The sequence below is a fragment of the Eutrigla gurnardus genome, assembly GCF_963514095.1.
Source record: "Eutrigla gurnardus genome assembly, chromosome: 7".
NCBI classification, from domain to species: Eukaryota; Metazoa; Chordata; class Actinopteri; order Perciformes; family Triglidae; genus Eutrigla; species Eutrigla gurnardus.
In genome coordinates, this window is record NC_139921.1 from 28,009,185 (window position 1) to 28,290,083 (window position 280,899).

At 42.4% G+C, this 280,899-nt stretch overlaps 2 protein-coding genes across 3 annotated transcripts in view; one reads left to right on the top strand and one right to left on the bottom strand.

Annotated features, from left to right (window-relative positions):
* The first annotated feature begins 118,383 nt into the window (after nt 1-118,383).
* gfra4a (GDNF family receptor alpha 4a) lies at nt 118,384-237,920 on the top strand. The gene is made up of 8 exons (XM_084012624.1): nt 118,384-119,148; nt 207,425-207,706; nt 208,698-208,778; nt 215,746-216,085; nt 219,577-219,686; nt 220,949-221,083; nt 231,262-231,431; nt 234,488-237,920. Exons 1-8 carry the CDS (start codon nt 119,091-119,093, stop codon nt 234,632-234,634), a joined length of 1,323 nt encoding a protein of 440 aa, XP_083868750.1. The 5' UTR covers nt 118,384-119,090; the 3' UTR covers nt 234,635-237,920.
* Nucleotides 237,921-256,827: 18,907 nt separating this feature from the next.
* atrn (attractin) overlaps nt 256,828-280,899 on the bottom strand; it is a 114,183-nt gene continuing 90,111 nt past the window's right edge. For both annotated transcript variants that reach the window (XM_084012567.1, XM_084012566.1), the window contains exons 27-29: nt 275,652-275,759; nt 262,342-262,456; nt 256,828-258,438 (exon numbers count right to left, since the gene is read on the bottom strand). In XM_084012567.1, the coding sequence (XP_083868693.1) occupies nt 258,314-258,438; nt 262,342-262,456; nt 275,652-275,759 (348 nt within the window). In that variant the 3' untranslated portion in view covers nt 256,828-258,313. The remainder of the gene's footprint in view (nt 258,439-262,341; nt 262,457-275,651; nt 275,760-280,899) is intronic.

A 280,899-nucleotide genomic window follows, 5' to 3' on the forward strand; every position in this document is an offset into this window, starting at 1 on the left:
AACAGCATTCCCCTTTTCCATCATTTGGGCACCGACAGCAGCTTGATTGAGTCATCTTGAGCGGAAGGAACCAGAAGCACAACACGCCTGACGTTTTGGGGAAACGACTGTACTGTGTGTAGTGCAGCAGCTATGACAACAGGTTGTCGTTCTGTTTATCTGCAGCCTGTCAGTTTATATTTCAGCAAAATGCAGGGTTACATCCCCGAAGAGGACATGAATCGGAGTCTCGCGAAAATCAGATCCCAGAGCAGCGGTGACTCAGATTGAAGGCCTGCGGAGTGAAGTCTCCGACGGAGATCAAACCTCTCCTCACGTTTCTTAATAAAAGAAAACGGCAGCTGAAGGTGGAAGACGAGGCTGTTTCCTCCTCCTCCTCCCTTCCTTTTAATTTCGGGAGGGGAGGGGTGACACCCAATGGGTGCCGTGCAAAACGGCAAGCTGTGAAGTGACAGTTTTCCTAAACCCGTTTGTCGTGTGACGGGAAGGCGGAGGATTTTCGTCGCCCCAAAACGAAAGGTGGTGATTTCTGTGCTGCTAAATCTCAGTTTGATGGAAAACCACACAGGAGAGGCTTTTTGAACACACGTGCAGTCCATTTTGGTCGTTTCCAGTCTGAATCCAGCAGGATTTCTGAAACGATGACATGTCGTACAGCATTGCATAAATATACATAATCCCCCTCTCTATCGCCATGGCTACATGTCGACCAAATGACACACCTGAGAATAATTTACAACTGTTTTGGAAACATTTGGGTTTAACTAAAAATGCTAAAATTGTGAGCCTCATAAAAACAAACATTTTTTGTCTGTGTGGAAAAAAAGAAATGGTCAATTTAAACGAATGCAATACCATCTCTTTCAGTGTTTCTGCAGCTAAAAAGGGCATCATCAACACTGTTTCAACAAAGCCCTGCCTGTTGAAGAACGGCATGCAGATGGAGAGAGTGGTGTGTTCTGCCTCTGGCATCACTCCTGTTATTACCATTTAAGAGCCCATTCAGTTGTTTTTTTTTTCCCGAATGAAAATCTGGTGTTGGTTGTGGCAATTTCCCTAAACAGGAAGTAATAAATTATCTGTTTTTGTTCTTGCCTTGGCAGGTTGGAAGCAGATAAAAGGAGTGTTGAGAACGTTTAATTTCAGAATCCATGCGTCATCCAATCAAACTATTTACAACCAATATCCACTCGATCGGTGGTGCTGATCAAAGCGCTGCAATAAACTTCAGCAAAAGCCAACAGAAAAGACATTTCCAACATCAAAACAGAAAAGCTCATTGATTCATTGGAGTAAAAGGGAAGTGACTGTATGCTACGTCTATTTTAGTTTATTTTCAAAAGCCAAATTAACCCAAACTGACTCCACGACTATAAACTATAAGCTTTTTTCTTTTGTCACACTGAGTTGCCATCTTTCTGCCTGTTAGACAAAAAAGAAGCGCAGCTTCTGTATTCATGACTGTATTGAAAATGACACAGTCTGGATTTTATAAATATCCTGCTATAATAATAATAATATTAATAATACCACCCGAGCCTATAATGAGTCAGAACAAACCGCCTACTGTGGAGAACACAGCTGGAACACAGTGGAGCATTTAGCCACCAAAGAGACGGATATTCCAAGAACAAATCAGAACTAAAAGAGGGTGAAAATGACTCCAAATGAATGCAGATTTTGTCCAAAAGTCATTGAATGCAGCGCGGCTACAGCTGTGGATGAGTTTAATTTCCTCTGGAGGAAGAAGGTTATGTTTTTCAATGTTTTTTTGTTGCTTTGTTTGTTTTCCTGCAGAACAGACGACGTACCGGCCCTTTAAGACGGAGATAATACAGACAAAGACGGCAGATCCTCCCGTTTTGAGATGCCGACGTCAGCGGTCTTTGATAAACGACTTTTAAGTGACTAATAGGTTATCAAACTTGTAGCGGTTAATTTTCTGTCCGGCAATTTATTGATAATCAATAATCCATTATATTGCAGGAGGAGAGCCCTTTTAAAGGAGTAATTCACCAAATCCCATCATGACCAAACTGTACCAGACCTTTACACACTTGACCCCTCCACACACACACACACACACACACACACACACACACACACACACACACACACACACACACACACACACACACACACACACCCTTGTCTGAAAACATGAAATATGGGCACATTGTAGTCAGTAAGGCTCTTGATCCCGATCCATCTCTTTTTTTTTTACTGTGGCTTCCAGGCAGCTGGTATTTACCGTATGTGTCGGCGTGTCTCTGGTGTATTCGGTTCCTTCTTGATTGTTCTTCTATGTTGTACAAACTGGTCCGATAAAGGAATTTATCCTCCTATATTTATGCATTTTCACTTTATAGGCGGCGTATTGATACTCGGACTAGCAGAAGCTGGATGTTTTTAACCATTTTTTAAAATCACTTTTAATTAATTCTTTTTGATTTCTCTGCTTGTGTGCAAACAAGTGTATTATATATTCTATTCTATTCTATTATCAATATATATTCTATTTTCAATTGCAGGACAGTTGAGGTGAACGGGCTCCACCACAGTCTTTCCATATTTTCTCATGATGTTTGCATATTCATTCAGTAATTTAACTATAGAAAATGTAGTAGTTCATGTGACAAATGGCTACCGGTATATATAATAGCCAGCATGTGTGAAAGATGTTTTAAAATTTTAATGGAGTTTCTACGTGAATGTTTGAACGCGTAAGTAGGAAAAATGTAAATGCTCTCAGAAACCCCGGCTGAATACATATCAACTGTTAACATTTTTTTTCTCACTAAAGGGTAAATAATTCTTCATAATTTGCCACTTAACTCAAATCAAATCTACTTCTTATGGAAAGTGACATGAAGAGCATTAATTAAGATTCTGATAACATTTGACTGTAATCTAGTAATGGGATCCCTGAACATACTGTACAATTTATGCAAATCGTCATAACCTTTAATGCACGTTTCTCTGAGCTATCAAAAGGAAGTGAAGCCGCAGGGTTTACTGGTTTTATTTTATTTCATGCTTTTCTTTTGCTTGTCCTTTGTTTCTTTACCCCGTTAGGCATTAGAGCTTACTATTTTAACTTTTTAAATAATAAAAAGTTATGTTTCTTTGTCAAAAATGAATGAAGAAGCCGTTCAGTTGAAAAGTGAATGATATGCAGACTTCATGGTTATAGCCATGTGAACGGATCGAATGTGGGAGATGTGGTAGAAATACACTCATATCCTCCATCATAAGAGATTCGTAGAGTCATATTTTAATCATACAAGGTCAGTTACCTCCTTTCTTGTCAACTACGGCTCGTTGCTAGGCGACGGGAGTGGCAAAGGTGACGTGAAAGGCTTTTGGTCCGGTCTCCGGTCTTCAAAGTAGCCATCCTCCGAAGCCGCTCTCGCCTCTGTGGTTGTTTTGCGTCTATTTTGTTATTGTTTTTGTAAATTCACCTTCAATAATTTGTGAAAATATTTTCCAAATGAGCTGCTGTAGCTCAGAGCGGGTCGTTCTTTATCCACACAGTTGGTGGCTTCCACTTTCCAAGTTGCTCTCCGGGGCAAATGTTGCCTTGGTATCAAGCAACAAAACTGTTGAATGACGTGTTTGAGGTAGTTTGCACGACCTGCTATGTGATTAGGACATCGGCAACTTGCAATGTTGATGCTGAAACTGCATATCGTGTGGCCATAATCTCCTTCTGCTCATTTACCATGTGTGTCTGTTTGTAGTCGTTTTTCTCTTTGCAGTCGTTTTTTTCTCTTTGCAGTAGTTTTATGTCTCTTTGTAGTAGTTTTGTCTCTTTGCAGTCGTTTTATGTCTCTTTGTAGTAGTTTTGTCTCTTTGCAGTCGTTTTATGTCTCTTTGTAGTCGTTTTATGTCTCTTTGTAGTCGTTTTGTCTCTTTGCAGTCGTTTTATGTCTCTTTGCAGTCGTTTTATGTCTCTTTGTAGTCGTTTTATGTCTCTTTGTAGTAGTTTTGTCTCTTTGCAGTCGTTTTATGTCTCTTTGCAGTCGTTTTATGTCTCTTTGTAGTCGTTTTATGTCTCTTTGTAGTAGTTTTGTCTCTTTGCAGTCGTTTTATGTCTCTTTGCAGTCGTTTTATGTCTCTTTGTAGTAGTTTTGTCTCTTTGCAGTCGTTTTATGTCTCTTTGCAGTCGTTTTATGTCTCTTTGTAGTAGTTTTGTCTCTTTGCAGTCGTTCTTTTCTCTTTGCAGTCGTTCTTTTCTCTTTGCAGTCGTTCTTTTCTCTTTGCAGTCGTTTTATGTCTCTTTGTAGTAGTTTTGTCTCTTTGCAGTCGTTTTTTTCTCTTTGTAGTAGTTTTGTCTCTTTGCAGTCGTTTTATGTCTCTTTGCAGTCGTTCTTTTCTCCTTGCAGTCGTTTTTGTCTCTTTGTAGCCATTCTGTATCTCTGTGTGGTTGTTTCCTGTTTCTTTGTCTTTCTGAATGTCTTGCAGGTTGTTTTTTTTTAATCTCTTTGTAGTCGTTTTATGTCTCTTTGTAGTCGTTTTGTCTCTTTGCAGTCATTTTATGTCTCTTTGCAGTCGTTCTTTTCTCTTTGCAGTCGTTTTTGTCTCTTTGTAGTAGTTTTGTCTCTTTGCAGTCGTTTTATGTCTCTTTGTAGTCGTTTTGTCTCTTTGCAGTCATTTTATGTCTCTTTGCAGTCGTTCTTTTCTCTTTGCAGTCGTTTTTGTCTCTTTGTAGCCATTCTGTATCTCTGTGTGGTTGTTTCCTGTTTCTTTGTCTTTCTGAATGTCTTGCAGGTTGTTTTTTTTTAATCTCTTTGTAGTCGTTTGTATCTCTTGGTGGTCAACAACAAGAAACGTTGTCACTTCAAACGGAGACTGTACCGCGGGGCCCTGTGATGCCTGAGGCGGGGGCCCCGTGCCAAGCGGTCCCACTCTCACTAATCCTACGATCACACGGTGAAGACATAAGCACGTCGCCGCTCGTTCTCTGTGATGTTTTGCGCGTGTCAAAATGTGTCCGTGCTGCTTCGGCCCTTTTGAGGATTCGAAGACTCCTTTCCACGTGCGTCATTTAAATGCAGCTCGGATAGTTGTGTTAACGCTTAAGCCATTTCCTCCCATCCTCCTCAATTATGCACAGTTATCATTATTAAAAGATTCTCTCTCAAACATCTTTTGTGGCTCCTTAATGGAGGAAAGTACCTCTGATGCATTGTAGCACGTCTCCCCAAAGCATCTAATTTCCTTAGATGGCCGTCTTTCTCTCGCTGGCCTTTTAATGCGAGAACATAAATACTAATTTCATTACGTTTCTTTCAACACGAGTCCAATATGGCAGACGGTGTTATGAAAGTTCTTTCAGAGTTTGTTTCAGGGCTCTCGGAGGTCTATTATACCCCGGGAACTTTTCTTTGGTGACGGCACCCTCGCCTTGACATTATGAAATCTAAAATGAACCAGAAATGAAAGTGTCATTGGGGGAACATGTCATTACAAAGACTAGAAAAGTGCAGATCTCCTCCAGGTGCATCTCCAACGACCACTTCTGTAATGTCTGATTGAATGCATACTGTTACGGCCCCCAGCCGTTACTGTTTGCCATTTGGACCTGTGAGTGTTTTGTGTGTATTGTGTGTCATCTGCTGTCTTCAGGCTGAGTGAGCGCTCCTGTGTTCTACACCATCTCTGCCTGATTGACAGGTCCCGCCTCCTGCCGCCGGCCATTGGTCCTCCGCAGCTGCAGCCGCTGAGCTTGACGAGCCGACAACGAGCAGTCCAGCTTCATATACCGGGGTTCTCCAGACAGCAAAGAGGGCTGTCACTGTGTGGTGTGACTCTCCTCCTCGCGACCCGAACTACTGTTTAGCCACCAGTGTGTGAAACTTAAAATCCACTTCTGATCGTAGCGTTGTATAGATTATCCTTGTGCTGTGCGTTGATCTCTCTCTCCCTTGGTTAACCACATTGTAAATAGCACTTTTTGTACTCAGTATTTTCCTGTTTAAGAAGCAGTAAGGGTGAACTGCCGTTTGTTTTGATTCCCCTCTTTTTCTCCTGTTTTTTCGTTAGTTTAGAGAGATAGGTTTAGTTGTTGTAATTTTGTTTCGTTCCTTTTTTCCTCCCAGGGCAAGTTAGCTGGTTGAGTTGATAGTTTCTTTTGTTTGTTATTTTGGCCTCGGCTCACCCTGAAGCAAAGCTTCATATTGTGTTGTGTGTGTTTATGTGGTCTGCATTGTACCACAATATTGATTATCCCCCACCGGGTTACAATAAATACGGTACTTGTACTTAAACGTCCCGCTCTGTCTCTGTTTGTGCTGCGCCTCTGTTCCCCTAGCCTGGGGCGTAACATAATTTGGGGGCTCGTCCGGGATGCAGGATTCCGCCTGTGTGGTGGATATTATCTGGGTATAGGCTACTTTTGTTTGGCAGTTTTTTCTATGTGTGTTGAGGCATAGGATGACGTTTGACATGGATGACTTTGCGCAGGCTCCTACTCTTGATAAATTGGATAGGTGTACTAAAGAGGATTTGTTAGTAATTGCCGCCTTCTTTGATATTGCTATTCCTATGAATGCCCTTAAGGCAGAGGTTAAAAAGGTGTTGTCAAGGGGGCTGGTAGAGAGGGGTATAGTTACCGTGAAGACGCAGTCGCAGTCAGATGGTGCTTCTGAGGGTTCAGACGGGGAGGTGGAAGCCGAGGCTGCCGCGGTCCCACGAGCCCTCAGCGGCCCGGTGGAGGAAGGGGCGGCGGCTCCTGCCACCACTCCGGGTCGGTACCTGGATCACGGTGTGGATCCCATGGCTCTGCTTCAGGCTGGGGTTGAGACGGAGGATATGAGGCTCGCCCTCCGCCTCAGAGAGGTGGAGCTCGAAACGAAAACCCGCGAGGTTGAGCTGATGCACCTCCGCATCAGGGTAATGGAGCTGGACCGCTTGTCTCCCCCAGCCGCGTCAACTCCTGTGAGTATGCGTTTCTCTACTGGTTCTCCTGGTGCTCCCCACTTTGATGTAAGCAGGCAAGTTGCATTAGTCCCATCATTTCGTGAGAGTGAAGTTGACTCTTATTTTAATGCTTTTGAACGCATAGCAGCGACCTTAAAATGGCCAAAAGATCTATGGAGTCTGCTATTGCAATGTAAGTTGGTAGGAAAGGCACAGGAGGTGTGTGCGAGTTTATCCATTGATGACAGTTTGGATTACGATATTGTGAAAGCCACAGTTTTGCGTGCGTACGAACTGGTCCCAGAGGCGTATCGCCAAAAATTCCGTACTTCTGAAAAATCTGCCAACCAAACGTATGTCGAGTTTGCAAGGGAGAAGTCTGTTCTACTTGATAAATGGTGCGCAGCTTGTAAAGTCACTAAGCTTGAACAGCTTCGAGAGCTCATTCTTTTGGAAGAATTTAAAAAGTGTCTGCCCGAAAGAATTGTGGTTTATCTGAATGAGCAGAAAGTTGAAACTTTGTCTAAAGCTGCTGTGTGTGCTGACGAGTTTGTTTTAACTCACCGTGCTGTCTTTCCCTCCGTGCGCCGTGAACACTTTCCAGTTGCCGGTGTGGGTAATAGTCATCCAAGAGTTCAGCCCAAAACTCCCCTGCGCTCCAGACAAAGTCCCTCAGATCGTGAGTGTTTTTACTGTCATGAGTCCGGGCATCTCATTGCTAATTGTCCTACACTCCGACGCAAAGATGCTCTGAACTCAAAACGACCCAAGAGTGTTGGTTTGATCCAGTCTGCTCCCCCTCCGCTGATCAATCCGCCAGAGCCTGGCGATGATGAAGTTGATGAGTGTTACAAGCCGTTCATCCACAAAGGTTCTGTCTCACTTACAGGTGAGGTTAAAGACCAGGTACCCATATTAATCCTGCGTGACACCGGAGCTACTCAGTCTCTCATGCTCCAAGGTGTTCTGCCTTTTTCCGAGCGGTCTTTTTATGGTTCTGACACACTCGTGTTGGGGGTTGACATGAGTGTTTTAAGAGCCCCACTGCACACTGTTTTCCTCCGCTCCTCCATTGTCTCTGGTCCTGTGAAAATCGGTGTCCGCGCTCGCTTGCCAGTACAGGGCGTCGCGCTCATCCTTGGTAACGATTTGGCTGGGGGGAAAGTTTTTCCGACACCTGAAGTTGTTGATAATCCTGTGTCCGATCCCAGTCCGCCTGTGTCCGCTGTGTTTCCGGCCTGTGCTGTGACCCGTGCCCAGTCACGGAAATTTGAGGAAGTGTTGAATCTGTCTGACTCTTTTTTGTGTCCTGTTGATGAGCCTGTGAAGACAGAAACGCCCACGGTTAAAAATGAGAGAATTGATAACTTGTTGCCTGCCGAGGCCGAGCTGGCCCTTGAAGTGGATCGTAGTGTGTTCATTAAAGCTCAACAAACTGACCCGTCCCTGGCTGCCTGTGTGACAGCAGCCGCCACTGACTCTGAGACTCCTGTGTACTGCGTTGTTGACGGCATTTTGATGCGTAATTGGCATCCGCCTGCTGTGGGAAATCTGGGGTGGAATTCAGTGCAGCAGGTGGTGGTTCCTCAAAGTTTCCGAGTCCAAGTTCTCAGCCTTGCTCATGATACATTTGCTGGTCATTTAGGAATTAAGAAAACTTACTATCGCATCCTACGTTATTTCTTCTGGCCAGGTTTGAAGTCCGACGTGTCCCGGTTCTGCCGCTCCTGTCATGTGTGTCAGGTTGTAGGTAAACCTAACCAAACCATTCCTCCCGCTCCGTTACAGCCCATTCCAGCTCTCGGTGAACCATTTGAGCACATCATCCTGGACTGTGTAGGCCCACTTCCTAAAACTAAGTCTGGGCATCAGTATCTGCTCACTTTGATGTGCGTCGCTACCCGGTATCCCGAGGCTTTTCCGCTGCGCACCTTAAAAGCCAAAGTCGTCGTTAAGGCACTTGTGAATTTCTTTTCCACCTTCGGTCTGCCAAAGTATGTCCAAACTGACCAAGGCACAAATTTTACGTCCAAACTGTTCGCTCAGATCCTTTCGTCCCTGTCCATCCGCCACAGAACATCCAGCGCCTATCATCCTCAATCCCAGGGCGCACTCGAGCGTTTTCATCAGACATTAAAGTCAATGATGAAGAAGTATTGTCTAGAAACTGGGAGGGATTGGGATGAGGGTCTGCCTTTTCTCCTCCTAGCTGCAAGGGAAACCGTGCAGGAGTCCACCGGTTTCAGCCCTGCAGAATTAGTGTTTGGACACACCGTGCGTGGTCCCCTTCGTCTGCTCCGTGAAAAGTTCATGTCTGACACAGCTAGCCCCAGTTCCAATGTGCTTGACTATGTGAGTCAGTTCAGGGAGAGGTTACACACGGCATGTGAAGCTGCACGCCACACTCTGGGGGTTTCTCAGGGAAAAATGAAAAGAAAGTTTGATAAGAAGTCTGTGAAGCGAGTTTTTCAGGTTGGCGACAAAGTGCTCGTTCTTCTCCCACTCTCCAGTTCTGCTTGTCAAGCAAAGTTTAGTGGCCCTTATGAGATTGAGAGACAGTTGGGTGAAACTGATTTTGTTGTCGCCACTCCTGACCGCAAGCGAAAAACTCGAGTTTGTCACGTGAATATGCTGAAGCCATATGTCACCCGCAGTGATGCCAGTAACGTACGTAGTGTAGCCACCGTCACTTCTGTCACTCCTCCCCTGTATTCGCCAGAAAGTGATGGGCTCTGTGTAAATAGCTCTCCGTGTTCAAGACTGCAAAACTCTGAAATATTAAAAAATCTCTCTGTTCATTTGCAGCATCTAGATGGTCCCGCTCAAGCTGACATTGGTAAACTGATTGACCGTCACCCCACTCTGTTTTCTGACACTCCCACCTGCACCACCGTTTTGTCTCATGATGTTGATGTCGGTCACCACATGCCAATTAAACAACATGCATACCGTGTCAATCCCACTAAGCGCTCCCTCTTTCAACAGGAGGTTGATTATTTGCTGGAGAATGGATTGGCTGTGTCCAGCTCCAGCGCATGGAGTTCCCCCTGTCTGCTCGTTCCCAAACCGGATCTGACCTCACGGTTTTGTACAGATTTTAGAAAAGTCAACAGCATCACAAAGCCCGACTCCTATCCTCTTCCCCGCATGGAAGATTGTGTTGACAGAGTCGGATCAGCTAAATTTGTCACTAAACTTGATCTCCTGAAGGGATACTGGCAAGTCCCATTAACACCACGCGCTTCTGAAATCTCCGCTTTTGTTACACCTGACAGTTTCCTACAATACACTGTCATGCCGTTTGGTCTCCGCAACGCACCTGCTACATTCCAGCGTCTGATGCATCTTGTCTTAGCCGATGTGAAAAATTGTGAAGTGTATTTGGATGATGTGGTTGCACATTCTGAGTCGTGGTCAGAACATGTTAAAACTCTCAAAGTTATTTTTGATAGGTTGAGAGACGCCAACCTTACCCTTAACTTGGCAAAATGTGAATTTGGTAAAGCCACAGTCACTTACCTTGGTAAACAGGTGGGCCAAGGCCAAGTGCGCCCTGTCCAGGCCAAAGTCCAGGCAATCCTGGATTATCCCGTCCCCAAAACCAGGCGTGAGCTCCGCCGCTTTCTGGGTATGGCGGGGTATTACCGGAGCTTCTGCCGAAACTTCGCTGATGTAGCCGCCCCTCTCACAAGTCTGACCAGTGTAAAAAAAACGTTTGTTTGGACAAAGGTTTGTGATGTCGCTTTTTGTTCTTGTAAAGCTCTCCTCTGCAGCACACCTGTCCTGGCAGCCCCAAACTTCACTCGTCCATTTAAGTTGGAGGTGGATGCCAGTGCCAGTGGGGCCGGCGCTGTGTTGCTGCAGGAGGATGGGAAAGGTATCGATCATCCCATTTGCTACTTCTCCAGAAAGTTCACAGTTCCCCAACTTAACTACAGCACCATAGAGAAGGAGGCTCTCTCCCTGCTGCTGGCGTTACAATACTTTGAGGTATATCTTGGTTCCAGTCCTTTACCTATCTCAGTGTTCACCGACCACAACCCGCTCGTTTTCCTAAACCAGATGCGGAACCAGAACCAACGTTTAATGAGGTGGTCTCTGTTGGTACAGGATTTCAACCTGGAAATCCGCCACAAGAAGGGTATCGATAATGTTATGGCCGACGCTCTTTCTCGTGTCTCCCAGTCGCCCTGAGTACATCTTTTTGGGGTAGATGTTCTCTTTAGGAAGGGGGGTGTTACGGCCCCCAGCCGTTACTGTTTGCCATTTGGACCTGTGAGTGTTTTGTGTGTATTGTGTGTCATCTGCTGTCTTCAGGCTGAGTGAGCGCTCCTGTGTTCTACACCATCTCTGCCTGATTGACAGGTCCCGCCTCCTGCCGCCGGCCATTGGTCCTCCGCAGCTGCAGCCGCTGAGCTTGACGAGCCGACAACGAGCAGTCCAGCTTCATATACCGGGGTTCTCCAGACAGCAAAGAGGGCTGTCACTGTGTGGTGTGACTCTCCTCCTCGCGACCCGAACTACTGTTTAGCCACCAGTGTGTGAAACTTAAAATCCACTTCTGATCGTAGCGTTGTATAGATTATCCTTGTGCTGTGCGTTGATCTCTCTCTCCCTTGGTTAACCACATTGTAAATAGCACTTTTTGTACTCAGTATTTTCCTGTTTAAGAAGCAGTAAGGGTGAACTGCCGTTTGTTTTGATTCCCCTCTTTTTCTCCTGTTTTTTCGTTAGTTTAGAGAGATAGGTTTAGTTGTTGTAATTTTGTTTCGTTCCTTTTTTCCTCCCAGGGCAAGTTAGCTGGTTGAGTTGATAGTTTCTTTTGTTTGTTATTTTGGCCTCGGCTCACCCTGAAGCAAAGCTTCATATTGTGTTGTGTGTGTTTATGTGGTCTGCATTGTACCACAATATTGATTATCCCCCACCGGGTTACAATAAATACGGTACTTGTACTTAAACGTCCCGCTCTGTCTCTGTTTGTGCTGCGCCTCTGTTCCCCTAGCCTGGGGCGTAACAGCATACAAACTGCCAACATTTTTTATTTTCATTTGCCATCACTGTGCATATTCGGGTCTCACAGGTGTAACCGTGATCATAAGCGTTTAACACTTCAAGTCTGGTTTTTCCCCACAATAAGCGCATAAATACGAGCTCATCCCCAATAAAAAAGACATAAATATACACTGTAACCCATAAAGCTTGAATATTTTGTTTTCAGACACAATCCTCTGTTTATTCCTATTTAAATGCTTCAGTAATCACTTTTGACCAGATGCATTGATTACAGTACGTGTCCCAATTACCCAGCTGAAATTAATTCATGCATAACATTTGTTTGTTTGGTGCTTTAAGAGACGAGAGATTTGCAAATTGTATTTATTTATTACCATCCATCATCCATCCATCCATCCATCCATCCATCATCCATCCATCCATCATCAATCCATCCATCCATCATCAATCCATCCATCCATCCATCCATCATCAATCCATCCATCCATCCATCCATCCATCATCCATCCATCCATCATCAATCCATCCATCCATCCATCCATCCATCCATCATCAATCCATCCATCCATCCATCCATCCATCCATCCCCCATTCATCCATCCATCATTCCTCCATCCATCCATCATCCATCCATCCATCCATCCATCCATCCATCCATCCATCCATCATCAATCCATCCATCCATCCATCCATCCATCATCAATCCATCCATCCATCCATCCATCCATCCATCATCAATCCATCCATCATCAATCCATCCCCCATCCATCATCAATCCATCCATCCTTCCATCATCAATCCATCCATCCATCCATCATCAATCCATCCCCCATCCATCCATCCATCCATCCATCCATCCATCCATCCATCCATCATCAATCCATCCCCCATCCATCATCAATCCATCCATCCATCCATCCATCCATCCATCCATCATCAATCCATCCATCATCAATCCATCCATCCATCCATCATCAATCCATCCATCATCAATCCATCCATCCATCCATCCATCCATCCATCCATCCATCCATCATCAATCCATCCATCCATCCATCATCAATCCATCCATCCATCCATCCATCATCAATCCATCCATCCATCCATCCATCCATCCATCCATCCATCATCAAACCATCCATCCATCCATCCATCCATCCATCCCCCATTCATCCATCCATCATTCCTCCATCCATCCATCATCAATCCATCCATCCATCCATCCATCATCCATCCATCCATCATCAATCCATCCATCCATCCATCCATCATCAAACCATCCATCCATCCATCATCAATCCATCCCCCATCCATCATCAATCCATCCATCCATCCATCCATCATCAATCCATCCCCCATCCATCATCAATCCATCCATCCATCCATCCATCATCAATCCATCCCCCATCCCCCATCCATCATCAATCCATCCATCCATCCATCCATCCATCCATCCATCCATCATCAATCCATCCCCCATCCATCCATCCATCCATCCATCCATCCATCCATCCATCATCAATCCATCCATCCATCCATCCATCCATCCATCCCCCATTCATCCATCCATCATTCCTCCATCCATCCATCATCAATCCATCCATCCATCCATCATCCATCCATCCATCATCAATCCATCCATCCATCCATCATCAAACCATCCATCCATCCATCATCAATCCATCCCCCATCCATCATCAATCCATCCATCCATCCATCATCAATCCATCCCCCATCCCCCATCCATCATCAATCCATCCATCCATCCATCCATCCATCCATCCATCCATCCATCCATCCATCATCAATCCATCCCCCATCCATCCATCCATCCATCCATCCATCCATCCATCATCAATCCATCCCCCATCCATCCATCCATCCATCCCCCATCCATCATCAATCCATCCATCCATACATCCATCCATCATCAATCCATCCATCCATCATCCATCCATCCATCCATCCATCATCAATCCATCCATCCATCCATCCATCCATCCATCCATCCATCCAGGGCGAGTGTGATTTTTTAAATCTTTTAATTACTTCAGCGAGGACTAGTTATTGCTTGAATCTTCAAAAATCTCTTTTCTCTAGTCTCCCCCCATATTTGCTGTCTTTTTCCAGCAACGGATTTTATTATATCGGAGGAGAGCAGGATGATGGATCAGGTCTATTCTCCTGAATCCCCTTTGCCCAGGGAACGGTATCATCAGTGTCAGACTTTGATAGCAACTCAAGGTGATCGGTGTCAAGGGCTAAAGCAGCGGTGGGAGACAGGAGGTGTGGGATCAGAGCAATAATGGTCTCCTCATCATGGACGAGTCTGCCTGTGGCGCGGCATGGCATCTCTCACTTCGCTGTGAACTCTATACACACTGCATAAGAGGCCCAACCTCATTGTTTTTATAACTGTAGGACACCTATGCTATGTTATTGCTTCAGAAACACCCAGTTCCAGTGTTGATTTCACGATGAATATGATGAAAAATCATCTTCTTTCCACTCCCTACAATGAAAACAGGACTAAAATTCAATATAAAGTAGCCAATAAAAACAATCAGGATATCAAAAATGTTTATCCACTTTGTTCAACTAATCAAAAGTAACCTTCTTATAGATGAGAACTCCACCTGCATGCATGAATATAACAAAGATGGCCGCAGCTGCAGCCTCAGAATGCCTGGAAGACAGAAATTAAAAATGCATGACTACAAATTCGGTAACCGAAACGTGGACGAGGAACAAAAAAATCGAACCTCTTTCTGCAAAAAACACATTCTTTAGTTGAGTCAAAGCTACGATGAGGCTTTTTCATGCAGAGTTAGTCAAATCAATCATCTTCAAGTCTTTTTTTAAACTTAATTCCCTCTTTGTGTGACCGTTGCCTCCGTACGGGCTCAGCATGAAAACGCCGTCTTCGGGGCAGAACAAAGTGTGAATTTAATACCCAAAAAACTTTGTAAGACACGCGCTCCATTTGAATGACTCACACGAACTCCAGCTTTACTTAATAATGCATTTTTATTTTAGTTTTTATTTTTTTGCACAGAGCTAGGACTGTGAATTCTGTCTCTCACATCACTTCAATTGGATTTTGTTTCAAGAAGTAATACCTCGGCGGCCGGTAAGGACAGGAATAATGATTATAGCTGCTGAAAAACCCCGTTTCAGTATTCATATAGGTGTGTGTGTGTGTGGCGGAGAGAAAAGAATCTTAATTCTGAATGGACAAACCACTTACCACTGCTGCACCCCCTTTTGAAAATTTCACTTCATCTTTTGGTATTCATTTTGTGAATTACAGCCCCAAATGTTGACCCAATTGAAAGATTTATAGCTGCCGTTCAGAGTTCATCGCTGAATAGAAATCAATCTCACAAACAAGTCAATTTAAATAAAGCAGTTTGGGTCAAAAGTTAAATTAAAATCCCACATTTGGGGTCGAGCGTTCAGGGAAAATGAACATTTACAATCCATCGTATGATGATGATCATGCTGTATGACTGAAAGCTGAAGAATGGCCTTAATATCCATATGTTCCATTTTCTCTGATACTCCTTCAACGCCGACAATTATGTAGTTATTATGAAAACGAGTGTTTATTTAAAATACCGGCTCATATCTAAACAGAGGAAGTTCAACAAATAGGTCTGTTGTCTACATGTGACATCCAGAGAATAAACTAATCAGCTCTTATTTCATTTGCAATTAACTCCTCGCTACGGGGCTTTGTTTTTTCTTCCCTGAACCAGATGTTCAGAATTCAACAACATCAGGACATGAAGGGAAAATATGGTGCTAATAACAACATGACCCATTGCCCTGCAGAGCATGCTGCACTTTGTCTTTCAGCTGGTCCCAGTAATGATCGTGCATTTGTAGAGGAATCAACTCAAAGCTGATATTGTAGGTTTTTCTCCCAGTTTGACGTCTTGGACACATTTCAGGGAGCGATAACAAGAATTATAGACTTCCACGTTTTTTTTCCAGCTGACAAAAGCAGTATTCAAATGCATTGTCTCCTACTGTGATTCGGAGAGATTTGTAAAAATCACTGTCACTTGTGATGCCGGCTTGTTTCCATCAATCTTTATCAGGCTTATAGCTCCCTATAAATACCGCTGGCCTTAAATAGCAATTTGCCAGTTTGATCAGTTAAGAGCTTTTGACAGCAGTGTCATTGAGCAACTTTTTTTTCCCGAAGATGCAGAGGGGAGGGGGGGATCACGCCGTTGCCCTCATTGATACTGTACTCTGTTGGTGGGATTAGCTCCAAATCCTCTCCCTCTTTAAAATCCTCTGTAGGGAGCTCAGCCGCTGAACCTGCTGTAACGGAGCCTTCTTCTATTTTTATTCCCCCCCTTTTTTTTGTTGCTCTTAGTCAGCCTTGGTTGCGAAAAACATCAAAGCACATTTGTAGCTCAGCAAAAGGGAAAGGGAAAAAAAAACACACCAAACCTCTCATTTCTAACTGGTTCGCAGCGGAATTAATTATTCGTTTCAGATTACCATTCACCGACGCAAACAACGGGTGGAAAGATAGGATGAGAGGCGCGCACACAAAAAACAGAGTACACAAATTCTCTCCAAGTGCTTCAGAGGAGTGAAGGGCAGATAATGAGAGCGGCTGCCATGTTTACGGTCTGCTTAAAAGCTCTCACCCTTTAAAAAAAAAAAAAAAAAACTGCCCCTGAAAGAGCACAAATGTGTAGGTTTTTTACCGTCCAACTCCAAGGTGTTTTTAAGCAGATTAGTACTTGTTTGTGAGGCAGATAAGCAGACCGATTACCAGACTTCCTCTGCAGCAGGACTAAAGAGTTCAAGCCCGTTTGTGTCTCCGATGTGTAATTGGGCTTCGTGCATAATGGCCATCGTTACAGTACGGGGATGCAAAAAGCGTTATTTAAATGAAACAATGCAAAGTGCTGCAGATGGATTAAATCAGGGGCGTTTAAACGGGATTAAAGCGCATGATGCCGATGAGTCATCCACGTCTTTCCATGAAAACAAGGAATGTTAAATATTACCTTGACTTCAGCCTGAAAAAGCAATTTAATTAGACGTTTGGCATGGATGTGTGTTTTCAAGGAGGATATTCTCAACTCTGCATAGCATGACCCACCTTTAGCACTTTGATCATAGCTCTGTTGTCCTTAAGGTATACTTGCTAATACGAGGACCGAACACTTGTTTCTGTTTTTCACTCTTACTTTATCAGCGATGATATGTTGTGGTTTCTTTCTTTTGACAAATATACTTATTCTAAGTCTCTTTGGACAAAAGCGTCTACTAAATGCCCTAAATGTAAATATTGTCGTGGCTACTGGTGATGTCACACCAGCTGTGTTTCTACGTGACAGAACCGGCCTGCAACCCTGAACTCACTAGTTCAGATGTGAATGCATTTTTTTTGCTTCGATCGTCCCCCCACTTCTCTCTGGCAACATTTAAAAGTGATGGATAGAACAGATGTACAGGAAAGGCAAACAAATTAAATGTGCATGAAATGCTTTTAGGGTGTTTATTGAAAAAGAACATTAAGCCATTAGCAGCCAATGCTTGTCCTTTTAACGCTTTAACAGATAAATATAGGGGGAAAGCAAACAGAAAAACTAAAATAAATACATATTTAATACGTGTTTCATTGGTGATGTTTCAAATCTTGCAAAGTGATTTTCTTATGCAGTACTTTTGCATACAAAGTCAAGGCAAAGACGGAAATAGTTGCAAGTTTGTGCTGGGTGAAAGATTTGCTTGATATGAAAGCCAATCAGCGTTGAGAATCTCTGGTCTCTGAATCAGAAATGGAGACCAACATATTGTAGTGGTCTGTGGTCTACCAGAGGTCTACGATAGAACTTCACCTTAGTCCAGAGACCAGACCAGACCATGTGGAGAAACCAGAGACTGTCCGGCGTCCAAACAACATATTTATGTCTCGATAATGTTACTTAAAGTGTTGATGGAGCAGCTACAGTGTTAGCATAGCCTAGCTCAACAGTGTTAGCGTAGCGTAGCCTAGCTCAGATCAGTCAGTACAGGAACCAGACAACTCTACTTGGTAATTAAGAGGCAATTAAAACAGATTTAAGATGCTTGAAGAGACCCATCGAGAACACGCCTTCCAGTTTCAGAGCAGCCATGGTCAAAAAGAATGGTTTCCCCTGAACGTCACCGTTTCTACGTGTTTCTACGTTGCTACTTGGTCAGAGCTGTTGAATAATGGAGCTGCAATGCAACGGGACCCTCGTATAGAAGAGAGAAGTGAAACTGAGGCTTAACTTAGATATTCAAGCTAATTCTGTGCCTGAGCAGTGGAAGTGTGCGGAGCCAGACGGCAGACTGGAGTGTCTGCACACCGTGATAACCGGAGATTAATCCTGTTGTGTTGCTGTACGGACGTCGGAGACGAGCAATACGGAGTGCAGCAAACTTGGAGAGTCTGCTTCCTCCAGCAGGAGTGTGGTTTGGTTGGAATAAATATTTTCTAAATGTCGTATTTAAAAAAAATGTTTATCCCCGTTTAAACACGGAGGCTTATTTAACCGTTCGCTATGAAACAAGCATAAATGCCACATTTGCATTACATTTTCAGTTTTTTAAATTCAGACACCTCGTCGCTCCTTCTTCTTCTTTAGTTATAGGTTTTTACAACCGTAGAATCGGCGCCACCTTCTGCTTATCTTGATAAAACAAACTCCAAAAATAATGGAAAACCAGTAATGGATGGAGGCGGTATTCGCTTGCATTTTCTTGAAATTTGATTTGAAATTTGATTCAGTTTCGTTTGGATTGAAACCAATTATGTGATGCAGGCTTTCCCCAAACTGTGAATACTTTCTATATGACTATTGATAGTTAAATCTGTTATGGTTTTAAATCTACTAATGCTGGTGAGGCCACAATTATACAAAGTATTTAAAGTGATACAAATTGATTCATTTGGACCACTAGGGGGCAACAGTTGTCACCTTTTATCACCAGCTGCTTTTTCTTTCTAGACATGCAGCAACCAAACAATAGAAGTTCAATATTCTGCTCCTCAGCAACAATCCAGCACATCGTTAAAATCCTGGATTCTTGATTCACCGCTGACATAAACCTCTACACCACCTACCTCGGAAAACAGCACTCAGTGTTACTCGCACAATCTGTACATTAGAAGGAAGGAGAATCTGAGTGATTATTGCTGGAACACAACCAGCGTGAGTCCTTCTTCAGGGGCAGAAGGTACTACCGTTTTTATGTAAGGCTCTCGTACCGACCAGACAAACATCTCCCGGTTATTAGCACAGACACACCCAGATGTGTGGCATCCAGAAGAAAAGGGTGAGGGAGGGGGGGAGGAGGGGGGAGGAGGGGGGAGACACACCTTCTGTTTTCCTAATATGGCGGAGCAGGTGTGTTTTCTGAGCTGCCAAAGAATGGTGTCGCTTACAAAATGCCGCAGTTTGCAGTCTTTATCGACTGTTCGCCCCTCTGATAATCCGTCCTCCCTGTCGGACAGACAGGCAGACAGACAGACAGACAGACATATAGACAGGCGTCTGAAGTGAGGGACCGGTGCTGCATCATCCATCTCCGACTCCGCTGTCTGTCCCTCTCGCTCGGTCCCGGCTTTGATCACGTCTGGCTTTGGAGTGAGTCACACATGAACACACACCTACGCATTAACCCACAGAGTGCACGTGCACACACATGCACACACATGCACACGTATGAAGCTTAGCGCATCCGACTAACGCGCATCCTAACGTGTCTTTTTTCCAGACTTGTCACCATATATATATATATAGGAGACATTGTTCTGCAGTAATTGATTTTTAGTTCAGTTTGCTCTGTGTGTGTGTGTGTGTGTGTGTGTGTGTGTGTGTGTGTGTGTGAGATACTGTCTGCTTCTTTGACATTATCACAAAAGCTCATATGAACACTGTTAGCAGGAGGAGGTCACCACCTTCATGGGAATTAAAAGTCCCCCCAAAGGCCAGATGTGTGGCTCAAAAACTTTCCAATTAAAGCTAAGAATCTCACCCAGCTTCAGCCCAGAGTCACCTTGCCCTGACATTAAATTATTATTAAGATGAAATACTTAACAAAGTCCAATGTATGCCAAGTTCATTGATTTCTCTCCTTTTTAAAAAGTCATCACGGAATCAGAAATGGAGACAAAACATATCCCAGAGCTCTAGGATAGATCCTTACATGAGTACACAGACTATCTATCTATCTATCTATCTATCTATCTATCTATCTATCTATCTATCTATCTATCTATCTATCTATCTATCTATACATCCATACATCCATACATCCATACATCCATACATAATATATTTATATACTACTACAGTTTTCAAATCATAGGAGGCACAATATTTGTTCAAGGCAAATTGTGTCAAAATAGCATTTTAAATGAAATGTTTGAGCTGCAGAGATGTCCCAACCAACATATTTGTTTGGTGCAGAAAACACACCTCCTTTTAAAAAAAAAAAAAAATTTCCACAGAAATTGGATTAATGATGAAAGTGGGCTGATTTCAATACTGTAGAATTATGTAAAAAGTGTCTCCCTATAAAGACGGGCACGTTTTCTGCAGTATCAGGCTCTTCTGTAACAAGGAGACGTCCTCCATCATGAAACCTGGCCATGCAAACCCACCGGGGAAGTTCTCCCTCCGTGCATCACTGGAGCTGGGAAAATAAAAAAGGTTTCTCGGCAGCCGGTGACGGGCTGCTGTGACGAACCGGGACTGAGAGATTGTCTCTCTCTCTCTCTCCCACTCTGAAGTGGTTCAGGCTGTCTCGCTCCTTGTATCTGAAGGGAGGCGTCCTCCATGCTAATGAGACAATGTTCAGAGTGTGACAGCTGCCTGGGAGTCCATGACTCACTTAAAAAAAAAAAAAAAAGAATTGTTGAAAACCCGCTCTTCGTGTACTACACTACAACATGATGCCTTAAGGCAAGTAAACCTCTGTAAAGGCTGCTGAGTACGTATTCTGCATATTTCTGGTGGATGAGAGACACAACTGTTGCACAAAAGTTCAATAATTCTAATTAAACAGGATGCTGAAGGTTATCGGAGTTCCCCAAACTGTGTGCACTTTTAGTCTTTAGGATTATGTTCTTAAGTAGGATTTAAAACAAACAAACTGAATAATTAAACAAATGGTTGTTTACCCTCCTGCCAAGAAACGAAGAAAAACACTGAATCCTTGTAATCATCTTGGGTGCCGGTCAATAGAAATTATTGATATTTATGTAAATTCATGGCTTTTGGTGGTGTTGGACTTCAGAAAATCATTTTTGTGGAACCCAGATTAACTCTATTTATGTTAATTTGTTTGCAGGTTTGTATCGAAAAAAGAAACAAATGTAAAACGACTCATATTAAAATCACTCCTTTGTTTATATCGTGCATCGCTTTGACTGTCATACAGAAAATGTATTGCTCTGAAAGGTTGAAACAAAAAAACAACGTCTTCCTTTAGGATCCACATGAGAGCCACGTAGCTCCGAAAATAGCGATTTGGGGAACATCATCATTTGATGAATTCACTGTTACACGACCACAGAGGCAGGAATTAACGAGCTAACGAGCTAAGCATTGTCTGGTCCCTCTGACTCACTCCCTGTCGTTAGGAGACTACTTTGCAGGAGGGCGGCTCGGCAGATGAAACCTTCAGTTAGTGTCTTTAAACTCGACTTTAGCCAGAACAAACCTGTGCAAAGGTTTTGGAAATCTTGCAAAAAAAAAACATCCTTTTTTCCACCTCCATGTTTCTGAAAGAACTCAAGATCTAGTGTCCATGGCATGTACATAACATGACCCCCTATTACATATTTAATTGTGTTCCTTATTAAACCATGGCAATAATAATTTGTATATTCCAATTCTATATTGGCATTTCTACATCACAATTCCAAAGTAACATTTATTACTTTTATAGGCGGATTTATAGTTGCTTATTATAGGTGGTATTTATGTCAATTACATATTTACATTTTTGGAAAGAAAACAATCACTTCGGGGACCCGCTGAAGTAACTCTGCGGACCCCTAGGGGGTGGCGGACCCCCTGTTGGAAGATCATCACATTTAATAGATGGTGAAATTACCAAACAGCCAGTCGGTGATGATGCAATATGATGGTTAATAATAATCCCAAAATCTGGTTTTACTGCTCACTGTTTAGTGCATATTAATAGTGAATGGCTAATCACGTTTTTGGGCCTGTTTTGTTTTTGAATATGGAAGTTTTGAGGCGGTAGCCCGACGGTGTTTATCTGCCGGCTGTCGGAGTGACAAGAACGCCGTCACAGTGTTAAGACTCCAGCTAGACGCTTCCTGCATTAAAAATGAAACGAGCCCGTGTTTGACAGAGGGAGGTCTGTGTGTGTCTATCAAAGTGTGTGTGTGTGTGTGTGTGTGTGTGTGTGTGTGTGCACACTTGAGTGTGGTAAATAAAAGGCACATCATTAGCACACCAATCACTGCAGCGTTTATCTCGGCGGCACGATTTTGTGATTTTTCTCTCCACGCTGGAAACTGTTATGAGTTCTGACAAAAATGTGGAGTTGAAAGTCAGACAGCCGGCGTGGGCGTTGGACTCTGGACGCTGAACGACTTCATCTTTCTTGAACAGGACATATAACTCTGCTTCTGGTCAGTGCACCTACTGACTTTCTTTACAAACAACATCGCTGCTGTATTTACGTCGAGATGACGTTATTTTAAGTGTTTACGGAGCAGCTGCAGTGTTAGCATAGCCTACCTTAAATCTATACGAACTCCAGAAAACAAGCATTTTAAACGTTATTTGCTCATCATCTTGCAGACGGACCCAACAAGCCACGACTTCAGACTTTTTACAAATCGTCGTCACTATGTTGTTATTTCAGCATCATTTTTATCCGTTTACTGCAATTAAATCACAACAAAATTGTTTATTTTGGCTTCACACCACTGTAGTAAACCAGCAGATGTGTATGATTGCAAATCACATTGAGTACAGCTCAGTGAAATTCACAGAGCACCTCCGGGTGATGTTATGAACTCAAGACAGGACGCCGTTTGGGACTTCCACGACATGTCCGAAGCAGTAATAGTGGTTATTTTGGGGTGTGAACGCCCCTTTAGAGTCCAGGAACCACTTCTTGTAATACGGCCAACGGTTGCTAGTGGCAACCGCAGCCGCCTCCATTCATTTCAAAGTGCATGTAATATCAGCCGCCATCCGGCTCAAAAAACACCCGTCCTCCTGCCGGACCTACAGATGAACCAGGAAACAGGTTGTAACAAGTTAAACCCTACATTAAAGCCAGCCTGCTGCCCCCCCTCCTTTTATGGATGGTCTGATCCATCCGGCGGTGCCCCCTCTATAAGTTAAGGACAGGGCCACTACAAAGAGAAGAGGGACTAATCCATAATCTCAGCTGAACTTCCTCATCTTCAGGCTGTTGGAAGCCGTGCTGCACTCACTATCAGCTACTGAACAGGGAGTTTTTTTTTTTTTTTTTTACACAAAATTGACTGAGGCAGAGTGTGTAAGTGGGAAATTGTTTGTATGAAAGTGTGTGTAGATGCACAAGTGTGTATCGGCTGCGGCGTAATGACAAAGTGTGAAATTGTGAGTGCAGCGTCGCTCGTCTGCATCACATCGTGCGTCTGTGTGATTACCTGCGTTAATCTGTAAGTTAAAAAAAAACCTTTATGGAGTCGACCACCTCTGACCCCTCCACGTGCACGCCACTGTGTTGGGCGCCGTGCACGGTTGGATTTATCCCCCCCGCGTTGATTTGTGTGATGTTTCGACCCTCTTCCGATAACAAACTGCAGCCTCTCAGCGAAGCCGAGCCTGCAGCTGCTCCGAGTCTCAGCCCTCTCCTCCATCTTCCAAACCCGCCTTCCTTCTTTTTTTTTTCGCACTCACCGGCTTTTATGGAGGCAATCAATAACCCGACGCTGTCTCCGTGTTTAACTTGGTTTTAGAGGGCCGGCGGTGAGCAAGGCATCGCGTCTGGCAACATCACACTTTACAAAAAAAAAACAAGAGGGGAGTTCATCGGAAGGTCAGCGAAGATCCGAGGGGAAAAAGGACAACTTTAACATTTTTGAGAAAATGCACTTGTTTTATAACTTTTAACCGAAGTCAGATGAGAAGATTCATCCAGATTTGATCTCAGCGACGTGTCTGTGATGTGTTTTAGCCTAGCGGAAAGGAAAGGAAATAAAAACAAAATAAATCGAGTAGTAACGGTTAGCAATAACGACTATAATTGGAGAACGTGTACCAGTCCTCTGGACCTCACTGGTCCGGTGTTGGGCTCATTGGTGATTGCCTCGTAGCTAGTTAGCTAATTAATATGGATGGAAATCAAACGATACAATATTAGAACGATATTTAAGTCATTCAATGTTTTTGCGATGCGATTTCACCTGTGATTAATTTTATTTCTTTCTATGTAAAGTGTCTGAGTACCTTTTTTGAAAGTTCTATATAAATAACATTTCTTCTTCTTCTTAATCATTTTTGCAATATGCTGAGAATTGCAATATGTTGCAATTTATTTTTTGTCAACACTTTTTTTTTATCAAAGTTTTTTACAAGTTGACTTATGAAAAAATAACGAATTTCTTAAATCTGCATAGCAGTTAAATTATCAGGCTCGTTAACTGTTGCTGGCATGATGAAAACTTGGTTAAGTTGGGTATCAACTAGCAATTATTATGAATATCTATGAATCCGTCAGTTATTTTTCTCATTAATTAGCCATTTTATTGATGAATGTAAAAGAAACATGCAGTGAAGTTTCACTTTCTGTGAGGAACTTGTAGGAACCCTCCACTGTGTACAAAGCAGCGGTGTTTCCGAGCACCAGGGTCCCTTTAGAAAACCTCTCATTTAAAACTTTCCAAGTCACGTGCGCACGCATTTACATATAATTGCATGACAGCGCCGGTCAATAACAGGGTTACTACGGAAACAATTACTACTGCAGGCGGTAATACATTTCATATAGGCCCAAAAACAACAACAACAAAGGAAGCACGTAAGAAGTTTGATAGACTAATCACAGCAAACAAGACGGATAATCACAAAGCAGAGGAACACCGGTAGCATCTCTTTGCTTCTCATTCACGCCCCTTTAAGAACAACACAAAAGCTTATTAAACTTCTGTAACTTGTTTTTAACCACGGCAAAAATAAAACGTCTGTTCCCTCTCTCTCTGTCCCGTCACTTTCCTGTTTAATTTTTGTTTGTTTGTTTTTTGTTTTTTTCGTTTCAGACCAAAACCACATTATTTTCCAGATGTAAGATTGGTAAATTAAAGTGTCCAAACCTGACAAAAAGTTCAGATCCTTCAGCATATTGGAGGGTTGCAAATGTCCCTTCGTATGTCATGAAACATTAATGAATTAATTTAAGGAACTTCCCATATGATTGTCCCTATAAACAACCTCCATAAAGGCTCCTCGAAGGCCCCTTTTAACTTGTCAGAGAGGAGATTAATCCGGGGCTAAAACAAACCAAGAGTGTTTCCTGAGAGGGACGTGTTCTTAAGGTTTAAGTGGGATTTGGCGGGATCAGAGGCGACTCCCATTAATTGTGAGCCGTGGTGTGTTTTAGCAGGGATTAACAAGGCAGATGAAGGAAGTGGCGTTTACCTGCGTTCACCACTTTTAAAGCCCTCGTGGATCTGAAAGGCAAACACGGGTTACCGGCGCTGAAGGGGCCTCGACCGGAAGGGAAGCGAGCCCATCCAATATCCTGTCTCCATTCGTTGAGGTTGGACAGCAGCCACAGGAATAAGACATTTTATTAGCAGGTAATGGATATCAAAGCCCTCATATCACCGTATTTTAAGCATAATTTGCTTTCATTGCAACAGTAATTGGAATAGCTGTGTGGATTTTTAGTCTCAGCTTGATTTACAACAACATCAGATGGAGGGTTGAATCTGCTGCTCTGCTCGTATACGAAACTACTGTAGTATTAGCATGGTGTCACTTTTATATAAATATTTATATCATGTATATAAATTCAGCCTCTGCCCTCACACAGGCTGATAATGAGCATGTATTTATTGCACTGCACTGTGAAAGCAGTAATACCACAGTGTAGGGATACTCGGCTTCAGTAAAGGTACAAAAAGTATTTGTGTATACTATATATACGTAACCCATAACTACTCATTTTGCAGAATGTCCCATTTGAGAATATTATATATTTATATTTTATGCTGTTACAACAGAAGCACAAAAAGAAGAGGACAATAAAGTACAAATAGTGACTAATAATTTCAGTTCTGTGAGGAGAGGACGTTTATATAAATTCATCACAATGAGGAAACGAGAATTGCAGAGAGAAGAGGACAGTTGACCTCCACATTTTAGAAAACATCCTCTTCAGCACCTCAAAGTTTTGTGCTGCGATCGTCTGCATGACAAGAAATCTAATAATGGGACTAAAACCCATGATAATAAACTGATAAACAACCTTGTTAACCCTCTCATTTTACTGTATTGCAAATTAATGGTATTTTTTTATACTTTATTAGCAATAAACTCATGAGTTAATCCATCCACACTCCTCTCGTTTCAGAGCAAACACTGTACCGTATTATAATGATTGATTTACTTTAATGTTGCAGATGGTGGGGCTCATTTAAATGAGTTGCATCTTAATTAATTAGCTGATTTTATGAAGTGTAGTGCAGTAGAGTAGAAGTATAGAAAAAGGAGTACTACTAAGTTACTTCCCACATCTGTATTAGTATCCAGCTTACATAATGTCCTCGAACATTATAGTGAGCTCACCTTCTCTCCTGACACAAATATGTCATGAGTTGTTTTCCCCTCATTTTCCCTTCTTTTCCTTTCATTTTGGCTTTATTTGGGGATCCAGATTTAGCTTTGATGTGAAAGAAAATGCATCTAGGTTGCCAGCAGTCAGCACAATTAGCCACGTTGGGTTGTGATCAAACCGTAGTGCAGGTGCAGACTGAACCATTTGTGTCTTAATGATGGGGGGGAGGGGGGTCTGAAACCACTCGCCCATATCAACTTTAATCAGAGGAAAGTTTTAAGGAGGAGTTTGTGGTTTCATCATAGTAACTAACAGATAATATCTGAGACATGAGGGATGATGAACGTCTGGTTTACAATCGTCTCCACGAGTCATTACGACTAATGTCTTCTGACTGGTTTTGTTTACTTTCTGCTGCTTGCACACTCAGTTACCTGTCTCACACACACACACACACACACACACACACACACACTAGGGGTGAGTATTGGCAAGAACGTCACGATACGATACGTATAACGATACTTTGGTCACGATACGATACGTATCATGATATCGCGATATTGTGATATCATGAGTCAAAACTATTTTATTAATTAATTCCCATGAAATTCACTGGAATAAATACTGAAAATAAAATGAAAAAGGATAAAATACTACATTCACAATGTGTCTAAATGTATGAATCTTTAAAGGAGTCATAACCTGGTTTTATACGTATCCAGCCCCCCTTGGATCGCTTTGGATCAATTCGTAAAACTTATTAGAAAAAAAAAAAAAAATTTTAATCAAACATTGAGCTTGTTCTGACCCTTTTTCGTACCGCGATTTTATCACGCGAGATTACGCGCGAGGTTTTGACTGGTCCGGATGTGCATTGTATAATATGTAATGAGGCGCGCGTTGATTCGCCGCAGGAAGGACAGAGCCGGGGGGGCTTGCCTGCATGCAGACTCCAAAACATAATGGCGGCGCTTCGGCGATTTCGGGTAGCGGACGGGGCGGGGTTGGGTGGTGAAAGAGGGGTGGGCTTATGCAAGTAGCCGCCACGGTGACGTCACCGAAGGCGCAGAATCAAAATCTCGTGCTTTAGGAATGCACACCCTTGTGTGCTATTCCTGTTCGGAAAAAGAGCAGAAGCGAAAAAACGGCGCCACTTTCAAACTCCAGCCTTTCAGGCAAGTTTCAACTGAGGTCAAACACAGATATGCATGTTTTAACAAGAGAAATTGCTATTTCCGGGTGATGACTCCTTTAAAAAAAAAAAGATCTTTGGAGTTGAAAAATCGATATTGTCGATATCGATATTTTTACCCACCCCTAACACACACACACACACACACACACACACACACACACACACACACATGGTCGAAGGGAAGGACGATCGCAAACCGCCTCAAAACCATAACCGAAATCCGTTTACAATCCAGCCCTCCTCCTCCTCCTCCTCCTGGTCGGTAACGTAGGCGGCTAATTATTTTCCTCCTCCTCCTCAGAACCAATAGATTTTGCGAGTTGTGAAAACGTGCCGTCATGTTGGCATCATCCTGAATGTTATTATTCCGCTCACATCGCACGGCAGACACAAGGTTGACATTTTCTAATTAAACGTTTCCTTAAGCTGTGTACGTCTCCCTGGGAAGTCTGAGGGATGCAGACGCCCTCACTGCCGAGATGAAAGAACTCATTATTTCCCCCGGCCCCACTATCGTCCTCGTGTACCCCCCCTCCCCCCGTCCCTCTTTTTTTTTTTTTTTATCCAGATAACAGAACTATTCCATTTAATCAACGCCGCCCGTTAAAAGTACGACGGCGACTGTGGTCAAGAAAAATGCACCTCAACAACTACGCATAAAATTCAATCCCCGCCCCCCAAACAAGCACACCGTGCAGCGGGGCATTCATCATTGCCGTTTCTGCTTTGACAACTCGCTCTGTTTTAGTATTACAATCATAAGCCTTGAATTGGATAAGGGCAGCAGGAGAGGTTGAAAAATGGAAACGCAATGGATTTGGCCCGCCACCAACCGGAGAGAGAAAAAATAAAAAAAAGGGTTTTCTTGTGCGGTTGGAAACAATAGCAACAGAAGTAACGAGGAGGAGTCAGAGATTATATTCTAATCCCCCAACTCACACTTTTTGTTTGAATGGAACCCACGGGCATTGTTAAATAAAAAAGCCTTAATATGGAAATGATTCAACAAGGCAAAAAAAGAGTTGCTTTTGTTAGTGTAAGGTTTGATGAGTAGAAGTCCCAAAAAAACTAAACAAAAGGGAGGATTTGGGCTATCAAATCGCTAAAAGATGAACACATCATGTGATTCATATTTCAGAAACCAACGTATCTCACAGGATTCAGCGTGAAACGCCATCAGATATCCCGCCGACACACCGTCATCAATCCAAAGCCGCCGCGCATTATTCCGCATTATCCGCCGCAAAACTGTGCAGCTTCTTTTTCTTCAAACAGGAAAAAACTTTCATTGTTTCTTGGACGTAAAAAAAAAAAGAGCTTCTCCTCATCTCCAATTTTTTTTTTTTGCAGACAGCAGCTAGCATTACGTTCCCAGATAAGTCACATTTTGAATGGAGCAGCAGGGTGTCGACGTCTGCTTTGGAAAGCGATGTTTTTGCAAACATATTGGATATCATAGTCAAATATTATCTTTAAAGAGCTGAAGAAAAGGACGCTTGGTGAGCAGATTCTTGGGGAAAACGCTTTGATGGGAACATCACTGAAGATGTGTCCAGACTCGGCCTCAGTAGACACACACACACACACACACACATAGACACAGCAGTGATAGCTTCTTAAACGGTTCATTTCAGTCCAGACATTCAGAGTTTTCAGAGTATATGAAGGAAAACAATTCAATGAAAATATTTACACAATATCTGTGGAAAAAGCCATTTTTGGTTGTGGTTGAGGACGGATTAATACTCAGTTTAAGTTGCATTCATTGATTTTTTTTTTCTTTTTGTTGGCCGTTTGGGGGAAAGAATATTGAATAAACAGCCTGAAATATTATTATTATTTTTTTTTAACACTTTTATGCATCTTGTCTCATGAAGTTTCAATCCTCCCACTCTTCTTCACCCCTTCAGATAAAATCATGCACCGACACCCTTCTCATCGTTTACATTGTTGCAAATCTGCACTATTAAAAGTTTGTGAGTTACAGGATGGAACTCTAGCAGCCCCAGGAGTTTTATTTCTGAGTGCATTTAGGGTCATTTTTTTCCGCAAAAATATCATCTTGCAGTGTGTTTTGTCTCTGTGATCAGGTTTGAGTTCTGACTCTGATGAAGGATTATGATTTTCGGTGCAAATCGCTCCAATCAGGTACTAAAGTTTTTTTTTTTAAAGTACCTTAATTGCCTCGGTGAGCAGCGGCTGCAGCTTCCAACCGCTCGCCGTGTTGATAAGTGGGTCAAATCAGCGGGCCAACCATAACAACTCAATTACAGTCGCACTTGTCCTTTTCACCTCGCAGGTTTTTGCGTCTCACATTTTGATTTTGAAGAGATTAGAAGAACATATAAGTATGATTATTTTGATTGATGTTTGACGCCATATTAGAGGGATGTTGGAGAGTTTATTTTTTATTTTAAATAAATATTACATTTATTTTTTACTTAAGTCTGTAGAGTATGATGTGTAGCCCTGGACATCTCTGGAGCACGTCAGTTATTAAATTTAACGTAATATTTTGACACACAGTGTTATGCCTCCTTTGCACAGCCCCTAGTTTGAACACAGCATGACAGCATGGTGGAATGCCATGTGTATTTTAAGAAAATAAACAAAATTGTTACACTTAATTAACATTTAAAGAGGAATTTAAAGTCATTTTTAATCAGATTATCTGATTTCCCAAAGAACAAAGGGGGTAACATATTAAATGTTGAGTCACTATTCAAACATCAACACAGTTTTAGCACTTTAGAGTGCACAAGGAACAGGAAGTGCACTTTAGCACATTTAACACCAGTTTGAAACATAAAAGAAGTTTCTTTATGCTTTCAAGTGTGTAATACGCCATCAGAAGGAGCATATTTTAACAGCTTTTAAGAGCTTAACACATTCAGTAGCTGTGTTGTTTTTTTATAAGTACGGTTCTCTTCAGGAAAACGAACGTCAGGGATTCTGCGAGCGATTCACTCGAAAGCCGCGAGGACACTTAACGACGGAATATGAAGCTCAGCAGGAATAACTTGCCAATCGCATTCAGCTTCAACACTTTGTTCATGTCGTAATGTTTCGCCTTCATGTGGATAATTTTACCTGCGGCTCAGATTTCACCCCCGCTGCTGCAAGTATAGTGCATGCAGTGTTTAAGTACCACGTTGTCGTGATTGAAGGAGCTTTTTTATACTTTCTACAACGTCAAAAGGTCACGTTCAGTGTTAGAATAAAGGTGGAAGGGAGGCGGAGTGTCTTTAGCTTCTGTGACATTGAATATTTGAGTTTTTATAAAAGCTGCAGATTGAGTGATGGATGATATGATTGGCTGGTGCTAGCCATGACATATTTGTTTTACAGGAAGAAACGATTTCATTTTAACAAAGAAGTTAATTTTGTTTGCTTTTGTATAAATTGTTAATTGTAATAGATGCCCAGGATTTTTTTTTGCCACAAGATTTTTATTGGTATTTTAACATTGTGAAAACAGTCATTGACATCCAAATAATATAAGGCACAGTATACAGTTTCTGTATTAAACTAGACATAAAAAAACAAAACAGATAACAAACAAATCTCTCTTTTTTAACATATGGTATTTAAAACCAATTATTATTTAGACATAATACACAGATTACACCATGTAGTTTTTTTTTTTAAAGTAAATACACAAAAACGTTTTACAAGCTCAGGAACAACAGTTTCCACAGAAAGGGTTCATCATCCCAGGATTTGATCCAAAGCATTACAGTATACTCCCCATTGAACGGATTGTGATTCGGTTCATATGGCTTTTTTTTTTTTTTTTTTTTTACCTTAATCTTAATCCACAACTTTATTTTTCTCATCAATCAGAATGAGATTTTAAATCGCCGATGTATTGTAAATGTACTGACAGGAAATACCTTCACGGAGGCAGGCATTTAATTGCTTGAATTAAAAGCTCAAGGCGAAGACTAAATGAAAATATCAATGAACCGTGGGCCTCCAATCAGATCCCAACCTTTTATTTGTATTTTTTTACAGGCACCATGTGGATGGTTATGCATGTTTTTGCTCTAGGGCGCGCCGACGGAGATACACTGGGAAACGAGGTTTTCACGTACATTTTAAATCTGACACTGAATCGATGGACTGCATGTTATTTAAAAGGGGAAACACTCGAGGGACCGTTCACAGCAGGTCACATCACTCAGTTGCATTTTTAAACACGTTAATGTTGAAAAATTACTACTTGGTTATGTTTAAACACCCAAACTGCTTGTTTGGGTTTAGTAAAACATCATGGATTGGCTTTAAAATAAGTATTCCATCATTTAAATTATGGACGTCAATTATAATTAATCAACGCCTCCGAGGTGAGATCCTGGGTTTATTTGACCCCACCGACCTCCTTCCTTCAATGGCCTTCCGCAGACCGAGATTAGAAATATATTTGGAAAAAACAAACTTAATCCGGGAGAGATTACATTCATGTCGAAAGGTAATTTACGATGCAGTCCGGTCCTCTGTCTTCCATTGAACCCGATCGTAAAATGTGTGACCGGCTGCTCAAACAAGCCACTTGTATACCGCCGCCCCCCCGGCAACCTAAAGACACCCAAATATTTGAATTAAAAGATAGGAGACAAAAACAGGGCTGTAAAGTACCACCGAATATCCCGGTGTTTCTTTAAAAAAGCCCCCAAATCACAAAAGGCCTTATCTATACGTTGTGATGCGAGCCGTTTGGAAGATAATTGTTCTGGAAATCACAACTTTCTTTCATGCTTATGGTATTAAAAGCCCATGCTTCTAAATTGCTTAATAAATGAGACTGAATAAATGCATAAATCAGTTAAAATATATACTTTTCGGCAGAGTTAACCAGCTCTAGTTTAATTCCTCTCATCAGTAAAACAAACAGAAGGCACGCTAACCTTTCATATTAGATTCAACGATAGAAGTTAAACTACAATTACCACAACAATAAAAACATTCAGGCTCCCTCAAGTGGTATTGCACTAGTCTACGGAAGAAAATATTGCTCTTGCATTCGACAGGTAGAAATATTTTGCTATATCTTTCCCATAATGAAAGTTGTTATAGAACGATTTAGTCGATTGCCAGAAAATTAAATATTTTAATAATCATTGTCATTAAACAAAAGTTAAACTCAGCTTCTCAACTGTTGTTGGGACTTTGAACATCCGGCCCCTTCACTGCCTGTTTATAAAACCCACCTCTTGTCTTTGGCTTTTGACACAGCTTGAGAGTTTTATAGTTTTGTTTTTGTATTGCTTTTATTGCACAGAACAAGGTTTTTTCTTTAAATCTTGTCTCTATAATTTGATGGTTTCTTATATGTTATATTACTTTTTCTGTACAGTACTTTGGTCTACTGTGTGTTGTTTTTAAAGTGCTTTATAAATAAAGCTGGAATGGATTTGAATGGAGGGTCACTGTCGGCTGTGGGGAAAATGATGGCATGTTTCACACATTTTAAGTTTTAAGAGAGAAACTACACTGAAAAAGATTTTTCCGGCTTCTCGTAGTCAAATATTACTTCATGAGTCTTTAAGTCCGTAACTGGGAAATGTAAAAGACAAGTAGTCGAGCTGCATGTGGAGTATTTGCAGTTGAGGAAGCGGTCAGAAGTGTGAAAACGTCGCCGCTTGAAGTACTTTAGCTTTACTCCGTGACGGATCCGTCCTGTGTGTGTTCATGCTTACTTACGTCCCGCTGGCTCTCCGGGTTCGTGGATACGCCGCCTCGCTGTGTGTGTCTTAGTGTGTGTTTGTGTGTGTCTTCAAAGGCACATTGGCAGAATAATGTCCTGCAGGGGCGGGCAGGTGTCACGGGGATGTGAATGAGAAGAAACTGGCCGACTGTGGTAATAAGTATCTTCCTTGTTGGAATAAAAGCTAAAAAAAAAAAAAAAAAAAAGTGTGGAATGATTCAGTTGCCAGCGTGGTCTGCTGATCTCCCACTCACCACAGCATGAAAATACAGGCTGTGTGTCTGTGTGTGTGTGTGTGTGTGTGTGTGTGTGTGTGTGTGTGTGTGTGTGTGTGTGTGTGTTTGTGGCTAGTAGAAAACCACCCCTGGAGAAATTAGCACATAATGTTCTCAAATTATAATTCATAATGTTCTTTTAAAGGCTTGTTAGCACTGTGTTTTTTTTGTTTTAGCTTCACGGAGAGTGTAGATTGGTATGAAAGAGATCACAAGCAAACAATATCCAGATAATTCACTTCCAGACATGTAGACATAAAAATAAAAGGGCATAAATAAGGTCAAGTCATGTTTGATGCATTGAAGTCATTTTTAGTGGGTTTTTCTTTTAAAAAAGACAAATGGGAATAATCACGCGCTCATCAATGAGTAATAAATGTGTTAATGGACAAAAGAAGCCCCCCGCTGCCTTTTTTGAGTCTATCTACAGTAATGCGTTTCTGGAGGACTTTCATATTTCAATTATAATATATAATGCATTTTACTTGAAAGCAGAAATCAGGCTCTGAATAATGAATGTGCGTCTGTCGATCAAAAGGAGTTGTGTTGTAGTTTTCCCATTTACCTTCTAAAACTATTTTGAACTACAAAATATATTCTGTGACCCTTGAATGGATATTCGATCTAAGGAGCCTGATTGGCAGTCGAATGTTGTGGCAGTGGTGGAAATAGTTGGCTATGAAACAAAGCATCATTTAATTTGAGTTGCATGGGGGGCTGAATGTCTTGGTTTCCCCCATAAATCATGATATGTTGCCTATTTTGATATATTTGAATAAATCACCATTCACACTAAGTTGTATTATCTTGGCGAGAGCCTCAGAAAGGCAAAAACAACAACAGAAGTCTATTGTTTTACAATCAAAGAGCACATTTATTTATCAGAATGTATCAAAGCACCAAATGTTTTTTTGGGGGGGAATTTACAAACAATTCTCTGAAATCAGCAGGGGGCGGTGCTTACAAACAGCTGTTTCTAAGCACCGTTGACTCTCCCTTCACTTATTGTTTCCCTCCTTTCTGTGGATTGCTACAATGTTGCAAGAATTGCTGGTTAAATTTAAAAATAAATCAATTCAATTAAATGTTATTTATAGTGTCATATCACAACAGAGGTTATCTCAGGACATATTGAGGAGCAAGCGTATCAAATCCTTCCTTTTATTCGGGTATTTCCTGGTCCATCACTGGCTGTCTGGCTGATATTGAGCCGTAGCCTATGTGCTAGCTTCGTCACAACAAAAGTCATTTCCCTATATCGGGACCCCAGACTAGCTAAACCTAGACTTACCTCTTAGGTTTTATGTCGTGTTTGCTATATAAATGAAAATAATCATTTTCCGAAAACCTCATTAAATGATTAAAAAAAAAAAATGTTCCTATAGATTTGTTTTTAGTTTTCAAAACAAAAGCCACGGGGTCGCTTGGCAGTTGCGAGGTCAAATCTTGGTGTTGCTATAGCAACACCCCTGGTTGTCCCTCAGACTTGCTAGATAGCTAACTTTCCAAAATCCGTCTTTGATGATTTATTCCGCCAATTCAATTTAAAAAATGTTCTGCCTCCATTGTAGCTCTGCCTCTCTGAAGTGTATAGCGCATCACTGAAACATCTGATACAATATTATCAGCCCTTAACCAGCACAGATAAGAACTAAGCTGTCAAGTAAATAAATCCTTAACCTTAACGTGGGGAACTCTCTGACGAGAGCGAGGGACAAAGGGATGTTTTTGTCTGGCTGCGTTATCTTGTTTCTGTCGGGTCGACTGTCACATTACATAGATGGATGGATAGATAAATTAATTTCTCTTCAGCACACTCCAAGTTGTTAAAGAGCAATGTCTCGTATTCTTAATACTCCTCCATGCTGCTGCAAATAGAAAAAAAAAATCACACTGAGTAATGAAATCAGTATTCAACAAACACAAATGACTCCCCAAGCAAATAATGTTGTCAGCAAATGATTTAATTAACTTCAATGACGTGCTTAACCTTCTGTGTAAGCTACAATTTCAGCATGCAACCAACAAGGTTGGGTGCCAGCAGTCGTTCACGTCATGAGGGATATTTTGAAATGAAACAAAACTGCAAAAAGTACAGAACAAAACACCCAAAATACAGTCAATATGTGTTTTTTTGTATATCTCTATCTCGGACTATCACTGTTGTACACAACCACCTAATCAGTGTTTTCCCATGCTAATGAAGCAAGTGAATAACTAACCCTCGCCAGGAGAAGGGTAAAAAATTCATGACCATCTGGCTCACAAATTTTTAATTATTTGGTGTTGCGGTCGGGGACTGAGGAATTTCGAGAGTCTCAAAGCGAGGTCCGTGGAGGTCTTTTTAGAGGGGCTCTGCCAGAATCAAATAGTTTACATAACGCCATAAATACATTTTTAGAGAATTCTTAATACTTGTAATTGCATGCTAAGCACCCTTCTGTGTCGCTGGTTCAGCACTAAGTACATGTGTATTTTTACCGAATAACGGTAAAGGCACAATAACAAAAAGAAAAGTGGAATATTGAGGCTGAAGCTCTTTTCAGTAGATCCTGTCTTGCCGTGCACCCAAATATAGTCCAGGAGGACTTAGGCTCCTCACGGAGTGTGGAAAAGGTCAAAGCATCCTGTTTTTTCATGGATTACCTTTGATATTAAATCAAAACACACAACAGAAGAATTTCGCAGCCAGCCGAGATGAGCAGGGCCGAGCCCGTCCAATCAAAACACTCGGATGAGGTCAGCAAGTCCTCAGTTCTAAAATGAAATCACCCGGCCGACTGCAGCGACTTGCTCTGGGACGTATTGAAAAGGGTCGGACACACAAACGGCGTCTTTGTCCCGTCTTTGTCTCGTCTTCGTCTTTGTCTCGTCTTCGTCTTTGCCTTGCCGTACTTTCATCTTCACTTACCCTTCGTCTTCACCTCACCTTCACCTCCCACTCCGAGTTTGCCTCGACTTCGTCTTTGTCTCGTCTTTGTCTCGACTTTGTCTCTTCTTTGTCTTTGTCTCGTCTTCGTCTTTGTCTCGTCTTCGTCTTTGCCTTGCCGTACTTTCGTCTTCACTTACCCTTCGTCTTCACCTCACCTTCACCTCCCACTCCGAGTTTGCCTCGACTTCGACTTTCTCTTCTTCGTCTTTGTCTCGTCTTCATCTTTGTCTCTTCTTCGTCTTTACCTGGCCTTACTTTGTCTTCACTTCACCTTCGACTTCACCTCACCTCCCACTCAGAGATTGCCTCACCTTAGCCTTCCCTTCACCTTACCTTCGTCCTTGCCTTGCCTTCGTCTTTGCCTTGTCTTCGCCTCGCCTAACCTTCGTCTTCGCCTCGTCTTCACTTCGCCTTCACCTCCCACTCCGAGGTTGCAAAGTGTCCCCCCTCCTTTAGTATTTAGAAGAGTCGGACACAAATGGCGTCGTCACCTCGCCTTCGCTTTGACTGGGGGTGTAGTGTCCTCCCTCCTTAGGGTAAGAGACTCGGCATAGAAGAGGTCCAGGTCCAGGCCTCTGGAAGGCTTACTTTGGCTCAGTGGTCAGACTTAAAAAAACAACAAAAAAAACACATCCTGGCTCCGAAAATGTTATTCCATCTCTCAGCTCTCTGATGTTCTTTCAATTCTGTCCCCACCGACTAGACTAATGCTCTGCTTTCACATTCAATTATGCAGCAGCCGAAAAACTGCTCAGGAGAGGAAGACGAGGAACAACATTATGTATTAGGCTCGAGGGGTGGAAGCGCGGTTATCTCCGCTGGTAATGACAACGTGAAATTCCACTGACACCATTTTTTTCCTTTCTCGCATTTATATCATCCCTTTGTGTCGCTGCTTTGGCCTGTTGAGCCACGCATTTGAATTTATTCATTAATTTCCTCTGCAAAGTGTGGATGAGATGTTTTATTCACTGTCTTGTGAAGTAGTCCTAATCCTTGAAGGCCTTGATATTCTCTCTGCACCATGTTGTATATGTGTGCTTAGAATATCACTGCAAAGAGGGAAAAGTGTTTAATATGAAATACTCGGCTAGATCTCTTATTAATGAGGGAATGATACAAAATACACAAAGCCTGCTGTCGCTGTGAGGCTGGGAATAATCAATAAGTTATAATCACTTTAGCTGACTTAAGATGGAGACCCATATTAAGGTGATTTCCTTCCTTTGTTCCTTGTCGACATCAAGGTTTTTTGTATTTTGTACAAAAAACCCCATAAAAACACATTAACGATGTGACTTAAAAGGGGAGGAAAGGTCCAAGTTGCTGCATGTCACCTAAAATCATATGGATGGAAAAAATGCTAATGGCTAAACTGTCAGATATTTTTTTATTGCTGTTACGGTGTTTCAGCGAATTTCTTAAAAAAAAAAACAAAGCCTAGAATTCATCATGTGGCTCACTGTGTAATATTTTTTCTTTTTACAGTGGCCAATGGAAAGGATTTAATGAACTTGTCACATATCTGGGTCCCTAGAGCCATAAGGCCTGTTTTTCATTTGATATATTTACATTTTTAGGATCTTGCAACCATTTTTCTTTGTTTTTTTTCTGGCCACACTGACTGAAACACTTTTTTTTTAAATCTCTGGAGTTTAACTCTTTTTATTACAGTGATTAAATAACAGATTGTTGGAAACTAGAGTTTTATTTAGTTATTCGAGTTTGAATGTGTTCAATGATCAGCAGTTAAAATGACCTGTTTTCTGAATGGAGTCTGGTGGCATCGAGGAGAACATATTAACTGTATTTATTTTGTATGTTAATAAATTACAATAATTATTTTAATACATAATCATTAGGAAAGGTGTCATAGCATCAGCTGGTGGAGAGAGGTCGCTGACTTGGCAACACTTGTTGAACTTCATGCAAATTTCTAGTGATGCATTGTGGGGATTATGATGGCCTCGGCGTCGGCTGTGTTTTTCTCCTTTTGCTCCGGGAGACTTGATAGGTGGACGGGTGAAGGGCAGAGTGAAGGTCTCCTGCTATAAAAATGACTTTAATCTGCCAAACCGTGTATGAAAAGCTGATTAATCGAGCACAACGTTCTGGTTCGTAACTTTTATATAGATTTGTGTTTTTGTGGGATGAGATCCGATCCGACGGCGGTCGGAGGAAAGACACTTTGGTTATTGGCTATTGATTTAAATGTTTTATGCCGGTGTAAAGCAGGATTGATCTCTACGTATGTTAAAAGAGGCTATCTTTACATCCGTCTCCGCTGTAAAAAATGATGTATGAGATGCACTTTACTGCTTACATGTGCTCACTTTTTCTAAAGGAAAGAGAGTAAAGTCGATGTTTACACATTTAACAAGTAGAAGAGTAAATTTAACAAGGACCTTTTTTTTTCTTTTTTTTTTTACAATCAACACTATGAAGAAAAGTTGCAAAATCACACTGAAAGTACTTGAAAAGTACTGAAAATATTCAGTGAGCATGTATTTAATGTGTTTACCTTACAGGTGCTCAAAGGGGAAAGATAATTGTCCTGCTTCAAAATAATCAAGGTCGTCTCAAATTACGAGACGGGACACATTTACTCTTTCAGTATTTTGCTAAAACAGAGAACTTTCCATAAACTAAATGAGGATCTTTGTGTTTGAGTTGAAGAGCAGTCGTGTTTCTAGTCCGTTTTAGAAGCGAGTCCCTTTAGAAAACCTCGTTTTACTGCAGCAGGTTCTGACAGCAATATGGTCTGTGCCTCCAGCAGCATGGTGGACTCAACAGTCCCAATGCCCTCTGAAGGGATGTAACTATTAATTAATGAATGATCTACATGTTATTTAACATGTTTTACTGCCTGACTTGAACATCGGACAAGTTTTTAATGAAACGGCAGAATAAACCGGTGTCCATTCCTCTGATTTCAAGTGTTTTATGTTCCATATTAAATCCTTGATATAATTTTTTTAAGAATGTAATAAACAGTGACCAGCTGGATAAAAAACGTCACATTTATCCAACATGATCGATTGTGTGAAGTTTCCTGAGGCTTCTGAGTCGACCTTGCATGGCTGTGATGACACCGACTCACCGGTCAACCCTGACGTTTTCAGGAGATCGGTGGATTTTTGTTGCCTCCCTGGACGGCATCCTCGAGGAACACCTTAAGACCTCTTCGTTTTTTTAAAGGCACGTCAACGTCAAAGCCCAGCGTCGAGCACAAGGACGACCTCTCGCATTGTTTCCGGACCATCAGAGACTCGGGGAACTTTGATCCTGCAGCTGTCAGAGAGGCTGAGGGGCTTTGTGAGGATGCTGGAAGACGAGGCTCTCTGGGGGTTTTTGCCTTGAAATTGTTCCACGAGATAATGCCACACGTTGATGCTGTTCAAGCAGGAAGAGGAACATCGACCTCGTCTTCATCAAAAGCACCGATCCAGAAGTACATAGACAGCATGCTATGGACCGGCTAAATAAAGAACTCACATGTCCTGTAATTGGAAAAAAACGATCCATGCAGAAATTCATTTTGCCTTCAAAATGTACCGAAAGAAATGAGTAGTCAAAGTCCAGATAAAAAAACAAAGATATAGAAAAAGAGAAATATAAATATATATATATATATATATATATATATATATATATATATATATATATATATATATATATATATATATATTTATATATATATTAGACAAGATTATAGACAAGGTGAGCAGAGACTTTTCATTTAAAAGTTGAGCAAAAATAAACTTTTTTAGGTGACATCCCCATATTGTGCTCCTCTTTAACAATATATGCCCCCAGAAATGATAATAAACAACAAAAATATCAATGTCTCAGTATTTTTAAGCCACAATCTAATGTTTTTTCAACAAAAAAACAACGTGCTTACATCAGCGAGTTTCAACCAATAATATCACGACATCCCTCCATCAATGACTCTGGATGGTGAGCTTAGTTAAACGTCTTTAACGTAAAAGGAGATCTTCCTCCTCCATGTAGAAGCTATCATTGCCACACACCAAGAGTCTGTTTTAACTGCCCCCTCCCCATCCTTTTATACCCACGTTGACGTCCAGGCATCCTCCTCCTCCTCCTCCTCCTCCTCCTCCTCCTCCTCGCCAGGAAGCCGATGAACCCGGCTGGAAAGGAAACAAATCACATTTTCTCTCTCTCATTAGCAGACGACTCGATTCTTCCGCCCGACTCCCCAAAACCTCCAGGAAAAATCGCCTTTGAGCTCGAAATAATTCCCCGTTTCTGATCTTCTTCTTGAAACGGTAGAATGTAATTAGTTAACACCCAGTTAAGATTGATTAACAAGTCTAAATGAAGAGACGTCGCCGGCAGATTAAAAAGAGGGGCCACGTATAATCTCGGCGAGAAAACACTTTTAATTAAGCGCACCTATAGGGAGGAGAGAGAGAGGATACCATCCGCTGAATTGGATGTGTTCAGGTGCCGGTGTAATAAACGGTTCTTTAATTTGATAGCGTTACTCTTCAGCTCCGGGGGGGGGGGGGTTCGGGGGTCCTGGTAGTCCAGTTTCTCATCGGTGTCACACACAATTCATTTCCTGCTCTTATGGAGAGGAAAAACCCCACTAACGGTTTACATTGATCATCCACAGGGGAGGCTTTTATTGCGGCGGCTAATTAAATATTTTCCGTAACATCACCTTCGCTTCCCGCAGGCCTGCCGCAGCGCCTCGCTGCAGTAGCCAATGAGAGAGGAGGGAGAGCTAGCTTAGCGGCTCCTTGTATTGGCTATCGGTGTGCTAATGCAGTACCTGCTGTTTTTGGAAACGCGTCCTGAGGGATATATATATATATACACGTTGAAACCCGGAGTCAATATTTATGAGTATTGCTGCTGTGGGCTCTTCCTCTAATGGTGTATGGCTGCCGAGGTGTCCGTGCATGAGGGGGGGCGCAGGGGGGGCGAGGGCCGGCGGCGTGGAGACGGTTAAGATGGAAAGGCAGAATTAGAGGAAGTGTGTTTGAGAGACAGAGAGAGCCTCATACAGTATATTGACCCGGTCTTTGTGATGCTGCCACCGTGACCTTGTGACCTGCAGGATTAGCGACTTGCAATCTATTTGCATACTATAATAATAATAATATACAGTATATACGTGTGTACTGAATATTTATACTGGAGGTATTCTTAAGATGCCAGAATACACTGCAAGAAAACTGGAAATATCCCACGTGTCATTTAATACACACACAAATAAATAATAAAAAATGTCATGTCACCATCATCCTGATCAAAATCATTGATTCACGATATTATCCCAATAAAACTCAGATCTACTTCTTGTTTCACAGAAAATAAGTCCTCAAATCATCTGGCGTAAGATTAAATTCATTTAGCACAAAATCATCATGATCAGAAATCATAAGTTTCCCCCAGATAAATAAATGATGAATATATTTTAAAATTCCTGTATCCTGCATTTTTTTTTTTTACTTCTTTACAATGACAGCAAGCTTTTTCAAATCACTCGTGACAATCTTTACGATAATCCCGATGAGGGAAATTCACCACGATCGCCTTATTGTGAGGGTTAATTATTGTGATCTGCGATAAAATCTTATATTCCTATATACAAGCTACACATTTAACATTTGACATAGTATTTCTGCATCTGATCCTTTAATTGAATTGAATTCAATACTTTTAAACTCTATTCCAGTGCTTGGCCTATGTGACCTCTTAGAATATTGTGTAACTCTGTAAATAAATCAGGTTTAAATGGGCAGAAATGGCCAAATATTGGTTAAATGATTTATATCAGAATGTATTAAGATGTAACAAACAGAACAGGTACAGACAGTTAATATATTAGGGTTTAAACAAGGATGTGCAACGTGGACATAGGGCAGTGTCTCAGAAATATGTTCAAGCCAAATTATACTTTATATTTAAAAGTTGTAGTTTGGTCAGGACTCACTGATTTTCTACTTTAGTGATATGAATTCTCAATTCGCTGAGTGTGCATGAAGTATAACATTTTACTCGTTGAGCTGCCGGCTAGTGAGCTAGCCAACATTAGCTTGCTCTGGGGGAGCATCAGGTTGCTACTGCCGGTACCGTCTTGTTCCAAAAATAAAGGTTTATATATAAACCTTGATATATTTTATAGGTTATATATAAGTTAGCTGATATCCTCTTGCAGTCGCACCGTCTCTTAAATAAAAAAAGCAGCTTTTAATAAAGCCTTTTGCTCCGATGGTGCTAGAAGAAGAAGCAGGTTCCCGACCCCGGAGGCTCTATTTTCTCTCACATCTCCCCGTGTGTTCTTGTCAGGAAGCTAATAACATGAAGACGGTAGGAGAGAGAGAGAGAAAGCAATCCGTGGCGAGACGGCTGTCGCACGTTCTGCTCAGAGTGATGCTCATTTATTTCTCCATCACAGCTGTTTGCCTCGTGAAAAGCCTCTAAGTAGACCTTTCCACCGATTGCCAACTCGTTTATTGACTGCTCAAGCTCCAGTTTTTTGTTGGTGCCAACACTTTTAATTGGAGGTGCATCTCGTCTTATTCCCTCGTATCGATCGCAAGCTATTTAGTGTTCGATCGCGTCCTGCGGCTCATTCTCCGAGCCGTCGGGTGAGAAAGAGCACTTTGTTGGCTTTTCTCTTTTTGTTAACCAAGTGACCTCGGGCTTCCTCGAGAACACCTCTCCTGTGGAGATTATAGAGGCGGTGGCTTCATTTCACTCCCTGTACCATCAGTCTTGACTTTATGTTTCGTTTTTTAATGCATTTTCCCAAGTTAGCTGCTGCTTGTTGTTTGTCACCTGTTTAACTCACTGCTTTAGTATTATTTTCAGGTAGTTTAATTGTGTTTTACTGGAAAAACATGATGGATCTCTGATCGATAGGGATGATATCTAGGTTGTATTCAAGTCTTGATCTACTGATAGCGATATACTGTTGCACTTTCTTCCAACAAATGTACTTATTGTAAGTCGCTTCGTAGGGGTGGGTAAAAATATCGATGCCTTTTGTCGTGGAAGGAAGATTTTAATTTGTTTTAGCGAATGTTGAAATCAGCTGTTGGATGAGTCTATTCCTTGCTAGTCCGGTGAATTACACGGCTGACAAATGAATTTCACGGCAGCATTGAGTCTCAACATCGCCCTTCAAAGGTCTATTAGAGAACACAAGCAGCAGTTTTAAAGCACCCGCAGTGTGAACGCTCTAGAAGGAGACAAAAACAAATTCATATCCCCCCCCTCATTATGGCCTGTCTGCCGGTCTCCACTGTGAAAACGTTATGTGACAGGCTGACATTATAAATGAGCTCTGCCACACTCCATCATCCTCTCTATTAAAGAGCCCTGTGATGAGCCGGCCCTGTTGGGTTTGAATCACGAAGCCACGTCCCCCCCCCCCACCACCCACCACCAGGGAGGGCACACCTTAATGCACCGCCGCTTGGCGACGAAGAAATATTGCATATTGTTTTTGTGTTTTTTTTTGCTGAGAGAGATCATTAGCAGTAATGTGCACTGGCCTGATTCTCGTCCTCGGCTTCCTTTTTAGATGTATTAATATTTGGGAGGATCACCTGGTGAAGCTGAAATCATCGCCGTGCATGTGTTGTGTACTCTGGGCCTCGTTATCGGGACGGGGGGGATTTGCACACCCGGTGTTTTAGCGTGCACGTGTTGAAAGCAAAATGGATTTTTAATGCGTTGCACTTTTGACACGAGGATTTGTGACACGCCGTTTGTCCACTCGTGCACTTCAGAGTGAGTTTGTGAAACATGTCTTTGAATCTGCAGTATAAATATATATATATATATATATATATATATATATATATATATATATATAATATATAAAACAACATCAAACCCATCTGTTAAAGTCCCAGTCGGATGAATGAATGACTTCATGCTTTATTTGGCTGCATCTTCTAATTAGTTTTGTTTAAAACAATTAGTATGTTCACACTTGTATCTAAATTATAAGGAAGTCTATTGGGAATTTGACAGGAAGGTTACAGCATCAACAAAAACAACCAGTAAGTACATACAAGTACATACATACTGTAATAATATATAACAGTATGTATAAATATGTCAAAAATACAGTAAATGCAACGTACTGCGTCATGACGTCACTCGAGGCAGTGAAGGCACCGCGGATGATTTGATGTGTAGTGATAGAGTTGGAAATGACAGGATTCAGAAATAAAATGAATACATTTTTACATGTTCTGTCACTGTTATGAATCCTACACGCTGTAAATACAGTATATAGATAATATTACATATACATAATATACATAATCATATGCATTTGCACTGAATGTCATTTATAACTTATAGAGCACTTGACTTTTAAAGAGATATTCTTATTTAATTGGTGCTTTTCATGTATATTTATATAATATTTATACATTTCTATACACCTATTCATTCACTACTTGTGTGTATGTGCAACAACCACAACAACCTCATCTATTCTTTAAGTTTAGTTTTTCCACTTTGTTGTCCAAGCTGTTATTTCTGGGAATGCACATTTAAGGGTGATGGAAAAAACAAACAAACAAAAGAAAATATATGCACACAAATACCAATAAAGGTTATTGTGATTCGCTTATGAGAAATATTGCATTCTTGTTGTTGGAGGAAATCAAATCTAAAAGCCGGATTCAACAAATAAAGAATCTCTGAAAAGGATAATAAGAACGCGACGGCTCCCTGGATTCATACGTGGCTGTTTGTAACGTTTCTTTTGTAATTATTATCAAAAAAGTGTTTTCGGAGTTCAATTCAGGATTGCGATAACGGGAGCTTCGCAGACGAACACAAAAACCACACCTGTGAACACGCCTAATCTCCAAAACTCGCCTGCTTCAAAGGGAGTCTCCACTACGGCTTTTATCTCCCTGCTTTTCGGCCTCCGTTTCCCCTCGTAGAAACCGTCTCCAAGTCAAATGTAATCTTCAAAGCCATGCAGGTCGTGTAGCCGGGATGTCCCTTTGTTCAGATCTGGATCAAGACCACATGTCACCCGCCATTCTTTTATTCTTGCCATCTTTTTCATCTTTCTCCTGCAAGATTAGCGGGAAAATAGACTCCCGTCCCCCCACCCCCACCCCCCTCTTCCACATCCACATATGGGTTTAAAACCTGACGAAATAAATCTGTCATCTGGTGCTTCCTTCATTTCTTCATTCCTTCATATAAAACACTGGTACATGTATACAATTACTGGAAATAACCCTGCATATCGCGATATGGCAATATATTGCAATACTTTGCCGCCCAATACAATATACATTTTTCAACTCCAAAGATCGATTTAAAAAAAAAAAAAAAAAGATTCATTTTAGACGCGTTGTAAATGCAGTACGTTATCCTTTTTAATTTAAATTATAAATATTTATTAGGGATGCACGATAACTTTTTTTTTAAACCGATACCGATAACCGATAACTTTCAGCTCCTAAAGGCCGATACCGATACCGATACCGATAACACACACACACACACATATATATATGATCATGACATTAATACTATGAACAAACACTTTTGACTCTTTAAATGGAGATTTATTTTTTCCAATGAAAAACTATTGGCAAGCCTCTCAAAAAGAATAAAGGCCCCTTAAACTGATGCAAATACATGCATCGGGATTACAAACTGAAAAGTGCATTCCAGAAGTTCAAAAAAAAAAATATATATAGAACATTGATGCACTGACACAAGCTAGATTCAAACTTTTCCATGTAAACACAATCTGAAAAAGTGCATTCCTCAATAACAAATAAAATGTACATAATGCACTGACACAAGTTAGACTGGTTGTCTATGTAAACAAACTGAAAAAGTGCATTCCTCAATATAACAATAAATAAAATGTTTATAATGCACTGACACAAGTTAGACTTGTCTGTGTAAACAAACTAAAAAAGTGCATTCCATAGTAACAAAAAATTCAAAAAAGATCAAAAGGTGGCACATGTTCTGACCTGATATCGCACTGTATTCTGAACATTCAACCTTTGGTTCATGTACTCGTCATCTACCCTTTTACCTCTTGATGGATCAGGGGAAGATTTTTTTTAATGAGAAGCAGCATCTCTGCCTTTTCGCATGCAAGTCTGTTTCTTTCCTCGGTCATCACGTGACCAGCAGCAGAAAACAAGCGCTCGCTGTCGACACTTGTGCAAGGCGCTGACAGATATTTCCGAGCAAGCTTGGCCATGCACTCAAAACAGGACTGGTTGCTCCTCCAGTATTCCAGTGGACAACGGCTCACGTGAAGCGTTGGCTCCGACAGATATGACTGGAGCTAAAAAAATACACAGCAGAAAAATACAATCTAATTATGATGTTGTTCTGACCATAAACGCGAGTTATGAGTTGCATCTTTAGAAAATGTTAAATAAATCTATACACTTACTTCTGCATCTACTCTGCTGTTTTCCTGGTGAATGGCAGCTTCAGTGTTTTCTTCCAGTATTGCCTCAAACATTCCCAACAATGAGTTATTCCCGTCTTCCCTGCTCCTCTTTCCTGGTGGCTCCTCTGGCTGGGCAGTGCCAGCTGTGGCACCATCATTCTCCAGCAACTTTTCCCGAAGCATACCTGTTGCTTGCCGTTTTGATGCGAGGGTGAAGTAGCGGTCCTTATATCTCAGGTCCAGTATTGTTGCCAGATAGTACAGGGGCTCTTCCTCGACGTGACCAAAACGTGATTGCACTGCTTTTAACAGGGTGTCCTTTGATGTCTTTACTCCGTGGTCTGTTGGAACAGTTTGCTTAAGCAGACGTGTCAAGGCTTGGGTGGAGGGGATAACGTCTGCAACTGTGGCTGTGGCCTTGCTGATGTTTCTGGTCAGCTGTTCACATGGATCGAGGATGGTGAGCATGTTTTCGACCAGGGTCCATTGGTGGGCGTTGAGTACTGCGGGCAAATGGTGTTCAACTGCATATGCTGCAATAGCTTGTTTCTGCGCCACTAAACTCTTAAGCATGTAAAACGTGCTGTTCCATCGCGTAGCTATGTCTTGTTGGAGTCGTGTTTGTGGCACTTGCAGCCGTTCTTGTAACTTCCTCAGGGCGGAGGACGCTACTTGAGAATGTCTAAAATGTCCAACAATCTTGCGTCCAATGGCAACACAGTCAGACACAGCTCTTTGACTTAACACAGCCTCGTTCACAGCAAGTTGTAAAGAGTGGGCCATGCAGCCCAGGCTTGCAACACCGCACTCCTTCATTGCCTTTTCCATATTACGCGCATTATCTCGTAAGACAACATGCACCATCTCCTTCTTAATATTCCACCGCTGTAGCATAGCTTCAAAAGTCTGGTGAATCATTGTACCCGTGTGTGAGCCGGGCAGCTCCTGGGACTGTAACACCGCTCTGTATAGTTGAAAGTCTGTATTTAACCACTGCGCGGTCAGACTCATCATGCTTACAGGGCTGACATCACAAGTCCATATATCCACAGTGAAGCTTATGTCTTTCACGTTGTTATCAATCAAAGTGTGAATACATTTGGCGATCGCATCATACTTAGCTGGAAGGCACACATCAGAAAAGTAGCGGCGGCTCGGCAATGTAAACCGTGGCTCCAAGTGATTAATCAAGCGAGAAAAGCCTCTGTCTTCAACGAGGGTGAAGGGCTGGTCGTCAAGTGCCATCATTTCCATGATTAGGTCCTCAATAGCCTTAGCCCGTGGGTCATTTCTGGCAAATTTCTTGGATTTTTCGAAAGCCTCGCCGATGTTTGGAAGTCCCGGTGGCTTCTTTGCGGCTGGCTTTAAGTTGCTAGCGTCTTTAGCAGCCCGGGCGTCCTCATACGCTTTAAAAACTCCGTCGAAGCGATGGCTATGTTTTAGGTGACTTATCAGGTTTGACGTATTGAAGCTCGTGCTACTTTTACCTCCTCGTGGAACTTGTTTCGAACATTTGTTACAAATAACAAGCGACTTGTTTTCTTCGGAAACTTTGAAAAAGTCCCACACTATGGACGCCATGTTGTCTGTTTTTAAACGTAAGCACGCTGTGCTGCATGCACGCTGTGCTGCATTCCAGGTGTGACGGAAAGTCCCCGTTCCCACGTTTGCTAGTCCTTCTTTCGGCCTTTTAAATTAACGTTTCTATTGTTTAAGTGTAACATGTGGAAAGATACTGTGGATATCAATGCAAATCAGCAACTACCAAAACTATGACCGAGTTAACGAGTTATTTTCGGACATGAGGGGGTATTCTTGAATTTTCCCAGAAAGGGTTTTCCTGATTATGCCAACGTCAATTGAACGCAGCATTCACTGCAGGCCATTCAGTGTCTCAGAGTGGAAGCGGGGCACTGCCGTGCTGATAAAATTATATATGTTATCGGGGCTATTCGTCATGATATCGGACTTATCGGAATGACGTAATAATTTCCTGTTATCGGCCCGATAACTATCGGCCCGATAATTATGGTGCATCCCTAATATTTATTCCAGTGAATTTCATGGGAATTAATAAAATGGAGAGGCTGTTTTTGAATGAAATAGTTTTGACTCAATTTGTCCTCTGATCAATATCATCTGATGTACATATACAGGTACTTGTGTTTTCATCATTATTTATATCGTGATATCGTGATACGTATTTTCATATGTATTGTATCGTGAGGTTCTTGCCAATACTCACCCCTATCCAGCAGGGATTTATACAAAAAAAACTATTACATAAGAGAAAACTATGTAATGGATCATTAGAGAAGTTCTTACTTCTAGCGACCTGACTGGTGGATCTGCGCCCTGATTGGTTAACGAGAAAGTCAGAAGAGCTCCGAGACTTTTGTTTTGAATTAAACTCTAAAAAAATGAGACATTTCACTTTTATTCAGACGATGGTTTCAACCCTCAGGTCTTCTTCAGGATCAAAACAATCGTTGATTTTCAGATCTTACATATTCTCACAATGAAAAGTTTATGTATTTATTATATTTACGATGATATTATCACCGCTGGTCGTCTTGCTCTCGTCTTCAATGAGCAAAAGAATCATGAAGACATCAACTGAAAGAAAAACGGGGCAAAGGAGAGCGTCAACAAAGAAGTTAAGGGAGCTATTGTTCAACCTGAACCCTTTTTTTCCTCATGCTTCTTGTGTCTAACTGACTAAAAACAACAATAATTTCTGCAATCGGCTGTCATGTATTCATATCGGGTCAAGTCGGCACCCTCATTTACATCCAAAGTGCTTGTTTTCTCTGCAACCGCAGTCTGAGGTTGTTATTCAGACATCGTGGAAAGAGTGTTGTTCTGAAAATCACGTGAGGGAGAGAGAGAGCATAGTACTACTCCTGTTTATATCGGTTATATAGCGTCTTGGTATCTAAAAGATGTTGAATATATGAGATGATGATGAGGGATCTCAGTTTGAGCCAGAGAATATGGATGAAGAGCTCCTGAGCTAGAAGAGCAGATGAGGAGCTCGGTGACTCTGAAGCACCACAGAAGAAGAACGCTGCATACAGTGGGATCTCTAGATGAAGGGTCCATTTTCCACAATGTTATCACTTACGACAATCCCGAGTCCATCAGCGGCATAAACAAGTGATTTTAGTGAACTTATCGCTACATTGACGCTGCGCAATTGCCCTTGCAGCTCGTTTCGCGGTTATCCGTCAATACCGGACCAATTTCTTGCATTATTGTCCCCCATTCGTCACTTAGATGCAAAAACGTGGTGAAATAAGGGAAATAAAAGGAGTAAGTTACCCTTAGGGGTGGTTAAATTATCGATACGGCGATATATCGCGATACTTTGCCGCCCAATCCAATAGATTTTTCAACTCTAAAGATCGATTTAAAATAAAAAGATTCATGTTTAGACGCGTTGTGAATGCAGTAGTTTATCCTTTAAAATTTTATTTTCAGTATTTATTCCAGTAAATTTCATGGGAATTAATAAAATGGAGAGGCTGTTTTTGAATGAAATAGTTTTGACTCAATTTGTCATCATCACATCATCTGATGTGTATATATACAGGTACTTGTTTCCATCTTTATTTTTATCGTGATATCGTGATACGTTTCGTGACCAAAGTATCGTAATGCGTATCGTATCGTGATATTCTTGCCAATACTCACCCCTAGTTACCCTCCAAAGTTCCTGTTGAGAATTGAAACAAATGCACAGATCTCATCACTCGATGTATATGTCACTTACATTCGTACACTCAGATTTGCTTTTTGCATTCTTGCAGAAGAAAAGTTTAAAAGTGCTCAAAGTCGACTGAAAAGCTACTAGTTGCAGCTTGTTGGTAGAAACTTTCCCTTACGGAGGCAGTACGTGGACGGAGAGTCTTCTCTTCCGGAGGAATGATGGAATGCCGAGGCATTTTGAGTGTTTTCCATTAGTCTTGAGAAATCCTCCAGAGACATAATGTACCAGCTGAACGCCTCCCCTCGGAATGTGTGAGAGACGCCGGGCGTAGTGTAAGTGTTCTGGAGAGCCGGAGGAGCGAGAGCGAGGAGGAGGAGGAGGAGAGGAAGACAAGAGGGGGGAGAGTGGTAGTAAGATCATAGGGGGGAGATAGAAATGAAGTGGGAGAGTCGGGCAGAAGTGGTGTTGAGAGAATACATCGTCGGTTCGGAGCACATCAGACTCCAGAGGTCCGGGGAGGGAGAAGTTCTAGGCTGACCGCGTCATCGGCTAAAAAATACAAAACTGCTGTTTGATTTCTGAGGGAGAGGGGGGAGGGAGAGAGAGAGAGGAGAGGAGAGGAGAGGGAGAGTGGGGGGGGATGGACAGACACTGACACGGATGGACAGACGGACAGACAGACAGACAGACAGGGACACAAACAGACGGACAGGGAGACAGACAGACAGGGACCCAGACAGACGGACAGACAGGGACACAGACAGACGGACAGACAGACAGACAGACAGACAGGGACAGACAGGGACACAGACAGACGGACAGACAGACAGACAGACAGACAGACAGACAGGGACACAGACAGACGGACAGACAGGGACACAGACAGACGGACAGACAGGGACACAGACAGATGGACAGACAGGGACACAGACAGACGGACAGACAGACAGACAGACAGACAGGGACACAGACAGACGGACAGACAGGGACACAGACAGACGGACAGACAGGGACACAGACAGACGCACAGACAGGGACACAGACAGACAGACAGGGAGACAGACAGACAGAAAGCCGCTCGATGCTTTAGTTTTCTGACGTTTGGCTCGTAAAAGTTGGACGTGAATCAGTCGCGTCTGAGCTGCAGAGATCGCCTTGGAAACGATGAAATCGTCACGGCGGTGTGTGAAGTTGAGACGGTTTCTCTTCGATAACGGCGGCTGATCAAAATAATTCCTGTGGTTTTGGTGACACGTTGTTAACCTGACACACCTGGAACGTCCTGATTCGTTCGGTCCGAACTGTACGTTCTTGCTGAGCCGTCATTGGTCAGTTAGACAGCTTATTGGTTAAAAGATGAGTTTGGATGATATCCAGGCGGTGGGCAGGATTTAGTAGCGTCTAGTTGTGTGCTTTCAGATTGTAATGGTAAAGTAAACCACGTTAACCTCCCCATTACCGTAATAACTCTGGTTTAGGAGCAACAGATATCAGAAGGAGGTGACCTTCAGGTGACATAAAGACGTGCAAGGCCACTGTTTGTTTTGTCCCTTCTGGGCTACCGTAGAAACATGGCGGAGGAACATAGTGGACTCTGTGAAGAAGACCTGCTCCCTGTGTAGATATGAAGGTCTCATTCTAATGAAAACTCAATGATTCTTAAAGGCGAGTCCACACCGGAAGAACTGCCCGACTCGCGTCGGTAAATTCGGCGTCGGCTACTTAATATGGCCGACTCGAACAACGACATGGGCGGTTCACACCTACGGAATTACAGCCGACGCCATACGTTCCGCGCTTGCGCAAGATGTAATGTCTCCAAAACAACAGGCGGCGCTAATCTGTATTGTGGGCCAAAAAACACGAAAACCGGAAGTAGCCGGTCCTCTCTAGACCATAACACAGAGCATGCTGTCCTCACCAGTCACTGTTGTCAGCAGAGTGAGGTTGTAGACTGTAGTTGTGATTACTCTCTGAACGGAAAATGTAAAATGTAAAATGTAACCCGATTCCACTGTTTATCTGGTATGTTTACCATCGTCACTTCCGGGCTTCACTGATTCGCTAGTCAAGCTGCTAGCCTCCACCAATCAGAATGGTAAAAGAATGACCGACTCGGATGGCGGATTACACATTTGAATCGGCTGAAATGAACGCTGACGTGGGCCGATTCGAGCGACCACACCAAGGAGACTCATGTCACGGACGCCGACTCTCTCAAAGACGCCGATTTTCGGTCCGGTGTGGACTCGCCTTTAGATTCAAGTGATTATACACAGATGGATATTTATATTCCATTTCTGCTAATAAATCCCCCCTAAATACACTCAGATGCCACATATTGAAAGATTTACTGGCTGATCATTCCTCCTCTCATACTGGCTGCTAAATTAAGAATGAATGTTTGTTCTGGTGCTGCTGAACTCAAAGAACAGAACCCCGACCTTTTATTCTTTATTATTTGTCCTCCAAAGACCAACAATCGTGCTTGCTTTGGACGGACTTCCTCACGTGTGAAAACACAACTAATCTAAGATGTGGAGTGTCGGCCAACCACAACAAAACATGAGCATTACACTCATTATACTCACATTATACTCACATTATACTCACGTAACACTGCAGCATCTCAGAATGATAAATGACCTATTTAGTAGATCCACCTAATCAACATGTTTCTAATTTCTTCTTTCTTTGTCTTATGAGTTGTGTGGATGTGCTGCATTCCCATGTGATCGCTGCTAAAGATACCTTTTTATTAAAACAGTGATGAAATAGATGCATGAAATAGAGACATCAGCATGTATTATTTGTGCTCCCGGTCTTCACATAATTGCTATATCGTATGGAAACATTGTGTTTAAGTTGTCTTTGCTTTGGTGATGAGATTTATTGATGATAAAGCTGTTTTTTGTTGCACTTTTTTTAGTATCAGGCAAACGGAACCTCCTACAAGAGCTCATAATACTACTAATACTACTACTAATAATAATCCATAGGACTTATAAAGTGTTTTTATTGGATACTCGGACTCTACAGTAGGTGCTGGACAAATACAAACACAGAATACGCCTGTGATCCACATGTGGGTCTACGTTGCCACATTGTAAGCGTCTCCTTGTTGCCGGTCTTGATCCTGGGGGACCCTCGGGGGGGGGGGGGGGGGGGGGCAGTTAATGGGTGTGCTGTGGAAGCGGTCCTGTACCGGGACCCCCTTCTTGCTCCCGAGCTGCTTCAGAGTCATGAAGGTCATTACGGTAATGGAAAAGGTTTGTTATGCTCCACTTGCCTTGTGTGCACTACATGACTGGTGGGTCGCCCCGGACACAACGGAGGGGGGGCAGGAAGCCGGGTTAAGACCTCACCTGCCCTCCGTCTTCATCTTCTTTTTCATGTCCCTTTTTTTCTTTTTCTATCTTCTATTTCTCTTATGTTGCCTCCTTGTGCTTTTACTCAATTCAATTCAAAAAAGTCTTTATTGGCATTACATTTGAAATGTTGGCAAAGCACAATTACACACAATGCTTTCAACTGACACAAAACAATTAAAAAAATAAGAGAAAACAGAATAATACAGATAATTAAAGAAAAATGTGCTTTGGACGAAACGTAGGTAATAATTTCCAAAAAACACATTTCGGCATAAAGCATAAAATAAGTCCCAGTGTGATTTTGGTGAGAGCTTTAAAAGAACAAAAAATCATTCTGCCTCCTTAGGTTGTACACTCCTACGCCTTACAAAGCAAAAAAAAAAAAAAAAAGTATTTAGTAGGACTTAATTTGACAGTCAGGAGTCTTCCATCTCCACACAGCTTGTTCAGGCATCTGTACTCCGCCGCTCGCTGAATCCTAATGGGAAAATCCAGCCAGTAAACGGCAGGAAAAACAATGGCCGCCTCGCCGTTCGCTAGTACCTTACAAAACGAATCCGCTTCACTTTACAGACGCATGAATATTCCTCATCGCGGATTAGTGTTTTTCTAATCAGCATCTGTTGCATCAACAATGAGCGTGTATATTCGCTGACACAACAAGAGTCGCGGTTGTTATGTTTATGTAAGCGTGGGCGCTTGGGTTTTTTTTGGGGGCGGGGCAGGGAGTTATCCTCATGAATATTTGCTGAAAAGGAATCTATAGCACAGTGATTAATAGTAAAACATTAATAAGGCAGTCACGGCGCTTAACATGATGAAAACGATGAAAGTGGAGCAGCAACACATCACACGCAGCCCGTGGTTTCCAGGACGCCATCGAAAAGATAGTGTTTCACAAAAGAAGTGCTTATTTATATCATTAAGCCACCCTTTTGAGAGTGTTCCCACATATTTAACTTTCTGGGGGACAAGATTGAAGGCGAAAAGACCCCCCCAAACGGGCAGGAAGTGCAGAGTATCCTCATAATAACCATACCTTTTGCTGTATTGGACACAATAGACCCACTCCAGACTGCAAGCGCTGGTCTTGATGGAGCTGTGTTCCCACCACAGTAACCAGAAAATGAGAAAGTGGAGGCTGGAGGAGACCACCTGCGACTCCCTGCAGTGCTTCCTTTTGCTTCTTATTCCTGGCAGTGCTGTTAGTGATGTTAGACGGAGGCCCTGACTCACCAAAATCTAATGATGTAGGCATTTCTTACAGTCCCCCTCCGTCTGCTTGTTTGTCCAGATGTAAGCTAGTTTCTAGCAACCAGGGAAAAAAATATTTGATTTACAAGGTTTTTCAGCTTGCCTTCTTTCTGCACTTGGGTCAGCTCTAAGAGCTGAATTGGATTATTAATGAGAGGTTCAAGCATCGTTTTTGTGCTTATTATTATTATTAATCTTTTCCTTCAGAAATGTTTGAATGTTCGAATACCACGCTATAATTAAAAGGTCATAACTCCGATTGACATGAAACTCAGTGAAGATATCGACTGTAATCATTCTGCAACATAATTCCACTTGACTAGATCATTTGCCACTTAGAATTTTGAATAAACACATTTCTTTCTAAACCAAATGTTCTATGGATGGATTATTGGACCAAGTTTATAAAAAAATAGTTCAAAGCTTCTTGATATCTCATTGAAACATATTGAGCGATGAAGTTTACGTCACCCAGCAAAACCAAACACCAAAATAAAACCCCTCATCACAAAATCATCACGAAACTTGCAAGATTTAATCAAACTGACCTCTAGGGGGCGCTACAAATGCAAAGTTTTGGGCGTAGCATAAAACATTATGACTTTGAATCAGAAATTATATGTCTGATCAATGAAAATCTCACAGGATATGTTTCATAACAATGCTGAACCAAACGTGTGAAAATATTACTATGAAATACTATTACTATTATAACTATGCCCACTGTACTACTGGGATCAATCAAATTGTCATAAAGCCTGTTCGATATCTTAAGTCTAATCCCATTGCAGTTTACTATGACACCTGGAATTAATGCTCATATCACTATATTTACTACAATTTCCATCTTCATACAATAAATGAAGCGCCTCCTACTGATGTCAATGTACCTTAAAGAAGAAATTTCTTTGATTTCTTCATTTCGAATCCGATGTGCTGGAATACACAGCCAAATAACAATATTATATATATGATATGTAAACAAAATATGTCTCCCCTGACTAAAACCCCACATCTCCCAATGCAAACACTAAATCTGTGCATATCAGATGCTGGGAGACCACATAAGAGAGAACGAAGAAAACAACTTTGGGGGATTTCCATGACAACGGGGGAACCAACGTTGTTATTGTATGTTTGTCTCCGTAGTCAGGCTCCAGTGACCCCCCTCGCTGGTTCACCGGCTCCTCATATCAAAATCACATTTGCATGCATGATCTGAGGAAGTCAAACAAGGGACAGACACACATATCAACCTTCAGCTTCTTTATAAACGGTATTAAAACTGCTCACGAGGTGAAATAAAAAGATATTGAGGCTCCGAATTTTCAAAAATGTTGCCCCAGATAAAGGCCTTAGTTGTTTTTAAAAAAAATATGTTTACACAGGTTTTGAATATTGATGCATTTATTCTTTTCTTATTATTCCGTTAGTCCCAATGCGTTTGATAAACTGCAGAAGCTTTTAAGGATTCAGTAAGACTAAATGCCAAGTTCTTTTTGCCAAACACAGTGCCCTGCAGAACTAATTTATTTAAATATGAAGAAAATGAGATGCAGTCTATTCATTAGTTAAATACTCTTGCTTCCCCCAAAAAGCCACACAAAACCAAATGGAATTCAGGCTACTCGTTTATGGTATTTCAAATTCAAAGATGTTTTTGAAGCTACACCGACCTATAAGACCAGAATCTATCGCTGCCCCCTCAGAAAAATGTCATCATTTGTGGAAGAAGAAGAGTCTCGAAATACACATCGGGACTCAAAAATATTTTCCCTATAATGAGTTCCCTTTCACATATGAGCCATCGCAGCAGAAGTGTCATTATTCCCCCGAACCAGGATGTTATCTCATTCTCAAGAAAAAAGTTTTATGTGCTGCCAGACGATAAAAATGAAACTGACATTAAAGCGGCATGAAGTCCCTCTGCAGACGATGAAACATGAATAAATGAAAAAAGCAATAACATATATAGTAATAAGCTGGGATCGGCTCCAGCCCCCCCGTGACCCTCAATACAGGATAAGCGGTAGAAAATGGATGGATGGATGGATATATAGTAATAATAATATTCAAAACAAGCAAACAACACCTGAAAGTGTAAAATATATCCGTGTGGGGGGAGAAAATATGCTGTAGGAGGCGATTTTCCACAGGTCACACTTGGTACAGCGCTGTGTTAATCAATATTTTGTGATTTATTTGTTGCTTGTCTAGTTGCCGTGGCGATGTCGCATAATGATCATCATGCACTTGTGGGACCATTTTTAGGCTTCTTGCTGTATAAATCGTATAAATACACAGTGATTTATGTGTCTGCTGGTTATCGGCGAAACAAAAACGAGATTATTTGTGTCAGAAATAAAAAATTGCAGAGTCAGCAAAAAAAAAAAGAAAGACACGCTGCGTTTGATATTATATGCAAATATATGCGCTGTTCATTACGCGGGCCGGTTAATGACGAGCGGCGATGCGTTAACGTCTTTCTTACTGGGTCGGCGGGGGCGACGGCAGCGCTGGAGACGGGAGGCAACGTCTCCGCGGGGAGGAAGGTGAGGGAGAAGGTTATTAGATTAGTGTGAGAGAAGTGTTTCACCAATGGACCCCGCAGGGCAAAGTGATTGAGCTCTGAAGACAGATTGTGTGCAATTACAGTCCATTTGTTCCAGGCCGGCCTGCCCTCCCGTCAGAGGGGGGCACGTAATGGAACAAGCTTTCGTCTGGCTCATCGTCTTTCACTAGCCTGATCTGTATCTCTATCACTTCCACAAGTTTGATAAATACACATAGAAATAATAATATATACACTCGTTCCTCCTTCCTCCTCCTTTCTGTCTGGCTGAGGCGATTAAATGCTTCCCATCCTCCAACTGAAGGCCTTTTTTTTGCTGTTTCGGAAGCTTGAATTCCCCTTTTCCTCCCGTTATCCCACTTGGCCTCCTACAAAGGGACCCGGTGGAGTCGGTGTCTTGCAGGATATATCGAGTGGAACTTAATTAGACGAAGCCAGTGACACCAACAAATGCAGAGGGGGCGACACAGAGCAGCATATTAATGACACAAATAACTCAACAATTCCTCGTGACCTGTCGCCGTTTCTCACGACCCTTTCCCCCGAATTCTTCATCATCTTTCTATCTGTCCGAGGCAATTATGTTTGTCTGTTCTTTCCCTTCAGACCCTATTCTCCTTTTCTTTCTGTAATGCATTTTTAATCTTGCCTTTATTTTCTTTTAATTCTTCTATTTTTTTTTCACTTTGTTGTATGATGTGAAGCACTTTGAGTCTGTCTTGTGTATGAAATGTGCTATACAAATAAAGTTGCCTTGCCTTGCCTTGCCTCCTGGTTCTCTCCGAAGGACCCCCCGAGGACTCGCTCCCACGTGTGCACCCCTTGCAGAGAGAGTCGAGTGCAATTAGATGGAGAACGGGATTGTAAACAAATGCCGCCTGACCTCCTGGTGCGGTGCAAAAAGGAGCAGTGAGCCCATTGTTCAATACCATGGCTGAGATGTCCATTCAGTTTGATTTGTATTCATGTGGCCGCCAGAAATGATCTCAGGCTCCTTTTTTATACTCCATAAATTAATATTTACCCGACAAGTCCCTCCACTTGGCGACAGCGTCAAAGGAAAAGCTCCCTTTTAACAGGCAAAAAAAAAAAGCTTGTGGGCGGCCACCTGCTTCGACCTTGTGAAAAGGCAGTCTGAATGTTGTCTTTCTATTGCAGTACCAACATTGTTACATCATTGTTTGCCTTTGCCCGACACCCACGCGCTCTTCCCACGCGCTCATCCCACGGTCTTTTTAAAAGTTACAAAATGATGTAAACCCGCAAATTCTACCGCAACCAGCCGGGCAATGCAACTGACCTGATAACATGATGCTGGTGCAGCTTTTTATGTATGGTACTGGAAAAAAACCTGCACAAATCTGAAGCCAATTTCTGGTTCTAAGGCTCAGCAAGGTTCCAACCACGTTCCCCATCCCTCCCTGGAGCGTCCTGATACCCTCCCAGGCCAGATGAAGTATGTATCTGGGTCTAACCCTGGGTCCAGTTGGATGCAGCCCAGATTTTTATTTCTGGATTCGGGAAGACCATTCATACTGTCCCAGTTCTTGATGACCGTATTGTGTCGGTCATTTCCCCGGACCACGTTAGTAATGTTAAATTGACAGAAGAAGATACATATATTCGTTTGTTTAAATGAACATTTTCTAATAAAAAACTGGTGGATGGAAACATACTTTTATCTAGAGGTATTATGTATTTTTTATTCATAATTTTTTTAATTTTGTTATTATTTTGCTATTATTTAGCTCATATTCAGATTTGGATAATGACTATTTCACACAGATATATGAGCTATGTGTAAATTAAACGTGATAATGTAAAGAAGGCAGGACAGCTTCCTCCTGTCTCTCCCTTTTTTTTTTTATCTTTTTCAAATATACTTAGACATATTTGATGTCTTGTGAATATTATACTTTGCAGTTGAGGAAAATATAGATAAAATGGAATCAAATACTTTACAAGAAGAGGAGCTCAGAGTATTTCCCCGTGCTTCCTCACTCTATTTCTTCCTGGTATAGCAGCGGTTCGTCTTCCCTCCTGCTGCGGACCTCCATCCCCGGCACCTCCCGGCCCCAGCTCCGAAGGACCCTACAGAGTCCGTGTCTCAGGTTCACGCTTGCGAGACTTAAGAGTGGAAACTAATTAGGTGAACTGAGTGACATAAATGAATGGTGCACGGTGCAGAGAGCGAGCTCAGGACCTGCCATAAGTACATCACGTCACCGTTCTGGTGCATTATGAAATAATTCACTTCTCTTATTCACAGCTTCTGTTTGATTCTCCCTTTCTCTTCCTTTTATGTTCCTGTCCGACCGCAGCACTTAGCTTCTATCGGAGATCTCAAGCTAAAACCCACATCCAGTACCTCTTGGCCCCCCTTGCCTACGATGCTTTATAGTGCGTCTCCTGGGTGTACCGCCGAGTGGTGCGCAATTACAGGAACTTTTCACAGAGGACGTGGATAACGCTGCTTTCTTCAGTTCATGGGGGGGGCTGTCACAGTGGTAATGAGCTTCAGATGTCACGTTGGTTCATTTGACGTCGTGTTGTGAACACAAAGTGCCTTGCGATCGTGTGGGTTGATAAAACAAAATGTAGAGATTTAAGAGATGAACTGTTGTGGCTAAGTGCACGCACACACACACACACACACACACACGCACACGCACACGCACACACACACACACACACACACACACACACACACACACACACACACACAAGCCTCCCAGACACTCGTATTTCCAGACATAAATTTGGGGTTTTGACAAGCTCGTCCATCACACAAGATGCAATTCTGAAGGAGTAGCCGTGTGGATTTGGTATTAAAAACATTGTAGTCATGCATAAGTCAGAGGACACACACACAGACACACACACACACACACACACACACACACACACACACACACACACGCACACACACACTGTTGTGTCAGACCTGTCGTGGTGTTGCATTAGGATTGTTGTCCAGATCTGATTTCTGATTTGTGCATCACAACTGATATGACTGCCTATGTTTCCCAGCTTGAGATCATGTTTATGTCTTAAAGATGCGTAATTCTGTATTCAGAGCACGCCTGTGATTCAGGCCTCCACATGGCTCTCTACACGGCGACGGCTGAGCAGGCGGCTAGCAGCTAACGGTGCTAACAGCAACGGTACTGACAGAGCTGGCCGTGTTTAACTAGGATGGTGGGTGTTCAGCGTTTTGTGACGATGCGGCTGGTTGCTACGGCGATACCAGTGGTAACCGTAGACTACTGTTTTCTGACTTTTTACACTAAAGGTTTGAAGGTGGGACATTTCAATTCAGAGCATTAAGACAGCAAACAACACTACAGTGATGCAATTATTGGACTCCAAGCATCACTGTATCAGTGCTTTGAATCCTAGTTTAGTGTGTTAACATGCTAACATTAGCGTATCACCTATAAACTCAAAGTGCCAATCCATCAGTTTGCATAGTCGGGAAATAGTCGGGCGACGTTATTAGAATACATCCTCTGACTTTCATAGCAATCCGTCTAACACTCAGATATTTCACGGTGCAGACCTTGTGGCTTCGCCGTCCTGTTGCTTGTTTAAAGTATTGTTTTACAACCCAGCTCATGCAGCGGACAGCCAAAGCTCAGCTGAAGTTTGCCTCACTCTCACCTCTTACTCTGACCTCCAGCACTGTCTCCTCCCAGCAGCTCATCCACAAGAGAAAGTCGTGGCCACGCTCATCAAAATCGACCCATGATTCAGTGTGTTGTTGTCCGTACATGCTGACTAGTGTTTGTACATCGCTGGAAAGAAGCTGTTGCATATGCAGTGTTTCGTCTCTGTAGGTTCCAATAATCTTCTTCATCTTCCCAGTATTTCCTCCTCATCTCGTACTGTCGGCTCATATTCTGAGTCTATTTGCTGCCCATCTCTTCCAACACACGCCAGTTTTCTCCCTAAACAACAGCTCTCTGTTTGTTTAGCAATTTCCCTATTCCTTTTTTTTTATATGCACCGTGTTATATGACGCCTTGTCCTGATCTCACTTCCATTCTCTTCTCACACCATCTCACCATGTCTGGAGTATTTAAACAGACTCTCAATTAATATGTTAAATTAATAATCCGTGACATTTTCCACACAAAATGTCCATTTTCTCATCTACGGAAACCTTTAACAGAGTACTGATTGAGTCTGTTTACCAAGTTCATCAAATGCTTTCACATTTGCATTTGTTAGCCTCGCTAGCGGCGTGGCGTCGTGTCTGTCACATTATAGGACGATCGGTTGGTCACTTTAGTCCAGACGGAAATATCTCAACAGCTATCGGATGTCGTGGTGAGTTAAAAGTACAAACATTACTGGTGCCCTGAGGAAAAAGCCCACAAACCCCCTGACTTTTTCTTCTGGTACCATCTTCCCATTTGCATTAAGTGTTAAATAGCAAGTGATGGCAATTATTCAATAACTGTTAAATAACTCCAGTCTGGGCCAAAACTGACTGACCAATAGTGCCATCCCTAGAGCCACACCGCTAGCAAAGCTAATAATGGAAAATGTGACAGAAGTTACCTTTTCAATACCTTTATTCTTTTCTTTCTGGCAAGACATCAATAAAACACAATCAGCCTTGCAAAGGTGTTTTTACAACTTAACTAAAACCATTCTGGTTTCAGGGAGAAGAAACATTGAGATCCAAACACCGGCTGTAAAAAAAAACATCCCTCACATTTCCCGCCATGTTTAACCTCGCTGCACACAAGGTAAAGCCGCAGCTGTAATAGGCTACTAACTCTCTTCATGATGATCCTGTTTGTTTACTGTAATTAAACCCACACCTCAAATGATTCTTGTAATGATTTATTGATATTAAACTGCGACCTGTGGCTTCTCCAATTATGTCTTCAATTTATTTCCCTCCTCTGCTTGTTTTCCCGACACATACATAAACGTTCGGTAACGTAAGCTCGCTGTTTTCTTATTAATCTTGATGTTCTGTCTCTTACAAATACAAACTGCCCGTCAACTCTGGATTTATCAGCCTCTCTGACACCGTCCTCCATCCTCTTCTTGAGTTCCCGGTGCATTTTGATCGGACTTTACTTTGGGAACGGAATCTCCCCCAACGCCGGTGTAATCGGTCTGGAACAGGGTCCAGATGCAGCTCGGCGGGGACCTTCCCCCTCCCCCCCGGAAGGCTGGCGATTACAGGACAATTGAAGTAAACACTAACAGCCGAGCCTCATCCTAAACACAGCCTTTTATCAGTCGGCAGCCCGCCTCTCTCCGGGCAACACATTTATCTCCATCTAGACAGACGGACGACAGCCTCCGGCTAGCGTCCCCGCAATTTAGCGTCCCGTTTAAAAGTTGTGGAAATTCTAAGCACTGCTAATCAAGGCAAGAGCATTTCCACTTGTTTCCACGGCAAGTACATTTTCCAAAGTATCTTAAGTGTGATACAGAGTCAATCTCATCTGAGCCGATTTGACTTTCATGACATTTATCCACCACGAGTGGACATTTATGCTGCATTCCAGGCATAGTCGGACATCGGAAGTTTCCATCTTCCGATCTCCAAGCGCTCCAGGTGTATACGATGCCATTTGTAAGCAAAAACCAATGGTTAAAGTTGACAAGCTTTAAATGTTTCTCTGGCAAGTTACAGTTGAACTACAGTTGTCACAAACTGAGGAATCAGCTACCTAATAACGATCAGTTTACTGGTTTTTATATTACTAGAACTCTCCTTGAAAACTTTAACAACTATTGAAAATAAACAATGTCAACATAATAGCACTCACAAGTTAGAGTGGTGGATGCGAGATTAAACAAGACCAGAATAAGTTAAGTGGAGCTGAAACAATTAGTCAATGTTCTGTCGATCGACGGAGAACTAATTGGAAACTCATTGCAAATTCTGTTTGAATTCCGTCTGAAGTTCTGGCTTCTCAAATGTGAGAAGTTTGTACTTTTCTTTACTCGGCAGTACAAACTGTTTTAGAGAGTTACACAATCCAACAGCAAATCCTACAAGTACATCCACACAAAACGGACATCACACTTTAAGCTTCATGACGACAAAAAGAGACTCTGGGAAACCGTACCATCTCTTGATAATGTCACACCGTGGAGGTTTTCATGTTGCATCACTGATTTGTTGAAGTGGAGAAGATGCCTGCTGTGAAAATCACAGGTTTCTCATACAGAACACTTTGTTGTTGTGTGGATGCCAAAAACAGCAGAAAACAGGAATTACATTTCAAGACTGAACATAGGTTTAGTAACTGCAATACGGTCGGTATTTATTACCTGTTTTGTTGCTTGTTTACCACATAATTAGTTTAAGTGTTAATGGAGCAGCTACAGTGTTAGCATAGCCTACCTCCGATCAATCCGGACTCCATTCAGAAAACAAGCATTTTAAAAGTTGTTTGCTTATCGACAGCCATGACAAAGCTTGACTTCAGACGTTTTACAAATCCTAATATAGTTATTGAGGCATGCTTTTAATCAGTTTATTGCCATTAAATCGTGGCAAAATTGTTTGTTTCGTGTTCATAGTAAACCAGCAGATGTGTGTCGCGCTATTCACAGTCAATACAGTTCAGTTCACCTCTGTAATGAACTCTGGCACGACAGCGTTCGGTTTCCCGGCGTATCTGGTAGAAAGGAGCAACAGGTGTTATTTCCCCCATGATTGATGACACATTGTTAGAGTCTACATGGAGGCAAACTCTTTTTGGAGGCCTACAAAAGAATGAACAAAAGGCTCTCCTAACGCAGCAGTTGATCCGCACACATGTTTAGCATCAGTATTAAGATTCTCAGCGGCTTGTTTCCGATGTTGACCAGCTGTGTCCTGCTGCTGGCCGACCACAAAACATTGTAATTTAGGTTAACGATGCCCGTTCACGCTCCACACTTGCGCTCGTGCACAACATTCCCGAATTTGCTTCATAGCCGTGAGGGAAGACGACCTCAAACGCAAGGACAAAGCACATCTGCTCTGGTTTTTTACTTTGGTTTTTTCCTCCTCTGCAGTCTGTCATGTCTGTCCCCTCTGCACCGCCGTCAACTCTGGGAAAACGAGTGTCTTGCAGCGGTGTGTACACCGGTCCTGTGGCAACGTCGCCTGCACACCGCTCACCGATTGTCACACTGCTGCTTTCTCACAATGTGCGGCCTTGCTCTCTTTTGTAGCCCGCCGGCTCTTTTTCATTGCAGAGAAATCAGAGCATGAAAGTATGTTATTTACTTCTGTTTTCTGAAGAACACATCCAGTATGTATTTATGCGGCTGGTGCACCTTGTTTTCTCCGTCTGTGTTTATAAAGGCATGGATCCTTGTCTCTTTTTATTTGCAGATGGAGAGCAGTGGACTGCCAAAAACTATATTTCTTGTTTTACTATCCTACTCCCTGTCATTGAAATTAAGATAGTGTATGAGCTTTGGAGCTCATTCAGACAGACAGTAGACCAGCGTTAAAAAAAACAACAACTTTCCGGGCAGTGTGAACATCTCAAACAGCTCTGGAAAACAACACAGGGTCATCTGGCAACGTGCTCCTGTCCAAACAAATATAGTTTTACAATAATACATCATAATGTAAAAATACAAGTTCTGAAATGTAGTGGAGCCGAAGAAGAGAGGAGCATGAAATGGAATATCTAGTGCCTCCACATGGCTCCCCCAATGCTGATGGCTGTGCCAGTGGCTAGCAGCTAACAGTGCTAACAGTGTTTACCTGAGGGGGAACCAGAGGGTGAGCGCTGTCTAGCCAGAGAGTGTCTAGCTCTAACTCACATGCACACAAAGAGACGCAAACTCAAGGCAACAAGGCGGAGCAAAGAGAACCTCGGAGAACAACGCACACAGAGGGAGAGTGGCTCCTGCTCAGGTAGATGATACTCTTCACATAGCTAATAGTGCTATGTGAATGTCACATAGAGAACCCTTTAAGTACAGTAGTTGAGTAAATTGACTGTTATATTCCAAATCTGCAGTCATGTCGTATTCAGAAAGCTTCCTAGTACAAAGAGTTGCTCCGAGTGAATTAGGGCATTTTCAAATCATCTCCTCTCATAGTTGAGACAAGATGCCGGTAACGATGAGAGTTATTCACGAAGCATCGTAGTCCTTAAGAGACCTCCGATAAGGTGAAACATTAAGCGGAGGAGAGAATGGTGGAAAGACACAGAGCTGAATGTCTGATGTGAGTTGATGAAACAGGACAGATTAGGTCGGGCGGGGATAATGTTTGTAGTGGATCTCATTAGAACTGCACTCACATCTCACACCCCTATAACGGCAGAAATATAAGTGATCAAGACTTAAAGATAAAGAGTGCATCATCTTCCCTTTTTGATCAACCAATCAAACCTCTTTAAAATCATCCAGTTGCTCCTAGAAGTTTCCCTCCAAAGCCGCGACTCCTCAATAGAAATCTTTAGGCTAAGTTACCCTCATACCCTTTTCTTTTTTATTAGAACTCATTATGCAAATGTGTATTTCATCCTGTAGTAATTATAAACCAAACTGGAGTACTTCCAGGGGAGGCTGTGATCTGCAGAGTATCAACCCCTCTGATATCAAGATGGCAGCAAAACTCTCTGCCCTCGTGTGGAATGTGGAACCCATCTGGAACCACTCCCATCTGTCAGTGTGGCTGTGCACCCCGAATTAAAAGTTTAGTATGCATGAGTGGAACTGGAGGTGGCTTTGAGTCACTGTTTTCTTTTTTTGTCTTCACTTCACTGTCGCTTAACTAAGTGACACAAAAGCTCTATCTATCTATCTATCTATCTATCTATCTATCTATCTATCTATCTATCTATCTATCTATCTATCTATCTATCTATCTGTCTGTCTGTCTGTCTGTCTGTCTGTCTGTCTGTCTGTCTGTCTGTCTGTCTGTCTGTGTTGATAGTGGATAGAAATATTTTGTTGGATTCTCTTCTGTGGGTAACAAATATAAAAAGTGCAGTAAAAACCTCCATAAATGCACAGGAGGATCGCCGCTGTTTATACGAGACGTCCGTTGAAGACCAGGCCTGTGAATAAATGGCGGAGGGGAGAGAATCCACAAGCGGTGCGAACACCAATAGGAATATAAGATAGGAAATAACAAGCAGCAGTGTTGTCTGGACGCGTGTCATGCCCTTCCCTGTGGCTTCATGCTCATTACTCCACTGTGCCTTGACCTCCTCCCCTCCAGTGTAAGAAGGACCCGCTGACCTCTGGCGTTAGTCCCGTCCTCCTCGCTGTCACTGGACCTCGCTGCTCCTGATCTCCTACAAAACCTCCAAGGACGAGAGCTCTGCATGCAGACCTCCTGTTATCTCAGCTTCTTCCTCACCGCTTCTCTGCAATTTTTATCCTTTTTTTTTATCATTAAGGGCCTCTGGATAAATGTTTTAAAATGCATCTTAATTTCCTCTCACATTTGCATTTTGCAATACAAACACATTATTGCTATTTCCTTTTTCATCGGCGTGAACCGGCCAGACAGGAAAAACAAATAGATAGGTGTGTTTTTCTTTTTTTAAATTGACACAAACGTTACGGCGCAATCAAAGCCGTGATCTAAAGTGCTCTATTTAACGTCAGCCATTCATGTGCTGATTTTAAATTGCTAACAGCACCACGCTGTGCCAAGTGTCTATAATCACAGTGACGGTATACAATATTCCGGCCCGTAGGCGAGAGCTCCCTCTCCAATTATGTTTCTCTCGGCTCGAGATTGAATCTATTACTGTGTAATTGCCTCGATATCTCCAACTATCACCCGGAGCAGTCCCGCAGATTATTCACACATATGGTGTGTACATTTATTTTTTTTGGGGGGGTTAGAAATCGATTCTCTTTTTCGGATGCCGTTGATGCTGAAGGAGCCGCGTCCTCGCGGAGGGCCGTCTCATCCCACATTATTGGCGACGGTGACCCAGCAGGTTCTTCTTCTTATCTCCCGTTATTGGATTAGATTGGAAAACCGATAGAGCAAAAGCACATGTGAGCGTAAAGCATTTCAACATTTCCTGCACTGTTTTTAGGGTCTCAGGTGTGTTGCTGCTCTCTGCATCAAGACAAATCTGATAGCTTCTTAAAAAGTGCTGAGCATCAGACTTTAGTCCACCGCAACTGAAAATGTGCCTGTGGTCGCCATTTTTAGTCGTTTGCAGTTGTACGACAGCAAACCTTAAACTTCACAAATGATCCTTTTTTAGGGGTTGAAGTGTCAGTTGGGTCATTGTTGAATGATAAACTTTGCACCCCACAATCCAACAACTTAATTTGCAGCGTATGTCTGGTTTTGACTGCAACAGCTATATTTTAACATTTCTTTTAGATATACATCTTTAATTTGAGGCTACATTTCACCCTTTACTGTCTTTTATAAAACCATTTATACGTTAAAAGTGGTTGCTTCTGATCTCAATCAAAAGCCAAGAATTGGTTGCCATGATAACCGGGCCTCCCTTAAAAAGCGTGCGTTGCTGGCCCGGCTCCATAAAATTGGGAAAAAAACAATAGGATGCAATGTTGCATTAAAATTCGACATAAGTTATTAATTTGCCTAAAATACTACTGCTGACCTACATCATGCCACTGTGCCAATTACCCCAAAAATAGCCTATAAATAGATTCTAACATGACATAATTATTATTAAAGCTTTTTTATTTGTGCTGAGTTCCATCCTCTTGACCTGGTTTTAAATTTGGCCTGGTTCTGGTCCACACACCTGTGGTTGGGACCCACCGGTCCAGCACCACTGTCCACAGAGCAGGAAACATCAATGTTTTGGCAATGCATTCCCATCAAAGTACACCAGTCTTTTGCCGTGTTCATGAAAAAAAAAAAACCCACCATCTGGTGATCTTTGATTCTAATTTAAAGATCTCGCAGCAGTGATCGCACACCCACAACACACTTGGCAGCGTCTCTTCGACACCTTCATTTTTAGATTTGACATCCCGGCAGTAGCTGCCAAGTTACAGGGTTCAGTCCAGAGCTCATGTTTACAGATCGTTTGCACAGTAGCGGTCTGAGCGCCGCCCGCCGGTGTTAACCGGAGAGGATGCGTGCGATGCAGGACGCCCAAGTTATTGTTACAGATTGCTCTGGGACCCTCGGCACGCACTGACTTACTTACCGCTTCACCTCGCCGTTCAAACCACGTTAAGCGCAGACGGAAAGTGACTTCTCTGCACATTTTCCCATAAAAACGGAACAGTGCTGAAATATTAAAGATGTACGCTTTGTAAACAGCAGCTCTTTGTGGGGAGAAGAAAACATCATTACGTGGATTTGCAGCCTGAAAAATAACAGCCGCGTCTGTGGTTCACAGCGATGAACAAACCAGATCAGAGTCTACTCTTATCATGGCAACACTGGAGATTGTTGGTTTTTTTTTGGTAATCTGAGAGGAAACAGAACACAAACAATAAGTGCATGAGGAGGAAGAATCATGCAAATTCATCAACTTCTAATCCCGGTGGCATTACGTTTTCCTGCTAAACATATTTGCTGTCGCAAATTAAGATGAATTTGCTAAATTTGCTTTACTGGGTTTTTTTTCTTTCCGTCTTTGCCTACGAAGCCGCGTCCTGACGAGTTAAATCAACCAATCAAACCTCCTTGAAACATTTTCTAGCAAAGACCCCGTTTATAAGTACGATGGATTCTTTTAAACAGGTGTGATTGGTTGATTGAGTGAAATCTATAGGCTTAATCATGTCATTGAGTCAATCAATACTGATGAATATCTCTGGTAGAGAATATTTTCATACTTCTCTTTGTTTCCATCAATTTCTCTTCTGCTTAATTTCAACATGATAGAATAATTACTGGAAACACACTGTTTTGGTTGTGAGTAGTTAAGTGAACATGGTTGTTGAATTAACACAAAAACATGCACGGCTTCTTTTGTGTTAACAAATCTGCGACGCTAACGTTCTGTTTCCATTCATCTCAACTGGCTGGGTCTTTTCATGTTGGTACAGGAGGTGAAGCTTTAACTTACTTATTTATAGGATAAAAATCTGTTTTTATAAATATATAAGAAATGTAGAAGACTCTTCTGCAAATTCCTAAAAAAGTGGATACTTAGCAGTTTTCAGGTTTCTCTATCGAGGCTCTAAATCTGGCACTCACCTTTTCTCCACACAACAAAGGAGGAGGATTTAACAGCAGGTAGCTCGGGTGAGGGTTTTCTGTGGAGGACCAGATCTGGGGAGAGGCAGGTTGAAATACTCGGTGCTTAGTTCAGACTGATTGGAGAGCCGGGACAGGGGATTTTATCACATCGGGGGCAATTAAGGCTTGGTTGACAGGAAAGCAAAGCAGACAGAAGGCAGAGGGAAGCTTCACAAGAGAGGGGGAGCTGCACTGAAAACGGGTGGGGATACACAACATAGTGGTGTTTTCCGGTCTGATGGCCTTTAAACATGGGCTTAGGTTATGGAAGGATCGTGATCATGGTTTAATAACTGTCTGTTGTTCTACTGTCTGTTGTTCTACTATTGCCTGACTGTGTTTTAACTTGAACTTTAACTTCAAACTTCACATCCCTAGTTTGTAACGCAGACTTCCTCTCAGACCCTGATGACATCATCCGGGTATGTCTGACCTTTTAGAAAGCCCCCCTCCAGAGCCACAGCCGACCTCACACAACTTGCGGAAACAGCCCTTTAAATCTCTTCTCACCAGTCTTGTTTAGAACTGTGAAGCTCACCTAATTCAGCTCTAAGAAGTCTCGATGTCAAACCTGCCGCCGGGCTCGTTTGTCGGTGTGATAAAGTAGCGCCGCGTCTTGATTCAATAATAATATTTTTCTAGAACAGTAGCTTCACTGAAAGGTCCTTGTTTACCGCCGTGAATGTGTGAGTTTGCCTCGGCGGCGGCGGTTGTGAAGCCAAGGCGACCCGCAGCTGTTTGTGCCTAATGAGGTGTCTAATGTATCTGAGAACAGTCGGGCTTTGTAGTTTGTCAGCGGCAACGGGAGGTTTTTTATGATTCATTTATTTATTTTTCTCCCCTCCGACGAACGGGAAGCAAAGGTAACCAGGTTAATCTTCTGAAGGTGTTGGATTACACGTCACAATGCATTAATCACAAATTTAGAACGTCTTGAAACGGAGATCAAAACATTTTCTGACTAAACACGGGTGAAGTCATAGTGACATCACATACATCTCCAGTGAGTATGTACGAGTCCTCCTGGGAATTAAACATGTCCGTTACTCTCTATAGAACCAGGAAGGAGTGTATATATATATATATATATATATATATATATATATATATATATATATATATATATATATATATATCGATATGACAGAATGTGAGAGGGGAAAAAGTGTTTAATACGAACATCTTCCATTACAATTTATGAGCGTTTTTCTTTTATTCTCTGAGTAATACCCCCAGGAGTATATTTTCAAAGACTTGAGCTATCACTTTGCTCCACAATTTATACAAGGAGGCACAAAAGGAAGGAAATATATGGATGAGAACTGTCTGGGCTCCGAATAAAAGCTCTTATTTCATTACAGGGCCTTGGCCACACTTGTCTGGGCTGCGCTGCGGGATGTGCAGGGCCGGTCAGAGCTCACTTGTCATCTGCGGCGCCGAACAACTTCACCGACCACCTTTTCGTAGACCTTTTGTGTTTGAATTCAACCACGGTGTCGGCTAAAAAAAACCTGACTGTAGTGTTAGCAGTGTGGCTCTGTGGATGAATGCTGGAATATCTCAACAATGGTCAGATGGATTGGCAGGAAATTTGGTGTTCATGATCCCCAGAGGATGAACCCTACTGATTTTGGTGATTGTTCAACTTTTCATATACAATCCAAAAACCCTTTAATTTGCCCAATACGAATGAGCCTCAGCTGTACTTTTTACCTTGAGGGCTAATTAGCTAATGTTAGCATGCTAACGAGGTGAGCTAACATGGATTGCATGGTTAACGTTAAACAGAGACAATGTGAAAACATTACAAATCCCACTGATATGCTTTTTTTTTTTTTAAAACAAACAAAAAAAAACAATCCATTATAGTTTGTTTAGCAAATGCCATTTCTAAAAAACCTTTTACCACAAAATACTCACTTGGATACTCATATAATTAGAAATACTCTCGTTGTCTCCCTTGTGATAAACCATCAAGTCTATTTTGACCTTTCTGTTTATTCACTCTGGGACTTTACTTCCATTAAAGGTAATGAAGGAAAAAAACGCTAAATATATTGATTTTCATTGAGATTTCGGCACCTTGGCTGTAAGTTGGGCATGCTGGACGTTTCCGGACGAACCATAAAGGCTCGACAAAAGTGGTCTGGTCCACGGGTGAGTTGAGGGGTTGTGATGTCATGACTTTCTCTCTTGGTCGTAGACGGTCTTGTTCGACCGCATTAATGCCGAGCTTGTGGCTTTAAAGGGAATTGGTTTTCGCCGTGCGACGCCTTCTTAAGCACGACGCCTTGATGTCACCTCTATTGTGTGTTTCCTGTAGTTCAGGTTGAACTTGTCTTGATGGATTATTGATTAACACTTCAATGCTTTTTATCTTCTGCCTCACTTTCTGGCCAGTTTGTGCAGCTTCTTTTTATGAAAATGTCCTATCTGCAACGTGTGCTCCAAAAAAAGACTCAAAACTGCTTGGTGGCTATCAGTACAATGTTTGTGAAGCAGTATGCACTTCCCAGCTGTGTGTGTGTGTGTGTGTGTGTGTGTGTGTGTGTGTGTTTCTTCCCCAGGCCATAATGCAGTACATTAGACTGTGTTCTTAGTCAACTTACTGTGCTAAATAACAGTTAATTCTACTGTAAGTCAGCAGGTTTTTTTTCACACTCTGCAGCAGGGATTTTTTTTTAGCTGAGAGGTCGCCGCTCCGGTTCGCTGTCAGAGACCGGCTGGTTCCTAGATTAGACTTGATGTAAACCTCTATCAGGGCCGGCTGACTTCAAGCCCCTGAAGGTAGAGATGCCTTTTGTGAATTTGCCCACTAAAATCACGGCTCATAACGGCAGAAACAGCCGTCAAATCCACTGAATAGTTAATATCCTTTTCATTGTAAAGTTGTACAAATCCCTTTCTGTTCCACAGGCGTATCGAATGTGGCTTCAACAGGAGTAATGGAGGCAAAGCCCCCCTCCCCCCCTTGCAAAATGCAATTATAGTGTGTGAATTATGAGCGGTTAAACCCAACGTAATGACTCTCAAACCACTGGGACAATTATTGCGTTTCATTTGCAGATACCCATCTTTGCAGATGCGTCTTGATTTGACATTTTCACAAAGGTTCATCAGGAGTTTCTTTTTGGTTTGTGTGAATCCAGAGGGAGCGAGCAAAAAGCCCCGAGGATGTCGCGCATGAAAAAATAAGAAGGTGCGGTGATAAACCTTTGTATAAAATGAGGTTGATGGAAGTTCAGTCAGAGTTCATGAAGCATCCTGAAGTAAACAACAGTGATTTTAGTGTTTGGTGCCAACAAATCTGCCTTAAAAGGTTGCCCCAGATGTGCTGTATATTCTTTTATTGTCAAATCCTAAGGAAAAGACCAAGCCAACAGTGAATTATTAAGAAGTCTGTGCATACGAAGCCTGATGACGGTCTTAGCTTAAAGGTTTTCCAAATGATATCCAGAGCATTGATGACCTTCAGAGTCTGCAGGGTCCTTTGAGGACCACGAAGGCCGTTTGCTTGCAACCAGTTGGCAAGAACGAGTAAAGAAGAGGTAACTAACATTATATGGGCGGGATTCACCACTGGTGCCAACGCTGATATATTTCAGGCTAATAGACACCATGTTGATGTTAAATCTTGTCGTTACCAGCACGCTATGAATCTTGGGATATGTCGGGATCCATCAGGTGGACGCTGGATTGGGACAGTGATATGGGACTCCTACCACACCAGATCCAGGGTATCTGTGGGTACTTAAAAAGTTTTTTTTTTTTTTAATTTTCAGCAGTTTAAAAGGTAGTAAAATGTTAATCATGAAGGGCCTTTAAATAAATGGAGTGCAACTTCTCGTGCCTGCATACTCGGCCAATAAAAACTGATTCTGATGATGCAGACCCACGAGAAATCACATATTAAAATACTAAATCTACTGTCCTGCAATGTATCTTTTTTTTGTTTTAGGCCCCGGTTTTCATCAGACAAGCATGTTGTCCCTGAACGTAACAGGATTCAGGAAGTAAACAAGTATAAAGAACTACTCACGCTAAGCTAAACAAGTCCCAGGGGGGGTGAAGGGAAGAAGAGAAATCCTTTGTCCTCGTTTGCTGGTAGATTCTGGATTATAACGTCTGTGCTGTTTTTTTTCTGTGACTGAAAGGGAACGTGGATAAATTTGTCCTTTCAAAAAAACAAAATTATTACATTTAGGAAGTCTAACTTGAAGGCCTCTAATTTAAACTTTCTAATACACTTTTATGGCCTCAGGTTTCCATGTTTCTCTTGTCACATTTTTGAGTGACATAATTGCTCTTGAAAAATATTGGATTTAGCTCGACTGTTTAAGTGCTCCTCGAAGCCATTTTCCTCCGTAGGAGCTATAAAACCTTTTGCTTATATTTTTCTACATTTGAGGGACCCTCGAGTGCTTCATTGACTGTTTGGAATTCAGAGCCCCCCCCCCATCCCCCGATGAATGAACTCTTTAGTTTGAAAGTGTACAATAGACTCCCCTCCCACTTGAAAAAGTCATCTTTCATTATTGCAGCATCTGGCCCGATGAAAGCCGCAAAAAGGGAGCCGAGATGTTTTTGACCTCACGCTATCTCAATTAAGCTTCGGCGCATCGTTCATTTGGATAATTCATGACGCGCCCTCGGGAGATGCCTCCTCATTACCAGGCCGTTATTATACTTGATTAGGTTCAGAAGCAGGTCCTCTGGTGCACGCTGCCTTATAACATAGTTTACACCAGAGGTCTTCAATGTTTTACAGGCCAAGGAACCCCAAGGCTGACCCGGTGGAGGGACCCCTATCATATAATGTTCCTTATTAAACCGGGCCAATAATAACATGCAGTGCAGCCTAGAGTGCCATGTGCTCTAATGTAAAATAAGAGAAGTTTTCCAAATGAGCCGCCATGTTGGTCGGTTTGAAATCCGGGAGCAGACAGGCCACCAGTGAAAGCGTCCAATCAGGTGCAGCCATGAAGTGTGCGCATGAGTAAATAAAGGCCTTGGCCTATATTAGAGGATTTACGGTATGCATGCAATGCTAAGCCATTAAATAATAATTGTTGACAGATTCCTATATTTATAGAACCTATTGTAATTCTATATTGGTATTTCTAAGTCACAATTTTACATTAACACAACAATTAACATTTAAATTTGCTTATTAGATGTTGTATTAATGTATTTTTGGACATTTCTGGGGACCCCTGCTGTAACTCTGCTGACCCCCCTAGGGGTCCCGGACCCCCTGTTGAAGATCTCTGGTTTACACCAATGAGACACAACTCCAGTCACCTCCGACACCCTTCAGAGGAACCTGCAAAGCCTTGATTGGAAATCCTTGATATGCAGTTTTAATTCCATGCCTTCCTGTCTCTTTGTGCCCGTCATGTTCTTATTTTAAGCTTTACTGCTATTATTTGCTGGTAAAATCCTACCTGCCAAAACGCATCTTCATTTGGCTGCTTGTGTCGAGGGACAAAGTGTTGCTATCCCCCCCCAACAACACACGCTAACAAGGTTAGAACGGGATTTGGGCTCTTGAATGTCACGGTGGGTTTTAAAGAACGGGAATTTAATAAGCTCCCCTGTCAGGTCGGGTTGCAGCAGCGCATTAATATGCATGAATATGTATAAGCATCTCTGCCTCACATTTAAAGGATTAGCAGCTGAGTCTGTTACCTGTTTTAGAATTACCGGAGGAGGAGGAATTTGGAGGTGGGGGGGGATTATTTATCATTATCATCATGTGCTGGGGGGCACGGCGTACCCAGCTAATGTCCATCCTTGCTGCACCTCTACGGCTTAATATAATGACTTGATTTCATTTCACGTATCATGATAACGTCAGTCATATGCTCCTTCATGGTGTTGGATTGTCAGTCACCATCCCCTTTATATCCCCTCACCATCCCCATTATATTCCCATTTGAGCTTAAAATAGCACTGGGTCATTTAATGAGGGCGAAATAACATGAAGGCGGGAACAGTGGGGGGTTTTCTTACTGGAAGGTTACTGGTTGAAATCCCAGAGAAGGTCAAAAAGAGAGAGAGAGCACACTTCCAGGACTCTCAACAGGTTTTTCAAGCTGGTCTGGAATCCAAAATGACGAAATGGTGAACAAGAAGTCCGCGTTTAGAGCTAGTTAGCGTTAGCAGATGGGCTAAATAACAGAGCTGATGCTAACATTAGCGGAGGTTTCATTAAGTTACATTGTAACCTAATATAAACTTGAATAAATACAGTTGTTTGAAGATGTTTTCACAGCAATATAAAATAGGAAATTATGACATGTCTGACTTCCTAACAAGAGGTTTAAGTGCTAATTGGGTTTGTTTTCTTTTAACCGTTGCGATGAAGGCGTCGTCCTTTTCAGATCAATTTTAGTCTTTAATCTCAGAATAGAATTTATAGTGCATTTCTATTTGCTTCACAGGATTTATGAGGACTAGATGTAGCAAACAAACCTCTGCTGCAGCTGCATTAACATACTGTATATTTGGCCAGCTTGAATGCATGTTTTTGATTGGCTGGAACATGTGATTTAAATACATGTTAATAGTACAGATTTCATCACAAACCTATATATTTCTGGTAACAGGCAATAATTTTACTGTTGTTGGGGTTGTAGCAGGAACAGATTTGGTTATCAACAGTTAATTATTAATATCAATATGATTATCGGTATTAATAATTATATTTAATATATTATCATGATATAATCATGAATAAACGGGGCACCACCCTGGGATCAGGGAAAAGATAACCTAAAACTGTACTCAGTCTCAATATGAAGGTTTTATACTCACATGCCAATCATCGTGATCATTGGCATAGGAGTACAAAACCAATCGAACAATTAAAAAGGCGTGAAATTCAAGCACTAGCCTTCACAACCTGCTGTTATCCAGTGACATATACACAACAAGCACAAGAGACCGCTAGTTATAATATAATAAGATTTATTAAAATCAGTAATAATGATCACAATCAATAACACTGCAATTAACAAAGCCTTATTACCTAACTACCTAACACACAAAACTAAGCTAAACAGAAGGAGAGACACACGTGGAGTGTGTGTGTGCGTATGTGTGTGTGTGCGTGCGTGTGCGTGTGTGTCTGTGTGTGCGTGCGTGCGTGTCGAGAGAGAGAGAGGGAGAGATAGCTGATGTGCGGCCACCAGATGGAGTTATTCCTCGCAGCGGTCAGGGGCGGAGCCACTGAGGTCTGACGGAGTAGCGAGAGAGAGAGAGAGATAGCCGTATGTAGCCACCAGATGTAGCTATGTCCCTAGCGCCCGCCGGGAACAGCTGGCTTAGGACACGTGTGTGCGGTGTGTGTGTGTTAGCGGGGCACAAACAAAGAGAGAGAGGATGCCGTTACCACACGGGCTCGCGTGAATGAACTGGCGTTTATTCCGCGAGACCGGTCTTTTAACTGATAGTAGAGGCTTTCTGAGCTCGCGAATATGGCGGAGGTTAGTCGGAAACACTGTTACAGAAATCAACCCAGCGGCGATCACGATCAGCATTCAAATACAGCAGCACATGAACCAACGGACTCGGCGGTCCGCGATCAGAACTTAAAACACATTAACAAGAATTACAAGCATATCCTACACTATCACTTATGTCTCTGCCCAGACTGATAGCCTCTTACTGGTATCGTTGCGTAAGACGATGACGGCGTTCCGTAACGGCGGTGGTTCGTGAGTCCCCGGCGTCAGCGGGGGACGTGATGAGTCGGCTTCGTCCAGACGAGAGCGGAGCGGGTTTCCTCTCGTCGATCAAACTCAAATAAAGAAAACAGTCTGTGTTTCTTTCTTCCACGGACGGCGATATAATCGCGGCTTGGCGATTTAGTCAGCTTACTTCAGACAGCGTCTGGTAGCTGGACGGCAGGAACCGGCTTGGTTCCTCTTGTTGCAGCGGTGCGCTGCGGGAGGGGGTCGCCTCCCGTTGCAACGTGGTGTTGCGCCGGTTGTAGGAAGAGGCCAGAGTAGGAGTCGGAGTAAGAGTGAATAAGAGAGCGTTCTCCGGGCGGCTTCGGTTTATAAAGCTCAGGCCGCTCCAGCCAAGATGTCAGCCAATAGGATGGTTGTGAGGTGTCGCATCTCTCACCTGGGTGAGATGTGAAACTAAAATGGCGGTGTAGTTTTTATTCCCCTTTGTCCCTTTGTCCTGGCCGCATGTGTAGGCTTCTGTAGGCCGCATTGTGTAGTCCTAACGGTTAGGTCCCAACACTGTTATTGAACAACTTAACTCATTTAAAGTCATTTTTCTACATGATGCAAATAAGTAAACAAGCACAGCCGACTTCTGCTTCATAACCTTTTTTAATTTTCCAACATGTTCAGAAAAAGTGCGAGTGCTTATATATCCAGACGCTGCAGTCTGTCTCTGTTTGCATTGTTGTGCCTTCAATCCCTCAGATAACAGCTTACATAACGCAGCCCGGATGGTTGTACACCTGGCTAAAAGCTGAAAAGGTTGTTTTTCAAGTGTTTTCCCTTATAGAGCCACACACTGTCTGAATGCCCTTGAGCAAGCATCTCAGGCATCGGGTATGTTTCATGCTTTATGTTACGTGAACATGCTTCCTGCAGATATTATTTCCCCCATGGAGAGTTTCTTATTATTCTATTTATTTGGCAGTGCACAGATTCTTAGCTGTATTAGAGTTAGCTATGAGCTAATTCAAGATGTAGATCAGAGGTCTTCATCGTTTTCAGGCCAAGGACCCCCAAGGCCTATAGGAGACCTTGTGGAGGGACCCCCAAGGCCTATAGAGACCTGGTGGAGGGACCCCCAAGGCCTATAGAGACCTTGTGGAGGGACCCCTTATTACATATCATATAAAATGATGTTCTTTATTAAACCGGATCAATAATAAGGTGTAGTGCAGCCTATAGTGCCATGTATAACAGTACTTTGTAATGATGGATTTATACAATGCCAAGACATTAAAATAATAATTCTTGACAGATTCATATTTAAATTCTATTTTGGCGTTTCCACGCCACAATTTTAACATAATATTAAACAAACAGGGAGGTTTATACGTGCTTAATATAGGTTGTATTCATGTGTATTTTTGGACATATTTAAATTTTTGGAAGAAAAAAGTTTGTTCAACATAATAATTTCGGGGACCTCCTGCAGTAACTCTGCGGATCCCCTAGGGGTCCCTGTTGAAGATCTCTGATGTAGAGAATAACTTCTCTTTGAATGAAATAAAAACTGCAGGATAAAACACGAGGCTACACAGCAAAAACCACGAGATTTCACAACATTAAGACACGTCAAGTGTTTATTTTAGTCACGATTTCATCTTAAAGTCATGAGGCTGCAGCTCCTTCTTATATAACTTTGCGCTGAGCTTCTATATAAAGTTTGTTGCTGACCTGCGAAAAACTCTGTAGGTCGTCCTCACGTTATCTCGGCGCCGCGAAACCGCCTCCATCTAATGATGGAGGAGCCGGTGATGCCTCGATCTAAAACGTGAGTTTTTATATGCGAGCCGTGACGGAGATCTGAGGTGGAGACACGAGTCCGGTTCTATAAGCGTGGAGCTCTACCTGCCGTAGACGTGTCAGTACGAGGTTTGTTCCTTTTATGTCGGAGTTGGCCGAAGTTGGCGTTCTGCTGACGGTCGAGCCGCCTTTGATGGTGAGACGTGGAGCGAGCCGGTTCCTGCAGCGGCTCAGCAGATATGACTCAACGAGGCAGAGAGTAAGCTGAGTCGGCGAAAAAACAACAAACCCCACTGTCATAACAATAAGAGCCGGATGGAAAATGAAGCAGAGCAGAGAGAGAGAGAGAGAGAGTGATGACAGCAATGATCGCACGCCCCGGATGAAATGCTCCTCCGAGATTGTTTTGTATTTCCCCCCCGTGGCCTTTATATAGTGGCGTTATTGGTTGTGTCACATGTTAGTGAAATACATCAAACATGAGGAAGCTGATACACTGTCATCATCAAGAACATGGCGCCATAAACAGACCTTTTTTTGGGGGGGGGGGGGAGAGATCTGCTGTCTGCCCGGAGGCGATCGGAGGGAATCGAGGGATGAGCAGAGCGAGGAGGAACAAGAGGAGAATAAAAACATTTTAGAGAGAGAGAGGGGTCGCTTAAGCACCCGGAGGTCAACGACAAAAAAAGCTTCACAAGCAAGAATAGAGACAGCTGTGCCTCAGGATATCGGCTAATGAGCGGGGAATGTCTTTTTATTTTCAAGAATCGGAGAGAGCGAGCGGCGGCGGCGGCGAGGCGGTACGCTTGATGGTCTGTGGCAAACGATCCGTCATTGTTAGAGAAGAAATAACATGAAGGGAAATCAAATCATTTGTCTAAATGAGCGCCGAAAGTCTGGAATGTATTTTTGGGAATGTTTAGTTTTCTAAGAAAGTCATTAATCATCCAACCCCCCCCATGAAATTACAAATGACTCACGAGAAGCAGTTTGTGAAGTTTGAGTAAATATGCCAGTAATTATTATTTGTGTGACGGAGAACATTGTTTCATCTCCGTCTGCTCGTCATCACTTTGACTTGTCTGTTAAACAATTCGATTCTTGGGGTCACAAACAAACGAAAAGACCAAAACCAACAAAACCTAATACATTTCAACTTATGTCTTGTATATTATCATATTCATAATTGCTGAAAACAGATGGGCACTGTAGTTTTTTTAGCTGTAGTTTTTTAACTCAAAACAGGAGTACGTTTTGTATTTGTTTGGGACTATTTTCTGCGGCGGATGAATCCACATTTGATGCTCGTGTATGTGGGTGCATGTGGGATTTAATCAAAATACTGTGTGTGTGTGTGTGTGTGTGGCTCATCGACGTGTTGTAATAGTTATGGCTGAACCCTTTATTATATAGATCCTGTGTGGGAGGATCCTCCCCCAGGGAGCGTGTCCCCTCGGTGGCGGTGGGCGGAGCTTGGGAAGGGTCGGGTTGAAGGTGTCTCACAGAGAGACGGAGCTTTACATCACCTCCCCGCCCTCGAGGCTCCTGGGGCTTCCTGTCAACCGAGGCAGACTGTCTAGAGTGGGAGGGGCCTGCGGCGATGTTGGAACCCACCTGACCCGTCTTGAAACACGGAGCCCGTCTCGTTAAATTTTCAGGTCATCCAGTGAGTTTAAAAATACATTTTTTATGAGAACACTGCATTTTTATTTATTTTTTTTAGAGAGATTCTGATTTTGCTGATAGAAATAGGGTGAAAAATTCTGTATTTTTTTTTTCCTGTATATATTGTAGAAAAAAAATATGTTCCAATACTGTGCAGCACTAGTAGTTGGACAACAATGGAGCTTATAGAAGAAGAGAAATGAAACCACCTTTATTATTAATCAAATAAAAATAATCTTCCACAAGAGCAGTATGTTTCATAGAAATGTGTCATAAACTGCAGCATGAAACCCAAATATTATGCTTCTATACACTTGTTCTATCTTCATCCCAACTTTTAAGGAGAGATCATATTAATATTGGTATTTATCAAGCTTCTCGTGTCTCCTGTTGGCCCGCTTTGAGGGCATCTTTTGACCTCAGGAATTCCAGCCCATAATTCTACATAATACTTCTGCAATTGTGAAGGTATTTCTTCATAAATGTGAGTCATGGCATCAGCAGAAGTTAATTCTCTCAGCTGTAATTAGACAGTTGCACTCTCACAAAGATACCATCTATTTACCCAGCGGACGAGGTGAAGCTTGAAATCGTCTCGATTGTTTTTAATGACGTAAACGGTTGAAAATGGACCGGCGGCGATCCCGTCCTGGTTTCTGTGACACTAAGTGCATTTGGTAACACGGCAGCGCGCCCCCCCTTGGAATATTGATTAAGCTCTTTGGTGGAAAGATGTAAACTTCACGAGGAAGCTGGAGTGAGCTGCTGTACGTCGCCGTGACAACGGTCGTCCCTTCTGCGGCAGATTCCTTTTTCTTTTTTTTGGGGCACCATTAACGACGAACCCTGGGAAACAGATAGCGTTCTAACAACGGATGGGCTTGTTGTGCGGTCCTTTTGCACTCTGTTGTGTAAGTAGGTAGACCGCACACACACACACACACACACAAACACACACAAACACACACACGATGCCACCCGTTCTCATAAATTCCCGAGCCGAGGGTGAGAGCGAGCGTTGACGAGGACCGAGCCTTTATCGAGAATGATAAATCCCCCCCTCCCTCCCTAAACCCCCCCTCACAGAGGATCACCGAGGAACCTTGAGCTGATTTATTGAGCTCAGAAAAAAACAGGGAGAGTGAGGAAGCTGTCCTCTGGCTGGATATCGCTGCCATTCTTCATTTGGGTGACGTTTCACTCAACCCTTGAAAGAGAGTCCAAGGGAATACCGCCCTTTTCTCTGCTTTTTGAGAGAATTTTGTATGGCTTTGCTGCTTCATAAGACGGTGTTTAGGGACGAAAATGGGGTAAAAAAAAGAAAAGAGGAGTGAAAGATGAGAGCATGAAGCATTGTGTTGAGCGTCTTTTATTTTCCTCTTGTGGCCAACATTGATAACGGCGTGACAACTCTTCAGTGGTTGTGTAGTAGATGTCAGTTTGGTTTAAGTCCTGCACGGCAACTCATAATACATCAATATGACCTCTCAGGCAAACGGTCCAGCATTTCAAACTGCAAAATTTCTCTGTGGGGGGAAAAAAATTTCAAAGGAATGTCTGCTCTGCTGATTTTTTTTTTTTTTTCAATTTTATTTATTTATTTTTTTCAACTTTGGGTCATTGCTACATAATAATCTCTCCACAGAGCCCAAACTGGAGGGAGCTAACATCATTGTAGCTTATTAGCGGTGTCTCATAGGTTAATTACACCAAAGCTGAACATCATCATTTTTGATTATAGTAAATGACTATACTGGGCCAAATACATTGTCCAGGAAACATCGATGCAATGCAGCCAGGGTCCATGATTTTTTTTTTTGCCCCCATCATTTTCCTGCGCTGCCGAAGCCGCAGCAAAGTGAAAACGAGTTCACACACCCCATTTTCCTCCGGAGGCTGTCAGCCAAAAAGCAGGCAAGACGGTTGAAGGACGCCGGGTACACCGCAAGACCAGACTACATCACTTCATCACAACAACCAGCGCCTCCCAGAAGGCGCTCAACATCACAGATTGAACAATGTGAGAGGAACTCGAGGTCAGATATTCTTTTGGAGGTGCAGAAGTTTTTTTCTTTTTGCAAAACCCAGAACAGCCGGCTGCTACCAGACTGCATATTTCACTTTCTGTTGGATCAGGGTCTTGGTGAGACCTCTTTGTTTGGCTGGAAGTTGTCCATTAAAACCTTTTTTTTCTGATTATTTTACAAGCAACCACACAGTCTCACCAGCATTGTAAATGAATTATTTTGCTGGGAGGCATCGGCTTCTCTTAAATGTTAAAGTCTGAATGTTTAAGTCACATGATTTTTTTTTTTAATAACAGCTGTTATGTTGTAGAGGTGGGATAATCAAACATGTTGGAATATCCTTTTAAATTGAATCATTGTCCTAAATTGATATGCATGCCTCAGAATTGCTGAGCAACCCGTGTAACCATGGCAACCAGCTATAACGTTAGCAGCCACAGTCTAATTTATTTTGCTTTTTAGTCTTTTACACTCCAATTTGCATGTTTAAAGCGTGATAATTCAATCCTAGATGTGCGTTTTAGGAGATTGCTGCTTTGTGTCAGGTCGTCTTCTCACACAGGCTGCTTGTTTTGGATTGTTCAACATCCATATTATTGGATTGCTGTTTTACAGGGGTTCCAAGAGGGGCCAACATGTAGCGTGGTTTCATGAGGAGCTAACACATAGCGTGGTTCAAAGAGTAGCTAACATGTAGCGTGGTTCAAAGAGTAGCTAACACGTAGCGCGGTTCAAAGAGTAGCTAACACGTAGCGCGGTTCAAAGAGTAGCTAACATGTAGCGCGGTTCAAAGAGTAGCTAACACGTAGCGCGGTTCAAAGAGTAGCTAACATGTAGCGTCGTTCCAAGAGTAGCTAACACGTAGCATGGTTCCAAGAGTAGCTAACACGTAGCGTGGTTCCAAGAGTAGCTAACACGTAGCGTGGTTCCAAGAGTAGCGAACACGTAGCGTGGTTCCAAGAGTAGCGAACACGTAGCGTGTTTCCAAGAGTAGCGAACACGTAGCGCGGTTCAAACAGTAGCTAACATGTAGCGTGGTACCAAGAGCAGCTAACACATAGTGTAGTTCCATGAGGAGCTAATACGTAGCGTGGTTCCAAGAGTAGCTAACACGTAGCGTGGTTCTAAGAGTAGCTAACAGCTGGCTTGGTTCCAAGAGGAGCTATCACATAGCATGGTTCCAAGTGTAGCTAACACGTAGTGTAGTTCTAAGAGGAGCTACCTCTGCTGATTTTGGAGTTTTGGAGATTTTAACTTCATTTTGACATCTTGCTCATGGCTTTGAAATATAAACTCCCTGTATCCTCATATATATATATTTATTAAACTCAGCCCTAAAAACAGGTGTGATTCTGCTGTAAACAGAATTAAATCCGTGAAATCTGTATAATTAGCCTTTTAATGCTACATTAAGCTATACAAACTGTTTTGCAAAACTCTGACAGTTGACAGATGAATGTAATTTAACATTAACACAGTATTATTAAATTGCTGACTCATCGTCTCATGGGCGGGAAACAGACAAAGGTAATGTGGTGGGGAAACGCACACATCGCCGAGCCGCCGCCGCCAGCCACATCAGCCGCTAGTCATGTAGCAGCGTCGCTCGTTGTGTTGCCGGATCACCACGGAAACCAGCGACCGGCCATCATCCGTCTCAGAGTGGCCTTTGGACAGCGGCAGAGTGATGTGGTTACAAGCAGCGTGGAGGCAGTGGACCGGATGGATGGATGGACGGACGGACGGACGGACAACACATTTAATTTCATCATCCAGACCTCAACGCTTGTATCTCACCTATCCGTGTGAACATTTCAGTATTCATTGGGGTTACGAACACGTCTGCTATTTGTAAAGCCACCGGCTTGTGTTTGAATCCCCATCTTTCTCACCGGCGTCCCTGAAGGTCTCGACTACACCCCTGGGTGATCTGCACCTAAGCCGAGGTATATAGCGACGTGAGCACTGAAGTTTAGGAACGATGCATTGATTTATTTCCGTATGTGGTTTTCACTGTCGCCCTGTGTCATTTATTCAGGATAAGGTGTCGGAGGGGAAGTGAGCCTGCAATTTTCCCGGCTGTCATAAAAAGCAAGAACGTAGCAGCTGTTTTTACACAATAAATGTAAATGTATTCTAAAATATGGCTCGTACAGCAGATGCCAACACAGAAATGAGCATTCTTTGAAAAAGCACAGCTTTCTGTAGATGTGTGCTTTATGTCACACTTCCTTCCCGACTGATCGAGATGAGAATGGGGAGAGACGGGCAACACGGGCGGTTTCATTTTGTGGCGTCGGCGGGTCAGAGCCGATGACCTTCACCGCTAAACACATCTGACACCTTAATGGTCGTGGCAGACTGAGGTTGTTTGTTTCGTCTCTGTGAGGAAGAGAATTGTTTTTTAGATTATCTCTGCACCTGCATCCCCCCACCTCCCCTCCAGTCAGCTGATCACTTTATCCGCCGTCCTCCGAGACAACTACAGAGCTCTGGAGCCGGTGTTTGGTTTGTCCCTTCTGGGTAACCATAGAAACATGGCGGTCACAACTCATTCCAAGTAAGATTTTCAATTCTACGCCCTATAAAAGTTACTTTGCACAAAGAAAAACTCTTCACACGCTCTAATGTCACATTTCTACTTTGACATGAATCACTGATAACTTCTAGAATCTTCTAAATATCTGAACCGTCCAGATCCAGCTGACGGCCTCCTACTTTGTGCTGTTTTATTCAACGTGTCATTAATGATGCATCGTGTTTCAGATGTCCATCGTCTCTGTCCTCAGGATCAGCAACTGTCAGTACTTTCTCTCTCTTTTTATATCTTTTTACCTCTAAAGTCGATAGTTAGCTCAGCCAGGTGCATCAGGAGCTTGCCAAATGCACTTTTGGTGGCCAGACTCCCATAGTGCAACTGTGCTGCGATTGGATACCAGCTGGGATCAGGAAGATCCGTCCTGAGGAAGTTGTAAAAGCCCAAAATATAATCCTTGTAGCTTGACATAGAACAGATACCTGCTGAGTCACCCATGGAAAGGAAATAATCGACATTATCATATTCTAGATTGCCGATGATGTCACAGCAATTAGCTAAACTTATGTTACCAAACGAATTAATTTCTTTTGCAGGTATGACAGCATGCGCCATCTCAGGAATCCATTTCTTCAGATGGAAATTGTGAAAAAAAGATTTGATGGAAAAGCATCATAACCCAACAGAATTCATCGAGTTACTGAGCAGCACGCAGACGCATTTAAATATGGAAAAAGGGAAGAAGAAGAAGAAAAGAAGTTTTGCTGATTGACAATATCTCCAGATGGCCGTTTAGCGAGCGTGTGTGTGTGTGTTTGAGAGAGTGTGTGTGAGTGATGGCTTCCTTGCCCTGCGGCTTGTCACAACTTTTTAAGGGAAGTCAGGGTGATTAATCAGCATCATTTAAGCTATGATGTCGGGAGGTTGGCAGGAATGCTGATCAACCGTATGTATTCATCATTCGCATGATTATTCCACTCAGCTTTTTACTCTACAAAAAAAAAATGCTTTAAACATTGAGGATTCGGCTGCAGATCTTTTCAAACTAAAAGCCCCCCAGAGGTTGATCATCCCCATATCCGTCCTGCTGCTTCTGCTTCTCACAACTGCAGTTACATACAAGATCAATACTTTCTTTTCGACCCTTTCAGTCCCATCTTTGTCTCTGTATTGGATGGACATTGGAGAGTCTCTTTTTTTTTTTTTTCTTAGTTCATCCTTGACCTGCCACCTACATTGCTCAAAGGTTAGGCAGAAATGTATTCTCTCGAAAGTCATCGACTCTCACAATAAGTTGATCCTGGTGCATTTTAATTATCGGGATAATTGCAAATATCGTCACAAGTGACTTTAAAAAGCTGTCTATCTCAATATCATGGCAGAGAAGTGAACAACACATTTTGTTTGTATTATTTATCCTTTATTTATGCAGGGAGACCTTTTCCACTAAAAAACTGTGTCTTTTCTGTGACGCAATAAATCATTTTCTTAACCATTTTTTTTTTATTCATCCTTTTTTTATGTAGGAAGAACTTATGATTTATGGTCATCTTATTTGAGTTTTAAATTATTTTTAAACTTAAAAGGAAGTTCACAAAAAACAATGTGTGTCTTATTTGCGATGCAATAAAAACGTTTCTTAACCATTTTATTTATTTATTTACCGGTATCCTTTGTTTATGCAGGGAGAACTTATGATTTATGGTCATCTTATTTAAGATTATTTGATTATTTTTCCACTAAAAAGGAAGTTCCTAAAAAACGATCTGTGTCTTATCTGTGGTGCAATAAAACATTTTATTAACCATTTTCCCCCTTTATTTATACATGGATACCTTATGATTTATGGTAATCTGGCAGGGATCGGAGGTGGAGTGAGTATTTGCATGAAGCAGTCGAAGTTCAGCTGCTCATCTCTGATTGTTCTTAAAGAAACTCTGAAGGATAAAATGTCAGAAGCTGTTTTCACAACCTTCAATTCCAGTTGAATCAACTTTAATTTGTCTTTCAATCTCGTCTTTTTATTTGTCTCTTGTTTTTCCACTTGCTTTCAAGCCCGTAGGACAAATTTGTGGTAGTGCCGTCAGCGGGGGTTTGATAAGGTTATCCAGCGATACCGTTTACCCGCTAATCACTCCATCAGAGGGCCGACAGTGGTGATTAAACACATGCAGATGAGATGACGGGAGATGCATGCTGCATGGAAACACCGGGAACTCACCTTGTATGAGTCAACCAGGAGAAAGAATAAGAAATAAGGCAACAAATAGGAAAAATGTAGTTTATAGCTCAAACCATTTATAGCTGCATTTCTTCTTACAAAAGATGGATTTTTATTCTAACACACTGGTTTAAATGGTAACCAATACTATAACATAATTATTAATAATGAAGTGCAGTCAGGTAAAAGGATATTATTGTTCACATCAGAATTCATATCATATCTCTGTGCTGCTTTTGGCTCTGTTTGACCTGTGTAATGTACCAGCAGCCTCCGTCCACATTATATACATTGTTATATTATGATTTATTATAATATATGTATTAGGGGAACGGAGTGACAGAACACGAGGGCGATGGCAAGGACGGTCTTTGTTCGTCGTCCCTGAACACATCCTGTTAGACTCCGTTTAGATTGTGACTAACCAATCCCGTTCCACCTGGAAACAAAACAGGGTGAGCTGTCCCGGCCTACTACAAGGTTGCCATGGAAACTAGAGTTGTTCCGATTCCGATACCAGTATCGGAAATGCCGGCATCGGTATCGGCGAGTACTGGAGTCCAGGCACCGATCCGATACCATGTCATTTATTAGAAATAAGAATTTATTTACTGGTTAGCTCCGTTAGCTTTGACACAGTTCTTCTTCACAGCTCTTCTACAATATGGTGGCTGCACTTTATTATTTTTTTTTAATAATTATGTCATTCTTTTTTTAAAGGTTCTCTATAAGATTCACTATGTAAATATAAAGTGATATATATAAAGTATAGAGTGATGTTTACGAATTTAGCACCTTTTAAAGACCTCTTGTCCATATTTGGTAGCCCAGAATATGTTGTTCTGTAGATTTAGTGCACTTTACATCTGGCTTGTTAAATTGAGACCTTCGGGCCTCTACACCAGCGCTCATCATCTGATCCTTCATATTACATTGTTAAATCAGCATCGTGGAGATATCCTAATGTGTCTCTGATCTCCCCTAATCTCTCTCTGTGTCTCTCTCTCTCTCTCTCTCTCTCCCCAGCTCGTGGTAGCGGTTAGCGAGCAGCCCCATCTGCCACAGAGTCGCGTCGCATCCCTCGGTGAACAGACGCCGAGTCGCAGTGAGTGTACAGATATTTGCCCTCAGCGCTGTGTTTGAAACCGGCACAACAGCAGTTTAATTTAGTGAAAGCTCAATTTCATTTCTGCTAACATCGCCCGCCTCCGGGAACCGGCTTTTCCAACTCAACGTCCAAAACCCGGTCGGAAACGTCGTACGTTTGATGCGATTTATGTGACTCGTTCAGATTAAAAAGCCTTATGATACCAGATATGAGGATGCGGCACATCTCCCAGTTTTATCTACTTGAGGCCTCTGTGATGACTCAGTTATCAGCATTTGAAAAACGTTTCATGTACAATGAAAAAGAAGTATTTTTTTTTTAGTGTTTCATCTCCACAATGAGCTTCACTACAAATCACAACGTCGTTCAATCTCAAAGCATGAACTCATAAGCCGGTTATGCGCCGCCTGCTGAGCTCTTCAATTAATTTTGGCATCTTTCGCAAAGAAATCATGTCACTAAAAACAAAATATAAATGTGAGCAGACACCCGGCATGGAGAACTCTACCTGCAGTGTCATTTTCCTCTGCACACATTTACCTATTGCAGGTTTGGTTTTTATTTTGCGGGAAAAATGTATCTGGTATAATCTGTATGTTTGTGGAGGAACTTGCTGCTGTCAGCAGTGCAAACAAAAAAGCTGTTTACAGGGCCGAATTATCTGGATTTCACGTCTCTTCCGAGCATCCCGAGATATCATAGCGCCGAAGAACGAGAGAGAGGTACTCGGCTCGCACGCACTTGTTTAGAAGATAATATCTTTCTTTTTTTGCCGATAAGACCCCTATTTCCCCCCAAGCCCCGCCCCAAACAATATAAATGTATATGAGGGGAAAACTAGGGCAAGCCTTAATCAGAATTCCAGTAAGATCACATTTTTTTTGTTTAGACTTGCAATTTTGGCTGCAAAGCACAACTACACCCAGAATATCAATCGAAAAGCTGTTGTTCAAATGTTTCTGGGATGTGAGGCAGAGAAAATATCATATATAATATATTTAATTGTTGACATATTCATATTGTTGACATATTTCTATTTTGGCATTTCTACATCACAATTTCTCAACATAATATTAAACAAACAGGAGATGAGTTTTATATGTGCTTAATTTAGGTTGTGTTCATGTTAAGGTGTATTTTTGGAAATATTTAAATTTTTGGAAGTAAAAAAGTTTAGGATCAAATAATTTCAGAGACCCCCTGCAGTATCTCTGCGGAACCCCTAGGGGTCTCGGACCCCCTGTTGAAGACCTCTGATCCACAACAATCACATCCAGTCACAGACTGCTTGTTCTCTTCTCTCCCTTCTGTATGAAGCATTAAACAGCTACATTAACTCGTCACTGATTCGCTTGCGGGAGTTTTATCGGGGGATGCTGACCCGCTGCGTTTGTGGCTCCGGAGGGCCAAAAATAGAAAGGTAGGGGGCCGATGATGATGATTGCTCGTAATGTATTTCGTTTACTGCACTTAATGGAGCTCAGTTTTATAGGTAGAATAGTGACCCGTTGAAACGGGAGCGTCAGCTGTGTGTTATAGTCACGGCGAAGCAACGCTGCCTTCGGAGAAGTAATTCCATCCTGATTCTCAAGTGACAAAAAAACAAGAAAAATCTCTAAATGTAATATTTATCTTCAAAATAAAAGTAATTTCATCAAAATTAGATAAAGTTCTATCCTAACCTTCAAAATCAAAGCCAGCAGGAATGCACAACACTATAACTAAGGAGGTTTTTCATAATAAGAGTCCTTCACGCAATTCACACAGAATTCCTTATGAAGTTCAAAATAAATTATATCTTGTTTTACCTTCAAAATAAAAGTCTGCCATTTAGAAACAATAGGCATACTATAAAAAAACAGTCCGTCTTCTGTTTCCAGCTGTTCTATGTTTAAATGTATTTTTATATATCCAGCTGATATATATAAGACAATATTAGTATCTTCAAAATAAAAAAACTCAAACAAAAACTATGGCTTAATAAATGGAATAATAAATGATATCTCTGTGAAAGCTCAAGGAACTTGAACCGAACGTCTCGATGTCGTTTAATTGCTGCGTGGTTTTACTTTCAAAAGAAGTTTATTTCCTTTTAAGATGTCAAGAAATCATTTTTCCGAGCCGTGTGCTGTGAAAGAGTTTCTGTCGTGCCACAACTTGACGGACAAACCGCCGCCGCCGCCTCCGGTTGCCACAGAAACGCCGCTGTGAGAATGAGAGTCGACAGGCCACATGGGTTTTGCTTGCAAACAAACGGCTCAGATGTGATTAGTTTTTTTTATAGCTCTTCCAGCTGATTGACTCCCGGCTCGGCCTCATTAGTGAATTCACAGAGGAAAGTTTGGTGCAGGTGAGGTGGCGAGGGAGTTTCACGGAGCGTGAAGGCCAAATACGCCACTCCCCCCCCCCAACCACACACACACACACACGACAATACCAAGGACGGCGTTTGTGCTGACCGCAGGACCATGGCAGAGTCCTTGGCTCATCGAAAAAAAAACGCCGTTTCACCGTAATGGGAGCGAGCCAAAAACAAATAAACCAAGCCGATAATGAGGCTTTCCCTCAATTTCCCCGACACTTTCCCAATAAGAGTCATCTGTGCTTTTAATAGACAACAAGCGTCGGCGCCGCACGGCAACACAGACTCTAATTTGCTCGGTGATCGTTGGCTGAGCACAGAGCCAACCGTGGGCTTTTTTGTCAATAGCTATTAAAGTTCTTAGAGATATAATGCAATGGTTATTCATTACAGTTGCGCTGCTCTCGTAACTCAGCTGCTGAAGTGGAAGGAGGAAGTTACAGTCCTCGGCCCTGGATGTTCTCACAGGAAGTCCTGCAGGAACCACATAAAGTTTGGGAAGGTTTTCTTTTCAAGTATCTTAGCGACGGCTAAATGTTCATGAAATCTGTGAAAAAGATATTCAAGGTTTGTAGAACATAACTTCTAATGACCTTTCCTCTAGCGCCGCCATGAGGCAGATATGTTTGATTATCATTTAAATGCAGACATTCATGGTCCCCGCAGGTTGACTTTTACTTCTTCTTCTTCTTCTTCTTCTTCTTCTTCTTAGCTGCCTCAACTACCTGTTGAATTGGTCCAAAAGTCTGGAACATTCAAACATTTTTCTGCAAAAGAAGCAAACCATAGTTCAGTTTGATCCGGACCGAGACGACCTCTTTTGGGTCGGACCAAATTGATGTACCTTTCACACCTGCAATTTTGGTTCGGACCAAACTGAAAAGCTGAAAGCTCTGGACCAGAAAAAGCGCCCTTACAGATCCTTGGTTTTTCCCTGAGTACTGATAACCAAATCTTTTAGATAAATCCATGTTCACAGTGTTTTTTAGCACCTGTGATGAAGTACTGGAGGTGTTGATAGGTTTTTTTTGTCTGGATTAAGACACATGAAAGGACATGAAACAAAAGCTCCTAATTTGCACAAAAAAGAAAAGACAGAAATTTTAAGATACAATATTCAACAGTCACCGATACTCAAGGTTTATTGAATTTGCTGTAATTCTGATGCTTTGCTAATTAGTGAGGGGAAATCATTAAGCTCTGATGACATCCTTCAGGGACACCTCTCCATTAAAAACAAAGATTATGAGCAGACATGATGAGGTCGAACATAAAAAACTCAAAACTCATCTCCTGTGAGTCACAGGTGTGAAACAGGTGGACATGATTACGATTAGGAGCTTCCCTCCATGTACAGATGTTAGTCACTGTTTGGAAATTATGACAAAATGATGAGAAATTATTGTTTTTGTGGGGTTTTTACATTAGCTGGAAAACAACGCTTTCACATGAATAATTTGTCATTTCAGGTGTTGATTGATTGAATTTGTCGCTTGATGTTTCTGCTTTAATCCAAGGGAGCGCTCAAAATTATAACTTAAATAAAATAAATACTCAAATATGTTCTTGTCAAACAGAAAGAATGTGATTGAATACTGACTTATTTAGAAAGATAAAGACGATTTATGACGTTCTGACAGAAATCTTGACATTCAGAGTTTCTTTTCAAAATCAGCTACTTTGAATCACTTCTTGCTGTTTTGGAAGATCGTGGGATATATTTAGTATTAAAGTGCGTAATCATCACATTGTTAATAATTTAAATAATGATTATCACTCAGATGACCTCTATTATTCCACACGTCCGTCGTGGCAGGAAGTCGGTCGCTTGCTTCGTCGTTTGCAGCCTGAATTTTTGTGTTTGTTAAATTGGGGCTTAATTGCGAGAGTGCAGGCAGCAGGATGAAGGCAGAGAGGTGCTGCAGAGGGAGGAGGTAAAGTGGAGGATAGATTGGACACCGTCGGGGCCGGGATCCCACCGCTGGGAACAAAATAGAGGTCCCTCTTAATAACGCTGGCTGGGGGAAAGTGGTGCTTGTGAAGAAAGCAGGGAATGTTGGCGTGTTGCTGCCGGGGCTTAATGTCGATCAGAAAACTACAAAAAACGAAGCAATCTACAACAGACGAAACAATATAACAGACCACATTATACTACAACAGACAAAACAATATAACAGACCACATTATACTACAACAGACGAAACAATATAACAGACCACATTATACTACAACAGACGAAACAATATAACAGACCACATTATACTACAACAGACGAAACAATATAACAGACCACATTATACTACAACAGACAAAACAATATAACAGACCACATTATACTACAACAGACGAAACAATATAACAGACCACATTATACTACAACAGACGAAACAATATAACAGACCACATTGTACTACAACAGACGAAACAATATTATAACAGACCACATTATACTACAACAGACGAAACAATATTATAACAGACCACATTATACTACAACAGACGAAACAATATTATAACAGACCACATTATACTACAACAGACGAAACAATATTATAACAGACCACATTATACTACAACAGACGAAACAATATAACAGACCACATTATACTACAACAGACAAAACAATATAACAGACCACATTATACTACAACAGACGAAACAATATAACAGACCACATTGTACTACAACAGACGAAACAATATAACAGACCACATTATACTACAACAGACAAAACAATATAACAGACCACATTGTACTACAACAGACAAAACAATATAACAGACCACATTGTACTACAACAGACAAAACAATATAACAGACCACATTATACTACAACAGACAAAACAATATAACAGACCACATTATACTACAACAGACAAAACAATATTATAACAGACCACATTATACTACAACAGACAAAACAATATAACAGACCACATTGTACTACAACAGACAAAACAATATAACAGACCACATTGTACTACAACAGACGAAACAATATAACAGACCACATTATACTACAACAGACGAAACAATAAAACAGACCACATTATACTACAACAGACGAAACAATATAACAGACCACATTGTACTACAACAGACGAAACAATATAACAGACCACATTATACTACAACAGACAAAACAATATAACAGACCACATTATACTACAACAGACGAAACAATATAACAGACCACATTGTACTACAACAGACGAAACAATATAACAGACCACATTATACTACAACAGACAAAACAATATAACAGACCACATTGTACTACAACAGACAAAACAATATAACAGACCACATTGTACTACAACAGACAAAACAATATAACAGACCACATTATACTACAACAGACAAAACAATATAACAGACCACATTATACTACAACAGACAAAACAATATAACAGACCACATTGTACTACAACAGACGAAACAATATAACAGACCACATTATACTACAACAGACGAAACAATATAACAGACCACATTATACTACAACAGACGAAACAATATAACAGACCACATTGTACTACAACAGACGAAACAATATAACAGACCACATTATACTACAACAGACAAAACAATATAACAGACCACATTATACTACAACAGACGAAACAATATAACAGACCACATTGTACTACAACAGACGAAACAATATAACAGACCACATTATACTACAACAGACAAAACAATATAACAGACCACATTGTACTACAACAGACAAAACAATATAACAGACCACATTGTACTACAACAGACAAAACAATATAACAGACCACATTATACTACAACAGACAAAACAATATAACAGACCACATTATACTACAACAGACAAAACAATATTATAACAGACCACATTATACTACAACAGACAAAACAATATAACAGACCACATTGTACTACAACAGACAAAACAATATAACAGACCACATTGTACTACAACAGACGAAACAATATAACAGACCACATTATACTACAACAGACGAAACAATATAACAGACCACATTATACTACAACAGACGAAACAATAAAACAGACCACATTATACTACAACAGACGAAACAATATAACAGACCACATTGTACTACAACAGACGAAACAATATAACAGACCACATTATACTACAACAGACAAAACAATATAACAGACCACATTATACTACAACAGACGAAACAATATAACAGACCACATTGTACTACAACAGACGAAACAATATAACAGACCACATTATACTACAAAAGACAAAACAATATAACAGACCACATTGTACTACAACAGACAAAACAATATAACAGACCACATTGTACTACAACAGACAAAACAATATAACAGACCACATTATACTACAACAGACAAAACAATATAACAGACCACATTATACTACAACAGACAAAACAATATAACAGACCACATTGTACTACAACAGACGAAACAATATAACAGACCACATTATACTACAACAGACGAAACAATATAACAGACCACATTATACTACAACAGACGAAACAATATAACAGACCACATTGTACTACAACAGACGAAACAATATAACAGACCACATTATACTACAACAGACGAAACAATATAACAGACCACATTATACTACAACAGACGAAACAATATAACAGACCACATTGTACTACAACAGACGAAACAATATAACAGACCACATTATACTACAACAGACAAAACAATATAACAGACCACATTGTACTACAACAGACAAAACAATATAACAGACCACATTGTACTACAACAGACAAAACAATATAACAGACCACATTGTACTACAACAGACGAAACAATATAACAGACCACATTATACTACAACAGACAAAACAATATAACAGACCACATTGTACTACAACAGACAAAACAATATAACAGACCACATTGTACTACAACAGACGAAACAATATAACAGACCACATTATACTACAACAGACAAAACAATATAACAGACCACATTATACTACTATAATAACTATTATAAACAAACTAACTATGCTAAAACAGACTAACGATGCTAAAACGGACTGATGATGCTAAAACTGACTGATAATGCTAAAACAGACTAACAATGCTAAAACAGACTAATGATGCTAAAACACACTAACGATGCTAAAACAGTAGGGCTGCAACGATTCATCGAGTTACTCGATTAACTCGATTATGAAAATTCCTCGAGGCAAAACATCTGCCTCGAAGCCTCGTTAAATTCCTATGACGCGCCTATGTGCAGGGATCCGATTGTTCCACACGGACCGTTGTTCAGGAAGCACCAGCGCGTCATACACGGTCATTCATTCTGAATTTAGTTGGCGCGATGGCGGAAAGTCAGCCTCAGAATGTCCGTAAACGACAGAGAGTATCGGGGCTAAACAACGGTACCCTGCTTGCCCATGTGAGCGATTTATTTCTGACAACAAAACGAATGCGTAAAGTTGTAAAATGTGTGACTAGATGTCTCCTCGTCTCCGTGGCGCATTTCTCCGTTTTGTTGTATATCGATCACTTCTCATCCGCCATCTTGCGAGTGACGTATAGAGTTACGTTTATGCATCGGACGCTCGTATTGGCTCCCGTAGCAGCTTTTACAGCCAATCGGAAAGCCTGATTTACGCTTGCCTTTGAGTTGTTGTGTTTGCCCAAACGGACGGAGGAGTTCAAAGCAGAGAAAAGAACGGTCAAACAGTTACTGTAGTGATAGAGAAAGCTAAATACATAAATGGCACAGAAGAAGTACACTATATACACACATATTTAGGGCAGGGAGAGGAAAGGGCCATTGCTGGCAAAACAAAACGTAAATTAAATGTTATCCATGTTTTATCCAAGTTGATTTAACTGTATTGTTGTTAAATTCTCACTGGCACTTAATAAATGGGCTTAGTTTTGGAGCCAAATTTTGGAGTTGGAATGAATACCTCTGTTTATTTTTTTTTAGAAATGCTTGATCATTTTACAGCCACATCATTTTCGTTATGCATTATTTGTTTTGGTTGTTTAAAAACGCAATTTTTTTTATCCGATTCCTCGATTAATCGATCGATAAAGTGCTAAATTAATCGATTACAAAAAGAATCGATAGCTGCAGCCCTATAAAACAGACTAACGATGCTAAAACAGACTAACAATGCTAAAACTGACTTATGATGCTAAAAGAGACTAACGATGCTAAAACTGACTTATGATGCTAAAAGAGACTAACGATGCTAAAACTGACTTATGATGCTAAAACAGACTAACAATGCTAAAACACACTAATGATGCTAAAACACACTAACGATGCTAAAACAGACTAACGATGCTAAAACAGACTCATGATGCTAAAACGGACTCACGATGCTAAAACAGACTAACAATGCTAAAACAGACTAATGATGCTAAAACAGACTAACAATGCTAAAACAGACTAATGATGCTAAAACAGACTAACAATGCTAAAACGGACTAACGATGCTAAAACAGACTAACGATGCTAAAACAGACTCACGATGCTAAAGCGGACTAACAATGCTAAAACAGACTTATGATGCTAAAACAGACTAACAATGCTAAAACACACTAATGATGCTAAAACAGACTAACAATGCTAAAACGGACTAACGATGCTAAAACAGACTAACAATGCTAAAGCGGACTCACGATGCTAAAACGGACTAACGATGCTAAAACAGACTAACGATGCTAAAACGGACTAACGATGCTAAAACAAATAAACAATACTAAAAGAACAACCCTATAACAGACAGAACGATCCTTTGTCGGCCAGAAGAAGTGAGGAAATCCACCTTGAAAGTCTCTTTTCGGTGTCGGCGTTGATTCTAATGGAGCAAACAACACAACACTTTGTGAAATGAACAGACGTCCGCTGTGATTGTGAGCATACGCCGCGTCTACACGAGCAAACATTAAAAGGCTGTTGAGTTCACAGTGACCCTGCTTCTGCTGCTGGAAACCACTTGAACTATTTTTTTTTCTCTTTTCTTGCTTCCGTCAAATAACTTTTCCTCGGCTTTCTTGTTCAAGGTGCCTTCCCGTCGCCCAAACAGCATCGTTGTTGTTGTTGTTGTTGTTGTTGTGGGGTTTTTGTTCGGTGCAAACACACTTTTTATTTTCATTTTGAAGCGTACAGTTAATGCTGATCTCTCTCCCTCCCTGTTAAAACATGAGGCGGATTACAGTGTCTCTGCTTAATGAAGTAGATTGAAATGTAAATGGGACTCACTTGAAAGCAGCTGTTTAATGATGAGTCTGTTTGTACTTCTGCTTTAACAAGGACGCCGAATTAAATGACCTTGTATTGGAAACTATAAAGCTGCATTGTTGTTGGACATCATTTCTCTTTTCAACGCTGCTGCTCATTTGCATCTTACGTATTTCGTAATGTTTCTGATCGTATTATAGAAAAATCGAATTTGCGCAGTGACATTTAATAGCTGAATTGTCGAGACCTACCCTCCCCAACAAAAAACACCCGTGTCAACTCATGACAATTAAAATCCACAACAGGGAAAAAAGGCCTATTATCGCCGGAGTGGCAGTCTTGAAGGTGGCTCTCTGTGAAAATACAAAAGCGTGGGCTTGCTCATCCCGCTAATGTCACTCATTTTACTTTTAAAGCAGCTGCGTTTTGTAAAAAAAAAAAAAAAAGAAAGAAGTGTGCTCTCGAACTGAACCCCTCCTTGCGCTAATGGAAGCGGTGCTGCTGGAGGTGGAGGGCTGCATCCCTCCGGGGATCCTTGATAAAAAGCCATTAGTCTCCTGTGGGCAATACCTGCTACTTTACAGCATGTAATGGACTTAACAAGCCGGCCGTGTAGCTTCTGTGTTCGGTATTTTATCCATCGCGCTGGGATTAATCCCTAAAGGCACGATAGATGCAGAAATTAATATTTATGACCTCGAGCAGGGTGAGTACTGTAAACACACACAAAACCGTTTTCACCACCGCAGCGAGCCGACGTGATCTCATCCTCACGACACACTAGTTTCTACTGTAACGGGAGTTTGTAGATCATTTTCCTGCGGTGAAAACGGCCGCCACGTCTGCCAGCGTGACACGTCGTTCACGAGGTTGGAAACAAATGTTCATTAGAGACGAAACACAGATTTCAAACAGGCAGATCCTGTAGTTTCCGCTGCTTTTTTATGTAACGTATTTATATATACTGTATATATAAACAGCAACTGGTAATTAGGTAGCATCTTCCCAGGCTTTGATCCTACACATCTATCAGTGAACTTTGACCTTCTGTCATACAGTAATTGTTTGTCGTTGAGCTGCTACTTGATTGATCTTTCCAGTTCTATTCTTGGTTGTAAGGCAGCATCCAAGCTTTTCATTTGAAGTTGCATGTGTTTTCTGCGACCATCTGTTCAAACCCCAAAGATATTCAGTTAAATATCGCAGAGGACAAAGAAAAGCAGCAAATCCTCACAGTTAAGGAGCTGGAATCAAGAAAAGCAAAAGAACAAAGAGGAGGATTGTTGGTTTGGTATTTTTAGGTGGATTTGGGGGTCGTCGGACCCTCTAGGGGGTCTGGGAGTATTTACCCCCCAGGTGATATGTTTGAATTAGGCGACACAGTAGTCATACCTTACACACTCCAAAAAAGAATGACTGTATACGGAAAACGTTTAAGTAGTTTAATGATATGTAAATGAGTTATTATATAAGTTCAATGTGAAGGGTCACATTTAACACGGTGCTTGAATTCATTACAACTTTAATTCATTCATTAAACTTCAAGTTTTACATAAACATAATGTATTTATTCAACATTCAAATGAACTTAACTTGATTTGTTTATGCTAATCATGTTAAGTTAGGTTTCAGTTTTTTATTTGACATATTTCAGCTACATTTTACGTATTTTTTGTATCTAAAGTTCCGTGATCGTAAAATGTGCCTTGGATGTTTTTATTAATCAGGTGGTGTCATGTCATCAGTTGTATCATATAATCCTAAATCGCAGAACATCCTCGCTCTGTTTGATTCTCCGACATGATGATGTCATACCCTCAGCATTGGGTCGGGTCGCTGTGATTCTGCTGCTGCCTCCCGAGCTGCAGCGTTTCCCGTTTCTACCAACCGTGGAAAGCGTTAGTGTCACCCTCGCCCGCTGAGATGTGCATGACCACAGAGGAACCTGACAGCGCCTCCCCCATATGAGCATATAAGTCGCTCTGATGTCACTTCGTGGAAGAATCTGGACTTTTCATGCTGAAACTCAACCCACATGGCTGTCTCTTCCGTGGTTCAGGTGCACTTTTAAATGTTTTTTTTTTTTTTTTTGCTGCATTGCAGTTCAACTGGCTCTTTTTGTGAACATCATCTGTTTGCTGGGGTTGCACGGAATTGCAAATCAGAGGGGGCTGGTGACACCGTCATGTTTGCAGAGAGAGAGCAAGGGAAGGCGAGGGGGGGTGGGGGGGTGGTATCTAACACCTGCAAATGGAAACTGTCACAGCTTGATAACAGACCAAGAAGAGGTTGAGAAGAATAAACAGTGTCGCCGCTTAATGAGTTTTTTTTTTTTTTCAAACGATAGCGCTCGGCGAGATGGAAAGAAAAGTGACGTGGTGGTCGAGTGTGATTCATAAGACGATCCCTCCGTGGGGATCCGGGAGCCTCGGCACCGGGAGGCCCATACATTTCAACTCCTGCCGGTGACTGAGATCCTATAGAAAGTATCATAAGAGGAGTCACCGCCACAGCTGGGTGCTCCGCTCCGTCTTTGATTTAGTGCTGGGAGACGGTCGGAGACACCGACGCAGCCGGGCGTGACCGGAGGAGAATGAAACAGGAAGCTGACCACCTCATCTTCTCAAGGGTGTCTGCAGGGGGGAGGGGGGGGATGCAGCTTTACGCTGGATAGCTTCCTGTTTGTGGAGCTCGGTGGAGGCTGGACACTCAAAACGTTCAGTGATTTCTCTGATTTTGCACACACATGGTTGTAGTTTCAGATTGGCTAGCAATCGATTATTATTGATTGGTAGAGTTAATGAGTCAGCCTCGATGTGGATGTCTTCATAAAGAGGGGAGTCCTCTAGTTTCATGTCCAGGTGTCCATAAAGTTGAAAAATGTTGTTTCCAGACAAAATCCTCTGTTTATTCCTATTTAAATGCATCAATAATCACGTTGGTGACCAGGTGCAATGATTTACATTACGTGTCACAATTACCCCGGTGAGATTACTTTATGCATAACATTTGTTTGGCGCTATAAAACACAAGACATATATATGGCATACACCTGACAGCACTTGAAGCTCAAAATGAGAGTGAATACCAACAGAAGAATATTGCAGGGGATTTAGGCACTTTTTTTTGGGCCACTATCCACACGGTTAGCTGTGTTGCTAATTCCATGAATGCATGATCCTTACAAGTTGTACCTTGTTGTAAAGGTGACTAATATATATATATATATATATATATATATATATATATATATACGTTGCTGATGTACGGAGGGAACAAAGTACAAAGTTTAAGTCAAAGGGAAAAGCTGCTTCCTTTGACTTAAACATGTGGTGATAATAATATGCGAACATTTCTGGAAGACGTGGTGTCTCTCAAGGTCGCTTGGGGGGAGGGGGGGGGGGGGGGTCTGACCTGTGATCTTTTAATTACAGCAGCGTCTTCATGAGTGCTAGGCTACGCTGTCCATAATCCATTTAAGGTGTGTGAGGAGGCCGGGGGCTTCATTACAAATGAAATGGTCCGTGCACATCAGGAGGGGGGGAGAGGTGGACTTGATGTGATACGCTGCTACATCGAGTTGTACTTTGACATCCTTCCTCTTTCACGCTCCTGTAAGTGGCTCCCGCTCCATTATGTGCAGCCGCCACACTCCAACCGCATAATGCCGGACGTGCAATAAGGAGGGCTTTTTTTTTATTCCCAGCAGTCTCGACGATGACTAAATGCTGTTAAATTGACATTTTGGTCGATGCTTCAGGCACTTTGGGAGGATTTATTCAGTCTGGTATTTTTTCTTCTTCCAGTTTGGATGTGTCGGACAGGTGAGGAGCCTTTCAAACAGCAGGTCTGACAGTGGACCAAAGAGGGAAACGATGCCAAAGTGCACTGGTTTCATGGAGAGTCCATGTTGGTCTTCTTACAGCAAGCAGCTCCTGGACGAACTGAGAGCAGATGTTTGAACTCACTTCTGATCTTCTTCAACTTGCTCCTTCCTCTCACACTTCTTTAAAAATGGAAAGCACAACAGCATCTCATATATATTCTGTATCCGCTTGTTACGGCACTTTAGTCTATATATCGCTGACACTGAGTATTCACACCCGACATGTGTTTTTTTTGCAGCATTCCATCAAATTGAAAATAGGTTGTGAATAATATTTTTGTGCTCTTTCTGCTGGAATTCAGCCCGGAGAGTTTAGATCCCGGGGAGATTTTAGTCTGGCAGATTGTATTGATGTAAATGTGGGCCGGAGCTGCAGGGAGCCAGTTTCATATTTGTTAGGACTCCTCCTCCTTGGCCGGGTGTGATGGGCTGAAACAGCTGTCAATCAAGGCACCTTAACCATTTCCTACTACCCTTGTATCTCTTTAACGAGTGTTAATTAATGAAGTAAAAAGCTGGCAGAATAAGTCAAATTCCCTATTACGCTAATGCCCGTTATGTTTGATGTCCGATCAAGCTGTTGGCAGTGGAGATGCATTCTGGGTAATGTAGGCGACAGGCTTTGACAAGGAAGAAGATATCTCTGGTTCTGCTGCATTGATTTTGCTTCTTTTTAAAAAAAAGTGTTCAATGAGTTAAAACAGGATATGGTTAAAGTAATAATAATTGAGTTATTGCATCGCTTCTCTTTTGCAGAGAATTAGATGAAAAAGAGCACGCCAGTTAGCTTAGCTTAGCATAAAGGTGGGAAAGCAGCGAGCCTGGCTCTGTCCAAACATCGTAAAATCTGCCTCATAACATTTCTACAGCCATTGGAGACTCAAGCTATTAAACATGGCATGTTAATTACAGGTCTGTAATGGGATGCAAACTGTTCGTCTCCCTTAATGTTTCCTTTACTGTACAGACGACTTCCCACATTGCTACTAAACAAACGTTGACGTGCAGAAACATACGCTCTTGATGTCATTCTTACATAAACCTTTGTGTCTTCGTGCCGCTGACCTTCCCTGCAGCACTTCAAATGAATATAAACCCGTTTCCTTTGCGACGCATCATCACAAGGTTCCGTTCCCGCGTCAGCCGCCGTGATTCTGCACGATTATGGTCAAAAGTTCATTAGGCGAACAAACAGGATAGATCAGCGCGGCGACGCTGATAACAAGGCTCTTCTCCTCATCTCTGTAATGAATAGCACAATCAGCTGAGCGAGGCCGCTGCAACGAGCGTCGGCACTAAACCGTTGCTCATCCCACGCACCCCCCACCCCCGCGGGCTCATTAGCGCGCCGCTCAAAGCCACACGCCAAACCGCTAAACAACATATTTATTATTTACCATCTTTTTTTCTTTTACTTTTGTTTGCGTTCTCCTGCACTCATGATCAAACCCAACCAGCGTGGCCTACTCCACTTAATGTGGCTCTCTCACGCTCGCATGCTTTGCTCTGATGTGAAATGTTTTTTTTTCCTTTAATGGAGATAATGGTTTCATAGTGTGTTTATTCCAGATCCCCAAAAAATCTGCTGTTTGATATTGTGAGGATATTTTTAGAACAGTTGGCATCAGATTAATTCGGTTGTGATCTTTGCTCACTATGTGATCACTCTTCGATGCTAACTGACCCCCCTCGTTACTGAAGGATAAAAATATCTTCACCTGTAGCTTGAAGTCAGTGACCTTTCTAACGATGTCGGAGTGGCTTGAGAACACAAACCATGCTCGTTAATACTGCTGCTCTCGGTTACATCAGAAATGTGAAACATGGCACAGATCCTCATATTTGTCTGTTTAGGTCTAAAGCCAGAAAGAAGTAGAGGAAGTTGTGTTACGTTCTCTTAAGTACGTCATTTCTGCCCCGTGTGAACTTTGACCCTGAAAAAACACAGTTCCGTATTGTATTTGTAAGGTTTTTGGACAGTGACACATTGTTTATTTATGTGTAAGCCTCTATGGCAGCCGGCATTCACAAACATCCACTTGAATTCAAGGATGAACTGAGATTTTTGGAAGTCAAAGGTCAGGATCACTGTGTCTCCTAGTTCATCAGGTATTGCCTTACAGGTTCCGGTTTCTAGGATTTAGCAGCCTCTACAGGTGAGGTTGCAGATTGCAACCAAGTGAACACCCCATTGGATAGCCCCTCCCTTTCCAAGCGTGCTGTAGCACTGCGGTGGCCTTCTGGTAATGTAAAAAAGGCCAAAGGTCCTCTCTAAAACCAGCATTTGGTTTTGTCCGATCTTGGCTACTGTACAGATGTAGCTATGAAGGGCTCATGCTAAGCTAACGAAAACATGCTCATGCTACGCTAACGGAAACATTTCAGGTGATAGGTTTAAACGTGTCCTCAAGTATGAACAGATTATGTTGTTGATCATGAACAGGAATTCTCGATAACACCTGGAGGGAATGTCATTACACCTGTCACAAACATCAGCACACAAAACAACACCTATTTCTTGGCCCTAACTCAAGAATTCATACGGTAATTGGCATATGGCAATTTCACACGAATGTCAAGTGGGATGATTTGAGGAAGTGATGACATTTTGGACAGGAGTGGAAACCTGGAGGCGGTGACTCCGGTTGGCTCCTTCATTCTGCTTTACTTTCAGCAATCTAACCCTTTAATAGATAGTTCCCCATTTTTAATAGACATTCAGCAATTGTTTTATGATAAAGTCCTCATATTCAGTCCTTAGTGTTTCTGGGGTTTCGCCTTCACTCTTCAGAAAGTTGGATCGTGGCCAACTTTGACTGAACAAGGCAAATCTGACTGAATATTTATTTTCTAACCTCCTTTAAAATTCGATAATCAGCTGTTGCAACCAATAACAAGTGTGCAGATTCACAATACACAAGGTTAGAGACAGTTTCACTTCGACTGTATGTATCAGTGCAGGACTGACATTATCTATTATACTTATCAGAGCATCCTCTGTAAATAACACCTTGTTTATGGATCTTTATTATCCTGCTGCCATGTCCTAAACCGTGAAGATTGTGTCTGGTACTTAGTCAGCATATTTCACCTTCAGTGTGAATTTATTTTCATAAATTCTCTTTATTTTATTTTCCTCATTTTATTTTTAACCTACAATGGCCCTAATACACCATCGCACTTAACAACGTGCTGAATACATGAATGTTTTAAAAAACTTTTTTTTTTTTTGCCTAGCACTTCAGAACGCACTCAACTGCATTAATCCCTAAAAACTTGTTCAAAACAATTATACATAATTCCACACTTTTTTTCCAGAGAGCACAGAGACATGGCTATTACTTTTCATACATACCAAATGTTGTTTTTACACCGCCACCAGTCATTTAAGTTGATTATTCCAGCTTTAATTATTCAGAAGGTATCGATATGATGATATTTATTGCTAGAATAAGAACCTGTGTGAGAATCCAGACAGGTTGAGGAAAAACGGATCGTGAACAGAGTGTCAACAGTCAGAAACCCTCGCAGGCAGCGGGGAACTTCGACATATGGGGGCAAAGTTAATGACTAATTCAACAACGGGCGTCGACATGCCCTTTCCACCGCACCGATGCAGCTGCTCAGCGCTCACCAGTATGACGCCGCCGTTGTACTGGTGAGCTCCCAGCTGTGGATGTAATTGTGTGTGTGTGTGTGTGTGTGTGTAGCAGGGAGATGCTGGAACAGAGCATGCATGCTCAATCAACTTTCCCCGGGTACATAATACGGAGAGAGATTAGTGCCAGCAGAGATCGTATTTGTATTGCATAAATTTGAATTTGTCACCCCTCCATTTTAAGCTCTTGATTTATTTAGAAACAGAAAAAAAACATTTGTTGAATAAATGAATTCCGAAATGTAATTTGAAGGGAAATTTAAGGCAGGGATGGCGGCTGCGTTTGCTTTGATTACATTTAAATGAAACATATCACGCCCGTACGATCTCTGTCACAGTTTGTTGTGTTTCTGTTTTTTTGTTGAGTCTTTTGACAAAATGTTGCCAGACGTTTTTTGGAAAAAGCCCCTTGGGACGTAAGTAAGGAGCTAAACTTGGAGGAAAGCTGTTGATTCAACAAGTGTTTTCATGACTTTATAACCCAGTTAGTTTATAGAGGATAATGGTGGATGCTTTAACATATGGTGACGGGAGCAGAAGTAAGGAAGAGTAGTTATGTTTGTTAAAGAGCAATAGCAATTAAAACGTGCTAACATTAGCCGCCAGAAGCTACAGGTCATGCCAGACCAGTGGTAGAATGTATATTTACTCATGTACTATACTTGTTTTTACAATTTTGAGGTACTTAAAAAAAAAAACGTATTTCCAATTTTATGCTACTTTACACTTGAATTCCACTTTATTTTTACTCTGCTACATTTAACTGGCAGCTTTAATTACTAGTTAGTTTTCAGATTAAGACTTTATATTAGAAAAAAAGTGATGAGTTTATGAAATGCAACACATTGTTGCTGACTAAACCAGCAGCTGCCAAACATTTTGACTTTTAATTTCTTTTTAACAACAGTGTCTACTTGGAGTCGAGTTGTTGGAATTTACATCAAATGTGATTTTTGCCGCTAATTTTGTCAGATTATTTCGATTTGGGGTAATTTACATTATTTTACGGTCGAAACTTATCCCCTTTTTGATTTGAATGCCAACCAGCTGACCCAGCATCTATCATTATGGCACGTGAAAACGCCTACATCAGCAACTATAATAAGAGGCTATTATAACCTTTAATAACTATACAGATATCTACCATAGTCGTCACCCCACATGATGCTTTTCCAGTGAACAATAATTTTGCTTACATAGAAAGAACTCCCTGAAAGTTTGATACTATACTTTTTGACTGCGGTGTGTCTTTCTGTTGGCGCGGAACAAACACTGAAAGCAATCACTCCATTTGGATGAAACATCTGAGTTTTATTCAGCACCACATCTGTTTCTCTCAGCACTTTGCTCTCTCTAGTCTGGGAACATACAGTACTCTTTAGCATAGTTTACCTAACGGAGAAAAAAACTAAACAGCAGGCTTGTTATGCGTACAAGTTGATATCGAGCCAAATGCATTTGTTGCTTTTCCAGTTTGAGAACTAATGTTGCCAGTTGGTAATTATTGATATCAGGAGCAGGAGAAGAAAGTTTCATATTTCCTGGCAGCACATTTGCTCCTGTAGAGTTTTTTTTTTAAAGTGCTTTGTGGCTTAATGTCGAAACTTTTTGTTTTCCTGCGATGGGTGCAGTCCAAATATCTGCATCTCCACGTCTGTTAAATTAGTTTGTTATATTCAAGAATTGCGAGCAGTTTTCATTTTTCAGACTGACATCATGAAATCAGCACAAACTATACAGATTCATAAGAGAAACAAGTCAATGGCGTGAAATATTCCCATGATTCTAATAAATGCATGACCAAGAGACCCTGCATGGTGGTGGATTTGCATCTGCATAACCGTGGAGGTAGCATGTATATTGTGAATAAGAGGGGACCCATGATAGAACCTTGTGGGACCCCACAGAATAGCAGAGCACAGGAGGGGACATTTCCAAGCCTTACAGAGGAGGACCGTATTATATGGTTGGTTATATGCATTTTCCTTTTTACATTAGCGACTTGTAGCCATGAGCTTGATAATTTTAACATTATAGACCTATCATACAATATTGGTGTATTATCATTGTGCGAATTCATCAACTAGCTATTATATCTGCAACATATCAGTGGACTGGAATGGTCTTAAATGGCAATAATATTGCTTATTGCGATTATTTCTGGGACAATATATTGGCCAAGAAAATCTAATTACTGTGAGAGGCCTTGTCCATGTTGATTGGGTGTCACCAACAGTTACCATGGCAACAAAAAGTGGGGTTTTATATAACAAATTCATGGGACTTGAGAGCTTATCTGTTTAAATCCGAAGTGTCTCGGTTTGTAGGCGGACCCACATGGTCGTGTGTCCTGTAACAGCTTCACAATAAAAGCCACCTCATGCGGCGCCGGCGCCATGGGCAGCGATCGTGATTTATGCACATCGCAAATGAAAGCTTAAACGGAAACATTATTATCTGTGAAGGTGAGGCGGTGGTTAAATGTCACCGTGACATTTGTACTCGGCGCTTAATGCCCGCTCATTAAGAAGCCATTCATCGGCACGGACATTTCCCGTAATATGTAGGATATCAAAGCAGAGTAATAATACTTTGGAGTTACTTTGGGATTATTGTATTTGATTATAGGCAATTGAATGAGTGCTACCTTTTTGTGTGAGTGACTTAATGCCTCCAATTTAGGTTTTTGCTTAGGTTTAATATAAGTTGAAATATATCCGAATAAGAAGCTGTCCAATTTCACATAGCAGGTAGCCTATAAGCCTATAAAAGTGTACTCTAGTCAATCATTTCATGAATATTAAGCACGACAGTATGATGTAGCCCTTTACTTCACCCATTCAAATGCTCTGTCATCTGTTCATCATCAGTTAGATGCTGTTCAGTCGGGCTGATGATGGAAATACGGTTGATTTAGAACCTGATCTTTCTTACGTTTGTTCATAACAACCTCATAATCTGTCACTCGTCTCATGACAGAAATCCTCTTTGATCAACGATTGATAATTCATCAAATCAGTCATCTTACATTCTTCTGAGTCTTATGTGTCTTATGATTTTGTTGTCCTATTTTATGGATTTGTCGCGATCGTGCACTCTGATCTGACTGCAGTGTGTGTGTGTGTGTGTGTGTGTGTGTGTGTGTGTGCGAGAGCGACAGATAGGTGTCGATGAGTGTGTACTCATGTGATCACTGACTCAGCTGGAGAGGGCAGACAATGACAATGATGATATTCAGCGATGCTCATGGCAACAGGCCGTTAATACGTACATGCTGCAGTCACAAAGCACAAGGCCGTGTACTTTCACACCTTGGCGCTCCACACTTACGTTCTTCACATTTCTCTGTCTGCGTGTGAATGCCATTAAAGTGAGATGCTGCCTATTTATATATTTTGTAAAAAGCTTCAGCAAACAAAACTTGATCTGTAAAGTACAAACATGTAAAAAAGAAGCGTTGCTCTTTAAATTGTGTGTGTGTGAACAATATTGCATGACCCATAACTTCCTTAAAAGCAAATTAAATTTGATGTCTGTCATGAAAATAACAAGGCCAGCTCCTTTTTCTTTTTTTTCTCTCGCATCCTGATAATGAGTGGAATAATTAGGTCTGTGAGGCTACTGTCGAATGAATGTCAGCATTAAACCATTCCTCATCTTGACTTCCTCTCCCCAGATGGCCTCATTGATTTATCCATTTTCATGCATCCTTGCTGTGCATCTGAAATATGCTGCTGCAAAACACACCATAAACCCCCCCAATTGCCATGGGCATAAGGCTCTTTTTGAGGTTTTAATGCCATGCTTGGACACATCACCTGCCACCGATATGGCTGTATACAATAATCACACTGTTGTCCGAATACGACCCAGCCTCTGGTTTGGCAGCCCTTTTTGTTTTTCTGCCTGTCTGGAGTTCTGCAATGAGAACAGAAGCTGATGCTGCAGTACAATGGTGCAGGGGAGGCTTCATCTTCAAAGGGGATTCATTGTTGTTGGAAAGGTTTGATGATGTCTCTCTTGCTGCAGAAACAAGTCGCCTATTGCAATCTGTAGTCTGTGTTCTAGCCAGCAGTCTGGAGCCGACGCACCGTCCAAACTGTAGCAGGAACGAGTGGAAATAAGAAGTACGGCAACAAAATGGAGTAAAAGCATTTTCATGTCGTGCCGTAGCTGCGCAGGTGACCCTAAACCTGACCCTGCGTTCTCACTAAAACCCAGCGTAACGTTGCACAGAACAAGGCCATTATTTTCAATGAGCAGCCGTGCCTTTTTTCCAGACTGTCCTCCTCGAGAAAACGACCACATAGGTCGTGTGTCAAGCACCGAATTACGACCATATGTTACGTTTCAAAATAGCGCGCCCTCTAGCGGTCAAGTAAATATCGACACTCCGGTGTCTCAGACGATCGCCCCCCCCACACGTCGACCTAAACCTACCCCGATTCCACGACATCTTTTCCACGATTTTTTAGCAACGCTGAAGTCCTCCCGGTTGTGTTCGGGAACATATTGGACAAACGGCCCCTCTTGTTTTTGTTAAATTTAGATTTTTCATATTTGATGGATTACAATTACAGCACAGCGACGCTGCCAGATTCCTCTGCTAGGAATATAATGCTGTTGTAGAAATACTGACTCATTCATTTGACTAAAAGCAGATCAATTTCAACAATTATTTATTTTGAAAAAAACTGATCAGCCTTAAAAAAAGGTGATATTTTACATTTTTACTAGCCTCTCATTTTGTTTCATTCACAAACTACACGTGTATTTGACGGGCTTTATGTTTTATTAAAAGCTTATGAAAATTATACTTTTTATACTTTAAAATTGTACTTCATGAGCTAATGTCTGTTTACGTGAGAATCAAAGACATCTTCCTAAAAGCCTTTGCTTCTCAGGCGCCATGTTCTCAGGTACAAGTACTCCCTAATTGAACCTAAGCACATGACTTAAAGGACCAGTGTGTAGGATTTAAGAGGGATTTATTAGCAGAAATGGAATTTAATATTCATTGCTGTGTTTTCATTAGTGTATAATCACTTGTAAGGTTTTCATTAGTTCAGAACGAGCCGTTATTTCCCACCAAAACCCCGGCTCTAGAGACACCGCCGTAGTTCAGCCGACACGCTTGGAAAGTGAGGGGTATTCAGTTTGTTGGCAAACTGCAACCTCACCACTAGAGGTCACTATATCTCACACACTGCCCCTTTTTTAAATAGTATTGTTTTTACTTTCCATCTCTGCATATAACTCCTTTTTTTATTGCGAGAAGCATAAAGCTCCAAATGCAGTTTCACACATTGTTTATTGTTTCCCATCTAATTCTCAGCTGAGACTCTCGCACTGAAAAAGACCACGCTTGGACATCAAGTGAGACAAACTGACTTCCATTCCACTCAGATCTCATATCGCTGCTCACAAAATGACGCTTCCCAGCCTTTAAAGGCTGCGATGCCGAGGAAATGTTCGTAGCGGTACGGCTCGATAATATTTCCCACAGCAGGAACAGAATTCGCAAATGGGGACAAAATCAGTGTGACGGCCAAGAAAAGGACATCAGTCCAGACCTTCGGTTGTTGCACCACAGGCTTTTATTCCTGCCATAATTCTGCAGAAGGACACGCAGTGTAAAGTGTTATGAACTGAGCAGAGAACCACAATTAACCGCTAAAAGCATACGTTGACAAATGGTTTGCTCGTTACCCAAGCTTTAGTCTGACACGATGCAATAACCAGAGCTTATATGGAGCAACGATCGGCTCTGACAGACCAAGTAAAGCCTTCGAGAAGATTTAGTCCTTAATAAACCTTCAGGGTCTACAGAACCACCGTAGATCACTGAAACCACTGTAATGAGTTGCTAATTAGAAGTTTTAGATCTAAAGAGTAAATCTGAGGTCCGAGCGCTAGCAGCTGCTACCTCTTCTCTTTTGGTGCAACAGCGCTAACGCTAGTTGTGCTAGCAGCACTAGCAGTCTCGTTGTGGCAAAATTTAGAGAGAGAGGTCACGAAACGAGGGTATCGTTTTTGGATTTTCACCGTGAAACATTCCCTCGGGAGCAGATCACGATAAAAACACTCACGATAAGTTGAAGTGAATATCTATTATCGGGATAATCGTAAATATCGTCTCAAGTCACTTGAAACAGCTGTGTAGCTCTCTGTCATGGTAGAGAAGTGAAAATAGAGACATTTATTTATGATGGGTGAAAATGTTATTTCAGATGATTTGATTGCTTTTCGCTAAATAAAGATATTTTATCTGTGATGCAATACATGTATTAGCTTCTTATTCTGGTAGTTTTCAGTATATTTTGATGCTTATCGGGATAATATCATGAATCACAATTATTTTGGCCACATTCAAAGGTCTGATTAATCCTCAGTTTGACAGCCTTCTTCTTGGCCTGCCACTCGGGTGGTCGAGCCGAGGAGTCGTGCTGACGCATTTCTTTTCACTCGCGATGCAGAGCGGCTGCAGGACTTTGCATTTATGTTGGATATTACAGACCGGTTGAATAATCAGAGCGAAATGATGCAACCCCGAAACAAAGTTGTCACACGGTATTATGACAGCAGCCGACACGCTTCCCACTCAGAGCTGACTTGGGCGACATTCTAAGAAATGTGTGCGTCGCTGGAATTGATGCGGACACGAATCGCCACAAAGAAGAGATTACAGGGTTGCTACGGGAGTCTCGGCTACGGGTTTCTGCTGAACCGCTGAACTTGAGACAGAGTTCACACTTTCCCGCTCGCAGTCGAGGCTTTCTGATCTCGCCCGTGGACATCCAGCTCCGGATAATTGCGATTCACATTTGTAAAGGACAAGTTTGCCTGGTGGGCTCGGACGCTTCTTATCAGCACCTCGAACAGGGAACCCCCGAGACGACAGGTCCGACGGTGCTCGTTTGAGAGCACTTATCTGGGCCAGCGAGCTTTTTGTCTGTGATGAACATCAATAAAACAAATCAGCGTTCCCAGCTCGCACACAAATGGGCTTTTAAATGACATTATGAAATTGGCAACCGCTCAGGATTTGACACCTAATATTGATGCACTCGTGAAGAGGTGCCAAGTTTCACAGTGAGGAATGTGCTGAATGTAAAATGCTGCTTCAGAGACTTTCTGCACGCTGACCAGGAGAGAAATAAAGGAGTACTCACTGTGGCCATGTGGACCATGTGTTTATTGTCATTATACACAGAGCAGCTCTAATAGTAGTGTGTTCTTACTGCGGTTATCGTTTCAGCTGAGTGGTGGTCTATAGTAGAGCCAGACCATGGACTATAAGAAGTGGACGTCGTCATGGTGACATCACCAATTGGTTTGTGGACTCAAGTTTTTGAAGCCAACTTGAAATTTTTGCAACCAGTGAAAGGAAGCGACCATATTTGGACTGTGGAGGAGCGACGGGTGGATCTGATGAACACAAGCAGCAGAGCAGCAACCTTACTGGATCTGGATCCACGTGGATTCTGGTGTGAAGCTGCTTACAAAGTTAGCTTCAAAATTCAAGGTCAAATTTACAGCTTGTTAAAGTAGCTATCTACTTGTTAGCGACCTGTCCATCAGCAGGTAGCCCCGCCCCCTAAAGCGTCCCCTGCTTTCTGGTCTGGTGGACTCTAAATGGACCATAATGTACGAAATGAACATCATGCTGGGTTGAAGAAGACTTGAAAGATTGAGATTGAGACTGAGATAATAAATCAAGAGGAAGGTTTGTGTTTCTCATAAACTTCCATACAATTGGACTTCTTTTTGGAACCTTCCCATGGGAACTTCTGCTAGCCGCTAGGCTAATTTATGCAGTGTAAAACGCCATCGGCTTTAGCCTGTGGTCGTCCTGTGATAGAGATGCCTGGTGCTGGACTGAGTAGTTTGCTGTTTCCAAAATGTCAACGTTACTTTCGTTAGTGTTTGTGACGCATCGCTGGTTTATGTTGGTAATTGTGGCAGTTTATAGTTTTGAGCATTAGGGAAGCGACTCTGGTTCCCCTGTGCTGTGTAACATTGAGTTGACATTGCAGTTAACTGTGTTATTTAGTTCATATTATAATGGCGGTTGTAAAGTAGCACTCAGCTATGCGAACTACTCTCACACCACTTCCTATATTAGATTCTCTTCAAATGAATGTCTCAATAACTGTGCAAATGGGCCGGCTGTATGCACGGCTACAGTGCGGCCGGTGTGTGATTGGCTAATATCAAGGCAATGCACTTCAATAGTAAAAGCCTGAGAGATAACATGCAGGATTAAAGTCGGCTCTGCAGATACGCTGGGCTGCTCTGAACCGAAGCCATGAATTATATAATATTTCTGCAAAATCTGGGTGGTGTATTGACGGACGTCAGCAGCGGCCTCGAGAGGAGAAGCCTGAGTGAAAGCAGGGCATCATCATGTGAGCGTACCTCTTCGTTTCATGGGGAAAGTCTATTACAACGTTTTCATTCAGCTCCATCAACGCCATCTTTTTCCTTCGCCGCCCGTCCCTCTAATTTCCCTCCCTCGCCACGTGTCTCAGCATGGCGAGCACGTGCTCAGCAGCAGGCGTTCGTTCGAATGCACTAACACCTCTTTAATCAGCCCAGTGGTAAGACGGCACCGCCGCTTCCCCACCGAGCAGGAGCCCGTCCCCACATCCTGTCCCCGTGGCTTATGACATCAGCTAGCCCAATATTTTTAAGGAGCAAAGCTGTTTTTGAGAGTTGGAGTTGGAGTTGGAGGCGGAGACGCCGGAGAGAAAGGGAGAAATCTTTGAAATGTTTGGTTCAAAGGATGGAGGTAGGCAATCAATACGCCATCTTTTTTTTCTTTTTTTTCGCACACACTGTAATTCAGCTGTGTTTGGGAAGAAAGGCGAGGGTACACTTTCATAACCTTCTGGGTAAACCAAAGTTTTGGAGACCCGAATAAGAATCTGCCTTTTCCCACAGCAACTGCAGTCAGTTTGCCCTTGAGCAAGGCAGTTAACTACCAGCTGCTGCTTCTGTAGGCGGACCTGGACCACAGCCAGTGTTCAAATCTCAGACATCTACTCCCCCTCTGGTGTCACTGTAAAACTTTCTTTGTGTTCCTTTTTGTTAAATCAGCACAAATCCAGTTGTTTTAACAGGAAGTGGAGCGTAAAGACGTCCCATCCCTTCTTTGGTTTGGTCACATTTTCCATCAAAGTGATTTGAAATGAGCTAAACGGCAGCGAAAAGAACACACTGTGCTGAGAAAATGAGTGTGACCAACTGTAGATTGGGTGTTCGGCGTGCCATGTGTAGTTTACTGGCATTGCATTACACATTTACAGGATTTATGGAAATTAAAGCTCATGTTTTTTTTTGTTTTTTTTGTAGTTGCTCTCTCGAGCTTCCAGGTGTTAATTTAAAACTGAATTCCATAAAATGTAGCTTTATCTACAAAAACACAAACCTAAGAGAATATAAAACCCGGTCCAACCCTCCCAGTCCACACAAACAGTCGGTTAAAGGGAAGGGAAGGAAGAGTAGCAAATAGATGCATGCAGACTGTATAAATCTCCAGGCTCCATAGCAGCTCCATGATGTAAATGTCAATACAAGGCTGAAATGTCCCAACGTCCAATTACAGGAGATAACTTTAGGAGTTTATGTCCGGATCGGATCCAAATCTAAAGTAGTAATCGGGGAAAAAAAACAAGACTTCTCCAAATAGTCAGGAAACAGGATGAAGAACTGAACGATAAAATAGGTTGTTTGATCCGGTTAAGAGTGAAGTCAGGCTTCACCTGGACAGGTAGCTAGTCTGTCACAGGGCTTATACATAAAATTAGGGGTGAGTATTGGCAATAACCTCACGATACGTATCACGATACTTTGGTCACGATACGATACATATCACGATATTGCGATATAAATAAAGATGAAAACACAAGTACCTGTATATGTTCATCAGATGATATTGATCAGAGGACAAGTTGAGTCAAAACTATTTCATTCAAAACAGCCTCTCCATTTTATTAATTCCCATGAAATTCACTGGAATAAATATTGAAAATAAAATGAAAAAGGATAAAGTACTGCATTCACAACGTGTCTAAACATGAATCTTTTTTTTTTAATCGATCTTTGGAGTTGAAAAATCAATATTGTATTGGAAGGCAAAGTATCGCGATATATTGCCGTATCGATATTTAAACCACCCCTAATTAATATATTATGTATTTTAACAAAATACACTTTTCTGATCCGGGACCTGCATGGGTTATGTTTGTTTAGATGAGGCAACTTAAGGTCAAGGAAAGGTTAGTCATGTTTTAACATATCATTGTTTGTGGCGCATCATAGTGCAGGATCGGCAACCTTTTCAGTGTACTTTGCAATTACGTCTAGGTCCGATTGATCTAATTAGCTTTGCAAGGCTTAAATACTACAACACTAATATATGACGAGTATCTTACTGTATTTTAGGCTTCAGGTCGAAGGATATGGTGAAACAACACACTTAATATCTGTGAGACTTGGATCCGGTCTAGTTGGATCAACCTCATCAGTGGACGACGACCTGATCAATACACTTTACAATCGGATCCAGCGATACGGAAGTACTTTTTCTTTACTAGATTACCAGCGTGCTTCGTTTTGAACTTTGCATACCGGTATTCAAAAGAAAACGGCTCACTGATGTGGATGAGTGAGCCGTTATCCTCCAAGGTTTCTCTCTTGGAAATGTTTGACGTTGACCTCAGAAATGTTCATCTTATAATTCTTGCAAAGGTATGACTTTGTAATTTAAGAAGATATTAGTCTTTTTCTTGTAAATATACCACTTTAATCTCAGAGGTGATGTCTTTAAATTCCTCGTTTTGGGCAAAATCCAAAGATATTCATGATGTCTGATTTTCTGGCCTTATTTACAAAAAAAAAACAAGACGTCAATGAATTTTTCAATCGACTAATTGACTAGTCAACTATGAGTTGCAGCTGTGGTTATCATACATGCGTTCTGATCAATAAATGATAAAAAGTGAGGCTTCAGGCTAAAGACAACTTGCTGCAAGCTGCACTGAAAGTTTAAAAAACACTTGCTGCTGCAGAATCTTCTCTCAACCTTCCTTCTCTCAGTAGCAGCATCACTGCCCACACACACCAAACCCAGAGTTTAAGGTTGTGCAGCTTTTTTTTTTTTTTTGTTTTTTTACGAAAAGCACCATGTGATCCTTCCCACGTATGTGAGTGTCAGCCCTTTTTCTTTCTTTTTTTTTACGTATTGCACAAACGCGCTTTTTGGATGAAAGTGTCCCTGAGATGCTGTTTAAAAAAACTTCCAAAAATAAGCCCGAGGAGGCAAAAAAACAACCGCTCAAAAATGAATTTCTCATTCAGAGTGTAACGGCTTTCAACCAAGAAAGAAAAATAAGCGTTCACAACAGCTGTCGAAGCATTTAAACATTCTCCATGATTTATGGAGCGCCGCTTCCACAGGTTTTCTCTCCTATATGTCTTCTAGCTGAGAAGTAGGCTGTGTCTCTAAAAGTACGTTCATCAGACCTCTGTCCCCGAAACCCAGATGAAAATAGATCCTTCCTTGTTCTGCTGCTCTGTGAGGAGACCAGCGTGAGCACATTTCCACAGCAGGTAGCCTCAAACACACCACGCTGGCTGCAAGATGCTCTCTTCATTTCCACCATTAAGTGACTCTGTGGGGTCTATTTTCTGTCTCCTCTCCTGTAGGGCCCCGAAAATATTTGCACAACTTCCACAAAATCAATAATTCTAATGCAAGTGTAGTTTCTCTTTGTTTTTTTTTTTAGGGGGGGGGGGGGGGGGGGGGTAACCTCCTCTTTCACACACAAGTGTGGATGGTCCACCCACCCCTATGCACCATTTTTTTTACGCAGGCTTTATTGTTTCCATTTTATGGCGGTATGAAATAGCCTATCGATTTAACTTGTCCTATTTCAACTTTGGCCAAGATTGGATTTTTTTTCTTTTCTTTTTTTTTCCCTTTAAACGAGCTGGGGCTGACTGAGCATCATCTCCGGCCAGGACCCGCCTGGGAGCAGAGACGGGATCACACAGGGAAAGAAGAAGAAGAAGAAGAGGAACCGTGCGAGTCGCGGGTCGGAGTCGGAGCGCGCGCATGCAACGCGCCTCTCGTGTGATTCATCCGCAGTTGTTTCTCTCCCAGACTGGCGCGCAGGTGGAGGCAAAGAGGAGGAACGGGGGACGGGGATCCGGTTGATTCCACCTCAGGAGCAAACTGTTTTTACGTTCCTCTCCTCGGTGTTGCATTGATTTTTTTTGGAAGGCTTGATTTTGGCGCAGCTGTAAACGCGTTTTCTCCCTCTCTCTCTCTCCCTCCACGACAAAAGTTTGACTGTTAAAAAATGATGCTCTGCGATGCTGTGAATTCCGGCGTCCGCGTCAGTGACCAGTCATCACTTGAGATATAGCTGCGATTCTTTCGGTGCCAATTTCCAACCAACAGAGGGGCTTTTTAATTATTTTTTTATTATCATTATTACTCTCGCCCCTCTTCTCGGGATTTGAATTAATGTCGCACTCCATAATGGACTTCCTCGGACTCTACTTCTTGCAGCTGGCTCTCATCGGTGAGTTTAACAACACTTGGGATGTGATTGTAGTTGAACTTGTGTGCAAAAAAAAAAAGAAGAAGAAAAATGAACGTGTCGTTCTGCGGATGAACGCTGCGTTTCGGGCTTGTGTGTGTGTGTGTGTGTGTGTGTGTGTGTGTGTGTGTGTGTGTGTGTGTGTGTGTGTGTGTGTGTGTGTGTGTGTGTGTGTGTGTGTGTGTGTCAAAGTTGCATGATGCGATATATCTTTTATATTCCTGCAAGAGCAGCCGGTTGTGTTGATGTGGTGTGATCGGATGCGCTACAGGGTCCTGGATCCTGGTTTTATAAAGGACCACACACACGCACGCACGCACGCACACACACACACACACACACACACACACACACACACACGCGGATCTGAGTGACTGGCTGTAAATAAAGCGGCGCCAGATGCTTGCGTGTCCCTTTCTCAGCCTCGTGCACGGATGCGCGTGTCGCCCCGCAGCCGACACGCACGCGGCATAATCACGTGAGATTAGAGGACCCGAATAACGGGTTCGCTACCAAAAACCGGGTCCACCACCAGCACCACCGGTCCCTCACGTCGCCTGTGAAAATGCCAATGCAGACAAGTGTGTGTCAACGTGGTTGTGCGTGCGCGCGCCTGTGTGGTCATAGGCGTGCGCGCTCTGCAGGTGAATTGTGTGTGTCGGTGCGTGTATGTTGGGGGATGAGCAGACTGGCGTGTGCGCGCGTGCATGTGGCGTTTTGTGCGCGCGCGTGTGTGTGTGTGCATAAGAAGCATGGAACTGCCCAAAGTGTGGTGTGAAGGATCCAATCTTAACAATGAAATCATTGAGCAGCACACACACACACACACACACACACACACACACACACACACACACACACACTCTAATCTATTAATCATGTTACCTGCACGCTTCTCTTCGTGCCAGCTGGTGCGAGTCGTTTTCTAATGTCAGAGCTGTTTTCTGATGATCTAATATAAAATGCATCAGTGGTGTGAAAAAAAAATACTTTTTTTCTGATTTTTCTGCTTCTATTCTGTTAAAAAAAAATGGAAAGAGAAAAAAAAAAGCTTCCTGCAGAGCAAACGCAGGCTTTGGAAGACGGGACGTACGTCGGAGGGATCGGTGAGATTTAGCCTCGCTGATGGCGGCTCCACATCTTGCTGTGGTTGTGATCGGCGGCCAAAAGCAGCCTTTGCATGCTTGGAAGTACTGAGGGGTTCCCAGACGAAGCTGTTCCACCACCTTGACCCCCCCCCCCCCTGAAGGAAGTGATGCTCTCATGTCTGTCGTCCCTCATATTTCACATTCTATGTAAAAAAAAAACACGTGTCACAGTGCTGTGCTGTCATTCAGGATATGAGCTGGGTGGGTAAGTGGAAGGAGGATGAGGGAGGGGGAGGGAAAGTAAGTCCAATTCTTCCCTCCATAGATATTCTCACCTTGTCAAAGAGATGTGTCAAAATGGCAGAGAGTCTCTCACCCAGGGCCTCTCGATCCCGTCCATCAGCCACACATGGAGGAGGGGGGAGGAGGGAGGCGATCAAAGCAAACGAAGCAGATTTAGCCTGAAGGTTTGAAGATGGGAAGACGGAGGTGGTCGGTTAGAATCCACGGAGGGAAGGGGGGGGGCAGAATGAGTCTTAAAGTGACTTGTCAGTAACGGTTGGAGTCGAGTGCACCTGAGCGACTCTTCAGGGGGATCGAGGCGGCGAACACAAAACGTTGGGAGTTTTGCTTCTTAAAATCCGGCTGCGGGAGACGTGACGGCGAGACGGCGAGATGGGAAATTGGAGCCTTTCGTGGAGCACCTGAAGGCAGCATCAGCTCCTTCAGCGAAGGCTTGCCCGAAGTGCCCTTGAGCACTCAACAACAGTCTGTCTCCCGGGGTGCGAGCTGTACGTTTGAAAGGCCGACCCTCCGACCTTTCGGCTATCCGTGATGTGTTTGCGTCCTGCTTGCAAATCCGAAACACGCTGGTCTCCATCTCGTCAGGCCAAACAAGCCTTTAAAAACCCAAATGCCCGTGGTGTTCAGGGCCGCAGTAATACCCGTCTGCTCTAATGAACGTCTCTTTCTCTGGTGGAGTGGATGCATGCGAGATTAGCGTGCTGCGTTGTTGCATTTCGTTAACTCTTCGGAGTAAACTGCATCTCTATTGAAATTAGCATATTTACTGCTGTGTTGTCATGCTCCAGTGATTATCCGCCCGCACTGCTCTGAACATTTTTCGATCATTACTGTAATTAGTTGACCATTTTTTTGCATGTATTCTGTCTTAAGTGGAGTGAATGCAGCCTACTTTTTTATATTTGTGAATATAAGCGTCCCACTACCACGTATTTTCCCAGCGTGACATTGCGGTGATTGGTTCGAGGCGGCGGCGGCGGCAGGAAGGTGTGAACGATTTGAGGATGTGCTAAACCTGCAGGGGTCCTTCCACAAAGGTGAACCCCCGCGGCTGTAGATCAGATCCGTCGGGCGGGGAAGCCGGGATCGTGTCCGATGAAGAGGCCCGGCACACTGTTGATTTTTCTATCAGCCTGTTTGCTGCAAACAGACGATTATGTGTAATTTGTTTCAAAATGGTATCTGTCATCACGGTAGTTACATCCAGTCGGAGGGAAGAAGGACACGATGAGGCGATTCTAACATCAAGCAATTAAACCTTTCAAACGCCGACATTTCAATTGGATGCTTTTTTTTTTGGAGAACTCATCAAACTTAAAGGTATAATTTTATACAAATATATTTAAGTTCCTAAAGAAAAGCTTTATTATTATTATTCAGCAGTCCTTCTCTACTGTAGCCGGTCACGGTTTGGTTGTTTGTTATCGGGGGAAAAAGCGTTTTTAAATCATTCTCTGGCTCTAAGGAGCCATTTCTATTTCATATTTCATATTTTTAAGGACTCCAGAGAAAAGTTACCCAAAAAGTAATTACAGTGCAAAGACTACAGCTGAGCGTAAGCTGACTGCTGATTACCATTCTTCACTCGGTAATTATTTATTGATTAACTTTCCCGTCCAGTCGAATAGATTTTTGAAGTAGTGCTTCCGTACTTGGCTTTATTATTCCCCGCAGGAGAATGTTCTCATCTTTCAGAAAAAGAAGAATCGCTTCATGAAGACTGAATTCCAGGCTTTTGTGGAGGTTTTTTTCTTCTTGACTTTCTTCCAGGGACGCGTGATCTCTCGTCTTTTCCTTCGAGCGCAGCATCGGAGAGCTAATTTGTGATCTTTGAAGTCGACTGGCGATTTCTTGCTTCCACCAGTTGGTGCCAAAGGGGGACTGATGATTAGCCAATCAGAGCCAGGGGGCGGTACTAACGATGTTGTCAAGTTTTGGCTATAGACGTCATGTCTTTCTAATATTGCCATGATTGATGATGCCGTTCCATCATCCTAGTTTGTTTTTACTTCAAATCCCTCCTAAAAACCCACCAAACCAGCTTTAAGCATCTTCCTGTTCTTACTTTAGTTTTAATGATTGATCTGTTTTTACTGTAAGGTGACCTTGAGTGTCCTGAAAGGCTCCAATGAATAAAATGCATTATGATTATTCTTACTGCTCGACATGCCCAACAGTGTTTGTAGGCTACATGTCAGCAAATTTGCATTAAAGTTGAATATTTCTGTTTATATTGAAGCATTAATTAAATATACAACTGTTGTGTGGGTGTGTGCATACGCCCATATAAGGGTGTGGCAAGTGGTGGTTATATGTGGGGCATGCTGCCTTAAAATGTTGATGTTGCATATTAAATTATCCAATTCATGTTATTACGTTAAAAAGTCATAATAATAATAATTTTATACAATAATGGGAAAATATCTCCTTGACGACCGTAACCAGGGGACAAAAACTTTGATCGGTGCATCACATGGTGTTGGATTTGAGAAGTTTGAAACTATGGACTAAATAGTTCAAGTTCATAACCAAAAATCAATCAAAACGGGGCACAGCAACGAAGGATGTTTTTTTTCTTAAAGATGTATAAATGTATTTATTTTGTCCACAAGGGGGCAGAAGAAACTGCTTGATAGAACATTAACTGGTTAAAGTCCCAGTCGGCAACATGTTTTTGATCATATCCACTGAAGCCGACACTACGCTCCGATAGAACAACATAAATCATCCGGTTTTAGAAAAAAAGAGCGTGCCTCTACGTGCACGTAGAGCCTGTTTGTTTTGCAAACATCGACAGATGTCCTATCAGCACGCAGGGCTGTGTTCGTGCACACACAGAGCCCCTCCCCCCTCAGGTCGTTCCACTATCACAGGGGGGAGGTGGAGGGAAGAAGCAACAAGCTTCCAATTCCTGGTTAAAAACCCAAACGAGGAGGTCCAAAACAACGAAGGAAAAGAAAACATTGGTGGAAAAGAAGGAAAAAAAGAAAGATGGCGACGGTCCCCGTGAGGAGCTCGGTGGTTGTGGGGGAGGAGCCTGAGAGTTGTAAACATTAAAACCTGACAGAGTGCCCTCCAACCGCCGGACTTGCCGACTGGGACCTTAAGTATTTATGTCTAACATGCTACCAAGCCGTTACATATTTACACACCAAGCCGACATGGAGACAAATTAGCATTTATTCACTCTCCTTTTATTATCCTGCTAAGAATATCTGCCTCTTTGCTGCAACGTTTCTCGTTGCCAACGTCGTCCGGCTGCTTTTTCTTGGCGTTGAGCAGACAGCGTGACGTACGCGAGCAGAAAGACAGCTTCCTCCTGCTGCAGAAAACTCAGTACCGTGAAAACAGTACTGAAAAAAAAGTGCAGAGTGACAGTCGCTCTCCACGCAAATAGCTTCCTAATGAAGGAACCCCACACAGAGAGAAGCACTCGGTCTGTCGCTCTCAGCACTTCTTTGCTCATCGCTGCGTTTCGTATGCGGATGAATAATCTGCTCCTCGCATGTTTGGTAACCTTGGATTATGACAGATAATATTATGGGTTTTTTGTGTGCAAGTATGTGCTTTATGCATTTATTCTAACAAATGTGGAGCCCCCACCACCTCACCACCCCTACACATGTATAATTCATACTCATCCCTCTCCCCCCCCCCTGTAGCAAACGTTGCACAGTTTTCTGGATTCCTCTTATGGCGTGGATAACTTTCTCTGTGCCTTTTTAAATTCCCCTCCGACGGAGGGAGAAAGCAGGGAACGGTGTCGGGGAATTACAGGAGCAAACATGGTGGGGAGGAGGAGGATGTGAATGTGAATAAGCCGTGTGTGACAGCGAGAGGGGGGGGGGGATTTATATATTTTTTCTTCTGTGAGGCTGCAGCTGTCGACGGGCATCTAACGGAGAGCAGATATGTATCCTCTGCAGAGCCGAGTTGCTCTTTTAGATCCCCGGTGCGTCGGCTCAGTGTGGAAGTCTCAGATTTACTGTGCTGCCCCCCCCCCCCCCCCCTCTTGAATTTCATTTACACTTCCCTGTTTTTCTTGTTTATGCGGGTAAAACAACCCCCCTCTCAAAATATAGTAGACGATTCTGGCCTCAATCTGCACCCGGATCCAGATATCAGTTTGACACTCGATCCATCTCGTCTGTTTGATTTAAGTGATTTCATTTGTCAACTGCCTCCTCGCTGAGATAATGCCTTTTGGCTTAAATATGTTTTCTTTTTTCTTTAAACGAATGCAGCGTTAGTCAGCTTTCATCGTCCGTCCATCCATCCATCCATCCATCCATCCATCCATCCATTGTCTACCGCTTATCCTGTATTCAGGGTCACGGGGGGGCTGGATCCCGATCCCAGCTGTCATTGGGTGAAGGCAGGGTTCACCTGGACAGGACTCCAGTCTATCGCAGGGCCGATATGTAGAGACAGGCAAGCATTCACACCTACAGGCAATTTAGAGTCATCAATTAACCTATCCCCATCCTGCATGTCTTTGGACTGTGGGAGGAAGCCGGAGAACCCACGCTCACACAGAGAGAACATGCAAACTCAACACAGAAGGAACCCGAACTCGAACCCGACCCGGGAATCGAACCCGGGACCCTCTCGCTGTGAGGCGACAGTGCTACCCCCTACACCACCGTGCAGCCCCAGCTTTCATCGTGACTGCCAAAAAAAAAGAGGCGGAAAAAGATCCGATAGTCGGTTTGGGGACATTTTTGAGCCGGTTCTTCTCGTACTGGGGGTTTTCTCGCTGCACCGTGGTATTTCTGCCGAGTAATAACGCCGGCCTTATGTACAAAGAGCAGATGGAAGCAATTACAGGCCATCGGCTGTGGAGGAAGAGAGAGAAATGGATGCCCTAAGATGAAGATAAACACTCCCTGGAATAGAGGGAATCAAACTGCAGCACAGATGCTAGTAGGGAAGTGATTTTATGTGTGTGTTTGTGTGTGTGTGTGTGTGAGAGCCATGATGACAGCCATCTTTATTATGTTAAAACCCTGTCATTTCCACCGGCTTTTGTTGAGGAACGATTATGCCACCGAGACAATTACCCTGCCCTTGCCTCTTTCTTTTTTTTGCTTGAAAAGGATATGGCATTAACTGGCACTGTACTCCACAGGCTGACGTTTAACTCTGTAAAGAAAAAAAAGGCTTCAAAAATGGTCCGGGCTGATTGTGAGAAAGCCCTAAAAGGGTGCAATTAATCAGAAGAGAAAGAAAAGTTTTTTGCGAGTGGGAGGAAGAGAAAAGGTGGCGTGGTAGTCGGCAGGGAGAGAGAATGACAAGTGGTAATGAAACAAACTAGCGAGGCTTCGAGGCCCTTCATCAAGTTTCCACAGTGCTTAAAGCCTCAAAGTGTGTCCGTCAGTGTGTACTGGAGTAGAAGGAACTCTCGGCGTCTCCATTATCCAGACCCATAAAATAAAAGCTCTTATTACTCCACCATTTTATCCGGAGAGGAGCCGGAGGTGACGGTCGTATCCTCGCCTCGTCTTTGTGTCTGGATGATGTAGAAATATCTCTTCTCATCACGAAGCAAGCGGCTGATCCCGAGTGTTGATTTCACAGATTCGTACGCTACGTCTTTCTGTCCTGTTGCTACGAGACGTCCTCAGGTTTACGCCGAAGGTTTGTCTCCATCACGGCTGCAAAGATTTATCCCTCAATCGATTAGCTGGCCGCTATATAAGCAACTGCCAATTAAATGCCAATGCATGAATGGTCTGGAGTTGGAAGAGAAAGTGTGTGACCGTGAATCATTTCTGATTGCAGGAGACTAAATATCTTTTGCGTCGTGGACGAAACGAGACATTTGATGCCATCTTGGGCTTCGGGGGACACTGATCGACATTTCTCTGATGTTATGGAACAAATAACTAATCAATTAATCTCTAAAGTACTCGTTATTAGCAGCTCATAGTACTATGTTTTTCCAGTGTGACTCTATTCAACTGTGACTTTAGAATAATATTAAAAACACAAAGTGTTTTTGCGGTGTGTTCCTGGAGATGCTTCACCAACATCCATAAATAATTTTACTTCTTTTTTTTCCCAGCTTTGAGCAGCTCCTTCTTATCTTTTATGCTTTGCATTGTGTTGCATCAACAGCACATTAAAAAAACAACGAGTGTTTCTGGTACGTATGCCGACACTGAAGACGCTTAGAAGCAGCGAGTACATGGAAGTAGGACGCTCAGCATGACTTTAACCTGGATACGATGGCAGCTGGACAAATATGCAGCTATGGTTTGCCATCGTTGTTTTCTTGACCCAGATGACGGGCGGAGAGACGTCTTTGTTCTCTGCCGTTTGAAGACGGTATATATTCATAGTTAATGTGTTGCTGATGCCATAGACTTTATGCTACAGTACGAGCCTGCGGCATCAGAGAACGTTCCAATATTTTTTTATTCGTCGGTCTCGTTGTTTCGGCCTAAAATATGTCCAGTATGCCCAGTTTAACAATAGTTTTCTGCTGACTCGGCTTGCTTGTTTGGGTGACATAAAGTACTAATCATGATGTCTCTCGACTCCTTTTCTGGTAGACTTGTACTTCAGGTTGCTTTAATACTTAGAAAAGACACTTTATTTTTCCCATCAGGCTGTGCTGCAGCAGCTCTTCTCAGCCTCTCTCTGATGTTTGAGCTTCTGCCCCTCCCTCCCAAAAAGCCCAGTGTGCTCTGCTTGGTCAGCACGCCCACTCTGTTGGACTTTTCTAGCCACTTGTTCTTCCTCTAGAAGTCCATACAAAGAACATTCACTCACTATCGTTGTTTGAGGTTACGATAAAACTAACGGCTAGGCAGATATTATGCTAATCTGTTACTTGGTGACATCACCACTTTACGGGAATGGACTTCAGGCTTTGCAACTCTGGAGACATTTGAAATGCATGAAAAAAAACAGGTTCTCTTTAATTATCGCAGACGTTGACTGGACGGAATAAATGGCAACCTGCTGCTGAGAAACCAAGCCAACATGGACGACTCGAGGCTCTAAAAGTGAACGAGTCTCCACAGACCTGCATGTTAAAACACCAAACTTTACAGCAGAACTAAACATGTTGACAGCCTCGTTTTGGTCATCCAATTAAAACCCATGGATGAGACCACGGTCATATTTATACAGCCTATGGGCCAAAACGTCTGTCAAACGGTCTAGAGAAATGTGCCCATGGTCCTCAAACAGACAGCATTTTTATAATAATTATAAAAATGTCACTGTTAACGCCAGACAGATTATTATTGTTGCAGCAGGATTGTCTTTGAGGATTATGCATGTCTGCTTTTTGTAAACAACCGCAGCTTTTCTCTAAATTTCCTGTTTTTCTCTTAATTAAAAGTGGCTCATGTCATTGACTCAAAGGTATCCATTAATGCAGAATCCAAAGATAGAAATAAAAGTGGGAGTTACATAAGAGACAGAAACTCGTATTCGTCTCACACATTAAGGATGAAGTATAGCTCCTCCACTTGCTGCCTTACTTTCCCCTGACAACTCCCAGTAAATGAGAGCGAGGGGGGGGGGGGCAGAAGAGATCCCCGGATCTCATCCACATCCTGCAGCCTCTTCTGCAGGGACTCTGCTATCTGGCCAGCTAATTGGCTATTAATCAGAGCTGCAGCTCTTTTTTGCGGTGGCGTTCCGCCTGGTGTAGATAGAGGAACTCAGCAAATCGGGTTCGGTGCCAGACCATCAGCCGACGGAGCCCGATGGGAGGTGCAGGACGGGGGGGGAGTGTGTAGACCGGGGCCAGATCGCAGCGGGGTGTCTGTCTCAGAAACGTGCCAGATAACATTCATGAGGCGCTAATGAAAAGCGTCCAACTCGTCGCGTGACGCGTGCTCGGCCGATTATCTCGTTGTGTTAGACGTTCAGCGTCACCTCGCCGTGACAGACAAACAGGAAGGTGTTCAAGATGACGTGACGATACAAGACCCCCCCCCCCCCCCGGCTTAATGGCTGTAATGAGGCAGTTAAGTGTCTTGTCTAATTTCCCAGAATAGTTATTCCACTGATTTAACTGCTTAGCTGCGGCGCTTTCACGTTAAAATGATATTAAACAACATGCCGTGTTATACAATATCAGTTTTTTTTTATTTTTCTGTGACGTTTGTGCAAGTAAACCTCATGGTTACAGAGTTACAAAGGCCTGTCTGGAAACATTGTTAGAGGAATGGGAGAAAATATCAGGGCAGATGATGAGAAACTGCAATGGACAGTTAACTTTTGGCTTCTGGATCCATTTTTCTTTCTTTTTTTTTTTTTTTTTACTGTTGCTTGATTTCATTCTTGATTGCAACAAAAAAAATGTGAGTTTGTAGTTTCTTTTGTTTTTTTTTCACTCAATTGTTTTGAAATTGGAGAACATTATGCATCACAATTTACATACATATTTTTCTTTTTCTCTTAAAAGAAATACAACAAATAATAGTGAAAAAAATGATATATGAGTTTTATAGTTTTGTCCTATCTCTGCCTGGTGTGTTCGGGTCAGCTGTTAAAGCCATTTAAAAGCACATTTACGTAACAAAAAATGTTTTTTTTATGTAAACGTGAAACTCCTGAGTTCTACTTCTTCATGCAGGTGACCTGTTTCACGTTAGACCTGTTGTTAAAATCAGATCACTGATCGATCTCTGGGTTTAATGTGAGGTTCTATAGAGCTCTGGGAGACCTCAGACCGCTACGACACAATAGTTTTCTTTGCGTTTTTTGTGTGAAAAGGGCTTAAAAAGTGGCACATCGGAGCCTGAAATGTTAGAATGCTAATAGAGGAGGCTGACATCGACGTTTTGCAGCTGAGAGTTAAAACCGGTGTTATTAAACAATCCATACATTCCTGTCCTGCAGGCCTCTGTGCGACTATCATATGCAGCTCAGGATAAGACGGGGCAACCCCTTCCTATCTCCGCTCAGTGGATCATCTCCCTTTCAGCTAAGCCCACAAATCCTGCCTTCAAGGTCCTTCTTGTCCCGTATCTAAATACAGTTTCTTTTTAGACTTATTTCAAAGGGGGATTTTAGAGGCTTTTGATTGACACGACGTGCAAGTAACGACGTTGCTTTTCATTGTTTCATCCGGGACACGGAGATTCAGCCGGCCTGTTTTATGATTCATATAAAAAAGGAAAAACAAGGTGACCCCCCTGACCTAACCTGGTCTGAACATGTCGTGTGCTCATTTCCTTTTTTGGAGAAGATAAGTCGAGGACATGAAACTAAAGGTGAGGGGGGAGCTTAGTAACAAGAATGAATGTAAATAGGATTCAGCAGCAATAAAAAGGTACAAAGTGGTCTAATTAAATCCCCCTCCATGAATACCATTTCTCCGGGCCTCGCAGCGCCGCCTCTCTTTGTCTTCCTATGAGTAAAGTCCAATTAGCTGGTGGGTGGATGCCAGTCAGTCACATTGAAAAAGCCAGAGCGCTGGAAAGATGATGATACCAGCGATATATGGACCGCGGCCGCATCCATACGAGGAACAATAAATCAGTATGGAAGGTATTGATTTTCTTTACATGCCTGTTGAGCGGGGCGGCAGGTTCATTTAGAAACAACTCGCAACCTCGTGACATTAATCCCTCCGAGGTTGTTTTTTTAATATTATATAGATATATATTATATATATTATTATATTATATAACACTCATTCTGCCCCCTCCAGCCAATTAACACCCAGCCATCGACCGCCGAAGCGATTTTTCATCTCTTTTGATAATTGAAAACATTTGGCCCCCGTTTGGCCCCTGGATCATTATCGTATTACCAGTATTTTTTATTAACAAGCAGTGTGGAACCCTCATCCATTAAGGGGAGGGGTTTACTCCCTCCTACAATACAATGCATGTCTATACGTGGAGATTTCATATCTATATCTGTGTTTTCTTAGACAAAACAAAAACATCCCTCTGGGACAACCAACGTAAATCCCATCTATAAAAAGGGAGAATCCGAGCAAAAAGCCAACAGTGTTGTGGAGGAGGACAGTCGACACCTACACCTGTCTTAATCCGACATCAGGGGAAGATGGACTACACACACACACACACACACACACTCTGAGACGTTTTCCCTTCAAATCGTATTACTGATGCCCGCTGCGATGGCCAGCGTTGGCACGGCACCCGTCATCCCGTCATCGTCGGCGCTCGCCTTCAGAGAGCCTCATTTATTTTGAGAAGAGGAGTTTTTTTTTTCTTTTGGAGACACGGTCTCTCATGTGGAACAGTGAATATAAGATATAAAAACCCCCGTCTGCCTTGTGACTTTGGGCCATGGCGAGATCAAACGTTAGAGCGAGGAGGAGGAGGAGGAGGATGGGGGGGGAGGAAGACGAACCAAAGAAAGAGTGAAGGAAAAGTCTTTTTACAGACGGCTGCTGGCTCGCCTTCGTCCCCTTGGTCAGGCCTCGTCTCATCATTTGGTTAAATTTGCTGCTTTTAACTCCGTACGTCGCCCCCCCTCTTCTCCGTGTGATCCTGGATCCTCACCCCTCCGTGGCTTCAGGCCGTCCTACTGAAGTGTGTCTCAATCCCACCGCCATTGATCTAAGGTCACTCCAACATCACGGCGGTGACCTTTCACGGATTCCAATTATCTCATAATCCACTGCATCCCCCCCCCTCCTAAAGATGGTCTCGGTATTACATTTCCCCACCAGCGCTCGAGTGGCCACATGAAACTGGGCTTCAGACGCTATCACAGCTTTTATTTTTTCCCTCCGCTCCTCCTTAATAGCGCCGCTGTCGAGGAGATGAAGGATTATGAGCCGATAGCCTCGGAGGTCAGAGCGACTTGACTTACTCAGATGCCACTCGATGGTATCGGAGTAAGGTAATGGACGAGGGCCTCACTAAAAGACAAGACAGAAGTAAAGTAGATCTCGGATCGGCCGATCGTGGCTCGTCCTACAGGTGAAGTAAAAGCTGATGGACGCCGCGACCTCTCGTCCGATCGGCACCCTGAACAAACCCGGGGATACGTGTTCACGCCGTGGAACGAGACGCCGTCCGATCTTGATAACCAACGAGATTGGATGTGAGCCACCGAGCCGCAGAAGAACGCTCCTCGGCGTTCATGGGGGTTCATGAGGTTTCATGAGGTTTCAGCCCCCCATCAATACCGTTTAAGGGCTAACACAGCGTAGCCGTGTTGTGGTGGAGGGGGGAGGGGAGGCGTTGTAAGACAAAGAGGCCGGCCTAAGACGGCGAGCCAAGAACCTGCCAGCGACCACGGCCGTGATAGATGATGCGGCGCGGGGCGAATGTTTTATTGAGGGCTGTAGCGAGATCCTTGACGTCCGCGGGCACCGTCACCCTCTTCCGGCTCCCATTCTTTATTCTTACTTTCTCAAGGAGAAGCAATAATGTTAGTTCAATTTCGGACCCGTTATCAATTTGTAAAGTTGGCTGTCGATCCGAGAGTTATGCAACAGGACTAATCAACAGGACTGAAGATATTTATAACCTTTCCTGGGAGAGTTTTTATAACGTGAGGATGGATGGAAGCGTATGCACTCAGTTTGGTGATTTATTTGATAGTGATTAGGTCTTGGACGGCAGAAAAATATGAATTATTCATCATTACGTCGTGGCCTGTTTGTCTGTTCCTCGGTGGATTCGGGTTCCTGTCCACACAGAACCATGTGTTCCAAGATAAACATGCAGACGGAGACGTATTTGCTTGAGAAATGCTTAAACAAGCTTTTCCTTCCGTCCATAAGAAGTAAGAACAAGGTTGGAGGTGCAGTAAATGTTATCTCTCTGCAGTTTAATGTCACTGTCCAAGCAGATAAGTCGAAGGTGCATGTTATGTGATAACGATGTGATGTTTGGACGTATATATCTGGTGGTACAGTGGAAACACATTTCCTCCTCGGAGGACAATAAAGCCTGAAAGTCGAGGTTGTTTCCAACCAACGGGATTCGACTGTTTTTCATCACAGCGAGCAGGTGGATTTAATTATGATTTATTGACTGAGACAGATTATGGAGTGATAAAGGTTAAACAGAGTGACGTTCGTGCCAATTATTTTGATAATATTTGACTGAAGTCGGGCTGTTAATAATTAACCAACAATGCGTATTTACCGAATGGTGACGTGTTTGTGAGAGAAACAGGAACAGACAGACGGGACGCAACGTTTTGATTTGTTTACCTTCTCTGGTTGTGTGCAGAGCCCAAGTTACACACTGATGGATGGATGTCATGATATTATTGGTTGATACTAGCTGATCAAAGCACGTCATATTCTGCTTTTGGGGAAGAAAGAGTTAAATAGCTGCAATATATGACCGTGGATGTGATCTAAAAGTGTCAAAAAGGCATTTTTTTTCCCATTTGAGTTCGACTTTGTGGGGAAACAACTCAGAGAACAGCTGTTCCACCTTAACGGTCAGGACACCTTAAGAGAGCTGCTGTTGTCGGTAACTTCGGGGCTAACACTAACCCTCCGCACTTTAACCAGCAGGTGGCATACGAGACACGGGAACTCGGCTTGTGTTTTGAGGAACTGTCGCATTTATTTACCGACAAATAAACTGCTACGACGTTAGCGCTCGCACATACTTCGGACGCGCGCTAACATTACTAATCATCATAAATGAATAAACTCACATAGCCGGCTGCACTTCGATGAGTAGTCAGCTGTTTGGCTTTCTGTTTTACCAGCTTTTATTGCTTGTTTGGCATCAAGTCTTGCTGACGAGGATGGAAGAGAGAAACAGGAATCATACAGGAAGCTGCCTCTGTCACGTTAACCAACCAGATTATTGCTCGTTATGGTTAAGTGATGAACAGTCCACACACACATGCTGAAATTATGTTACTTTGTGGCACAGAATCAAATCTAGGCAGCATTTTTTTTTTTAGGAAAAACTCATTTAGACGGCCGTCAGAAATGTAGTTCTTCTTTATCCGGGCGCTGCTTTGGATCCGTGTGTGGACGTACAGGTGGATGTGTGAATGATTTCCTTGTTCATGTCTGACATTCATGTTTTTCCGCGGCGGTCGAGCCGGTGATCCTGAACGGGACTTGTCCTCTGCTAAACCCTCAGACCCGAGTCGTGTCACGGCGATCCCAGCCTGCTTATTAGGGCCCATTGAGATGGTCTAGCATGTTCAGCTACGCCTGACTGGACCAATCCCATTTATCCTTAACCCTCCCTGCGTGTCTTCGGAGACGGGAGCTGCCGGCTTCATCTGTTTCCTGTCTCCTGACTTGTTAGAAGCCCCCCTGTCAGCCTTGTTACTGAACCCGCTGATCTGTGGCCATAAACCTGTGCAAAACGTGGAGAGGTATTAGCGAAGTGGGGGCTTTTACCCAGCTGCCCCGGCGAGCGGCTGAAAGCCCCAAATCTCCCTTAAAAAAAACAGCAGATACGTTCTCTACCGCGGCGTTACTGGAAGCCGGGAACTTTATCGCTGTAAAATAGATCCTCGCTGTTTTCGAGTGTGGCGTATGAATTTTAAAAGCTGACTCGGACACGCCGACAGATGCTCGGTCTCCTTTAATGGACAATATTGGATTGTATCTGAATCATTTTGTGTAATGATCCCAAAGTAATGGTCTGTCTACATCGCTCAGTAAAAGCAATGAACTGGTACCGTTTCTCAGCCCTGTAATCTCCCACTGTCCTCCAGCGTCGCTTTATCGCATCCAGGTCTGCTGACTTTTAATATCCTGATTTGTTAAATCAGTACGTTTCGCCGTCGGGCCACGCTGATTTGTTTCCAGCGGTTACTGTAAATACCCCCTCGTGGAATCTAACGGTTTCTTTGTTGTTTGTTCCATTTTGTACGTGATAACAACGCTCCAATAATCAACCTTACTTCAATACTTCCATCTTTGCTTGGCTTTCATTAACATCCAGGATGCTGTTTACAAACACTTCCTGTGTTTCGTCACCGCGGGAACGGAAAGCGTGGCACCTCGTCAACACTTAAACAAAACAAAAGAAAGTCTGAAGTGAAGGGACACAGCATGCACTGATTTATATTGTGTGGGCAACAATAAGGAATGCATGAAAGCTCAGAAGACTCATGTTTCTGGTCCCCGGAGGTCCTTCAGAAATGGTTGTGGTCGCTCTTAATGTTGTTGTTTGTGAGACGGATTTTAAGGTTAACGAACAGATCTTATTAACGTTGTCATGGGCAACCAGCGATACCCCCCCCTCGCAGCGTTGAAGCTGAATACTTTATAAGCTTTGTTTTTCAACTATGTGTTCAGGATGTATCGATACACACTCGCTGTTTGCTTTTATGGCTCTCTTGTCTCCGACCGCTGCAGGCAGCGGTCAGATATCTGTTGCCATGCTGTTACGGAGAGAGCGGGGCAGATAGCGGGAGAGGGGGAAAAAAAAAAAAAGCCAGGTGGGGGGTTTGTAAACACGGCGTGTAGCCGGGTGTATAATGTTAAAGAGCAATGGATTGGGAGAGGGAGGTAGAGGACGGGGGTGAGAGAGGCCGGCTGCCGGGAGACACGGCGCTGAAACATTGATCAAGGGTGGGCCGATGCCTTTTTCAAGGGGAGGTCTGGGTTCTGAAGGGAGGGAGGGACCTCGTCTTCACCTTCTCACCTCCACACTTCAGCCTTCGACTTTTTTTCTTTTTCTTTCTACTTTGCGGAGCTCCGGGAGGAGAGAGAGATCTGGAAGCTGAGCTGAGGCAGCAGAACGTCTCAGATTAGGGGAGTGAAGCTCTGTGTGTTTTCCCTCCCTGGCCGACAGTACAGCCGACGCTCCAGTGCCCCCCCACCACACACACACACACACACACACACACACACACACACACACAGCAGATTTTCAAACATTTTGCTACCTGCGGAATATTTTGGTGAGTGGTTATCCCCCCTCCCCTGCCTCTCCTACTCTTTTCTTTTCCCCTTGACTTCATGTTCCTGCGATCAGAGAATAGCTGTGGCCCCGCTGAGGCTTTTTTAAACATTTGTAGAACTCTATTATGTCTGTCAGCATCATCAAAAACATGATGGGGTGAATAGTGCCTCCGGGCATTAATATTCACCCCCCTTCTCATATTTACAGCGGTAGCGTCTGATCTGTTTCATCTTCCTTCATTCCCCCCATCCCACAGCTGCAGTGGTTAAAAAACCACGCAAGGGTTTGATCCCGCCATGACAACACCTTAAAAAAAAGGCATCTCCTTACGGTTCAGCTCTCACATGCATCTCGATGCAGTGAGCAGCATTGTTAGCAATAAGTGCTAATTTCCCATAATTGATTTGCCACTCAGTTCCATTTAACAGAATGTAAAGAGCTTAATTGGAGCTCTGTGTCATTCTACACGCTGGTTTTTCCTTTTCCCCTTTATACTCTGTAGGGGTCTTCACCACCATTTCCTTTCAGCAGGAATTCATGGAATAGTTTTCTTTAATTCTAAGTCAGCCAGTTGGATTCAATGGGCAGCTCCAGCGGTGGAGCATGAATTAGGAACTGTCTACCACCCCTTAAGAGCTGTCAGGTTGAGAACACTACCAGAAAAATGACCACACAGACCGGCTCGTACTGTTAAAACATCTGTGATTTTCAGTGGATTACAAAACTGTTCAAATGTTGTTTTCTTTTCTTGCATCCATTTTATTTTTTCTCAAACTGAAGCAGCTCTCTCTCTCTCTCTCTCTCTCTCTCTCTCTCTCTCTCTCTCCAGTGAATGATTATACTAATTTCCCTACAATGCCTTTCAATATCCACCAGTGAACAAGTCTGGATCAGTTCATTATTTGTCATTGTACAACAGGGTTGTCGGCCCATTTTGCTGTATAAGAAAATACAGGTTAATAACTATATTATATGTATTATATTTTATGTAGGGTGGAGGATGAATTTAGGAGTCTCACATCATGAGGATGGTTGGGTTTTGTCTAATATCCTTTGGGCTCTTCGCAGGCACCCCTCGTCACCAATATCACTGATGCTCTGCAGATGGGTACCACTGATCTTCTGGGCGGTTTTAATAACCCGCAGTAGACCGTCCTGTTTGTAACGTTTCCAGTCATGATGCTTTCTATTCCTCCTCTGTAGCAGTTAACAAGAACTTGGAACAGGAGTTTTGCTTTTTTATGTTTCCTTCAGAATTACAGCCGTTTATGAGCATTTTCCCACCATGTCCGGTTGTTTATTATGCTGATTCACAGGAACTGAAAACTTGCTCCACCTCATCTCCATTAATGGAGACAGGGGAGTGTGTCTTTTCTTTCTAAAATCGTTGAGCAGTGGGTTGTTCTCTGAGCACCACTCTGCCAGAGTGTCATCGTTGTTTGTCTTCCGGCTGATGACGGTAGTGTCATCTGAAAACTCGACAATGTCGATTCTTGTTGTACAGCGTGAACATGAGGGGGCCGAGCAGACGGCCCTGGGGGGCTCCGGTGTGAAGTTGAGGAGGTGTGGCTGCCAATCCAAACTGTCCGTATATGAGCAACCAGTTGCAGAGTGAGGGACTCCAGCCCAGTTTTATGGGGAGAATGTGTTGAATGAAACACACAGCATTCTGACGTAGGTGTTGGTGTAGGTGTGTGAGGGGGGGCAGTGGATCTGTTGGCTCTGTATGCAAACAAGGTGTGAGTGTCCAGACTGGCTGGGGATGTTCTTGATGTGCTGCAGAACCACTTCATCATGCATGGATGGCGTTGGCTGTCTGGAAGCAGGTGGGAACACTCTCCCGTGACAGCGGCGCGTTGAGAATGTCAGTGACGATCAGTCAGCCGGTTGGCTCAAGTTCTTAGTACGCGACCGCGGATGTTATCAGGCCCAGCAGCTTCACTCATATTTACTCTTATCCAGGGTTTTTCCTCACATGAGCTGACAGCGGACGGTCCTCTGGAGGCGGGCCAGAGCTGACAGCTGACTCTTTGTTGGGGAGATCAAAGCCGGCATGAAAGGTGTTGAGCTCATCTGACAGCGTGGCCTCACACACGAGGATTCTGCAGCCTGTGAATTTTCTGGATCGCCTGCCACAGATCTTTAGTGTTGTTGAGAATGACGGCGATAATATTGATATCAATACCAGAGCAAGTTTCTCGGGTGGTGAAGGGGTGAAAGCAGAGACGGTTCAGAAAGGAAAGGACGTCGTCATGGTGACGTCACACATTGCTTTGAGAAAAGTGTGGACTCTAAATGGACCATAATGTACTAAATGAACATCATGCTGGATTGAAGAAGACTTGAAACTAGAGATTGAGACATAAACTCATGTTTATGATGTTTACTGAGATAATAAAACAAGTGAGAAGTCATAGACTTCTTTTTGCATCCAGAGGAGTCGACCCCTGGTGGCCAGCAAAGAGAATGCAAGTTTAAGCCACTTCAGCGTTGCCTTCACTCTTCCGAACCGGAGGTTGGGTCACCATTAATGTCTGTATTTGTGTCACATGGGTTTCCCCACTGCCCCGCCCCTTTTAGGTGATTAGCAGCAGGTCCATTTACTCCAATTGGAGAAGTGAACTTGAGCAGATAATGGCAGATTCTTTTGCTCCATATTCCCCAAATTAAATGTTGGACCCATTTTTAACAAGCTGCACATCTTCCAAATATATCAGCTCCGACTTGTGATTCCATACAGCCGCCCTGGTTTTGACCATGAGGCTGGTCAAAATTTAATTGAAGCATGGAGTTAGTTCGGGCAAAAGCCTTTCTCCTTATGTGCTTTGGGTTCTGATATAACATAACTACGATTGTGTTGTGTTTATTGATTAGTTCCCCTGCAGGAACACTGTTGCTGGTCAGATTCTTTGCGAGCGTTCTCAAATAGCAGAAGCCTTTTCTCCACATTTCTAACTATTTGCTATAAATAGTCGAATCACCGTATGTGTCATTGAGTGAACTGGTTTATAGCTGCTGGAAACATCCCAGTGATGTGTGATGTTGTCTACATCCAGCCACATTTCTATGCTCATAAGACAATAAATGCATCCAAGCAGTAAATGGGCACATAGATGTGAGATACATTACGTCTGGCACTCGCGGGGGATCGTGGGAAGTCGTGCCATTAAGCATCCGAGCAAGTTCCCGATGTGTGACACATTATGTGTTCATGTGGACATAATTCTCATTTTTACACTTTTCATCTGTTTATCATGGCACAAATTCAGCTCGCAACGTAGATTTAGAAGTTTGGATAAGATGCTCAGTATTGATTGGACAGAGATATACAATAATGCATTTAGCCTGTTAGAGCGAAAGCTAGCTTTAAAAATATTCAGCAAAATCACAGCAAACAGACGTCTCAGCTGCCCTTGGATTATTTTAGTTTTTATGTCAGAGAATAGATGAGTCATATTTCTGATGGAACCTAACAAAAAACATTACCTTTATCTGTCTAAAAGTGCTGCAGCTGTCAATTTAAATTAACAATCGAGTATTCTAATGAATTAAATAATTCTATTAAAAAAATGTGTTTTGATTTAAAGGAGTAATAGCAAATATACAAAAGACAAATTACCCTAACCCCCTAAAAAAAGGCTGATTTTAATTTTATATTAAACTAATTGAGTAATCTGATCAAACCTTCTCACCACTGGAACTCTGCCTGTGGAATCAGCTTTTTAAATCTAATCATAACTAACTTGTTCCTCTCTTTTATATTTAGGTCGCTAAATCATGTCTAATCAAAATTGTATTAACTTTCAAACTTGGGTCTTGAAATATTTTTGTTTAATTGCATTGTTCTTTTGTGTAAATTGTTTAGTTTGCATTGTATTGAAAATGATTTTACCTTGTATGTGAAGCACCTTGAGATATTCTTTGTATTTTAAAATATGCTTTATAAATTCAATTAATTATTATTATTATTATTATGATTATTATTATTAAAAACCTAAAAATGGAAAACACCCAGCTCGGACAACGTCATGGTTGCGACCTGTCAATCAGCAGGTAAGCCCCGCCCCCTAAAGCATCCCCTGCTTCCTGGTCTGGTGGACTCTAAATGGACCATAATGTACGAAATGAACATCATGCTGGATTGAAGAAGACTTGAAACTAGAGACTGAGACCATAAACTCATGTTTACAATGTTTACTGTGTTGAAACATTTTCATAGACTTGTAGGATTGCTTTTAGAAAGGATGCAAGTTTAAGGCTCTCACCACATAACCGGCGGTTACCTCCCGGATTCCCGTTCTATTTAATCCCCTCCCTTCCAACCTGTAAATGCCTGGTTACTGACTAATTGCTTTCTCATAGAAAAGGTGAAGAACTATTTGCCTTTTGAAATCACATCTCGTGTACATGTACATGTACCGAGGCTGATACAGGAAATTGCTGAGCATCAACAGAAAAAAAACCCCATAAATTAGATGCAGAAAAGATGACATTTGCAGCGATACGTTTACAGTACGCCATGTGTACAGTTGCTGTTGCTGAGATTGGTTCTTTTTATTGCTCATTTCATGCTGCCCGTGCTCGATCACGCATGACCATAGCATGGAGCAAAGTCAATTCCAGAAAGCAAACATGCATGTGCCTTTGTGGGCACACAGTGGACCACCCGCAAAGGTACACAAACACTGCAAAAGAACAAGCAATTGTGAGTTTAACAGCTTAATTGTTATCAGGATGCACAATCAGCAGATTTAATATGGATGCAGCCTGAAAGCAGCTTCCACAGACGTGTTCAGCCCACAGATATAAAACGGTAGACGCAACATTACGTACCTGTATGCCACTTTGTTTTTTTTAAACCATCAAAAATACCAGGTGGCGTTGCATCACTGTTCACACATCAGTATGGACTAGGGGTGTGAATCTTTGGCTTCACAGCGATTGGATTAACCATACAGTAGTTTACAGGCGATTCGATTCCAGGACAATTTGTTTCTATTTTGTAACGATTCGATTCTGTAAACCACGATTCGATTCAGTAACTTGTAACCAAAATTCTATATCCATGAAATAAACATGCAATAATGCGAGTGAGACTATCTGTATTCTTCTGAAAGGTGAAAAAATAACATATTTATTCTATAAAAAAGTAGTCCTGCATAATATTTTATGCTGGATACAAAAATCTAATGCTCAGTTATTTTTTAACATTTTTCAGTGGACTACATGCTGGCAGGGGAGAGAGTGTCTTAAACGTATTAAAACATTAATCATAATTAAGAATCACGATTAATACGATTAAACGCATTTATATCGATTATTGGTGAAGCCAAAACGGTTCATTCTATTTATTTATTTTAGCAGATGGATTTAGTTGAATCTATAGGACTGATAATTGATTCATCTATTAATCGAATGAACCGTTACACCTCTAGTATGGACCAGTATTGATCTGGTAGCTAAACAGATATTATAGATATTAAGATATACAATATTATAACCAGCAAACAAACGCTGTTTCATATAACATTACATCTGAACAGCTCATTCTATAAATAAATCCTCCCCAGATGCACAAAAGCTTTACAGGATCTTTACATCTCTTGTTGTTGAGCCTGAACACGACTTTCCTTTTCAGAGAAAGCTAAATGGAACATAATCCATGCCATCATCAGGTAGAGGGGTCCGGTCTGAAGGAGATCTGTACTTCAGCAGGTTCAGGTCAAGCCGGCAGTTTATCCACATCATCGTTTTTGCATTTCATGTCCATAATAGCATCTTGTATTGAGAGAGTGGAAAGATAATTGTAAGGTTCTGCTTCTCACTCACAGTTTTCAAGTCTCTTCAGCCTCTCAAAAAAAAACCTCTCCCGTCGACTGGAAGGAAAAAAATGGCAAAACAGGAAGTGACTCACTGTGTGACATTGACATATTAATACCTCGCAGTAGGTGTGCTTTTCTCTCGTGTTGTGATTGTAATTGCCTACTTAATAAATAATTAAATAACACTTTTATTATAACTAACATAACAGATGATGCTTCATGAAGCACGTGAGCCGCTCAGAATACCAAACACAGATTTGTACATGTTACGTTCAGGTAAAAGTCGTTCCTCATCGTCAAAATCAGAAATAATGATCCGCAATATAAATGAACTCGTCTTCGTGATCGGAAAGCATTTTTCTTCTTTCCAGACCGACACATTTGTCTTGCACTCGTTACCTTGAATACAAAAAAGCTTTCTAATAGCAGCCAGTTTCAAACTGATCCTAGGTCAGTTATTGATCACATCGACTGTTTTATATCTCTGTGTAACAGCCTCCATACTTTTAACTCACCATTTTGACAGATAGTTATAGCCTACATCATAGTTAGGGCTGGGAATCACAGTTACACACGATACGAAAGCATCACCATGTTTTGCCCACGATAATGATGATATCACGATTCTGCGATACACGATATATTGCAAAAAATCAGCTACAGTATGCATCACGATATCTGTGTAGCTAAAGGAGAAAAAATAGCAGTGAAAGGGAAAAAAGCAGGAATGAATGATGTGTTAATTCACTGCAGTGCAGAGTCTTAGCTAAGTCCCTCTTTAACACAAACTGAGTCATGAAGTAGTGACTGATGAGGCAAAATATCGGAATCGGTAAATCGCCTGCATATTTTAATACAAATCTAAATAATATATAGATATATTTTCAATATTTGGTGCCATGTATCGCAGCAGGGGAGTATTGCGATATATATCGATATCTCAATATATCCATATCTCAATATATCGATATCTCAATATATCGTCCCACTACTAGTCATAGTATGTATTCATCAAACTGATCAATACTGGAATCTGATAACATGATCAGTCAATATAGATCAATCTACCTGATGGTATGACAGTATGTCATAGTGGACACGGACATTTGGTCAGGAAACACACTAAAACACTTCCTGCATTCTGGTGTTTTCTTTATGAACCAATTTATGGTGGAAATGACTTTAATTTCAAACAGAGGCTCCAGGTGACAAATCAAAATCTATAAACACAAGCTTTCAGATATTTATTCTCCTGTAGATCAACTTTGTTAGTGTTGATATTGGCGTGTGACATGAGTGAAAACAGTTTTATTTGTGTCACTGCGGCCGGCGTGAGACTGATTCACAAGCAGGACTTGGTGGCTTTATGAATGGGGTGAGTTGAGTCATCTAAAGGACGAGGGGGAAATAAAAGCTCTCTTCATGGAGCCGACAGCCGAAAAGGTGTTGCAAATTATGATACAAGCGTGAAATTTGGCTCCGGCGTTCTCCGGGGGTTTTATTGATCGAATTTGCCAAATTATCTGTTTGAAAATTCAAGTAGGAGGACTTTTTTTCGCTCTCAAATTGATTATATCGTATAAATGTGTGTAGTTGATGGATTGTAAAGATCTTGGTGTTTTCAAGTGTGTTGAAGTAGATTTATTTTTAAATTTTATAACCATCTGAATTACACATTTTCTCATTTACATAAGGGTCACACCAAATATCCATTTCACAGCCGAGCAAACAGTCCAACGGTCGCACTATTGGAAAAATGTGGTTATGAAATAAAGGATCATTCCATTCGGGTGATACGGGGGTGCTGAATGTCTGATTTCACATAGGATTACATTGCTTGGTTTTTCCCAATAAATCACAATATATAAAATCACAATATGTAGCCTACTTTGGTATAAATATCAGGTGATTAATAATGAAACATAACCCTGCTTTCAATCAATAGTGTGTGAATAAATCACCACGTAGACTTTGTTGCATGATCCAAATCTGGATCTGAGTAGCGATATCCTCATAAATGCTAAATAACAATACCATAAGGCTTCTGTTTGACTACATTTATTAATCAGAGCACTTGCATAAGAATGTAATATTTAATATTTTGAATTTATGAACCCTTTCAGAAGAAAGTGCTGCATCTCTCTCTGTTCATCAAATCAACACAATTACACTCCAACAGGCTTGAATTAAATGATTGGAATCGACCGACTTCACACAGTTCAATAAAAAAATAAAAAAAAGATTCCGGGAGGGCAATTTGGCAGCCATCTTGGATTTCCAAATGGCCAGTTGGGCGTATTTGATAGGAACAAGTCATGCTTGGTGTTATCATTAGCAGGATTCCACTATCATGCATTTTCTTTCATCCCACTCTCCCAAAACGTCCCGCCGCCTCGTCCCCGTCTCCGTCTCTCTGGTCATCGCCATGGTTACCTATACTCCTATCTATTTAATCTCTGGAGTTTAAAGCCACAGCAGTGAAAGTACATGGTGTGTGTACTCTGCGTTTTGTTCAGGTTTTATTCACCAACTGTATCTGTCTGGATCTTTTGTCCGAGTTTCCAGCGACATTATATCTGACGTTATATAAAGTGTGAGCGTCCTCATATCTGCGTCCCTGAGGTTGTGTAAGCTTCTATTCTCTCTATGCTACATCACAGAATGGGTCCTCTCTCTCTCCCTGAAGTTACCGTATCTCACTCGCCCCGCCTTTTCTGTCTCTCTGATAGCCATTATCTTCTCCCTCTCAACCTCCATCCCCATACAAACTTCTACAACTACAAACAGGACATTATTAGCACTTCTTCTTCTTTTCTACTTTGCAGCATAAAAGCACCTTTCTTTGGAGAGGAAAAACACTAATACACAAAAAAACTACATTATACATAGTGATACTCTCTGAAAAACGTTATATTCTCTCCGCTTTCACACAGATATGAAGTTGTACATCTCGTCACCTTTGACCTTTCCTCCCTCCCCTGCCCTTTCTGTCACTTGGCCTCACAGTCTCTCTATCTCTCTATCTCTCTCCCCTCACGATGAGGATATTACTCACAGTGGTTTGAGTCCATATCTTTGACTCTCCTAGCAGTGATAAGGTTATGGACTTTCTGTGCAGGTGGCTGCTTGCCCATCCCTCCTAACACACACACACACACACACACACACACACACACACACACACACACACACACACACACACACTGTGAATCTCGGTCTGACCTGTAGAACAGGGGACAGACCCGTAATTAAGCCTCTCCGCTATCATTCCTCCTCTCACCTTTTACTCTCCTCCACCTTTAAACTTCCTTCTTTCTCTTTTACTCAATTTCTCACTTTCTCTCTCTCACTTCCTGACCTTTCTCTCCTTTTTGCCCATCAAATCACTTTTTCACCTCCCTCCTAAATCCTCTTCCCAGATCTGTGATATATTATGTAAAATATACGCCGACTGGGTCGGACGAGACACCTTGCATGAATCATCATATCCAAGCCATGAGAAGGAAACACCTGACCTCCCTTTAAAAGCTCATTTTAATTCCTTGACCAAAACTGCCTTTTATCATTTGCACAATATAGCAGAGCTGAGACATCTGCCGAGTCGGCGAGGTGCAGAAAAACATTGTCCACGTTTTGTTCCGAGGCCTCTTGGGGACTGTAGTTCTTTATATATCGGCCGAGCAAAAACTACAGCATTCAGAAAGCTGCTGCCAGCGTTTCACTACATTTCAAAGCTCTTTAATGTGTTTAAAGCTCAAAAAGGCCTTTTATATCATCACTCGATGATCCTCCGCCGCCTTAAATATTCCCAAAGTCACCACAGAAACCTATGGGGATGCTACTTTTAGCCACTACGTCCCAAAAAGATGCAGCACAGCCTTTAAAATATTACACTTGCTGACTAAGTGGGCATATGTTTTTAGATCGAAACATTCATTTTCTCCCTTCTTGTTTATTTATTTAAACTTGTGTTTCTTTTGCTGAATTGTAAAGCACTTTTTTTTACTGCACGCTGTACACGAGTGGTGCTGCATAAATACAGTTCATTCATTATATGTCATAAACTCACAGGATTAGAGGATGCTTCCCCCGGAGGCCAGACGTGTCCTGCAGTCATGTAAATCACAGAACTCACTCGAACACAACACCCTCCAACTCCACGCATCACTGACACAAAGACATGAACAAATACATCTTTATTCTTTTAGTAGAAGAAGAGTTTATCCCGCAGCACTAACACAAGTTAACATTTCACGGTGTTTTTAGAAGGGGAGCCTCGGAGCCTCCTTTCACTCAGCGTTGATATTTTCAACCATTTTTACTTCCTTACGTGCGTCAGATTGAACCACAGTTTGTCCTGATGAGGAAACAACATGAACTTTCACTTTATCGCAAATCCCAAATATATCATGTAGTAGAGAATCGGGTTGTCACCATACTAGAATTTGAAAGTCGATACCGATACCCAGGAAAATGAATAAAAATTAAGAGGCAGAATGTTTTTAATAAAGATTAGAACAATACAAACAACATCAATAATACAAAAAACACAGTAACATAACTTTAGGGTGTTTCAACTGCTGAGACGTCAAGTATATATATATATATATAGTGTCTGTCTCAGTGGGCAGTACATCAGTGGACCAAGGTCCCTCTGACCCCACCTGTCATCATCGGCCTCCTGCAGGCTTCACAGCGTGCAATCAATACTCTCACACCACCTGCACCGTTTGTCACTATTTGTATTGGTGTTGAGATCAGCAGCAAGTTGTGTGTGTGTGTGTGTGTGTGTGTGTGTGTGTGTGTGTGTGTGTGTGTGTGTGTGTGTGTGTGTGTGTGTGTGTGTGTGTGTGTGTGTGTGTGTGTGTTAGGGGGCGTGTGGCAACGAGTCTGGCTGCAGCCGGATGCATGATTGTTGTGACATAGGGGTGTAACGGTACACAAAAATCTCGGTTCGGTACGTACCTCGGTTTTGAGGTCACGGTTCGGTTCATTTTCGGTACAGTAAGAAAACAAAATGCAAAATATAAATTTGCTAGTTGTTTATTACTTTTGTGCTTTTAACAGTAGGAACATGCACTGGAGCTAGAATGCTGCTCAAAAATATAAATACAAGTATTTAAAATATTTATTTAAAAAATAAAAATAAATAAAAATAACAGACTGTTTCTTTAAAAAAATTTCTCCATCTGATGTGCAAAATTGAACAGTTGCAACACTAAATAGTTTCAAGTTGTTGCTCAGATTAAATAACATGAATAAGGCTCAGACTGTTTTTTTAAAAACAAATCTTTTCTCCATCTGATGTGCAAAATTGAACAGGGCAGGGAGAGGCTGTTTAAATGCGGTGGGGAGCTGTGTTTGAACGTTACGCTCGTCTTTCTCCCCGTTGTAGCGATGTTCACGTGGGGGTGGTGCCGTTTCAAATACGTCAACAGGTTTGACGTGTTGCCAGAAATATACCCGACCTCACATGAACAATGTCGGCAAACCGCTTTGCCGAAGTGTTCCCAAACGGGAGACCTTAATGTTGCGGGAGGGTCCTCCAACTCTGGCTTGTTGCCAACGCTAGCGGCATTAGCCATGACGTCCGCTACTACTGCTGTTTATTGTGTCGCGGTGTGCGCAACTGCGCATGTGCGGCTGCAGCACGCTCCACAAATGCGGTCCTCTACTTAATATGTCCGTATGGAAACTCGTTCGGTACGCCTCCGTTCCGAACCGAGCACCCCGTACCGAAACGGTTCAATACAAATACATGTACCGTTACACCCCTATTGTGACACCGTCTGCTTACCAGCGTGGATGGCATTAACATGTTTTCTACTTGAATGTGAAAATGTCATGAATCATCTTTAATAATATCCTGGAGCCGGTGTTTCCTACTTCCTGTAGCTCCGTCTACAAGCAAGCCTAATCTTCACTCTTCATTATAAAAAGGAAAAGTGACATCATTTACATATCAGAATGTCAACGGCGTATTTGCATATTTTTCATGAACGCTGAACAACCCCCCTGTTATTATTGATGAGTATGAGGAGACTTTATTGTGGCCTCGCTTATTAATCACCCGCTCAATTCATATGTTTACGTTTGCAGCTCCATGATGGGGCACCTAATGCTTCTTCAATACGCTTCACTGAGACTGATGGGGGGGGGGGGGGGATTCAACATGTTTGGTAGAGGAGAGGTTTGGTGCCAACGGCTTGTGTGTGTGTTTGTTTGGGTGTGTGTGTTTGTTTGGGTGTTTGGATGTGTGTGTGTGTGTGTGTGTGTGTGTGTGTGTGTGTGTGGCTGTCTGGCTGTTTGGGTGGGCGGGAAATGGAAAGAACAAAAGGTGGCGCCCTTGAACTCGCCGCTCTCTCCATCTTAATCGCACCTAGAAAGCACACACACACACACACACACACACACACACACACACACACACGTCTCACATTAAGAGTCCTCAAGTGTGCAGTTTGATAAATCTCCCCCCTAAGTCTATTATCCGTGGAATACTCTGGTGGTACCGAATCAAAAAAGGAAGCAGAAGAAGCTGCTTTGAAGTCTTCCACCGTCTTCCTGCTTATTCTTCAGTCTGAAAACACACGACGCTCTGCAACTCAGCCGCCTCACGCCTCTCATGCACAATATTCTGCTTGAAGAATTCATTTGCAAAGTGCCAGATATGCATTTTGGGAAACTGTTCCCGGAGCCTGTTATCTGCTGGTTTGAAAAAAAAAGACTATAATTTGTTTTAGTTGGTCTGTCATTTTGTTATCTTCCGTTCTTTATTATATGGAAACGTTGCCGTTTTGCAGAAGTTTGATCCTCGTGGCCGGTATAGCAAAACTTTCCCCGTGAGAGGAGAAAAGAGTTAAATTAGGCTCTGCCTTTGTAATCGCTGCTCATTGATATGGAAGCAGAGCACATTATGAATAACAAAGTTTTTTTTATTTGTTTCAAGTCGCAGACGTTCTTCGATATTATTCCAGACCGTCTCGGGAGGCCGCCTGTTTGTTGCTCGGCCATGAAAAGGAAAAGTGTGTTGAGTTGAAAGCGTCACTGTTCTGCTGCTCAGACGGAACACGCAGGACGGATGCCCGTTTTCCCCCCTCGCCAGCGTGATCCCGGCTTCTCTGTTTAATGGAGGCTAACAGACACTTGGACACAAACAGAGACACCGATACCATGAAAGCACAGCACGACTGCAAATTTTAAAAGTTTAATGACATCTGATGTCTTTTGTGGAGGATGCTGGAGGAAAGGAGGGGGGGTGGTGAGTGCCCAAAGAGTACTTATTTGTCATTTTTAAATAATTAAACACGCACTCCTGTTAGGAAAAAAAACCCTCTTTTGTTGTCTTGTAAAGCAATCTGAGCCTCCGGACGGCTCGGCGGTGCAGAGTGCATTAAACAATCTGCCTCCTCGCCCCGAATTGAGCAAAGTCGCTCATGCATGCTGATGTCTTTATGCAGGGATCGGATGTGTCGTCTTATGGAGTCGGAATAAATAAAAAAAAACACTTATACAAGATAAAATCAGTGGGAGTAAAAAGCTTCCTTTTTTATTGTTTTCCATCTCTGGAATGGAGATGATGCTGAGGATCGCGATGACTCCCATCGATTATTCTCGACTTTTAATACCCAGCGTCATTAATGTTCATACTGGAGCGTGTTCATTAGCACACAGACACAGAGATGATATCTGAGCTTGATTGGCTGGGAGTGTCATCTGAACTGAAGGCTGCAGTGGAAGGTGCTGTTGTCATGGCGAGGCAACGTGCCCACATATCTCCACTACGCCACCATGATGGCTTGTCTTCCTGCAGCATCACAGCTTCTTAGTGTTTAAAAAAACCCCAGATCAGCGCTGTGTGGGAACCGACGGAGCCGAGACTGCCTGATGCAATACCTGTCGATGAGAGGTCAAGGGGTCGAGGGGGGAAACCCGGAGCAACAGGAACTTTACCTTTTTTGTTTTTTGTTCAGGTTCCTCTGAAGAATCTTTGCCAGTTTCATGCATTTTCACATTAATTGGTGTTGACAGTCAATTTTTCAACGCACCTGCAGTGGTTCAGGTTTTTAAATATCATTAATGCAACAAATGCATTCAAAATGTATTTATCTTTGCATGCACATTTGGTATTTGCTATCCCTATATATTTTATTTATATGTTGACACTGATGGCAACCGAAAGGAACCAAGAATTGGTCGTTAATGTCTTTGTGATCAGAGATTGGAAGAGGGCGACTGATGCTACTATTACAGCCATGATCAGTGAAATGATACTTCAAAGTAAAAGTACAAGTTAATGTGCTTAGTTTGTGTGTTCCTTCACAGATCTATAACTATGTGTGAAACCTCGTCATCGAAGGTCTTTAAATGTATATTTTTCTCATAATTAGACGGCCGAGGAAGGGCTCTGATAGGACGCCTCCCACACACGTTAGCTCCCTGCAGCGTCACCGCCGGCCTCATTAACCCCCCGCTGACATCACGGAGGCAGTAAAAAAAAACACCACATATCCCTCCTTGGGAGTCACATTTCATAAACGACAGAGATTTCCTTTTTTGCAATAAAACCGTTGGAGTGAAACCCAGTTTACCCGCGTAGAGATTGTGGAAACACCTCATCTGTTCAGGCTACTGGATCAACCCCCCCACAGTACATCAAGATCAGGAGCGTGAGGACAGGTACGGGGACCACTACTCCATCAGAGGACTTAGTCTGAGCCCCGGGAATCATTACGCCTTGAATGGAAGTGGCTCAGACGCTCCGTCACGTTGAGATAGTGTGCACGCCGGATGAATGTAAGGATTTCCACGGAGCGCTGAAGGTCGGCCGCCCGGAGGCATCCTCGTCCCCGGACCGCCACAGACCAGCTTTGTCTTCCTGCTCGATGAGAAGATGTGGAGACGACTCTCCGGGAAATCACTTTGACTTTTTAGTCTTCCCGCTAGCTGCTCGGGCCCTTTCCCCCTAAAATAAAACATATTCATCGTATAGACAGATGTGCATGCGAGCCGGTAAACTAGAAAGGAAATAGAGAGTCACACAGAGGACGCACGTCAGAGACGCTTTTTTTAAACTGGTAGTATTTAGGCTTTATTTTCAACGATGACTTTCGGTTCAGTTTTTCTCGGGCCCGAAAAAAAAAAGCTTTAAATTCCTCAATCCACGACATGACAAGCCATCAGAAGTAAGGACCTCGAGGGTCAGAGCGACGGTGCAGAGAATATAGATGCGATAAATATCCCCCCAGAAAAGTGCCGCATAATAAAAGAAAGAGAAGTGAGAGAGAAGAGCGACTTTTTTTTATTTTAACAAAGACATTTAGACAACACAGATATCATATTTCCATATCAGGGAGGGTCCTGGACACACATGCTCATGGCGTGTTGTCATCTAGACGGTTGACGCGCCTCGGGGCCGAAAACAAAACACACAAACACCAAAATCAGAATGACGGACAGACAGACGGACGTCGCCCAGAAGAGCAGAAGGGGGAGATGGATTGACAGACTTAAAGAGAGGGAGGGTGACAAGGCTCTGAGGAACACACACACACACACACACACACACACAAGCTGGTCTTTTCATGGCTCGTTCTGTGGCGGATCGGGGGAGGGGAACACGGCCTCTTAGCAGATGGAATATTTATCACGTCTGGCAACCGGCTCCGCTACCCGGTAGCTGCCGAGACGGCCGGGACAGATCTGGGCTACACACACACACACACACACACACACCGGGTGGATCGGGGGACTAGTGTGCACCGCAATGCCGATTGAAGGCTTCGTCAGCCGAGCCAGCGACTCACACAAAGAAGGACCCTCTAATGAATACAAGACACCGCTTAGCACTTCTCTGTCTGCCGGGTACGAGTTCCAGGCTTTCAACACGCATCCAGACACCGTGGGCATCGCCACCCGTCTCTCTCGTCGCCTGTCAGCAAGTAATAAATATCTCCTGACAGCCGAGGCAAAAAAAAAACAAAAAACGTCGACATGTCTTGTATCAAACAACAATAAAAAAAAAAAAATGACCCACTAAAATCAAACAGAACAAATCCCAAAGAACACGGACGTTTCCTTTACAAGTGGATGTCATCAGCGCCGCCGCCGCGTCCTCGGTGTCCTCGGCGACCGCGACATAACAGCGCCGCTCCTCCAAATTGGAAAAACTTTTTAAAAGCCACGATTCTCAGTAAAAGCAGAGATGAACATTTGTGGTTTCTTGAATGAAGTTATTTTTGAGGTTTTTCTAACCTCGACCCCGGCGTTGTTAGCGCTGCTCGGAGATGAAGACACGTCTGTTAATATGCAGCTCTTTCTGTCTTATTAAAACACTTCAACTTCCATCGTTGCTCCCCTCCTGCTCCCAGTTTCAACCCTCTAATCACACAAATCCCCTTCCCTCTCGCTGCCGGCTGAACTCGTGAACTTCTTCACTCCAGACCAACATTTCACCGCGAGCTTATAAAGCTTTCATGGTGGGATTTTAAAAAAAAGGATTGATTGACACTGATTCACCCCTATAAACGTTGGACAAAGTCAAACTACTGTATAATATAATATCCTGATAGCAGACATTTAGGTTTCTGTCTGCAGTCGGTGAATATAACATTATTATTATTTCATTTAAGGCAAGGCAACTTTATTTGTATCGCACTTTTCATGTGCTTCACCATAACATGTCATACAATAAAGTGAAAAAATAGAAGAATTAAAAGAAAATAAAGGCAAAATTAAAATGCATTACAGAAATAAAAACATATTTGCAATAAAATAGACGATTAAAAAAACCAAAAGATTCAGCAGAAAGCTAAGGTCAACATAAAAACAATGTAATTGATGCTTTTCTCCAAAGCAACGTCCAGTAAGTCCATTCAACCATTAAGGTTCAAACCCAGAGGAGCTTGAATTAAAGTGCGCTAGCTTCAAATAAGACAAACTACAGAGTTCTCAAGATAGATATCCGTCGTTTTCAGTCGACCCGCCACTCAAATCTCCATAGCAACGATTCCACATTGGATGTCATACAGACATTCATGGTCCCAAGAGTTATTTGGTGAAAAGTCTCTGCAACCATTGGATGGATTTTTTTGACATTTTGTACACATCTTTGCTACAAAGAGTATGTTTCCTTATGATAATACTTTTTCGTACGGAAAAACTTTATTTGTCGTCTTTTTTACGTTTAAAAACAAGCTTGAAGCGTTGCTCGCCTCCTCTGGTGGATAAGGGTGATAAAATACTGTGTCAACTTTAAATGATTGTTTATATTTGTGGCTCAGAGTGCACAAAGAGTTTATCCTCACCGGGCCGAGATAAATACACACACAGATTGATGCTTTTTATATATATATCGAGTATTTATGTGGAGGTTCATCCAGATCCGTGTGTGTGTGTGTGTGTGTGTGTGTGTGTGTGTGTGTGTGTGTGTGTGTGTGTGTGTGTGTGTGTGTGTGTGTGTGTGTGTGTGTGTGTGTGTGTGTGTGTGTGTGTGTGTGTGTGTGTGTGTGTGTGTGTGTGTGTGTGTGTGTGTGTGTGTGTGTGTGTGTGTGTGTGTGTGTGCGTGCGTGTGTGTGTGTGTGTCGGCTGTCAGCTTTCCAGTTATTAGTTCTTATCGTTTCAGACCGCCGGCAGCTGAGAGGGCAGAAAAGCATAAAAGACACGGCGACCGTCGCAAATGGACTAATAAATAAATACAAGTTGTGCTCAGATTCGACCCGAGCATCAAAGTATTCAAACGTGGAGAACGGACGGGGAAATAAGTTTACGGCCACATCACCAGGCGAGATTTCCTCACATAGTCTTTTAATAAAAAACGATAATATACAATTCAAAGGCTTTTATTGTGAACTCTGGCCGCTGACTGTCCTCCTCCCCGAGCGCCGACGCCTCCTCGGCAGCGTTCCGAAGCCAGGAAGCGGCGGTTCGGGGAGATAAGTTGGGCGGCGTGTCACGACTTACGAATAAAGCAGCCGCGTTTCCGACACATTTCTCGTGTAACGATTCCTTCGGCCGGAAATCCGATTCAAACGAAGAGTTTAGAGATCCAATTCCTGGAGTTGAGATAAGAAGAAGCAGTTTAACAGCCTTCCTTACCAGAGCTCATCTGTAGCCAGACGGCATCTCCTACAGCCCTCCTCCTCCTCCTCCTCCTCCTCCTCCTCCTCCTCCTCCTACAGCCCTTCTCCTACAGCCCTCCTCCTCACCCTCCTCCTCCTCCTCCTACAGCCCTTCTCCTACAGCCCTTCTCCTACATCCCTCCTCCTCCTACATCCCTCCTCCTCCTCCTACAGCCCTCCTCCTCCTCCTCCTCCTCCTCCTCCTACATCCCTCCTCCTACAGCCCTCCTCCTCCTCTCCTACATCTCTTCTCCTACAGCCCTCCTCCTCCTCCTCCTCCTACAGCCCTCCTCCTCCTCCGACAGCCCTCCTCCTCCTCTCCTACATCCCTCCTCCTCCTCCTACATCCCTTCTCCTACATCCCTCCTCCTCCTCCTACATCCCTTCTCCTACAGCCCTCCTCCTCCTCCTACATCCCTCCTCCTCCTCTCCTACATCCCTCCTCCTACAGCCCTCCTCCTCCTCCTACAGCCCACCTCCTCCTCCTACAACCCTCCTCCTCCTACTGCCCTCCTCCTCCTCCAGCCCTCCACCTCCTCCTCCCTCGTTCCTAACTAGTGCTAACTAGAGCTCATCTGCAGCCAGACGGCATCTCCTACAGCCCACCTCCTCCTCCTACAACCCTCCTCCTCCTCCTCCTACATCCCTCCTCCTCCTACAACCCTCCTCCTCCTCGATCCTCTCCTCCATCCTCCTCCTCCTACATCCCTCCTCCTCCTCCAACCCTCCTCCGCCTCCTCCTCCTTTTCCTCCTCCATCCTCTCCTCTTCCTCCTCCATCCTCTCCTTTTCCTCCTCTATCCCCCATACTCTCCTCCTCCTCCCCCTCCTCTTCCTCCTCCATCCTCTCCTACTCCTCCTCCTCCTCCCCCCCTCCCTCCTCCTCCTCTGTTCCCAGCCCCACTGATATCCAGGTGATAACATCCGGGGCTTTTCCCTTTTTTTGCCACCGTTCCCTCCCTTTCCTCCTGAAATAAGGCATCGCCGTGACGACGAACTGAGAGGTGAACTGACTCCAGGCCAGCTCTCTCTCTCTCTCTCTCTCTGCTGTGTGTATTAATCCATCATCCTGTCACTGCTTTTAATTCAGCGCGGCCCGGCGGACGCCTTTGAGGGAGCTTGACCTGAATGAAGTTGTTGTTTGTATTTTTGACGTTAAGGTCGGAACGTTTGCTAATGATGCATCGAAGGGAGGGGCAGCGATTGGCAGCCGGGCTCCCGTCCTGGGGTTCAAAGGTCACGTGTGCTCTACTCCATACCTCCATACTTTAATCTCAAAAAGTAAAGGAGTGAGAGCAGAACACAATATGTTGAAGTGTGTGTGAAGCATGAATACATCTATAAATCTGCGGCGTATGAGATCATATATACGTTTTTTTTCCTACGGTTTCATGAATATTTTATTTGCGTGTATAAAAGCGTGAGCGCTCTTTTTAATCACGGGAGAGCCGATGTGATCTGAAGGATGAGGGTTCAGGTACGGCTAGAGCTGCCAACTACCCAGAATGCAGCAGCAGCAGCTCCGCGGGGGGGCAACAGGCGAACTGACAGTCCATCAACCGAAATAATTGAAGGAATGGTTGCGTTTCTGTCCTTTTTGATTTCTTTGACAAGCGCTCATCTGATCGACTTCACTGTCGGCAGGTTTGAAGGAGCGATGCACTCGATGAAAAGCGTTTATATCCCGTACCGGTTCTCCCTCTGACTCTCATGTAGTTCAGCATTCAGTGTCACGCCACCTAGCTGGTAATTACTCTTCATTGCGTCATATAAAATTCATGGATTCATGTTTTTCAATTTCCAACTGAAGGGTTTTTACTTTCAGGGAGCAGCATAAATGCACAGACTTTCACCTGAAATGTTCAACTTTGTTTTATTTCTTCATCTGATTTGGAGCTTAAATCAAATTCAGTGATGACAAATTCATAGTTTTTTTTTTTTTTAATGTTCGTTCTTTCTCGCACACGTCTAAATCTAAAAAGAAATGTGAAAACACACATCAGTGACGTTGTTAGGCCGATTTTAAGGGGGCTGGAGCTACCTTAAATTGTTCCCAAATAATTTGATTTTTAATTATTTTTTGTGAATTCTACTTTTTTGAACTAAAGTATACTTCTTCAGTACAGAACGTCTTTAGATTTTGCTGTTTTTACAGACATTCATGGTGGCCAGAGGATGAACCGAGTATGGTGACCCCTCTGAAACCATTAGGGTCGGCATTTCTGGCTTTTTTAGTGAAGATCTTGACAACTATTGGATGAATTCTCATGAAATTTGGAACAGATGTGCAAAGCTGATGACTTTGGTGATTCCGGCACTTTTCATCTAGCTTATTGGATGGACTTCAGTTCCCACATTCATGCTCCTCTCAGGATGAATTAACACCTATAGCGACATTGTCTGGTGGAATATTACATTTCAACGAGCTTAACTAAGACGATGAACAACATACCTGATTAGCATTTTAGCATCGTCGTCGTGAATTAGCTTGAAAAGCAAAAAACCTTGTGGAAGAGCTCGTGAATCTAATGTGGTTGATTAATGTGGAAGTTTAGGAGATGCATTCTATATGTAAATTTCAAGATTTGCATCATATATATGGACACCAGGAAATGTTAAATTCCATGATAATTGTCGTTTTTGCTGTAGAAACATACTAAACACCCATGTGGAATTCAAAGTAGATCCATCTAGAAATTAAGTACCCGCTTCTGGGTGTTGGATTTGTAAAAATGACAATGTGCCTTCCGGCCTCTGTAGGTTGTAATAGGCCGAACATCTGGTCTCCACTGAGGCTAAATCCAGCTCTTAAGCTTCTTTTATTCACTGTGACAATGTTGATGCATCCTGGGTTTATTTGGGATTATCATGATACCATTCCAAAAGCACGGACAATTAATACGTATCATAAAAAAAATAAAAAAATAAAAAAAGAGGATGAGTGATTCAACGCTCGTTTTTTTTTTTTTTATCTCACCGCAGCACTTAGGCACGCTGGAGGGGATTAGTGCACTGCAAACCTTATTTTAAGGGTGTGATTACATTTTCAAGGGTAAAAATCACATTATGAGATGTGACTCAGGAAAAAAAAAACATGTCCCTCGATGTACCGGGAATCTGTGGATATTCACCAGGCCTTCGGCTGCGTGGAGATTTGTAGTGTTTTGTCAGAATCTATCGACGGCAGAACACACGTCTCCTCGGCTGCTGGAATCATGTGGTTTTATAAACTCTTCCCTGAGATCCTGCAGTGAAACGCCTCTGTTATGTAAAGTGCAACCATGCCCACAAACACACACCTAACCCAGACATACCCATTTATCTACCCATCCATCCGTATCGCTTTCTCGCGCTCCTCTGATCTGATGCCCAGCCGTAATCAGCCGGCCCTCAAAGGCGAGGCAAGACTCTTTTATCTCAATCAACCCGTTCCCCACTTTATCGCCCATACCGTCTCCGGGACACCCCGCGTAAAAACTTCCCATTTATTCTCACCCCCCCACTGCCCATCGGACCGCTGAGCCCCCCGGTTCCCTTTGATGAGGTGAGAAAACAACGTATAATCTCCTGCTTGGTCGAGACGGAGGACTTCCTGCTGAGTGAGTATTTATGTATTTTGTCGGCGGCTGCGTGACTCCGACGGTTCGAGACGTTTTCCAGAGTGAGAAGCAGTTTGTGTGTAAAATAAGGTTTTCTTTGCTGTGCAGGATCCTTAGGGATCCCCGTGGGAACTGGTCCGTCTTAGACCTCCAGACTGAGGGCATGTTTATGAATGAGTCATTCTATTGATTACATATTTAGTTGGTCATAACATTTATGATATATGAGTAGATTTAATAATAAACCAGTATTATATTTAAGGGAGAAAATATAGTTCCAGCCAGGCATAATTTTCTTATGTTAAATGATCATAATGACCTTTTTACAGCATTTTACGACATTTTACAGTTCATGTAATACATAACAATATATACAAAATGTAAACAAGTAATGCTACCATTTCAGTTTGGGGAAAATGTGACATGATTATAATATTTTACTTTGAGAGATTTGTATAAATTTTACCTTTTTTATAAATGTAATAATAATGGTTATTTTAGCTGAGCAGATCATGGCTATAGAGCTAGCCTAGCCACTCCCAAGCTATCATATCTACATGTTGTATCTTGCTATAGTCAAGCGTTAGCAATTAGCATCTCTGAAGCCCCGTCGCCTTCGTGAAGTTAGAGGCTGTGCACGATCTCCGAACTCTGAACTAAACCCAGGTGATTTGTTGCTGGCTCGTTAATTAGCAGACAAGCTACAAACGAGACGAGCTAGCATTATCAATTAGCATCTCAAAGGTGGAGGCTGTGCACGATCTCCAAACTCTGAACTAAACCCAGGTGATTTACAGGTGTGTTGCCGGCTCGTTAATTAGCAGACAAGCTACAAACGAGACGAGCTAGCATTATCAATTAGCATCTCAAAGGTGGAGGCTGTGCACGATCTCCAAACTCTGAACTAAACCCAGGTGATTTACAGGTGTGTTGCTGGCTCGTTCATCAGCTGACAAACTATAATGTGTACATTTAATTGAATCCTATTTTCCTTTTTTTAAATTTGGCGCTAGCTGTCCTCCAGCGTTATGCTAACCCCGGGCAGACACACGTCCTTAAACCAAATCATGTGGAAGGACAGCAAAAAAATGGATTTCACCAAATGTCAAAGTGGTCCTTTCAGGTTTGTGTTTAGGGTTTTTCTTGGGGGGGGGGGGGGGGGGGGTGAACATAGTCAATGGGATATATACAGTATGTAGTTGTCTCTGTGTGAGTCGGTGCCGGGGTGTCGCTGTCTAATCTGAGGCTGAGGAGAGCGACGGGGGACGGCGTTCCTCTGAGAGCTCCAGGCAGATAATTGGGACCTTTTCCCCGGTGATTACCATTCAAAGGGAGTTAGGATCAAAGCGAGGGCGCCCTGGCAGCCGGTGAGAGGGGCACGGCTGCCTGCAGTAATCTGTTCAGATAAACCCCCCCTCAGCGTCCCTTACCTGACTGATCCTCGCTGTCACCGAGAGGCACGCCGCCGTTACATTCGCCAATTCCATTTCATTTTTTTTTTTTTTTAAGATTAGATAAGGGTCACATGATACGGGAACCGAATGTTGGCTTCAATCCGAATCAGTTCACGGCTCCACCGCTGTGCGGGAATTTTGTTGTCGGCACGCCGCTGAGACGAAGGCAGAGGTTTGGTTCGCCGCGGTGACACGTAAACATCACGCTGGAATGAGATAAAGGCTGCGAGGCAAGAACGGCAGAACTGGGATTGAGGTTTTAATTTGTCTAAATATTTTAAAGACATCAAAGAAAAGTCTCTCGCTTATGAAATCTCTTGAAAGTTGATGTTTGAGCGTCGCATGTCTCAAACTCCATTTGTAGTCACGTTAGCAGCAAACACATCCCGTCCCTGTAAGTGAGATCACATCGTTAACGTTGATGGAGATGTGGAGAGTGGCACGTTATTGTCTTCTGTTATATTATAAGTGACGTGTAGGATTTTCTGGTAAATACGTCTCGGACGGCGATGTGAGTGAAAGTGACGCGGGCGAATCAGGACGGAGGAGGAGAAGCCTGTTCTCATCCCGCCGCCGTGTTGGAGCCAGGATCATCTGGCTGCTGGTCAAATGGGCCTAAGTACTTTGACTAGTGCTCCTTTTAAAGAGGGACGATGAGCAATACTGTGAAAACGGTACCGTTTAGCACATAATCCTATTAAAATGATAAACCATTCATATTAGATAACCAATAGAAACTGTAATGTATCATTTCTCATCATTTTATCTCTCGGTTTTTTCTGGAGCAACAGGTCGGCCATAAAATGATTTTTGTAATAAAAAAAAGAAAATACTTTTTATTTCTCCATCTGTGATTAAAGATTTGATTCTGCTATTTTCTGCTTCGACAGCAGTCGAGGAGAAGCGTCACTTCTTGACCCCACGGCTCGCAGTGACATCATCGCAGAAATGGCAGCATAACTATTTTCAAAATGATTAATCCAACTATTCAAGCGTTTGAATCAGTGACGTGTTTAAAATCACTTCTTAAAACACACTTTTACTGTAGAGACTTGCTTTTATGTGACGTCGCCTTTAAAAAAAAAAAAAAATTATTAATTTATATTTCATATTTTCTTATATCTTCTTTATATTTTTTATATTTTATATTATCTTTTTACCTTATCTTACCAACTCTACTTATCGTTTCTCCTGCTCTGTTGATGTGTATGTATATACATATGTACATAACACATGTACATATATATATATATTAGGGCTGTCAAAGTTAACGCGTTAATAACGCGTTAACGCAACATCCTCTTAACGCCGTTAATTTTTTTAACGCGCGATTAACGCTCTGTATTTAAAAAAAAAAAAAACGTGCATTGTATGATTTATGGCCGTCGGTGGCACGTGTAGTCTTGATCCAGAGGGAAGGTGCGTGTCCACAGGCAGCGGTGTTTCCCCGCGTCCCATTCATTGTCTATGTGAAAAGCCGTGCAATGCATTCTGGTGGCGTTGCGGCGAATGTCGAGAGACGGCGCGCGAGTTGGCCGCTCCTCATTTGCCTAAAGTTGAAGTCGAATCTACTTTATGCTAATCAGAGGCGCCGGGCTCGACTCGCCGCCTCGGGAACGCTCGCGAATGCTCGCAAAAATCTGTTGTTTGAAGGAGAGCGCCTGTCAATCATCCTCTAGTGGCAGCCCACCAAGCATGCAATACTGGAAAGCGGCGCGTCCACACGCGTTTAAAATCGATTTGTGAACGGCAAATTCACCTTCAAAAGACTGCCAGATGGTTCAGTCGATAAGACCAAAGTCATCTGCGCGTACTGTGGGTATGAAATGAGCTACCATAGAAGCACGTCCAGTCTGAGATATCACTTGCAAGCCAATGCACTTATATCCTAACTGTACTTATCTCCTGTTACACTATCTCCTGTGACATGTTCACTTTAATTGTTTGTGATATATTCTTATAACCCAGTTTTGATCCCATGTTTTGGTAAGGGGATATTTGAAGTGTTAAATAAACATTTTCATAAATCAAGTATATTTGCCCTTATGTTGTTAAAAGTATTAAGAATATGAAAAAAATACATTAAGGTACATTTAGAAGAAGAAAAAATGTGCCAAAAATGCGATTAATTTGCGATTAATCGCGAGTTAACTATGGACAAAATGCGATTAATCGCGATTAAAAAAATCAATCTTTTGACAGCCCTAATATATATATATATATATATATATATATATATATATGGACCCATATGTGCCTTCTTTTGCTCTGTCCAAAGCACTTTGTAATTTCTTACCCATAATGTAAATCTGCAGTCGTGAAAACGTGACCTCGAGTCTCCGCGTTGCTCTTCTCCCCTTTGAGTGCATCGGAGCATGTGAATGTAAATATCTGCATCTCAAGGCTTAGACCATCTCCGCTCTCTGGCATAACAAGGCAGGCTGCATTATTCACATGCACATTCCAAACCTCACCCCTCATGAGAGCGCCAATCCCGGCAGAGAACAGACACGTTTGACCCGGCCTTCTGTTCACGCTGTTTCCACATCTTTCGGCCCCCATAAATCCCCCCGCGTTACTGTAGAGGTGCATACAGAACAAGGAGCCAGCGTCCCCGCGGAGGGAATCAGGCAGCCCGGATTAGCATTGAGAACATTGAGATGGATCTGTGTGAAACGGGACGGGGGGGAGAGCGGTTCCTGAAATGTGTCAGGTGCCCTTGACGTGGTGGAGTTTCCCACCTTTAGTGAAGGTCTGAACCCCCGAATGTCTCACACAGAGACACAGCATAGCAGCTACGACTTCTCCTCGGTGGGGCGTATTAATATTCATCTTGACATGTTTGCCGGTGGATGGACAGGTATTGATTTTTCCATGATGCCGTTTTTAATACCAATCATAGCACAAAGTACAGAAAGAGACTGACCGTAATACTAATGTGCTGCAGATCGGAAGGTTTGTGAGCGTGACGGATATTTAGAGCCTTGTTTTGAGGAAGTGGGAGGGCTTTGCATGCAAACTTCAAGTGTAGTTTTTGCAACCAGTGAAGGAAATTACCATATATGGAATGTGGAGGAGCGACGGGTGGATCAGGTTAACACAAGCGGATCTGGATTCTGGTGTGAAGCTGCTAGCAAAGTTAGCTTCATAAATTCAAGGTCAACTTTACAGCTCATCTTAGAAGCTAACTACATTGCTAACGCTGTGGTAGCGACCTGTCAATCACAAGGTAGCCCCGCCCCCTGATTTGACTCTAAAAGGACCATAATTTACTAAATGAAGATGCTGGATTGAAGAAGACTTGAAACTAGAGATTGGGACCATGCAGCAGCAATATAAAATATATATTACACAGGGTTATGAACTGTTTATTTATTGATTTTTGTTTTTTTTAACATACTGGTATCGGTACTCTGTATTGGATTGCATCAGTTTGTTGGCAGGTCAGTCAGCAGGTGAGTGAATGAGTGACAGAGTGAACAAGCAGCAGAGATATGCAGAGCGCCTTTTTAATAAATGCCTCCCCCGTCAGTATTCCCTCCGCTGAGCCTCCAGGTTCACGGCCCTGGGCCAGGATATCCTGCTGCAGCGCGGCCCCCTGGGAAACCAGGGCAGCCAGCTACAGTACTGGTGTGAATGCAGAGCCAGAGCTGCAGTCGATAAATCACCGGCCCTGACTGATGTGTTTCAACATTGCACCTAAACGTGGCACATTTTCTATAGAGTCAGATTCAGATAGTTCTGTCAGCGATGATGGACTCGGAGCCGCACAGCAGCGGGGAGAAGATGGAGAGCACCGCCTGCTCACTCTGCTGCACACTCACCACCTTCACTCCTTCCTTACAGCCTCCACTCCTTCCTTACATCCTCCACTCCTTCCTCACAGCCTCCACTCCTTCCTTACATCCTCCACTCCTTCCTCACAGCCTCCACTCCTTCCTTACATCCTCCACTCCTTCCTTACAGCCTCCCCTCCTTCCTTACAGCCTCCCCTCCTTCCTTACATCCTCCCTCCTTCCTTACAGCCTCCACTCCTTCCTTACAGCCTCCAATCCTTCGTCACAGCCTCCCCTCCTTCCTTACATCCTCCCTCCTTCCTTACAGCCTCCCCTCCTTCCTTACATCCTCCTCTCCTTCCTCACAGCCTCCACTCCTTCCTTACAGCCTCCCCTCCTTCCTTACATCCTCCCTCCTTCCTTACAGCCTCCACTCCATCCTTACAGCCTCCAATCCTTCCTCACAGCCTCCACTCCTTCCTTACATCCTCCCTCCTTCCTTACAGCCTCCCCTCCTTCCTTACATCCTCCCCTCCTTCCTCACAGCCTACACTCCTTCCTCACAGCCTCCCCTCCTTCCTCACAGCCTCCACTCCTTCCTCACAGCCTCCCCTCCTTCCTTACAGCCTCCAATCCTTCCTTACAGCCTCCACTCCTTCCTCACAGCCTCCCCTCTTTCCTTACAACCTCCAATCCTTCCTCACAACCTCCACTCCTTCCTTACAGCCTCCACTCCTTCCTTACAGCCTCCAATCCTTCCTCACAGCCTCCACTCCTTCCTTACAGCCTCCCCTCCTTCCTTACAGCCTCCAATCCTTCCTCACAACCTCCACTCCTTCCTTACAGCCTCCCCTCCTTCCTTACAGCCTCCACTCCTTCCTCACAGCCTCCCCTCCTTCCTTACAGCCTCCAATCCTTCCTTACAGCCTACCCTCCTTCCTTACAGCCTCCACTCCTTCCTCACAGCCTCCCCTCCTTCCTTACAGCCTCCAATCCTTCCTCACAACCTCCACTCCTTCCTTACAGCCTCCCCTCCTTCCTTACAACCTCCACTCCTTCCTTACAGCCTCCCCTCCTTCCTTACAGCCTCCACTCCTTCCTCACAGCCTCCCCTCCTTCCTTACAGCCTCCAATCCTTCCTCACAACCTCCACTCCTTCCTTACAGCCTCCCCTCCTTCCTTACAGCCTCCACTCCTTCCTCACAGCCTCCCCTCCTTCCTTACAGCCTCCAATCCTTCCTTACAGCCTACCCTCCTTCCTTACAGCCTCCACTCCTTCCTTACAGCCTCCAATCCTTCCTCACAACCTCCACTCCTTCCTTACAGCCTCCCCTCCTTCCTTACAACCTCCACTCCTTCCTTACAGCCTCCCCTCCTTCCTTACAGCCTCCACTCCTTCCTCACAGCCTCCCCTCCTTCCTTACAACCTCCACTCCTTCCTTACAGCCTCCCCTCCTTCCTTACAGCCTCCAATCCTTCCTTACAGCCTACCCTCCTTCCTTACAGCCTCCACTCCTTCCTCACAGCCTCCCCTCCTTCCTTACAGCCTCCAATCCTTCCTCACAACCTCCACTCCTTCCTTACAGCCTCCCCTCCTTCCTTACAACCTCCACTCCTTCCTTACAGCCTCCCCTCCTTCCTTACAGCCTCCACTCCTTCCTCACAGCCTCCCCTCCTTCCTTACAGCCTCCAATCCTTCCTTACAGCCTCCCCTCCTTCCTTACAACCTCCACTCCTTCTTTACATCCTCCCCTCCTTCCTCACAGCTTGTAGACACATTGTAAGGTGCTAATATGTGCTGTCACATTTGTTAAGATCGCCTAATTGGACAGATAATTGGCTGCAGCAGATATTGGATTGTTTCCAGACGAGTTATCAAGCAACGATATGATTACCATATTTTTTAAAATTATATTCCAGAGTTTATGGGAGCCTAAGAACTGAAGGAAGGGCAGGTTGCTACTACTATGCCTTTAAAATCATCATTATTCAAATGTATAATATTGAATAAATAATCAAATTATTTTTACATAAATATTTCTCTCTCTCCTCACTTTTATTTTTACAAAAAAAAGACAAAATGCACTACAAACAAATGGATTTATATTATATTGCTATCATGAATTATTTAAGACCGCGATAATCGTGTAGTGAAAATCCATTTCAATGGAGATTTAGTTTTCTCTGCTGTTAAATAAGCTTCTCCACCACTACAAGAATAAATATCTTGGGGGAGAAAATACTTGATTTTGCATAAACGTAACCCTTAACTTCAGTTCTGGCGTGTTAGTATCAGAATGGCCGATATGATGCTAAATGAGAGGAAACTGTGCTGTGGACTGCAGGTTGACCGTCTCAACATCAAGCAAACAGAGTTCCAGCATCTGTCTCCGTGAAGCTCGAGGCTCCTTTAATCTTGGATGTATGTATTCATCGTTGCATATGTGGCACGTCTGTCCAGATGGTGTGTTGTCTCCACTTCCACCAGAGAAACCTCCACGTTGTGTTGGGAAGGATTTGACTCGCAGAAAGGAAGGACTTCTGAATTAGAAGTGACTCCGAACGGCTCCAAACATTCGGGTTTGTAATCACGTCCTTCTTTGCAATTCAAATCCTTCTCTCCTGCACAGTCTGTGACTTCCTGCAACCTTCCTGAGCGTGGATACCCATTAATGTCTGTTTTCTGGCTTCCATATTTGGGCTGTTTGCACCGTTTTGAGTCCAGGGTGAAATCTAATATACTTCAGCACCTCGAAGCCAAGCAGGTTATTGATTGAACAACTACTAGCAGCAAATTGAAACAGACCTAGCTCCCCTGCTAGCGCTAATCCCTCTCCCACTGGCTGGTGGAAGCAACAGGAATGTTCTGGGACGAATCTGCTCGTTATTATCTGCATTTATTAGCAGAAAATAGATTTTTAAACTATATTATGACTAATCTTTTTTTTTGGGGTATTTAAGGTAGGGTGGGTAAACTATTTTAGAAACAACTACATTTACATTTACATTTAGGTCATTTAGCAGACGCTTTTGTCCAAGACTTACAATAAGTACATTTGTCAAAAGAAGGAAACAAAGAAACCACAACGTATCGTTGCCGATAAAGTAAGAGCAATTGTTGTCATATTGGTTTTAATTCCCTTGACATCCCAACAGCAATCAATGCATCAAATGCTCTGATGAAAATACATAAATCTGGTTTCTATTGCAGGTTAACATGGTACAATATGTACATTTCATGTCACAATTATCCGGGCCAAAATAATAATAATAATAAAAAAATAAAAATATTCATCATAATAAACTATTTTTATAGCACCTTTCATAACGTGACATTTAGCTCAAATACTTTACAAAAAAAAATCAACAATAAAAAATAAAAAAATAAGATAAATAAATAAAAATTGAGGACTAATACTAGTAGTTAAACAATTTGATAATTCTAAAAAAAAAGATAAAATCATCTAATGAATAAATAAGATAATCATAAATGATATGTCCTCCCTGTGGTGGAGCGTTTAGCTGCTAGATAGCTCACCCAGGTGTTGGTGGAGACCAAACGAGCCAAAAGGAAAGTGAATATTGAACTTTATCTCACCAGTAGGCAAAAAAAATAAAAAAATCACACTTCCAAATAGATGCTAATGCTAAACATGTTGACATACCTATACATGGCAATAATACATCAGCGTTGTGTTTATAGCTGCTTTTTCTCATGGCCACAAACATCACTTAATGCTGCTTTAACAAATGAAAGAATTCCACCTTAATGGTTTTTAATCGGAAGCTAATTGTTTTAAAATCTTTCAGCCCTCTTTCTGTAAATCGTAGTAAATCATGAAGTAGTTCAAATGAAGCAGGCGGTCGGCAGACTCCATGAAAATACAAATCTTCACCATTTATTTTTTAAATAAACAGTTTACTGAGTTTCAGACAGAAACTTGCGGATAATGTACGAGGGCACATGATGCCATTTATCATTGTTTACAAGATACGTCCTCCCCCCAAATCAAGATCTGATAAGTCGGTCCTGACCCGCAGGATACTTCATCACAGCCACTCGAGCCGCTTGATGTTTATGATGATACATGCCTGTGGGTATTTCTTATCCCTCATCATTACACCGGCCTACAAGCCATCATTTACCGACTCCTCCACCTCGGAGCCGAGAAGCTGCCTTTAGTCAGGAATTCCTCTACGTGGAGTTTAATGCGACTCAGAACCCGAAGTAAAGACCTGCATTGGACGGGAAATTACATAAAGATTGTGTTTGTTTATCAGGTTAAATGAGAAAAAGCCATTTAAGATGGCTTCTGGCTTTTTGGGAATTTTCATTATCAGCATTGTAGACGATTAATCTGGGAAAAAACTGTTTAATTGAGCATTAAAATACTAATCCATTCCCTAATAATGCTGCCTTTTAAATGGATTTGTTTTTGTACTTTTTATCTGTTTTTATACTTAGATGTTACATTGTTAATATTAGTCTTGGTCTGAAAAAAACATTGTGGCTTTTTGTTTCCCATCATATCCAAAGTGATGCCTTTTGTCCGGTTGCTGTTATAGAGTCAGTTGTCAGAATTAATTAATAATTAATAATCCACTATGAGTAACGGCATGCTGTTATGAATCAGGTCATTTGGTTTTAACGCTCGTCCTTGTGTTTCATCCTCTCACCGCCTCCACTGGAGCTTCCTCACGCCGTCTTCACTTCATCTGCTGGACTGGGATATATAGAAACCAGGTCTCACACACACACACACACACACACACACACACACACACACACACTTTGGTGGAGTGTGTTTAAGTGGGAGTTGGTGGAGAACCTATTTTTAGTGCAGGACAGAACCAATTCTGTGGTAGCGGCTCTGAGCGCCAGCTGCCATGTTTGACTCCCAGCAGACGGCTTCCTTTGTCATCGTTTCACAAGCAGACGGCCTCCAACGGGAACAGACAGGAACGATGGACCGAACTTTAAAAAAAAACACATTTTACATCTCTCGTTCCAGTTTTTAAGGAACAATCGGTGGAAGGACGAACACATGCCTTCTCAAGATAGAAGGCTGATCTGAAATAAGTTCATATGAGTTAGGAGGCAAACAAAAATATCTATTATGTTTTCTTACAACGCTAGATGTAGTGATACACATTATTGTGATTAGCGATGGGACAATATATAGGTTTATTTTGTGGATTGCCATTAAAAACGCTGGTGATTTTCCATCATCGGGGTTATGAATATCGAAAAAGCCATCTTGATCTCTATTATGACAGAGAAGTGAAAAATAGAGCCCAATTTTAAACAAAGGCCTCCAGGAATCACCAGAAAGAACAGACTCGCAAATTCAAAAATGTTATTCATGATTTATTTTTTATTTCTCTCACGATCTTCATTAAAAAACAAACAAAAGAAGATTTCTATCTGTGATGCAAATAAAATGTGAGATAAAGTGATTCCAGTATGTTTTTCTTCGATATGAAGCATATTTTGCTGATTATCGGGTTAATATCGTGAATCCCAATGATTTAGTCCAGGAGACATGAAAGCGTATTCAGTTCTTTTTAAAGAACTCGTGGACTCCCGTCGTTCTCATGTGTATATCCATTATTCAGTGCCATGCTAAGTATTTAAGTTGCCTCTCTTCAGGTCACATCATGTGAACACACAGCAACACAGTTATCTAATGTGTCTGCTCAGCAGCGTTCTCTCTCTGCTGGTCTGACGGGGTTTCCCTCCTGGTTCTCCGGTCCCAGGGACGTGTCGGTCCGGTGCACGGGAACCTGAGTGACCCTCAGGTGTGTTTTGTGTGCGATCGCTGTGATTTCTTCTACCCCAGCTGTGCGTGGAGGTTCACACCCATGCAGAGCGCTTAACTTCCACAATAAAGGTGGAGGACGGGGGGTCGGACACAGGAAGCTACAAAACTGTTAGAGGTTAAATAATAAAAGAGTTAGAGATGAGTAGATATGGAGGGAACAGATACCACGTTTAGTTTAATGTAATGGTATCATTAAGTGTATGAGTCCTTAATAATACCATTACACTTCAAAAACAGGTTTTATTCTCATCAGATAATCTCAAATTTAACATACAATACTTGACGTACTGCAGCTGGTGATAAATGATGGATTCAACATGGTGTTGCTGGGATGCTGCATGAGAGGTTCACGTCTCGTTGCCTTGGGTTTGGTTGCATCGGTGGAGTCTAATTAGTACGAGTGCTGCTTCGGAGCATATATAGAAGAAAAGTGCGGGCTACTTTTGTGAGAATATCTGTATTAATGGTGTTTTTGTTGTGATAAAGCAGATCAGAAACCTTCAAAAGCAGGACGCTCGGCTCCTGAGAGCCATTAATGAGTAACGAGTTGTGATCAGCGTCTCTATCAGCGGCTCGCAGATACGTTACGCTCATTCTGTCTCCACCAACCGCAGTACGAGAGCGGCTCGCCGGCTCCCACCGCCGCGGACAAGGAAGCATTGATTACATTTCCGTCTTTTCATCTAATCCCACCGAGTACATGAGCCGTTAATGCTTAAATCAAAATCAATACAAAACTTAATCATTCAAACTCGTCTCTAATTTGTTTGTCACAATCGATCGGCGTGGCCCGAAATCATGCTGTCTCTCTCTCTCTCTCTCTCTCTCTCTGTGTGTCAATTAAGGTGTGATGTGAGCAGACTTTAGCTGCCAGAGGGGGGGGGGGGGGGGGGGTTTATGACCAAACCCTGCTGACATTATGATCTATCAAATGTTATGACCTTCGGGATATTAAGTGGAGCTAATACGTAATGAAACGACGGGATTGATTTCTCATTTCACACACAGTTGTGCATGTTCAGGTGGGGGAGGGGGAGTCGGGAAACATGGGCATCGCTCATTTACGCCGACACGTTTATACTGCTGATATAGAGTTTAACATATTCCACAGGCGATGCAGCGGCGGCCGTAAATCCAGAATCTCATATATAGTACATGCATTTTGTATGAAGTCGAGGCGTAATCGACGTGAACGTAAGATGAAGTGCCAATTTCTAAAGCACAAAAAAAAAAACCGCTGTAGGAGGGATGTAAAAAAAAAAAAGTTCCCTATCTCATACAGAGAGAATCCAAATTGTTTATATTAAATATAATTGTTAAAGTGTGAACTGTTTTTTTATCCAATTGGCATTGAACTCGACGGAAAGCAGCTTACAATGAGCATTACACGGAGTAAAGCCTCAATTCTTTAGATTAGCGGCGCTATAAGCAGCCGTGCGGCTCAAAGCGGCGACATCTCCACACAAGATGAAACAAACATCACACCAACAACACTTCCCCCTACGAGCATCCGTCTTCGTATCGACAGCCTGGGATCCTTTCATCCCCACATGAAAACCCCCGCGTCAGCAGCGGACGAGGCGCCCGCGGAACCTCGGGGCGGTAATTATGTTCCCCATAAAGCCGTGGCTTTATTCAGAATGTAAACACGCTGCAGCGCTAGATCATGTCATCGCACACATGCAGCGCTCACCTCTTATTGGTCCATTTGAAACAAATCAAACGCAGACCCGCCTCCGTCGTTGAGGTTTACAGGAAGTCTTTTCTAGCAGGAAGGGTGATTTGTGGGTGATCTGCTGTCATGCAAACTAGTGCTGCAGTTTAAGTCAATGTTCCAGAAGAATCTTTCACTTTGTGAAACAAGCAACACATTGGCATGCATCATGCCTAGGACCTACTTTTTCAGAAAAGCCCTGGTAGCCATTAAAAAGCCATCAAAATGTATGTATTTTGGCATGACAGCTTCAATGGTGCAAATAAAAGTGCCTTTTTTTTTTTTGCATGGCTACCGAACTTTTTGGAAAAATTAAGTAAGAAAATGTATTCTATCTGTGATGCAATTGTATTCTTAAGATAAAGTTATTCCAGTATGTTTTGGATTATCGGAATAATATTGGGAATCCCAAAATGTATGTATTTTGCCAATAAAAATGTTATCATTTATTTATTTGGCTACCAGGGTTTTTGGGAAAAAATAGGTCCAGAAGAACTTTTTGGCCAAATTTGATGCTTGTATCACAAAGTGAAAGATTGTTTGACTAATCTAATTTATATATTGCTCTGATGGGGGCGACTTTGCAACCTAATTTTGATGATTTTTGATTTTAATTTGAGGATCGCCTCTTCTACCATGTAATAAACTGGATAAACTAGCATGAATTGCATTGTGGTGAAAAACAAAGCTCTGCTCTTTTCAACAGCTGACACTGTGATTCAAGGTTATCCCCCCACTGACAGTAATGACATATCCTGCCTACTGAACTCTGACCCCCCCACCCTCATAGCCCCCAACTTCATTTGCCCTTCTTGCCAGATCCAAAGGCACATAAAGGTCTCTGAAACGACTGGGTGGAAGTAATTTGCTTGAAATGCGGTCATAAATCCTGCCGAAGTGCTGCAGTTTTATGAGGAATGTCGGGTTTATCCTCAAAGTCGGGAGCGATCTCTTGTCTTTTTTTTTATCTCAACTTCCAGCGTGCACGGCGAGCGGCGGGCTGAGGGGGGATTGTGTTGGAACCGGCTGCAGGTTTCGGAGTAATAGAGGCATCAGCGGTTCAGGGGGGAACCGGGGAAGACGTAGTCGTCTGATTTGTTACTTGGAGTCCGTGGAGACAAATGTGAACATATAAGCCCCGCAAACTTTATTTAACCTGATCAAAAATTCATGTGCCTTGAGATTCTCTGATACATCCGTCTCCGCGGTATTAACGGCGTGAAGAAGAAATAAAGTCGTATCTTCTTACGGTGCTGACAATTTGGCAGGAAAAAGTACATCGGCATGCAGAAAAATCCTGAGAAGAAGAGTGTTCTGTGCCAAAGATCTCTCTCTCTCTCTCTCTCTCTCTCTCTCTCTCTCTCTCTCTCTCTCTCTCTCTCTGTGTCTCTCTCTCTCGCCCCACGTGGATGATTTGTACTTGTAGTGCGGTTTCGAGTAAAAAACATTTAAAAGTGGGCTTTCTCTTTTTTTTGTTTTCCTGAAAAGCACCACGGGGTAATTCTTCTTCTTCTTCTTCTTCTTCTTCTTCTTCTTCTTCCTCTTCTTCTTCTTCTTCTTCTTCTTCTCTGCCTCTGAAACCACAGTTCCCTGTTTGAATCCCAACCTGCTGTTATAAAAACAACAGACTGGATTGTACACTTTTAAAGATGTCATGTGATGTTAAAACTTGCTAGATATTGTTTTTTTAATTTGGAAGTACTTTAAAACACGAGGCCTTGAAGAAACTTTGGCATATTTAAGTCTATGAACTACATATCAAGTTTACTTAGTTTTACTGGCCACCACACTCAACACTGTTTAACCTTTTAAAAGTCTTTCTTTATTATATTTTAAAAAGTACAATGTTTTGAACCAAAATTGACTCTTTCACTACATTTTTACCAGATAAAAAGCTAATGCTAAATTTGTAATTTAATAAAAGAGAAACTTTAATTATGGTGTATTTTCCTTGTAAGGCAGAAATTAAAATGTTTTCTACAACAAACCCAATATTTTTACATAATTGTACTGCAGGTTTTTATTTTATTTAAGTTATGTTGTAATGATGATACAAGTTGTGAGCAAGGTGCATTCAATAACGCTCTGACATCTTAATATTGATTGTAAGGTGCTCTGTCGAAAAAAAATCTAATTAATGAGACAATTGGATTTAGGGAGAATGCATCGTCGTTACATAGCAGGCGACCTCGACACACTATACGGTAGTTCAGCATTAATGTCGGATATATACGACGTGTAGTTAAAGGGCTGAAATGGGCAGCCAACAGTTTTAATGTATATTTATGGCGCACCAACTTTTCTTTATGATGGAGAACTCCACGGTGGGATCCGACCTCTCTGACGGCAGGTTCCCTAATTGGACACAAATCTCCTCTCACACTGATAACGTATCGCTGAAGCCTTCACAGATAAAGCATTTCTAACAACCCGGCGAGCTCATCTGCATTCAGGAGCTGATGAAGAGATACGGGCGAGTGAAGTCGGCGGGCCGCGGCCTTCGTCTTTGAATGGAATCGATTTGTTCGTGCAAGTCAAGGGAAATGAGAGAGATCTGACCGCCGTCGGATCGGCAGGAGTCACTCACAGATAGGATGGTAAAAAGGAGAGAGAGAAGGATCGGCGGCGAAGCAAATGTACAATGTTTTCTTGTTTTCTTTTTGCTGATTCAAGTGTTTTCTAGATTTTTTTAGCCGGTGCAGTTTAAGATAAACATTGGCCGTCACCATTCAGTAAATGATCACTTCTACCATTTCGAATGCCATGACGTTGGGCATCTGTGGCTCAGAGGTAGAGCGAGTCGTCCTCCAATCAGAAGAAGGAGGATGGAATCCCAGCTCCTCCAGTCTACATGCCGAAGTATGTCCTTGGGTGAGATACTGAACCCCAAATTGCCTCCCAAAGGCTGTGCCATCAGTGTAAAGCAACCTGAGTTGGTCGAAAAGACTAGGAAAGTGCTAAAGAAATGCAAATTTACCATAAAGATGAGTGTTCTTCCACCAAAGTCTTCATTGGGTCGTCATCGGGACCCCGAAACCAAGTGGATTGTTTCGGACGACGCTTAGGTTTCAGATTTCGGGGTCGTGAGTCGGTCAATGCTCTTTCATGACCATGATCTTCCCCCATCTTTAACCAAACCGTTTTCGTTCCCGAAACTGAACAAAACAAAAAGGAGTTTGCCTGAACGACGCGGCAGTCATGGCGAAGCAAATATCCAGAAATCAAATTGATGGTTAGCCACATACGGACACGGGAGGGAGGCAGAAAACGATGGAGAAGGCTGCGAAAGAGGCCGACAAAACTCAATGTCTATCAGACAGATTAGAAAAAAACCATTCCCATTACTCAGTTATCGCTTCTGCCCTTTAGAAAGACAAACGGCGACTCATTGGACAGGAAGTTTAGTTTGCTGCTGCATTGAAGTGTTCGGGTAGTAAATGACTTTGTTGAAGTGCTTTTCATTTCATAAATGATTGTTTCTGTAGCGGTAGCCGTCTGTCAGTAAACTTTACCAGGAAAGTAGGAGCTTTGAAAAGCTTCGTGTTCACCTTTGGCCCCTCGATGTTTTATCTTGTGTTCTGTTCGTATGGGTTTGGTTGTCACGATGTAAAGCGTCCTTGGGTTAACTGAAAGGTGCTTTAGAAACACCAGTTATTATTAAGTGATGTACAGTCTGCCGCGGAGGCCACTGGCTCGGTTTATGGGCTTTGTGTTAAAGGCGCTTTCTTCATGTGCCGGATAGTTATTTTCTTTCAACTCTGCGTGTCCACAGACCAGATTATTCATCGTAGCTGGAAGCCCATTGGGCAGAAAAGGCAGTTCTGTGGAAGAGGTTAGAAGAGATCTCTGTTGGATGGTTCCTATTTGGTCAGCTGTGGAAAGGAAACTATACCATAGTTTATCTTAATATTAGAAGATGAAGTCTCCACTGAAGAGGGCAAAGCAAGTGCATGTAAGTACATTCTCCACTTTTTCATTTTTAATGACGAGTGGTGAGGGTAAAGAAGTATCTGTGGATTGAACTGATTTTATGTACAGTTCAAACACGGCTAATGCTCTCGGAGCTCGAACTTCGGGAGCTGAATAGACTGACCGGGTTAGTGGAGGGGCAGAGCGATTTAACTGGAGGAGATGGGGGGGGGGGCTGCCGCGGTGGCTTCGCTGAAAAAATGGAGGCCATAGATCTGTTTGTTTGGGGATTAGGCCGGGATTAGGCCTCTAATTCCCTTCCCTCGTGTGCGTAATTGAAAAATGTGTTTGCCCATCGAAAGGAAGATGAGAGGCCGCGGAGCCTGAGCCCCCTCGGAGCGCTCAATTTTTACATTTTTTTTATGCTGACAAGCGTTGAGGCAGAAGGGGAAGAGGAGGAGGAACTTTTAACAATGAGTTTCAGTCGAACCAAAGTCTTGGACCGAATCCAACCGGCCTTTTTGTTCCCCGCCTTTGTTGTAGTCTCCTTGGATCCATACATGCTCTCCTTCCCTTCCGGCCCCGCCCTTGCATACATTTTTCAATGCACGGTGCCTCGCAACATGGTATTACCGCGTAATGCAGACACCTACGTGGATCCGAGGGCCCCGGGGTCCCTGAAAATCCATCGCAACTGTGTTTTATATCGCTCTGGTCTTTTAGTCGCGTCTGACGTTGAATGATGGAATAGCGGGCGGATGAGGAAGCGAGCGGAGACGCGTTACTATAAATCAGATCAGCTGCATGAGACCTGAGCAGCGAGGGTATCTCTTATTTGTCAAACATGTAGAAAAATCTCCCTGCCTGCTAGAAGGAAGGGGGTAATATGTTTGAATGCGGGCCATAAATCCCACCGCACTGTCCAGATTTCTATGAGGAATGTTGAGTTTATTCACAATTTCTCTCTTTTTATGTCTGCCTGAGGCAAAATGCATCCCGGGAGCATTCCCGTCTTTTATCTTAACTTTTGACAATACACACGGAGGGCCGAGCAGGTCAGAGCTCACCGCAGATTGAGCCGTCGCTTATTTTTTTCTCTCAAGGCTGCGGAAAGAAAGCTCTCAATGCAATCTGATAACCAACACGATTACACTTCTGACATCCAGATGCTTCTCATCCCGGGTGGCCAAATAGACTCACTCGTCTCGGGTCTGGAAACTAAAGGGTTTAGATTTAAGAGTCTCACTCAATCAAGAAATACCGAGTTTCTGGGAATTGGTTGTTTTAAAAAAAATATTGGTCTGGGCTTGACTTAATTAACGCTTTCCTGTCCTTTGGCTAAGGATTCTCATGGTACCTGAGAGCCGGCGCTGCCCGGTGGCCAAGAATGAAAGCCTCTTGCAAGCTCCCTGTTATGAATTTGTGGCTGGAAACTGTATGAATATAAAGTAGGTTGTTGATTGAAAAGAGTGCGTCTGCCAAGCAAACCCTCCCCGGATGAATAAAGGTTAAAAAAAAACACCTGATTTCTGACAGAATCCGGCTTAAACCTGAATTAAAATGATCTTTTAATACTTTTGGGGAATCCCAGACAAGAAGCGCTATCGATCACATCGCCTCCCCTCCCCTCCCCTCCCCCGCTGAGATAAGGAAGGTGTAGCTAAGACATTTGAGCTCCTCTGCAGTTCATTACGAGTTAGGCTATTAAATGTTGTGTTTGCTTTCACTCAGGTCTTAATTAATGACATGCATTTGTACAGTGGACCGCCGACATTTAATGGAAGCAGATTGGAATCAAAGTGCCAGAATGACGGGAGGGTTTTTCACCTTTTCTAAAGGGCCTGAAAGACGTGCGATTAGATGAGAGCGAGCGATGACCTCTTCCTCGTCTCCTCATGTAGCTTAATTAAAATTCATCCTCAAAGGCCAAAAGATTTCTCATTTGGTTGATGTGTTCCCTCGAATGGAAAAAGGCAAATTAAATGTGGCCACTTCCACATTCAGCAAATGGAAGAATGGAGGCTGTTGTCCTTGGCTGGAGCTCGGAGATAGTAGACGTGTTTGTCCATTTAGTTTAGTTAGTGTAGTTAATTTCATGTGAACTAATGGTTTGATCAGCCACTGAGAGTCAAGGTTAATGCAGAGACGCAAACCCAAGTATTTTGTCATTTTTAAATATTAGTGTTGGTGATCTACACGCAACATTTAAAAGAAATGATCCGACCGAAAGCCCAGCCCAAAGAAAGCAGTTAAAAACGGGTGAATTACTTTCAGTCATATCCTTTCTATGCTATACGTTTTTTACATTTACAGCTTGGTGTAGTCATTTCCTCTATTGATACTAGTGGGGTTTCTAGGGGTTGACAAGGTCTAAGCCCAGACCATCTGGGACTTTTTTTTAGGGGGGGTGGCTCTTATTGTTCTGCCTGGAACACTACTGCCTACATTTCATTTAATTTCCCTGCGATATAGGACCCCTGCACTAATTTGAAATTTGTGCTTTATCTTGGGAAGATTCAAGCAGGTCCCCATCATCTGGATGCCTAAAAAAAGCCGAAGCCCTCTAACGTCCCCTGAAATAAACATGTTCAACACTTATCCTAGTTCATAATGAATAAGTGAGTATCCAAGTAGCATTTAGCTCTGAGCTCTGATGTCTTTTTTCCCAATTGTTACTAAGGAGGATAGTGCAGATGTGGCCGCCTCGCCGATCTTTTTTGAGTGCTTCAAAAGTTTGGGAAAAAACCTTTCAGAAAGACTTTGGTGTCGTCAGCGTGGATGAAGCGTTCCCCAGTGGTTTCTGACAGGAAAAAAAAGGCCACTATATGGACACTCAGCAGTCTAAAAGCAGGACCTCGTCACAGATGGACTAGCTGAGCTTGTAGACTACAATAGGATGTCCAGCTCCAGTCTCTCTAACACACAGGCAGCAGCGTCGGTGCTCAGGAATTCAATCATTTATATTTTAGGGTGATTCGATTTTTTCCTCCCTCTGAAAGATTTGTGGATAGACTAAAATCGTCCTGGCTAAAGGCCCCCAACCCCGATATGACACATTCAGATGATTCTGGAAGCAAAAAATAAATCTGTAAACTAAAAAATGATATGTACAATATGTGAAATACATAAACCACATAGACAATATATAACCATTTCAATGATTTGAAATCTTCTCTACTTAACTGTTTGTGTTTCTAATAAAATACTAATAAAACGATATCGTTATCTGATTTTGTACAGTCTAGTGAACCTGACAATCTCCATCCATCGTCATTAAAATCATGGAGGACCGGCCGTGTGCGAGTGAAGGATAACGTCTCAATGTTTAATAGGTGTTCCCGGTGTTTGGGCTGCCGTTAATCAGATTGTGTGGAGGTGTTGCCGAGAACTGTGGGTTCTCTGATAAAATGTCCCCATGGGAACAGAGCACCTTTAAGCCATAAAAAAGGCTATTAACCCAGACTTTTTCAGCAGTCTGCTCCGTCTCGGGGCTTTGTCCGTCATTGCTGCCATTTCCTCTGGCGCTCCACACCTCTCGATTGCCCGACTGATAGATAGAGATAGATAGTGTGACAAAAGGATTTTCTCAAGACTGCACATTTTTTTCATTTCCTCAGAAGGTGCTAGATTCCATATTCGGAGAGGTTAAATTCCACGCCTTCTGGTGGCCACCCTTATTTCGGGATAAAATATGTATATGTACAGCACAGTTGCCGTTGTTTGCACCGTTAGCTGCTAGCTGCTGGCACAGACGTTGCCATGTTGAAAACAGTATGGATACAATCTCTCAATAGAAGATTTGCTCTGATTTTGAAATGTAGAAACTTTTAAATGTTTTACTCAAAGGCTGTAGGGCTATTTTGGACTTTTATTTTGATAGGAGGAAATGAAGGGAACAGTGTCATCAGCGTAGCAGTCAACCAAATCCATGAAAAAAACGTTTTACACTACTAAAATGTATTGTCTGATTAATACATCTTTATGTGGACCCAACCCCACATACATCACCTTGCTAATGTTCATACTTACTGGAGCTCTGAATGTGTTTCAGACCTTCAAGTGCCAACTTTAATACTCCAAACTACAGCGCCGGTAAATCTGTGTGACACCTCTTCATTTCCTGTACGTTGACAGGAAAGGTGTAATTCCTGCACAACCTGGAGAAGATGGAGAGTGAAGTCGTCGTGTGTGTGTGTGTGTGTGTGTGTGTGTGAGCATATGCATCCCATAACGCTGCCCTCCCTGCAGGTTTACATGACGGCGTTATCAAGCCGATGCCGCTGTAATCCGAACGCTTGCTCCTCTTTTCCACCGTAACGTCCATGCAGTCGGACATCCGTTTGTATGTTTTCACTTCACGAAAAAACTCAAAATGAACCGGACGAGTTTTTGAGCAGGAGTGAACTGAGGAGACATTTCTTAGGTGAGAAAACATGTTTACCAGAAGCGGAGCGCATTTCATCAGAGATCATAACTTTGTAAACATGTTTACTCGACAGAAGTGTTTTTCGCCAGACTGATAAGAGGTTTGTCCTCAAACGTAACGGAAGGCATCAGGGGCCCTGGGCGTCATGGCATCAAGAGGGGCCTCAGAGTCGTTTTTTTTTTTTTTTTTTCAGGAAAAGCTGAGGGTGATGGGAAAAATCACACAAGCAGCTCGTCGGTGTTTACAGCCGGGTGGTGTGCTCGGGTTAAGATAAGGGTATGGCGAGGTTACACGAGGATCTAATATTTTCGCCGTCAGGATGATTAGTATTCTAAGAAAAGGTGGTGTGACGCACGGGCTTAATGGATTTGCATTATTCATCAGGACTCTGCGAAACTTTGCTGTGGGAAGCCCCCCCGTGTTTGTTTGGAGCCCATGGGAAAGGCCTTCCAAGGAGTTCCTGTTCAGCACAAACTTTTTTTTTTTTTTTTTGCTTGCAACTCCTAAAAATCAAAGTGCTGGATCTGCAAAAAAAAAAAAAAAAAAAAATGGCGCTCTTGTCTGAAACGGTGTAGTTAGGTGACGGCCGGTAGATCAGAGTGAACGCCTTTAATATGAAGCCATTTTATCATCTCAAAGCTATAACGCTGGATCAATGAGCTTTCCATGATTTCACTTTTTTTTTTTGATGATGGAGCGTTTTTGTCAAGTTGTTTTGGAATCTGAGCAAAAGAAAGATAACAAAATACCCCAATTGGTATTTCTCATTAGCAGGAGGGCCGGATAATAACCAGTGTATTTTTATATTTTAATGAAAAATGCAAATAGCAATGGATGGTGGACACTTGTGCACAGCAGCAGCGTCTCTTTTAATGTGTGCAATTTTTTAGTTTGGCAACCAGTCGAAAAGGAGTCGGTCAGCAGAGACTTCAGTTAAGAGTATTTTGTAAAAACAATATTCTCTTTTGGCAGCACAATACATTCACCTCGTTTATACACCGTGTGGGGAATGAAATCAAGTTAATGAGTGTACGCGTCTCACACAGAGGAAGAAAATATAACTTTGAATCCAAGGGTTTGTGGGATCAAGTTGTTTTTGGTCCTTTGACTTTTGATATTTGTAAGAAAACATACGTTTCCCCATCTATGCCGTCTGCAGTCCTGTTGGTCCAGACATGCACCTTAAGAAGCAATTATTCCGATAAATAAACAGATTGTAAGGCAAAGGAACAACGTGTACTGTAAACAGATTCTTTGTATTTATTCAGCCAGCCACCGTATCACTTTGACTTTCAACTGTCTCTGCTTTTCACACTATTCAAGTTTCTGTGTGCAACCAAACTAATTCCACTATTTAAATAAACGTCGCCCTGCAAAGGTGACAAATACCGAACTCAATTCACTTCTCCAATTCAAATTTGTTTAAAGTTTCTTTTTAAATATTCATTAGTTCCTCTTTTCAAATATTCATCATCATCCTCATGAAAAACCCTCCAAATCAGCATAAATTAGATCCATCGCACGTATTTAAAACGTGTCGCTGTCGAAGCCGGCTCGTCCGTTATTTCCTCCCGGCGAAGAACACGAGGAGCAAAATGCCAGGAGTGGAGTTTTCATTAAAACTAAATGACGACTGGTGTGTTAACTGCATGCCAAATTACACGCAGCGCACGGCCAAATTGCCTCCTAAGTTACCACATTACCGGTTGCTGACAAACAGTGTTGCATTTAAAAGGCAATTTTTTTTCCTGGCGCTCTGCTCGCTCCACATACGATGCACCCGGGCTGCGTTTTAATCACCTTCCAGAAAAACTTCACAGATCTGTTTTAGGTGAATATTCTCTGGTCTGACTTCAATGTGATTGCCTGAAACCTGATTGGTCTACGGGGTTACTCTCCTATATATTGCGATAACATTAAGGCCACAGAAACAAACATCCCCCCCACCCTCTACGTTTCCAATAATAACGTCGTACACACCAGAAAAAAAAGTTTTCATTTACACGAACTGACATTAATTCGCTGTTGGGTGCCACCTTATCCATGCCAAACCTATAGGTGGCAGTGTAACCAGAAGGATAACGCCATGCAGGCCAATCAGAATCCTCAGAATCAACAACAACAACGAGTGACTTCCTGTTCCATTCAAAAGGGTAAACATGGACACCACGCTAAGTGTTTTCTGTCGCATACCGTCACGTAAACGGCGTTTTCACCAAATCTCCACTTTGGCCGGAGTTTTCAGAAATGATCGTCTTCCGTGATAAAAACCTCACGGTTCTTCTCAAAGATGATAAAGGAAACCTGTGGAGGGAAATTCCTATTTAATCATGTATTTCTGTGGGCAGACGGTTGTCCTCATGCGTATTGCAGAACCATTTACCCCCCCAGACAAGCCCATATTGAACTCCACAGCCGCTGGGTGTGATGTAGGATAAAACAATGCCCCCTTGATCAAACACAACATCTGGAGACACCTGGAATGGGCGCTGCAGGGGGGTGAATGTAAATTCAACTGCATTATAACTGCCGGTCAGTCATTCCTGGGTCGCACTGGGGACGCCTCAGATCTTCACAGGTTCGGATATTATGTCAACTGGTGTTTCATTGCCAAACTCTCACCTGCACTATAAACTGCTATTTCAGCTGCAACGGCAGTCCTTACTTAGTATATAGTTGAATACAAACATCTGCAGAGGAACGTTTGGTACAGTGTGGCTGCGTAGACACATTCAGATACCAAATGCTCCCAGAGACATGGTGACCTTTGTCTTATACAGGGACCAAGGAACACCTTATCTGCGAAGGCGCCTGAACAATAAAACAAGCCTTTGTATAACCAAGAAAAGCAAACAGCAAGTAGTCATTAACGTGTAAATGATAGAATCAAGATATCTGAACACATCATATCATATTCTTTTTTTCTCCAGCAATCTCCGTGTTTTTCCTGCATCTTAAAACTGCCCTAGTATGAAGAAGGCACCATCGTACGCATAGAAAATCTATCAAATCAAAAGTGTTATCTGCATTCAACACATTCCTACTACTTTTTGTGCGATCTGAGTCTCTGGATCACAACATCGCTGTGTCTTTTGATGCATTAAATCTGCACATTTCTGGAGGGTAAGATTCTGGGCTCTTTGTGTCTGATTCTCCTGGATTGTGACTCAGCGGAGCACGATGATACACAATCTTCTTATTGTCATATTGTAAACAGATGAAACATGACAATAAAACACAAAACGGCTCTTTTTTGGTGGGGGTTTAGTCTCCGCATGGTTTCTGCAGGACGTCATTGTGCTGCAGATGGGTAGAAATAAACAAGCAGGACGGCGGTTCTTTATAATGACTTCTCTCAGGAGATTAAATACAGAGGCGCTGTGGTGCTATGTTAAGGAAAAGCTGCTCTGCCAGGGAAGTGTTATCCTGCTTTTTTTTTTTAAGTAAGAGGTATTAAAGGTAATTATACCAGCAAGATAAACATAATTAGCACAGCATGAAGCTCCATGCCTTTTTTTCGGTAAAATTTCCATCGCTAATTATCCCCGTGTGGTTGAACAGTTTGCTGGCGAATAAGGATGCCCATGCCTTTTCTCCGTAATTCTTGATTTTCCTCTTCTCTCCTCCATCACTCATCACCAAGCTAATGTGTCCTCCGAACAAAGAGCCAGCCACTCCAAGGCCATTAAACTGCATCGTTTATTCATCAAGTTTAGCGCCAGTGACGAACTGTTCAGCCCTGAATCTTTTTTGCTCATATTTGTATTTGTATTTTTTTCCTCTCTGTTGCCGCGGTGACCCTGGATGCTGCAGGGATTTCAAGCAGCAGCGCACTTGACATTGTGTTGTTGCTTGCCTCTCAGGCTTTTACATAGTTACAGAGAGTACGTGGCCGGTTTCCAAACTTGCCTCTCCAGCGGCCCTTCAGTGGTGACAGCCAACTATGTTCCTGCATGGCGGCGACTCCCTCGCAGGAGTCGGAGTCGAGTCAAATCTATTCATAAAGTGCTTTTAACGACCGGGTTTATGTCACAAAGTGCATCGCAAAGAGGGGGAGGGAGGGGAAGAGGGGAAGAAGCGCATCGATGGGAGGATGATGGGAGGTGGAGGGTGGTGGAGGGTGGTGCATGGTGAGCCGACAACAGCTTTTATATATATATGTGTCTGTGTGTGTGTGGATCACAAGCAGAACAGGGGGTAAAGTAAAGTCTGGTGCATGTAGTCGTGTCACAAATCTCCCAGCAGCCACACCTGTCTCCACAGGGACGTAAGTTCAGAGTTAACAAACTGTACGATTTATAAATTCCCATCGTGAATCCGTTACGCATCAAAACAACAAGCAGTCATGGTTTCATCTCGGCGACATTCAACAGGATTACAATCATTTGGATACAATAGAATTTATCGTAACTCACGCTAACAGATATTTCCTTTCATAATAAGTGATTTTACCTCCCATTGTTGAGATGGAATTCAGCTTTCTCGTGCATCCACAGCCAGATCTTTTACCACGATAACTAGGCGTGAGTATTGGCAAGAACCTCACGATACGATACGTATCACGATACTTTGTTCACGATAAGATACGTATAACGATATTGCGATATAAATAAAGATGAAAACACAAGTACCTGTATATGTACATCAGATGATATTGATCAGAGGACCAATTGAGTCAAAACTACTTACAGGGCGTACCCACCAAACGCGATGAAACTTCATCGCGTTTGGTGGGTACGCCCTGTTAGTTGAAAACATCCTCTCCATTTTATTATTTTTTTTAATTTTTTTTTTTAAATCGATCTTTGGAGTTGAAAAATCGATATTGTATTGGGCGGCAAAGTATCGCGATATATTGCAGTAGCGATATTTTTACCCACCCCTAATGATCACCAATTTTTCATGCCAGTGCCCAGTTGTTAAGCTAGTAGACGTTTACATGAGTCAGTCAGTCTGGGGAACCATTTTAAAGCCTGAGTCAGGTTTATGTGGACTCTAGTTTTCAGAGAGGCTTCCACAAGATGTGAGATTGGTGCAAACATTCACAGTATTTCCATAAATATGTGTTGTTTTACTGACACATAATATATACTGTATATTTAGTCCACTGCAGCATGAAGGCCAGACATTTAAAGAGCACATTTTTCACATTTGTATTTTTGGCGTTTTCTACTAGAACATATTTATATGCTTTAAAGCTTACAGTCTGTATGAATACACCTTTACTCACCCTCTGCTTCAGAGCCTTCAGCGCCTCTTTAACCTTTTGCAACGGTAGGCGACGTACTCAGGCGTGCATGGATGCAAACATGAGTGTTTGTGGGTTGGGAGGCCGTCCAGATACCCAGACGCATGTGTGCACAGAAAAAAGGGAACTTTCTTTTTTTAAGGCTTTCATGCTTCCGGATACACCTCCGCAATCACTCAAAAGTGTGAAATTAAAGATACACAAGCTTGTATATTTGCATTTCTCAACTGTTGGATTCTTGGCAAAAGGTGCAAACTCTGTGTATCAGGGGGTTTTGTGGAATGGCTGTAAATGGATGAGTGGAGAATGTCACCCGCTTACAGCCTCGTCATTTCTTGAGGCATACAGGAAGCCGGGGAGAACGAAGACGAGGGAGGATGAGGAGGGGAGAGGGGGAAGAAAAGGTGTCCCGGCGCTGCGATGCTGCTGCTTCAGCCCCGAGTGTCACTCCGACTGTCAGCTTGAATAATGAGACCCGGGCCCCCTCTCACATAGGACGACGACGTGGATCAATACACAGTGAAAGTTCGCTCTGGAGAGCCGGCGTTCACGGGCGCCGCCGCCGTGTAGACAGTCAGGTGACTGAAACGTTCAAACGATACCTCCGCGTGTCATTACGTGCCGTGTCTTGAGTTCCTTGCGTCTCCGGAGACGGCAGACATGAAACACAGGGTTTTTAAACCCAAGTGCCCTCCGGCAAAAAGCCCAGCGTGTTCTCAAGAAGAAGACAGTGAGCCTTCAAGAAGCATGCCAGCCTGTGATTTAGCCTCTTTTTTTTACTCTCACTGTCACGCCGCATCTTTTTAATGAACTTTTTATTATTCTGCTGTTGGTATTGATACCCTCACCCCCTCCCTTTCCTGTAACGACAAACCGTCTGAGGTCTCGCCGGGCCTTTAATTGCTTTGGCAGGAGCACAAGTCCGTCTCCTGCACAGATTTGGGACCAGCCGGGGTCGATAGCTCACGGTCGATATTGTTTTGTGTCAAGGAGAGAATGAGAGCGGGGACAATGTCGGTATTTACGAGCCCCCTATTGGAAAAGGATTTTAAACGGCAGAGTGATTGCTGATTTTTTAACATTTGTGCATTGTTAATGGAGCTATTTTATTCCCAGCTATTTCAGGAGTCGACTGTCTGTAAAAGCCTGTCGGTGGTCAGCGTGCACCTCCCTGAAAAACCCCACAGTGGTGTAAATGATCACATCGTCTGCATACATTTGAATAAGCACCATCTACTGTGCCTCGATTCCGTCGGTTTCGAGGCACTTCTTTTTTAAATAATCATGAAACTCAAGCAGGCAGAAAATGTATCTGTTGAATCCATCCGTGCTCGTATTTGTTCTCGCCTTGAGAAAACAAATCCATAGCTTCTTTTTGATGATTTGTCTTTTCTTTTTTTTCCTCTCCGGCTCGTCTCTCGGTGGATGATCTTGTTCAGCGCTCGCAGGCATTTCGTCAAGGCTTCTTAGATCCAGTTGAGAGGAAACTTTGATCACGTAGGATTTTATTCCACTTTTTAAAAAAGTTGCTTCAAATGCACGATGTGTAATTTCTTTGCCGGGAGGGGTCTTTCAGTCGAAACAATACAAAAAAGGGAATAAAAGACAGAGTTTGGTGAGGAAGTGTGGGATCATGGGAGGTTTTTTTTTTTCACCATCATATGCCGTCATTGCAGTCGGGTTCTTCCGGTTAGGATTCCTTCAGTGTTCGTTGTTCAGGAGGTTTTTTACCAGATTTATCTGCAGAAAAATGCGGTTTCGTATTAAAAAATCTGCCTTTCTCCGACGTTTGCTCAACTTGTTTTTCTCATAACTTGAAATCCAGGAGTCCAATGACTGAAATCCTCCAACAGTATGTCAACAGCTGAACATTTACACTTCAATTAATGAAGAGAAAAAAAGGCTTACACTATTTTCCGTGACCCCACATGGCCACAGTGTGTGTGTGTGTGTGTGTGTGTGTGTGTGTGTGTGTGTGTGTGTGTGTGTGTGTGTGTGTGTGTGTGTGTGTGTGTGTGTTCTATAAATATAAATAACAGCCTTTAAAGTGACATGTTGTTGTGTGCCACATCAGTTTAAGAGAGCAGGCTCTATTTATTCATTATTCATCTATTTACATAGTTCTTTCATCGAGGACTGAAATGTGTTTTGTTCTTAATTGATGCCAGTGAACAATAATTATAGTGGGTAGCCGTAGTCGCTGTTAAATATGGTGCGTTTTGCCTAATGGACGACAGGTCTGTCAAACTTCTTTCATAGCAAACATCAGCTCAATATTGAATCATATAATCAGATCTGTCTTAAATTAAAAAAAAATGTATACAAATGTACCAGAAGTAAAACAACTTTGTTTTCTCTTTGACAAACTTCCCCGACGTGATGCGACACCCTTGTTTGTTTAAAATGAACTTTATTAGTGATGATATCATGTCACAAATCATTTTTTGAAAGATTTGTTGTTTTTAGAGGGTCTCAAGGGACCAACGGATCTCAGACCACCTGCTGTTTAAAATGACACTTTCCTTATATGGCTCTCTGAAAGCAGGACTTCCTTATCCGACAGATGTTGCAGGATGCAAAGCCTTATATGGTATTATTGGGTTAATTATGCTAATTTAACATTCATTCATGTTCATGCTGGTCATTAACGCAGCAATCAGAACAACAATGAACTTCGCCCGAGGTGTTCGGCAACTAAAACATCATTTGGAAGAATCCAGAACATTTTTCCTAACTTTTGCATACATTAAAAAAAACACACACAAAGCAAATTAACACAAAACTGGCTCCCTCTATTACAAATTGCACAGACAGTTGCAGTCGCAACAAAACGGCGCTGACAGCAATTCCCACCGGCGGCGAAGTGTACACACACACACACACACACACACACACATCCAATCATCTGGAACCGTGTAGCCTCCATGACGGAGACACACATGGAGACATGCCTGATATTCCCCGACCTCGTCAATATTTCACCACCAGATTTATAATTACAGCGAGTGTCTCTGAGAGTGTCGCCACGGTGACGGCTCATCCTCGTTACAGCCACGTTGCATCGTAACTCCGTGTACGTTGAACATATGTGTCACTTTAAGGGCTGTCAACACACACACACACACACACACACACACACACACACTTTTTCTCTCTATCTGACCGACAAGTTTGCTTCTGCCCACGAACATCAAAGTTTCACATCCATGAGTATATAATTATTTTTTCTTGCCCATGGGGCTCCTTTTTTTTGTATAAGCTGTTGGCAAGGCCTCATAGTAAAAATATTAACTTTCAGCTTTATCCAGGTCAATGGCAGACATGTTTTTGGTTTTTTTTCTGAGGTGCAGGAGGAGGTGAGGGAATAAATAAATAAACACGGAGCGCATTTATGAGCTTATTTCTGTCTTTTGGGAGCATTGTTTTTATCAGACTTCCCCACTTACTCTTCTAAATTGAGTCCATTAAATCAGTTATTTTTCTTCTGGAGCTCAAAGTGCAAAGGTCCTCATATCCTTAGCAGGAGGAAGGAGGAGGAAAAAAGCATTACGTGCAGATCTTTCCCTTTTTTTTTTTAGAAAGTTTGCTTCCATTACTACAGAAATTGTTTTCGCCGGCTTCAAAAGATAAACTTTTATGAAGAACCGATGTTGTTCACATATTTCTTGCAATAAATGGAGAACATTTGTCACCGGGAACAGTCCAATATAGTAACGTGTTATTTATTTATTTATTTATTTTAGTGAAACTGAACCCCGGATTCTTATCCAGCAGCTTCACCCGGTCCGCAGTGTAGCAGGAAAGCAGTTCAGTGTGTTTTTATTTATGCATTAGAAACGTAACTGAGCATGCATTCATAATTCAGATACGGACTGATGCTGCCTGTTGAATTTTAACTATAATAACCCTTTTTTGGGGGGATTTGGACACACGGATGTCCACACGGATACACACACACACACACACACACACACACACATTCATGCAATCCACATAATGAGCTGCTTCCATTGACCATAAACATCCAATAATCGGTTTAGAAGATGCTCTTTATAGCTCGGGTCTCATAATCAGCAGATTTTCTCTCTATTTGCATCGTGTTGATTTTTTCTAAACAAATGCAGACAAATGGAGAGTTTGGATGTTAAAGTGGAACTTTGGTAGTTTTTCAACTTGGACTCTATTTTCCTACGTTTTTCTGTCAAAGGGGAAAAACCTTTTTATATATATATATATATATTATTTTTTATTTTTTTTAATGGGTCCATTCTGGAGGGGGCAGCATCAATTTAAAGTTACCTTCACTAAACGTGCTTCTGCAGCTCATGTTGTTATTTTTCACATGTTTATATTTGTGTCCAAGTCCCGCTTACGGAGAAAGTTTCTGAAATCTGAATTTCAAGTACGAACCTGCCGTCTACAGCACTTTACCAACACTTGAGTTGTTTCAAAAACATGACAGAATGGCATCCAGGTTGAAAATACCAGCATAGCTGAAGAAAACACCCCCAAAAACACTCCAATAGCACAAGAATCAGAACTACAGGCTGTGTTGAATCAGATTAAGTGAGTCTTGGTTCTCTGGGAATCGATTCATGAGTTTGGAATTATGAGGACCCATCTGCATGCAGAGTAGTTCTGCCATTATCAAGAGTAGGAGAAAAAAAGTTTGCCTCGGGGGGGCGGCCGGGGTTCAATTTTCTCACTTCTTCTCGTAACCAGCGCTGGAGTTAATCTGCGATTCCCACAGGATCTTTGGTGTAATACGGGCTTTCACGTGATTCTGAGATAGGAATCCGCCTTAATTATTACTTATTATCTCCGATCCGGCTCTAATGTTCAACCGGTTTTAACCGCTTGAAATAATGATTTCCAAAGCTCGAGTATATTCTGGGTTGAGATGTGGCCGTCTGTGACTGTTGGCAAATTACAAGGAAAAAAAGAAGCCCATGTTGAAATGATTAAAACATTTTTTCTCCCACTCTTGATAAAAACTACTCTGCATGCAGATGGGTCCTCATAATTCCAAACTCATGAATCGGTTCCACGAGGCATCTGCATACATAAACTAAAGCTGCATCCACAATGGGGAAGATAATCAAACTTTGTATCCCTCTGTGGCACACAGAAGGATATCTGCTGCTGTTTAAACAGGAGGAGATCTGATTCTGTGAGAGCTTTGGGTCAGGTGGGGGGGGATCGATCCGATGAGTTTTAGTCCGTTTGTGAGAGGATCAGATCTGCATCTCCTGCTCGGATCAAACCCAATCGTTTTCACCACAGCGTCGTCCAGAATCCCCCAAACCAACAAACAGCCTTTTAGTCTTTTACCCAATGTGGACATGGAGACATGATTGGTGGTTAAAGCTCAGAGCTGATTGGCTTTTAAATTTTTCAAACCAGATCGAAGGTTGAATCTGTTAACAAACATATCTTGTGTGGTTGATAATAATAATAATAATGATAATAATAGAATAAAGGTTATTTATAAAGCCCGTATCAAAACCAGCAATTTCAGAGCTTTACAAGGACCAATAAAAAAACAACAAAGGATAAGATACAATGCCAGATAAACATTTCCACATACATTTACAACCAAATCTAAATAATCTACAGGTGAACCAACAGGATGTAACTATTCCTCTGACTTCCTGTAAATTATTTGAAGGCTGCTGGGAAAACTGTCCAAATATCCAGTGACAAAGACTACAAATTAGCTGAAGTTAAACGTCTTATATACATCACATTTCCCCAATTATTTGTGGCAATGTTGTATGTATTTTCCCTGTAAAATTAACACTAAAATCAAATACAGCACAGCTTTTTTGTGTGTTGTTATAACATGTAATCCGCCTCTTTATTCCAGCAGCAAACTCTAATCAGCCCGAGAGTGAACACACCTGTCTGGCTGTGCAGGGGTTTGAAAAATAATTCCCATTGTAAAAATGTTTCATCGCTTGATTAGAAGTGCTTGTGAGGTTGAACGTAACAGCACTTTGCAACAAGTGGATCAATGACTCAGCTTGATTCCAGACAAACGGCAAACTTCAGCCGTCGCTATTAGGCTTGAAAAAACCACTTGGAGAGGTCGGCTCCATCAGTTACAGTCATCCGTTTGTTCATTACTGCATTTATTCAGCTTTATTCTTCCCCTTGTGTTTCATAATAGCAAAGTTAGCAAATGTGATGAACTCAAAGGACAGTTTATGTAGCATATCTGAGCCAGCATGGTGTAAACATGATGGACACTTTCACAGATTTTTTTTATTTTTATTTTTCAAAGCGGGAGATTACTTTATCACTCTAACAAGACGTTGTTCATGTTAGCTTACATTTAACGCGGTCCTCTTATGGGAAGCATGTGCTTCATCAATAGTTGTTGCATTCTCTCTGCCGGCCACCAGGGGGCGACTCCTCTCTGGTTGTATAGAAGTCTATGAGAAAATGGCCCTACTTCTCTCTGCCGGCCACCAGGGGGCGACTCCTCTCTGGTTGTATAGAAGTCTATGAGAAAATGGTCCTACTTCTCTCTTGATGTATTATCTCAGTAAACATTGTAAACATGAGTTTATGGTCTCAATCTCTAGTTTCAAGTCTTCTTCAATCCAGCATGATGTTCATTTAGTACATTATGGTCCATTTAGAGTCCACCAGACCAGAAAGCAGGGGATGCTTTAGGGGGCGGGGCTTACCTGCTGATTGACAGGTTGCTACCACGCTACCAATGCTAGTTAGCTACTCAGATGACTTTTTTTATTATGAAGCTAGCTTTGGTAGCAGCTTCACAGCAGAATCCACATGGATCCAGATCCAGTACAGGTGCCGCTCTCCTGCTTGTGTCTGTTTACTGGTTGCAACAAATCCAAGATGGCGACGGCCAAAACTTTTCATACTTGAGGCTTCAAAGCAGTAGTAAATATTCCACAAAGTAATTTTAAGTGTGTGTGTGTGTGTGTGTGTGTGTGTGTGTGTGTGTGTGTGTGTGTGTGTGTGTGTGTGTTAGTTATACGGTGACACGTTTTAAGGTGCCGTCACACTGGAAAACCCCAATTCTTCCCGAGTCATGCTGTACGGCTTGTGCTGAGTCATCATGAGCTCGCCTGCTGATTGGACGGGACAACAGCAGTGGAACTACGGAGGTGAAAGTGTCAACGTTGATCAGATTATTTCCTCATTAGCTTCCAGCAGTCGGAGTGTAAAGTCGGAGTGTAAAGTCACTGTTACAGCACGACTCCTAGTTCTTCATACTGCACCGACTGGACCCGGCTGAGTGGGACCACCTGGTAGTCCTGGAGGTCTAGAGACCGTCCTTCGTCTCAGACAAATACAATATAGTCAATATAGACAGTATTGGTTAACATTGTTACTGTGTTTGCCCCTTTAAGACATTCCCTATGATACTTGTGTACATGTATACACATATACAGAATACATGGCAGTAAAAGAAGTAGATTATGAGCAATCTTTGTTTCTTTTTGTATGGTAGTATGGAGTGTGTCCATTGTGAGAAAGAAAGATAGATAGATAGATAGATAGATAGATAGATAGATAGATAGATAGATAGATAGATAGATAGATAGATAGATAGGTGATGTGTTCCACATTTTGGTCTTGGTCTGGACTCTGGACCAAGCTCTCATGGTTTAAGTCTTATCTTGATACGACCTGGTCTTGGTCTTCGTTTAGGTGGTCTACACTCCAACACTGGCATGTGGGTTGAGATTAAATTCTCTCCCTCTGATGACTCATGAAAGCCTGGATACAATACCAGGATGTTATTTAGATTTATTTCATTTTCTGGCTGTGAAAATGTAGATGTCATGTATTGGATATATAATCAAGAAAAGGTGCAGTAAGTATCCTACCAGGTTCTCTCTCAGACTGCAGGGTTTGTGATCATGATCATTCCAATGTGCTTCATTCAGTCTCTGTTGTTTCCTAAAAGGCTATTAGCTTCTTTTTTCCCCCCTACACAATGCCATCCCAAGGTCTTCCCCGCCCGGCAACATGCGGCGGTGTGCGGGTGAAACGCTGCTGCAGACGGGAGGCGTTCGTGCCGAGTGAACACGGAGAAGCTTCTCCTCTTTGTTCCAGACCCGGCAGTCCACAGTCGACTCCTCAAATTGCTTCTGACACAAAGCCCAGCCAGTCATTTGTGTCCGACTTGATCCGCCTCTGCAGGGTATCCACTCTTGTGTGTGTGTGTGTGTGTGTGTGTGTGTGTGTACATTAGTAGGAGTACCAGCTCGGTCCTGGCTTACATCAGGTCAGCTCGCCCCTGTCATAGTGTCCCTCTTCCTCATTAAAAACACGCCTCTGGCTCCAAACTCATGACCGTCGAAAGCTAAACTGAGAAAGTTCTCCTCGGAGTGACAAGGACCGTATTAATGCCGCGATGCCCTCTGCTTTGCCGGGCGATATATTAGCAGGAAAGTACCGACACAAACAGCACCGGCGGCAGCAAATGGGAATAGAGTTTGAAAAAAAAAAAAAAATGAGGCCCAAAAATTCAATTTCAAAGTCACTCTTGCACGGCGACATAAAAAAAAAAAAAAAAAACCCACAGCCGAAAGCACGCAAACTTCTTCCGTTGGACGGAGCCGAGGGAGGGAGAGATTTGTGGGAAATGATAATTTGCTCATGCAGAATGACTTTGCTGTGAAAAGTGTGACGGAGCAGAAGGTATAGCGGGGAGAGCGAGGTTGGTACAAGAAAGAGACGGGGGAAGCGAATCTGTCAATACGCATTATCATTTCCATCCTGATCTCATATGGAGCATAACAGGCTCCTGGCTGAGATAAGAGGACGCCGGGAAAAAGAAACCAGTGGTGTGTCTTCTAATCTGCCTTCTTTTTTTACATAATGAAACATCAACTCATCACCTTCTTGCTCATCACGGGTCAACTCCCAAGGAGTGTGTGACCGCGGAGCTTTCACATCAAGCCCCCCCCCCCTTGTCTATTTTTATCTTCTGGAAAACGACGCTGTTAATTAGCATGCAATCGGTAATTAAAGCGGTGGCGGGGAGTCTTGGCCGGCGAGAGGGCATCTGACGGCGGAGAACAGAAAGCGATAACATAACACGATAATGGCGCCGCCGTCATGGAAAGCCTTGAAACCGTCTCGCTGAACAAAAGCTCCGTTTGCTGCTTTCAAGGTTACTTTTTCACTCTTATTTTTAAAAGTTTTTTTTCTCACAATCTAATTGTCTGCTGGTCTGTGGCCTCCAGGTTTATGGAGAGCTCACACTTTGCTTTACAAAAGCCAGAGCAGAGATCTCAGAACAGGCAGGTTGGTGGAGGAAGAATGGCTTGAATGATTTCTTTATTTATGGGACTTTTCAAAGATTCAAAGGGTTTCTTGTTGAATGCACAGTAAAGAAACGTGTTTCCCAGTACAATGAAATTCTTCGTTTGCTAACAATGTAACATCTAAGTATAAAAAATAGACAACTAGTATAAACACAATGTAATTTAAAGGGCAACACGTAAGACATAAGGCAAAACAACAAGAAAACAGGAGGATCAAATCACATTAGATCCAGTCAGGAAGCCAGGAGCCCTGAATTAGTTATTAATACTTTTAAATAAGTGCAAAGTGAAAATGTGGAAAACTCTTCAAGTCCAGATCACTATATGCAGATGATTATCATGACCAAGTATGTCTCCTTTTACTTTATATTCATGCAGATCACCATACAATTTATATTTATACATTTATTGCATGATTTTGCTTGATATAAACAGCCTATTGGAATGAAAGCACATTATTAAATGCATCCATGAACTCTGCAAAAAGTGTTTTTTTCTCCAAGCTTGAACTCTCCAGTTTCAGCACCATGGACAGAGCTAGAGGGAATATCACTCGCCTCTTAGTTCATATTCATTCTCAATTATAAAGTATTTAACATGTGAGTGTTTTCCATCACACATGCATGAAATAAAGTTGTGATTAATCAAATAATGAATTAATTAAAAATGGTTAGTTTACATATTCAAGGTCATTAAAGGTGGTAAAATGGCATTAAAAGTGATCAGGAAAGTTTATTTATGCACAAATTCTGACATTGTTTTACATCTCACAGACTGAATATGTCACCCTGGGATTGTTTTAAGTAGAATGAACCTACGTGTAGCACTATTGCTAAAAAAAAAAAAAAAAATCTTAAACTGAAACAAAAGATGAGTGAGAAGCTCCTGATCCCGGCAAAAACGAACTCTTAGCCACATGAAATTATTTGGATAAGCTCCTCTCACATCAGCGTGCAGCTGTCTAGCTGAGCTTCCCAACCTCACCCGGTGACCTTCCAAGATAATGAAATATTAAGTCTATAACAAACGGAAAAATACAATATTTTGAAAAAAGTTCCATCTTTGCCGCTCAAGTTTTCCAGTCACGAGTCTTCAGAGAAGCTTTTGTTTCCTTCGCTGTGCACGCTTGGGATTAACTCAAACAATAAGATTATTTCCGCCCCGGGAAAAAAAATCTGTGTGTGCACACAAGTGTTTGTGTAAGAGCTGCGCTCACACACAAGTGCTGTAAATAGACAAACAAGAGGAGGCTGCTGACAGGAAGACATTTACAGTCAGACATTGTAATTTTTCTGCCAATGCTAGTAAACACAGCTTTACGGCTACACACACACACACACACACACACACATATACATGAAAACCCTGGGGAGGTGAAGTGAAGAGGTGAGGCCTCGCCGCTGAGCATGCGAGGCACGTTTGGCGTTGATATTCATACTTTTTCTTCATGCAGCAGAGATAAAATGCTAACTAGAGTGTGTGGTTGTGTGAGAGAAGAGAGAAGTGTGTGCCTTGTTTGATGTGAATATGAAATATCCATATAGTGTGTATTGCATGTAGAGACTGTTCTAGCTCATCTATTGTTTTTCCTTTTACCCACTTAGTCATTATTGCTGTTAACAAAGTTAGCTTCTACAATTCAAGGTCAAATTTACAGCTTGTAGTAGCTAATTACTTGTTAGCGACCTGTCCATCACAAGGTAGCCCCGCCCCCTAAAGCATCGCCTGCTTTCTGGTCTGTTGGACTCTAAATGAACCTGTCAATCAGCAGGTAAGCCCCGCCCCCTAAAGCGTCCCCTGCTTTCTGGTCTGGTGGACTCTAAATGGACCATAATGTACTAAATGAACATCATGCTGGATTGAAGAAGACTTGAAACTAGAGATTGAGACCATAAACTCATGTTTACAATGTTTACTGAGATAATACATCAAGAGAGAAGTAGGACCATTTTCTCATAGACTTCTATACAACCAGAGAGGAGTCGCCCCCTGGTGGCCAGCAGAGAGAAGTAGGACCATTTTCTCATAGACTTCTATACAACCAGAGAGGAGTCGCCCCCTGGTGGCCAGCAGAGAGAAGTAGGACCATTTTCTCATGGACTTCTATACAACCAGAGAGGAGTCGCCCCCTGGTGTCCAGCAGAGAGAATGACAGTTTAAGGCACTTCTGCATTGGCTTCACTTTTCAGAACTAGAGGTTTAAAAGACTAAACTGTCTCAGTCATTAGATCCACATTACTGCTGATGAGTTATACAAAATCTTATTGTGTTAATATTTTTTTAAAGCACAGATATTCAACACTATGGTGATATTGATGTATATTACGTTATATTGTAAGTGCAAACGGAGGAAATGTGTTGTCCGTGTGCCGTCAGACTTCAGTGTGGAGCCGTGTTGGCGTTTTGTATTTATAAAGACTGAGAAATAAGGAGCTTAAATCCCACATTTCTTTCCTTTTAAAGAGTCTCCAACTGTTCTCCAATCAGACTTACAGCTCTTTGTCTTCAAAGGACAGTGAGGAAAGATTGATGCAACAAAATAAAAAATATCATTATGACTAAACTGTATGCCAGTAAACAACAATACCTGCCAGTAAATGTCAGTGGGAGCAGTTGTTAGAATGGGAGGGAGATGCTAGGATGAAAAACAACAGCGGCGTGATGGAGACTGTACCTCCCTTTAGGGAGTCCCAGACCGGTTGACACTGCTGTGAACCTGCACAAAGGATCTCTTTGCTTTGTTTGGGGAGGTGGTTTCAGATGGATGCTGTTTTGTCCAAACTGCTGTCATTAAAGCTGCGGAGGCCAGAGGGTGTTTGGAGCTCATTACGGTGGAAATCCCAAGACGAGCACGAGGCTCGCTGCAGGACCGGCAGGTTTATTTGTACTAGATGTGTGCACGAGTTCCAGAAGCCAAACAAACGTGGGTGTAGCGTGGCTGGGGTTTGGAGGAGGTTGAGGCTCATTTCAGTTGTTTTTTTTTTCTGGACAAGAAACTCTATCTGGAAATTGGATTGAATTGTTGAAAGGTGGAAAAAACTCTTCAACTCTTGAACTCAAGCAGCAGAGCAGCACCCTTACTGGATCTGGATTCTGGTGTGAAGCTGTTACCAAAGATTGCTTCAAGGTCAACTTTACAGCTTAATGTTAGTTATCTTATTGGTAGCAACCTGTCAATCATAAGGTAGCCCCGCCCTAAAGCATCTCTGGACCATAATTTACTGAACGTCGTGCTGGATTGAAGAAGACTTGAAACTAGAGATTGAGACCATAAACTCATGTTTACAATGTTTACTGAGATAATACATCAAGAGAGAAGTGGGACCATTTTCTCATAGATTTATATACAACCAGAAAGGAGTCGCCCCCTGGTGGCCAGCAGAGAGAAGTAGGACCATTTTCTCATAGACTTCTATACAACCAGAGAGGAGTCGCCCCCTGGTGGCCAGCAGAGAGAAGTAGGACCATTTTCTCATAGACTTCTATACAACCAGAAAGGAGTCGCCCCCTGGTGGCAAATTGACACAAAGGTGTGAAAAGCAGGTCATGAAGATTCACCCCACTTTTCTTTAGTGCTGGTTTTGTGTGTTTCATACCGGTGAAAAAAACCACAACACTAATAATTATTCCTGAACTGTACTCGCTGGAACAAGTGAAAGTAAATGTCAGCTCTCCGTCTCCTTCAGTCCCATATGTGTTTGTTTTTTTCTGTCCCCTTTTATTTTAAACCGCCGCTCTTATCTGTGGTCTTGCATTGGGAATAAGGTTTAGTTCCCGACATCACAAACAACGAAGAGTAAAGACGTTCGGGTGTCAAATCCGCCATGCTCCGACGAGAGTACGGATTTTAAAAGGTCAGAATGACAGAACCTAGATAATAGCTGATACAAAAAAATGCCTTGTTTCTCTAACAATTACATCTGGACTGACACCGGGGCTCTTTTTATCAAGACTCTGGATTTACAGGCACAAAAGGGAAACAAATCAAACTTTTTTCTCAACAGCTCCCAAAAGGCTTTTTAAAACATGGTGGTCTTCAACGGTTATTAAGCCCCCTCGTTTTGTCCGAGACCATCTCAGCATTGACGAACATCTGCTCTGCCCAGGCAGCCAGTTTAAAACAACTAAAGACGGGAGTCACATGTTGAGAGCCTTAGATAATAGGATGTCTTGTTGACGAGTCAGGATCATTGTGATCTTGAACGCCACCCCTCCTCTCGCTTCCTGACATGGTTCAACATGGTTGCAGCTGGCAGGGTGGACAGGGTTCAGGAGGCTGTCGGCTCTGCCCTCTAATAGGCCCTTTCAGACGGATGACTAGTTCACCTCCAGGTGGATCTCACGTATGTGAGTGAGCCTCGGTTCATTCCTCAGCACACAGCTGTGTAACGCTGTACAGTTGCTGGCAACGGCAACATCGTCCGTCAGTCCACGACTGTAATATCTGGGCAGGAGGATGGAATCCCATGGAATTGTGTCCATGGTGTGAATCCTAGTGATTTAGATGATGCCCTGCACCATTTAACTAACTTGTTACTAACTACGATGTAAAGCAATCAACATGTGACTAGGGGTGGGTAAAAATATCGATACGGCAATATATCGTGATATTTTGCCGCCCAATACAATATCACGGGTTGTGAATGCAGTACTTTATCCTTTTTCATTTTATTTTCAGTATTTATTCCAGTGAATTTCATGGGAATTAATAAAATGGAGTCTGTTTTGAATGAAATAGTTTTGACTCAATTTGTCCTCTGATCAATATCATCTGATGTACATATACAGGTACTTGTGTTTTCATCTTTATTTATATCGTGATATCGTGATACGTATCGTATTGTGACCAAAGTATCGTGATACGTATCGTATCGTGAGGTTCTTGCCAAAACTCACCCCTACATGTGACGTAGGATAAAAAATAGGGATTTTCACCCAGGAGACTGCTGTTACGTACTTAATGCTACTAACGTAAAATAAAACATACTTATTTTAATGTAAATCGTATATTTTCCTAAACCTTTTAAAGTACTTTTGTTGCCCAAACCTAAACCAAGTTGGCTTTAAAACTAAACTAAACTATGTTGGAAGTTTTCACATTTTTGAAGAGTTGCATATAACAAGTAGATCCCTGAAACGTCCAAAACAGTGACTAGAGGGAGTAGACTAGGACTGTTTCAGTTACCCGAGTGTCGGGTATCGGCCCATATGGATTACCGATCAGATACCAGCGTTTAATTAATAAACTGTGTGTATCACTGTGTGTACGTGACTTGACTTAAACGTTGCTTTCCTAACTTTGTAAAATTAAATGTAGCAGGTAAATACATAGATTTAAATGTAGTATTGTTTTTAATCATGAAAATAATCAATCTTACACCAGCAACTTGGTAAAAAATCAAGGATAAACCTCTTTAATGAGGCAACAAATTGGTCAAAATCAATAATAAACATTCTTGTATATAATATACATGGTATATAAACATAGAAGTTAATTGAATAATATTGTGATATCAGTGTCAGTGCATCTGACCTCAGACCAGGCGTCTGTGTTGGTTAATTACCGGTACGGTACCAAACTAACATCCATCCATTTTCTACCGCTTATCCTGTATTTAGGGTCACGGGGGGGGCTGGAGCCGATCCCAGCTGTCATTGGGCGAAGGCAGGGTACACCCTGGACAGGTCGCCAGTCTATCACAGGGCCACCAAACTAACATGTTAATCATTAACAACCGCATGTTTACGCCGTCATCGTGAGCCCGCCGCCGCCGCGTTTGACTCCAAAGCACCGCCGCTCCTCACACAGACTCTAATTAGAGTCCACGTTTATGGAAAATCAGTTTTCAACCGGCGCCAGGACAACACATCGAACCAGAACATCACACAGCAATGCAGCGAATAGCCTCCGTCCTCAGTATCGGGCATTATGTTCCTCCAGATTCAAAGAACATTTCATCTCTGTACTCGCAGCTTCTGCTTCTTTGTCACACTGTGTGTTTGTGTTTGTAGGTATTTTGTCTTCACACATTCAAATTTGTGTTAAAATGTTAATTTAAATCCTCTAAGGAATCAGAGGGTTTCTCAGAATTGTTCTTGATATAGTTTTAAGAGACCACAGGCTTTTGCCTTGCCTGTGGTTTCAAGCAAACGTTCATTAGCCGGACTTTTACTGGGCTTGACAGGAACGAACCGAGTCACACCGAGCAGCCGTACATCTTTGAATGACTCTGTGAGGAAGAGGAAGTTCTTGGCCGGCCCTCCAAGGACGTCGGCCCTTTCTGAAGCTAGATTCATTGTTACAGACTCTCGGTTCTCCACACCCACACTTGAACCTTTTCACCTCATTTCTTTTTTTTATTACTGTCACCCTCAGTTTAAAGTGGCCTTCCAAAAAGAAACTGCGACAGATTAAGTTAAATAACAGCTTATCACATCCATCATACCACTATTCATCTTTTTTATTTTGACAAGCTGTTAATTACCTTAAAGGCAAACGATTTCCTGAGACCCACGATTTCCTGTATCTTCTCTCTTCTATTTCTTTTGCTGTGTTCGGGATGTTTCTGGGCCGTCGGCTATTGTGGGGGTGAAACCTGGACCCAATAAGCCGGGGGTCGAACTCGTTCTCATTCTCAGTTCAAACAAAACACCGCCGCTTCCTTTAAACTTCCTCGACCTCCCGGACCTGAAACGGAGGGAGCAGACAGGCCAGAGCAGGATGAAACATGCCGCGGGTTGCATTCCTTCAAAATCCGACACCTTCCCACAGGTTTGTGAGGAGTGATGTGATTATAATTTTGTTTTGTGCTTTAGAGAGTCGCCGCCATCAAACGATCATAAAATCACTTTTTATCCTTCTGACTCACAGCTTTGTTCTCCCTCTCGTCATTCACTCTCTAGCTCGCTCAACCACCAATACTCTCTCTCTCTCTCTAACAGCAACAGACAATGTGACTACATACATGCCTATATTTAAGTGAAAGTAGCATGAAAGAAGCACTATTCAAGCAGGTACAGTTCCTGTATTCATGCTGGAACCTCCAATTTTGCAGGACGACATTATGCATATCTCAAATATAATAATTTTCACCATCTGCAGGAGGTAGCATAAACATCTCAAATTCATACTGAAGTGCAGCACTGATGTGTTTGGTTCCTTTCTACTTCAAAATACTTAGAAGATATGAACATTTCCAGCTAATAGGCAAACGCTATTCTACTTTTGAATTATTATCACATTCTCATGCGGTGCCACTTATTTTTGCGTCTTCATTATCATAATATCCAATCTAGATTTTTTAGAGCAGCTGATTGAAGTCTCGGACCTTTTGTCTTTTTATTTCCTTTCAGGCGGCGATCTTGTAATCTAACTTTATCTCAATCATCTTTTCATTCGTACCGTTCACTCCGCCGAGGAGCTCGTTCAAAAATCAATTTATTATTACATCGGAAACGTAAATGCACGTGCAAAAAGTTTGATCTCCACCTCCAAAAGAGGAAAATGATTGTCTCTGGCCATATATATATATATATACAGTATATATATATACAGTATATATATATATATATATTTATATAAAATGTTAGTTTTTTTTATAATAGTTCTTCACACACACACCCCCGTTTTAAAAGACAAAGAAAACTGCATTTGCACGGTTGTTCTGGAACAGCTGCAGAATGGTATTGACTTTCTTGGGGATGGATTAGTCACCGAGGAATGCGGGAAAGTAAATTAGTATTCTGCATCACGGCCGGAGTGGTCTCCTGGTTCTCCTTTAAATTTCATCATATTTTGCTGAATCAATGACGGAGATCAAAAGGACTCGATCGCAGCACATTTCGAGGACCAATTATCGTCCCAAGTCTCGCCGCAAACTGAATTCATGTTAAAGTGTCTAAATAGGGTTTTTTTCCCCCCTTTGTTTTACGATTTGTGTATTGTGTGCGTGCATTTATGGGAGGAATATTGCTTTTTGTTTTTTTGTCTTTGGCAACATAGCCAAAGAAACTCCAGCAGAGACGCTGAGTCATCTCGGTTAAGAAGCGTTCAGGGACCCGCGGTTAGCTACTAAGGAACTACAGCGTACGGTCACAGAAAACATGGTCCCCGTAGTGGTTTATAGTCAAAGAGTTACCCGACTATCCAAGAGCTCTGATGGGAATCATCAGCCACTGACGGCGTGTTCATGCCAGATCAACAGAAAACAACTTCCATTCATCAGGAATGAGCTTAGATCTGTATGTTCAGGCAGTGATGTAAACCTGGACCAGAACTAAAAGTTTTGAGTCCCCCACGCTTCGGGGCTTCAAGACTGAAAGGCTTTCTGCTGAATGCTGCGTTGTCTTCAGACACCTTGGGAATAGGCTCCTTTAAAATCCATAGCCATAGACTCTCTCATTGGTTTGTAGACTACAGTTTTGAAGCCTTCAGTTTCTGCATTTTTTTGTCAATCAGTAGGGAAGCCCCGCCCCCTAAAGCATCCCCTGCTTTCTGGTCTGGTGGACTCTAAATGGACCATAATGTACTAAATGAACATCATGCTGGATTGAAGAAGACTTGAAACTAGAGATTGAGACATAAACTCGTGCTTTTTGTAACAAATACATGATTTTTCCCTTAACTTAAGAAGCCAAACCTTTCCATAAAGGTTCCATTTGTAAAAGTAGGATTAATGGCTGAGCTGTTGTATCAGGTTGCATCAGAGCTTTCACCTAATAAAAATGTACCTAATAAAGTAAATGTATCTCATATAGCGGCCGGTGTGACCACACAGCAGAAGTTAAGAAGGAAAGGGAACTCCATACCGCCAAAAGCTTAAAACACAAATGGAATTAAAAGTAGAACCACGGTCAAAACCACGGAGAGCAATTATGTTAAATATAATCTCCTCCCTCCTCAGACAGTCAGCATTGTGCTTCTGTGATTAAAATACATTTACAAGTAATGAACAGGAAATTAGAACAATTAATAGGAATCAAGAACATGAGGGGTTTCTAATCCGACAATGGAATTATAGTAAATCCTGCACTCGGATTCTCTCTGGAGTTGTTAAAGTTGGCAATCTTGTATTCTGGGATTATTACTAACAAAAGAAAATATGCATATTATATATCAGATCTAGATTCCTAACTTTGTTCTCAAATTTCATCCAATTGACACCTTTCACTTTAAAATGTGCAGAATATCGGGTGAAAATGTCTTATATTAATGTTTTTATATATATTGCAGTAAAGGATAAGACTGCAGTGTCAGGTTTCTTCGACTGTGGCGGTGCCCTAACACGGTGTATCATATCCCAGACATGGATGTGTCTGACGTCCTTCTATCACCAGGATTAATTTTATTGGCTCCTCGCGGTGATGAACATCACTTATCGAGAATTGAATCTTATTGAGCTTCTTTCATGTGGAGCTGCTCTCGTGGCTTTTTAAAGGAAGCCTGATTGTGGCGACTGATGCCTGCCGGCTCGTCGAGGAGCCCGGGGGTTTAGGTGGGAGGCAGGGAGACGTGAGGAGCCACCCGATGAGCCTTCCCCCGCCTCCCCTACACCTGTTTCCTGTAGGGAGGGAGGCGAGCGGCGACACCGGGCCAGAGGAGGATAAGAGAGGCAGTTATTCTGGCATTTTCCTTGATCTCACCCATTCTCGTCTCCTTAGTCGTATCTCAACACTCGCAGCTGTAAATCCAGGTTTCTATGCTTCCAGGATGATATGAACATTTCATGTCACGATTATCCACAAAATGTGCCTTAAAAAAGCACTTAAACATACTGCAATCACTTTAGATTTTGTTAAGAAACAAACGTCTCACAGATAAGACATCTTTGTTTGTGAAAAACAATCAAACATCTTAAATATCATATCATCTGCATATATAAGGATAAAGCATTTCAATTGATTTTGGACCCTTTATTTTTAATATTAGGCTTTATTTTTATACCATTTATCAAAAGCTAGACATCTTATTGAAACACAAGTGCCCATATTCAGGATTATCCCAATTACCGAAATTCACCCCCATCCATTTATTGTTAATCGGGATAAAGAATGAAGCTCGTGCAGCCCGAGATCGGACGACGTTAAAGTGAATTTCCTTTTGATTTCTTGAATTTTAGGATCTTAATCGCTGAACCAAACCAGGATTGTTGGCGTGACAGGGAGGAAATCTAAAGAGAGAAATAGAAAAAAGCACACAGACAAAGAGAGAGAGAGCTCAAACCGATGATTTACCTCCGTGGGATAAACATGGCGGCACACCGGATGGAACCAATCTGAATGACAAGGCGACCGATTTCTCCTAATTGGTTTTGACTGTCTCTCTCTTTGAACCGCCGATGTGCCGCCGCTCCGTTTCCAGGCAAAACCCGACTATCGGCCCGAAATCTGGAGTGCTGCTTAATTTCCCCGACAAATATCAAACCTCTCTCCACACCGGATTAGCTGCAATTTAATACGATTTACACTGTAGATGCTAACCATAGGGCCTCTCTCTTTCTCGCTCTCTATCTTTTTCTCTTTCTTATGCCTTGAAGCAGAGGGGAAGCCAAACTTGGCTTTCAGGTTCTTCTGTGCTCCACCTTCCATATCAGAACACCCACACACACACCTACACACACACACACACACACACACACACACACACACAGACCACCCACACAGCTGTTCCCACCTGCTGCACTTCCACATCCTCGGCACACAAGAAGCAGAAGAGAAATCTCTAAATATGTGTGTTTGGAATGGGTGATTCGTCTTCCTCCACCACCACGGGGTCACATGATATCATGTGCAAAATGCAAAATTTTAAAGAGTGAAGTGAAGTGCGTGCACACTTGACGATGAGGTGTCATCGCCTTTGATTCAGCAAACTCCCCGAGCAAGCGGAGTTGATTTTGCATCAACGTCGCGTCTTTTCTTCCGTCCGATTCTTCAGACCAAGACGAGCGGAATAAACGACTCGTTGAGCGGATTATTTAAGTGCCGTCTGTCAAGACCTCACTTGAGTGGCAGACACTTTTGTCCCGGTAGCACCGACGAATGCCCCCCCCCCTCCTCTCGCCTCACTTCCTGTCTAGACAGTGTATTGACAGCTTTGCCTTCAGATGAACTCGACTCCCTGCAAATGTTAAGACATCTCCTCCGGGGGTCAAAAACACCATTTTTTTCACCCACAGACACAAAGTTCAGATCAGACTCTGATATGTTGGACTTTTTCTCTTTTATTAAGTCGCGTAAGTCGGATCCTGACAGCTCTGGCGCTCCTGCTTTTATTTTGGAAACCAGGTTCGCTCCTCATCACTCCATTGAGATCAGATTTGATTAAGACTTAATCGCCGTAGCGACACAAGAACGTCTCGCCAAGTACTCTGTGGCACGGAAAACACTTTTGGACACGATTTCTCAGGCGGATAATCAAATCTTCCTCTTCAGTCGTTTTCAAACCAAATCCCCGTCATTTTACGATTGTTTTAAACGCTTTGCTCCTGAAATCTGCACTTTTTCAAGATTTACATTTTACATTTAGATCATTGAGCCAAGACGCTTTCATCCAAAGTACGTCTGTCAGGTGCAACAGTATTTCGCTATCAGAACAGTGAGGATTTCAGTTTCAAGTTTCTGGATGTTGAATGAACACGTTTTGGGGGGAAAACGCCGCCTGACAGTGTTTTCACACACCTCCTGTCTCGGCTCGTACCGGCTCTTTATTGAAGAGCTTAATGTGACGTGCACCCTGGGGTGACACATTCAAACGTCAGGCTGTATTTTTAAGACTCCCTTCCAAATGTGAAATCTTTCAGATGCATCATTTTATACACATTTCTACCAAAATCCAGCGTGACACATTCGGTGTTTGGAAACTTTGGGATTTGAGTTCAGTTGGGGAAAATAAAAAGTTCTGAGGACAAAGTTTTTGGCTTCACAATAAAAGTAAGCAGCGGCTGATTCGACGTGAAGTTATCGACGCCGGCAGCGAGGCTCCGGGGAATGCTTGTTGGTCGGTTGATCCGGCGCTTTGGCCCAGAATGAAATATCTTCTTTTTTTTTTTGGATGGATTGCAAAAATATTGCATCCCTTCATTACAACACGGCTAAGGAAAGAGATTCAAAGGAACTCGGCTGAGCTTTGCTTCTTCGGAGAACAGCTTGGGGCTTCTTTCCATTGGGCTTGGAAAAATAATGTGCTGGATATGTTTATGTGTAGTATCGTCTTGACAACCGCTGATGTGAAATGTGTGCAGATATTCATGTTCCCCCCCTTCAGGACAAATTGTATTAACTTTGGTGATCCCTTAACTTTTACATCTTGCACAATAATCAGGCTGGAATGTACTGTACAGTTGCTATATAGAGTTAGTAAGTAAAAGTAGCATACTACTGTAACTGAGCATTATATCCCATCATGCATTGTGCCGAAGGAAAAATGACAGGAGAGCAAATCCAGGAAAATGAAATATTTAATGTCATCAGAAGAGCATCACAACACGAACGGCCACAAATGTATAAATTTGGGGGAAAATATGTTTATTGCGCGTTGACATCGGCGGCTTCTTTCGTTCTTACCTTTCACAATAAAAGCCCCAGAGATACGTCACTGCTTACCAGGGGGAACAGCTCTCAATATGTATTACAAAAATATATCAGGAAGAGTCAGCTGATCTGGCACGTTTTTAGCTTGAAGCAGCCCAATGCTGCGTTGAAGATGGCTGGGAAAAGTCGGAATTTCCCCAGCTGACATTTCCTACCTAGAAAAAACGCTAAACCAACAACACAGTAACAAAAACCATAGTTAACTTTTGGTGCCTTTTTTTAAGAGTAACTTTTGTGCAGAGATTCCTAACATAACCAACTACTTCATAACATTGCCAATGCCAACATATTTTGACGTTAATTTACTACATGACAGTATGTATAAGTATGAATCAAATAGAGGCAGATATTCCTTACGTTGCCTTTTACTTGATAGTTAACTCTTTAAGATGTGTGCTTCCATTGTCGTGTGACATCAGACGACTGCATTCTTCATGAAGTCCGACTCGATGATTCGCCCTCGAGAAGGAAGTCACGCGTCGGCCGGCGTTCCATTCCACCGTTTCCTCACGCCGGCTGCTTATTTGCAGTCTGAAAGCGATGCAGTATTGGGACTCGGCCCACTCAGATGTCGTTGCCTGTTGTTTACTCTCATAATGGCGGTATTTGGGTACACATATATGTGTGTGAGTGTTATCCTAAAGCAGACACACGGGCGGATTAAACAACACTACATCACTTTTAAGAGCGAGTCTAAGAGCTGGTAGGCAGCTCAGAATAAACAAGTATTTATTGTCCTCGGGGGGGAAGGAGCCTGCATGTTATTAGTGCCACATGAAACAAGACAACAGTAAACAAGCTGTTACACACACACACACACACACACACACACACACAATGATGCAGCTTCTCTCTGGGCCAATCTGTAACAAATATGACACTTTAATTTGACTGGAGTTAAAACACCTCCGTGTCATTTTCAACATTTCAGGATGTATTGGTGAGACGAGTCGTTCCCCCTGAAAGTTTCATCAAAATCCACTCAGCGGTGTCCGATGTAATCTGTGTGACGACTGTATGAATTCATGAATAATACACCCCCCCCACCCCCCCTCTCGGGTTTACGATGTCATTTTGAAATGTTGGGAGAACACTAGTGAGATGCTTCGTTGACCACATTCGATTGCTTCTGACAAAAAAATGTAATCCAACTGTTTAATTTCAATAACATTTACATTATCTTAGCGACAGTTCAGTGGATCCTAAAAGCTGATTTATTTTGATTAGCTTAAAGGGGCGTGTCCATTATTTAACATTATGTTTTGATTTTTTGTAGCTTCCCATCGGTCTGCATTTTGTATTAAAATCCCCCAAAAAAGGTTCCCATGTGACCCCGAGGTCACCGCATGATGATGATGCTTCACATGCGTCGGTGTTTATTACCGACAGCAGCTCAGACGGCGGCCGGCGGCCTCCCGGTGTGGAGGAGCAGAGGAGGAGAAGCCATGTGGACAATAACAGAAACCAAATACACGATCAAAGCAGCACTCGGTAAAATTCCTGACTTTTTTAATGTAGTCTGGTGGCTTTGAAACGAACCCTGAACGGTTGGATAAGGCACAGAATAACCGTGATGAGGTCATAGTGATGTCATCATTTACCAGGCGAGCTCTAACAGAGGATACAAACACAAGAGTTTAGTGGCTGAAGTGAAGGATTCAGAGTGATGCTACCTGCTGCATCTCCTCCCCCACATTAAGACGGTCTGATAACAGCAACATAAAGTGTTTAATTCACATTCCCGCCATCATGGCGTCCTGATGATGGATTTACTCGCAGCTCTCTTCCAATATCGTCGTTATGAGTCTCGTATTACAGATTAAGTGATTCTACAATTTCCCGTTTTGTACAATTTCCTGCAGGATTAAAAATGTTTTCTGATTTCTGATTATGAACCTTTGTTGTTTGTTGTTTTTTTTAATCCAGTTGTGAAGATATGTTTGTACACTTTCTTCAGATAAATTACAGGCCTGTTAATGATTAAGTGCCCTATCATTTTCAGGAAATCCTTGTCACGACAAACAAAGTCATATTTTCTTTCATTGAGTTTGTTCTTTAACTCGCGGCACAAATTATGATTTCATGCATTGTTTTGTTATGTGAGGCGTCACTGTGTTGGATTATTACTCAGCCAAGGTTTTATATATCTAAAACGCATGTTGAAGCTTCAGGTGTCGTCATGGCGACCACAACACGGTCACTCACCTGTCCCGCCTGTCTCGTCCCTGCAGGAGTCCCTCGCATGGCGCTGTCGGCGGGCGGGAGGGACTGCCTCCGCGCCGGAGACACCTGCTCCAGCGACGACACCTGCAGCCCGCGGCTCCGCACCCTCCGGCAGTGCGTGGCGGGCGACGGCAGCGTGAAGCTCGGGCCCGGGGCGCGCAACCAGTGCGAGAACGCCATGACGGCGCTGCTGTCCACGCCTCTGCACGGCTGCCAGTGTAAACGAGGCATGAAGAAGGAGAAGAACTGCCTGAGCATCTACTGGAGTCTGCACCAGTCGGTGCTGCACGGTGAGACCCGGACAGGGATTGTTGTAGTTCCACCCACACTGATTGTGTTTCATCTGCTGTTATCATGTTCCGTGTAGTGCAAATGTGAACGACATGACATGTAGACGATAAATGAATTGAACAAACATTAAAAGCTGCGACACCAGGCTGGAGCGAGGGTGCAACCACGTCACATACAGGAAACGCTTCATTGAAAATGCAGAATGTGTTTTCCACATTCCTTCATCCCACCCAGTACACGTTGCTATGGTGATTTGCAGCCCAAAAGATGTTTAGATTCAAACTGGATTCAATTTCGTTTCCAAAATGTGTTTAAAGTTATTGATTTAACAGCATTTTTCTATTTAGCCAAACGTCTAAAAACACACTCAGTGCAGCTTTTTGTGTGACTAAACGGCTGCGTTGGTGACCTCACGCGTGTTCTAGACGCTTCCAGTACACTCTTGAGAAACCGACGTGTTAAAGTGCTGATTGCTGATTGAGCCATTTACTTAAATGGCAGCTAATTGGTTTTCAACCTCAAATGACCCGCTTCTGTTGCTGTGTTTGTATCGCAGTTTGTTTTATTTCAGAGTTTGGCTTCTTTTCAGTTAAAAAAAATCTAGGGATGGAATACCAATCAGCCACCTGCCCCAGGGCCCGAAGCCCCCCCCAAAGTGGCATAAAAGAGCTGGATTGATTTGCTAATTTGTTTGGCAATCAGCACTAAAGTCTAATATGAAGCGTGCTGGCCAGACTGGGGATGGTGGGCCTGCTGTGTCTGTCGGGAGGACATCTCAACGCTGATAGGCTAACTGAATGATGGAATAAGTGAATCATTATTCACGTCTTTGCATTGAGATTTTGGAGGTTGATCCAAATATGCATGAATAATTTTGTCGCGTAACTTTTGCAATATCTGGCTCGGTGTCGGTGTGTCGAACAGCCACATCCTGCATGTCTTTGTGTCGTCATGACAACAGAACCAACCTCTGTCTCTCTGCTCTGGCAGGACTCAGCCTGGTGGAGGACTTCCCCTACGAACCAGAGGAGAGGGGCTCCGACTACGTCCGCCTGGCCTCCATCGCCGCAGGTAGAGAAGATGAGCTGCTTCAATTTATTTCGATTTCGACCTTCAAAAGTGTCTTATTTTTCACACAAAACAACAACTAAGCAGGTCCTGACCGCGTCATGTGTTAGACGTGAAATGGAGATGTTTTCCCCGAGTCGGCGGAGTAACGGAGCTGTGTGCAGTCGAGGTTTGTTTGATGTCTAACAAACTCCCCACTTTGCTTCCGTGTTGCCTCCCAGCCTGAGGGCGAAGCCGCGGGGCTGCTGTGTGCTGCTATTAGCCTCCCAGGCACGGATTAATTCACCAATTAATTGATCAATTACCTATTTACTTGAATGCATCTGGAAGCAGAGAAAAACCTCAGAGCAGGTGTGAAGAACAGAACGAAACGAGAAGAAGTGAGACTGAAGAAACCGGAAGATTTGTTTTCACACATTACACACAACACATTTATTTTCTGATCTGGACGTGTGGAAGAGAGAGGGGGGGGGGGGGGGGAGTGAGGGAGAGAGAGAGAGAGAGAGAGGGGGGGGGGGGGAGAGAGAGAGAGAGGGGGGAGGGAGGGGGAGAGAGAGGGGGGGAGAGAGGGAGGGGAGAGAGAGAGAAGGGAGTGAGAGAGGAGAGGGGGAGAGAGAGAGGGGGGAGAGGGAGGGGAGAGAGAGAGGGAGAGGAGAGAGAGGGAGGGGAGAGAGAGGAGAGAGAGGGGGGAGAGAGGGGAGAGAGAGGGAGGAGAGAGAGGGAGAGAGAGAGAGAGGGAGAGAGAGAGCGAAAGAGAGAAAAAGGGAGGGAAAGAGAGATAAAGAGAGAGAGAGACAGAGAGAGGGAGAGAAAGAAAGGGGGAGAGAAAAAGAGGGGGAGAGAGAGAGGGGGAGAGAGAGAGAGAGAGAGAGAGAGGGAGGGGAGAGAGAGGAGAGAGAGGGGGAGAGAGGGGAGAGAGAGGGAGGAGAGAGAGGGAGAGAGAGAGGGTGGAGAGAGAGAAGGGGGAGTGAGAGAGGAGAGGGGGAGAGAGAGGGGGGAGAGGGAGGGGAGAGGGAGAGGGAGAGAGAGAGAGAGAGAGGGAGGGGAGAGAGAGGAGAGAGAGGGAGAGGAGAGAGGGAGAGAGAAGAGACAGAGAGAGAGGGAGGGGAGAGAGAGGAGAGAGAGGGGGAGAGAGAGGGGAGAGAGAGAGAGAAAGGGAGAGAGAGAGCGAAAGAGAGAAAAAGGGAGGGAAAGAGAGATAAAGAGAGAGAGAGACAGAGAGAGGGAGAGAAAGAAAGGGGGAGAGAGAGAGAGATAGAGGAAAAAAAATAAAGACAGAGAGCGTGATGGAAAGAGAAAAAGGGGGGAGAGGGAAAGAGAGAGATAAAGAAAGGGAGATAGAGAGAGGGGGAGAGAAAAAAGAGGGAGAGAGAGAGTCTGCACACAGCAGTCATGTGTGTTGTTGTCTCAGACAGTAATGACGCTGCAGACGTACAGAGACTGGAGTGAAGGGATGAGTGGGGGGGCGTTCATCGTATGGTGAACGTGTGATGATTGGACGTCGTTCACTTCAAACATGTTGGACATTCATATCTGCAGATTGATTGGTGGATGAATGTCAGGAATCTTTTTTTTTGCATTAATTGTTAAATAGCTGCACAATTTGGCCGCAGATGTGATCTAAAATGATTAAAAGGGAATTTTTCATTGCAACTCCACTTAAAATACAGTGTTTTTCTAATAATAATAATAATAATAATAATAATAATAATAAATCGGTTTTATATATTGTTTTTCCGGATGCTTGAAGACGCTTTCACAATAGCAACTAAATCAAACAAAACAAAACAAATTAAAAAATAATAAATAAATTCTAACATAAAGCAAAATGAAAATGAACTAAAGTGCCCTAAAATTAAACTTTGAGCAACATTCTGTATGAATAAATGTTAAGTTGTTTTTTTTAATAAAAAATTAGAAAGAAACATTTCATTGTAATTATACTATAATATTGGAAATATCAATAATTTGCTAATATAATCTGCTGTATTTTTACACTTCTAATATATGAAGGTACATTTTGACGTTGGCAGCTCTTAATGGTAATGAGCGATCAGTGTCATAAACAACATTTATGTATATATATATATATATATATATATATATGGTATGAAGCCGAATCAGGAGACAGGTTGCATGAAAAGGTAAATTGAGGTATTTCTGTACATCATCATAGCCGACGAGATGAGGAGGCATCGGAGCTTTACAGTAAGAGCCCATTAAACTTTTATGGCACTGAACATCTGAAATGTTACATTTGTGCAACCACCATATTTAATGATTATGATAATAAAGTAATTATTTGAGAGCTGGGGATCTAAAATGAATATTCTGTTTAAAGGCAATAAACGAAAAAATAACTGTCAGATTTTGCTCAAACTGTCACCGGATGCTGACAGTAGAACAGCAGACGGATCATTCTTCCTCCTTTTTTAGTCGCCCTCGATGACATTTCATCATTTCAACATCAACCAATCGGTGACGAGGAGCCCCGAACGCAGCTGTCAATCAGACGCTTGTGAAGCTTGTGAACTCCGATCAAACAGAAGGCAGATCAAATATGAAACACGAATGTGTTTCTTAAAAATGAAATTATAATTTGCGACTCGGTCACCGTGTTGAAACTTTCTCATCTTCCAGCTGAGCGGTCCACTAAAATATATCTCTGGAAATATTTGGAGGTGATAAAAAGGGCAGTTACACAATCCTGATTCATATTTGATCAGCGCTGCCGGGCTTGACACGACGGTGAGTGACGGCCTCCGCTCTGATTACTTGTTTTCCTTTTGGGCTCGCTGGAGTCGGCGAGGCAAGGAAGAGGAATCTGATATTTATTTATTTTTGCAGATTATCCGTCTCATTTACTGCCGTCGAGACTCACTGACAGTTTGAGCAAAAGTCAAAATATAAAAGTCATACAGACGTCTTAAATATCCAACATCCATCACAGTTCTCAGACTTTGACCTCCTGTGCTTTTATTTGTTGTGTGTGTTGAAGTTGTTTTCTTCTCACAGGATTTTATTTTGGAACAGATGTCACATTTTGTAGTCTTAATTGTTGAGGTGTAAGAAAGTGAAAATACGTGATTAGAAAGACGACGCACCAAAAAGTTGCGATTAGTGACATCACGCCCTGAAGCTACGATATCTGTGTGTTCGTTACCAGGATGTAACGTTGCTCACACTTACAACAGGTCTCGCTCCTTGTTTCTCTGGACGGCTGATGAAACAACCTTGAAAAAAACGCGTAATTTAAGATAACGTTAAATTCCGTAGCTAGCTAGCGAGCCATGGTAAATCCCGGGTTGGTGACATAGATTGCGTGGCACGGGAGATGTAGTTAACGGTTTCACACACGACTATATTATACTTCGACTCTGACTTTCTTGACTTGCAAAGTCATCTTTTAATTTGAACATTTAAGCATGCCAAAGGGGGCGTGGCTTAGCCTCTATATAAGGAAGCAGCTCTGCAAAAAAGAACCGTCTGGGTAATAAATGTTCAAACCGTTGTGCTCAATATAGGAAGCTACATATGTGTCGAAATATCAAAAATTCTGTCGTGTCCAAAACTACAACAACAGAACTCAGGCTGTAATAAACTTTGGTTTGTGGTTTGAGAACTCTTCCATTATTTCTAAACTAGTAGAGATGCCTTTTTGTGAGTGTTTTTAGTGGGAGTTATGCAAAGGCGTCTCTCACATGTTAAAATTTAATTTTTGAACGTGGCCCAAAAGTTCCCCCACAGCAGAGCTGCGTACCCTGCAGATCCTCTCCGGCTTCTTTTCTTTCATGTTCACGGTCGTCTCCACATTCTCAGCCAGCTCTTACACGGCGGGAACGCTGCGATGGCGATAACGGCGGCGCCGCTCACGACTCCCACCAACAAAATCATCCAGCACGCGGCACCGTTCACCCTCGCCTTCCTTAACTGATTCATTATGTCATCGCTGCGAGCCACCGCCGCCGCTGTTGTTGTGCTTCTCGCTCTCTATTATTATTCTGACTTGTGGGGGAGGGGAGGCACACATGCCACTAAATGCTACAGTTTTTTCAATATGCGTTATTTTTATCCCCTGACAAGCATCTTCTTCCATGAACATTTGCAGCTAGAAACATCATATCGATGCTGGTATTGAGTTTTTTACGTCTGTAATAGTTGATTTATTAAAGACCAGCAGCTTGCAGAAATCTAAAAGTTAACATTCTAGGACTGGAGTGAGATCCGGGCCTGTATGTGTGGGAACGTATACGAGAATAAGTCTTTAAGACTGCACGGACGACGTCCCCCTTTAACGCGATGACACGTTTCCGTGACCTCATACATGAGCTGCTTGTTAAAAAATGACACCGCTGGTTTTTAGGGCTGCTTTAGAATCACATCAGCGACGGACCTGCACTGTAACAGCCTCCTCGTAAAAAATTCCCATTCGCCGTCTCCGCGGGAGGTCAAAGTTGACATCCGTGGCAAGTTGAACTGCCAAAACAACAAAGAGGTGATTAATGGATGTTTTCCCGCCCTTAAAGCATCTCTACCTCAAACAGAGTAATGACCCTTTTCAAAGACGCCAGCCGCCGTCTTATATTATGAGGAGCATTCAAACAACAGGGGACCAGGCATCAGTTCACGAAAGTGAAGCCGTGGTTTTAACAAAGTGTGTCTGTTTAAACTCATTAGGTGTTCGGCATTGACAGAGAAGCTTTTTAACGCATCGTTGGCCTCTAAGAGTGGTTGAAATTGTTTTTCCTGACTTGAATTTTCTACTTCAGGCAACCTCGGTTGGAAGACAAATACTAACGCTTTGGTTTTTCTTTCTCCGGTGCTGGTCGGTCGCATTGAGAAAAACGTGATCGTGAAATGATGAGCGACTGCGAGGGTGAAGTGGGGATCTTAAGTTTAAGGGTGTTTACATCCAGATTATTTGAATGTTTCAAACAGGGGTCACTTTGCCAAGAAATTGCTAAAAATAATCCCAGTGGAGGTTTGGTGCTCTGAAACATACTTTTCAGAAGCACCTCAGGTTGTGATACACAATAAAAGAGCTTGTAGCGGTGAGTTTTCACGTGGTCAATACGACAAAGGTCGCTTGTGTGTAAAATTATAATTCCAATTCAATATTAACCCCCTCCTATTGATGCCCCATGCTGAAAGACCGCAAAGGCTCATGGGTGTTTTGGACCGTTTCTGTTCTAGTTTTTAAAGGTGCAGTGTGTAGGTTTTGTTGACATCTAGTGGTGATGCTGCAGATTGCAACCAACTGAAACTTGCAGTAATATGGCAGCTGCGGAGCCAAAGAGGAGACTTTTTCAATAAATTAATCTAGTATTTTATAGGTTCAAATAGACTCAATATCTCATTTTTATTCATTCTACTGGTAGTCCGTTTTGCTCAAATAGAAATAGGGGCCTGTCTCTAATTCTGGCCTCCTTCCAATAAAGGCCTGGACTGCGATGCGCTTGAGTAAATAAAGGCCAGGGCCTATATTAGAGGATTTACGGTACTCATATAATTCCTTTATTCACACCGGACCTTTTAGTGTGTTCTGTGTGTGCATTTATGCTTTATTTATGTTTTATTGTGAGTTCAGTGTTAACTACAAGGTGGTTACTTTGACCTCCTGTGATGTGAGCAGATCCTTCCACACAACTCCCCACTCTGTATGTATAGAACATTTAAATACATTTTGCACTGCAAACCTCAGAAGCGGCCATTTCAAACACGCTGTGCTCCTTTCTTATGGAGCCGAAAGAACCGAATGTGTGTCACTGTCCAAATATTCACACACATCAGTGGGAGATTTCAAATTTACATACGATCCGATGAATATTACAGAAGCGTACACAGAGCGTTCGGCCTCCGGGGGGATCGATAAGGAGAATGCTGGTCATACGGTTCAGGAGCCTAAATGTCTGTTTTATGATGCTTCTATGAGCAAAAAAATTCAAAATGTTCATTCCGACCCGGAGTTCCACCCGGTACTCCCAGTCCTCCTCCCCTGCTTGCTTTAGCAGTTAAGTTGTGAATAACCTATGCTTTGTGAGGGGTTGTTAGCTTGCTCTCTAAGGCCATTCATATTTCATTTGACAGCTTGGTGAGAGCCGAACTCACCGGGAGACACGACTACAGGCAGTTTACAAACTAATGAGCGGCTCTATCTGCCAGAGAAGCTGAGCGTCATCATGGCCGTGTTGACTTGGGAGGTCGCTTGGGGAAAAAAAGGAGCCCCTCCCCCCAAAAAAATGAAGATAGTTATGAAAGGGGCTTTCCGCTGCTGCAACAGAGGTGGCTCATTACGGTGGAAGTCAGATGGAGCATGGCACTGAGGGGAGGTGGAGATGGACAAAGTTGGGGAAGTAATGGGTGGGTGGGGGGGTAATGATGATGAGAGTGGCAGACACACGGCGAAGGAAGAGGAAGATGGCGAGGGATGGAGGGAGTCAGGTGAGTGAGGGATGGACCCAGCTGTAGGGAGCGAGAGAGAGGGATTGTTGGAAAGATGGATGGATGAATGGAGGGGAAGGAGCAGTAATTACAAGTCTTGTTGTGCGGTTGGAGAGATGGAGGACCCACCCCCCCCTTTTTCTTTTTTTTCTACAGCACTGCCACTCTGCATTAACTCAGCAGAATGAAATATTCAGCCATTAGGGCCTCGGCTGAAACACATCCTGTGCCCGAGCTCATGCAGCATTTAAACACCATTCATGTTCTATTCATTGCAGGGGGGCCTAATACATATAATCATCAGTCGAGTATAGTTTCTATTCAAAACACACTTTTTCTTGTTTTGCATCTGTAAATGCAAACATCTGAAGTGAGAGCGGCAAGTCAATACCGACTCCAATTAGGTTCTAAAAATCATTGGTAAACATTGGCTGGGATTTGATTTTTCTCAAACCACAAGGGGGGTGGAAATGCTTTTTTTTTTTTTTTTTTTCCTGCTTCACCATTTGTGTCTTCTTCTTCGTTCTAGAGTCCGAAGTGACGACGGTGAACCGCTGCCTGGACGCCGCCAAGGCGTGCAACATCGACGAGACGTGTCAGAAGCTTCGCACGGAGTACGTGTCGTCCTGCATCCAGCCGTCGGCCCGCTCCGGTCCGTGCAACCGGCCCAAGTGCAGCAAGGCGCTGAGGAAGTTCTTCGACCGCGTGCCGCCCGACTACACCCACGAGCTGCTGTTCTGTCCCTGCACCGACACCGCCTGCTCAGAGCGCCGCCGCCAGACCATCGTGCCGACCTGCTCCTACGAGGAAAAGGAGAAGCCCAACTGCCTGGCCCAGCTGAGGATCTGCAAATCGGACTACGTGTGCAGGTAGATATTACAAAGTTGTCAAAGATGTTTTTACATGTTTTTTACATTAACACTACTATAGTTATAAGAGATTGCTTGAAGATGTATTTGTTTACTTCTTTTGGCTTAGAAGAGTATAAAATAGAATTTTTATGGCCTTGAGTTAAATAGGTCGGTAAGGGAATGAGTAACGGACAAATTGATTTGGAAAGTCTGAAGCTCTGATGTCCAAGACTTGAAGCTGAAATAGATTTTTTTTTAATGTGGATCATAAATTCTCCATAAATGGGAAAACAAGCCTTTTCACACAATATCAGCGTATTGGTTGTTTCTCCTGTGTAACTTGTTAGCAAACACCTGCCTAAAGGTTACTGACTCATCTAAAATCTTGTTTGATCTGCCAACTCCTGAGAAAACAATGTGGGTCTCTTTGACTTGTGAGATGTTTGACCAGCTTCGGCAGCCGGCTTGTTTACCTCGGCTCCCCCGGCGTTCCACGCCAGACAGCTGCTCCATAATTGACTTGTGTGAGATGGAGGAGACGTCTGTGAGAGCTGGAACAACTCAACCACACAGACGGGAAAACAATCCTTGACTTATCAAAATGCTACATGTTAGGCAAACATGGGCTTAATGCAGCTGGTAGTTTATCCAGCAGACAGGTGGGAGGCATTAGCACCAATTGTAATCGTGCTTCTGTCCACCCGATGAATGTAAGACCCATATTCGCTCTCATTTGAGCTCTGTTTGGGTCTCCACCACAAATTATAGGGTTGATTTAGCATTAGTTATAGAGCTGGTTGCCATATTTGTCCTTCTAAACCAGGCAGGTAGTGTTTAATTGCTTTATTATCAATATTTTACATACATGTATGGAATTGTCTGTACTTGTCTGGACGTGTCTGTACTTGTCTGTACTTGTCTGGACGTGTCCAGACTTGTCCAGACTTGTCTGTACTTGTCTGTACTTGTCTGGACGTGTCCGGACTTGTCTGTACTTGTCTAGACGTGTCTGTACTTGTCTATACTTATCTATACTTGTCTGTACTTGTCTGGACTTGTCTGTACTTGTCTGGACGTGTCCGTACTTGTCTATACTTGTCTGTACTTGTCTGGACGTGTCTCTACTTGTCTATACTTGTCTGTACTTGTCTGGACGTGTCTCTACTTGTCTGGACGTTTCAGGACTTGTCTGGACATGTCTGTACTTGTCTGTACTTGTCTGTAATTGTCTGTACTTGTCTGGACGTGTCTCTACTTGTCTATAGGCTACTTGTCTGTACTTGTCTGGACGTGTCTCTACTTGTCTGGACGTGTCAGGACTTGTATGGACATGTCTGTACTTGTCTGTAATTGTCTGTACTTGTCTGGACTTGTCTGTACTTGTCTGTAATTGTCTGAACTTGTCTGGACTTGTCCACATAGCCACACTATGGTCAAGGCATATGCTCTGCAATCTAAGGCTAAGTCGCACCTACATTTAAAATGATTATTCACATTATTAGTGGATTTGCTAAAAAGTCAGGGAATGGTCACTTCTCCTCAACCAATAGCAAAGAAGTGACCGTCGTTGACCCCACTTAGCAGAACCCACATTCAGCCCGAATGGCTTCCTTGCCTGCGTTCACGCATGTGTGACCGTGCCCTTATATCCTGAGACCTTTGACAATCATCATCCATGTTGACAGTCCTGACCTTTACGGGAAAGGAGAGTCCACAGCGGGGGAAGCTATCGTAGCTTCGCTGTCTTTCACAAAAAAAAGTTGATGTTACGAATACATCTCTTGAATCAACTTTGTGGGTTTATCGTTCCGTTAGCAACCAAGCTAACTCGCTTTCTTGCTCGCCAGCAACACGTCCTGTTACTGAATGCTCCGATGCTGCAGCAACTTCAACTGTTTTTTTTTTTCAGTCTCTTGTTGACAGAAAATGGATTGTCTGGGAAAATATTAATTTTCATGGCTAATGCAGCGGTATCTTCCCCCCACTGTTGTGTTCAATTTGAAGTGCTTTGTTGACGTGGCGGCCTTGCACGACGGCGTTCCCTCATGGCAACAAATGGGCTCCGTGTGTCTGGGAAGATAGGTCCGACTGGTATATGTTCATTTAGATTTAATTAGTTAGCTGTGTTTAATTCTTTCAATTGTCACACTCATTAAGTGTTTAATTAGTTAAATTAAATTCTGCAATCATTTTCTGAATGCAGGAATTAATGGCAGGCTGGGCAGGAAGCAGCCCTGTGGAATAGTCATTATTAGAGCGGGGCCCTTATCACTCGGGAGTCACGCATGACTTTCCTGCCGAAGTGCTCGGAAAATATATATCAGCGTAGGACCGAGACATCATCAGGATCGGTAAATTGACTGACCATCTGTAAAAGATGAATTATATTATTATGTTCTGTGTGAAAATCCCCGTGTTTGCAGAAGACTTTGATGAAAACAAAGATTTTGTTCAAATTGAAAATGAATTGTCAACGCCTCGATCGGAAAACTATTAATGTCTGATGGAGTCATTAAAATTCGGAGGGCGTATTTCTGCCAGTCACTAGACACGGCGTCCTCTCACCCATCCAGTCAGATTCTCTCTCTCTCTCTCTCTCTCTCTCTCTCTCTCCCTTGACGCCAAATGGTGGCCAGCGTTTAATCTAGTTCCTCTTCAAATGTCAGAAAGACAAAGGGCTTCATCTGTCACGGCTATCGATCAGGCATTATTCTCCACTGCTGCCCCGATGGATGGGGGCACCTCAAGGCTCCCTGCGCGGCCCCCACGCCAATCCCCCCCCTGCACCAGTCAGCTGGCATTAACCGCCGGCCTGCAGAGAGGATGCCTTCCCTTAGCAGTACAGCCTATGAGTTTCACGCACATCATTACGATGACATGACAAACGAGGGAGAGCGGGGAGACAGCGGGAAGAGAGCGGGGAGTGGCGGCGCCTGAGGGGGGATCCCGTCGCAAATGCCAGTCGGCGGGGCCCGCTGATGCGATGTGATGGCCGTGATAGCGTTGTAGGATGACGCTAGGAGATGATGATGATGATGATGAGGCTAGATGTCTCGCCGACTGGCAGGAAAGGTGAAAGGAAGGAAAGGGAAGAGCGGGCCGTGGGGAGGAAGCGTTTATATGGAAGATCCATATTTGTCCAATCTCCTCGCGGCCCGGAGAGCGCCCGCGGTATTTAGAGAGCAGAGAGCAGAGCAGAGGCTCATCTTTGCCCCTCGTTGACTCTTTTACAGCCTGGCAGCCTTCCAGAAGATGGCATGCTGGGAAACGCGGGGGAGTGGAGGGGGGTAGACTGATGACTGTCGCCAAGGGTGACTGGAGCGCTGCAGAGCGGGGGATCTTGATGGGTGGAGGGAGTTGATGTAGGAGTAGGTAGGTTAGCGTTGTGGGTTTGGTTGGGGGGAGGAAGCACAGGTGACGGCCACCGCCTCGGTCACACAACGCGTCCAGCCACCGCCGCCGCCGCTACACACCAGTAAGTGATGGATGCCATGTTATTACTCCCACAGGTCTCGCTGGGCACAGTTCCAGTATGATTGCCAGCCGTCGGAGCAGAGCGCCAGCGGCTGCAAGCAGGAGAACTACGCGGCGTGTCTGCTCGCGTACACCGGCCTGATTGGTAAGAACTAAATCTTCTCTGTGGCAGCATCGGGCCTTTCAGCCCCGTGATGGATCAGGAACAAAAAGGTTTTGGAGGGGTGGGAAGGCTGGACATGCAGACAAGTGCACCGAACAGGACTCAAAATGAATGAATCAACAATCGGGGATGAGGAGCATGCGGCTCGGCGATCGATGAAACGCTGATTAATGTGGCTGCAGCGCGGCCGCGGCCAAGTCGCCGGCATTATACGTGCACTTACAACTATCGACTGGTGTTTTTGAGAGAATTATCCCCGACGTGATGATGAGTGGGTGCAGGCAGAGGTGTGAGAACACGGCTCCTGTACTTTAGATGGAGAAAAGAAGGGAAAAAAGTCACATAATGCACAATAGGTTGTTTAAAGCCCACGCAGTCTAAGCATATCATTATGGGACAACAACGCTGCAACATAACTGATGCATTAAGAGGAGAACAAAAGCTCATTTAGTTGGAGGAAGTGAGGATAAAGAACGATGTTGATTGGCCGATCCAGACTACTGGAGTAGAAGTGAGACTCTGAGGTGTTGTTTGGAAGTCTGGGACCCCAGAAAATCAATGGAGGTGATCACAACTTTTCTTTTTTTTTTCTCACCACACAACCTCAAAGACCAGCAATTCTATTTCCCAACTCTTTTAGAAAATAATAATAAAACACACAGTTATATTACCCTTTTTCCAGGAGAATGACTTCACATTCACTTCCTGCTAAAAAAAAAATAAAGAATAGAATAAAAATTAAATTGAATATAAATAACACAATGAATAAAAAATATATTATTTTAATAAATTAAAATCAAATATATTTTTCTATTTTATTTTTACTTTGTCACACTACAGTTAAGAGCGTAATTGTAAAGGATAAAAATGGTTATAAATACTTTTAGTGCAAGAGTGCAAAAATGTGAACAGATGTGAAAAGTAGACAGAAATGGAAACAATAGAGAATTATATGTTATGAATACACTGACATGCACACTAATAACTCAATTTATCCTGATTATAGCGACACAATGATGTAAATTCCATTATTTGATAATAAATCATGTCATAATCAGGCTGAGAAGAACAAGATTCAACCATTTATCTTTTTATGACGTAAAATCCCACATAGCTCAAAGTTTAATAACTTAAATGAACTCATACTTCAGCGGTCTCGTGGTGGGTTCGAGTGCTGCGTGTAAAACCCGGTGATGTGAGAAGTCGTGGCTTGTGAACACGCCGCTGTTTTTCCTTCCTCACAGGAAGCACGGTGACTCCCAACTACCTTGACAACTCCACGTCCAACGTGGGACCCTGGTGCTCCTGCGCCGCCAGCGGTAACCACCGGGAGCAGTGTGGCGACTTCCTCAGCGCCTTCCACGACAACGTCTGCCTGAGTGAGTAACCTCCGACCTCGTCAGCGTGAGAGAGTCTGAACAAAATCATCCATGATGCTTCACAGTCCTTTGATGTCACGGTAACATTACAGCGAGTCAGGCGGAAAGAAGTTTTACTGCTCTCAGAACTGTATCTGTAGGCTTCAGGTGAATTTATAGAATTTAATTTTTAAGGCATTTTTTTGTGTAATTTTAACATAATTTCCTTTAATTTCACTGTTTTATTCAACAACATACAAACTACGGTACATTGTAACATCTCACTCTGTACTTTCTTCTACTTTTACTTGAGTAAAGGATGTTGAATCAGTACTTCCTTTTTGAACGTATCTCTACTTCTACCTGAATGCAGAACGTGTGTACTTCTACTTGAGTATAGAACATCTGTACTTCTACTTAAATGTAGAATATGTGTACTTCTACCTGATGCAGAATATCTGTACTTCTACCTGATGCAGAATATCTGTACTTCTACCTGATGCAGAACATCTGTACTTCTACTTGAGTATAGAACATCTGTACTTCTACCTTAATGCAGAACATCTGTACTTCTACGTGATGCAGAACATCTGTACTTCTACCTGATGCAGAACATCTGTACTTCTACTTGAGTGTAGAACATTTGTACTTCTACTTGAGTGTAGAACATTTGTACTTCTACTTGAGTGTAGAACATTTGTACTTTTACTTGAGTGTAGAACATTTGTACTTTTACTTGAGTGTAGAACATTTGTACTTTTACTTGAGTGTAGAACATTTGTACTTCTACTTGAGTGTAGAACATTTGTACTTCTACTTGAGTGTAGGACATTTGTACTTCTACTTGAGTGTAGAACATCTGTACTTCTACTTGAGTGTAGAACATTTGTACTTTTACTTGAGTGTAGAACATTTGTACTTTTACTTGAGTGTAGAACATCTGTACTTCTACTTGAGTGTAGAACATCTGTACTTCTACTTGAGTGTAGAACATTTGTACTTCTACTTGAGTGTAGAACATTTGTACTTCTACTTGAGTGTAGAACATCTGTACTTCTACTTGAGTGTAGAACATTTGTACTTTTACTTGAGTGTAGAACATTTGTACTTTTACTTGAGTGTCGAACATTTGTACTTTTACTTGAGTGTAGAACATCTGTACTTCTACTTGAGTGTAGAACATTTGTACTTCTACCTGATGCAGAACATCTGTACTTCTACTTGAGTGTAGAACATTTGTACTTCTACCTGATGCAGAACATCTGTACTTCTACTTGAGTGTAGAACATTTGTACTTCTACTTGATGCAGAACATCTGTACTTCTACTTGAGTGTAGAACATTTGTACTTCTACTTGATGCAGAACATCTGTACTTCTACTTGAGTGTAGAACATTTGTACTTCTACTTGAGTGTAGAACATTTGTACTTCTACTTGAGTGTAGAACATTTGTACTTCTACTTGAGTGTAGAACATTTGTACTTCTACTTGAGTGTAGAACATTTGTACTTCTACCTGATGCAGAACATCTGTACTTCTACTTGAGTGTAGAACATTTGTACTTCTACTTGATGCAGAACATCTGTACTTCTACTTGAGTGTAGAACATTTGTACTTCTACTTGAGTGTAGAACATTTGTACTTCTACTTGAGTGTAGAACATTTGTACTTCTACTTGAGTGTAGAACATTTGTACTTCTACTTGAGTGTAGAACATTTGTACTTCTACTTGAGTGTAGAACATTTGTACTTCTACCTGATGCAGAACATCTGTACTTCTACTTGAGTGTAGAACATTTGTACTTTTACTTGAGTGTAGAACATTTGTACTTTTACTTGAGTGTAGAACATTTGTACTTCTACTTGAGTGTAGAACATTTGTACTTCTACTTGAGTGTAGAACATTTGTACTTCTACTTGAGTGTAGAACATCTGTACTTCTACTTGAGTGTAGAACATTTGTACTTCTACTTGAGTGTAGAACATCTGTACTTCTACTTGAGTGTAGAACATTTGTACTTCTACCTGATGCAGAACATCTGTACTTCTACTTGAGTGTAGAACATTTGTACTTTTACTTGAGTGTAGAACATTTGTACTTTTACTTGAGTGTAGAACATTTGTACTTCTACTTGAGTGTAGAACATTTGTACTTCTACTTGAGTGTAGAACATTTGTACTTCTACTTGAGTGTAGAACATTTGTAATAGTCTCTCGGTGAACCCCCCCCCCCCACACCCTCCCCACGCCTCCATGTGTTTGACTCCATCATTTTCCTGCACAAAGACTCGCAGACAAACAACCTCCTGAGTGATGGCAGCAGTGACAGACTGTTGTTATTAATAGCTGCTGGCACGCCGTGATGGCTTACTACATATAATATCTGTTTGTTTAGATTATGCCGGGATATTTATCACTCCCTCGGGGGGGAAAATAACGCAAAAAAATGGATTTACAATAATAGAAACATGTTTTTTAAGAATGATAAAATGTCAGTGAGTGATAAACTGCAGCTCATGTTCCATAAGGATTATCCGCCAAATCCTCTGTAGTCTGTTACCTTTTGTTGTAGCTTATATTCATCCAACAACAACAAGAAGAAGAAGAAGGAGAGCCGAACAGCTCCAATGATGGGAGATCATCCCTCTGAGTGAGTGATGGCATAAACTAATACAAGCTGTAGCTGCTGGTGTCACAGCAGACAAGTTTATTCTGAGTTATTATTCTTTCTAGAAGGAGACAGATTCTTATAAAAGCCGCTGACGGTTCGGAGCAAAATATGATGACAAGACAGGATGTCAGCGCTCGTTAAGTCTTGTTAAGTCTGTATTCGGTTATGACAGAAACAGCAAATAACTTCTCATCGGGTCTCCAGTCCAACCAGTCTAACCAGCAGTGTGAAAGTGAAACCAGGATAAACTTTTTAATAAAAGGTTCTGATTGAAGGTGTATATATTCAGAACTTTTAATTATTTATGATATGTCGGGCCATAAAAGCTGATGTACAGTGTCATTATTTTAAAACCATAAACATTAATATTTTACAGCTGAAAATGTATTTTTTTTGTCCCCGAGCAACAACAACAATGCTGCTTTAACAATGAGAACTCGTGAATATAAAAAAACTTAAAAAGTAAAATATTTTATAAGTAATTTGATTGCAATATGAACAATGGTATTTTTTTTTACAAATGAACACAATAACTATACCCTGTTATAGGGTAGTAAATATTATTACAACTTATTGCCTTAACTCTTCTCCTTTGTTTGTCCAAATATAGATATCCATTAAGTATTGTTTTCCTGTACTTCTAGGTTGATATTTATTTATTTATTTTTCTGTATTATTTTTCTCATTTTGCACTCAAGTTCTCAATCAAATGAGAAATTCATCTAATTTTCCAGGTATTTCATTCACTCACTAAGGGGACAAACTTAGGCTTTGCTAGGTGATTTCATGAATAATTATGTTTTTTTTATTGAATTACTACAAAACATGCTGCACTTTTACATAAATGTTGATATGAAATCAGCTTTATCAAAAGAAGATTTTGGCCATATACCTGTATTTACAGTATAATTTATTTAATTTATCACTTGCATGTTAAGATCGCATAGCCCTTTATTAATGCTGCAGGAAATAAAAAAATAAAAAAATATTTTCTTTTAGAAAATTAGAAAATAGAGTAATAAATCAATCTAAAAATGTATAAGAAATCCCAATGGAATATCAATAAAAGTAAAAAAAAAAAATGTGAAGAAAGTTAACTAAAATAAATAATTAAGTTATATTGCACATGATATTGAAAATGTATTAATATTGGAATATAATATTAATATTTCACAATTCAATAACATTTTATTTATAGTGTCATATCACAGCAGACACTTAACACATTGGGCAGGACGAGAACACGCTCATGATTCTCATGCTTTTAGAAATCTCATGCAAACCAGGCTCTTGGTATCACAAAGGGTTCCACGCAGTATCGCGTGACACTGAGAGGTAGTTTTGCACACCTCCCTTCATGTAACCAAACCAAAGCCCAACAGATGACATCACCGAGGGACGAACACGACTGCGTCTGAGCTGCTTTGCCACCAATTAGAATCCATTTCTGAAACATCCGGTGAAAAACTCGTCACTCAGCGAGATAATGAATCAAATTTGTGAGCGACATCTGTTCTCCGGGTAACAAATGGGACGTACGGAACCCGGCAAACCTCCCGGCGTGGTCACATATATTATATTATATATATATATGTGTGTGTGTGTGTGTGTGTGTCCCAGCTGGTTTGACGGATGCCTTGTGTGTTTTTAATGAAAGTCCTCGTGTGCATCCTTCAGCCGGTGGGACTGGCACACTTTGCCGAGGCAGCTCCTGTGTTTACTGTAAGCTCCTCGGAGAGGCAGGAAAACAAACCTCAGACTTGACTGGCCTCATTTCCCTGCGTCTGAGCAAACAAGCGCTCCCTCTCCTCCCGCCTCATGCTCCATAACGAGGATGAACCAGTTTTCTAAAAGGGGCGAAAAAAAAAAAGAGAAGAAAATTCCTGCAGCTCTCATCTGAACCGGAGGTCAGTCTCGTTTCGCCAGACTCGGGTTCTATTTCTGGGGTTTGGAAAGCATGTATAATTGTTTGGCAAATGACGGGTTTGGATGCGAGCCCAACAATTGGGGGAAAATGAATCCGCCACATCCCCCCCACAATACACCGGCGATGAAGTTATTCTGCAGCCAAGAGGACTCCCCGGCTCTGTTGCACAAATGGACAGCACCATCTTCAATTAAATAAATCCTCCTGGTCTCTTTTTGGTGCTTACCTCCCTTTTTTTGCGACCAGCATGCATTGGGGGCGGTGTGGTGGCGAGGGGTCCCCTGTGCTGTTGTTCTGGGGCCTTCCTTGCTGAGACAGGGCTTCAGATGGCCTTTGATGACTTGGTAAATGAATGTAATTTGGTTTCCTGCCTCCGAACTAATGAGGTGGGCAGAGAGAGAGACTCGTGGCGGGGAAGAATACAGTCGTTTTGCAGACGAGAGAAAAAAAACAGCTGAAAAAAGATTCCTTCTCTGCCGAGCGAATGCACTCAGGTTTTTAAGAAACAGCTGTCACCCTTTCTTACCTCCTCATCACGGCCATAATAAGCGCATCACTATGCAAAACAGCAGCTCTGGACGTCTTCATCCTCCCAACGCCGAGTGCATCGGGGTAAAAAAAGGAAAAGCAGAGGACAGATGGAGGTGAAGCTCATTTATTTTTTCTACTGTTTTTTCTGGTAGTTAAATTGGTGTTATAAAGGCGAGCGGGCGATATGTCAGCCAGGCTGGGGACAGGAAGGAAAGATGGCGTTTTAGGACCACTGTAGAAAAAAAACCCAAAACACGGGAGTCAACCTCCCATGAAGGTACGCATGTATTTATTTTTCTAATGAATCCATGTGACAATGCCTCGTTAAGGTCTTTAAGGTGATGATGCTTATTGTTGGTTTTATTCATATGAGGCCAAATCGTCATCTTATGTGTGTTTATTGATCCGGGGCGGTTGGGGGTAATGGTGCGTTCCAGTTACACTCGGAAGTCAGGGTTTCTGAGCTCCGAGTCGGAACTTTCAACTGGAACTCGAGGTCGGATTTCCGACTCGTAAAGTCGGACGATCGACACAAGCCCGAGTTGACATTTAAAGATGGCTGCCCCGGTTGTTAACAGTTTTTTAGCCGTTGGCTACTTTTTTCCGACTTTGTAACTGAAACGCTGATAGTTTGGGTGTGACGTCATTCCCAGCTCCGACTTCCGAGGTAAATGGAACGCACCATGAGATGCTAGCAGTAGCTTTCACTTGTTGTCATAGCAACAGCAAACATCTGGTCTTAGTGGAACCAAGCCACTTGTTTATATCAGCTATGACAACAAGTAAAAGCTACCATTAGCATCTTAGCCCAACCGGCCGATCAATAAACACCCATAAGATGATGATTTGGCCAACTTTTTTTCTCGGCTCCGTTTTAAATTTTTTTTCCCTACAGTGGCCGGAATACGCCGTCGTAGGAACCTATGAAGTCAGGAAAAAATATCCCCTGAGGGAGAAACTAAAAAGTCATAGAGATGCGAGATGGTTGGTGCTCAAACAGCCAAACATTCACAAAGGAACGGTCACAACAGCCCGCCACTGAAGACATGTATCGGCGCTTCATCCCCTCACTTCCCCCCCTCAGCCATCAGCCCGCACATTTGAGCGCCGCAGCGCGCTTCCTCACCTGTCCCAACGCTAATGGCCGAGCAGCGCTATTAGCACGCCTTTTCCTGTGAGGTGCTGAATCCGTTCCCTTATTAGCTGCCGGGGTGGCGGGAAGAGCTCATAGGTGTCCCGCCGCCGCCGCCTGCGTGGTCGATGCTCGCCGCTGCACCAGCGGAGGGAGTCGAGTCGAGGCCCCACATTCATTACTGCAGGATTTTGTTTGCTATGGATAGATGGATCAATTTGTTATGATCCTGTGAGAAATCAATGTTTGTGTGTCACGCCCCGATACTCCACTGAAGGCTTTGAAATCCCACCACTAATAACCAGTGAGTCGCTTCTGAAAAATCGGAGGGGGGTAGGAGGGGGTCTTCTCCTTCTTCTTCGCCGGGGAAACAGATGGAATAATGGTGTGATTTCTTTCCCCCACATCCATCTTACAGTAAAAGCTGTGTATATTAATTGATGAGACTTTCATTCATGTCTTCATTTTAAGCACATTTTTAATTGAAGTGACTTTCATGCAGACGTAATCGCTGCACAGTAGCCCATTAGGGTGAATGAAAACGAGTGCTTATGGAATATTAATCCATCACACGATCACGTTATTCACTCTGGGTGTGTGTTGTAAATCAGCCGAGAACGTGATGTGACGGGACGGGTACGAGACCACGCAAAGTACCACCAGAATATAAATTATGCATAGAGCAGGATGTACATAGTCCCTTCCAGCACAGCATACTTACTGTAAGTGACCCGTTTAAATATTTAACGTGATCGTAATATCATTAGAGACGATGGGAAATTGAAAGAAAGCTGACTGGTGTTCAATGTTCAAATATTCCGACCTGACGAAGATGCTTGATGGAAGTTTGGGAAGCGAAGGTGTGAAGTAACTTCCTGTTATCATTTCATACGCAGCGCAAACATCATTGACGAGAGATGACGGTGGATTCAAAGGCACTCTCGGTATTTTGAAACTATAACATGACGGCACAGTTTAAATTTAAATGAAATTGTGAGTTCACGCCAGGAAATGACAGAACTTTAATTGTGAGACTTTTCTTGGAACATAATCGCTCCCTGTGGCTTCAATAATATTCAACATGTTAATATTAATCAACATATATTCAGCATCTCTATAGTTTGTTGATTGGATGTCGTGACTCACGCCGTAGCTGCTTTCAGTCATTACTCATTTCCTGCAGTCTGGACTGGATGTTCACCTCCCACGTCCATCCAGTTAACTTCTCATTGTTCGAGTCACAACAGGTGCGTCCTTGATGGAAGTTTTCAAATTAAAATTCCACCCTCCGATGCATATATGCATTAGCATTTCATAACGATATTATTCATTTCCACTTCTCACAGTGCAGTAAAGGAGTCTTGCAGGAGTTGGTGTGTGTGTGTGTGTGTGTGTGCCGTGACCCTGCCTGACTTCACTAAACAGAGAAGTCTGCCTTTTTAAAGAGGAACCCTGGTTAAATAAGCATGACGATATGGAAATCCTACAGCATATTTTAAATGTTGACCTTACTTTAAACTGTGCATAAAATCCACAACATTGTGTGTTTAACTTTTCGTAACTGAATCATAAATCACAGGCGTGTATTTAAACACAGAATGACGGACTTTCGATTCCAGGATTTATATCCATCCTCCTCTTTAGACTCAAACTTTCGATGTTATTGTCCACAGGTAGAAAATGTCATACAGCGATACAATCCAACAGTACACGGTGGACACTCGGCCTGCTGTTCAGGCTGTTCCGGCTCAAAGCGAGCCCTGCTGCTCCTCGTTGCCTGGTGCCTGAACCTGCGTGGTAGTAAGGAGGGTGGAGGAGGTGGTGGTGATGGAGTGCTGACATCCTCTCCTATTGAAGTCACAATGTGTGCAGCGGCCTTTATTGTTCGGCTCTGCGAGGCAGAGTGCAGGGAGACCAATTATCCTGTCAGCCGGTGTTGGTTATGCATGTGATCGAGTCACGGGGGGGAAACGTGTGGACGGAGCAGGTGGAGTGGTGGAACGGTGGACTAGAACCGGCCTGAATGATGCTGCAATACAACAACGTAGAGCACCTTTTAAGTTTACCGATGGCTTTTTTTTTGTGGATGTCATTAGTGTCAACTGTTTAGTTATTGATGATGGTTGGACGCCGAGGTGAGAGGGGGACCAATTACTTGTTTTTGCTGACGTTGGCACTGAAGACGGTTATCCTTGCACCGCCGGGAGGTGGCAACGGTGTTGTGATCCGGGCCGGAGCAGAGTGGAGCGGTGCAAGACTGTGTTTGACTTGTGATGGCTGACAGACTGGAGCGGTTGGTGTAATTGGTGCATGGGTGGAATGGATCAGACGGGGGAGGGGAGATGGTGTATTTCCTGGATCCCGATCTGGGGTCCCCCAGAGCTCTATGATAGAACCTCAAATGTTTACCGAGATTTCCAGTTTGTTCCTGAATTAAATTTTCGCCTTGAACACCTCATTTTTAATTACATTATTTATGTGCCATGTTGTGGTTGGTCCAGTAAGTGATCCGAGGTTTGGAGTTGGGATGTTTTTCATCCATCATGACTGCAAACCACATCATTCAGATCATCTCGACATGACACAGCAGGGGGAACACAGGTGTAACTCATAGCATTAATTATGGTTACATTCTATTTAGTGTGTTGAGTTGTTCCTGTGAGCCCAACGTGCCTAATGCCGGCGTCCCCAGCTCACCTAAATGGAACAGGGCCCGTAATTAATTTAATGAATTACACCTGCGTTTAGCCTGCAATGATATCTCAAAGGAGCTGCTGTGGGGAAAAAAGGGCCCGTTGGCTGGAGAAAGCTGATTATTTCTCCTGCCTACATGTACCAAGATGCATTGCCTCAGCAGCCGGGAAACTACAGCATTTATTTGTGCACTGAACACTCCATGTCTTCACCACTAAACTTCTTCTCTCCTCTGCTGCGATCACTCTCGCTCGTCCACTCGCACTGCGTCACACTCTCTCTATCACACACACACACACACACACACACACACACACACACACACACAGACTACTCCAACATCTACAACATCTCAACATCTACAACATCATATGTAGATATTATCTAGAGACACTATTCTTTTCATAGACGTGCTGTCAGTCTCACTCCTCGGTCTCACCGCTCACCGAGTGGTAACGATATGTGTGAGTATAATTTATAGCCCGGAGTAACTCTTGCATTGCAAAAACAATGAACTCGCTGCTGCTCATTATTCATTATTGTTCATTATTTTTTATATTATGACTCACGTTTGCCATAAATTGAACATATGTTTATCTGACTTGCAGCAGCTGTTTTTTGCCTCTTCATATTCTGTAATTTAAAACCAAAGCTTTAATGTTTCCACTCACTGAGGCTCTTTGGCTTTCCCATTGTACGTTTACGTTTTAGTGAATTCCTGCTCACACAACACTCCCTTCTCTCTTGTGCTTTGGCAGGAGTTGACAGGAGCGCTCGAGACTGCAGTCTGCAGCATTTCTTGCCTGAGGAATAACTTATTTAAACCGTTCCCCCAGGCATATGAATGCCATATGTTACACATTTGTAGGAAGTTTCTTACACTGGTGGCCCAGAAAGGAAACAAGATGTACAAATTTGAAGAAAAAAAATGAGAACTTCCATTCACGAGAACTGTGCTTTCTGTGGACGGAGCATTCGCTGCTCTATCGGGGACAATATGTATGTTTTAACCATGATGCATCACTTCCTGTGAGCAGAAAAGAGTACCAACTGTTTTTGGTAAATGTGTCAAATCCTACTGAATATGAAGATTGGCCAGCAAAATCTTGACAAATCCTTCCAAACAAAAGCAAACTCGAGGTGATGCCTGATGCGACAATGAGCAGAAAGTTGAGAAAGTGATCCATCTATGAAGTTGCCAGTCGTGTCCCCCTTTTTAACACTCTCCCGCTCTCGTGTTCTAGAAAACGCCATCGTGACCTTCGGCAACGTATCGGATGAGAAGACGGGCGCCAGCCAGCCCGGGATGCCCAGTCCGGCGACGGACGGCCAGAGCCCGCACCTAGCAACCACCGCCCCGGGCGTCTCCATGGAAACAGAGCAGAACATTCTGAGAGCACAGATACCTACTCAGGTGAGACGGGATGGAAGAGTGAAATGTGATGCGCAGCTGATTTTTTTTTCCCCCTGTACTGAGAGGCAACTAAATGGAGACGGCCTCAACTCAGAATTGGGTCGCGCTGCTGCAGATGGCTCGGGGCGTTTGTTTTATCCTGCAGGGAGCAGCAGACGGGTGGGATTTACATTGTCTGCATAATTCAGACAGCGTCAGATGAAGAGAGCCGAGGCAGGGTCCGTTTCCTACCTCGTCTACAAAATGCATTCTCGCGTCCGCTTATGTAAGCGTCCTAATTTGAGCCGAACATTTTTGCATTATGTCGCTACTTTTTAGATTTACAATCAACCCACATTAGATCACGGGGAGTGCCACGACGCTCAGGTTCAATGGAATCCTTGTTCCCAGGATGCAATGTTTCACCTTTGCTGCTAATGACGAGCTTAAAAAATGACAATTATGTGACACTTCAGGACAAAAATAACGATTCATGAGTTTCCTAAGTGTCAATTTCTTCATTAGAGTTCGGCCGATTTTTGAGTCCAAAAATGTATATTTTCAAGTTAAACAACAACAAAAGTGACAATAGCTTATTAGACGATTATCCGTTTGTACAGAAACACTCAATATGACAAGAAAAACATTCAAATTCACTATAATCAGTCAAATAAGGTTAAATCATGTTCTGTCCTGTTTGTATTGACTTTTCAGGACATTCTGTGATGAGCTAGGATTGGCTGATGAAGCTTCAAATGCCCTATTTTGTTTTGTTATTGATTTTATAATAGGTCAGGCTCTTATAAGCCCCCATGGCTTTCATGCCTCTCCTTGCACTGATTCACTGTTTTGTCTCTTCTGTTTTGCATTTTAACGGTGCTAAATAAATCAAATCAAATCATTAGTGCTCACCACAGACTAATCTATGGAGTCTTCATCATATGGAGGATTCTGAATGAAGGAGGCTTTGAAGATTGGATGCAACTTTATTGATCCCTGCGGGGTCATTGGAGTTCCGCAGCAGTAAAACCGTTCAGCGAACAAAGTGGAGCATAAAACAAACAACATAACGGGAATAAAAGAATTAAGACAATTAAAACAAGGAGCCAAACTGGATGTAAACAAATGTGCGTTACATAAGCTAATGCTGTCGGCGGTTTCTGCACTGAAAGAGAGAATACAGAACGAGCGTTTAAACTGTCTCTTATTCATAACTGCTTCATCAACAGTATAAACAGGTTCTGTAAACACAATTAATGTAGCGCATACAACGGAGGAGTACAATAAACAACGGTTTAAACTCTGTTGAACATTAATTTTAATGTGGGCAGCCTGTTTTGCATTTAAGCATCCAAACAGTGTTTCAGATGTTAATAATGAGGAGGCATTTATAAATAATATAATTTACTCCAGGCTAAGGAAATTTGGCTCCTACTGGGAACCCCTCCCCAAAAAGAAAAAAAAATGCGGTAGATAACATAATTGACAATCCGCCAACAGATATAAATAAGCTTCACAAGCTAAATGTATAACTAGGCCACTTACTTATTTCCAGAGGGAAAGCAGAGGAAAACAGCCAAAAGCCCAGATTACATATTCTCACCTGGGGGGCTCTGAACTCCCAGTCCCACGCACGATTGTTTCAACAGCCTTTCATCATCATCTGATTGCTTTGGACTCGTATTATCACGCAGAGATAAACAGGGAAGTGACAGTTTGTTGAACATGGACATTTTTGTCACCTGATACTCGAGTGTCAAGTCAGGATCAAATGAAGTGTCAGCAGTCAGAGTTAATTAACTCTGGACAGCTGCCTCCAGTCATATCACCAGACATACAACTCTCCAGGCAACATCCCGTCATATTTAAATAACTGTCTGATAATTCAACAAAAAAAAATGAGTTAACAGGAAATGTGGCCGTGCATTTTAATCAGCAGCGGCGAGTCAACAGTGGAAGTATATGAAAAGGACAGAAAGGCAAACTTACTGTTTGCAGAAGACTTTAACTTATATTCACCATAGTTGTTTGATTTATCAGTCATTTCAATTTTCAGAATTTAAACATGCTCTGCTTGTCTTTTGTTGTAAAATTACAATTATAGAAGTAATATAAGTGTGTGATAACTTCTTGGACCACTGTATTAACAGACTGAACTAACCCAATATGTGACATATCAGCGACCAGGAAAAGCTAGAAACACAATCTGCTTCCCGATAACATATACACATTTTGTGCAGCCCCTGAATGTGACATGAAATGCAGTATATTTTACTTTATTATATGCCGTTAAAGAATCTATGGTATAATATGCCATAAATGAGCATGATATAATGTCAGAAAAAGTTATAATATGCCATATTTCTTTCATGGGTGCACCGATAAACGGTATCAGTCTGATACTATTCTCATGTACTTGTACTAGTACTCGTAAAACTGCTCCGACAAAAACAAACTCAATCCCACAACACGTCGTTAACCAACCAGCTGCAACAATAGACCGATGCACATCATTTACTGCCGACTGCAGCCGCCCGTAACTCTCTGACACTTTAATGAGTTTAACTGTAGTCAGCTGCTCGTCTGCCTGGAATACTCGTTAGCTTTTCACAACTTTTTTCCACAATTACTTTTTTTTTTAAAAGTTGTGAAAAAGTCGTAGCATGTCAAAAAAACATGAAAAAAAGTCAGTATAGTATGTCGTAAAAAAAGTCATAGTATTGAACGTTGAGAAAAGTGTGATATGTCAAAAGAAAATAATAGCATATAGCATGACAAATAGAGGCATAATATAGTTAGTCAAACTGTATTTAAAAAAACTGCATTGGACCAAAACACTGAACAACCATAAGATGCAGGTGAGAACATGACAGGAGCATAATCCATACAGACGATATGGAAATATAGACAGACTGATACACACAGGCATCATACATGTTAAATCGTTTTTTTATAATGGCTCTAATATGACACCGTTGCTCGTCTTCCGGTGCCGAGAAGATGTTTCCTGGTGACGAATTTTCCCAACATAAATGATGACTCATCATGTCACATGTCTGTTTTTTTTCCCCCTGAAGGTAAACGAGAACGACAGATTGTGGGGCGACGAGGGAGACTCCACCCTCCCCTCCCCGGGCCTGTCCGACCGCGGACCCGAGCCCGTCCGCCTGTCCCTGCTGCTGGGCCTCGGTTGGCTGCTCCTGCTGCTGCTCTCCAGCCAATAAGAGGCCTCGCTCACCTGGCCTCCATGGACCAAACTCCAGACCTGGTGGGAGGAGGGGGGCAAGGAGGGAAGAGCCATTTCTTTGTGTCAGTTGACCTGCCCCCTCTCCGTCTCCGTCACAAAAGTCGCACTTAATCTCTTTTTGTGAAATCATGACTCTGAGCAGATGTGTTGTGCATCCCCCCCCCCACCAGGGAGGGACGTACACGCCTCATTTCTTGCTTCACGCCTCCCCAAACCCAAACTGTTACACAAACGCAGACTTTGCTCATATGAAAATAACGTACAAGCTACAGCGGGAAAAAAGCACCGCGGGGTCAGAAGGTGTACAGTGAAGAGACACTGACGTACAGTGTGGAAAAACGAAAAAAACGAAAAAAAAAAAACATTTTTTTGTTCCTGAACATTCCTTGGTGTAAAAGAAAAAAAAAAAAATCCAATGTAAAGACTTTTGTCTCAACTGTGAAAGTGTTACATGAGATTTCGGGTGGATGTGTGTGTGTGTGTGTCCACATGCTTTGCTCTTGATTTTAATGTCACATTTTTTGTTTTACTAGATATGATTTTGTTACACAGAATGTTAGATGGAAGCACATAGTATATATAAATATAAATATATATATATAGTTATAATCGAGACAAATCACAATGGAGTTACTTGATTGTTGTGTTTTAAGTTGCAGGATGAAGAGTTCCCATTCCGAATACAAAATATAGACATAATTAAGTTTATTTAACTTTATTGTTCAAGTAAGATCTCTCAAAGTCTGAAAAAGTGATTGATTTTGTAAACAAGGACCTACATTACTTATTAGCCTTAGCGTATTGTGGTTTATTTAAAAGCTAGATTTTTTTATTTTTTATGATAGACACTTTTTGCAAATGGTGGATACCTCACTTTGGAAGGGGACTCTTCATTTCTTCATGCATTCAGCTTTAAGTGTGAGGGTCTGACAAACATTTGGGTTTGTTCCTCTTCAGAAATGTTATAAAAAAAATAATCATAAAATCGTGGTTTTTGGTGACGCAACAAGAGATGGAAACACGTTTATATTTTTTAACTATATGTGGACCTTGACCGCGGAGAAGACGGATACCTATCGACAAGTTTGTGAGCGATCATGCTTCGCCGTTTGCCGGGAGGACTGGCGGGAACAGACGGTGGTTTTGGTGCGTGAACGAACGCATCTGTCTTCGGAAAAAACTCGTGAGTGAAAGTGGCGACCCGTGTTGGACCCCCACTGCTCGCTGGGACTCAACGTTGGACGCCAGGGGATTTACAATATGTACTGTGAAAGCACAGCTCTGCTTCGCCAAGAAGCGGACATGTCTATGGAAAGTGTCGAGATACGGAGGTCGGCTCTTAACGAGGAATGTGTCATCTTCAATAGCGCCGTTGAATTCAGTTATCTGAAGAAACACCCGATTTTAACACCAAGACAGAAAACAGAAAAGCAGACCCCGATGAAAACGTATTAGTTCAAGTTGGACCTAATAAAAAAAACTCACAATATAAGCTCATAATATTGTCATAACAGCACAATACTTGTCGGATTTTGCCTGCCAAGTTCAACGGGGAGGGAGGGGGGAGGGGGGGTCAAATCCTCCTCTGATGTCTGTGTAGTTTTGAACGGGAAGAGGGTCGTCAGGATCGGAAACATAACTTCATCACAAATATTTCTCACGAGACATGCATTTTGTTAGTTTTATTTGCCCAGGTTTGATTATTTCTGAAAATGAGGCTGCCATTAAAAATCAATGATGATGATTTAATGCAGTAACAAATTGGCCAATGATTAAAATTCCAGTATATAATGAACAGAATAGAACCGATCCAGCTATTTGAGTCACTATAAGCCCAATATCGATATCGGTGCATCCCTAGCATTAACTCATTTTCTAGCCTGTTAGAATACAGACGTGTTATAAAATCCAGTTTAAGTAAACCATTGTTGATGTACTTATCGAGCAGGCATGGAGCAACGTGAGCAATCATTTGGACACCCAACAAATTCCAAAGTCCAATTTTCTCCTTTTCTGTTGGTTTTACTCTCCACTAACTCTTGAGGGAAACCTCTCTTTATCGGCTAAACGCTTCACTCTGTTCACCAGCTAGTCACTAAGTGTGTCAGCTGTTTGGTGTCGGGCAGGTAGTTTTATCAGGAGAGGAAACAGCTGGTTGCTACAGCTGGGCAAGAAGAACACAAGTTGCTGTTTTTAAACTAAAGTGAGACGGTGAAAACCCTCCACAGAGCGACGGGAGAACTATTTATTTTAGTGTTACAGATTTGATTATTTTTAGACAAATTGATTACAGCAAAACCAGAAGATAATAATGACCAGTAATTCACACTTTTAAATGTTGTCTTCATTAAAGAATCAATTGGTGATAAAGCTCTTCATCAATTCTGTTTTGTATTTCCAGAAGAAATAGTCCCTACGAGGTGGCAGAATACATTTAGAACAGAATTATCTCCGAGCCTGGGCACATAAAACGCCTATTTAAAGAACCAATAGATGTGAGAGGAAATATTTTCATGCTTTGGGTCAACGGATACTTTACATTTAAAAAAAAAAAAAAAAGACAAAAACTGTAGTTGTGTGGTTTTCTGGTGGGAAGAGTGTGTGTGAGTGACCTCTCGTTTTCACAAAGCGTCCGTCTCTCATCATGATGCCACACCAGCCGAGCGCCGTGCTGTGATTGGTCAGTCAGCAGGTGTTCCTCTGGCGCTGTGAGGTGACGGACCAACCTGATCCCCGTCCGGCTGCACCGGCAGAATCCCAAACGTGTCACTTCCTGCGAATAAAGACGACACTGTAAACTGAGGTGAATTCTGACCACTTCCTCTTGTGCAGAGGGGACGACATTTTTTTTTTTTTTTTTCCACCTGTCTTTTTTCTGGTCTCCTGACAAGATGTGACACGTGACCTCCATCCAGATACATCCAAGTCCAGCATCACCAAGTCCGGTATCATCTGAGTATTTCAGAGGAAGCACTCGCCCCCCCCCCCCCCTTGCATTAAGTTAAAACTACATTTTCCATCACACACACACAGGGCGTGATTTGTAAAGATGTTATATTATAGTGTATATACTACACAGTGTATACCATATGATGTCTACAACATTCATACCTTGGGGATTAATAAAAGAAAAAGGGATTTTATCCAAAGTTTTCTTTTTGATATGTCAGACAGGAGAAACCACTGAGAGGCCGATTCTGACAACTTTACAAAGCACAACTTTGAACACAAACTTGTGCATCAGAAACTTTAATAAATGAGACCCCTGGTGTAAACAAACCTAGACCAAATTTGTGTTTTCTTGTATCTTATTGTATACCTCGAGGCTGTGAGTCACCTGAGGTAAAGCACAGCTAGAAAAACAGGTAGGAGGGGAGGGCAGGGGATAGGAAGTCAGGCGAGCCGCAAAAAAATGTTTTCTCGTCGTCATATTTCTTGGCAAAAATATTTTAAAAAATCAGCCGAAAGCAACCTGGCATAATTTAAATATCACTGCGTTATCATCTCTCCCACAATGCTTACTGTGGCTAAACAACGAGGGTTAGGCAGCCGTCCCTTTGCAAAGTGAGACTCCAGCTGCCTGGTTGCCACCTGTGCTTTGCATACGCCGGCTGTAATTGATGCCAGTCTCCATGTTTTGGGTCAACAGCTAAGTGGGACAGACCTCCTGCTGTCCCAGTTACTGGGGCTGGTGGGTCCATGGCTGCTGCTGCTGCTGCTGCTGCTGCTGCCTTTAAATATCTATAACAGGGTTTATTAACTTGCCTGTGACATTTTTAGATCCCTAAATTCTTCTCGCCATCCCTTAAAGATTCATCGAGTTAACCAAGTGAACTATATAAATATTTAACGCATTAAACTCAATGGACACGTCTTCTCAACAGCCCTCTTGTGTCTTTTAACAGCGTAATGCACTAAAACAACAGCAATTTCTAAAGTAGTTTGTTTTTCTATGCTGTTAAAGGTTTGTTTACATCAGTGAAGTTTGTCAACAGGAGTAAATATACTTGCAGTTATGGACAATAGGGAAAGAACACGCTAATTTGTATTTACTACATGCATAGACTTTATAAACATGTACAACTTAAGAGCTCCCCTGTGATTGGCTGCGGTTTAGGTCATAAAGCTCACCCCCTTCCATGTTAGCAGATGGGCAAACATGGGAATAACTAAAAATATATCAACGTTCATGTCAGATCAACTTTTCCACAAAGATGGCTTCTGTCGTTTTAAGTAGTTCTTCTTATCAGGCCGATGTATGCTCAGTTGCATTTGGTTTTAACTAGTAGATGCTGTAAACGGGGGTGTGACATCATGATTGATTACAAATGCACAGACTCTGCCCCAACATGGGCAAACTAAATCTAACTGTAGATAACTATAGGACATCAAGATAAACACTTCCCTTACTTTCAGGGAAATTAAAGTAGACATTAAATATGCTCAATGAAAAATAAGCCACATCTGAGCACCACAGATCGCCAGTAAACATAATGGTATTTCTGCAGTGTCCACTAGGGGCCTCCTCCACCTTTTACCACGTTGAGTTAATGTTAAAAATATAACGACGCAAACAAACAAGGCCATAACCGATGTGAGCAGCCTGCTGCTGCTGGCCCGAGGAACACACACAATCTGTCTTTGTGTTGCGTTACCTTATTATCATACAGTCCTGTTGTTTTTGGCCTTCATCCTTCTTGTTCTTTAAAAGACATTTGGAGCGAAGCCATCGGGGAAGAACAAGCAGCCACGTTGGCTTTGAAGCTCAGAGAGCAGGAGCCGGCTGCAAATTGACCACAAACAAATGACAGGGAATCAGGTTTTCTTCTTCTGACAGACTTGTTTTTTTGGCAGGAAGGAAAAAACACTCAACCTTACCTTTCAAAATGGTGACAAATATAACTTAAATCATAATAATTAAATATTCCAAAAGTGTACAATCACCAAAAACATGATAACAACAGGTTCCACTCTATATAAGTATTGTGGAGCTCTTTTAATGGAAGAGGAGGGAAAACAAAAAAGGCAGAAAGCCAAAAACAAATGTTTCTAAGGGGAAATTTAGAGCATTTAAAGCTAAGTGTGCTGGCTGTTTGTGCTGTCTGTCACTGAAGCTCACTTAGTTAATTATTCAGTGCCCGCATGGACTAATTAATCTGAGCAGCAATCTAGGTGAAAAAAATACTAATAACGTGTTATTATTTATTTTTTACAAGCCGCTGTGCATTGATTAGGTTATGATTTTTTTTTATTAAAAGGTCAGTGTGGCTGTAACTGATCTTCATTGGTGTTACATACAGTGGCGGCGCCAGAGTATTTTTTCTGGTTCAACTACGGTGGGGCTAACTCATACGACGGTGGGGCTTAAATCAATGTCAGAATTTCAATGTGAATATATAACAACACCCAGTGGCGCTGCCAGCCGGAATCCAGTACGCACTGGGAGGACTTTCTTTGAAGGTGGAAAAAAAAAATTGATGCTGCTGAACCGGGCCGGATGCAGCCGCATTTCAGAGGACGATCGCGCGTGTGTGCGCAATTACGCATAGCGTGTGTTGGCCCCTCTCCACTACACAATACAGCTCGGCTCTAGTCTCGTCACCTCTCTGCTGCTGAGCACTGTGGGCCGAGCCGATGCATGTCTCTCTCCCCGGGCCGGCAGAGTTATCATACCGTACTGTGCGTGCGTGCGTGCGTGTGCGTGCGTGGAGTGCTCACGGACAGTACAGTCTGTTAATGAACCCAGATCAGTGACAGTTGTCATCGCAGCTGCCTGAATGCCGTTACGACGTGACGTGGTGGTGCTGTTGAACTCCGCACTTTTCACATGGGAGAGAGAGGGGGATGTGACATGTATCAAAGGATCTCCAGCCGGGATTCGAACCTGAGTCTGCTGCATATATGCAGACATGGGTAAATGGCATGCACTCTAACCACTCAACCACCTGCCTGCCTGCCATGAATAAGCCTTTTTATGACTGTTTTGGACTCACTACACTCAGATTTTGATTGACACGTGATATAGAAGCATATGTTAGGACTTTTACATCATTTTTACAACATTTTATGAATTTTGTCGATTTTTCACTTTTTTTTCGACATGCTATAGTATGACTTTTTTTTTTTCCTGAAAAAATTGATCATGGCTTTTTATGGCTGTTTTGGACTCACTACACTGAGACTTGGTGCATCAAGCGATTTGAGCGATTTTTATGACTCTTTAACAATTTTAAATATTTTTTTATGAATATATTCTGACTGACTTTTTCGTGAAATTTCGACATGCTATAGCATGAACTTTTTTTAACAATATGATCAAGGCTTTTTTTTTTAAAGATTATTTTCTTGCATAGACACCTTTGTATTTAGCAGTGGATAGAGAGGAAACATGGGAGAGAGAGGGGGATGTGACATGTATCAAAGGATCTCCAGCCGGGATTCGAACCTGAGGCTGCTGCATATATGCAGACATGGGTAAATGGCATGCACTCTAACCACTCAACCACCTGCCTGCCATGAATAAGCCTTTTTATGACTGTTTTGGACTCACTACACTCAGATTTTGATTGACACACGATATAGAAGCATATGTTAGGACTTTTACATCATTTTTACAACATTTTATGAATTTTGTCGATTTTTCACTTTTTTTCCGACATGCTATAGTATGACTTTTTTTTTCCCTGAAAAAGTTGACCATGGCTTTTTATGGCTGTTTTGGACTCACTACACTGAGACTAGGCGCGTCAAGCGAGATGAGCGATTTTTATGCCTTTTTAACAATTTTAAATATTTTTTTATGAATATATCTTGACTGACTTTTTCGTGAATTTTCGACATGCTATAGTATGACTTTTTTTGGGGGGGGGGATATGACTAAGCCTTTTTATAACTATTTTGCATTCACTTCACTCAGATTTTGATTGACACGCGATATAGAAGCATATGTTAGGACTTTTACATAATTTTTACAACATTTTATGAATTTTGTCGATTTTTCACTTTTTTTTCGACATGCTATAGTATGACTTTTTTTTTTCCTGAAAAAATTGACCATGGCTTTTTATGGCTGTTTTGGACTCACTACACTGAGACTAGGCGCGTCAAGCGATATGAGCGATTTTTATGCCTTTTTAACAATTTTAAATATTTTTTTATGAATATATCCTGACTGACTTTTTCGTGAATTTTCGACATGCTATAGCATGACCTTTTTTTAACAATATGATCAAGGCTTTTTTTTTTTAAGATTATTTTCTTGCATAGACACCTTTGTATTTAGCGGTGGATAGAGAGGAAACATGGGAGAGAGAGGGGGATGTGACATGTATCAAAGGATCTCCAGCCGGGATTCGAACCTGAGGCTGCTGCATATATGCAGACATGGGTAAATGGCATGCACTCTAACCACTCAACCACCTGCCTGCCTGCCATGAATAAGCCTTTTTATGACTGTTTTGGACTCACTACACTCAGATTTTGATTGACACACGATATAGAAGCATATGTTAGGACTTTTACATCATTTTTACAACATTTTATGAATTTTGTCGATTTTTCACTTTTTTTCCGACATGCTATAGTATGACTTTTTTTTTCCCTGAAAAAGTTGACCATGGCTTTTTATGGCTGTTTTGGACTCACTACACTGAGACTAGGCGCGTCAAGCGAGATGAGCGATTTTTATGCCTTTTTAACAATTTTAAATATTTTTTTATGAATATATCTTGACTGACTTTTTCGTGAATTTTCGACATGCTATAGTATGACTTTTTTTGGGGGGGGGGATATGACTAAGCCTTTTTATAACTATTTTGCATTCACTTCACTCAGATTTTGATTGACACGCGATATAGAAGCATATGTTAGGACTTTTACATAATTTTTACAACATTTTATGAATTTTGTCGATTTTTCACTTTTTTTTCGACATGCTATAGTATGACTTTTTTTTTTCCTGAAAAAATTGACCATGGCTTTTTATGGCTGTTTTGGACTCACTACACTGAGACTAGGCGCGTCAAGCGATATGAGCGATTTTTATGCCTTTTTAACAATTTTAAATATTTTTTTATGAATATATCCTGACTGACTTTTTCGTGAATTTTCGACATGCTATAGCATGACCTTTTTTTAACAATATGATCAAGGCTTTTTTTTTTTAAGATTATTTTCTTGCATAGACACCTTTGTATTTAGCGGTGGATAGAGAGGAAACATGGGAGAGAGAGGGGGATGTGACATGTATCAAAGGATCTCCAGCCGGGATTCGAACCTGAGGCTGCTGCATATATGCAGACATGGGTAAATGGCATGCACTCTAACCACTCAACCACCTGCCTGCCTGCCATGAATAAGCCTTTTTATGACTGTTTTGGACTCACTACACTCCGATTTTGATTGACACGCGATATAGAAGCATATGTTAGGACTTTGACATCATTTTTACAACATTTTATGAATTTTGTCGATTTTTCACTTTTTTTTCGACATGCTATAGTATGACTTTTTTTTTTCCTGAAAAAAGTGACCATGGCTTTTTATGGCTGTTTTGGACTCACTACACTGAGACTAGGCGCGTCAAGCGATATGAGCGATTTTTATGCCTTTTTAACAATTTTAAATATTTTTTTATGAATAAATCCTGACTGACTTTTTCCTGAATTTTCAACATGCTATAGCATGACCTTTTTTTAACAATATGATCAAGGCTTTTTTTTTTAAAGATTATTTTCTTGCATAGACACCTTTGTATTTAGCGGTGGATAGAGAGGAAACATGGGAGAGAGAGGGGGATGTGACATGTATCAAAGGATCTCCAGCCGGGATTCGAACCTGAGGTTGCTGCATATATGCAGACATGGGTAAATGGCATGCACTCTAACCACTCAACCACCTGCCTGCCTGCCATGAATAAGCCTTTTTATGACTGTTTTGGACTCACTACACTCCGATTTTGATTGACACGCGATATAGAAGCATATGTTAGGACTTTGACATCATTTTTACAACATTTTATGAATTTTGTCGATTTTTCACTTTTTTTTCGACATGCTATAGTATGACTTTTTTTTTTCCTGAAAAAAGTGACCATGGCTTTTTATGGCTGTTTTGGACTCACTACACTGAGACTAGGCGCGTCAAGCGATATGAGCGATTTTTATGCCTTTTTAACAATTTTAAATATTTTTTTATGAATAAATCCTGACTGACTTTTTCCTGAATTTTCAACATGCTATAGCATGACCTTTTTTTTAACAATATGATCAAGGCTTTTTTTTTTAAAGATTATTTTCTTGCATAGACACCTTTGTATTTAGCGGTGGATAGAGAGGAAACATGGGAGAGAGAGGGGGATGTGACATGTATCAAAGGATCTCCAGCCGGGATTCGAACCTGAGGTTGCTGCATATATGCAGACATGGGTAAATGGCATGCACTCAAACCACTCAACCACCTGCCTGCCATGAATAAGCCTTTTTATGACTGTTTTGGACTCACTACACTCCGATTTTGATTGACACGCGATATAGAAGCATATGTTAGGACTTTTACATCATTTTTACAACATTTTATGAATTTTGTCGATTTTTCACTTTTTTTTCGACATGCTATAGTATGACTTTTTTTTTTCCTGAAAAAATTGATCATGGCTTTTTATGGCTGTTTTGGACTCACTACACTGAGACTTGGTGCATCAAGCGATTTGAGCGATTTTTATGACTCTTTAACAATTTTAAATATTTTTTTATGAATATATTCTGACTGACTTTTTCGTGAAATTTCGACATGCTATAGCATGACCTTTTTTTAACAATATGATCAAGGCTTTTTTTTTTTAAGATTATTTTCTTGCATAGACACCTTTGTATTTAGCAGTGGATAGAGAGGAAACATGGGAGAGAGAGGGGGATGTGACATGTATCAAAGGATCTCCAGCCGGGATTCGAACCTGAGGCTGCTGCATATATGCAGACATGGGTAAATGGCATGCACTCTAACCACTCAACCACCTGCCTGCCTGCCATGAATAAGCCTTTTTATGACTGTTTTGGACTCACTACACTCCGATTTTGATTGACACGCGATATAGAAGCATATGTTAGGACTTTGACATCATTTTTACAACATTTTATGAATTTTGTCGATTTTTCACTTTTTTTTCGACATGCTATAGTATGACTTTTTTTTTTCCTGAAAAAAGTGACCATGGCTTTTTATGGCTGTTTTGGACTCACTACACTGAGACTAGGCGCGTCAAGCGATATGAGCGATTTTTATGCCTTTTTAACAATTTTAAATATTTTTTTATGAATAAATCCTGACTGACTTTTTCGTGAATTTTCAACATGCTATAGCATGACCTTTTTTTAACAATATGATCAAGGCTTTTTTTTTTAAAGATTATTTTCTTGCATAGACACCTTTGTATTTAGCGGTGGATAGAGAGGAAACATGGGAGAGAGAGGGGGATGTGACATGTATCAAAGGATCTCCAGCCGGGATTCGAACCTGAGGTTGCTGCATATATGCAGACATGGGTAAATGGCATGCACTCTAACCACTCAACCACCTGCCTGCCTGCCATGAATAAGCCTTTTTATGACTGTTTTGGACTCACTACACTCCGATTTTGATTGACACGCGATATAGAAGCATATGTTAGGACTTTGACATCATTTTTACAACATTTTATGAATTTTGTCGATTTTTCACTTTTTTTTCGACATGCTATAGTATGACTTTTTTTTTTCCTGAAAAAATTGACCATGGCTTTTTATGGCTGTTTTGGACTCACTACACTGAGACTAGGCGCGTCAAGCGAGATGAGCGATTTTTATGCCTTTTTAACAATTTTAAATATTTTTTTATGAATATATCTTGACTGACTTTTTCGTGAATTTTCGACATGCTATAGTATGACTTTTTTTTGGGGGGGGGATATGACTAAGCCTTTTTATAACTATTTTGCATTCACTTCACTCCGATTTTGATTGACACGCGATATAGAAGCATATGTTAGGACTTTTACATAATTTTTACAACATTTTATGAATTTTGTCGATTTTTCACTTTTTTTTCGACATGCTATAGTATGACTTTTTTTTCCTGAAAAAATTGACCATGGCTTTTTATGGCTGTTTTGGACTCACTACACTGAGACTAGGCGCGTCAAGCGATATGAGCGATTTTTATGCCTTTTTAACAATTTTAAATATTTTTTTATGAATATATCCTGACTGACTTTTTCGTGAATTTTCGACATGCTATAGCATGACCTTTTTTTTAACAATATGATCAAGGCTTTTTTTTTTTAAGATTATTTTCTTGCATAGACACCTTTGTATTTAGCGGTGGATAGAGAGGAAACATGGGAGAGAGAGGGGGATGTGACATGTATCAAAGGATCTCCAGCCGGGATTCGAACCTGAGGTTGCTGCATATATGCAGACATGGGTAAATGGCATGCACTCAAACCACTCAACCACCTGCCTGCCATGAATAAGCCTTTTTATGACTGTTTTGGACTCACTACACTCAGATTTTGATTGACACGCGATATAGAAGCATATGTTAGGACTTTCACATCATTTTTACAACATTTTATGAATTTTGTCGATTTTTCACTTTTTTTCCGACATGCTATAGTATGACTTTTTTTTTCCCTGAAAAAATTGATCATGGCTTTTTATGGCTGTTTTGGACTCACTACACTGAGACTTGGTGCATCAAGCGATATGAGCGATTTTTATGACTCTTTAACAATTTTAAATATTTTTTTATGAATATATTCTGACTGACTTTTTCGTGAATTTTCGACATGCTATAGCATGACCTTTTTTTTTAACAATATGATTGTTATGTCCCAGTCTAGGGGTCTAGGACACAACACGAAAAGGCCCCCATCTTCCCCAAGTCCCAAGTGACTACAAACACAATACTATGAGAATAATAAGAAAATGATTTATTTACAAACTAAAGATGATGACAAAACCAGTTAAGTATAAATACAAATAGCTATATGCTTCAGGGTGGACCAAGGCCAAAACAACAAACATAACGGTTCCTGTCTGGGAAGTAAATCTTACCTAATAAACTGAGGAAAACAGAAATGACACAAAACTTACCTCCCTAACTAAATAAACAGGAGAAAACGCTGTTAACAAAACTGGCAGTCCACCCTTACTACTCGAAAGAAACAAAACTACTCAAACCAACAAAAGACTACTGAACAACAAAACTGATACATAAGTGTGGCTGGTTGGGAGAGGATGAGGATGAGGAAATGCCTGCTGCCCCCGACGTCCGCCATCTTGGCTCTTTAAATATCAGCTGGGCTTGAGACCCAGCCAATCGAGTGCAAAGCCTGGAACCTCTCCACCAATCAGGACACGGGCACGGCACACACCTATTTGCATATAAGATCAGGGAAAAACAAAGCAAGCACAGTGCACAAACAACTCACGAAATGACTACAGTCATAACAATGATCAAGGCTTTTTTTTTTAAAGATTATTTTCTTGCATAGACACCTTTGTATTTAGCAGTGGATAGAGAGGAAACATGGGAGAGAGAGGGGGATGTGACATGTATCAAAGGATCTCCAGCCGGGATTCGAACCTGAGGCTGCTGCATATATGCAGACATGGGTAAATGGCATGCACTCTAACCACTCAACCACCTGCCTGCCATGAATAAGCCTTTTTATGACTGTTTGGGACTCACTACACTCAGATTTTGATTGACACGCAATATAGAAGCATATGTTAGGACTTTTACATCATTTTTACAACATTTTATGAATTTTGTCGATTTTTCACTTTTTTTCCGACATGCTATAGTATGACTTTTTTTTTTCCTGAAAAAGTTGACCATGGCTTTTTATGGCTGTTTTGGACTCACTACACTGAGACTAGGTGCGTCAAGCGAGATGAGCGATTTTTATGGCTCTTTAACAATTTTAAATATTTTTTTATGAATATATCCTGACTGACTTTTTCGTGAATTTTCGACGTGCTATAGTATGACTTTTTTGGGGGGGGGGGGCATAGCGTGTGCCCCCTCTCCACTACACAATACAGCTCGGCTCTAGTCTCGTCACCTCTCTGCTGCTGAGCACTGTAGGCCGAGCCGATGCATGTCTCTCTCCCCGGGTCGGCAGAGTTATCATACCGTACTGTGTGTGCGTGTCCAAGCGTGTGTGTGCGTGCGTGGAGTGCTCACAAGCGTGCGCTTGTGTTTAGGTCGGGCATGGAGGGCACAAAAAACTATTTGCACCGGGGCCTTTCACCATGATATACACTACTGATTTCACTGATACTGAAAACATTAGATTTTGTCTTCAAAAAGTATTTTTCCATTTGTTGTTGTATTTGCCGTTTCTGTGCGTACATTGAAATTGAATCCTGGCGGCGGCGCTGACAACACCCTCCCACAGCTATAAACACGCACACAGTGAGAGAGAGAGACAGAGACAGCGAAACGTGAATAGTTCCGTTAACAGCCGGGACCCGAGTGGTCATCTTCCCCTGCAGGTGTCAACGGTGCGTCCGTAGTTTTATCCAACACGCCCGCCACCGCCATCTGTTGTTCCGTCAGACGACGTTTAAAAACAAATGTATCCATGATCAATTTTGACCAGCTTACTAACGTTAACTTAACGTGAGTGACAATAAGCCGCTAACGCGAACTGCTAGAGCCAGGTAGCTTACAAACTAGTAGCCTGCTGTCTCTGTGTCGAGCATACACTAAAAGCGGGCTCACATGAGTGACGTTTACGTACGGACAGTACAGTCTGTTAATGAACCCAGATCAGTGACAGTTGTCATCGCAGCTGCCTGAATGCCGTTACGACGTGAAGTGGTGGTGCTGTTGAACTCCGCACTTTTCTTGGTTATTTTGTTGTTTTTTTCTTGGTGGTTTTATGGCAGGGCTAACGGTAGGGCTGACACAATTCTTGATGGGGCTATAGCCCAACCAAGCCCCTCCCTGGCGCCGCCACTGGTTACATAATAAACACAAGGCATACATTTATTATAGGATGGTGATGTCAGGGATAGTTAAGGTGTTTACTAGCAGTGGTGCTAAATGTATAACTGTTCATAATGTGGTGATATTAATTATTATTATTATTATTATTCTACTCTTGTCAGACATGCTGGCACTGATGCAGTGCGTCATATTCACACCGAATGCAAATGTGTATTAAATTCAAATGCTTTCCTCAGATCACATTGTGATAACTGCGTTATCAGCCAAATTGCATACTATGACGTAATACCAGCGCATGCGCAGATGCTTCTGCTTCTACAGAACTTACTGTACTGAAATATTAACAACAAAACAACAATGTATTACATCACAGAGCACATGAAAGTTTCAAACATTGAATACCAGCAGTAAAGTGAGACATACTGTAACTGCTTACTAACCAGCTCATACCGCGGAGGAGGAGCAGCTAGCATAGCGAGAGGCTAACTGGGCTAGCCTAAATCGTTGTCTTAGTAATTAGCTTCATTGCGTCACAAATAATACACGAAAATATTGTGTTAAAAGCACCATTCGAGCGTTAGTGTGTGAACATTAACCACTGAAGAACTTCGAACCTGATAAGAGGAGTATTTCCAGCGTTTCCTCAGTGACGTGTGTGTGTCGGGCGGAGGGAGGAACGCCGGTTGGAAAGGTGTCCGCTCCCCCTGGTGGATCCTTCCGCCAACGCACGTTCTGTCCTGAGACGTAGTTCTAAGTGGAAAGGGGGTGCTTAAAACGGCCTGTTTCCCCCCCAGACACATACACGGTTTATAAGAAGCGTACTTTAGCTTGTGAACTACTGCGGGTTTCAAACGCCGAGTTTGTCATTTCGCAATTAACTTGTGAAAGATTCCAAGATGGCGACAGCCAAAATCCAAGCTGGCGACGGTCAAAACACCGAACTCGAAACCGTAGGCTACAAACCAATGGGTGACGTCACGATGGCTATGTCAACTTCTTGTATAAAGTCAATACTACACACACACATTATGCTTCATCTGCTGCGATGGTTAAACATACAGTGTTACAGAAATTACGGTAGTCCCAAGTCCAAGGCTATAGAGGAAGGCTAAGCCACGCCCCTTCCGGTATACCCCCATGGGACCATTTCAGAAAAAAATGTATGTATGTATAATATATTTTTCACATTCTAGTTCATATTAAAATAAGTAAATATGAACTAGCCAGATGTTTCATCAACATCTAATAAACTCTACACATATATCTGTCAACTTTAATCAGACATTTGCTTTTTGATAATGATGTAAGCTCTCCCCTTCCCTTCCCTCCCTTCTCCAAGTTTGCTTGAGAAATCAAAAGTTGCAAAACAGAAGACATTTTAAAACATCTTAATGCAAGCCAAGTACATATTCAAGTATATTGAACACTTTTCCCCCCCAAATCAAATAAGTTAGGAGTTTTTTTGCGCCAAAGCAACTAAATGGGCCTAGTGGTGAGATTGTTGCCTCAACTGCTATTTCCAAACTGAAAAATGATCTTTTAATTTAAATTCTTAAGCCAACTTGAATTAGAAAAAAACTCCATGATTACTGGACAAACATCCTCTGTCATGGAAGATCATGCCATGTGATTGAAAGCTCCAGAAACGGCGACTAAATGGGACCACTTAAACGCCCAAAAAGTGTGAGTTTAAAAAAAAAAACAGACACCTTAGCTCCTCAAAAACAAATTACTCCGAGAGAAAAGCTGCCGTCTCGCAGACATGTTATAGCCTTTTGTGCAGTTAGAAACATCTGGCTATGATATCTGTAATTTTAGAGAAGCACCTGCTTTTTGTTTTGGTGCTACCTCCTGCACGTCCGGGAAGCAGGTTTTTCACAATATGTTGTTTTGTTTTTTTTAATCGCTGATTAATCATGAGCGAAACCCTTCAACATAACAAGTGCTGAGGGGGAAAACATCATCATAAGTCAGAGTCCTGACAGCTCGGCACACAGAACGGAGCGAGGGCGGTGAGATTGGAGCAACTCCGCCGAGAAACGTTGACTAATTGTGATAATGTTGTCTAATGCTGTCAGCCAGACGGGGGCAACAAGAAAAACATAAATGCAGCATTTATATGAAAATTAAATTTCAGAGCGTAACCTTTGTTCAGCAATATTTGAGATACGACGGGGAGGGGGGGTTAACGCTAGACGTTATTGCCCCTGACAGCTCTGCTTGGGGAAAAAAACGATGGAATCAAAGCTGAGGTAATTATATTAGAGTGTTTGGTGAAAGCAATAAAGACGAGATGACCTGAAAATGGGGAGACAAATGTAAAGTCTGCAAACAATCCTGCTCGGAAATTAAACTCGAGGGGGGGAGAGTGGGGGTGGTTTCATAAACAGCATCATCATAATGTGATGGAGAGGAGGGGGGGTGAAAAAGTAAGAGCCTCATTATCAGCCGACTGCTTACGGAGCAGCAGTGTGCGGGCTGTCAACGTGATCAGGATGGATTTAGTCAAAGACTTGGAATCAAAGGGCAACACCTAATCATGTGTTTACGGTGCATACAAAGCTCCGGAGGCGGGGGAGGGAGGGGTGAGGAAACGGGGGAGCACAAGTTAGTGGAGAAAGAATGTGAAGAAGAAGAGGGTGATGGGGAAGGTGGGAGATGGAAGACAAAAGGAGAGGAAGTGACGGAGAAAAGGAAGGAAGAGTTAGGAAGGAAGAAGGAGATACATATATATAATAACAAAGGAAGGAAGGAAAGAAAGAGGGTGAGTCAGGAAGGGTAGTAGGAGGGAGAAAAGGGAGGAGATGGTGAAAGAACGAAGGAAAGGAAGGAATGGATGATGTGAAGATGGGGGAGGAAAAGAAAGAGGGGGAGAACAGACAAGCAGAAGAAGAGGGAAAGGGAGGGAAGATGGAGAGAGAAGAAAAGGAGGGATGGGGAAGATGTAATAACAAGAGATGGAGGGAAAGAAAGAAAAAGAGGAAAGGTATAGGAGGGAGAAAAGGTAGGAAACAGTGAAAGAACGAAGGAAGGGGAGAGGACCACAGAGACAGGAGAGGTGAGGGAGGAGATGAAGTGAAAGAAAGAAGCAACAGTTAGAAGAGAGGGAGGAAGAGGAAGCTGTTGGGGGAGAGGTGGAAGTGTAAAAGGAAAGGAGGGGGAGATGAAAAACCGGATGAAGGGGAGAGGTGAGAGAGAGATGGAGGCTATGCTTAAAAAAAATGAATAAAAGGATGGGGTGATGTGTGGAGAGGAGGAGCCAATAATGGAGGAGGACAGAGGGAAGGGAAGGAAGGTGTCAGACAAAGTGTGAGAAAGTGAAAGAATGGGAGAAGAAGGGTGGAGAGAGAGAGGAAATGAGATCAGGAGTTAGAGGAGGAGACGAGAGTGGGAGAGAGAAACAAAGAGAGACACGGAGCGAGGGAGGAGGAGGAGAAGGGAGAGGGAGGAGGGGGGAGACGGATTAAAAGGCGGAGAAGGAATGGAAGCGAGATGCAGGATGACTGGTGATGCATAATTGCTGGTGAGAACACAACAGCTCACGACACTCAGACTCTCCCGCCGTCGCTTAGCTGGAGGGCGTCGCACACTTCAGCAGCAGCGTTAAAAATAGCAGCGATTATTTGAAAACAGGCCTGGAGGGCGAAAAAAAAAAAATTACAAATTACATTTCCCAACATTTGTTTCAGAGTGTAGTGGAAGCAGACGGGTGCGGCATGTCACAATATGAAAACTTTTTTTAAATTTTTTTTCCCACTTTTGATCCAGGGCAACCTTGTGCCTTAAAGTGCCTAAAAGTTGCATTTTCTCTACTGGCCACCAGGGGGCTTGCAAAAAGAAGTCTGATTGCATGGAAGTCTATGAGAAAATGAGCCTGCTTCTCTCTCAGTAAACATTGTAAATATGAGTTTATGGTCTCAATCTCTAGTTTCAATCTTCTTCAATCCAGCATAAAGCAGGTTGCGTGTTAGGGGGCGGGGCTAACTTATGATTGACAGGTTGCCATCATGGTGTTCTACCAGATTGCCGTGAAAACCGGACGAATTGTTACCATTTTTGAAACGCCACATAAAAGTTCCCTTCGCTGCCAACCAAGGCCGAATAAAAAAACTTTTTTCAACAAAGCATGGCATGACATTTTATGAACATCATTTATGCTCCTCTGCGGATTTATGGATGGATTTTTTTTCTTTCATTTTCATTCAAACATCCCAGAACATCGTACATTCTAGCTGCCGGGAGGGCTCCTTTTTTTTTGCAGTTGCACCATCAAAGAAAATCGTTCACATTTCTAGTGTACTTACTTGAAAGACATCGTACACGAAAAAAGTGTGCATATTACAAGGCAGCCGTCCCCGTGGCAACCGCAGGCAGCAGATTAAAACAGAAGCACTAAAAAGGAACAACGTTTGAAAACGCAAGTTATCGAGACAAACAGCGACTTTTTGGATTTTCACATTTAATAATAGACAAAAAAATGTCATTCTTTTATGTACATCAGTAATTACAAGTTCAGTATGCTATTATCCTCAAGTTTTACATGTAGTTTCATCAGCTTCTAGTAATGCTTGTTCATCTTTACACTGCCGTCTTACATACAAAATATGCTATGTACTGCAGTCACATTTATAAAAGCCTGGAGAGGTTTTTTTTAGCCATAAATGATTTTTTTCTTTTTTTTTTCTTAAAACCATTCAACAAATGTCATTCACAATACTTTCTCAGTATTTACAAAAAAAAACAACAACCGGCAACTGCTAAATTATAAATATTAACAAACTATTTCCTCAGTATATATAATGCCACTATACAAAGAGAGACAGAAAGAAAGAGAGAGAGACAGAGAGAGAGAGAGAGAGAGAGCAGGGGGTAATGCCTGATTTTTACAATGACCTTATTACAATGATTTAACCTGTGTATTAAAGCATTTAAATACTTATTATTAATGCTGCCAGTGTTTTGGAGAGAAAAAAAACTACTTGTATTGCGAATATTAAGGAAGATTTCCAGGAAGTAATCACACTTTATAAATATGCATTTTCTGTACATTTCTACCAATTAATACAGAGATTAACGCGCTGAAATAAGGCCACTGTAAACTAAAAGTGTTACCCGATCTATGTTTGAGGCTTGTGAAGCAGGAGGCGAGACGGGAGGAGGAGGGGTTGATCTCTAAAACGGGTATTTGACGGGTATAATTCAGGGTTCCGACACATTTACCCTTTTGCACGGTGAGAGGTAATTATCTGGAAAATGGGAACGTGAGGACTCCTGTAACGCAGCATCATCACAACGTTGAGTTCATGTTTACCAACAGGCTCAAAAGATAATATATGTATTGTGCTCTTTAAGTGTTGGATTTGTCACTTCTACGGGGTCTCAGTTGCAGCTCGGATTCAGGACAAAAAAGAATAAATAAAAACTGCATTTTTATACCAGCCGCGCAGGACTTTCCAACGATCTGGACTGAGCTGAATTGTGAGCAACCGTTCGAAGCCACACGGAAGGCAAAATAAAAAGCGGATGATCTCCACGTCGAGGTCTGCTGGTTGCCACGCGGCTCAGTCAGAGTCCGCAGCATGCAGCTCCTCCAACCATCACACCCTGCGTTGTTTTTAAATTGATCTGCTGACAAAAAAACAGCACGTTGTTGTGCAAGACCCACTTTTTGTCGGAGAGAGGACGGGCCTGCTAGCGATGCTCCGCTAACCCAGAGAAGGCGCCGCATTGCAGGCATTTATAGGTTTGCATCAGCAGTTAAAGTTAAAGGAACCCTGTGAAGGTTTGGTGCATCAACATTTGATGAGTGGGTTGATTTCACACTATTTCCACTGATCTACAGGTGGCGGTGATGATGTCATAGAGATTCAACACATCTCAGCTGGCATTCGACTGACATTCAACGTTTAAATGTTGTTGAAATAATGTCAGTTTATGATAAAACATTAATTCAATGTCAAAACAACGTTGAACACCAAAGTGGTGTTGTTAACTCACTATGGATTCAACATTGAAATATCAACCATTTTTTAGTTGTCAAATCAACATTGTTTTGACAACCATAAACAAAATTCAACGGTTATCCAACACTGGCACCTGACGTTGATTCAACAGTGACTTGACGTTAAAATGCCAGCTGGGATTCGTACGATGTTTTTTCAGCGACCTCCAGAGGGCGCCTTCGACCCGGCCGGAAACCATCGTAAACAGTCAAATAGTTATAACTAAACTAAAAAAGTTGCGTTAAAAAGCCACAAAAATGATTAAGCGCTGAGCGCAGTGCGATGACGACTGTCGGCATGACGACGCAAGCTGAGCAGCCAATTTAGCTTAAAGTTAGGATTTGAGGAAGGAAACAGTCGCGAGGTTAAAGTGATGATTCATGGAGATTTAGATTTTAGGTGACCGGTCCAATTTAGTCCCACTTGAACAGGTGTAAGAAAACACAAAAAAAAAGAGGAAGATGTCCATCCAGCACCATCTGCACACGCCCACACACCTGGAAAAGATGTCTAATCAGCCAAAAATAAATGAAAATGGCCGCGTGGGAGGAGCAGGGGGTGAAAAGTCTCCAATAGCTGTTGAAACTGCAACTTCGTTCCCACGAAAAGCGTCGTCCTAATCACTTCTGATGCTGAGAGACTTGCAGGAACCCAGTCTGAGCAGATCTGGGTCAAGTAGTATTTACAGAAAAATTGTTTTTCCATCACTCTGCCAACGTTGCTGCTCGGAAAAACGGGGTGAGACTGTCCACCCGGGACGAGTGAAGGAAGTGGAAATAGTTTAGTCAAAGAAGTTAGAAATGAAGTCAAACGTCTAAGATGAATTTTTAGACACCATCAGACCCAGGATCTGCCCCCCACCCCACACTCAGTCCGCTCCAGTTTACAGATTTACCTTGGCTGAAAATCATTTTACATTCATTTGCAAAAAAAACAAAACACAATCTTCTTTTTTTTGTGAGATTATTACAACAGTACATTTGAATTGGCTGCAGAACAGATTATATGAAAAATTTCTTTGCAAAATAAAAACAGTTGCAGTGTCACTGAATATTGTTACCAGGGCAACGCAATGATGTCATTTTAAAGTTTTTGTTTTGTTGGTTTTTGAATAAGAATGAGAAGAGAGCACCTACAGTAAATCAAATACACATAGAGATGTTGGCTGATCTCAGAGCTGCTCCTTTTAAAGTGCTTTTAAAGAGAGACATCCATTTGATGGCGGGTCACATGACTTTTCAGGATGCGTTTGCATGGTGTTTATTAAACGTTTATTAAACGTTTATTAATTACGCCACACAGATTTGCCGTAAAAGTGTGAAGAATAAACGTTTCCCTCCAACAGGATGTGCAGAACAACACCTCCAGACGACGGCTGGTTCCCTGTCAAGCAGAAACTTTCAAAAAGTCCCAACCACCTCTGCAAACCCGAGAAGAAGAAGCAGAGTGACCGACTGAAACAGCGTTTAATGAAATCAAACTTTTAGTCTGTAATCACACGGGAAACAGTCGATTCTCCTCACTTTCATCTGACGGCTGATAGATATTATAAAACCTAAACGAGGCCTGACGGCTAAAAAAAGAGGTTGTTCGAGTGAAGAAAAGAGCAAAAAACGAGAGAGAAAACGGTGAAAAGCTGAATAATGAGGAGTAAAAGTGAAGACCTTTGATGCCTTTATGAAGAGTGGGCTCCTTAGCGCCGGCCGTGGGGTCGCTGCCGGAGCTCGGGAGCACATCCAGCTCTCTATAATTACAGAATGTCAACTTTGTTCATGCTTTCTGCTCTGACCTTCTCCCCGGTGCTAAAAATGTGCCCTTTAACCAGACGGTGAAGCAGTTCTAGTATGCTGAACACATGCGAGAGAGCCTGGAACTAAAAAAGCTGCATTCTTTAGGGGCTGAATGTTGAGTTATTAAATTGTTCTATTACTGTACTTCTCCGAGGGCGGGAAAGTTAATAACTTTGTGAGTGGGGGGAATATATTTTCTATGCCTCTCTGCCTTCAGTCAAAGACCTGCAGGTATTATAGTTTGAAAGTTAGAATTATGAAAGAATGACCATTATGGACTACTCCAAGCCGGCTCTGATATTCGCTGCCGAAAAAAGGAAAGATTCAACACCCTGATGTCCTCACATAACCGCAAATTACTTCCTTTTTTTATGTCTTTTTCATTGTGTTTTCCCTCATTTTCCCCCAGTTGGCAAAAACAAGTAATGTTTCCTTAAAAATTCTTTCATAATTCGAAGTTTCATACTATAACACCTGCAGGTCGATAGTATGGAACGAAGAATTATGAAAGAATGGAGAAGATTTAACACCCCGCGGTCCTCACATAACAGGAAATGACTTCCTTTTGTGAGTGTTTTTCATTGTGTTTTCCCTCATTTCCCCCCAGTAGTAATGTTTCCTTAAAGCTGGAGTAGATTCCATAAAGAGCAGGTAGAGAAGCTTCGAGGAACCACACAAGAGCACAAAAACACAGCGAGCCCAAGAGACCAGACAACAAGAGGTGATTTTAAGAATGAATGCTCTTCTTTCTCTACTCTTTCTAACGAATGAAACCTCAAGGTCTTCCATTAGAAGCCGATTCAACAAAAAGGTGCAAACGAGGAAACCGACGCCGATGCTTTTCATCGCTGCTCATTCTGCTTCCTGTTGGGAGGATCAGAAACTCCACAGCGGCATCGAACGTCACCGTGGCGGGGGCCTAATCGGGCGCCTGTAGGTCGCTCGGGGACACGGGACAATCGGCATCGAACGGTAAAGGGAGAGCAACAGGATTTCTCCCCCCCAGATCAGCCTAATCAATCCGGTCAATCGGAGTCAGGCGATCTATAGGAAGCCTGTTTCAGCGCCGACAGGGAGCCGATCGTTGGACATCAGAGGGGGTTTGTGTGTCACCGTTTGTTTGCCGAGCCAATCGGCTTTCACTGCAAGTAAATCAGCTGGAGGGGATTCAATGGGCCTGTGGATCTTCAATAAAGGAAGACTGGACCGGGGGGGCGGGGTTAGCGGCCCCTCAGTGCTGTGAACCTGACAGCAGGGGGCGGCGGGGTCCAAACGGGTCCTGGAAAGTTTTTGTTTGTTTTTTGTTTTTGGAAGTGTGTGTTTCTGCGTGTGCAATGCTTAAACAGTTTGTTTTCTTACCTTCAAAAATGAAACAATACAAAAAAAAAAAAACAACAACAATAACTTAAGTGAAAACAAAAGAGGGTTGCAAAGTCTCTGGATCTTTTTCTTTCAAAAAACTACGAGACGAGGATCTCTTCTAGCAGCAAGCCGCGGCCGACTCGTTAGCGTTAACGAGGCGGTGTCGACAAATGTAAAATGTTTTTTTTTTCTTCTTTTCGTTTTTTGAGAGGAGGGGTGGAGTCAGCACCCGCTCTGTCCCTCCCTCCCTCACCTCCAAGCCCCTCCCCTTTGTATGTCCACTCTCTGTCATTCAGTTTGTGGGGGCCCAGAGTTCCCGTCAGGCTGAGGCTCCGGTCCGCTGTACGACTCAGCCCCCCCTTCCAGTCCTGCGTCCCCCAGCATGCACCTCTCCCCTGCCGTAGCGGAGCTGGCGGGAGTCTATGAAGGAGGGGGCCGAAGCGGGGGAGGGAGGGGGGGTTATGGGAGTGGTGGGGTGGCGGAGGAGGACGGCGGCGGGGGGCTGCGTGGTCAGATGCAGGTGGACGGCTGTGCGGTGGGCTGCTGTTTGCGGTTCCTCAGACCTCCAGACTTCTCCTTGTAGCCCGAACACATCTGCTGGGAGACGTCGACCAGCGCGCTCGCCACCGCCAGACCTGCAGGGACAAAACACCCACACAACGTCATTTATCACAGTGGGATCGTTCAAATTCATCATCAGTGAATCAATGAGTCCATAAAACAACACCTGAGGACAGAACGTTTTATAGTAAGGGATGCAAAATGTGCACAAAGATGTCAATCATAATCAAAAGTCAACATTTATATCTTTATACTGAACACACATCATCACCCTCTTAAAATAATGGCATATTTTCAAGTTAAAAAAAAACAGATAAAACTTAACCAAATATATGTATTAGTATATTTATTAACCATTTCACACAATAAGGTTTGTCATAACCTTTAATGGAATTTCAGTATTTGTTTCTGTTTTTTGAAAAACCTGACAATATGACATATAAGCCATTATTTTAAGAAGCTTCCCGGAGCTGCACGACAACAATCCGCCACGTTAAGAGCAATCAAATATCTTAATTGGAAGCTCTCGTGTGTCATTGGTCGATTCATTTCTCCTCTGCAGTTTTATTTCCCTTTAATTACAACGAGACTGAAACCAAGTCAACGTCAGATTCAGAGGATGTTGGATGTTTACTTCTACACTGTAAAATGTCACAATCACTACATATTATAGTCACAATCCAACAATAAAAATGTAATAAAAAAAAATATATAGCCTCACAAATCAGTTTGGCTGCAAATTAAACAGATTCCTCGTCTATTATTCTTTAATTTTCTCCTTTTTATTGACTTATTTAAAGCACTTTTTCTGGTCACTTGTGCTCGAAAGATGCTAAACGAATAAACTCGCCTTCAGTATTGACACCTCCTCCACTTCCTTTTATTCTTTACAAGGCATTGTGGGTAAATAATGTCCATCAGCAGCACACACTTAAAACATCAATGAATTTGCATGACTTATTGGTATTGGCTTTCACTTTCCCCACTACAAACACAAAGCCCCTTTAGATCTAGTGTGGAGTGGAAAACACACACACACACACACACACACACACACACACACACACACACACACACACACACACACACACACACACACACACACACACACACACACACACACACACACACACACACACACACACACACACACACACACACACACAGGTGCAGGCAATTATTTACTCATAGCACACTTCATAAACATGTATTAATCCACTCTGAGCTGTGAAATTATAATAACTTCCATTGTTCTCGGGTGACGGACGTGTTTCCCAGCGATCACACAGACACACACACATGCCCAACGATCACACACACACACACGGTCGCCGGAGAAACACACTCCCCGGGGAGACGAGGTGCCGGTGATCACATGGGAGAGTCGGAGAGTCTCCAGTGAAACCGGCTGCGACCAGCAGCTCCTTTCCTTTCCCACAGGACGGTTCAAAGCACTCGATTAGGGCTCGGATATACAAATATTATATATATTATGATATATAAACGGAGATAAATCCATTATTTTAGCGTTAGAAGGCGGTAACCCTGGTGGGCACGAGGAGGCGGCAGCAACACGGCTAACAGGGTCTCAACAAGGGCCGCCCGAGGGCTAACTCTTCCACGAGAGCCGAGCTGGGTTCTGTTATGACAAACAGGACTATGTGGTAAATAATAGGAGCCTCGGGGCACGATGGTGGTCTGGAGGGGGGGGGGGGGGGGGGCAACTGTGGGAGGCTGTAAAAAAAATACAGAAAGGGAATCAAGTTCTTGTTTAAGTCCTTGAAGGAGACGGAAAAGAAGAAGTTGTGAAGTGGAGTGTTTATTCCCGGGCCTATCGGACCGTCTCGGGCAGGAAGATAAGGGAAACAGATGAAGGACGGACGGGAATGTAAAGAGAGCAAAGTGACACAGCAGAAGATGAAAATGGGCTCAATTGTCTCTCAGTGCTATCAGAAAGGGGGAGGAAGAGAGAGGGGGGGGAGGGAGAGACACCAGACTGCACTTTAAACCTCACAGACAAGAAGTCCACGCCATATTAACGACGTGACACGCAAACAAACGATCAAAACCATCATCTGTTTCATGATTCTGTCTCTCGACGCTCGGACCACATGTTCCGCACTTCTGAGGATTTCACTGTCTGGAGAAAAAGGAAAATCAATACCATTCTCTTCTGTTTGCACTGAGAAACTCGTCTTGTTTGCTTTTTCTGAAGATTCTGTGCGTCAAACGCCAACGCTGAGACGTTTCGGTCGAATTAATCTCACGTCTCAAAGACAGAAATAGCAAATATGTATTCTTAAATATCCCATGTGAGACCGTGTCCCTACTGTATGCACGGCTGAATTCATCACCTGACTCCCCGCACTCCTGAATGCACCACATAGCCTCCCAACAGAACCGGAGACCCACCAGAACTCCCGTTCCACCTTAATTTAAAGGTGATGTCATTTAAACCAACTTTCCCGAGGAATATGCATAACGTGAGCACTGAAGGAAAAGACACCTCCGACACCTGAAATAAGATCTGTGATAACCGGTGAACTAAGTCAGCAAACACCCGACACTATTACATGTCTTAAGGCGGTCGGTAGGAAGTAGCTAATATAAGCAACAGAACGCCGATCAGTCCGCCTTAACGCCTCGTTGCGTTTGTACTTTTCTGCCGATTACATTCACGCTTCGGATCAGAAAAGTTGTGTTGACTTGTTTGTGAGTATCACAAACTTGTTTTATAGATTATTTTCTGCAATAATTCAAAATCCGGTGGAAAAGTCCCACTTTGGCCGATCCCGATCCACCTTAAAAATCCGGGTATCGGATCAGGACATCCCTAGTAACCAGTCTGATGTTGTTATGTATAATAAATGAAGACGGGATTTTGACACAACATTAAGTAATAATACAGGATTCAACTTGATTCAAGTTGTATTATAGTGATTTATTATTTAAATCACCAAAGAAGTCCGGGTCCTGGTTCATAGTCCTCCCTGGTTTGGTTGACTACATCTGCTTTTGTGGCCTTTGGGTTCACGTTTCATGCCTTCGGGTTCTGAAAGTGCTGCTTGGATCCGGCACCGTAGCAGCGTAGGGTCATGTTCTCATAGACTTCCATGCAATCGGACTTCTTTTTCCAACCAGAGGAGTCGCCCCCTGATGGCCCGCAGAGAGAATGCAAGTTAAAGGCACTTCGGCTTTGGCTTCACTAATGGAACCAACAGTCCGCAAACCGTATCCCGCCCACTTGGACTTGCAGACCAATCAAATGAGAAGGATTTCGCTCTTAGACACATCTCAATTATTCTGTTTTACTTCCAAATAAATCGCAGAACAAAACAGAAGGTAACACGACGTTCGTTCGTTTCACTCGGACTGCATGCAATCGGACTACATTTTTTTGCAAAATAGAGGAGTCGCCCCCTTATGGCCACTGGAGAGAATGCAAGTTTAAGGCACTTTAGCTTTGGCTTCACTTGTGGAACCAACAGTCGTTTATAGCGCCATGTCATGCAAAACTATCCCGCCCATTCAGACTAGCGGTCCAATCAAATGAGAAGGATTTGTTAATCACATCTCAAATATTTCATTTTCCTTTGAAATAAATTGCAGAACAGAAGGTAAAAAGAATGCAAGTTAAAGGTCCGCCTGGGTGTATGGAAGTGAAATGCTGCGCCCTACTTAGTTTGTAGCATGTGACCAGATATTTAATAATAGACTCAGAAGAGTGTTGTTTGTTCATCTACATCTGTGGATGTTGAACGATTGAAGCCACCTGCCGATGTAAAACTGTGTTTTCAGTTTTATCGCCTGACTTTGGACGCCGAATAAAAGAAGCAAAACTAAAAACAGGAACATAAAAGAGCTTTGGAAGAGGCGGCTCAAGGACAGGCGGCGTAAAAAAAGGAGAACAACAATCAAACAAAGACGGATGACGTGTGAAAAAAAAAAAAAAGGGGGATTCAACGGCTGCTTCTTACCAGACTGTCCCGGAGGAGGGATGCCGCCGGTGCCCCTGGGTAACCGCACAAAGATGGAGAGCACAGCGGCTTTGTTGCCAAAGCAAGGCTCCAGGGCGATGGGCTTCGGGACGGACTGCAGAGAGAAAAAAAAATAAATAAATTACACATCACAAACCCTCCCGGTGAACACACGGCACTTCCAGAGATACGGATCACGCCGGCTTTGCTGTTACTGTTTGTGTCAGCGCCGAGAAGGAGGAAAAAATAGCTGCAGATACACGGATGGATCTGTGAGCACAAATTGGATTCTTTCCTTCCCAAATTCCCTCAACTGTGCACGAATGCAGCGAAGGGCCCCGAGACTGGGTGTGGAGTGGCGGCCCCCGGGAGCCCGGATTTGTGTGTCGCTGCAGGCCGAACTCACACACCTGACTCCTGTTTATCAGCAGCTCATCCATATGTGGGGATGAGGTTTTCCCGCCTGTAAAAAAAAAAGCTGATGCCGCCGCCCGTGCAATATTCATGGGTTTACCTTAATAGGAGGATATACGGATATACCTGGCAACCGCATACAGATACGCTTCCCTATCTCTCTCTCGCCGTCTAGAGCCGGACAGGAAACTAGACCATGGCTTGGTTTGACACTTACCCCACACACACACACACACACACACACACACACACACACACACACACACACACACACACACACACACACACACACACACACACACACACACACACACACACACACACACACACACACACACACACACACACACACACACCGGTCTTTATACTCTGGAGACTCAAGCTTAATGCCCTCAGGTGCCGATGCCTGCAGGAGAGTGTGACACACCGATTCACAACACTGCAACACACACACACACACACACACAGATTCGTCACACACACACACACACACACACACAGAGTGTAAGTGTGCACTCGGGGAGCAGGACAGTAATGATATTCAGGCTCTGACCCATTTCTTACACAATTATTCCGTGCCTCGTCTCTCTGAGGTTTACCTTTCATACCAGCAGGATACACAGGCTGTCACACAGGTAGCTGGGGAAAGAGGTGCAAAGACCTGGATGTGTGTGTGTGTGTGTGTGTGTGTGTGTGTTCAGTGCAGATGATGATGGTGTAACAGAGGGGGATTATGTGTTTGTTTATTCCCCGCACAGATGCGTGTCTGTTTATATCACATGTGTATCTGTGCAGCCGGCTGTGTTCGTGCACAATCTGACAAGGAAGGGCGTTTATGGGATATTTATTTTATTTTCCATCCACTGCATGTGTGTCGGCGGATAACAAAAACCCTTTCAGATGTGCTTCTTCACTCGGTAATGTCCGTCTCGTGTGTGAATCAGTTTTTGCGTTAAAGAATCTCACCGGGGGTCCCGCGGTTCTGAACGCTTCTATAACACGGGAAGTGATATAGAAACGTGCAGCTGCGCCTTCTAAAAGGTTCCCAGAAGATGCAAGGTAAGTGTCTCCGTGGGGCTACGCCGAGAACGGCATTATGGGTAGAAAAAGTAAACAAGAGAGGAAATGACATTTCTAAAAAAAAGGAGAAGAAAAACGTTTGTTTGCGTGCATCCTCCCCCCCCGGAGAAGCAACTTCCAGCCTTTTAAGAACATTATAGTCCATTTGTTATTTAATGAACTTCTCTGAAACAACAAAAACGAATACTGTGAATTTAAAATCAGTCGCCGCTTTTCCTCTGGCACATAAGAGGGCAAAGAAAGGAAAAGGAAAATATGTAAAAGACATAAAAACACACGCTTTACATGCAGCACGATTCAAAATTAACTTTCGAGTCACGATCAGACGTTTTAGAAAAACTTCTGAGTCCGCTTGGACTTTGTCAGACCACATACAGTCCGATAAGTGACTCGGCTGATGGGAACATTTAACTGGCCGACGATTAGACTTGTAAAGCCGCTCTGTCATGGCAATGTCACTTTTTTTTATTTTAAAGCTGTTAACAGACAAGTTTGTAAGGAATACATTGTTTGAAACCCAATTACTTTAAGAGATAATGAAGCCGGCGAAATTACAAATGTCACTTCTGAAAGGAGCTTAGCGAGGGAGTGTGTGTGTGTGTGTGTGTGTGTGTGTGTGGATATATGTGTGTGTGTGTGTTGTCATACGCAGATGAGAACCTCCTATACTAATGTATCTTTGGACAGAGAAGGTCATGATAAGGTTGTGTTTTTGTCTGCATGTCATTTTTACATTTCGTTGATCCTGCACTCGGCTGCACGGCGTCGCTGCGGCAACCACCCTCGAGAACCAACGGGGGGGGGGTTCACACGCAGACAAATGGCCGGTGGCGCCGTCGACGCCTGACAGAAAATAACAAACTCTCTTGACACGTTATTTGGATACAAGCAGCGAAACTCTCGACACGCTGGATTTCTTTTTGACAATAAATCATCGGAGCGGCGCTTTGACTTTGAGAAATGAGCGAGATTTAACGTCAACAAACACAGAGATGGGTCACTGCTTTTGTTTGGTATCCTCTCCATCTTCAACTCCTTGATTAACTTTCTTTCTCTCGGTGGGTCGGGTTTATTTACAGAGGCCAGCATCAAGACAAGTACAGTCTGTATGCCACCCGTCCTAAAAGGCCTTTTAATACGAATAAACAACACAAACATGTTCATTTCTCACCTTAACTATGAACACCGTCTGTCTGACGTAAACTTAACGACTGTAAACCATTTTTATTGAGTTTCCTTTCAGGAAAATGCAACAAAACAGTTAAACAGTGTATATGTCTGGGGCTTTTATTGTGAAAGGTAGGAACAGAAAGAGTGGCTCCGCCTTCTGTTCTTACCCTTCACAATAAAAGCCCCAGATATATACACTGTCAAACAGAAAGCGGATCCGCTCCTTCTGTTCTTACCCTTCACAATAAAAGCCCCAGATATATACACTGTCAAACAGAAGGCAGATCCACTCCTTCTGTTCTTACCCTTCACAATAAAAGCCCCAGATACATACACTGTCAAACAGAAGGCAGATCCACTCCTTCTGTTCTTACCCTTCACAATAAAAGCCCCAGATACATACACTGTCAAACAGAAGGCAGATCCACTCCTTCTGTTCTTACCCTTCACAATAAAAACCCCGGATTAAACAGAAGGCAGATCCACTCCTTCCTTACCCTCAATGATCCCCCTTTGTCAAGGTTGAAAAGGAGTAATAAAGTTTGCGTCTTGGTTCGAACAACGTGAAGTAAAAAAAACCCTCAAAACTCCATGCTGCTTTTTATCGCTGCGTAACGTTTCACTCAATGACACAAACAGCAGTTTGAAAAAAATAAATAAAAAATTTGACCCAGGAATGAATCACACGAACAAAAAAGCCGCCCCCGGTGTGTAAAGGCCTTAAGACTCAGACAAGGAAAAACTTTGAACACCTTATCAAAGCAAAGCAGAGCTGCTTCTATTAAATGTTTCCATTAAAAGAAAAAAAAATGGCTTTCACCTCCATCTCCTGTCTCCTTCCTTTCATTCGTCTTTCCCAGTCTTTTAGTGGTGACACTTGTAGCGTTTTTAACATCAACAATAATCCTAAAAGAAATTTGAATGGCATTTAATTACACAGTCAAACTATAATATTAATAATAATTGGCATAAACAAACGAGACCACTGTCGAGAAGATTGGCACTTTCTAACAACCGGCCATTACACGCTGATGTATTTATCCTCCCCGGAAAAAGTAAAAGCAATAAAAATACAGCATAACGGGATGAGCCAGAGAAGTGAGTGACATGTTCGATGATAAAGGTGTTTTTTTTAATTATGAGAGACACTAGAAGCAACAACACAAGCCCCAAATCCTCATACCTCCAGTCAAGTAAACAGCACGAAGGCATCAAAACAAATTCAACTGTGACGTCCATCAAATAAAGTTGAATTGCTTGAATGAACAAAACGTTGGGACACAAAGAGGTTTACAGCCTTTACAACATTTAAATGTATAATCTGGAAGAGTTTCATTTAAATAAATGTCTGTTAGGTGACGACATATCGCCGTTTGTGAGTTAACGGTTTCTATAGCCGAAAAAAAACAAAGAAAAGAGCGATGACTCTGGGCAAAGAAAAGTGCAAATACAACGAAAAAAACCAACTAATTTGAGCCGAACAAAACAAAGAAAAATGATGACTACAGACCTTAAAATTAGTGAAAATACAACGAAAAAAGAAACAAAATCGTCAAAACTGTCTCTGGAAAGTGAGTACCAAAAATACAATTACAAGCAATTACCTCTCATCACCACAGGTGCCGCCAAAGGGTTAAAGAAACAGAGATCCTGATCTGAGATTTTAACTTCAACAACATTCTCATTTGGCACCACATAGTGGTGCGACTGCAGATTACACACAAAACAATCGTAGAACAAACTGCGTCATCCAACACGACGTTTCCCACATTAACACATAGTGTTTTATGCACCAGGATTCCACACAATGAAAGTGAATCGTGGCGGACTCCGCCGCTAATGTTAACTTCTGTTGAAAAAAAGGCCGTCCATGAATTATATAAAACTTTTGGTTTTATCTATAGAACTTAAATAAACAGCGATTTAATCTCCATCCGGTGCCCCAGTAAGAGCCACAAGCTCATTTTTTGGTTGTCATGTGGGAAGAAACTAACAGGAAGGGGAGGAATAACAAAGTGCTTTTTAAAATAATTGTGTTGACTGAAGAAAACTAAAATCACAGCAACATCTAACTTTTATTAATTAGTTTTAAAAAGTTAGTGTTTCCGCCGGTGTCTTAAATCCTGGCAGGCTGCCGGGCCGAAGTCGACTCAAAGCATCAGGGATGTGTTACGAGGATGCTTCTTAAACTCAAATGTGTTATTCAAGTAGCAAACTCCTCTAGGGAATAACAGAGAGAGAGAAACTATTTATGAAATAGCGCTAACGTTAAAGCTGTGAATGCGTGAATCTATTGTGAAAAATCTCCTCAGGACCTATGTTCCCATCTTTGCTGTCCCTGTGTGCTGATTGGTGGAGGGGGTTAGCACTAGTTAGCAACAACAGATAATTAGGTTTGCTTAAGGTGGGCTGACTTTTAAGGCGGACCAGCTATTCTTATTGAAATGACAAGATTCTCCGGGTTTTGCTCGGACTAGACAAGAAAAAAAAAAAAATTCTATCAGAAACCCTGAAAAAAGGCTCCAAAAGAACTTCGGAGACGCTTCGTTAAGAACTCACGAGTTGTGGGCGTGAACCACATGAAAGTCTCCAACCAACCAACTGAATACTGAAAGAGAGCAAGTTGCAGTTTTTTGTTTTCCCATTTAATTAAAAGTAAAAGCCAAATATTGTCCCTCAGGGCGACGGAAGTAGAGATGGGTATGAGGGTCATGTCTTCCCATTTCCAAGAGAACTTCATTATAAATACTGCTTCCGTGGATCGCTTGAGAAATGGGAATAAAAACAATACTGACAACTATTACGACGCAGCATTAGGTGGGTGCAATATCACACTTGGCTAAGTTCCCTCCTCGCTCTCTCTCGCTACACGGAGAGATGAAACAATTATTTTGGCCTCGCCAGGAGCGATCCAACCAGGCTGGTTCGCTCCGGTCCACGGGCATGTTTTTAGCCTCGGGGCGAAAAAAATAAAACGTTATTTCTCATCCGGCGTGTGTTTACAAGTGGGGGGAAAAAGCGAGAACACATCTGTACTCTACGTGTAAGAAAAGTAAATCAAATAAATAAAAAGAAGACGGGCAGCTTTTTAATTTCACAGCTTAGGGGGCTTGTTGTACGACTCGGCTGCCAAGTCCAATTTCTAACCGCGGCGCCGACGGCGGCTGCAGGCGGCTCTTCGATTCCCGCTTGTTTTTTCGACACACGAATCTCACAGAGGAAACAAAAAAACACTTGTGAGTCGGGGAAGAGACTCGCCGCCGACTGATGTGGGATGTGATGGCGGGGACTATTTTAAACTATTGTTTACGATGTTCAACCTCAATTTTTAACCCGACGAGCTCGACAAAAACAAAAACAGGTTGCCCTAAAAAAAAAAAAAAAACGATTTATCTCCAACACACACACAAACACACACACACACTTATTTTGTCCTGAGTGGGAGAAAAACAAAACACCTTGAAAAAAAATTCAATTATCCATCCTTTAAACTCTTTTTTTGGTTTCTTTTTTTTTTTTGTGTGCCTACTGCCTAAGATGTTCCCTAAAGGTAGTGTTTTTTTGTGCATGGTCTTCTTCAGAGGCTGCATGTTAATAACATTCCCCAGCAGATGCCTTTGTTTTATGGTGTTAAAGAACTCACCCCCCCAACACCACCACCACCACCACCACCACCACCCAAACTCACCCACCAGCACCACCTCAGAGAGTTATCTAGACCGGCCAGGCAGAGCGGCGAAAGGTTTTTATAAATTACCTCCAGTAATTAGCCCAGCACGCAGGATAAGAGACACACACACACACACACACACACACACACACACACACACACACACACACACACACACACACACACACACACACACACACACAGGGGGATGACTTCTCTCCCCCCCACCGCCAGCCAATGAAAGCGAGGCGAACTCCCGCCGCTGTGACTCACCAGGTGCAGCTACTTCCACTGAGCCCACTTTGATGAGTTTCCAGTCGGGCTTCAGTTTGCGAGAGGAAATGTTTTTGTCAGCCTGTGATAATAACTGCAGCACACGTACTTAAACTCAACACGGCGCGAAGAAAACAAAAAGATAAAATGAGATGAGTTCACTTTACCCCACTGAATTTGAATTCCGGGTCTTGATTCTGACCCCTGAACTCTAAAAGCTTCTACGTTGTTTTTTTTGTGTTATTTTAAACCATTCCGACTCGTCTAATACTTAAATAAACACATTATGTTAAAGTTCCACTTAACTTTACATAAGCGGCACTTATGTAGAAGTTTGCATCGATTTCATTTAATTGAATCTTATTTAATTTAATCTAATCAAACTTATTTAAACTAATTTATTCACACGGACTCAACAATATTGTTTAGTTTAATGTGAAAGTTGAACTTGTAGAATTAAATTAGATGGAAAATAAAATGTACATGAGATTGAAAGAACTTCAAAGTAAATTATCTTTAGTATGAAAATAGTTATTTTCGGTGCAGGAGACAGACAGTATTTGTTGACGGGAGAAGAAATACGTGACTTCCACCCAGAGAGGTGCGACGTTTACTGGCTGATTAGTGCTGACAATTAAAAACACCTTTTGCCTCGAGTCCTTTTCCTGTTTGTGAAAGTGATTATTTAGTATGAGTCACCGCCGGGTTCCCGAGGCGTCTTCTAAATTCTGAAGCACAGCGAATTATAGCTGCTAATCCTAAGGATAGAAGGAACCAGTGAAAGGAAGTGACCATATTTGGACTTATATATATATTTGGAGCGACGGGTGGATCTGGCTAGAGAGCGGCAACCTTTCTGGATCTGGATCTATGTGGATTCTGGTGTGAAGCTGCTAACAAAGTTAGCTTCTATAATTCAAGGTCAACTTTACAGCTAAATGTTAAAGTCATCTTAGTAGCTAACTAGCATTGGTAGCGTGTTAGCAACCTGTCAATCACGAGGTAGCCCCGCCCCCTAAAGCATCCTAAAAGTACTAAATGAACATCATGCTGGATTGAAGAAGACTTGAAACTGGAGATTGAGACCATAAACTCATGTTTATGATGTTTACTGAGATAATACATCAAGAGTCGATCATAGAGGAGTCGCCCCCTGGTGGCCAGCAGAGAGAATGCACGTTTAAGGCACTTCAGTGTTGGTTTCACTTTTCAGATCTGGAGGTTTGCCGCCTGTTCATCGGACACCAAGAGTGTTCTTTCTTATGAAAGACAGCATAAATAATGTCATAGACGCAATCAATTTTTAAATATGAATAAAACTTCAGACATCCAAGATAAATAAAGGTGTTTAGTCTCTTCTGATCTCTAACATAATTTTATATCTCTAACATGTGGACAATAGAGTCAGTCTGTTAGATTGTGAATTTGTGAAGCACAAGTTTGTTTATCACACACTATTTATCAGAAATGATCATAACTGAGCATTCCTCTGGTTCCACATTGACACAATCGTGGGATTTTAGGTGATCACACCGGCTTTAAAAATCAGCCATATCTTTACTATATTCAACGCGGTACACAATGAGAGGAAGTAAATAGAAGATAGCGGTGCACCACAACTACGTTTGGATAAAACTGCACTGTTTCTTCTTCTTCCTTTTCCTTTTTTTTTTTCCTTGCATGAAATGTCCCGATTTCCTCTCGTCCCACGGTGTCTATAAATAAAAGCAGAGCAGAAGGCGTCAGAAAGGTAATCATCTGCCCGTGATGCCGAGGCCGCAAGCACCATTTGGCAGAAGCCGAGTGAATATATCTCATCGGTGGAGCAAGTTTGGACTTCCCACCGAGGCCATAAACAACTTTAATGATCTTCAGCTCGCTGTGTGGCGCCTCCCCCCCTCCTCCCATGTATTCACCCGATCGCGGGTCTTAATACACTACTGTAGCAGCCTGATAAAACAGCATGGAAACAAGGGGGGAGGACCTGCTTCAAGTCGCTCAATCTGAATCGGAGGAGGGGAGGAGGAGGAGGAGGGGGGAGATAGGATAGCGTTTGTCGCCGTGCGAGCTGGCGAAGGCAGAGAAAGGAGGATCTAAATTGGATCTCTGCTTCTAGGATGCTCCTGGCCTGATGGAGAGGAGGAGAGCAGGACGGGAAGAATGGAAGTAAAGAAGAGCAGCGGTCGGGAGAAGAAAAGGTAAAGCAGAGACGAAGGTGGAGGATGATGAGGAGGACGATGGCGTTGTTTTCTTTCTACACGGGAACACACACAAACACACGAGTAGAGGGGAAACACACACACACACACACACACAGATAAGGCAAACAGAAAAGCCCAGACGGCCGATAGGATCAGTGACTGGCTAGTAAATTAGAGGAGAAACACTACAGCGAAGTAAGGATGTCAGACTGGGAGATGAGAGAGGAGGAGGGGAGCAAAGATACCAAGTAAAGTATAAAGACAAAAGAAAATGAAACTAAACGTCAAAATGAGATGAAGAGGAGGGAAGAGAAGGCAAACAAGGACACGAGATAATTAAATAAGAGAAAGGAAAACAAAGTGGAGCAAAATAGAGAATCAGAGGAGGATGAAAATGATAGAAGAGGGAAGAGAAAAAGAGAATAATAGAGATGAAACGCAGATAAAGTAACAGAAACAAAGTGTGGGCAAAAAGAAGAGAAATAAAATGAAGAAGAGATGAGGAGAGAAGAAGAAAGGGAGACAAAAGGGAAGAAGAAAAAGGATGAAAAACCAAGAAGAAAGGAGGAAGACTAAGAAGGGACACAAGAATATGAAAAGATAAGAAAGAAAACTTTAATAAAATAGTAAACGGAAGACAACTCAAAGTGAAAAAAGGAGAGAAGAGAATAAAACTGAAACTGAAGACTCAAGGAAAGAAGAATTGAAAAGCAAAAGGACAAAACAGAAAAAAAGGATGAAGAAAGGAGGACGAATAAGAAGGGACATAAGAATGCGAAAAGAAGAAAGGACAAAAAGTATAAAGTTGAGAATAAATCACCCAAGTAAAGAGAAGAAGAAGGAAGAGGGCATTAACAAAAGGAAGAAGGGAAGAAAAAGGAAGTGAAGAAGGGGGATTTGATTCGCTGCAGATCCTCCCGAGGGCCTCCAGCCTTCTGCTGGGAGTCACCTTGTGCTCCGGGGGGGAGCCTCAGCCCCCCATGAGATGCATGGCCCCTGTCAGAGCCGAGGGGGCCCCGGAGCACACCCTGCTGAACCCCTAATATTCTGCATCTGCACTCACGAGGTCATCCATCACAAAGTGCACAGTCACAGTTACAGCGGCCTGCGGCGCCGAACGCCCGGCCGCCTTTCCCACGATTCCTTGCTGCTGCTTTGAAATCTGCTCCTTCTGCGTCTCCTCTCTCGCTACGATGACGAAGTCTTCTCCATCTCCGTCGTCATCTCCCGACGTTTTTTTTTTTAAACTCGACCCTTTCTGCTGCTTCAGCGCGTTTCAAGTCCGCTAACGACCATTCGGGGGATTCTGGCACCTCAAAAGCTCGGTGAAAGAGTGAGTCAGCAAAAAAAAAAAAAAAAAGCCGACAGCCGAGTGATGTGTCCCGTCGTGAACTCGAGCCGGTTTCACACATCAAAGTCTGTTTACGTTTTTTCTCGATGAAGTGGGAAATGAAAAAAGGGGATTTCGTGTCGTGTGAAGTCGGAGGAGTTGCCTTAAGTGATGTCACTTGAGTCGGCGTCAGAGTTGAAAGTTTGGAAAAGTTAGAAAGAAGACAGGGCACTCCTCCCTCCTTCACTGCTTCATGTATAAATGACTTTGAGTCGCTGAAATTCTTGTGAAAAATGAATTAAAAAAGAAAAGAAATGCTCACATCAATTTTTCATTCCCTTGCTTTTTCTTAACGTCTCTTCTGGTCTGTTGACCTCTTTTTTTTTCTTTGATTTTTTATCTTTAACATCTTTTTAACATCATATTTATTTTATGTTGTGTGTGAATTTTGTGAAGCTTCATCTCCAATGTATTGTATTGATTTTTTAAAAATGTGTTTACTTTATTCCCTTGCCTTGTAATGTGCTATTATATAAAGTGAGTTGAGTTGCATTGTGGGTAATGCAAGCACCAAGTCAGAATTTGGAATTTCACTACACTCGTCTCTTCAACGAGACATTTGTCATCCGGTCACGGCCGGGACGCATCATCGGTCAAGTCTGTAAGATCTGGTCTCCCTCTCATGGGGGGTCAGACCAGCCAGACCACATCCTGAGGTGGTCCGGCCTCGCCCTGAGTCCGGATCTCAACGGAGGCGTGGACGGCCTTGTGGAACAATCCGGACGATTTATCAAATCATCCTTCCCCCGTCACGCGGTGAGCTTCTCTCCCAAAAGGGACGAGTGGAGGGAAACTGGAGCTGCTATCAAAATAAAAGCTTTTACACTAATGACTTTTATTGTGAAAGAATTTATAGGAAAATTTGTTTAGGAGCGAATTAGGCGAGCTGTGTGAGCTGCTTTTCTTCAATAAAAGAGGAAGAGAGGAAGAGAACGTTGTAAAAAATTAACAGGGGGACCTTTATTGTGAAGAATTTATAGAAGAAATTTGTTAAGCACCAAAATTAGCCGCTAATCTTCAATAAAACAAGTCGACTGCAGGGAGAGGAAGAGTTAGCAGCGGATATAAAGGGGGGGACTTTTATTATGAAGAATTTACAGGAAATTTAATGTGCACCATTTTACAGCTGCTCCATTGATCATATATCTGATCACGTTCCGATCAGGCGGGTAGTTAATCGGTTTGTGTTGCTCACAGCATTGAAGAAAAACCCTCAAAACTAAAGAGCAGCTTGTTGGAACTACTTTTCTACCTGTGGTGTAAATCCATTGTTGGTTGCTTTATTTGTGGAGAAGTCAGTTTTTATCCTGATCATCATTATGAATTCTTATCTCCTCCATTCGTCCGGCTGAGACTCCGTTACTTCCTGTGTTGGGAAACAGAAGACGTTTCCTCTCTACACCGTAGAAATCTAACGTTGCTTCATCAGAAGATTCGTGATATTTAAGCACGATATAAAAGCCTCCACACTCTGGCATAGCAGCAGGAGTTTCATTGAAATTATATCTCCAAATCTCGTCACGACTAGACACCAATTATGGTAGAAAATTGGGTTTCAAAAGTAGGAAAAAATACTTTTCCTCCTCTGAGTAAAGAAACACAAGCAAAATGTTTTTTCTCAAAGCAAACAATACCAGCAATCAAAAACAATATACGCAATGTGCAAAATATTACACAAAGCAACAAAAAAAAGGAGAATTGTTTTGTTGCTGTTTTTAGTTTTAGGTTCTGACTTTGGGATTTCTGATTATTTAGGAAAACATTTCTTGTGCAACACACCCAAAACTTAAAAATAAATGGTCATGTGACTCAAACCTTGACTTCAGGGCCTACATTTTAAATTGGTACATTTTACTGTCTTTTTGTCATTCTCTTACCCTTACTCTACCTATCGGTTCTGCTCTGTTGATGTGTATATATGTTTATATGTATGGACCTGTATTTTGCAAATAAAAATTTCATTATTAATATTACACTGAAACGCGGACCCTGTCGGTCACGATTGGCTCTAAATGAAGCCTGACTCTCTTTCACTCCGTTGGCTTCGCTCCAACAATCATCCATATTAACAAAATTCCATCCTTCGATTTCTCTATCATTTATTTTCTCCCCCAAAAAAACCCAGATGGTTCGACGCACCAAGACAAAGCTGTGTTGTGAGATGAAACATGGCTTTAATTGCGTCCCTGAACGTTCTTAATTTTCATGCAACAAACATCCTCCCGTGAGTGGGCGTTAAGTAATCATTTATTTTCCAAATGAAGAAGAAGAAAAAAAAAAAAGTTGGAACGAAGCTTCCTCCGTCATTTTCTAAGTATAGTGTCTTAATCTCCAACACTTTTTTTTTTTTACTCTCATCTGCATGTATTTAACTCCGGGGTTAACGGAATTCATCCTCATTAGGATTCACAGCGCTGCCCACATTAACCGGCTCTATAACTGGTGTAATGTGCCGCGTTACTCTTCACGCCGTCCCAGTCAGACGAGCCACCGCGGCGACTCTCATTAAGGTGTGCGAGACCTGCACCACACTTCCAACCCCCCCATCTAAATGAATGGAATCAGACTGGGAAAGATTTGCTTAAAATACAGACGCGTGAGGAATATCTATTTCTAACTCTTGAGGTGCGTTCAAGTCATTTGCAAGAAATTGTTCACTGAATAATTAGTGTTTATTATCAGGGGGGCGGGGCTTACCGCCATGTAGACACCGACATCAACCACAATGAGTTTTACATGTTGTGGGAGTCCTAGATTTTCACTGACACATCGGCTGGTTTACTACAGCGGAAAGAAGCCAAAAACGACTTTGTTGTGATGTGATCGCAGTAAACGGATTAAAACACAATTTGTTAAAAGGTCTGAAGTAAAAAAAAAAAAGGAACCACAAAGGGTTCTCCTATGAGGAAGCGAAAGAACCCGAGTTCCTTTAAATCGGAGAGCATCCGTCTGTAATCACAAACTGCAGACGACGGAGACAAGGCCGGTGAGGATGAGTGACGACGCCGATGCCGGTGGAGCTTCCTGCTCCCGTCGCGCCGGTAAAATAAATAAATCAAATCTTCTCCGGGGGATGGGCGGCCCATCGCTCTCAGAAAATGGTCGCACTCACCTTGACATTCCCTCCTATCAGGTCGGGCGGCTCGTCGTCCGTCTCCAAGGCGACGTTGATGGTGGCGAAAGGCCGGCTGGCCATCTGTTGCATCTCCCTCAGCAGTTGCTATGGAGGAGGAGGAAGAGGAGGGTGAGTGACAGGTAAACACGGACTGTCTATTATTATCATGAATATTACTACACTATTAATAAAGCACAACACAACTTGAAATCAAGGAGGTGATGATGGAAGAACTGTGAAATATACTGTGTACAAGTAATTAATCAAGTTACACAACCATTTGATCCATTAAGAGTATAAATACGTTAGTGCAGCTTTAACCTTCTTAAAGGGGAAGTACTCGTCTATGGATGGTGCCTTTAACGCTTTAGAAGGTGTTGATTTCATGGCTATTAGATAGACATATTTTCTTAGATTTATATCGTGGACCTCGGCTGGAGGAAGAGGAGGGAGAAAAAAACAACAGAATTAAGACGCATTGGAAGAAACAGATAGATAGAGAGGAAGACGAGGAATCGTAACGATGTTGGAAAAGGGCAGAAGGTGAGAAGCCGAGGGAAGGAAGAGATGAAGGGAGCAGGTAAGCCGACTGTCAGAGTGCTAAAAATAGAGAGACGAGCTGAATGGAAGCAGCAGCGGCGCTCCATCATACAAAAACATAAAAAAACCACCTGCAAACGCTGCACGAGGAAGTTGGTTTCAGACGCACTTCCTCGCACACGGGAAGTCAAGCGATGTGGTTTTGTGTGCGTGGAGTTTATATTGATTTAAAAGGATAGTTCAGGTGTTCTGAAGTGGGATTGGATGCGTGTTCCCTACAGGGGACGGCGGTCTGCTTGCTACTTGAAGTACAGCAAAGGATTAAAAGCACAGCAGCGAAGCAGCAGAACCTACTTTACCACCTAAAAAGAATCGATATGAGTTGAAGTGGACGCTTTATTTAGAATATTTTCCAAGTGTTTGGCTTTGAGGAGTCAAGCTTTTGGCGTGAGAGGGCGACGAACCTCCGACTGATGCATCAGCGGCTTGTAATTAATCCGCCGTACCGGGTCCCCCCCCCGCGAGGCTGACAATTGTGTCTATTGACTCGTTAGCCTTTTCAAATCGCTCTCCAAATGTAATGCTTTATAATCATATCCATACCGAGGGTTAGCAAAACAGCTCCAGGGGAAGTCTCTCTCTCTACAGGAAAGCCTGATTTAAAGTCCTGGGTTTAAGGCAGCTCATTAAAGTCCTGCATGTCTCTGTTGGGGGGGGGGGGGGGGGGGGGGTCCTCTCTGTTGTAACAGCCGGATCAGGAGGAGGACCTTTATTTTCCCAGAGTCACTACTTAGGAGTTATTTAACATTTGAGGGAATCGGATTATTCACATTTACTGCTGACTAATGAATGAGATCGACACCAGTCCGATGTTTAATATGAAGCTAACAGCCGGTAGCATGTTAGCTCGGCATTAGACTCTAGAAATAGGGGGGCACAGCTAGTCTGGCTCTGTTTGAAAAAGCAGTCGGCCAGCACCTCTAATTACCAGTTATTGTGATTGTTATATCTTGTTTAAACGTCACTTAGCCATTGTGAGAGGTTGCCAGGAAACCAGCAGAGATGGAACCGGGTTAGCCTAATTTAAGCTAAGCTAACAACAAACGTTAAAATGAGAGTGACATGCATGATTAGCCACTAATTAAGCCACAATGTAACCAAATGTAAAAACGATTCAATAAAAGACAATTTAGTGCAACTTCACATAAACTTCCTTAACTGTGACACTAGAATGAAAATATATTATTTTGTTTAAGATTTTTGCAGTTACATTTTTGTCATACTCCCATAAACCCAAACGTCAGTAGCCCTGACATACCGGCAGCTAGCTAAACATTTGGATTTAAAGGTGCAAATTAATCGGGATGATTGTGGAACTGTAAAGTTGCTCTTAATGTTAATTTTTATAATTCATTTTAGCCTTTACATGCAGGAAAATATGCTTAAGTTATTACATTTTTCAGATATGATATATCAAATATTTTTTTAGTGATGACAACTTCTCATACACTTTAATTTACGTCATTTCATAACATATTTCATAAGAAACTGAGTATGTTTTCCCCACAGACGTGACCTCACCTAGTAATTGGGATGGCCGATCATTATTCTTGGCATTTCATATATCAAAGGAGAAATCAAGTAATCGCGTCGGCAGGTGATTTGTTCAATTACTCTTAGTTGTAGCCTCCAAACCACTCAGAGCTTCAACCACTTCCTGCCCACTATTTCAAACATTCCACACTTTAATTGTGTGACCTAACACACACACACACACACACACACACACACACAAGCACCCACACAATGTATTCACACAGCAGCTGGCGAGGAATAATGTAATTTGGAAAGTGCTCTGCAGAGCGACTGCAGCCAGTTTAATGACATCTGATGGACGATGGAGCATATCCTGCCTGGAAACCGGCCGGCATGAATCCTGAGTTAGAGAGTTAAGTAGCAAATCTGCAAGTTAATAAAACATGAAAGTGCTTAATAAAGCCAGTGATGAAACATAATTAGAATATTACTGCTTGCGGAGGAGAAAGTGTATAAGAGATGCTTAATGAAAAGAAAAAAAGAAACCGATATACAGTCATGATAAACAACCAGACACTAGAAATAGGAAACAATGTGGCGATAATAAAGAGAAGAACATCAACAGTCTGGCAAACGGCATACAGAAGAATCTGCATGCAGATTTTTTTTCTTCCATAAGCCGACTCCTTGATAAGCACAAAGCAACAGAATTGATTTAGTGGATAAGAAGCAGATGGAGGAGCATCTGATTGTTGGCGGTAAACAAACTTTATGGATTCAGTCCACCTTCCTCTGCACACTGGAACCGACGCACAGCTAACCTTGATTTAAACACTCAGCTCAAACCATGTTGCTAACTTTTTTTTTGTCATATTGACAATAATATATTTCAACTTTTTTTTTTTTTGCTTAAGGGCAATTAAAGTTCTGCAACTTTCATCAAGCTGGATTTAAAACATTTATATTGACAATTGCAATAAAAGGTAAAAACATAAAATTTTTCATATATTCAATTGTGACAATTTAAGGCATCTCTGTGTAGAATTTTATGGGATTGTACCATGTTGCGATCATTTCCCTGAAGGCATTTTTTTTTCTTTTTTACAAATGTGTCGCTTTCAACAATTTCACAACTTTGGAAAAGCAGAACAAGGTTTAACCACAAAACTCTAATTTTTATCATCTCATAAAGTTGTTTATTTACACTTGCAGACATTGTTGCGTTTCTTTGCACCTGATTCACTCTGCTTTAAGCTCAGTTTTGGTCTCCACCAACCCTTTAAAGTTGCTAAATGCTCCTCTACGCATAGCGAGGTTTGTTGGGATGTCTTTATTTGCATTTAAAAAAATACTAATAAACAAAAGATATCATAAAAATAGTCGGACAATGAGACATCATTAGCCAGCGCTGCCAGGAAAACATTTATTCCTCCCTCTCTTTTTTATTTTATTAAAATCCTGTTCTTTCTCCTCTTAAAATACACTTCTACACTTTACACACCCACAAGATCACGACACAACAGACTGTACCGTCGCTAATTCACACAACCCACAACATGAGATGCAACATTTGTTATGTGTTTATTTCGCCCTGTTGTGTTAATCCTGCAATGTTACTGAATGTATTATGTTCCGTTTCTTTTATTCTCACCTGTCAAAAAAATTATAAATATCATTCTATAATGTATTAGTTTGTCTATTTGTATCACATTTATTTACATGTATATAACTAAGTATGTATGTACATATATTTAGCACTTCTTATTGTAATGTATTATATATTATTTATTTATTTATTTATGTATTTATTTTCTCAGGTCCAATGTCAAGAAATGCTCTGCTATGTTTAAAAAATAAATAAATAAAATAAAAACAAAGTCACTTATTTTTGTTTGTCTGCAGTTTGGAGGTAATGTTTTATCAAAGCCCTTTTTTCTTTGTTGCTTGAAACAACTTCCTGCTGCTACTGGAAATGAGTTTCTGAGGCTGTGACGTGACATCAGCATGGATCCTGGATCCAGAGGTTTCCCCCCAACAGCAACAGAGAGACACAACAAGGCGTAAAGGAAATGTCTTTTTTATGTATTTATTCTTTTTTTTTTTTGGCAATGTCTTGGCCCTCTTCCTATTTATTTTACTTTATGATATGATTTTTACCCTTGTGAGATCTGGGAACGCCGCCCACATCGCTACAATAGCAAACGCAAGCAGTCAGCCGATCAAACACATTGTAAACAAACACGTTGCCGGAGATTTGTTACCGCGGACGACGGGCAACGCTCGCCAAAAAAACGTTGGCAGAATCAAAAAGAATGAAAGAATTGGCAGCAAAAAAACTAAATCACAGATCGTATTTAGTCGTGTTTTTGAAATTAGGTCTTCCATTCTACGATTTACACGACCCCATGACCCCCGAGCAGCAGCCGGTCCAAGGTTTTTAGGGGGAGAAGGGAGGCTGAAGACCGAATCCTGGACTGGACTGCCACCACGTAAGTTAAGGAGGCGTGAGAATCCTGAGCACAAACAGTTTTGGACCGAGTCCTGCAGAAGATACAATTTGCAGAAAATCTCATTTTGCCGTGCTGCTGCTGCTGCGAGTCGGCAGCTGCTGTACTGCAAACAGTCAGCGCTCGCAAAGATAACCAGCAGCCAGAGGAGTTACAGTGCAAGTCGCCTACTCCTTAAATTGGCTCTTGGTTTTCTGCAGAGTGTGTGTGTGAGTGAATATCTGAATGTGGCAGAGCCAGCTATGCATACACAAACTTAATTATGAGACTTATGCGTAAAGAGACGAACACACACACACACACACACATTCAGGCAGGTAGGTAGTTTGAGATACCCACACATGAGCAGTCATGTACTTATTATGTGTGTGTATAATTTCATAAATGCTAATTAATTAATTCAGAAACAGAGAGAGAGAGAGTGCATGTGCCTGCATGTGAAGGTATGTTTGAATTAGAGACAGATACATAACCATTGACAAGTGTGAACACATGAAAATATACTGTATATATATAAAAAACTTGGCGAAAAGGAGATGATGCACATGTGTGTGTGCATCTGTATGTCTGTCCACAGCATACCACTCGACCCATCAACATGATATTTTTTATCCTCATTGATGACTTTATGCTCGAGGACCACTTGTAGTTTTATCTGCTCT

Bases quoted from the DNA above. Each gene is read 5' to 3' on its own strand.
- gfra4a (XM_084012624.1), top strand. From the start codon at position 119,091: ATGTCGCACTCCATAATGGACTTCCTCGGACTCTACTTCTTGCAGCTG. The intron at 119,149-207,424 runs GTGAGTTTAACA...TCGTCCCTGCAG, and splicing joins CTTGCAGCTGGCTCTCATCG to GAGTCCCTCGCATGGCGCTG. The intron at 221,084-231,261 runs GTGAGTAACCTC...CTCGTGTTCTAG, and splicing joins CCACGACAACGTCTGCCTGA to AAAACGCCATCGTGACCTTC.